Here is a 288,358-nt window from a genome sequence, read left to right as displayed (position 1 = left end):
TTCAATTATGACATACCTACAAGTGTTTTCTAATAATGTTTAGGTGTATCTTGGATGTATTATCATTTTCCAGAATATAATTATAGATTTAATCCTATTTTGAACATATGTCACTGTTCTCAATTTAACTTTTTTTTTACAATTCAGTTTTAATTCTTGAACCTTCACTGGGAAAATATGAAGTATTTCCTTTTCCTTGTCTTCATCTAGATTAAGATATTCATACAAATATTCTTTATTCACTAGTTTATATATGAGGAATTGCCCAGACAGTCACAGAAATCATAAATTTTTTTAATTGCCATTGAATCCATCCTTACAAAAATCTTGTCTGTCATGTAAGTCCGACTAAAAATGTTTGCTCCAAACACTTTTCTGGTTCTTAAGTAGAAATGATATTCACATGGACTATAAACACAATACCTATTTGTTCAATTTAACAAAAACAGATTGACATATACTTCTCAAAAACTGATTTCCCTAATCGACTTAATCCACCTTAAGTTATACACATTTATGGATGGATAGCCATGGTCATTTAGTCAATTTAGAGAAAAAGTTTTGGTTGGTTTATAAATATTTAAAGTATAAAATCAAAAGCCAACTTCAAAACCACAACAACAATCTTTAAGTGTTGGTCATTCTAAAAAACAGAAAAATATTTGACAATCTAAAATGCCTTTAAAAAAACAAAAATCCTGAATATCCTCATTTAATACTCATGATCCTACACCTACACAATCAGAATAATTTTGTTTTTTAACTTTTTAGCTAAGATTTTAGTATGTAATATCTTATTTTTTAAAATACCTATATTACCTGAGACATTTTGATAGTAAATGCTATGCTTTTTACAGTCCTATTTTATTTTTACTGACCCATAATTAAATTTATGTTATTAGCTTAAAGTAAAATTATGGACTAATATCAAATCCTTTGCGGTGTTATTTAGAACCTTAATTAATTGTAATCATAACTAATGTGATAATCAATACTTACTAATAATGAAAACTTATGTATTTTGGATCATTAGGATGAAATACTTTTAGGAGATTTAATTTTAACCCAATAGAATATATAATATTGTATACACAATACACTGTCTTAATCTGTTTTCTTATGTTTCATGTTGCATACTTACTGGAGACAACCCCACTGACTTGTGACATCTTTAGCCGATTGTGACTAATCAAAAGTAATATTTTGTTTTTATTTGCTTATACTAAAAAAATAAAATGGAAAGGGAACATGCATATTAACTCGTACATATGTATTTGTGTTATATCTAGTCATTATTAATTAACTTATTTACAATGAAAAGCCAGATTTATTTCAAGAGATAGGTTCAGTTTCTGTCTTTATAAGAGCTTATATTTTGTTTTCCATAATTTGTGGATATATTTTATTTTATTGCAATTGTATAGATGGTTAAAAAATATATATGTTAAATTTTTTATTTAGGTATGTTTGTTACATATTTCTTATCATGTTTTATACTTATGGAAACAAAAAAAAGCAGGTAATTTTTTTCTGAAACTCCAGAAATTAGGATTTTCATTTAAAATATGCTTTATACCTGCAACAATTCTATTTTTTACATAAAAGGTGTTATTAATACCATACCTACAGTTTGCAGTATTTCATTTAGAATATATTGTAACTTTTTTATGCATTTTAAAATCCTTTGTTAAATTTATTTTAATTCATCTTAAAATAAAACATTTAAAAGACAATTTAGCTTTGTTTTTTTTTATTTAAAATTTAGTCCCATATCTATCGGGCCAATTTATAATTTTTGGTAAGTATTTATAGCTAAATATCTTAAATAAGCAATGTCTTGAGAACCAAATTTAAATTAAATAATATTTTAGTTGATGTGTTAATTCTTGATTAAAGTGATGAGGGATGTCTGAGATGCAAAATTTTTATTTTTTCTCAACATTTAAAATTAACGATTTTAATTAAATGTGGGTATTTCTAAAATGAAAATATATTGTTTTTTTTTTAAATAAAATAAAATTCTATTTAAATATATCTCATCACTCGTCAGTTAACGCATCAACTTTGTAATGCAACTGCAAATTACTTGAAATTTAAATACCAGGCAATAGATCAAGCTTAAGTTTCCCGCCACACGCCACCCAAGATGGATGCCCCCGTCTTTGTCAACAACGTCAATAAAGCTGTCAACAGAATTTCTGTCTGTTCATTAGGCAACACACATTTCTCTATATTTGTGTTCTGTGCTTTCGGGCGTCAGTAAGTTCCAACAACTTGTGTCGACGGGTCGCCGCGTGTGATATTATAAGGATACAACGAACAAAAACGTAAGTATTTTTAGTATTTATAATTGTATTTTTAATTTATAACTGCAGATATTTTGGTTACAATACAACATAGTTTATATTTTGTGATTTCAATAGTTTATTAGATTAAATTTAGCCGACATAATTTAAATAAATTTACATAATATTTCGTCATGGATGGGTACCGGGATAAGGCCTATAAAAATAAGCTATAGGCCTTATTATCCTCATGACAAATTAATGTTTTTATTAACATATTATTAAACTTCTAAACTACTCTCGTTTTATTTTCAGTGATTTTTAACATCATGCCTCCTAAAAGGGCACCTTGGTGCGAGGAGGATTTAATATCAGCAGTTTGATCTGTTCAACGCGGTACTCTGAGTACATATGGGGCTGCCGCAAGGTTTAATATTCCCAGAAGAACCTTTAGAAATCATGTTTAGAATGGAATCCTAATAAAAAGACAGATAATAAGATTTAGTGAAATAGGTCTACCTGTGACTCCACGGATCCTTCGTCGATTGGTATTCAGATTCTGCGAAGATAATAAAATTGTTCATCAATTTAATACAACTTCAAAACATGCTGGTAAAGACTGGCTAAAGGCTTTTATGAAGCGAAATCCTGTAGTTTCTAAAAGAAAAGCAGTTTATGAATCCAGCTAGGGCTCAAAAACTTAATAAATTTATAGTTGATGATCATTTTTCAAAAATAGAGAAAATGTATGATGATCTTGATATAATTAATCACCCTGAAAGACTTTATAATATGGATGAAAAAGGATTCCGCTTGACTATTCACCACCAGCCAACCGTTTTAGCTAAGAAAGGGATAAAACGTGTTCACTTTCAATCGTCAGAACATGCAGAGAGTGTGACAATTGCAGGATGTGTCAATACCCTTGGAATACCAATACCTCCTATGATTATTTTTAAAGGAAAGAGGCTAAAGCCAGAATTACATGATAATTTGCCACCAGGAACTCTAGTGGAAAAATCAAGTAAAGGCTACATGACTAACGAACTTTTTAAAGAATTCCTCAAGCACTTAGCCCGATACAAAAGTCCAGGAAGGTGCCTCTTAGTTTTTGATGGTGCAGCTTGTCATCTTGATTTGTCAATTGTTGATGTTGGAGACTCACTTGATATAGATATCTAATGTTTGCCATCGAATACAACACATGAGCTTCAACCCCTCGACAAATCTGTATATCGTTCATTTGAGCATCATTGGGATAATGAGGTATTATTATTCTTGGATCAGAATCCTAACAAAAAGCTGACCAAATCACGTTTTAACATCATACTTTCAAATGTTTGGTCTAAATGCATGACACATAGTAACATTATAAACGGTTTTAAGGCTACTGGTCTGTTTCCATTAAATCCCGAGGCAATTCCACAAACAGCATTTGCTCCTTCAATTCTCTCAGACGTACCGGCACCGGATGATACCAACAAAGAAAATAGGCGTCCACCTGAATCTCCTCAACCTGGTCCGTCTGGAATGGCATCCAACAAGTCTGGCAAATTTTCCTATTCCAATGTTTACTCTTCTGACTCGGATTCGACTGATGACCATATCCCTCTTGCTGAATTAAAGAGACGAACAACAAAAGTCACTTCTTTTAATAAGCTTTTGCCCACACCAGTAAAAACTAATGAAAAAAACCTAAAAAAAATCGAAAAAAAGCTCTAAACTACAAAGGAACTCCAGTCACTAGAGATCTTTTTACCGAGGAGAACAAAAGTCGTGCCAAATTGAATAAAGATATTGAAAGCTCCAGGGAAAAGTTAAGTACCGAATGGTATTGCCATGGATGTGAGGAAGGCAGGCAGGCCGATATGGAGCAGTGCAGCAAATGTCTTAAATGGTACCATGAGAAATGTGTTGGCTTAACAGTCAATGACATGGATGATTTTGAGTGTCCCGATGGCTGCTAAGCTTCGCCCAATTAACGAGTTGTGCCATTTTTATGTATAGGCTTTATTAAACCTCCATCGGATAATAAGGCCGATTTGCGTTATTTTTCTTAATATTTATTTTGTGTTTTCTAGTTTTTTTAGAGATTATTTTTTTAAGTTTGTTAAAATTTATATAGCCTTATAAGCACTTTGGTGTATTAAACTAAATATTAACATTAGAGTCTTTCGCTTTATTCAATTTTTTTCTTAGCTAGGCCTTATTCCCCTCAAGTACCTTATACCTAAATTTTTTTTTCTATTATGTTGTTGGCTGCGTGCGATGCAGACTACAAATTTATTTTCATCGACGTGGGTGCATACGGAAAATCTGATTCAACGGTTTTTAAAAACTCCGTATTGTACAAGAAATTGGGCAACAATCAAATTAAAATGCCTCAATCGTCCGTTGCAAGGACAGACAGTCCCAAGTCCGTACATTATCGTAGGAGATAAAGCATTTGGTTTATCAACGTTGGGACACTTTGCCTGGGAACAAAAGAGTGTTCAATTATCGCCTATCAAGAGCTAGGAGATTTATCGAATGCTCATTCAGAATACTATCCAACAAATGGCGGATATTGTATAGACCCCTGAATGTTGAAGAGGACCTTGCCATGGACATTTTCAAATTTTGCTGTCTCCTACACAATTTTGTTCGCGATCGGGACGGTAACCGGTTTGATGATAGTTTGACCGTGCAAGGATTTGACGAAATGGCGGCAAATGCTATGCAAGTTGGAAGAAACGTGAACAGCATAAGACACTGATTTGCAGACTATTTTATGAGTGAAGAAGAGAAAGTGCCCTGGCACTGCAAAAGCATTGCAAAAAATTTAAAACAAAAAATAGAAAAATGAAATTTACAGAAATGCTACAATAAAATCTTGATTAGCTTACCTATTTCCTTTCTTTACGTTGGCGTTTTGTTGTCGAAATCCACAATAAACCTTATAAGACGAATCCCAAAGAGACGGTTGGTTTTTATGCTCGTCCATTTTTTCACGTTTGCGAATCTACTAAACAATACCGTCGGCGATGCCTCTAGAGCAACTGACAACTAACTAAATAAAATACAGAAAGAGAGTAAGCCATGCTGCGCGGCTTAGCAGCCTAGTGTGAAGGCGCCCTTAGACGTCGTGCGGTATGACACTTGTCATTCCGTAATGACGGAGAATCGGCTGCTTTCTCGGTGTTTACAAATCGTTACATTACGTTTGTCATAATATTTCTTGTTGACATATTTCTTGCTTCAACTTCAGTCATCTCACAAACATCAAAAATTCTCAATATTCTAAATCACCAGTGAAAATAATGGAAACGGAATCACACGAAGAATACTCACTGGCATGGAAAGGCCATATTAACTACCTAAGAGACTCTTTAATTCGTTTACTTCACACAAATGAATTGTGCGACGTAACATTATACACAGAAGGAGGTAAAATTGGGGCTCACAAAGTTCTACTAGCAGCCTGCAGCGAATACTTCAGCGACTTATTTAAAGAAATAAAAACAGAACGTCCCATTATAGTTTTAAAAGGAGTAGAATATGAAATTTTACTAGAGATTTTAAAGTTTATATACCATGGCGAGGTCAGTATTGAGCTGCCCAAGTTAAGTGCCTTTCTTGATGCTGCCCAGTTTCTACGTGTGTCCGGACTGACTAAGGATAAAGTTGTTAAATCAAAAATTGTTAAGGAAATTAATATTAATGAATCAGATCAAGCCTGCAATACAGAACATTCTAGTGAAACACAAGTTTCTGCTAGTCCAAGTTATATTGTGAGCATAGAAGAAAATGAAAATATAGCAGACAGACCTCCTGAAGAACCAATGTCCTTTAGTTCAATCCACCAAAGTATACTTGCCAAAGCCTGTACTGTAGAACTTCCTCACTTGAGCAAATTGTATAAAATTCACAGAACCTCTAAACCAGAACAAAGTCATTTTCCCAGTATTGACCATCAAAAATATTCTAAGGAATCTCCTCCAAGAACAAATGAATGGACTTCAGATTATGACAATATTAGACAAGGAAGCACAGAAAAATCCTCTAGTGAAATGAGCTCAACAAGCAACAGAAAAAAAAGATTCAAATCTGAAAGAAAAACTAGCCTTAGTGATATTAGTGAAATTGATCAAGAGGAGTGTGGTAATTTCTCCTGATAATTTGGAATTAGGTACTTCTTCAAAATTAAACTTTTAGAGTTAATTCGTATGAAAAATGACCAATCAATGCAAAAAGCCATGCTGAAAAGTAAGTTGCAGTCCCTCATATCTATCTCCAGCACAGTTTTAAAATCTGTCTGCAGCTAACAGATTTTTTAAATACAAATTTAAAAAAATAGGATAATTATATTGCTCATAATGGTTTAAGTTATATTGAAAAATCCATGGATAAGAATGTGTAAGCAATCTATAAAACCTATAGTAAAGTTTTTAGGTATATTACAGTATGTAATAGTTATTATTTCAGCATCAAGGGCCTAGCAAAGCAGGGAAACAGTACCAACTGCAACATATGCAATGATATCTATTTTCAAATGAATAATCTCAAAACATTTTTCTCAAGTTGTAAAATTTATGGTATTACTGTATCTTGAAGAAGACATAATTATAAAGGTAGTTTATAAAGTACAATAATAAAAGCCCCAATTACTAAAGTAATTCTTATAGAGTCTTTTTTTGTGAACATTTTTTTGGAACTAAAACACTTAAAACAGTGAATATCACGGGTACCAGAGCCAAGGTATTAGAGAATTAAGATTAATTTAAAAAATAAATGGTAAATTAAAATAAATTTCTAAGTTATAACAACTTTGAAACTTATTATTTCACTTTATTTTTTGGTTTCATAATCATATAAACAGTTTTATTCATATTTACTGTTAATTTATTACAGCCCAGCCATTTATAAAAGAGTCAAGTTGTCATCTGCTCATTTTTCATGTTCTTTTCAGTTAGTTGCAGATTCCTCTCAAACACGCTCCAGTAAATCTGATATTGCTCCCAAAATGCTGCCATTTAATTTGAAACCTGTATTGATATGGGTCAACTTTATAGATTGATGTTTTTTGTGTATGGGTGATCTGACCTATCTTCACCTGACTTATTTTTCATTTGTATAATTTTTCTTTTTACTTGTTTTTGCATGTTGGTCACATCATTTTTAAGTTTTTTAAAACTTCTCTGTTTTTACTATTGCAATAAAATGTGCATTTATCCAGTAGTTGTTCGTACAATACTTTTTTGCTGTTGATATTATTTCTGCTAAATGAGTTAATGTGTTCTTGTTGTAATCTTATCTCAACTGTATCTTTTCATTTTTGTAGTTCTAATTTTGTTTTTTTTATGGTTTCTTTAGTACATTTTCTCTTATGTGAAAAATCTTAAGCAGATATGTAAAGTTTTATAATCTAATATGAACCGATCATCATGCCTTGTATTGCAGCAAAGTTGTGTTGTTGGTTAACACAATTAATATGGTTGCTGTTGTATCAGTTTGCCTTGTAGCTTTTTCTATTAAGAGTTTGTTCTTAATATTAAATGCATTCATTTCAATTATATGTATGCTTATACTCTAATAACTTCAGAGTTACTGAGTAAGTCCAGATCAGACCAGACAGGTCCCATAGCACAAGACATCATAGGTCAATATAGGTAGGTATAGGTCATATAGGTCTCATAGCACAAGACGAGGCATTTTTGCATTTCCATAATTCTATAGATCACAACGTGTGAACAATAACTTGTTCACGATTTATTTCAGGCATGCCAGTTTTTTGTAATATACAGGGTGTTTCAAAATTCACTACATATATTTTAAGGGCGTATTTCTGACGTCAAAATAATACTTTTTTTTTCCTATAAACATGGGTCCTAAAATGTACCCCCTTCAAGCTACAGCCATCGCAAAAAGTGTAAAAAAAATCGATTTTTTAAAACTGTGTCTACAGTTTTGTGAGTTTTGCATCAAATTCAACGAAATTTGGAATACTCCCGTTATTTTAGGCGGTCTATTTACTCTTTCTTAGAAAATGCGTAAAACTAATTTTAAGGGGTAAACTGAGGGGGTGCACACTTTTGACGGCCAAAATTTTATGTGTACATACATTTTTTTAAAAATTAACTCATATTTTACCAGGGCATGAAAAAACAACAATTTTTCGAATAGCAATATTTATTATGTATTAAAATAGGTTAGAAAAGAAGATTATGACACAAAAAATAGTTTTCAAAAAAGGGATATAAATATATGAATAAAAAAAACGTAATTTTACTTTTTATGGTAACGCTCAAAACAATCGGTATGGAGGCACGATGCATTTTTTACATGAAAATACCATTTGACTACTACATATTTTGCATCTACGTCTGGAGTGGAGCAATTTAGTGATGATAGTATGACCGATATTATCATATCTTTGCTCAAGAACTGCTTTAGGGGTAGTAATAGATGTACGAATAGAAGATTCAGTTTTTATCAGGCGAAGAGCAATGTACGATTTAAAGTCTAGTTGACTAATATTTTTGTCACTGACAATGATATAAACCTTCCAACAATTGACTAAAGTGCTATCTATAGTGTTAACGAACAAAGGCCACCATCATTTTTTTTCCAGATATCCCTATTCTATAATTGGCTATCCCGTTATCGTGGAAATCTACTCTCCCCATGAATTTGTTGTACATCTTGATAACATTAGGTTGCTGAATAGGATTGTCTTTTTTTGCTTTACGGTCATACCTTTTAGCTCTGTATAATGGTTCGTCATTGTAATGGTTACTTTTTACTGTGACCACTGAATTATCGTTCCATCTAACTAATGAGACCCCATTGACAGTGTCATGTGACGAAATGTAGTAGCCGCGTTTTTGTTTAGAAACACTTTTGGTCCCTTCTAAAGGACAGCGGAGGGTTCTGTTTTCCCTTATAGTTCCGCTCGCAAAATAACCTTTATCGGTAAGATATGAAAATAATTGAAACGAAGAAAAATAATTATCAAAAAATACCTGATGCTGCATTGGGTCATTCACTATAGACAATAAATCAACACTTGCCCACCCATACCTAATACGGATTTTTGTTTATTTGGATTTGCTCCTGCGTATGGAATGAACTGATATAAATAACCGTCTGACGAACAAATACACCATAATTTAAAACCAAATCTAACGGGTTTACCCCTAATAAACATTTTGCAGGAGTGCCTGCCAAAGTAAGGAACCATTTATTCGTCAACGGACAGACAGTGTGAAAATATACCAAACTGCAACATTTTCTGATTTATGAGATCAAAAAATGGCCTAAGCTTGCAAAACTTGTCATTTTTATCTAATTGTGCGTTATCTGACAAATGGAGGTTTTTTTTATATTGTAAAATTTATTTCGACTCATACATTTTTTCACAATGTCTATCCCCTTGTCTTCATCAGTTGACCAATATATATAGTTGGGTTTGTGGTAGTTTATGATAACCTGTAAATATTAGCAGTCCTATAAACTTTAGTTATTCATATTTATCCAACTCAAAATCATGTCGATTATTGTCTTTTGCATATTTTTCCGAAAATGTTACAATAAGATTTAATACTTGGTCATCAAAGAACAAAAAGAAAATGTCTAAAGGTGACTTTCCGTGGAGTAACTCTACCAATTTCTCAAGCACAGGGCCTTCATTCGAAATAGGCTGGGACATCATAGGAATTGAACCCTTTTTCCATTTTAGTTTCCCTACTTTGAAATTGGCTGGTGTTAGACCTTTCGATTTTCCGTTTCTTTTCTGCCAAACTCTCATCATCAGACAAATCCCAGTCAAATTCATTGTCCTGTCTTATCTGTAAAGGTCCGTTCAGAGTGGAAGCGTCGAGCGTCGCGTCGCGTCTGTTAAAAAACAATCCAATGTATTTGCATATACACGTTCAGAGTAGGAGCGTTTGCGGCTCGGCGCGTCTAGCGTCGTAAAGAGCGTTTGTCGAGCGTCAGCGTCCGATTCAATCAGGATTGTTTTTTTTTCGCGTTTTATGGTGTGGTGGTTAGTTGGTCAAGATGACTTCAGGGAGTGACATGAACCGAAATACAGGCACGACCGCCATTGTGGAATACGAAATTGGGATCGTATAAGGACAAACATTTAAGGGATCGTCTGTATGCTGAAGTGGCTGAAATTTTGGGTATTTCAAGTAAGTATGTTGTTAATTAAATTATCTTATAGCTAGCTAGATAAACGTTATTATTTTACACGACGGTTTCATTTTAATCTAAGCAGCCAAATTTCTCGAAGAGAGTGTATTTAAGCTATACAGGGTGTCCCGAAAGTAATGGGACATAGAACAACAGTAGATTCCTTACGTCAAAATAATGTGATCTAGGTCAACTTGCCTTATCCTAACTTTAATCAGTGGCGGCTCGTGACAGTTCAGGGAGGTAGGGCCAAACCTTGATCTAATTTGGAAATGGATTTGCTTTTAAAAAACTAATTTTATTCATTGTTTTTAATATTTAATAAAAATAAAAAACACCAACAAAGCCGAAAACGCCAGCCAAATAAAATGAAAGATCTCTATGGAACCGCGAACGCCCGATGAATAATCAAAACACACAATATCACGCACGTTTTGCTAGAAAAGATTCTATTGGTTTGGAGCCTGGCCCAAAATTATTTAATTTGCCGTAGCTTTACCACATTGTTTCAAGGACATTTGCTGTGATTATTCGATGTAACATGCATCGATACGGGGCCTGGCGCGACAACTACGTCTTCGATTCCGCATTAGCGAAATTTGTGGAATCTTGCACTGGCTGCGTTCCAGTATTTTAATTTTATAATTGGTATTAAATATTAATATACAGATATTTTTTTGGACTGAAGTAAAATTTAAAAAATAAATTATTTTTTTTATTTTCAACGATTATTGGGTAGAGCCATGGCACTGTGGCTCTACCCCAAAAGCCGCCACTGACTTTAATAGTAACTGACATACAGGGTGTCAAAGTATTATTCAATTTATCGCTTTTTTCTCATAGGTCCGGAGCCAAATGACATATTTACATGAAATTTAGAACATACAATTTTTTTAAAAAGAAAAATAAAATTATGCATACAGTTTTTGTATTTTTGATAGATGGCGCTAGTTGTGTTAGTTGTTAAAATTAAAAAAAAAATAAAATAATTTTTTACTAATCTAAAGAGGGTTGTTACTAAAATAGTCCTTAAATGAATCTCGAATTCCTGTAGGAAGTTTAGAGGCTCAGTTGTTTCTTACATTTAAATTATTTACATTGCCTTGCCTTGCATTAGCAGCATTTTCTACGACATAAACATAATCCAAGTCAGCATTCCCATCAAAGTCACGAATTAAGTTGTGTAATATGCACGCGCATTTGATTACAATTATAGCGGTTTCTCGTTTTAGTAAAACGTTTGTATCAAAAAATGCGGAACTTCTGATATAAGATTCCATATGCATTTTCGAGCTCGTGATAAGCGATCGTTAAAGACTTGCTTATCATTTTCTAACACTGCATTTCTTGGGCGCGGATAAGGCCTCATCAAATATTTCTTTAAAGGATTACCTCATCCCCTATCAGAACATTTGGTAGCACACTATTGGAATTCGGCAGAGCTTGATCTGGAGGTACATTGAATCGATTGGTGTCCAACAAACTGTAAAGTGCCGAGGATTGAAATACTCCCCCATCACTTTCTGATCCACGTGAACCCACTTCAATAGTAATAAATTTTTTGTTGGCATCTGCAACCCCTTGCAATCCGATTGAATAGTATTTTAAATACTTAAAATAGGTTGTGCCACTATTAGGTGGACATCTAATACGACAATGCTTCCCGTCAATCGATCCGAAACAATTTGGGAAGTTCCACAGGGTATTATATCCGTCAATGATTTTCTCCAATTGCTGTTAAGTGCAAATTGGCATGTGAGTTTCTACAAGTTCTTCCCAAATAATTGAACATGTTTCTTTTATTATTATCGAGACTGTTGAATATCCAATCCTAAATTCATGTGCCAAATGTTTATAAGTAGTTCCAGTTGCAAGAAACCTGAAAAAAGAAAAGATTTGTTACTTAGAACCGATTTAAATAAAATAAAAAAAAGATTTCTTTAAAGTCTTTTAAAAAGCATTTCTTTTTCAGAGGAAGCAGTTGCAACTCGGTGGAAAAACAAAAAGGACAAATATCAGCGAGAACTCAAAAAGGTTCCAGTTTTGCGCTCGGGAGCTCCTGCTGACAATTACAAATCTATTTGGCCATATTTTGATATAATGTGGTTTATATATGGTATATAAGTATGATATAATGGTTTTACGAAACTTGTTAATACCTGCTCTCAAGTCTGGAAATCTGCCAAGGTTGAATGATTCTCAAGATGATGACAGTAGTACATATGATCTAGAAGCTGAAAAGGATGACGAAACGGATGTACAAATCAGACATGGACACGACATTTCTAAACCGTCAGACATCTGTGTCAGCATCAGATGACGAACGACTATCATCTACATCTACTTCATCGTCAATGGTGCAACACGAAAGAGGAAAAAGTAGAAAAGCATAAGTGACGTTAGAGACGAGAAATTCATAGAAATTGAAAATAAAAAATTGAACCTATTATCTCAACATCTAAAAAATTATGCAGAAGAGGCTATTTTTTAAAAGCCTAATACCGTATATGATAACATTTAATTCAATTCAAAAATTAGAAACAAAATCCAAAACGTTATCTTGGATGAAATGGAATCAGCAGAAAGAAAGAAATCAAAGATATCTTAAGCAACAACGGTTCAAATGTTACCTCCGCAAAGTCCTAGTAATCATCACTTGTTAACAACACAAAACTCTACCCTTCATAACTTGCTACCTCCGGAAAATCCCAGCCATCTTGCTTCATCTTACTTTGGTTCGTCATCACAAAACCCTATCCCTCTTCACCCTACTGTGTCCTCGAATTCTGCTACATTGACTATGCCCTTTTCCGAGTCCAATACCCAACAGAGTTCAACAGCCTTTCTAGGACAACAAACTTTCCAGTACTAAAGTTGTACTCATAATATTATATTCGAGGAAACAACCATATATTATACCTATGTATTTATGTATCATTTAGTTTTGTTTCTTGCAATAAAAAAACAATTTTTCAATAAAAAAAAATCAATAATTATCTTTTCTTACCTTATTACTGTAATAACAACTCGTTCAACAGGTGAAATAAATCTCCTTTTTACAAAATTGGTTACAGTTTTTTCCAGACGATGGCTAACCTTTTCCAACAAATAGTCAAAAGTTTTGACGGACATTCTTAGGTAGTTAAAAAACCGATCAGGATACAATCCTAGCTTACTATACAAATGGTAAAATTTACCAAATACATGTCTTCTCCTGTTTATGGGGTGAATTCCAACTTTTTTTCTCTTATATCTATATAATGGTGTCTCTAACAAGAACATTAACGCACATAAACGAACTGTCTTTTTTGGAGCCATTTTGTAGACTGAATTTTAAACCGCTTATTCTGACGCTTTCGCTGACGGTACTATGAATGTACTGACGCGAGGAAACGCTGCGCGACGCAAAACGCGGCAGAACGCTGGACGCGACGCGACGCTTCCACTCTGAACGGACCTTAATTCAAATGTGCCCGCTATGTCCACATCATTTTGGGTGTTTTTTTCGTTTACAGCAATTACATCGTCATCTATATTTTCTTCGTCAGTCAAGCTATCTGGTTCTGGAGAAATATAAACAGCATCAATTTCAACTAAAATAATTTCCGTCTACATAACAGGCCTAACAAAAATACTTAGTAGATCTTACCAACATCTCCGGAATGTTCTGCTTCCAATTCATCTACTACTTCATATAAAGCACTCTCCAGCTCATTTTGCGTAAGAAATTTAGGCATGTTTTTCGAAAATACACATACACTTAGCACCGATTAAAATTCAATATTACTAAAAACTTTCTTACACACAAACACAAACACACAAGCCTAAACCGCAATATCTCTAGCTGATACCGTTGGCAACTCGAGCGCTATTTCGACCAAAATACAGATAACGTATTTTCCCAGTGATGCGTTTTCGCAACATTTACAATTTGGAGTCAAGTATTTTGGAATTTGTAAAATTTTTTTGTTGTGAGTAAAAAAAGGTAAATACACACATGTGTTAGCAATACGATTCAGCTAAACAAATCTCGCCTGTATTATGCTTACCAATAATCAACAATAATATTCGAAAGTATGTTTAGACATTAAAATTTTGCTTGAATTGGAATAAAAATTTAAAAATCAAAACACTGGTTTATTTATTGAGTGTTTTAGAAATCTTTTTAATTCAAACTTAGTAAATACTATAGTAACGTTAGATATTTCATTTTTTATTTTGTTTATATTATAAAAAAAAAATAATATGACTGTTGCGTTTTTGCATCATTGGTAAAAATGGGTTAAGAGCCATCTGAAAAACTCTCAAATCCGAGACGAAAAATTGAGGCTCTATTTTGGGAAACTTTTTATTTATCGGTCGATTGAGTTACATTTACCGTTTTCTACCTCTCAAGGAATGCGAAAGTGGAGAATATCACTCTTAAAAAAAAAACAGTCTTAAAACTACTTATTAAATGTATATTTCATATAAATATAAATGTTGTAAATCAGCATTTAGTTTAATCACCTTACTATCGCGCTCAGAAAACTCTTCACTTTTAACTATCAGAACGACATTTCTTTGGCTTGCGTTATCCCAAGTGGCGCCTGTTCATGTCAAAAATGAAAGTTTATCTATAACAATCACCCACATCCGGAACCGTAACAAAACAATAAAAAAAAGGAATTGGAAAAGAACGAATCGAACCTAATACATACAATGAAGAACGTTATTGTTCATCGTCCTCGTCTGGCAGATCTTCGTCGGTTGTGTATTCCGATTCGGGATCGTGTTTGTCGCCAGCCAATGGATTTGCACCGTGTTCGTCATCGGAATCGTCGAATTCCCATTGCGGATGTTTCGTGATGGCCGCCGGGGCCTCTTTCACGTCCAACTTGAAGTCTTTTTGCTGATCGAATCCGATGTAAGAGTCGGATCGGAGGCACACCGTGAACGAATATACGCCCGGCCAAATTGGCGCCGTAAACTGTAAAAAATAAGGCAAATATTTACCCTGTATTTTTTTTTTAATATTATTGCAGTTGCGACAACAAATTTGGAGTTATTAGATTTGTTACTTTGTTAGTGCCGGCACGAGACAGGGACGCATTCAGAAAAAGATGTTTACCTTGTCAAAGGCTTTGGAGAAGTCAGTGTAAATTTCATTCACCTGACGCCTCTCTAAAGTATTCAACAAAGAATTTTTGAAAATATTATAAGAATTATCACTGCATATCTACAAGTCTTTAAATTTATAATTTTTTTTTTTAGTTTGGTTACTTAGAACATTGAAAAGCTAGAATTAGAAGTGCCGTGGAACGGTGGAACTATGGGCAGTTTGTTTCTTGCAACATCTCTGATGCAATGATGCCAAATGTTTATGTAGAAATGGCAAAAAAAACACTTTATAATATCATAAAAATTTGTCACTTATTTTTACAGGCAAAAAACAATACTACTGTTCCCATTTAATAAAATATGAGGCATTTTTTAAAATAAATATGATAAGATTCTATAAAAAACTCAATATTGAAAAGTAAATAAATGTAGATAACGTATAGTAAAGAAAAAGCAACAACATCGCAACGCCGCTCGATCGTAATGTTGATACTACCGTCACAAGGAATCTAATAGAAGTGACGTCGTCAAAAAATACTTAAGTGATAAATATTTATTAATAATACATTGTGCTTTAAATATAAACCATATTATCGTTTATGATCTCTTTATGCGTTTTATGGTTTTTGTATGGGTTTTGTAATGTTCGTCATTAGAGTAAATGTACCCATCCTTAGAACAATGAAAGGCTAGAATAGAATTAGCAAACAACAACTTTGTTTGAGTTCGACATGTGCACAGAGGCAAGCAATATGTTTCTCTGTTGTAAAGTTTACAACAAAAACAAAGTTTTTTGTTCGATTCTCTGTTGTAAAGTTTACACACATTTTCAAAAGAGGAAATATTCAGCTATACAGGGTGTTTCAAATTCGACCCTCATAATGAAGATCTAAGAGAATATGGTTAAATTAGAGCAAAGTTGAGAATTTTTAAGTTTAGCAATATGCCGTTTAAAAAAATTAAAAACTCCGAATGGTTCCAAAGATATTCGAAAAAAATACGAAATTTTAAAATATCGATTTAATTTTTTTCTGAGTTTATTTCTTATCCGATTTTAAAATAATTTGCACTTTTGCATTGCCACTTTTTTCGTCCTACTTAACGGTGTTTTTATATTTTTAATACGACGTTTATTTTGTCAACCATCATCAACTCTGTTTTTTCTTATAAGCGCTATATTATATTTTGACATTTTTAAAATCTCTGAAAAATTAGCTTTTTAACGATGTATCACAATTAATATTTAGCTTTTGTAAAAACCAGAATTTTTGGAAAAAACTAAATTTACGGCAGTAGGTCGTGATAAACTGACAAGACAATATTTAAACTGTCAAAAATATCGTATGTTTTGTTATTATTGTAGTACAAAGTGACAGGTATTTTACTAATAATTTAAGCAACTATTGTTTTTACGAATAATGAAAAGCGATATATGATTAAAATTTTTTATAAATACAATAGAAATGCCATTAGAACGTCAGAAATGTATTTGTTGATGTATCCGGAGCGATAGCAACTGCACCATACTTTATTTAAAATCCCCCATACATAATAGTAGTAGTAGATTGGAAATAATGGAAAAACCAAAGGTCAAAAAAAACAAGGTCTCCTGATTTAAATGATTTGTATACATTTTTATGGCGAATACTAAAGAATCGAGTATATGCAAGGAGGAAATTTCAAAATATTGTGGAGATGCGATTAACTATTATTAGGGAGTTTAACAGATTAAGTAGATGAGAAATAAATTGCGCGGTGCTCAATATTCGTAAGAGAGTGCAATTATGTTTTGTTACACAGGGACAACAATTTGAAAACTTAATATAATTTTATTTTAAGATAAATGTTTTTTGTCGTTAAATTTATTGTTTTTTTTTATTTATTTATACCAACGAGTATTAGGCTCAATATGAAATAAAATTGTTAATAAAGCTTCCTTAGTTTTTTTAAAGTAAATATTTACACGTGTTTCGAAAATAATAAGGGTGTAACTCTGAAGTAATATGTGCACTGGCACGATATTGCGTTGCTAGTATTTCCGTCTATTTTGTATTCATAACGTTTAACATTTATTGAGAATTTAAATATTGTCTTGTCAGCCTACTGCGGCAAATTCAGTTATTTCTAAAAATGCGGGTTTATAAAAAAAAAAGAAATATTGTGATACATTATTAAAAAGAGAATTTTGCAAACATTTTAAAAAAGCAGAAACCAAATATGGCGTTTATAAAAAAAAACAAAGTTGATGATGGTTGGCAAAAGACGAAACATCGTATTAAAAATCTAAAAACACCGTCATATAGCACGAAAGAATAAGAAATAAACTCATAAAAAAATAAAATCGATTTTTCAAAATTTCCTATTTTTTCGAATATCTTCGAAACCACTAGGAATGTTTGATTTTGAACGGCATATTACTAAGCTCAAAATCAACTTTCCCCTTATTTAACTATCTTCGTATCTGTTATAGATTCCGGGTCGAATTTGAAACACCCTGTATATCAACACATATAATATTAATTTAACTTATTGATGTAGATTTTGGTTTCAAAATAATGGTTTTAAAAGTAGAAGTAAAAATATGTTATTCTAAGCTCAAAAATAACATCATATCAAGGGACAACCGTCGTCATAAACGTAGAATAATAAAAACTTATTAAGGAATCTATAATAATTATAAAATATTCATTTTCCATAAAAATGCTTTTTATTAGATTAGTACTTTTACTCTAATGAAGTACGTTAAAAAACGCATAAAGAGTTCATAAACGGTAGCATTGTTTATAATTTAAAGCATAATCCATTAATAATAAATATTAATCATGTAAATATTTTTTGACGTCACTGGTAAAGATTACTTGTGTCGGTAGAAACAACAATGCGATCGAGCGGCGTTGCGATGTTGTTGCCTTTTTCCCTAATATACTTTATATGCATTCATTTCACTTTAAATGTTGACTTCTTTATGGCGTATCTTATCATATTTTATTAAAAAGGAATAGTATTGTTTTGCGTCTGTCAAAATAAGTGACAAATTTTTATGATATTATAAAGTGTGTTTTTTTGCCATTGCTTCACAAGCATTTGGCATCATTGCATCAGAGATGTTGCAAGCAAACAAACTGCCCATGGTTCCACGGCAATGTTAATTCTAGCCTTTCAATGTTCTACGTACCTATCTAATAAAAAGCATTTTTATGGAAATTAAATATTTTATAATTATTATAGATTTTAATGATTAGAGAAAGACATTATTAGACAATTGTTTGACCATTTGTTTATTCTCTATAGTCTACTAATACATAAGTATTTTCAAAAAAAAATCGAATTTAAAGATTCTGTATTTCACACACACTTCACATTTAAGTTTTGATTTAGGTTTATTTATATGATCCCTCTATTCTACCTTTATCATCACGGTTCTCCCTTGATATAATGTTATGACAGTATCGGTATTAACTTGTGAAAAAATCGACTTAAATCGCCTTTTTTCCATAGTGCGGCACAAGTCTTTACCATCGTAACAGTTTACAACAACACTTAAATTAGATCTTTTTCCTTTTTCAGCCAAAAACGAAAGAACCTCACAAATACCGAGTGTATACACGCAGCCATTTCGAGATGACATTTCGCGTATCACTGAGCTTTTGCTTGCGGTGTTGCCATATTATATTTTGTAAAAGCGGTTTTAGGAATAAAAATGTTATTCATTTTTTTTGGTTTGAACATTTGCTTTTAGAATAGGTTATATCTATTTGTACTTTTTATTTTTAATCCAAAATCCAACAGAAATAAGTTTAATTAACATTATTATACAGTGAGGACGCGCAAGTTGGAACAAATTCATTTAAAATTTAGGGGTGTGTTTGAAAAAAAACGCTCGGACACGTTAATTTTTATTTTTTGTCGCGATTTTTTTGATAATGAATTCATGTATGGTGGATATCATGGTGGATCAAAAATGAGCTACGACTTATCAACTTAATTTTTTTAAATAGCAACACCCTTTTTTTATTTTTTTATTTTGTATAAAATTTAACTATATTTAGTATACCATGTCCTATACCTAACCTCAATATTTATTAAGAAATTTGCGATTACATTTTTTACAACTAACCATGAATTTTTGGAACAATTTATAAAAAAAACAGAACAAAAAAATTAAAATAAATCTTCAAATTTTTGACCATTAACTTCCTAACAGTAACCAAGTGGATATTCAAATTCTTGTAATACTTTATTTATTGTTTGAGGCCGGGTTTCATGTGTTTCCGCTCTAATTCTATTTTTTAATTCTTCTAAACTTTCAGGTTTATCAAAATAAACTTTAGATTTTAGATAACAGCATAGATAAACATCCAATGGGGTTAAATCTTTGAATGGCCACTTTGCTTTGGTACTATCTGATTTTGAAGCAACTCTGAATATTTTTCAAAGGTAAGTGTGCCCTCAATAAAATAGGGACCCACAATTCCAATGCCAATACGTTTAACTTCTTGGGAAATTGTGTGTGACTTTCCATACTCCAGTGTGGATTTCATTTACAAAAAAAAAACTTGCCTAGTCGGAAAAAACAATCTTACTTAAAAGTTGTGGGTTTGCATTACATTTATTAATCATTATTTCCCAAAACTCTATTCTGCGGATGTGATCATTTTCAATAAACTCCTGAATGAAATGAATTTTATATGGATGCCATTTATTCCTATGCAAATATTTTAGAACACATGATTTACTAACTGATCTGCAGCAACTTGTCGAGTTGATTTTCTTGTAAATCGAGCAAAATATCTAATTGTCGGTTTTCTGGAAGCGTGGGACGGTCCAGGCCATATTTGTCTCTAACATGGCCAAAATCTCTAAACTTTTTTTCAATTTTGCTTACTACCAAACGTGTAATAGGCCTCGCCATATCCTACTATCATCAAAATTTCAATTCTTTGTTATTCAGTTAAACGCGCCATACTTTTAAACTTTGCGACTGCACTTTACACTTACTGACATTTACGTAAATTAATACATACTGTTTCCATGCGAGTAAATGGTATATCTATGAAAAAACATGTTTGAATATGTTCAAATGACCCAAACAGTTGCAAATTTATTAATAATGGTAACATGGTATTCAAAATATACTTAAAATTCTATATAGAATTCAAAAATGGAATAAAAAATAGGTGTTTCCATTAAAAAAATTGATGTTGATGGTCGCTGCTTATTTTTGGTTCAACCTGTATACATGAATACATCATCAAAAAAATCGCGACAGAAAATAGAAATCGACGTGTTCGAGCGTTTTTTTTTCGAACACGCCCCTGAATTTTAAATGAATTTGTTCCAAAATACATTCTGGACTTATTAGTATAGTGTATCTTATTTCTACCATCATCACAGGTATGAAACTTAATAAAACATTTTATTATAACATAACATATTATTATCATAACACATTAACCTGAGTATTTCCTTTTTAACAATAATTCGCCAGCCTCTAAAGCCTGTTATAACATGATACTATAAGACGATATGTATCAGTGCCCACAGAAAGACAAACAGATCACCCGATTGCACTCTATTCTCTCTTAACTTATTATGCTGGTTTTATACAACTTCCACTAATACATAACTTATCCCTCTTAATTTAATACGCATAAGCATACCTCACAATTTATAACTTTAGTATGGTTAAATTCATCAGAAAAAAAAATGTTTTTTAAAAATCGATTTTCTTCACATGTTTGCATCATGATATCACAAAACTCTAAGCCGCGGTCAAAATGATATAATTCCTATACTAAAGTGATTTTATAAGGATGAAATTTATTGCGTTTAGGGACATTTCGAAGCGATATAAAACATGCGTCTGACTGAGTGGCAACTCGGCGTAATGATAAATTTGGATCTTTAACAAAATCTTGTAGTATTTCTAGACTTTTTTGATAATTGCTTACGGTTTTTGGCCTCCCTGTTCGTTGAAGGTCTTTGCAACTTCTAGTTTGTTCAAATCTCTGAGTATTTAATGTACGACATTGTTTTTGCAACTTTTTTTTTAGAATAAGCAAATAAAAAGACAACTTTATATTCTTCTTCTATATCAAGGGCAATTTATCGAATACTTTTAAAAATTTTAAGAAAATCGGTTACACGTTATTTATAACAGTTAGACACAACTTTTTAATTGAAGTTCCACACCCTGTCTTAGATAACTAAGCATTTTCGCACCCATGTTTATAAAAATTTTCTTCATAATATTCGAACAATACTTTTTGTCAAAATTTTACCTTGCATTGCTCGAATGCTCTATATATCCGCCATCAAGGCATATTTTAATATTTATTCAACTTGATGAACGAACATTCCCGGCGGCAATCCATCCTATATGAGGTCGGAAATGCCGCCTTATTGAAATGGTTAATAGTAATGTCTACTAGTTTGTAAGCTTACCTTGAGATGAACTGTCTCCTTATCGACCAACCCCGTGACGTAGTAAGGAGCAGTCAATAAAGTTCTCGACTTCCTGTCGCAGATATACGTCCACCAATACTCCTGTTTGTCGTGTGGAAAGTACGGACAATGTACCGGATGTGACGATTTTGATTTGCCTTCCAGAGATTTTTCTCGCTCGTGTATTTTACGAAACTTTTCCCACTCCTAAGAAAGTAATTTTCGTTAATAAGTTTTTTCAAATATCATTTACCATTCTTTATAAGACAAATATACTGGTAGTAAAAGTAAACAAAGAAAGATTGATCGGTTATCGCTTCTTGCATTCTCCGCCTATTACAGGGCTGAATTGTAAAAATATCCTGAATCTTCTTATATTAGGTTTATCAATCTTAAACTTTATCTTAAAGATAGTATTAAAATAAATAGAATATTTGGAGTTTTTGATGTTCAACAACTAAGAAATAAAAAAATATATATTTAAGCAGAGAACAAAATAATACGGGATGTCAACGTTTTTATAGTAGGAATAATACGTTGTATTAGAAAAACTGATTTGAAGAAAAAAGTTCATAAAAATATATACATGATTGGCCATAATAGTTGCTTTGAAAAACTTTTACGTAACGTAACTTTTGAAAATGTATTATATTTTGTGTGCCTTTTAATTAGCATTTTATTTTCTTTTATAAAGTTGTTGTACACGAAAAACTAGTGTTCATTAATTTAAATGTTGACAAAAATTCAGCACCAGTAGCAGTTCGGAATAAAAATTTAAAAAACGCTGGACAAAAAACTTAGTACTAAATGATTTTTATTCAAAAGCGACATAAAACATAACTTATTGAAACCATAATATTATAAAATACTTATATGAAATACTTATGAAATAGTTCATCAGCATTTTTGACTGTTCCAGATGCCCGAATTTTGCGATCCAGATGTTCCCATAAATTTTCACTTTAAAACTGTGATCTTTTCTTGGTCCAACCATTCTTTTACCAATTTTGACGAATGTTTTGGATCGTTATCATGCTGGAATACAAAATTTACTGGCATAGACTCAAATGTGTAAGGCTCCATTATATTTCGCAAAATATCCCGATACATAAATCGATCCATTTTCCCCACAATTTTATGTATTGGCCCAGTACCATACCAAGAAAAGCATCCATATACTATCACATTACCACCTCCATGTTTAACCGTAGGTCGGATAAACTTTTTCTTGAATCTTTCACCTTTCGGTCGTCTTACATGAAGTATTCCATCACTGGAAAACAGATTGAACTTAGATTCGTCACTGAATAGCACTTTTTTCCAATCTTGTACAGTCCAGTTAAGATGATCCATTGCAAATTGTAGGCGTAACTTGACATTTTTCTTCCGCAGCAAAGGTTTTTTAGCGGGTCTGTAGCTGTTAAGTCCACCAGAACACAATCGCCTTCTTACCGTTCTTGCAGAGATATTGGAAGGCTCACCTTCATTTAATTTTTGTAAAATTTTGGAGGTTGACAAAAATGGGTCATTCTGGGAAATATTTAAAATTCGCCTATCTACACGGGCAGTCGTGGCTTTAGGTCTTCCAGTGCTTTTACCTGGTACCACATTTCCAAATATACGATATTTCTTAATTATCCGTGACACGGTGTTCTTAGGAACGTTTAGTCTTTGAGCAATATTACGCTGCCTAACACCCTGATTGTAATAATCTAAAATTCTTTGGCGAATGTCGCTGAAATAGGCCTTGCCTTTTCCCATGGTAACACAAAATAAAATAAATAAAAAGAACCCACTTGCACACTGGTGTGTCAAAGACTGCCTGTAAAATACATCTTTTATAAAAAGTTCCAAGCATTTTGTCCAGCACAAAAATTTAAAGTATTTCTTATTGTCTGAAACAAGATAAGGTTAAAATTCTGGTATGCTTTTTTGTTTACTTATAAATATGACCTGTTTATTCATAATCTAGAACACACATTTTAACGGAAATACATTTCAACTCCGTCGTATTTGGATTATCAAAATTAATATTGCAAGTAGAAACTACATAGGTATTAACTAAACCTAAAGATATTGAAACCTATAGCACTACCTTGAAAATTGAAAAACTAATGGTGCCAATAAAGTAAATCTTGACACTAGTTTCCCTAATTGTAAAAATGAACAAAACCCAAGATCATATACAATTCAAGTACAACAGATACTCTGCATCAACTTATTAAACAAATAACAGACAAACTGGAAAAGAACGAAAAATGCGTTACAAAATTCCTAGACTTCGCAAAAGCTTTGCTACTGTGTCCTCTAGTCGACTGTTGGGCGTATTATCTTCAAATGGAGTAAGAATGTTTAAAGTAGAAGTGTTAGAAGTATTTAAAAATCAACCAATAAAAATAGGAATACCCCAAGTAACCGGGACCTCTACTGTTACACTATATTGCATTTTCATTAAATTAAGCGAACCGCCTTACATTTCCCTATAGAAAACAATAGACAACAGAATATTATTAAGGAAGTTTCCTTCACTAAGTATTTGGGTGTTATAATCAATTAATATATAAAACGTAATCACCATATTTTAAATCTGACCAAAAATATTCGAAAACTCTTACACAAATTATACATTCTAAAACAAACTTATAGCGAGAAAAACAAACTATATTCAACCAGTTTATTGTACTCATGTGATATTTTTTATATCTGATCAATTTATTTCATGGAAGTTTGTTGGTTTGTTTACAAAACTCTGAATTAATGCTACGCTGTAAAAATGTAAAATAATGCTGTAGCACATACCTATACTCGCAATAATATAATCCCTACAATGTTCATTAATACGTGTAGAAAGTCCTCTATTGGTTTGTCCAATGTAAATTGCATCGCAATTCTCACTCGAAATTTTTTGTAACACATCATCAGCTACCCTGGTGCTCTTAGGACTTCTTAACACAGATGTCACTCAAGTTTGAGTTTAGTATTTTCTTTATAATACTATGCAATTTAATTATTGACGACTCTTTTCATCATTGTCAACAATAGAAAATAAATGAAAAATCAATAAGAAGTTTTTAACATACATTCAAACCCTGGTGGGCGTAACTTGTACCAATTTTAAACTTTTGTAAGTGTGCCTTATAATAATTTTAAGTTCTTTCTGTGTTTATTTGTTCATTGTTTCTTTGTCCAAGCTCATTTCCTTTCAGTATCCCCTGTTGATGGACCTCACTGTGTCCGAAACATGTCGGGAATTATAAACCAGAATTAGGTTTAATAAACAAGTGGAGGGTGACTGAAGGATTTTCATTTTACCTGAATTAAGCAGATGTTATAATTCCTGTTTATTAGTCTATATGATCTTAAAATGGATTATTAAGCACATGTGTACATTTCTTTTTCATTATTTTATCAACATGACACTGCGACATATATTTTGTCTCTTTTATTGTATTGATTGGAATGTTTTCCTGTTTATCAAGTGCTTACTGAATAAATAAATTATTATCCAAACAGGAATACAATAGCAACATATCTGCAGCTTCATTTATAAAAGATTAAATAGACGAAATATTCTAATAGGGCAAGTTGACCAACTACTTGTGTGTAATGTTGTATTATTTCTTTAAAATCCAGTAAATTTTAAAACAAAATTCATTTTATTCATATGACGAGTATTTTGAATACACATTTTAATTTTTCGTTGTCAGGATTTTTTTCCTTTTTTGTAACTAACCTCAAACCTATTTTTACCTATTATCTTTTGTCATGTTTGTATTTTTATTATTATTAAAGTCCTGCTATAAAAAGCATGGAGATCCTGTATAATGAATAACACTGCTGCGTCACATAAAACCTGAAAAAAAGTACAGTATAACTTCAGCAATCGGAACACTTCTATTATTCGGGCAGTTTCTAAATTTTGCCTCAACAATCCGGGTGCTTAAAAATATTAACCTGTAAAACAATGGAATTTTCTTGTCTGAACAAGTAGCGAATAACTAGACAACGGAAAGTCCGCGACGCGCGAGTCGCGACTTCTCATTGTTTTCTACAGTTCGGCAAGAATAGACGTGCACTATGGCTCCAATAAAACGATCGCAAAGACCCTTACCCTACCAGAGAAATCTAAAATTTTATATGGCCTGGACGCGTGAAAAAGTACAGGTCAAATTGCTGCAAATTTTGTGATGCCAAAATCTATAGTTTTTGAGATAAAAAAAAAATAAGGATAAAATAAGTTTTATATCCAAATCATTTTTATATCTAGAACAGGTAATAAATATCAACATTATGTTACTTTCAATAGGCTTTTAACGTTTTATGATTTACATTTTTAGGAAAAAGAAAAACTATTAGAAAAGCGGAGCAACCTGAAGTTGAAGTTGCATTGTATAACTGGTTTCTGCAAAAACGCGTCGCCCTTGTACCTATTTCTTCCGAAATTTTACGAAGTAAGGCTAAAGTTTTATGAGGAAATAACAGCAAAAACAACTTTTTGGCAAGTTCTGGATGACTAGATAAATTCGAGTTAAGACATGGAATTCGTTTCTTGAACGTCTGTAGGGAGAAACTTTCTAGCGAAGTGGCCGCTGTAATACCTTTTCAAGAAATGGAAAATCGAGGGAATGAGGTCGGTTGTTGCAGAAATGGAATTAAGCAGTGAACAAGCTTACAATGCGGATGAGTCCGCACTTTTTTGGAGGATTTTACCTGATACTGCTTGGTTTTATCCAGATGAAAAATCAGCAGAACGAAACAAATTACCATTGTTAGTGTTGGGAAAAGCAATGAATTCAAGAGCATTTAAAAATAAAAAGTTACCAGTTGTATACAAGGCATCTAGCAAAGGATGGATGTCAAGATCTCTCTTTATGGAAAGGTTTAAAACATCTTTTATATCAGAGGTAAAAGCTTTTTTTAGCCAGAACTAACAAGCCTCATAAAGCCTTGCTGTTAGTAGATAATGCGACTTCACATCCCGCCCTTAAACACAAATATAATAAGAAATAAACACAAATCCTAATTTTCGAGTCCTTTTTTTGCCACCAAATTGTTCTGCTATTCTTCAACCGATGGATCAGAATTTAATTCAGAATATAAAAGTGTCATATAGAAAACGCACTCTTAATCATATTATGATGCATGAGGGTGAAGAGAAACTGGCACTCTTAAAGCAGTTTAGTTTAAAATATGCTGTAGATAATCTTGAGTCATCATGGAGAACCAAAAGTTTAAAAAATATTCAGAGAGGTTGGTCTTCACTGTGGTCTGAGGTGACAGGGGAAGAAGAATCCGATGACGAGAACTTACCGCTCTCGGAACTTAAGAAAAAACATGCTCTAATAAGTCTGGAGGATTTGGAAAAAATAACGAATTCTTTAAGAGTCATTGATCCAGAAAATAATTTAAACAGCGAAGACATTACTAAATGGGCTGTGGGGGAACAAGAGATTGCAATAGATTTGACTGAAGAAGAGCTGGTACAAGATGTCATAGGAAACAATATCGAAAATCAAAACGAATCTTCTGAATCAGATGAGGATGTTATTACACAGAAAGTTAAACGTAGAGATGAGGTCAAAGCGCCTTCAATAGCGATCAGATGGAGCGAGAACAATCTGTCTATTGAAGATGTATTGCTGCTGAAAAGGCTTAAAGAAAAAGCAACTGATATAGCAACATCCAAGAAAATTTAAACTAAAATTGATAGTTTTTTCTAAAAAGTAATTCTACTGTTTCATTATAAATTTATACATAAATATGTATGTATCTACCTGATATATAATAAAAAACACATGTATTATATAAATATTATATAAAGTTTATATATTATATAGTTTAAAAATGTTTGTGTACTTACTATTAATTTTTTATATCTTATAAGAGTGTTATAAATTTTTTCTGTATAAGCATTTGCATTACTTATCATATAAAAGAGAATATAATATATTTTTTTAACTTAAATATTTTAATGGGTAACTAAACAACTTTAAATGTTTTAGTTTTTTGTAACTAATATTTTAAACTCACTCCAGTAATCCGCACGCCTCGCTAATCTGGGCATGTAACGGAACGATATCTGTCCGGACTACTAAAGTTATACAGTACCCAAGTAACAATTTGCAGTCACCTAAGTTGAGATTACTTTTATTTTCACTAGTTGCAACGTTGTTTTTAGTGCAAAATTTAGTAGGTTTTGCAACGACGTTTATTTTCGACGAATCTTCGATGTACTGCACCTGTATCGCAACTGTTGTAAAACTCTGCTATTTTTACAACGTATTGTTTACTATAGATGGTAGCAGTAGTAATTTACACTTAAAACAACGACGTACAGACGTGTACAATTTTTCGAATCAAAAACCCAGTAAGAACAACGTTACCTCATCGTTAGCAAATGGGTATTACATTGCCTGATCATCTGTGTTAAGCATTTTTCGCTGTAGAGGGAGCTTTTTGACATGTTAAGAGTTTTAGGAAGAAGATGAAAAACAAAGGTAGAGAGAATAAGAGGAAGAAAAAATATTCAATTCAACATAACAGAGCTTAATCTATATTTTGATTTTTATAATTAATTTTTTGCTTGGAATTATCGTTTTGCTTCAAAAAATTAAGAGATATTAAGACTTTAAATATTCTGCAACTTACTACATACGCAAAAAAACTTGCAATGGAAACAAAAATGCCTACAACTAGCTTACCTGAAGTTGATATGGATTATGTAGAATCAATGGAAGTGGCGGAAGATAGCAGTGAAAAGGTTTGTATTAAATTTTATATATATAAAGTTTAAGATACAGGGTTTACTTTTTGTAAATGGTTTCCTTCATGGTTCCTATATCCTTGTTTACACAAGAGACTAACCAGTTTGAAAATGGTAAATTTTATAAAGTTTTATTTTTTAGGATTTATATAGCAGCAGCAGCAGCAATGAGAGCTCGGTTGTTAATATTGTGAAAATTACATTCTAAGTTTCTATTTTTCGAAGAGCTTATGAATTTTTTTGTAAAAGATTTTGTTTATTTTGTCTATTTATAAGTTTGCAAAAAAAACGTACTGCATACACGCAACAAACAGCAAACAATAATTGAAATATTAAAATTTTAGGTTAGGTCCATCCGTTCTTCCTCTTGCTTCAGGCCAACCAGGGACAACGATAGCAGGTTTCCAATAAAAAAAATTACCAATTTTTTTCTTTTTTCGAAATCCGCTATAAATTAAGGGCGCGCGTATTATTTAGGGCTAAAATAACATCTTTTTACAGTAAACTATGTTCCGTTTATAAATAAGCGCTTGTAAAACTTTCAAAACGGATATTTTATCTGTATAATTAAACTACATACAAAACAAATATTAATAAGGACTGTTCAAAAGATAGATTAAAAAGGTTGTATTTTTGGAGTAGCTACCTACTGGAGTTATCTATTACTTTATTGTTGAAAAAGTAATTAATTTTTCTAATGTTATGGCGTCCATCCGTCCAAAAATCAGTAACTCTTAAAAAGTTACAAAAGCGTTTAGAAAGTTAACGGGTAGTCACTGCGTAACATTGAGACAACCAAAAAAATCTCTTTCAAATTGATGTAAAACGGGGTTGTCCCTACGGTTAAAACAACGCTACAAATTGCAACGCAACGTTGCATTGTTACGTTGTCACGTCGAAAAATTGCTAATTGGGTACTCATATTGATCAATCACTATAAAACACTAATAAAAATTGAGAAAAGAGAGAATATGTCTATGGCAGATTTGACGCCGCTCGCCGCCTAATTGTTTACTTCTACTATTGCGCTTCATGAAATAAACTATAGGTCTTAGTGGTAATATATCGTGTACTTTAAAGCATAGCTCCTCTGATTTATCTGATTCTTGATTGTAATATTCCACGATAAATTGATTAATCACAAATTACACTGCAAATATAAAAAATCGTGCTTTCTTACTTGATCATCGTCCTCAGGATTTGACTTTTTATCAGTACTCTCGTCCTCCGAAGACTTCTCGTTATCATTGGTATCTACATCGCTCTCCTCTCCACCCGATTCATTTTGAGAATCGTCTTCCTCCTCTCTCTTCTTCCTCTTGGTTTTTCTCTCCAAGGACACACTCGGACTGTCCTCGACCTTTGTCGCTTTCCCCACGTTAGCAACTGGTTTAGTGGTCGATTTTGCGGGTTTCTTCGTCTTATTTTTCTTAGCTTTTTGCTTTAACCAGGCCGGTCTCTTTACGGGAACGTTAGCGGTCTCATCGCCTTCACCTTCTTTTACCTCTTCCACGCCATTCTCAACGATCTCTTGCACTTCTTGAATGGTGTCGTCACCAAATAAGGTGGACATGTCTTTTCTGTCCAAATTGACCGTAACGGTCACTATAGCTCCTGTGGTAACTTCGGTCGGATTCTCATCGTCCATAACCTCAACTTGGATTTGGAAATCTACGTAAGGCATTTTCCCAAGAACTTTCATTACATTTTCGTACTCTTGGTCACTTAGATTGCGTAAGAGGGCTCGTCGATCTTCGCCCTTAAGCTGCGCGTATTGTTGAAGGGTTTTAATTTGGCGCTTTTTAGACATGAAATATTTCAGATTGTCATCGTTTATGTATGGTAGTTGGAGGAGGGGTGATTTGAATTCCCACAGGGCCTGAACGATCATCGGGCACAGTTTCATGCAGTTTTCGATGGTTTCAATGGTTGGCAGGCTTTTTACTGAAATAAAAAAATTACATGTAGATTAACTTATTAAAATAAAAATGTCTAAGATGAGAAGGGGTTTATTTTTCTCACCATTTAAAGCCACTCTGTCTAATTTAAAAACCAATCTAAAAATAGTACTGTCCTATTGGAGTAGATTTGTCTACTAAGTGATCTTAGTGATGAAGCTTTATTTAATAATCTGCTTTATTGCCGTCAGAAATTTTACAAATTTTGTAGACAAAGCTAATAAAATATATTAAGGAAGAAGTCCATTCTGAAGTGGAGTCAATATAATATTGAAAAGTTAAGGGGAAGTCTTTTCTCCACAAATAAAATGCTAATCCTCTGATTTCAGCAGTGATGCATTTCGGCAAGTGTTCTTGCCATCATCAGACTCTAAACTATATTTCAAACAGTCAAAAACATATACGAACATTTTTTTTTTCAAAAAGTTCATATGAGTTTTTTATTGAGAGTGGGTTAGAGAAATTGGTGAGTTGAGGGAGGATAGACGTTAACCAGGAGGAAATTTTTGAGGTGGGAGAATCGATATAGGAAACTACGGGTCTCACAGGGTAGTTTTGTTTATGTATTTTAGGTAGACAATAAAGAAATAGAGTTACCGGATTCATTGGGAGGAGTTTATAGGGTGAAATAGAAAAATGATCGAAGGTAGCTGTACAGCTTTTAAATAATTGTTTGAGGTGAAGAATAAATCTAGAAGTGATATTGTAAGGCAGAATCTCAAAACATCATCATCACTGTTAAGAAAGTCACTGACTTTTTTGTAATATCCAGTTCTGGGCATAAGTACGATGCAGTTACCCTTATCGGCTTTTGTTAGAATAAGGTCATTTTCGTTGATTTTAACTTTAAGATCATTGAGTTTGTTTATGAGTTGACCTGGGGAGTTTTTACGATTTTCATTTATTCTTTTTGAATTTAGAAATTTGTTAACCTTCAAAGAGATGTCAGCTCTAATTAGATCTGGATTAGGTAAGTTGGTGGACTTCAACACTCTTTCACAGTCTACCAGAGTTTGCTCAGACACCGTCAGTCTATCAAAATGGTCAAAGTTAAATTTAAGTCCTAAATTTAATATTTCTTCGTCGTTTTTGAAAAGCTGTATGTTACTTAAATTTGTAAAACGGGAATGAAATTGATGTAGAGAAGTTTTTGAAGTTCTATCAGATGTAACAGAGTAGCCACTGTCGTCTAAAGGTTTTTGTTTTGATTTTAATTTTAAGTAATAGAGTTTCTTATTTAATACAGTACGATGTTTCTCGCTCTCTCGGTTTACAAACTCTTCAATATAGTTCATGAGGGTAAGGAGCTCAACATTATGAAGCTTACCGGTCAGTAAAAAATAAATAAATTTTAGTTTCTGGTAAGTGTCATTCAAGTTGCTGTAATTATTCCTTATCTCGTGTTGTACCCATTTTCTTCTAGCTAGTTTAAGAGCCTTTTTGGAGCTATTTGATCTTGAGTGATATGTAGTTTGGAATCAAATCGTTTTTCAGACATTCGTTATTGAACCATATCTTCTGGCGTATTCTTGTGCGGGCCAAACTAAGTTTTCTGTAATTTCGGACTTGGTATGCCAGACAAGCTGATCTTATATTAAGGAAGAAGTCCATTCTGAAGTGGAGTCAATATAATATTGAAAAGTTAAGGGGAAGTCTTTTCTCCACAAATAAAATGCTAATCCTCTGATTTCAGGAGTGATGCATTTCGGCAAGTGTTCTTGCCATCATCAGGCTCTAAAATATACTTCAAACAGTCAAAAACATATACGGACATTTTTTTTTCCTTGAACCGATGGCATGTACAGAAGCATATCATATTTTGGAAACATATCCCATCAGGTTGCCAAGAGTTTGTCGAGGGACTCCGATGAGCGGTTGCGTGTTTGTTTCAGAACTTCGAATAATCTATCTAAATCTCTAGTCAACACCAAAGATAAAATTCCCGTCACACACAGATCTGGTGTTTACAGACTAAAATATTTTCATCCTGACTGCAATGTGTGCTACATCGGACAAAGCGGAAGGAGAATCGAGATGAGAGTCAAAGAACATAATAAGCTCATTGAAAAGAATAGAAACCGATTTATAACCAATACCTCTTCTCCTTTCGCCAATCATATTATTGAGACCGGACATGGGTTCGAGCCTGAGGCGGATACCGAGGTGCTTCATGTTTGTCAGAAGGGGTTAAGGTTGGATCTTTTGGAAATCCTGGAAATAAATAAAGCCATCAAATCACCGGTTTACACTTGTATTAATGAGCAAACTCAATTTGAGAGCAACACTTTCTTTAATTCCTTGGGCCCTAACAGTAACACTGACATTTGATTTGATCTGACTCATTAACACACTTTTATTTGTTCACACCCTATAACACTACAGTCCGATGGTTCTCTCTCACTCGCTCCCAGTACTCGGTACAAATCTGCTAATATCATATTGTTCAATTTTATTATAATTTTAACTGTTCACTAGATGTCGTGCAATGTACTATTCAAGTATTGTTTATTATTGTTTAGAATTTGTGTATGTGTTAAGTAACCCAATAAGTATTTTACAATTTTCATAATTTTATCTGTATTTTTTATGTCACCTGTCAAGGAAAAAAATGTTCGTATATGTTTTTGACTGTTTGAAATATATTTTAGAGTCTGATGATGGCAAGAACACTTGCCGAAATGCATCACTCCTGAAATCAGAGGATTAGCATTTTATTTGTGGAGAAAAGACTTCCCCTTAACTTTTCAATCTAATAAAATATATCTGAGCTGCTACCATAATTTTGTTTGTATTGGATTGTAGTTATTTTGTATATCTTATTATTACTTCCTGTTCTCAAGTATTATATAATTTTATATGGATTATATATATTTGTAATGGGATTGGGTTGGGTTGGTTGACCCTATGAATAAATTAAAAAATGTTTTTTTTTTCATTTATGATGTAGAATCATTAGCATATTAGACTTTTATTGGTTGATAAGTTTAGGCCGCTATATTTTTTTTATAAAAATGGAATGATAGTTAAATAATTTTGATAAGAATCTACTACCGTTGTTAAAATATCCATGTTTAAACGATTTATTTCTAGATAAAAAAAATAAATCGTGAATATTATTTCTTTTTTTTTCTATGCTGAAGTCATTAAATTCCATTTTCATTTTTTAGCTTTATTAAAATAAGCTTAAGCAAAAAAACGACACCTGTGAAAACTGCAATTAAAAATAAAAATTCCAATAGTATTATTAGTGTGTTGGGTAAAACTATTCTCGATTAAAAACTAAATTTTGTGTATGTTAGTCGTCTCTTTAATTATCGATTCTGGTGTCAAAATGTGTTACAGTGTAACGAATGCAACTGGGCCATCTTTGACATAATTGCATTGTGTAATCATCAGAAATAAGGATCACAATTCTGTACGTCTAAAAAACGGAATTAGTATCAAATCAGCTATACATTTTAATTCTATTGTGCCATTCTGTACAGGACTTGGACAGTGTAAGTACTGTCTTGATATTTTCAATGTAGAAGTGAAAAACACAGTGCGAATAGGAACATTTAACAAAAACTGTTACATGGCTCTTAAAGTAATTTTTCAAAGGCAAGAGCGAGAACAGCTTGTTATTCGTTACAGAACCAAACTAAAAAAGGTAGAAATACTTACATAGGGTAGACCTGACCAGGATGCAGGCAAACTGAATTTAGGCAAAGATCATGGAATCGATAAAGAGACTTACGGATTCGATATTTTAAAGGAGTTCCTATAATTATACAAAAAAATTAAATTCCATTCCAAAAGTTTTTTGGTATATTACCAGAACACTCGAGGCTTAAGAATTAAGTTGGATGTGCTACAAAATACTAGTCATATTGACAGGCCTGTGTTTTTACAGAAACTTGGTTGCATGGAGGAATTTATGATGAAGAATTTGACCTCACTGACTTTAATATAAGACAATTCAAGCAGCACCAGTGTCTTTAAGAGAGTGATCTTAATTGCCATACATAATCTATACTATTGTTTGGGTCAGTTAATTTGAATGTTATCATTGGAGCTGTATATATCCGACCCATTTGCTGTCATATCTGTAAATGTAAGAATCTTACATTGCTTTTTCTGAAACATTATTCACTCGTCCTTCAAATGCCGGATTCTACTCTACATATTGGCTATATATATGGGTGATTTCATCTTGCCTTATGGTATGTAGGAAAAAGGCAGCCAGTACCAACAAATCTCAAGAAGTGTTAAAAGCACAGGTTATGTCAAAAATAATTATGTAATCTTCATAACTTATTTCAACTTAACTTATACTTAAACTCACACAAAAGCCTTGTCGATCACAGACGTCAAACAAGCAGACTATTTTTGAATACCTCCAGTTGTTTCAATGGTCTCAAGTTTAATTGATTCTACAGGAATTCTAAGCCAATTTTCACGAAATTGCAATGTTTTTAAACCAATTTAACAGGGATTTTTTACTTTTACATAAGCCTCTCGAAACCATGGTAAATATTTTTTATGAAATTTTCTTGATTGCAATGAATCTATTTGTACCTCAATTTTTTTATTTGAAAAAATACTCAGCCCTAAAATTCCCAGAATAGTTTCTAATTGAACTTAAAAATTGTATCATCGAAAAGGAAAATGCACAAAAAATATAAAGACGATCATTTACCCACTATAGGGAGTTTTCTAGATTGCGGCAGCTATGCAAGGGTCTGACACAGCAATGTTATACCCATTATGTTCAGTGCACTGAAGCAGCTATTCGCTGTAACATAAAAATTTTTGTCATTTGTTAACCAGAATAGTTATTCTCCGATTAGCTTCTCCGAATACACTAAAATATTTAGACAGGACAAGGAGAGGAGATTGCTAACATGTTTACTGATAATTTTTCTACACTATACTCACACCATAATGTTATCGTCTCCACTCATAAATTATCCGCATCCGATACCCACCACAAAACATAGAAATTAAACACTTTGAGCTGTATAATCAAATCCCCTGTTGATTGTGATAAATTACAGTATGATATAAATAACTTGGTAGTTTGGTATGAATGAAATGCTATGGAACTTAATCCAGCTAAATATAAAATTATGACTTTTTTATATTTAAGAAATACTATTGATTTTAACTACCCGATCCAACGCTACACCCTTAAAGGTACTTTTCTTTTTAAGATTTGTGTTATTTTCGATACAAGCCTATAATTTTCTCATCAGTTGGATAATGTTATCAATAACGCTTGCCAGATGCTTGGTTTTGTTAAAAGGTTTATTCAAGACTTCACACATACTGCGCCTTTAAAAAACTCTTCTGTGCTCTGGTCCGTCCCTATCTGGAGTATGACACCTGCGTATGGTCTTCTTTCCGTAGGGTACATACATATTGATGCTTTTCAACTGGTTGAACACAAAGTTTTGAAACAAATATCTTTTAATCTATCTTCAAAATTCTCTATTTAAATTAAACATCTTGGATAATTACAATGATGCAGATATACTTAATATGTTAAATATGGCCTCAATCATGAGAGGAGGGATCTTACCACTTTTTACAATATTCTACATGGGGAATCTGGCCCTTTAGAGCTACAAAAAGCTTCAAAAAACTAATATTGCCCTACTATCATACTAATTATGGTTTTAATAACTTCCTTACTAAACCAATTAGAGCAAACCAATATTATGATAGTGACCTGTTTGAATCTTATAATTCTGGGTCAAGTTTTAGTAAACATTTAATTAGTATTCCCTTATAATTTTCTGTCATTCTGAATGTGATTTAGGTTACTTAAATTATACAGTGGAACTCTGTAACTTGGAATAAATTCGATAATAAATAAATACCTTTATTCAATTGTTTTTAAGATACAGGGCGTTAAAGAAAATGTATTTCATAAACTTAAAGAGGGTTCTTTTAAATCTTTTTCTTTAATAAGTGTTCAAAATGTAAACCATTTACTATTTGGCAATGCCCTAAAGGTACTACAAATTAATTTTTAACGTTTCATATGCATTCTAGAGAAATGTTTCGATACTCTTGCCTTATTCAAGTTTTCAACTCCTCAATATTTGCCAGCATGGTCACATAAACTTTGGATTTCAAATATCCCCATAGGAAGAAATCCAGCGGAATCAAATCGGGCGATCTTGGTGGCCATTCAAAAGGTCCTCTCCTGCCAATCCATCTTCCTGGAAAAATAGTATCCAGATAGTTTCAAGCAGTTCTCGTAAAATGGGAAGGCCAGATGTTTCTATTCGGCATATCAGCTTCTATTGGATCAGGGAATAGAACAGTTAGATTTGGAATTAGCTCTCCTTATGAAAATTGTAAGTACCTTGCTCCATTTAAATTTTCTTTGAAGAAAATTGGGCCTGTAACTTGCTGATCTAGAATTTCTGCAAAAACATTTACTTTTTCTGAGTGTGGCCTTGCCTCATCCAACATGGATTTTCTTGTGCCCAATAACGGCAATTTTGACGATTTACTTCTCTGTGCAGCATAAATGTCGACTCACCGGAAAAGAGAATGTTTTCTGTGATAAGATTATTATTCTGCATTGATTCCATAAATTGTTCACAAAATTTAATTCTTCTATCTGCATCCTCCTCATTGAGTTCCTGGAGAATTTTCAGTTTAGAGGAATGAAATTTTGCTGCTTCAAGAACCCTTACTACTGAAGACTGGCTCACTTCCAATTCGCGCGGTACCTGCTTAGTGGGAATATTACGACTTTCTTCATTGGCTAATAAAACATTGATTTTGGGGTCTTCATTAAGCGCAGATCGACGAGAACTAGTTATTGTTCTTACGTGACCATTTTCCCGAAACTGTTTTTCAATCTTACTTATAGTACTTTGAGATATGGGAGGTAAATCAGGATACTTCTGTCTGAATAAATGCAAAACTTCATTTTGGGTTCTTGTTCTATCTCCATACCGCGTCATCATTAAGATTTCAATCTTGTGCTTTTCACTTAAATAGCCCATTTCGTAAAAAAATTAAAAGAAACTTAAATCTGGTTATCCAGCAGTAAAGGCACGTCTTGTAGCAATGTCAAAATTTATAAAATGTCAAAATTATAAAAATGGCACATTTTTATAGGACATTACATTACGAAAAAAAAACTGTTTCCTGAAACGCATATTTTTTAAATTTAAAACATTTTTAAAATATAAAATCAAAACTTTAAAACAGATGAATAAAGGTGATAAACCAAAATTAATTAAAAAATATAATAACATATAGGGTGTCTTATTTAAAATAAGAAAGTTGGTGTTAGCCCCGCCTACATGGAACACCCTGTATACAAAAAAAATATTGTAAAAAATGCGCAATTTACATTCTCAATCGACGTGTCCAAGCGTTTTTCCGTACACGCCCCCATTTATTTATTATCGAATTTATTCCAAGTTACAGACTCGGACTGTATATTACTTATGTAAATGTAAAAGTTTAACGCAAATGATAAAATTAAACTAAATTTCCATTTATAAATAATGCTTAAATCTAAAGGCCAATCCCACATGTTTATACAAAAAGTTCAATCCTTAATTCAAGTGGGGATTAAAGAGGATCAATAAATAACCTCACAAAAATTACGAACGTCCTCCTTATTAAAACTTCATCAGATTTGAGTTGTCAAGGATCACAAAAATCATTAATAAAATGTCCGACGACGAGTTAGAAAGCGAAAAAGAAGGCGAGGGCGGCGAAGGGGGTGAGGAGCGTTATCCTTACGGCGAATACGAAGGGGGCAGGGATGATCAACTTGACCGGCACGGATGGGGCAGCGCCCTGTTGCCCAATGGTGACATTTACGAAGGAGAATATTACCATGGCAGAAGACATGGAAAGGGACTATATTGCTTTAAAAATGGGGCCAGATATGATGGAACATGGAGGAAAGGGCTGAAACATGGTCAAGGGACTTTTTTGTATCCGGATGGGACTAAGTATATAGGCCAATGGAAGAAAGACTTCAAACACGGACAGGGAACTTATTATTATGTGAATGGCGATTATTATACTGGATTTTGGTTTAAAGGGTTAAGGCATGGACTAGGTAAGAGTTTTATAGTCATTTATGTAGCAAAGTAAAAATAGTATGAAGGGTAAATTTGAAGCGTTAAATCTTTAAAAGAGACGTTCGAAACCGTTAACTAATATAAAATGAAAAAAAATTATGGAAAATATTTTACATGTAAATAAGCACGAAAAACGGAGCACTTAGCCTTTTATATAAATTTTTTTTTATTTTTCAAAATTCTGTGATGCTTGTTAAAATTAACACAAAAATAAAATAACATGTTTCAAGTAACAATCATCCGAACAAAAAAAAACTGGTTTTAATAAATTGTATTAATATAAAAACTCTATAATTTTATCACGTAAAACTGCATAGTGGCCATGGGTTTTTTTTCTTTTTAAAAATTTGATAGATATTTGTCATTGTTTTGTTCAAAAAGCTCTTTGACGGTTCTGCTAGGTTTATTTAATTAAAAATGGCTGTTGTAGTCCTGAAACTGTTATGGTTGCGTTAATTCAAGACGGAAGAAGTGAGCATTAAGTTGCCCAATGTTTAAATAACATTAAATTATTAAACAACACTATGCACCATATTAAAATACACATTACCATGAACTAAATGTTATACTAGACGACCTAAAATTGCCCCCAATATAGGACTAACGCTCATGATGATCGCTTTATCACCTTACAAATTTCCGAGATCATCATGCTACAGCTCTACGATTCAGAATTCGACTTCATAACGTCCGGAATACCAATGTAAGCAGACAGATCTTTAGACGATTAATCGACGATTAATCTTGCTAGTCATAGACCCGCGACAGGTCCAAAGCTTCGTACACGTCATCGTGTTACGCGACTTTAGTTTGCCAGGAATCATGAGCACTGGCGTGAAAATGAATGAGGACACCTTTTGTTTATTGATCCGAGATTAGCCGCCGGATGGTCGTGAAAGGGTATGGCGAAGCCTACAAGAACATTATACAGAATGTACATTTAGTCCTAAAGAGGGCTACCAAGAGGGTTATGGCGTGGGCTGGAATTTCTCTAGAGCCACGTACAGGGTTGTACGTCATTCCAATAGGCCCTTTAGGTACGTGGTTAGATACATTAATGAAATTGTGTAAGAGTTTGTTATTCCTTATGTTAATTTTATTCTGATGCATGATAATGCCAGAACCCACAACGCGAGAAGTACTGAAGAATATTTAAACGATGTACATATACCTGTTTTCAAATTCAAAACAAATGTATTAATCATTTAAGTTACAATATTATACAATATATAATACTACATTTAGTTGGACAATCAGCTCAGTCAGAATTCACAGACTCGCTAAACAACAGAGTTTCCAGATATGCGATGGTACAAATACTTTAACCCAATCTGAAAACAGTGGTCGAATTCTCATCTATAGTTAAAAGAAATGAATTAATTATTGCCGCTAAATTGAAGAGGAATCATAGATTAAAGGCTACGGACTAGGATTTGAGCAAAACTTAATATTTGTCAATGAGCACCTTGCACCCTACTATAAGCAAAAGCTAGGGAATTTTGTAAATTATCAAACTTGAAATGAAAATGTTTATAAAGAGAGACGAGAATAGTACAGCCATTAATGTTATTAACGAGTACACTCTGACATCTGCTCTAGCATACCATAATTACAACTTGTAATATCATAGTTTTATTTTTGCACCTAGACAACTCAATGTCTGTATGTGCAACAAATACATGCTCTAATATTTTAAAAATATTTTTTTTTTAAATTGAAACATAACGTACATGGTTACCTAGATAGAAATTAAGCAATTAAAAACAGAACTTATAGGAAATTAGATGAAGATTAAACCATATCTTCTTTGTACTTTCGTATTTTTTTATGGGAACCTTCAATTAATTTAATAGCCTCGTCTAAGCCATTTTCTGTTTACTACCAAAACAACAGACATTTATACAATACAACAGAGATTTATACGACTGTGTTTCTATAACCGAGTCTTGGTTAAATTCCGATGTTTGGAATCCGAGCTGTTTCTGGCAACTGATCACGTTTTTAGACTTAGATAGAAATGCAAAAGTGATACGATTTATAATAAAATCAGGACTAAAACTTAAAAAGGCAAACTTCAGTATTAAAGAAACTCAGCATAGTACCCAGCCAATGAATAATAAGTTTTGGCAGTCAGGAAATGCTTAAGTTTAACGTTAAAAAGCTTAATAGATATAGCTTCCTTTAGATCTCCCGGAAAATGATTAAAGATTTGAATTCCCTCACATAAGATTGATTTATAAATTAGAATATGGGAGGGAATTGAAAGATTTAAATTATTGCTTTGGGGCGTAATATATCTAGGATTTGCAAACTGAGAACGATTTATGAAAATTCAGCAGGCCACTTCCTGGATGCAGGGCGAGATAACAGTATAAATGCCCAATTTGACAAAGAGTGTGGTATCATCTATAACTTTCCCTGAACATCAGGATTGGTAACATCATTTAAGTACAGGAGAAAAAGTATGACGGAACTCCCAGAGAGATAGGACGGAAATCAGAGCACTCAGTCTTCACATATACTCGCTGTTGTCGATCTTGTAGATAGGAAGGTAGGAAAAAAAAGAAAAGGAAAAATAAATATAGGAAATCCTCCGAAAGCTATAGTGATGAAGCTTCCCCAGCAGAATACTGTGGCAGACACAGTGAAATACTTTTGACATATCAGAAAAAAGCACCACCTTTACTGGGAATACAGATCAATAAATTAAATATGGCATCATTTGTCTATTCTCCCAAGGCAAATTGAAATTTGATTAGGATATTGTTGGATTTTAAAAAGGTCCTAACACATTTAGCGCTCCAGCCTTCTGGATCGAGATAACCTTTGCTGATTTGAGACAGGATGGTAATATGCCTCTGGTCCATGAAAGGTTAATTGCATCAACTAGCATTTCAAGCGCTTATCAGGTAGGTTTAGGAAAATTCTAGTTGAAAGATTATCTTTTCCAGCAGAATTTTTGTTTTTTAAGGTAAAAGGAACATCCGCGAGTTTTTTTGGGTCTGTAGGTAAAAAGAAAAACGAATTTAGAATATGAACATTTTGCAAAAAGTTAAGGGGATCCGTTGATGGGCTAAAATTTGTTTGGAGTTGAGGAGCAATGTTGGAAAAAAAGTCGTTAAAATCATTGGGAGAGACTTCATGACATTGAGATGACTACTTACAACAGATATCATTAATGATTTTCCAATTGTCTTTATTTTTGTTTGATGACCTAGCCTGCTTAAAGATTTTGATCATACGTCGATATAGAATGCGGTAAGCATGGAAGTAACTATGGAAAGCGCGACAATTTGTGAATTTTCTTATAGTATGAAGAGACCTCAGATTGTTTCATGATGTTTTCAATCCCTTTGTCAACCAAGCGTCTTGTTACAATGTTAACATCTGGGAAGGAAGTATCAAAAAGGAACACCATCCTTTTATGAAAGGAGCTTACAGGATCAGGCACATTACTGAAGACAGATTCCCAAGGCTCACAAGCCTAGAGAAAGCAAAACTTTAAATTAAAGTTAGACTTTAAAACTTTAAATTAAAATTATTTTTAGCACAAATAATTAGTTAAAATTATTTGTGCTAAAAATACATTTTTACCATTTCCTGGTGCAGATACACTACATTCGTGTTGGATATTCAGTATTCTGCACAATATAAACTCATGATCTGATAAAGCAGAATTGGCAACTCTACACTCCACGCAGTTATCAGGAAAATTGACATGCTTAGGCGTAGTCGTGTTCCTGCTTTTTTTAACCTTAAATGAACTATATCAAGCTCTTTCAGAGGAATGGGACTTTATTCCCCAATTTTAGGCATGCCAAGACGAATGCAAGCACATTCAGGCACGTGGCAGTTATACTGGATAATAAAAATTTTCGTCGCCAGTTTTTGCTACCAATACATTTAATTTATCTCAATAATTTAAAGACTAACAAATTACCAATTTATATGTTCTTGTAGTGTTGTAACAAACATTTTCTTTTCAAATCAATGGCTTATTGTTGTTAGAAATTACTTAAAACATGTTATTTTATTTGTGAATAAGTTACATCACAAAATGTTTTAAAAAGAAATTATACAGTAAAAGTCGCGAATAGCGACGTCGCTTATAAAAACAAGTCGCTTATTACGACGAAATCTGGGAACCTTGGTTGGATTTATATGACGCCGGTTATAGCAACCAAATCGCTTTTAGCGTCCTTATGTAAAAGATTTTTCATGTGGAAGGCCGGATATAACGACCGAACGTGTGTGATTCACACAGCAATCATTTGTAACCAATAACTACAAGTTATTCTTGGGGAAATTACCGGAACCGGGGGCCGGGAAAATACCTGTTTGTCGATCTCATAAATGCTTTATGTACTTTTTCTTTAGTGCCGGGATTTTGTGCATAAGTATAAACGTAGCGTATTACGTAGTGTTAAAATGAATTAAAAAAAAGAAAAGTTTTGTCCATTGAGGAAAAAAGCTTAATAATTTGCAGACTTGAGGAAGGTGAATCCAATATTGCTATATTGCAAGCGAGTTAGGCTTATCGCATTCAAGTGTTTCTACAATTTGGAAGAACCGGGATGCAATAAAAAATGCATTTTATGAGAATTTGCTACCAAAGAAGAAACTTAGGTTATCCAGTCATGCAGATATAGATAAAGCATTATTCAACTGGTTTAAAGTTGAAAGAAGTAGAGGATCGCCAATTAGTGCTCCTATACTACAGGCAAAAGCGGAACATTTCGGCAGGGTACTGAATAAAGGACTGGAAAGTTGGAGAAAACATTTTCGAAAAATGCATAATATTGTTTATGGAAGAATAAGTAGTGAATCTGCTAGTGTATCTTCTGGAGTGACAGAAAACTGGCTTAAAACTGTATGACCTGAAATAGGAAAAGGGTATAAAGGTGACCAGATTTTTAACGCAGATGAGACAGGTCTGTTCTACAAAATGCTTCCAGACATGACACTGAAATTTAATGGCGAAAAGTGCAAGGTAGGGAAAATGTCCAAAGAGAGAATTACTCTTTTTGTTGCTGCCAATATGTCTGGGTCAGAAAAACGTAAGTTGATTGTTATTGGAAAATCAAAAAACCCCCGTTGTTTTAAAAATGTTAAGACATTACCTGTTACTTACATGTCTAACAAAAAAGCCTGTATCTTGCGAGATTGGGACTCTGAGCTAATGAAGAAAAAAAAAAGAAAATCTTACTCCTAGTAGATAATTGCCCAGCGCACCCAAAAGTATTAAATTTAAACAATATTAATCTTCAATTCTTGCCACCCAATACCACATCAGTGCTCCAGCCAGTTGACCAAGGTATTATAAGATCTTTAAAAGTCCATTATAGAAAGTTCCAGTTAATGAATATTATTGATAATAATCAGTTATCTAAGGAGTCTTCCATTAATAATTTGGACGCAATATTCATGATCTCCAAGACCTGGAATAAGGTATCACAATGAGCAATCATTAATTATTTTAAACATGCCGGATTCCTAGAACAGACACTGGAAACTGCCGACTCTGAAGACGACCTTCCTTTAGCCGAGTTGGCAAGAAGAATAAATAATGACTTTGATACAGAAGATGATGTGCCTCTAGCTGTAATTAAAGAAAACTTTAAATTAACTGATGAATTATGGACTGATTTCATAGAATCTGATAGTCACTTAGACACAAACAGTACTTTACAAGCAAATTGCATCGGAGGTGCTTACAATTGAGGATACCCAAGATCAAGGTGAAGACGGCAGGTCTGAGGACGGAGAAGAATTTAATCCACCATCTATTGAAGACGCTTTACCAGAAAGTAAAGACCCACAGTTTTGTACTATACAATAATGCGAGTGACGAAAAACTTTTAGACACGACCAGTTTTATTGAGAAAAAAATTGAATCAATTTACTTTAACTCGCGTTGCAAAAAACAAACAAAGGTAACAAATTTTTTACTAAATTAACTACATAATTTTTTTTATATGTACATACATACAAATGTATTTTATGTACTATGTAGGTTTACCTTACGTTACCTGTATCAGTGTAAATTTAGTTTTTTTTTTATATTGGATTTTCATTTTGGTTGGATTTTGGTTTTTTGCTTTGTATGCATCTATGTATTTTCAGGGTTTTGTAAAATTAAAAAATATTTATAACATACATAGTTATGTATGTACATAGTTTTATTTGAAAAAAAAAAGACGTAGTGTATGTAGGTCCTTTAATAACGACGGCCGTTTATAACGACCCATGTTCGGTAGTCCCTTCGCCGTCGTTATATCCGACTTTCACTGTATATAAAATGTTAAGCGCCCCGATTTCGTGCCGGTGAGTTGAATAGAATTTAAATAAATTAATCAACAATAGGCAACCAATTTTTTTAATAGTCCTAAAACTAAAATTGGAAAAAACCTATTCTATACACATAAAATAGGTATTGTTCATAAATTCATAGTGACTCGCCCACACATTAAAAGATTTTCGTTATAGGATAATAAAAGCCTTGTAAATTTTTTAAATTAAATTTAAATTTTAACCCTCTTTTATGTCATATTATAATGTTTTCAGGCACTTACACCTACAAAGCGATTGACATAACCCATTACGGGACATGGAAAAATGGCCGCATGGAAGGCCCTGGGATTATAAACTATCCTTACTACCGATACCATGGGTCATTTGAAAAAAACCTTCCAAAAGGCAAAGGTTGCTTCACCTTTGATGGAAAATATATGCAACATGGTTATTATTTGAATATTAGGGACCCTGCCTTTGACTATGTTGGGGCAGAGGACTTAAAAATTGAAGGTAAGTTTTTACCCTTTGGGGTTTAGAAAAAAATTAAAGCAGAACTTCTAGGTCAAGAAGAAGCCCAACATCCAGAAGAGCTTGGAGCCCCATTAGGCATAGTACCTATATGGAGAGCAAGGCAAATAACAGAATATAAAACTGACCTACTGCCTCCAGAACCTGTACCATTAATGGTAAAAGACTCAGAAGATTCTATCTTGGATATTATTGAGTATTTACAACAACAATATGAAGAGGAAAAAGGGAATGTGGAGGAGGAACATCGGCCCACACCTTCACCTGTGCCACTGGATATGCTCCTGGATATTCCCGATATTGATTTGGATGTTTTGTGATTTACTGTTGTTGGTTTAATAGAGATTTTAGCGATAACTTAAACCTCGTTGTTTTACCCTAAAATCTTAATATTAATTAAAATCTTATATATCATGATTTTTAAAAGATTTTGATTGGAAAAATCTTATTATTTTATTGCCTCAAGGGTTTTAAGAGCTATATCCATAATTTTACTCTTTTGTTCTAAATGCTTTAAAAATTTTTTATGAATTTTGAAATTCTCCCTACAAATACCTGGACAAAATAAAAAAAAATAATTTGTTTTTATTTTGCCTTAAACGCCTGAATGAAATGAGAAATTTAATGATTTTTCAAATATTTGCCACTTATGCCTGGACAAAATAAAAAAATCAATTTATTTTTATTTTGCTTTAAATACCGGGAAGAAATAAGAAATTTGATGATTTTTGAATTTTTTGCTACAAATGCCCATACAAAATCAATTTTTCTAGTATTTTGCTTTAAATCCCTGAAAAAAAAATTAATACTTTGCTTCAAATGCATTTAAAAATTAAAAATTTGATTATTTTTGAAATTTGACTGACAAAATACCAGGAAAAATAATAAAAAAAAACATATTTTTCTTCAATGCCTGAAAAAAGTACAAAAAAACAATTTACCTATTATTTTGATTTAAATGCCTGGAAGAAATGAGAAATTTGAAATGTTTGACCCAAATTCCTGGATAAAATTTAAAAAAAAAATATTTTTTAGTATTTTGCTTCAAATGTCTGTAAAAAATTAAAAATTTGATTATTGTTGAAATTTGGTCCAAATACAGGGAAAAAATTTGATGAATTTTGAAAATGTTGGTAAAATATCTTGTAAATTTTTTGTGTGTATTTTGCTTCAAATGCCTGGATAGAGAAACCATTTCCTATGCTTGAAAAACTGAAATAAAATAAAAACTACCCCTATAACAGAGCAAAAACCACTTTAAGCAGCTTGAAAAAACTGAAAAGCACCATTTTTAGTCACTTGCATATTGAAATTTTTATAGAAAGATTTTTTCACTGAAAATACTGTTTTAAAAAAACAAGGGTTCTACTAAAGGCCCATAAGAGTATCTTTTAAATTAACTTTCGCACCTATAACTTAATAGAATTTTCTTTATAAACCTTCAGAAAAAAATCATTTTTCATTTCACTTACCTCTTCTGGCATACGCCAATAAAATCAGCTGATTAACACAATTGACTTGCTCCTGAATCAGGTAAGGGCACTTCCCAATAATGTACTTTCTATCTTTCTCCAAAGTCATGGGGTTCAATGGAATCCTACTCAAATGGGCATGAATTATAGCCCTAGCTTTAATACTATACAAATAACACAAAGGACGCTCCTTGTTTTTTTCATTTAAATTAGGCAACTTCCTAATTAGTTGTGGTACTTCTTCATTGTCTGATTGTCTCTCCTCCACTTCTGAGTTGTGTTTCTTCTCAAATTCATAACTGGCTGCTAGGATCATTATTACTCTTTTTAAGGCCATATGGGGGGTTTTGTGGAAGAAGTAGTAATACATTTGAGTGGTGTCTAGTAATACTTGATCTCCGGTGAATTTTATACTTCTGTACCACCAAGTACCAACCTAAATATTAGAATTTTTAGTGAAGAATGAATTTTCAATTTTTTAAAACATACCACAATAGGTAAGGCAACCATAAAAACTAAGGCATAGAGTCCCAGCACCCAAATACTGTTTTCCTTCTCAACAATCCAGGATGGCAGAGCAATGCCAAAGCTCATAGCTCCTGGACCATCAGGGTTACCATATTTTTCCCAATTTTTTCTTGCTTCTTCATCAGTTAAGGCCTATAAGATATAATTTTTTCTTTAATATAATTCATGCCTATAAGCTAGATAATATGCTTTAAAAATACTGATAAGTAAAATCAAGAATAATGGATTAAATTATAATAAAAAGTCTTTTGCTTTAAAACTGAAAGAATTATAGTATCCATCCTTCTATGAATTGATAAAAAAAATACCTGTCCAAAATAATTGTTTAGTATAGACTAAAAAAATTCAATTATGTATCAGAAAATATGAAGATATTGAGATAGCTTAAATGAAAACATTTGCATGTATAAATTCAGATTTACAGTATTTTGTACAAAAATATACTAAGTAAATAAATTATGTATTTGTTTCAAAAACTTATTTACAATGGAGAAGTTGGACATAGAAGACAATAATTATTAAACAATGCCATATCATAGTCATACTTATTTCCAAAAACTTTATCTTTAATTGTAATTACAGGAAATCAATTTAATTTTTAAATCTAACCAAAAATAAACTATAGAAATTCCACTATAAATATTCCACATAAAATAAAATATGTATTGTATATACTAAACTTCACACACAGGGAATTCAGTTTAAAATGATGTACATGGGGATATTGGAAACCAATAAAGATACAAGGTCGACCAAATGAGGAAAAATTGTGCAGTCAAGTGCCTATAAATTATCTATCATCTACCAAGAATATGGAATAGCAACGGATATACAGAAAAAAAAGAAGAAAAAAGTGCGTCTTATAAAACCCTTTATATCTTCTTTATTATCAAAAATACAATAACGAAATTTTCAGCGTGGGGGTAAGAAATAAGTGAGAATTTGAAAATAAAATAAAAAATAATCTAGGCCCACCATGTTGAATGAGGCCTAAGTCAACTTTTATTTTTCTTATGGGCCCCACACTGAATTTTTGGATTTTCAAATTCCCCTTTAGAAATGCTCTTCAATCATGTATATCATGTTGTTTCATTAAGATATATTATAATAATTATAACTAACAAAATTAGGATTTCATGGTAGAAGGCTTTAATATTTCTCTTCAATTTCTCCATAGTGATGTAAGCTGTCTGTTTTAATTTAATTAAAACCTGGGTGACTGTCAAAGTAGAACTTATTGTCAGTGTCAAGTGTGTGTTATTAGTTATGAGTTTCAAAATGAATAATTTTCAATCTATATTGGAGTGTTTTATTCTCTGTTGTCGAAATGAAGAGGACCATAAGGAAATGTGTTCAAATAAATATCCATAACCTGGTAGAGGTATGTTTGGATGTCTGAAAGACAACCTTGTAACTTACCAAGAAATTTTTTGTCTTTCTACTAGGGAATACAATTCTATAGTTTTTTCCACAAAAATTTTTTATGTTGTCTCGGGATTCTAGAGGAAATATTAAAATTTATTTTATCAAAAAGATCAGGACAAAAAAGTAGGCCACTAAGAAGTTTAAATACAAATGTCAACTTTGCTAAGAGAGTACATAGATATTAAAATGAAAAAATGCAAATACAAGTTAGCTTAGGGATTTCTTGGTTCCAATATGTGTTTTATATTCCCTGTCTTTTGTAATATAAAAAAATAATTATGTGAAACAGGTCATGTATACAGTGCTTTCATTTCAAAACGATCCACCCTTAATAACTTTCTTAAAAAAAAAAAAAAAAAAAAAAAAAATACGTCAAATTAGATATACAGGGGGACGTTTAATTATGCATTTACTGAAGTTCTGTCAATCACCTCCTCACCTCCAGCTAACCTCACTTTAATATGTCAAATGGAAACCCCCATCGTGTGATACATCATAGTAGCGTAAAATTCTCTATTCAACGGTACCAAAAAAAATGAAATCGGTAAATGTGTAAGCAAATAGTTAGCGAAAATGTCTAGAAATAATGAATATTTTATTTACGCCAAACTTTGGTATTTTAAATGAATACTTTTAGTGTGGTACCTACATTATTTTAAAATTCTTACATTTTTTATAATAGATCATCAAAAAAAAATACAAGCAATTTAGAAGTTAAAACGGAGTTAGGATGGAGCTCCCGCGCACTACACTTTGGTAGTTGGAGAGTGGCTTGATGAAAATTTTCGAGAAAAGTTGATTGGCAGACGTGGTGCAATCGAATGGCCTGCGCGGTCTCCGGACCTAAATCCCACTAGACTTTTTTCTTTGGGGCTACTTAAAAAGCAAAGTTTATAAAACCCCACCTGAGAGTATTGAGAATTTAAAAAATAGAATATTTCAAGAATGCAAAGAAATTAGTGAGCAGACCCTTGCCAATGTTCGTAAGGAGTTTAAAAATAGGCTTTTTTATTGTCTTGCTAATAACGGCGCGCATTTTGAACATTTAATAAAATAAATTTGTTAAACTAATTAAATGTGTTTTTCTACCCTACTGATTTACACTTTAATTGCTTCTTGGTCAATCCATTTTATTTTTTTTTTACAACCATTGATAGCATAATGAATGCCCTTTAAAATAATGTATCACACCATGGGGTAGCCATTTGACATACCAAAGTTTGGCGTAAATAAAATATTCATTATTTGTAGACATTTTCGCTAACTATTTGCTTACACATTTACCGATTTCATTTTTTTTGGTACCGTTAAATAGAGAATTTTACGCTGCTTACTATGATGTATCAGACGATGGGGGTTCCCATTTGACATATTAAAGAGACGTTAGCTGGAGGTGAGGAGATGATTGACAGAACTTCAGTAAATGCATAATTAAACGTACCCCTGTATATCTAATTTAACGTGTTTTTTTTTTTTTTTTTTTTTTTTTTTTTAAGAAAGTTATTAAGGGTGGATCGTTTTGAAATGAAAGCACTGTATATACGTTTAATTATAAATCTCTTGATTTTGGCATGTGCAAATGTGATTGGTTTAATTAAGTTATACTGCCAGATAGGCTCTTCTATGTGCCTATAATATACATTGCACCTGCAAGAAATTTAAATATTCTATTTTAACTAAAAAACAGTCATATAACCTAGTCTCCTAATCTCTGTCACCTTAAGTATTTTCTTCACTGTGATATTACATTTTGAATCAAAAACTACCTTTAGTTTTTTAAATGAAATACCTTGTATTTCATTAAATATGCTAAGATATAATTAAAGGTGTTTTAATTTAACATATTAAATTCCTCTTATACATAAAATTATACTTTTGTTTCTAAAACACATAGTTTGTAAGAAAAAACTGAAATAAAAATATATTTTCACCAACATCAAGTCATTTTAAAATTTTATAATGATGGACCAAAGATACTTTTATTAAAAAGCTATTTGAAATTAATTATGCTCCATAGGCAATGTGACAACAATTATGCTCCAAAGCAATGTGAAAGAATTAGAAACACCGTAAGATTTATTGCAATGTGTAATTGATGTCAACTGCTTTAAATTCTACACAAAAATGTGTGAAAATAAAATATACTGTGAAAAAACTTATATCTGTGTGGATTTTTCTTTGCTAAAATGTGTAGAAAACAATGGAGATTATTTTGATTTATTATGGCTTTGATTTATTTCATAATTAATTAACCTAATTAAACAATTATTTTGTAATCATAAAAACTTTCCTTCATTCATTGCTTGTAAATCCAGATATTTTTCTTGGCAAAATTGTTCCCTCACTTAATTTAATTCCCTATAGCAAAAGGAGAGAAGAACATATTTTGATATCCAGATATTCTACAAAATTTCAAAGAGTTTAATAGACTAGGTTGTCTAGAATTTTACTTTTTGATAGAATCAACGTGTTTAATTTACCATTTTTCTGTAATGTTTTTTATTTAAATTTCATTTGCTGTTAAGACTGCAATTTAATCTGTAGATATGGGATACTATAATTTAACTTTATAATTATTAATATGAATTATTTTTAGATATCTATGTTATCTATGTAATGAGTCTTTCCTGTAAGTTTCTATTGAATAATTTATTTCTTATTCTGTGATTGGCTGGTGCATTAATAAACATTTATTTATTTACCTACTTTAAGAATAAATGAAATAATTTCTGAAATATGATTAGTTATACAGTGTAGCTCTTAATTGTCCCTCCCCCTCTTATTTTTTGAATGTGTTTATATAAAAATTTGATATTTACCACACCTCATTAGGAACCTAAATACTACTTTTTGGTAACTTCAATAAGTAAAACAATAAAACTTAAATTTGTGGCATGATGTCATTTTGAAAAATAAAATTAAATAGAAAGAGGGGGTCAAGAGAAACATTGAAAGTTTCCACTAAATGCTTTATGGTCCTAGAATATTAAGTCATTACTTCCACCCATAGCAAAACGGAAGTCTTTCAAAATCTTATTTTTTGCATTTTCATTTTCTTTACTACCCCTGGTCAGGTGTAATTTGATTGTAGGTGCGTTGTTGTTTATAGAATTATAAAAACTTTTGTGATATTCAGATGATAAATATGCAATTCAATGAATATGTCTGTATTTTATGCAAGGCAACACCTAAACTGTTAATAATCACAACCATTCTTATAAATTTTGTTACTATTTTAAAATCAGAAAATAAGTTGAAAAAAAAATCAGTGAACATATATTTTAAAGATATTTTAAGAGCTTGCTGAAGAACTTCCTATACAGTAATATAATACACTGTGCAGTGATGTAAAAAGAGAATATCTTTCGCTAGAAAATTCTCGCTGAGAGTTTTCTAAACAACAAGCTAAAATTTTTGTTCTATTGCTTTGCATTTACAGAAACCAAAAGAAATACAAAATTGATAAATTATTACAATTTCTTTCTTTTCTCCAATTCACTAAGTACATATATTTCTCTCATCTTAAAAACTGTTATGCCTTAAGCTCAAAGACCTATTTTGTCCCTCATGAAATTTTAGATAAAATCCTCAAATTCTAATGAGTGACTGTAGAATTTCAAAATATCCAGAGAATCCCAGTAGCCACTAAGGTATTTACAGTCTTAGTATTAATTGTTTTTATGCAATATTTGAAGTAAGACATGGAAATTAATGTAGTTATAACATGCAAATATTTACAAAATTAACGTGTAATGTATTGGAAGTAAAGTAAAATTTGCTACAAGACCTAAAAATTGTTAGCTCACAATTGAAAATTGTCCAATCTGTGATTGAGCAAGAAAAACAAAACACTTCTTCACAGAACATTAAGCTAGGATGATCTGAGATTAGATCACCACATCCATTATTCGCTGTTAAGAAGAAAATTCAATTTTTGTAAATTGTTTAATCAAATCAATTTTCTGTTTCTGTATCTGCTATATATGAAAAACAGTGTTGTTTCTTCTCATAATATTGTGTATAATTTTATGATTCTTAATACCCTGTTTCATATTTAACTTTATTCCTAAGTGCATTTAAAGAGTTGCTTCTCAAAAAATTCTCCATATCAAAAATATTCTCAAGAATTTTTCCTTTCTAATGCCCTGTTTCAATTTATTGCCAAATAATGACAAATTTTGCTCATTTTGATAAACTTATTTAGGCAGCAAGTAAAATATCTTTATATTACCTTGTAACACTCAAAAGATCAAAAACAGATCTTGGAACTAAAACTTACCTGATAAGCCTTTGACAATTTCATAAACTCCTTTTCATTACCAGTGTCCTTATCAGGATGTAATATCAAACTGAGTCTCCTGTATGCTTTCTTAATTTCTCCCTGGCTTGAACCCGGAGATATCTCCAAAATTTCATATGGATCAAAGTTTGCCATCTCATAATCAAACTGTGAAACTTTATATGCTAATAATATTAATATCAACCAGCCCCCAATTATCACTAGTTTGATAATCAGGTGTTTGGTGCCTTGCCAGGGCTCTGCATTCTTCTGGTGCTCCCTTTTCATCAAACAGGGTGTGCAGTGACATAGTTTCTTTTCCTGTTCTGGATCTGGAAGGAAATATGAAATACGTGATGGAGGATATCTAGGGTATCGACTAGTCAAACAAACTAACAGTAAATTATGTGGCTTTCCACATCAGAGGTCCTACAAATTAATATTCAACTCCTATGTTTACATACCTCGTTTCTTCTTTTTGGGCCAATAAAATATGGTTACCGGTATTAAGATAAGGGCCAGAAAAGACAGTAGGAAATAAAAAAACGTGCCGCCGCTCTCATCGTATTGGAATTTTTGGCCCATTTTCACTGTTTTTCATTAAAATTTCTGATTTTTTGGGAGAAAGCATTCAACCGACGTGTCGTGTTCTTTTTTTTACAAATGCCACTGGCAATGTCAATGTCAGTTACGTTACGTCAATACGTGGCCATGAAAAGCGGTGTTGCCACTTCTTTCCTACAGTCTTTAACTATCGGGATAAGGTCGAGACCAAATGGGGGGATAAAAGCCTTAAGGGGGATTGCTAAACACCGAATTAATAGTTTGAAGAATATATTATTTCATTATTATTGAATTATTTTTTCGATACTATTTTACATCTTCTTATTTTCGTGGCGACATACAATAACAATTTTTTAAGCAGTGTCTTTATTTTACAGTTTTCTACAATGATATTTGAAAAATAAAAAAGATGGCGCTGATAGTAATATTTATATAATTTACATCACAGAGTACCTAAACCTCGTTTAGGTTTTTTTTAACCCCTATAAACTGTTTATCTATGCTCGTCAGTACTTACAGCACCGGCTAAAAGTAGAGAAACTTTTAATTTATTTTCTAATTTAATAATCTATTCAAAATTTTTGTGACACCATGTATTAAAAATGTTTATCTTAGCCTAAGCCATAAATTCATACCAAAACAGTTTGAATATTTATCACAGGAATGTAAATAGTAAACAATGTTTTTTTTTACTTGAGGACATAAATAGAGAAACTTTTTGTATTAAATATTTTAAATTAAATACAGTTATGGTCATATAAATAGCACACTTTTCTAAATTGCGATAAAAAATATTAAATACCATTTTCTATTTTTTTTATAATATATTTAGCTTAGATGTTCTACAAAAAGTTGTATTTAATTAAAATTAAAAGAGTATTTTAAATATATAAGAAACATAACAAAAAAACTAAAGAAATGCTGGCCATTTAAATAGCACACTTAAAAAATATTTACTTTCACCAAAACCAATTTAATATTTTGTTGGGTATCCTTTATTTTTTATAACTTCACTTAATCGCTTGGGTATTGACTCCACCAATTTTGCACACACGCTTGCCGGAATACTGTTCCAAGCCTCTTGGAAGTTTTGCCATAGTTCATCCAGATTTGAGGGATTTAATACCTTAATTTTGGTTTTAACGTGATCCCACAAATTTTCCAGAGGGTTCAGGTCTGGGCTTTGTGGCGGCCATTCCAAAACATCTACCACATTTTTAGTAAACCATCGTTTTATTGATTTTGCAGAATGTTTTGAAACATTATCGTGCATGAACTTACATGTAATTGGCATAAAATGCTCCATGTATGGTTCCATAACATTCTGCAAAATCTCCCTATACTCGTATTGGTCCATTATTCCCTCTATACGATGAATAGGTCCAACACCATGCCATGACATTGCTCCCCATATCATAATTGATCCTCCTCCATGCTTAACAGTTTTAATTGTGTACCTAGGGTTTAAGGCACGATTGGGAGGACGTCTAACATAGCATTTTCCATCATTTCCAAATCTATTAATCTTGGTTTCATCGCTCCATAATATGGTTTTCCAAAAATTAATGTCCTTATTTATATGTTGTTTAGCAAATGCCAATCTTTTTTTAATATTTCTTTTTGAAACAAGTGGTTTTTTCCTAGCTACACAACCTTTGAGATCTTTTTCACATAATCTTCTTCTTATTGTTCTTGCAGAAATATTGATGCCATATTGGTCTGCTATTTCACGTTTTATTTGGGCGGAACTTAAAAATGGATTACCCTTGCTTATTCTAATAATAATTTTATCCATGTTATACGTGGTTTTTCGAGGCCTTGTTAATCTTTTCTTGTTCATTGTGCTTTGAGTGGTCTCATAGAGAGCCAGAGCATTATAAACCATTTTCCTAGAGCAATTTAAATCTTTTGCTATAGCAGAAATAGAAAAGCCTTGATTTTTCTTTTCTATAATAAGAGCTCTCCTCTCTGGTCCATAATGTTTCTTTCTACCCACTAAAAACAAAACTACTCTTGACAATATTCAAAAATTTTAAAGTTAAAATAATACTTACTAATTAACACTCGATATATTTAATAAGAATGAAAGGTGTGCTATTTATGTGTCCAGCCTTAAAACGTTAATATTGGAATGAAATTCTGTATGTGCATATATTTTTAAAATAAACATAAAGTCTTGCATATTAGGAGGAGATTAACTGCTTAAATATTTTCTTATCAGTCAGGAATTTGTTTTTTGTAAGTAATATATGAAAAGGCTAAGTGTGCTATTTATGTGATCACAACTGTAGGTCTCGTTTAAAGCAGTTCGTTTTCCATTGTGAAGAAGCCTATTTAGTATTAAAATGCCTCGATGTATAAATTTATCTGAACAAATAAAAAAACTTATAATTGAGAAGCACAATGCGGGAGTGAAACAAGTAACAATCGCTAGAGAACTTGATCTTCATAAAAGTGTCATTTGTAAACAAATCAAATTGTGGCAAACTAGAGGCACTACTGCCAGCATCTCTAAGGCAGGTAGACCCAAAAAAACAACATCTGCAACTGACAAGCTAATTAGACGATGTTCTATAAAAAATTCAATTTTTCTCCGCCGAAGATATAAAAAAGGCACATCCCAGCATTTCCCTTTCAGTTCGATCTATTCGAAGACGTTTATGTGACGCCAACTTAAAAGCCAAGAGACCGGTAAAAAACCTTTCATTTCAACGAAAAATAGACAAATTCGTTTAAGATTCGTAAAAGAACACTTTTTTTTTATGGTAAACACAAGCACAAGAGAAAAGTCCTATGTCACTCTTGGAGTGGTGCTTGCGCGAAGATATTTGTGGGCATTTATCTTGAATAGCTGTAGGTTGTATGCGTCGGGAAATATGTGAGGTGGAAGCCCGTTCCACAAAGAAGATGTTCTCCAGATGAATGAGTCCTTGGGGTAGGTGGACTCGATGTTGATAAGCCGCAACTGCTAGACGCGTCCTTCTTGCCGGAACAGCCCTGGGTGGAATCAGGCCTGCCAGCTCAGAGGAGCACTTACCGTGATAATAACGGTAGAATAAACAGAGATCAGCCACCTTTCTCCTGTGCTCCAGACTATCCAGACTCTTTGTCAGTTCTGGTTTGTCGATAAGACGAATAGCTCTCTTCTGTATAGAATCCAGCAGGTTTAAACTATGCTTGGGTGCAGAGCTCCAGACATGCGAGCAATACTCGAGGGAAGGGCGTATTTGAGCCTGATAAAGAGTCAGCAGCTGTTCTGGTGTATACAGTTTTTTCGTTTTGAAAAGCACTCCGATTTTTTTGGACGCCGCCCCCGGCAACGTGGTCATGCCAGGACACACTGTTGGTGACCTCGACACCTAGAAGATGTAAAGATGATTTCATTGGCAATGTTTTCCCTGCCATTACCAGCTCCGGGCCACCAAGGTTAGTCTTCATCGTAAAAACTGCAGCCTGCGTTTTTTTAGCGTTAAAATTGGCCAAATTGTTATCGCCCCACTCCAAGATTGCTCTAATATCGTTGTTGGTTGAAGCTACTTGTTGCTGCCTAAGATTCTGAGAACTTGCGGCTGTCGTTGATTTGGCGGACTTAAATGTGGAAATAAGTGTGCTATCGTCCGCAAAGCTGTAGATTGGATTGACAGTGGTTCCTAGCAAATCGTTGATATATACCAAGAAAAGGGCGGGGATAGAATGCATCCTTGAGGGACTCCAGCGTTAATGTTAAATTTGTCGGAGAGGTATCCATCGACGGCTACTTGGATTGTTCGTTATTCAAGAAAACTTTTGATCCAATTCAATAATGAGTTTTGTATGCCGATTGAGGAGAGCTTGGTTAGTAGTCCCTCATGCCACACTCTGTCAAATGCCTTGGAAATGTCAAGAGCGACTGAGCGGGACTCGCCGTGCTTCTCCATGGCCTCCGTCCACAAGTGTGTGACGTAGGTCAGAAGATCGCCGGTAGATCTAAGCTTTCAGAAGCCGTATTGATGATCGCTGATTAGTCCTGATGATTCCAGATATCTTAACAGTTGTTGGTTGACTGCTTTCTCCATAATCTTCGATATTACTGGAACCAGTGCAATCGGGCGGTAATTGGAGGGCATCGTCTTCTTACCCTTTTTGGGTACAGCTTGCACTCGAGCAGTTTTCCAGCTTGTTGGAAATTGGCCCTGCCTATACGATGCCGTGAACAGTCTACATAAGGGAGGAGTCAATTCGTCTGCACAACGTTTTAGTATTAGGGCTGGAATTCTATCAGGTCCAGAAGCTTTGCTGGTGTCTACGTTGTCTTACATTGGACCTATAATTCCCGCTTTATGTTTGATGTTTCCAAATGCAAATAATCCCAATATTCCAGAAGCTTCAATTTGGTTCCAGCAAGATGGCGCGCCGCCACACTTCAGCAGAGCCGTGCGCCAATATTTAAGTGAGGTATTTCCGGGTCGATGGATTGGGCGAAGGGGTCAATTGGAGTGGCCTGCTAGGTCCCCCGACTTGACTCCTTTGGACTTCTTTTTGTGGGGTTATTTAAAGCATAGAGTGTATGTAAATAAACCCAACAATTTAGAAGAATTGAGAAATAGTATAAGAAATGAGATTCAACGAATACCTCAAGAAATGATACGCAACATTCTGAGAGAATTCGAATCAAGACTCGCTTACTGTCGAGAAGTTAATGGGGCTCAATTTGAACATTTAATTCGGTCTAGATTAGAATAGTTTCTTTTTGTTCAATGTTTATGCAATACTTTTGATTAAATACATTAATATTTTGAATGCTTTTTTAATAATTCAACCGTAAATTTCTCAGTATCTCTTGACACTTACTAGCTAGTGTCAACAGATGGTTTTAAAAAAGCTTCGATTAAAAGTGCAAACCGCATTGTCTATGTCTAACCGTTTGGATTTTATAACATGTCAAAAGTGGAAATATGCCGATCCTCAACTGTCAATAACTCAAAAACAAATGAAGATAGGTATAGGACATTGTACATGAAATATGTCTAGAATTTTCTGTTCTTTAAGAATACAGAATAAAAAATATGTATTTCCATTTCAAAAATTGAAGTTGATGGTCGTAACTTATTTTCGGACCACCCTGTATACATAAAATTATAATAAGAAAACTCGCAGTTAAAAATAAAAATCGACGTGTCCGAGCGTTTTTTTTTTTATTATACCCCTGAATTTTAAATGAATTTATTCCGGACTTTTGGCTCTCGCTGTATAAGCTACGCCAAGTTTAAAATTCATAATTTTTATTTGCCAATATCAAAAATTATAAAACAAATGATGTAAGCGAAACTATCATATAGGAATACATCTCGACTAGGTATAAGAATTGTTGCTCAAAAATACTATCTGCAAGAGGTTGTTCTTGTGATGCATCCTTGCCTTGACAAAAAAACGAAATTAAAAACCAAAAAAGCAATGCAAAAGAAAATAAACCTAACGTAAAAACATTTCTTTATAAAAAAAATCATTTTGACATATAAAATCTTGAATTAAAAAAAAATCAATTTAAAAATACCTAGATAGAATTTAGAGGGCAAAGGCAGGCGACAACTGAATCAGGTAACCTCCGTAGAGGAAACACACTCAATATACAGGGTGTCCCAGAAAATGTGGGAAATCTCTCGGGTTCAGGTAGAAAATAAAAAAATAATATGGAACTCCTTAGAACATTAAAAGGCTAGAATTAGCATTGCCGTGGAACTATGAGCAGTTTATTTACTTGCAAGATCTTTGATGCAATGATGCCAAATGCTTATGTAGAAATCGCAAAAAAACTCCCTTTATAATATCATAAAAATTTGTCACTTATTTTGACAGGGGTAAAACAATATTATTCCTCTTCAATAAAATATGAACCATTTTTTTTCATAAAATATTATAATTAACATTTAAAGTTAAATGAATGTAGATAACGTATATCAGAGAAAAAGGCAACAACATTGCAACGTTGCTCAATCGCATTGTTGATTCCACCGACACAAGTAATCTTTACCAGTGATGTCGTCAAAAATATTCACATGAATATTTACAATTAATAGATTATCGTTTAAATTATAAACAATATTACCGTTTATAAGCTCTTTATGTGTTTTTTTAACGTTAGAGTAAAGGTACTTATCTAATAAAAAGCATTTTTATATAAATTAAATATTTTATAATTATTATAGATTTCCTAGTAAGTTTTTATTATTCTACGTTTATGACGACGGTTGTTTATGACGTTGATCTGATGTTATGACAATATCGGTATTTACTTGTGAAAAGATTAGCATTTATAAATATGTATTATTGGGTAGTTCAACGGCGTTACTACCCGAAAAAAAAAATTGTAAGGCCCTAGAACAATAAAAAACAAAACATTCTAGGAGAGATCGCAAGAAACTGAGAAAGAAAGATGAGGGTCCAGTGACTTTCATCGATATTTCCTCTTATTATTAAGAACTTATGCGGTTTTTCAATAAAAGCTCAATTTTACAAAATAAATCTTTATTGTTTGGTGACAAAATGGAGACTACGAAATAAAATAGAAATTCTCAATTGTGTGGCAGGCTGCAAATGTACTCCTGTGCCGATTTTCCACAAAATCTTGCAAGCTTAGTTAGATCTTTGAACTTGCACCTGATAAAGGGAGTAGACCTGAAACAAGACAAACTGGATAAGGTAAAATCTCATCGGAAAATGCATACAAATTTATACCTTCGTATGAAATTCCAGGTAATTCAAACTCCCCCCTATTGTTTGGCACCAATGGTTTTCCGACGATATCAGCTGACTGCCACTCCCCGTTGAATGTTGTCCGGAAATACACAAGCCTTGGATTTTCCTTTGAAAATTTTATTTCCCTAATAATTCTAGTTGGAAAGGGACATTTTTTTTTGTAAAATGTATTTAGAAGCACTTCCCATTGCCGGAAAAAAGTGTTGTTGAACATTTTCAGTTTTAAAGAGCGATGGTTTATTCCGACTTGACTCGAAAGCCTCTATCCAGTCTTCGCGGAATCCAGTAGAGCAGAAATCTGCTCTATGCTTTTGATTCACTGCGGCGAAGTCCTTGTCGCACTCCATATATGAATGGCCTCGAATCGGAAATGTCATTTGAATAAAGTCCAAACGTTTCTGGAAATGTATAACATAATGCAAGTATCTAAACATAGTCCAGTTTTTATTTTGTCCTGGGCATGAGTCACAGAAAATGTTTAGTTTCCTCGTTTGCTGATTGTACAGCATATGATGCAATAACGAACAAATATCCGAGCTTCCCTTTTTGCCTATTATTTCTGGATACGTATAGAAAATAGCTTGATTATCCGATAAAATGTGAATAATAAATGTGTAAATTGTCAATTGACGGCAATAATACACGTCATTTGTGAAAATGTTTGGAACTGGCAAGTTCTTGGCATAATCGATGCATATTAATTCTATTTTCATTGTCTTAGTGTCTTGTCTTTCTACTCTCATTCTTCGCAGCTGTTTTCCTTTTGTAAAAGGTATCTGCTTTCCTCAAATGAATATCTTTATCCAGTTGCAGTTTCTTCAGTTCTCTGAGAATTTCAGCAGTACTTTTTTCCGTCTTTGAGAGTTTTGATTGAAGATTTTGTATTTTGACGTTTATCTCGTCACAGAAAGAACAGGTATCTGAACGAGGGTACCCAAAACTAATATTGAAGTTCTTGTTAAAAATTTCTCGATAGCTGTCGTAAGATAATTTCATATCATGATGTTTTTGTTTAAACAGTTTATGCATTTTTGCAACATTTAGGTCCTCCGATAGATACCTTTTCTTGGACTTAGTTAAGCTGTAATGGCTGCTACGGGATTTGAAAGACGAGATGTGCTGCTTTACACACGCAATTGTTTTCTTGGACAGAGCATGCTTTCTATTTCTGTGCTTACCTCTGTTGTCAACTGGAGAAACACCTGTCATTTTTAATGACCTTTGAATTGTTTGGACACGCCGCCCACTTATTCCGTGAATTGACAGGAACGCTTTGAAGCATATCTGAACGTCAGAAGTAACGCCGTCTTGCCCCAAGACGCTAACTCTATATTTGTATGATGACTGATTAAACTTAGTGACTTCATTTTGCGGTTTACGGGGTCGTCGTTGCTGAATGGGCACTACGGAAATTAGTCCGGCAAGATACGAGTTCTGCTCATTGTATGATGATAAAGAATTATTGAATTCACGCAAAATTGTACGACGCCTTTCTTCGTTTACAACAGAAAAATATTTCAAATTCTTACACTTACAATCACTGCCAGTCTCATTAGATTTCAAGCGAAGTTTCTTTGTAACATCACAAATGCGTCCATCTTTCCTTCGTTTTTTCGTCAGAGCGCTAGGCAAACTATTCTCCATAACCTCAAAAGTGCACGTGTTTACAATATTTATTAGTTATCACTCACAACAACACACTCGCACTGATTTAAAAGTGATATTTTTATAATATTATGAAGCAATATTTTTAAAGGCGCCATTCAATCCATATGGGACTCTCAGCAAGACCATCAATATGCTTAGGCCATTGCAGCTTTGGGTCCAAAATGACTCCCAGAAAACTCACCTTTGATGCATTCTCTACATTTGGTAGATCTTTAGATAAGAAGCAGTAGTGTCATCAGCAAAGAGAGTGAATTTTGTTTGTTTTGAAGTTTTGAGTTTCCCCTTCAGGAAGGTCAATTATATATATTAAGAAAAGGATGGGCCCCAGAACTGATCCTTGTGGCACTCCAATGCTCATAATCCCCTTTACTGACTGCGCCCCTTGACTGAGATATTATAGGCAAGAGTGATATTGGCCTGTAATTTTCTGGCAATAAAGGGTCACCCTTTTTAAAAATTGGTACCACAATTGCCACTTTGAGAACTTCAGGAAAAGTATTCTGTTTAAAACAAAGATTTATTAGCTTAGTCAAGGGAATGATTAGGCAGTTTTTAATAGTCTTTAATATTTTAGTGTTTAACTTCTATATATCACAGCTTGGTTTGTTTTTTAGGTTATTAATTACATCCCTTACTTCATTAAAAGTTACCTCAGAAAATGAAAATGGAGGTAATGCTCTCTTTGTAAGATAATCAAGTGGATTATTATTTGAAATTATGATATCTCGCACGATGCTCTGTGCTATGCTCGAGAAAAAATTATTAAGGTCATTTGGTGTAATTGATATATTTTTATGATTTAATGACTTTGCACTTTTACCTCGGTGCCTGTTTATTATTTGCCACATAGTTTTTGGTGGATTTTTAAAGGAGCGGATAAGGTTATTATATGATCTTATTTTAGCTTTTTTTATAGCTTTTTTATAGAGTTTGTTGTAATTACTAAGTTCTTGTTTAATTTCTACCTGTTTATATTGACGATTGAGTTTTTCCAAAAACTGCAAGTGGTCTCTCATTCCCTTAAGGTCTTCATTAAACCTGTTAATAGCATAAGAGTGGTCAGAACGAACAATGTAAGGTTTTTCTGGAAATGCTGATTGATAAGCATTTTCAAGCAATGATATTAAATGTTGAAAGCTCCAATTGACATCAGTTTCTTCGCCAATAAAATCTCATGAAAATTTATCTGCAATGTTATAAAATGTATTAAGCCCCTGTTGTGTTATTGTCTAAATACCTTCCGAGACCGATCAAAACCACCAACAGTCATTGGGATCATACACTCTATTATTTGTGATCTATGATCAGATAAAATTATGCTAATAACACTCACACAATATACATCCATGTCAGCGCTCACAAATATATTTAAAGCCTGTTAGCAAGTCACAGAGACTAATGGCTTCAGGTTGACTTGTATTAAAGCGAACATTAAAGTCACCTGCAACGATTATTGGCTTACCTGTATCCAGACTACCTAAAAGCCCCTCAAAGACTCCAAGAAGATGTCATAACTTCCAGATGGGCTCCGATACAATGCTAAAATATTAATATTAAAATTCCTTAAAAAAATACAACAATAAAAACATTTTTCAACAATAGGACTACTAAGGCAATTTAAAATAGAAAACTCAAACACAGTTTTAACAAAAATACATGTACCACCAGCAATAAAATGAGATCTAGTTGAATATGCTGCCAGTTTATATTCCTGAATATTTATCAAATCTATCTCATCTTTGGTTAACCAATGCTCTGTTAAACATAGAACATCGATGTCTTTATCAGCTATGAATGCCTCCAATTTATCCACTTTCTTCCTTAGGGACCTAACATTAACATGTAAAACCCTGGTTGGTTGTTGGGGATTTTTGAACACCCTTCCTGGGCTCTGTAGGTTCAGAAAATGGTTTACAGATTCACCATCGGCCAGGTTTCAGCACGCAGGTATTGATGTCGGTCCTCCAATGGCACAGCCAACCTAAATTACTTAAATTTATTACTTTAGAAAATGGAGATTTTCACCAAAAAAAAATTAAAAATACTTAAATTTTTGTATTTTTTTCTTGCTTCAATACATTAAAGTTTAAAAAATGCACATATACTATACGACGGCTCTGTCCATAGAAAACGTGATAGACGGATCAAGCATATAAAAAAAGGCTTCATAAACTTTTAAGCTTTTTAGTTTAGCGCTTTTTACCGCGTCGCTCGGCTCTCTCTCCATGTCATATGTAAATAAATCGTTTCTTAGTAGTTTTCTGGATAATTTCGGTAGGCCAAATTAGATTATAAACAAACCGAAGCATCTGTACATTATATTTGATCACTTTACGCCAAGGCTAAAACGTATACCGTAAGTAGGAAGCATTAGTTCGATATTAAAATAGGTATTAAAATAATTAATCGGATTTTATGCGAGGTCGCTAAATTGGACGGTTATTGTTAAATTCAGAAGGACATGTAGGTATTTATTAAGCGGTTTTAGTAACAAGACAAGGCTATTGAGCTATGTTATTATCTAAAGGGTACTTTTTTTTATTTAAACAAAAAACTTAATGAAAATTATGTTGTACCTCGTTAATCGTTTTTATTTTATACAATGCAAGTCTGTTTTTGTTGCTCGCGGAAACTTTTTAAAGAATAATGACCTAAACGCGAATATTCTGGAATTCACAACTCTGTAGAAACACAGACATATTAGAGGAATATGCCATTACTTCTAGACGTTGCAAGTCATTAAAATAAACATTCATGGAATGTCCTACCAAAATAATGATTTAAATGATTCCTTGATCTAATGATCCTTTTTCTATGAGATATTTAATATAGGCTATTAGATAGGCAAGAAAAACAGGAGTAAAAGGTACTGAACGTTCAATGTTTTTTGACTTATATGTCTAATAAATCTCTAAAAATGATAAAACTACAAGGCTCTATTAAATTTAGGAGCGCTTTTTAATTGTTTCACTTTTACTCAAAAACTATAATGTAACTCATATGCTTTTTTGTGTATACTACCAAATAACATGTGTGACCAAACTAAACTGTGTATAGGTATACCAAACTACCATATATTATACCATGTGTATATACAAAAAAAAATTCTTATTAGGTTAGGTTAAGTCTTTATCAAGGTGAGATAGGCCGCTACAATAACTCATCAGAGTCTAGTGTTGCTTACACCTACATAAATTTCCTCCATTAAGTACATCCTAACGATAAGATATAATCGAAAAACAAAAAGAAACGCAAAAATGCTCTTTGTCCATAACTTTTTTCTATTATATAATCAAGTTTAGTTATAGGCATTGCTACATTAAGAGGTAACATTATTATGTGATTTTACATAAAAAAACTTGATTAATTGCTACATTCAAAAACAGGAGAAACAGAAAGACTTTTTTCTGTTAAAATAAATGTTTGCCTGTACGATAAAAATTAAGATAGGACATCAATAATAAAATCTGTTACTAAATGCAATTGGGTCTTTGAGTAAAACTGGAAAGTGGATAAATTGAATATAACCTCACTAAGGCTCCCCTGGCGCTGAATTTCATAGCACTTTAGGGTTTTATAATTTTTCGAGGTTCAAAAAAATATACAACTTGGGGAGTTGAAGATTATACATTGTCCAAAATAATGGCAAATCCGTTTCCTCTCAGATAAGTGGCCGCCCCAGTGTCAGCGACGCACTGTATCTAGGAACGTAGTCATCGCAGAGGCTAGCAGAGTTGCGGTAAAAAGATTATTACTAAAACGGGCAAGAGAAAAACCTGGAAAATATTTGTAAGTTTCTAAAATGACCGCTAGGGAGCATAACTGCAATCTTGACTCGAAAAAGGTTTGTGGGGAAGGAAAAAGTTCTTGTGAACTTCGATATATTAACCTATGATGTAACTAAATTATTAAACACAACCTAGCAATCTGAATTAATGTGACTGATAAATGTTAATTTCTCACAAGAAATAACAGTCATAAATCTGTGTTAGGCTAGCCGCATATTGAACGTAGTGCAGCAGAGCAGAGCACAGCCTAGGGCAGCAGAGGATTTTGTAACACACGCAATTATATTGGACGTAGCAGAGGCGAGGCCTGCGCGACATAGTAACAGAGTACTCTGTCCGGCCTCTGTCGGTTGTGGAGTGTGCACAGTTTCCTCTGCAGAGTGGCAACTGTTGTTGTAAAAAAATGGAACTCCTAATTGAACTCGTGCGAGAAAATAAAGTATTATATGATACAAGTCACAAAGACTATATGCGTACCAAAGATAAAGATGAAATCTGGAACGAAATTAGCAAGAAATTAAACTATGCAAATGGTAAGTAGGTACTGATTATATTTCTGAAGTATATAAATTTGGCGGTCCCAATCTAAAAAACATGTTTTGAATATACAGTGCATTCACGAATGTGAAAGTGAAGAGCTTAGCCGAAACTCTACAGAATTACCTGATCAAGAAGCTGGTGGTAAAACTATTTTTCAGAAAAAAAAAGTTACCAAGAAATCAAAACTTGATGATTTGGTGCTACAAACTTTGGAAAACCGTGAAATTCTTTTCAAAGAAAGAGCCGCAGAACGTAACAAACTTCAAGAGGAATATTCTGAGGAACTAAAAAGACAAAATGATGGCTTATATAAATTTTTTATGTCTATGTATCAAGATACAAAAACATTGCCAACGGCAGCTCAGCTATGCATAAAAAGAAAATTGTTTGAGGCTGTACTATATGAAGAAGAATTATCTCAACCTATAAGCAACGATACTTCCAATAGACTAATAGGCCAGCATTCAGGATCCGATAGTCGGGCAACCAGTAGCTGCTCAGGATACTCTATACCCCACCAACCCTTTGTATCACCGCTGCTAGAACCGCAACCCCTAAATTTATTGTCGCTGGCTCCGCAATCGCCATCTAAACAGCAAACTGCGCCAACTATTTTCGCACTTTTGATTTTTCTTAGTAGTACTTGCCAATTAAAATACTTACCTTAAACAAACTGCCAGTTTCATTTCAGTGTCAATAGGTTGTCGTGCATTGCAGCCAATCCCTTGAATATTTTCTTTAATTACGTCATGAATTTCTTGAAACTGAAGCCTGGTTACACGAAAATATTGTTTAATTTGAACGTCACTTAAATCACTTAAGAGATTAAATTCTCTATACGTTCTTCTTTTTTTAAATGAGTACATTCACCTAAACACTTTTTTCGCCGTTTTAAATAGAAACACAACAGAATATTCTCGATTTCCGAATCCGATTCTGAATCTAAAGAAAGTTCGTCTTGTAGACATATTTAATTCTAATAACTAATAGGTACCTTCAATTTAATTATGCTCTTTATATGACAATATAAGGAAATATATACATATCAAAAAAAGACAAATAGCTACGACATGCAAAGGTCCTACCGTTGATTGAATAATAGGTGTAATAATGATTGAATAATACTATTAGTCAATCAACGGTCCTACGTTCAATATGCGCTCGTCGCAGAGGCAGAGCAGAGGAATAGTTTTCCTCTGCTATGTCTCGGCTGTGCTGTGCTCTGCTGCCCTACGTTCAATATGCGGCTAGCCTTAGTGCTAACACTGGTCACATATTGAAGATGTTGATTGTAAATAAAATAGGTAGTAAAGCCTACATCACTTATATAATAAGTTTAGGTGTAACCTTAGGTTATACCATATAAATACTCAGCTATGCTGAGGCCCGTTGGTCAGATGATACGGGTTGGCTTGGGGGGTTTACGGTTGGCCTCCTATATGCCCAGGTTGTGTTGGTAGGGTGTGTGTCGTTTGTGTGTAAAAAGGTGGACCCACTAACCTACCAACATACCCCTGTTTGTAAGGAGAGCGAGATAAATAAACTTGCTCCAAATAAAAGATATCACATTTGATTGGTACCTTTTCCTGGTGGTTTGGAACCTACTTGGTATTCTTAATTGCTCTCTTTGTACCTCTAGGTAACTCAAAGTTAGTCTCAGTGAGTTCAGTACATATCAATAAGCAGCATACAAACAAATGGCTGATTGAGTAGAGCACGAATAGAGCAGAATAAATACTGATGATTAAATAATGCTTCATTAGAGCAGCCGATGAGCTGAAACAAAATGCCAATATCCTCATGCTTCAGACCCAACAAATGTCGGAAACGGCTCGGAGCACGGTTGTCGGACAGGTATTTGCTGTTTTATGTTTTACAGAATAACAATATGTAATAATATCGATATGTCCTATTTTAAAGCTATATTATTTTTTTCTTAACTTATTTCTGCTGTTTATCCTGTTTAAGTTTATAGTACGAATTATTAAATGGTTCTATAGAAGCAATGCGGCAGTACAATGTAGGGATTTGTTTCCGATTACATTTGAAAATAGGCCGATCGCTTATAAAAAAACAATCCAAGTATCAACTATAAATGCCGAGCTTAACATCATTTTCGAGTGGAGTAAGTGTCTGAGCTTAACGCAGCTCTCAGCTATTCACAAGAAATGCTGCCTTTGCCGCAAGCCTTATTATGTCCAGGTCCATCTTCGTCAGTTCACTTGTTAGTTGTGAAGGTTGGAAGCAATATGTCTTGGCATGATCATAAACCGGAAATAGTTAAAGTAATTTCTCAAAAAATTGGGCCTCTCTTTAAAATGAAAAGGCTATATACACCTTGACAGCTTTTAACGCTCTACAAGTGTATGTACTATTGAGTATTGCTCTCACATATGAAGCTTTGCACCTAAACATACATTGAAGCTGCTTGATTCCATCCAGAAAAGGCCCATATGTCTTATAGGAGATCAAGAGATAACTAGAGGCTTGGACAGTTTGGTACAAAGAAGGAAGATGGCGGATTTGACTATCTTATCGATACCATCACCGTATATGCTCTTCTTAACTGGCCCATATCATTCTACCTAGAGCTTTACACGTAAGATTTACTCAACAGGCAGATACCACTCATGAATATCGGGTGCATCTGCAGACGCCTAGAATGTCGCCATATTCGAACTTTTTATGTAGAAGTGCAAGTCTCTGGAATCAACTCGCAAAGCACGTCTTTCCCGAACATTACAAATTGCAGAACTTTAAGAAAAAAATTAATTTCGTAGTACTCTGTCGCTACTTGTGATAGTCGAGTACCATAGGTATTACTTTTTGTGCCAGTGTATTCCGTAAAAAAATCGTATACTGAGCATCTATGATTAATGTCAAAAAAACTCATTCCATCAACCAAGTTAAATATGTTAAATGTGTTTCAATAAACTATGTGAGAATTTTTTGATAGTGTTTTGTTTTTTAACTGCTCTATACGAATTTTTAAAATAAGTAAACATGTATTTTTTGCTTTTATCGTTTAATCATTTTTTTCAAATAAGACCATAATTCTTAGCCATTTAGCATCAGCACAACTTTACAACTTTGCAAAAAATATACTCGTAATTAAATTAGGTATGAGTTGTCTACAACATAAATCTCAATCACATTGCCATTGTTCCATTATTATTTTGACAATAAAATGAATGAAAACGAAGCATTTTCCATGGCGGTGATACTTTATGTTTTCCAAATTTGGTAAAATCTTTCTTTCGAACCACGTTTGAAACATATCTGATAATTGAAATGTGGTTGCTTTAGTTAGTCGAAATTCCTCTTTAAATTTTTAAAATTTTCCAAATAATCAGTAATTATAGTTACATTTACGAAATTCTCAAAACCCTTTAAAGCTTTGACTAAGTAGTCCATTCTTATAGTGGAGATATAAGTTGAGGTAAATGAATATTTGGGAAATAAAATGAAATTATATTTCAAGTACTTGAGATACAATCATTTCTCATGTCGCAATCACATTAGTCACAAATAAGGAAAACATTAACAAATGCATGATGGCACTAATAGATTACACTAATATGATTGACAATCCATAAAAAATTAAAATCTCATAATAAAATTCTAGTAATTGGTGATGGCGGACTATAGGTTAAAAATAGATATTTAAACAATTAACAATATTGAAGAGTAAAGCGTGGGTGGTTCCCACCGTTATCAATTTTAATTGGTGAAATCTTACAATAGAAACTCATCAATGCTGTAGAAAGCATTTTTCAGCAGAACCCTTTTTTATGGTATTGCTATAACCTGATAGGGCCAAGGTCTACATGTTTCTCGACAAACGACTCCTCTACAATTTTAAGAAGTCATTTCTAACCTAGTCAATTATCACCTAGCCTAGTGGTGTAGTTGTATATTACGACTACACTAGTAGTAACTATTTGTAATATACCGAGCTATATACCTGTAGGCAAGGAGAAGGCATATTCAAAAATATGCTTCGACCCCAAGCTCATGAAATCTCTTGGAAGAGATATTCTCATGGTACCCCAACTCTGCAACAAGTCAAAGAACCCCGGCCTCCGGAGACTCTGGAGAGTGAAAACATGAGACGACTGGCTGGAATACCTCCATGCAAGAATAGCTACGTAAAAGAAAAATATGTTTCGGAAGCCCTGGCTGACATGTAATCAATATATTTATCAAACCGCAGCATGTGATCCAGGTATACCATTAAGAATTTTGTCACATCCTGATTACCCTTTGGAATAGCTTTTAGTCCAAGACTCATATGGACTGTTTTATGGACAACCTATTAGTTATGAAACATTCCGCCAGCCGACCAGCAGCACGCTGACGCCATCAATTCTTTAAAGTGTTGACCCTGTTTTACTACGGTAATGCCATCAGGAAACCGCCGCAGGTCAGATGCAAACAAGCATATTTAACGTCATTAATGTATGTTAAAAACAAGAGAGGTTCGAGTACCTCTCCTTGAAGAACTCCATGATGTACACCAACAATATCTGATGTTTTATTATGATGTACTATCTACTGTTTGCGGCCCGTGAGATAGCTGAGTATCAAATTTAAGCTAACTCCATTTACACCAGAGAATCCTAGGTTTTGTTAACTTAGTTTGTCCGTCTACCAGCATTCCATAGAAAACCCAATCGAATGCCTTCGAGAAATCACACTGTAGCAGTGTAATGCTCTTTCTCAAAGGCACCAACCAGATAGTCCAACAAATCTTCTAAGAAGAGAGTTGTTGATCTTTTGGCTCGGAAGCCATATTGACAAGTGGTGAAGAGACAATTTTCCTCAAAATACCTGCACAGTTGGTTTTTCAATATGTGCTCATAGACCTTCGTAATAGTGGGAATTAATGAGATGGTTTTGTAATTGCCCGGATCAGACCTTGAACCGTTCTTAAAAATAAGCAGATTTGATAAAAAAGTGTCCTGTTGAGATACTTTTGATGCTTGATAATTGCTTTTTGATACTTGAGATTTTAATAATGGTTACATTAATACCGTATATGTGTCTGATTGGCTTATCTTTTAGAGAATCTACAGCATCCCTCACCTGTATTTAGCTTACTTGTTGAAAGCTAAATTTAATACCATCTGGAATATTTTAGGAATGGGATTTACTTTTGCATTAGAAAAAAATCAGCATAAATCCTCACCTTTTATGAATATATGGAATAATTTTTTGTTTATTTCAAGTTCCATTAAAAACGAGTATATCTTCTCCAAGTTCTTTTTTATTTGAAGGTTTGTCCGAAGTGTTTAATTTAAGACCTTAAAATTAATTGATTACATGCGAGCACCTAATTTAACCAAATTCATGAGAAACGGAAATTAAATCTATTATCTTAATCTACTATCCTATTTTACTCGTTAATATTTAAAATTTAAAAGTAATTTTAAATACAACGATTATTTAATTTTTTTTTTGGAAATTTGAGTCATACTTCGTTCAAAAACTGTAAGCGGTATAGGATCAATAAACGTGTGACAAAGTTGCGTAATTTGGTGCTTAATAAAAGAATTCCAAACATACTATAATTACCTTCGAAAAATAAATCTGAAAATCTTGAAACTTTATACAGGGGAAATATGATATTAAATTACGCTACTGAGCTATTATTCAACCTACAGTGAATATCTTACGGGTCTCAGATCCCATTGGTAACGTTGATATTTGGACAATCCCGTTCAATCATTATTTTCATGTTTCAATTCAACTTCTGAGTTCTTTTTCGATTCAACATTGGGGGCTCAAAAACGATAAATCCTACGGAAAATAACTTAGTAAGATGTGTACATAGCTAAGAGTATCTTCCGTGGATACGTCAGTTTCTTCTACCACGTCATTATACTCAATGTTCTTATATTTCATTTAAAATATAGGATAAGTTCACTTTTGCCACAGGTTTCCTAATTGGTTAATTTGCTTTGCCCAAAAAAATCCTTCAAAATTGAGGATCCTGATTAACTCTGAAATCTGCGGACCGTCAAAAGTAATTTAAAATTTCCAATTGAATTGACTCATTTCCTCTTATGGTTTTCAGTTACAAATTTTAATCCCTTGTACAATAGGTTAGACTTATCATGAAAGACGAGTTGCTGGTAAGGAAAAATTATAGTTTATTTTCTCGCTACTGTTAAAACTATCAGCGTTATACCTTTTAACAGCAGTTAAAAATAAAGATATTGTTATTAAAATGGGAACTTGAAAAAAAAATGAAAGATTCACATATGTGACTCATAATCCTGGTTTCTGATTCCACTTCTTTGTTTCTTAAATTTAACCTACTTACGCTGTTTTCTTAAAAATCTAAAATTACTTCGATAAACAATTAAAACCTGGTCACTACTACACAAAAATGGTGATGCAAAGCAATTAGTATTAACGGTACCAGGTCCTATTTCCATATCGAGTAATAACTACCACCTTTTATTTTCATGTTTTGTAATCATCTAATTAACCCAATTATGATAAATTTAAATCCATTTGAATACGCAACAAAGGACTTAGCTAATGATAAAGAATACCAAGAAGAAGAGTTTTCTTGGTATTTTGGATACCTACATATTTTTGGCCATAATTAGGGCTTTATAAAATGTTCCGCTATTTCCCGTTAAACATCCACTGTAGGAAGCAAAAATCCTCGACACTTAAAAAACGACCGTGAATTCATGATCGAAATCAGTTTCATTGAACCACCCAAACACCATCGCTCTCTCATTGTCTGTATGTAAAATTATATTATTATTTTGCCATTAGGTATAATTTATGGGTATACCAGAAGAGTCAGAAATAATTTCTTTGTTTTAAAAAAATAAACAAGTTCTTACAAGAATATGCGGGAATTGGGCATAAGAAAAATGAGTCACCATCAAACCATCTACCGAATTTGCCACCTACGTAGAATACCAAAAAAATAAAAAATAATTCGGGACAAGGTGAAATGCTGCGACGAATATAACGGCATTTCGTTATTCACGTAGTTTGGTAACATTTGTTAATTTGGCGAAATGAAACCGAAACTGGCCATCACCAATGTAAACATTGAGGATTGATGATGTTGAATGTATGTTAATTGTTTTTACTCTTCTTAAGATGAATGGAATTTTGTAGTTTTTGGAAAAAATAAATTTTAAGTTTAGTTATAATGGTGTTAAAATGTGATGGTAAAAATGAAAGTTGAGCAAGGTTGAGCAATTTTTAGCGAAACAATTAGTGAATGTAAGATTTAGCTTTTTAAATTAAATTTTATCAATGATTCTTAGTATTTAATTTTTAGTTCCTTAAGTCGGATCACATGTTTCCAGATTATATAAGTAAATAAATAATTGTTTTATTTCAGATCAACATATTATGAATATTACACATCTAAAATGAAATGGCTTCCAAAGAAAAAAAAACCTACAAAAGACAAAAAAACTACAAACTAGACATCGAAATACGCATTAGGTCACCTACAAAGTTGGACAAAATTTTCTTAAACAACATGGTTCATTTGTTACTAATAACTTTTTAATCTTGGCTTTACATGTTTGATATTGCTTTTTATTTGGTCTGGTAGAGCATTAAATAATTTTACACACATACAGGGTGTCCAGAAAAAGGAGGCCAATCCGCCGGCCACATATAGGGTAGACCAAAATAATGCGACTTTCGTTATGCCATTTTTTAATTGGACACTCGGTATTCAATATACAGAGCGTCAAAATGAGAAATATAAAATCGTTTTTTTTTAATAAGTTGAGTGTTTCATAAGATATTTAAATTAAAATTTGGTGTGAGGGGGTTTTTTGAAACGAGAAATTGAAATCCGTTCACGGATTTGCGATACCTCGCAGAGGGCGCCACCTGCGGTATATTGCATGTGTTAAAAATGCCAAAACTTTTTTGTATCCCTGTATAATAAAGTTCTAGTAAAAAATTATAATTATCCAATCTTTTCTTGTAAAAAAAGTATTCTTAGTAAATGTCGGCCTGAGAATCTGTTTATTAGATATCTTAATTTTAAAATCTAGATACATTTTAACAAGTTAACAAAATAAACGTAAATTATTTTTTCTAAATTAATGCTAAATTATAATAAAAATCATAAAATATTCACCCTAAATTATTTGTTCAACGTGACCTCCGTTTGTTTGTATACACATACGAGCCCTCTTTATTAATGAAAATCTAAGGCTTTGAAAAATATTTGGTTTCAACCTGAAATACTCTCCAGCTGCAATGATTCTTTTCCTTAAATGATCGTCGTTTAAAATTGGAACCATATACACAAAGTCTTTCATACATTCCCAGACTGGAAAATCCAAAGGTGTAAGGTTGGGCGAACGAGGTGGCCACGGAACAGAAGCATCTCGACCCCTACCAATCCAGCGATTAGAAAATACTTGATGTAAATAGTTCCTAACATTTATAGCAAAATAAGCCAAAGCACCATTGAGTTGAAACCAAGATTTGGTCTTAAATTTAGAAGCATATCATCAAGCAAATCGGGCAGAATTTCTTGTAGAAACAACAGAAATTAATCACCAGTCAAATTACCTGGTAAAATGACAGGTCCTAAAAGAAAGTTATCCACAACACCTACCCACTTGATGATGTGTCTCAACTATGGCTCTAAGATTCTCTTCAGCCAATATGTGTGCGCTATGGATATTTGTCATGCCGTTTCTCGTGAACGTGGCCTCGTCAGTAAACAGAATCGCCCTTATAAAATCCACATTACTATTATTCATTTCACATAACCATCTACAAAAAGCAAGTCTTGCCTCGGGATCGTCGGTTAAAAGACTTTGTATTTTTTGAAGATGAATTGGGTAAAGTTGTTGACTCCATAAAATATGATGTGTCTCGATTTTCCCAATATTTCCCACTCGTTCAGCCAAAACCCTAGTACTAATGTTTGGTGATTCTTCGACAATTCTTAAAATTTCTTCCTCTTGCCCTGATTGCAACGCACAAGATCCGCCGCAATTACCCTTCCGTCTTTCGCTGAAACTTCCAGTCTCCCTTAGGCAGTTAATCAAATTTAAAAAATATTTTCTTTTGGGATGAAATCGGCTTGGGAATGTCTGGATATAGCGTCTAGCGGCTAAACTAGCATTGGAGTCACATTTTCCTAGTTAAGAATTGACAGGTATTTACCGTTTACAATAATATTTAAAACTTGCCAAACATCAAAAACATATCCGCCATTTCGGAAAAGGGTACATTTCTTGGTCGGTGAGCCATTATGGTTTTATAAGTTGTAAGAAAACACACCAAATACAAATATGTAATTAAAAAACGTAGATTTATTTTAGGAGTAATTGAGAAGCTTGTAAAAAGCGTCAGAAGCGTTTAAATTTGTTACTTTGACAGTACGTAAAAAGTTACTGGATCCGGCAGGTCAGCCAATTTGTTTAGAAAGAAGTATCTAGATTTTAAAATTAAGATATCTAATAAACGGATTCTCAGGCCGACATTTACTAAGAATACTTTTTTTACAAGAAAAGATTGGATAATTAGAATTTTTTACTAGAACTTTATTATACAGGGGTACAAAAAAGTTTTGGTATTTTTTAAACATGCAATATACCGCAGGTGGCGTCCTCTGCAAGGTATAGCAAATCCGTGAACGGATTTCAATTTCTCGTTTTAAAAAATCCCCTCATACCAAATTTTAATTTAATATCTTATGAAACACTTGACTTATTTATAAAAAAAAATTCTATATTTATCATTTTGACGCCCTGTATATTGAATATCGAGCGCCCATTTAAAAAATGATATAACGAAAGTCGCATTATTTTAGTCCACCCTATATGTGGCCGGCGGACTGGCCTCCTTTTTCCGGACACCCTGTATATAAAAAAGTGATTTTGTGAAAGTCCATTGTTCTATTATTGTACATAGATATAAAACGCATAGACAGTCATAATGCCTACAGCTCTGTTTGTCATGTATTTTCTTTTATAATTCAAAATTAACATACTTAAGGGAAGTATCATTCATGAGTTTATTTAATATCCATATGCCATAGCACACCGCGTTTAATTTTTTACATAACTGAGATATTTGCCAGGGCTAGTCCAAATTTTCATTTATGATGATATCTAAAAAATTAACATGTTGCGATATATCAAATTTGTTATTATCAAAGTCTATTTGTGCTAATTGTTTTTTCAATATTTAAAATCAATTTATTTGTATACAAACAATGCAAAGTTCTATCAAAAAATTCCTTAAAGTGAGCTTTTCTAGAGTTTTAGAGCTAATAATTAAGTTTGTCATTAGTTTATTCTCTTATACGTTAATATGGATTAATATGGAGAATCTAACTCCAGATATAGGTTATTTACAAAAATTATGAACAGGATTGGCCAAATATGCTTACTTGCCCTACTCCCATTTCATTTAGTAAGACCTGCGAATATGCAGTCTTTAATTGTCTGGACCATTTGGATTCTATTATTTATATAAAATTTAAACCACTTTAATGCATTTCGCCTTATCCCATATTTTTCTGCTTGAAAAATAAGTAGTGTTCTGTCCAGTCAGTCAAAGGCTTTTGATAAATCTAATAGCATCCAAGAGTAAGTTCGCCTTTTTCCAAATTCTCAAGCACATTTTTAATGAAAGCAAAAGTTGCAGTATTTGTTGATTCGTTTTTTAAAAACCCATTTTGATAATGACTAAAAAGGTTATTATTTAAAAAAAAAGTTTCCAGCAGAGAGCACATCGCATGTTTGAAGATCTTAGAAAAGCGAGGCAAAAGACATATAAGTCTGTATTGTCCAATATTTTTGAATCCCTCTTCTTAAAGCAAGGTTTAATCAACGCCACTTTTAAACTATCAGGGATTATTCCAAATTTAAACGAATTATTTATGATCTAAGCCAAACTATTTTTAAGTTCTGTTGTGAAGCTCTTTATGATAGTAGTTGGAATCTCATCAATTCTACTACTATGGTTATTTTTTGTTTTCTGTGTTATATCATAATCTCATCTGGTCTAACGGGATTCAGAAATGTTGTACTTATATGAAAGGGCATTTTTACGAAGCTATTTAGCAGAGTTGGAATCATAGAGAGGAAATGATTGTTATAATTATTTGCAATTTATTCAGGTGATCCCTCCAATCTTATTTCATGATGTATTCCCAATCCATTCATTTATTTACATATTGTCCATATGCATTTGTTCTTATTGCCCGTTCTTTTTTAATAAAATGAACAAAATATCTAGTCTATTCTTACAAGCTAATAGTTTGTCTTCGGGTTTTCCCATTTTATTACTGTTAAAGGAGAACTTTCATTAAATAATTCTTTGTAGACTCGCCCTATTGTTTATTAACATCATCCCTCTCTGTCTGATATACTATCTAGTTAAAAAATAATTTTTTGACACATATGGTCCGATATAAAACTGCCTTTATATACTCCATATAAATTTATTTTTTGCATTTAAGTTTTTCATAATATAAATTGACAAAAGAATATGTTAATCGGGACAGTTCACGACACGAAGCAAAACAAGTAATGATGGTACCTGCCGACACGTGTTTCTGCTTTCTGGCCTCTTCAGGGCCAAAAAACACTTTCACTATTTCCTTTGGTTTTCTGGTTGCCCTGCCCTTTGAGGTGACCCCATAGGTAAAAATCCAATGGCGTTATATCGGGAGACCGAGGAGGCCAGGCAATGTATCCTCCTCTACCTATCCAACGGTTTGGAAAAACGTTATTCAGGGTGTTCGTTTGTTCGTTACATCATTGCTGAAATGAGATGAGGCTTCATCATGCTTAAAATACATGTTTCGGCGGATCGCAGGTGGCAAATGCTCTACTAAGTCTAGAAGATTGTTCTGAAGGAACTCCAAAGAAAGTTCTTCATTCAATCGTTGCGGTAATACGAATGGCCCAATGAAAAAATTGCCAATGATTCCTGCCCAGATATTAATTAGCGTCTTTAAGGGGTTTTCGTATCTTCGTAGGAAGGGCCTATAGGAATTTTTTTTTATAGTAACGTTCCATATTATTTTTTTTTATTTTCTACCTGAATTCGAGAGATTTTCCACATTTTTCGGGACTCCCTATATATCGAACTTGAGGAACGGATCATCGTTCTTGTATTTTCTTTGATCATATGTAGTAATTTAAAGGAATTCATGAGAGATAACAAGGTTCTGCTTTTTTCGCCTTCAATAATTATTTCAACAATCAAGTATCATACGAGGGTGGTCCCAAAAATACCCGACCCAAGAAAGAAAACACGAAAATTTTGGAAAAAAATTTATTTATTTTTCAACATAATCTCCTTTCAGCTCTATACACTTTTCCCAGCGATGTTTTATAAGTTCGATACCCTTTTTATAATAAGAACTGTCTTGCGCCTCGAAATAGCCATTAACTGCAGACATCACTTCTTCATCGTTGGAAAATCTTTGACCACTGAGCCAGTTTTTTAAGTTTGGAAACAGAAAATAATCTGAGGGGGCTAAATCTGGCGAATAGGGTGCATGAGGTAGCAATTCAAACTTTAATTCGTTAATTTTGGCCATTGCAATAACGGATTTGTGAGCTGGTGCATTGTCTTGATGAAACAACACTTTCTTCTTAACCAAATGCGGTCTTAACCAAGTTCGCATAATACTCGCCGTTGATAGTTTTACCTTTTTCAAGATAGTCAATGAAAATTATCCCTCGCGCATCCCAAAAAACCGACGCCATGACCTTGCCTGCAGATGAAACGGTTTTCGCCTTCTTTGAAGCCGGTTCTCCCTTTTGAGTCCATTGTTTTGATTGTTTTTTTGATTTGTTTTGTCTCAGGTGTGAAGTGATGGACCCATGTTTCATCCATGGTTATGAAACGACGCAAAAATTCTGCTTTGTTGCTATTAAATTTTGCTAAACACTCAATGGGCTTGGAAAATGAAAAAAAATATATATATATTTTCCCAAAAATAAATACAACATAAGTTTATAAGAACAAGGACGTTTATTTCAAGTTGTTAGGGTAAGTATTTGCAAAGTTATAAGGCTGCTAGTCTGGGGTTTTTTATACCTCCCGAGATTCCGTCCCAATTACGCGCTACGTCATAGACGCCGACGCGACGCGACGGTGTATTACAGAGCGCTCGCTAGCCAGCCAACCACAGCCTAGTGCCCAGGCGTTATTTTGACAAAGCAGCGTGCGCGGTCGACATGGCGTCGGTCGTCGCGTCCACTTGGGCGCCTGTGACGTAACATCCCGGCCGCGCTGGTACAAGGAAAAAATTAAACATGGTGTATTTATTCGAACTTTGAAAATTAATTGTGAAGTAACTATAAATGCTAGAGAACTGAAATAAATTGCGAAATTTAAGTTGGAGCCTGCTCTTTTTTACTAAAAAATAATCGAATTGTCGTTTCCAAGCTCATTGAAACATCTTCACGACACTGTTTTTGCTCGAGTGTGAGCAAACGCGGCATCCATCTTGCACACAGCTTTCTCATGTCAACATTTTCAGTTAATATGCGATGTACCGCACTTTTTGAAATGCCTACTATGTCCGCTAGCTCGCGCACTTTCAGTCGACGCTCATCTAGTACCACTTTGAGAATTTTCTTTAAAATTTCTGGAGTCGTCAGCTCATTTGGTCGACCACTGTGATGCTCGTCTTGGCAGCTCGTACGGCCTCGTTTAAACTCTGCTACCCAATATTTTACTGTTGTTACCGAAGGAGCAGACTCACCCAGAGTAGAATCCAGTTCAGCTTTTATATTGGTTGGGCTAAGGCCTTTCAAATAAAAGTATTGTATCACATAACGATGACCAATTTTCTCCATTTTCACAAATTCACTGAAAACATTCACTATTGATGGCTGCCAAACAAATACTAAACAACGTGGCGTCTTCAAACTTGAAACATATGCTTTATAGATTGTATACTTTCTAATACACTGATATTTTTCAAGCTACTACCGACATCTCTAGGTCAGGCCGGGTACTTCTGAGACCACCCTCGTACAATAAAAATATATTTCTTTTTATTCATAATTTTAATTAGCGCACTCATAAACACCACATATTAGGAGTTTATTTAATTTTGTATTTGCTTTACCATTTATGTTTCTCTTGAAGTAGATTCCAGCTCCTCTATGCTTCCCAAGCCTTCCTCTTCTCAAGCGGAAACCAAATAAAAATTCCCTAGTGTGCTAATAAGTCTTCAGATTTCCAATGTTTAGTAACATAGAATGTTGCAATTTGTACATAGTTAGATTCCTCCTGAAAAGTCTTAAAAATGCTTAAAACTGCGACTAAAAGCCGAATACTATTCTGTAAATTTATACATATTAAGTATTTGCATAGGAAATATGGAAATTTTTTAGCATGATACACTTAGCAAGAACCCAGCGCTAAATCACCTAGAACCCAACTACTAGTAAGAGACCTTTTGATATAGGGTTTCCGAATAGGTCCATCTCCGGTAGTATAACATCGTTTTAAAAATATGCCATTAGTACCACAAAATATAACCTAGGCTCTAGCTTCGATATCTAGATGATAAGTAGATGATACTTTTATGATCTGGCATGACGAAAAAATTAAATATATATTAATTTGAGATCACCCCAACATTATGTTATCAAATCAAATTAATGACAATCAATTTCACGATAAAAACGGAGAAAGTCTTTTCTAGATGTTCTGGTAAGTAAAGTGGACATAGCGTTAGAACTTCAGTATACAGATTGAGCATATTTGAAAATATCTGCATTTTGAATGCAACCAGTTTACTACTCCAAAAGTAGGTATTAGGAAATTTATATAGGATGGAAGACAAGTTAGGTTGCTAAACAGCCTTATGAGTCAACCCAGTCACACAGTCACGATTCGTTACTTCTGAAGTAATGAGAAAATAATATGAGGTGCTCGGAAGTTCATCACTGAGAGTAACTGTCTTCTGATAATAAGAGTTACATAATATATAATGACTAACAAACAGAATTAACAGAATTAAAATGGTATCCTGTACACTGTGTTACGATTACAACTTTACGCCACTAGTAACCAAATCAAACTAAGCATCGTGATCATCGAACTAATGAGGGTGAAGTTATATACCACAATATTCGACTATGATGATACAAAATCGTTCGACCTTCAAAATGATATTTGAATATTTATTTCATCGGATATTGGATGTGAATATAGCGAATGTTCCAAAAAGGAGGTGCCAAACTTAATAAGAGGCTTGTTTGAGACATTATAGTGAATAATATTAAATAAAACAACACGTTTTCAGCGTACAAAATATATTAAAATCAGCACTTTCGGCCGTAGGCCATCATCAGGGCTATGACTCTACATTTCACTTTCCTGATTTAAATAATTTGTTATAAATTTTAATTTTTAATGCAGAATAATAAAAAAAAAGATAGGAATTTATAAATATTTTTTGTCTCTCAATACTTGTTTATCAATATTGCATACCTAATTTAGTTAAAATACCAGTTTAGTTGCTTCACATTCGATTTATTTACAACAAAGTTTTGAATTTGAGTCTGAAAATGGTTGATTTTATATTTGAAGAATACGCTGACATGCATATTATTTATGGCCAGGCAAGATGCAATACCAGGTTAGCTGAGCGGCTGTACCATGAGAAGGTACCATCAGGAGGTACAGGACATGCACGAACAGCTGCCTTTAAGGAAATAACAGAAAAATTTTAAACAGAATTGCTAAATAATCTAGCATCAGCACGCGTGCAATTGAGCATCAAATGAATAGTGCCTATCAAACAGTGTAGCGGGTGTTTCACAATTGCACCCTTACCACCATGAAAAACTCCAAATACTGGGTCCATTGGACTATCAGGTGCGAGTAGATTTTTGTGTATGGTTTTTGCAGCGTATCACAATTCAACCGGATTTTGATTCGATCATTCTATTCACCAATGAGACCCGTTTCACCAAGAATGGTTACTTTAATAGTCCCAACAGCTCCATATGAGATGCTAAAAATTGTCACGCAGCATGGGCGAGAGCTCACCAAGAGCAATTTTCAATTAACATGTGGGCCGGTGTTGTTGCCGACTTCTTAATTGGTCCGTACTTACTCCCACCTCGGCTAACTGGTAACATCTATTTACATTTACTACCAGACATACTTCTTCAGTTAATACCCACGTTCCCCTAGGTCTACGAGCTAGAATATGGTTCCAACATGACGGTGCACCGGCACATTTTTCTCGAATTGCATAGGATCACCCAAATCAACAATTTCCTGAGCGATGGATCTGAAGAGGAGGAGCTATTGGTGTATAAAACTGGCGATGCGCCTGATCTTCTCCGATGTTACTTTTATATAAATGGGACTATGAGAATTCAGATTTGTCTTGGGTTTATCTTTATTTCCAGTTATAGCAAATAATTACCTGGAAAAGAATATTGGTCTACAGGAAGCCTCATTATACTGGATAGTATATGAAACCAATCTATTCTATTCTGCATTTATCAAACACTCTATTAGCGAGCTTTAACGATATGCAATAATGATACTAATCTCAACGCCGAGCTGGAAAATATTAGCAGCGATTTACAACAGAGCGGTTTTTCCGCGAAGAAGCTTATCGAAAACACTATTTGAAGAGCGAGGTTCGGGATAAATATCAATAGTGCAGTTATGCCCAACATATAGCGATCATTATTAACTGGTCGTTGTAATAGATATGATGAAGCACATTCATGACATAATTTTGCAATCATTGTCCACATCTATAGAATACAGTTTGCTTTTAGTTTTCACTTAATAACGATTGGAGAGTGTTGGAGATAGTTATCAGCCGAATTCTTGTTTGAATTCGGCTGATTGAATAATTTTTTTAATAATAAAATAAATGCAGTTCAAGTTAGAGATTCAAGGTTACTTTTTACTTTTTATTCGATTAATTTTTAATGATATATACATAGTTATTGCAGGTGCTAATTATATAAATAATTTATATAGCAAAACCTAGAAAAAGGTTCAAAAAAATATTATTTTTTACATCTAATATAAATTAAATATTGTAATCTATTTACCATTTTTTTAAATTCGAAACCAATTAGAGTTTGATTGATTCTCAAGACAACTTAACAATATTTTTTAGCATTCAGCATTTTTCAGTTTTTTTTTGGGAATTAGTATGTTTTTTTTGATTAGTGAAACATGGAAGTGTATAGTTATTAAAAAAAGGGTGGAGCTTAATCGAGAACGATAGATGAATCTCATAAAATCAAGATGAATTAAGCAAGATAATTGAAAGAATCCTAGGATAATTAAAGAACATAAAATGTACTATAAAATATGATTAATAAAAACAATAAATATATTAAAAAACACCAAAAATTATCATTTTGCTTAAAAATTAAAAATAATATGTTTTTAAAAAATATTTTACGGTTTGTCAAAATGCTAAGTAAAATCAAATAACCTTAATACTCATACCAAATACTAAATCCATAGGTAATGTAAATCGTTCAAATTATTCAAAACATGAATACTGAAAAATATCAGTAAACCAATTAAGAAAATCGTTAACCTAATAATATATACATATATATTAATATTAATATTATAATAATTAATACAATATTAATATTAATATTAATGACTGAAAAATTAAATATTTAGTTGTAAACATTTCTGATCTCATAAAAAAGATGAGAACAGTTTTTTCTGTTAATTTGATCTGTTAAACAAGATTAAAACAAAAAACTAATATGATGATTCATCAATCGCTAATAGAACCGTTACTAAAATATGTTTTATAGCTACGTTTATTAACGTTTAATATTTTATAGTTACTAACGTTTATTGTCTATAATTATTACAATTATTAAAATTCTTCATCGTTACTTTTTTCCAAAATTCGCTCTCGATTTTCAGTTCACCATTCAGGTTTCTTTTCATAGAGATCCCATATTACCATCCTTTGCTCCTTTTCTGATCGGTGTGGACAATTCTTAGTTAAAGAGGCCAGTTTGATAAAATATACAGATTTAAGCAAACAGTTTTAAGATCTAATGTCAAGATAAACATAAAAATATTTATTTACTGCCTTGCTATAATTATTTCTTTGCAAAAAGGTGGAGATAAAGATTAGGCTTCTAACTATCACCTAATAATACTCCTCCCCACGTTAACGAAGATCGATCATCAGTTGTGATTTTTAAGTAGCAAATGCACAAATGAGGGATATTATGTTTTCCCTTTTTAACAATTTGCACCGCACGAAAAAACAACAAAAGCTATTTTCTTTGATTTCTCAAAGGCTTTATGTGAATCATAATATTTTAACTAACAAAATTAACAAAATAAAAAATAAAATATTTAGAAGCATGCTTCTCGAATAGTTTAAGTCATAACTAAATGGTGAGGTAAGTATTATTCTCTTGTGAGGTAAGTTCTATTTTGCTCGTGCTGTTTATGAATGGCATTGCTTATCTGTACATTAGCAACAATACTTGTTATTTCGCGGATGATACTAGTTTTACATGAAGCAACCCGCATATTTTGGGCCCTTATGGAACTCCAAAGGACAGGCGCCTGGATTTAGATGCATTATTCCATTGACCATCATGTTCTGACTTCTACCTTGCAGATAACAGGCAATTAGCTTACAGTCGCAAACCTTAAATCTTCTAAATATTTATCTAAAAATCTGATTATAGTATAACAGAAAATTCACATTTGTCGCGTATTCGACAGGTTGATAATGTTTCTCAAAAGCTTCTGGAATGTTGAGTCTTTTCAATTATTCTTTTAACAGTTATGGTCTTATTTTTCCGTTTTTAGTAGATTACTTAGACTTAAGTAGGTACGATTCCATAGCTTGGAAAGTGGAACCCTTATTAGCAATGTTATCTGATAATACTAGAGGCGCTTCTTGGAAAGTTGGCTTTCAGGGAAGATGGTGTCTATCTATCCAGTTTGCTCTTGTCAAGTTTACAAGGCCTTCAGTAAAATTTTTTTGGAGACTCATAAGACACAAAATTGATTAAATTTTTTTTCCTTCGCTAGCACGCTATCAAAACAAGCAAGATCTAATACATTATTCTACCTAATCGGACACTTCAAACTAGACTATAAATTTTTGTACTTTGTACTTTGCTATGGTTTTTTATCTCATTGGCTCATTCTCATTTTTTCTCATTGGCTTTAATATAAAAAGATACAAAGATCGTCGACAACCATAAAATGTCAAAGGAAAATGGTTATGAAATATATGTTATAGGTTAGGTTATATTATAAAAGTAAGTAGTAATGATTGTTTTCAACCAAATTCAACCCAAGTAACTTTGACTGATTGATTTGCAAATCAGATCTAAAGGACCCAATATTGAATATTAGCACAAAATAACTCTTATTTTATGAGATCTGCAGAAATGATCTCTTTTCAGTTCTGGAAGAATACCAAGAGTTGGTATTTGACTACAAGACTGGTATTTGAATGCGACCAGATAAATAGGAGTTTAGCCATGACAGAGATATTTCTTTAAACCCATAACGGAAAAATTTGGTGGTTTACAAATGCAGAAATTCACTTTTATTTAATTATTTACTTTTTTATGAAACTTATCTATTGAACCTGGTTTTTTTATTAACCTTATATTTTGCTTATTCATTTAGTGGTAACTATGTTCTTACATATGAATATTTCTAGTCTGTTTATTTCTACCAATCTCTTTATTTTTATTACCTCATGTACAAGTGAATCTCATCACAGCACCATTATCAATCTCTTAGAATGAATAAATTAAAATTCGTATTGTATTCACATTACTAAATTATTCCTAACCAAGGTTCGAGAAGATCATTGAATTTAAATCCTTAAATACTAATGGTGGGTAGTGCCAATGCTTACTACTCATTGCATATACTATCCGTGTCCTACTAAACCAGATTTTTTTTAAGGAAGATAAACTTGAAAATATTAATTATTTTGTCACTGATTTGTATTAATTTTTGTCGTTTATAAGTCGCACATTTGATTGATTGTTTTTCGGTGATGGGCACTGGGTGTTTGGGTGGTCTTTGAGGGTCAACAGAAATGTACAGTCAGAAAATTAATATTTATACGTTATGAGTATTTCTTAATTTGTCTAAAGATTCTTAAAATAAAGTTTGAAATTCATGTTTGTTAACTATGTATATGTATAAAAAATATCAACGATATCCGAGAAGGCAGTAGAACAAAGATTAGGAAATTCATAAAAAGAACAGACATATCCAAGAAATTACAGAGCCTCACTTGTTCTAAGTGTTTACTCTAAATCCTGGTGGATCAATTTTAAATTGGTGTGTGTCAATAATTTTAGCTATATAGGGCTGTGGCTGCAATGAAAAATCATTATTCTTTTTTTTTAATATTTTTGTCAAATTATTGATATATTCTTTAATCAAGGTATACTTTATTCTTTACTTTTATTGCTCTATTTTTTGTGATTTTTCCTTGTTTTATATGTTTGTTTGCTTTTTCTAGTAGAAAATGAATTTTTTAGATAAAATTCTATTAGGAAAAGGTTTAACAACTGCACTGCGACCTCAAAGATCTTTTTTACCTCTAACTAATACTAAGTTAATGATAAAGTAAAAGTATAGATTTATCGGGATACTCCGTAAGACGGAAAACAGAAGAAGTTAAGGTGGTACCTGCCGACACGTGTTTCTGCTTTTTAGCTTCTTCAGGGCAGGACAACCAGAAAACCAAAGGATAGAAAGAGAAAAGGATCACGAACAAAAGCGAATAACAAATTTGCGTAATCAGCTCTAGTACCTCCGGTTTTGGAGGAAAAAATATAGCATCCGCACCAAAGAAGCATAAGCATAGGTTGCTTATGCTTGTGATACAACCTTAAAAAAAGGTCTTCTTTCTTTTTTAGGTTTTTCTTTTTTTTTGGTTTCTGGATGCCCTGCTCTGAAAGCCAAAAATCAGAAATACGTATCACCTCTATTTCTTCTGCCCACTGTCTTACGGAGACTCCGTAAGATACGTACTGCCGATAAACCCATTCTTTTGGCATTTAACTTTTCGTACAAACTTTTTTCCTTTAAAACTCTATTGACTCGAATTAATGATACTTTCAAATAATTCTTTAGATTCGCTTGTTTTTCACCCACCTCTGTGGGCACTCAAGGCTCTAACTTGGGCCCCCTTCTCTTTAATGTTTTCGCTAATGACATGATCACCACCCTCAGTTGCTCTCGGTTAGCATATGCTGATGCCCTAAAGCTTTTCCATAGGGTTGACTCTAGCTGATTGTGGTCAACTATAAGAGAACAACAATACTGTACACCATTGGTGCACTTTGAACAGGCTTAACCTTAATGTTTCCAAGTGTAATGTGGCCAGCTACTTTCGAATCAAAAGTCCAGTTGTCCTTAATTACTTAGTCAATGGAGAGTCTCTGGCAAGGTCTCCCTGTTTTAAGGATCTTGGAGTCACCTTTGACCAAAAATTTTCTTTTATCCCCCACATCGAAGATACTGTATCTAGAGCTACTCGCATTCGGTGAAATTCTTGTTTAATTTACTTAACCATAAAACTGACTGCCCATCTCTTGTGCAAAGGATTTGGTTTCATATACCACGCCCAGGATCTAGACAGTGTCCAGCTTTTAACTTGGATACAGCCAGGTCCAACATTCTGTACCAGAGTCCTATTCACTTTATGTGTTAAAACTTTAACACTATTGCTTTGTGATATTGCTATATATATACTTATTTTGAGTCACCTGCGTATGGTCGGTGGGGAAGGTTAGGTTGTTTAGTTCTTGGTTTGAATACATTTATTTACTAATTTTTTTATGTTTTTCTAATTTTGATCTTGGTTAATTCCCAACTCTTATCCTAAATTAGTATCGATTTTTTAATATTTTCTCAAACTCACAATTTTTTTTATATATAGCAATTCTTTTATAGTTTAGCTGCATGGATCTAATACAGTTCATGTATTTGTACATTTATATATTTAATTGATTTTCCGGTAACTGGGTATTTGTAATCTGTTGGAAATAAAGCTTATTATTATTATTATAATACCTTTTACAGTCGTAGGGTCTTGATAAATGCTAATAGCTGTGCTAACGGTTTCAGGGCTGATTTATCCCTCTCGAGAACTTTATAGCTGCCGCGATGTATGCCCTGATTATCAGCGTATATAATATACATTACCCTGATTATTCTTATTTTAATTTTCGATGGTGTTTCCAGGTCAGGATTCATGACAGGTACTCTGTCAATAGAGGTGGCGATTATAAATCAAAAAAAATAAAAACAAATGCTTGGTTGTAATACTTTTTTTGAAATTACTAAAATGTAACAGCTCACACTACTGTCGGTCTTCCTCTATGCGGCAGTACTTAAGCTCGGATCTAAATATTAATAAATTAATTAGATTGCATAATGACCAGGCTGCCCCTGAGCTTAAAGTCAAGCGTACGTATTTTTGGAAAATATTTAGCACTAAATTCAATTTAGGTTTTGGGCATCCTGTTACCGACGCATGTTCTACGTGCATACAATTAAGTTTAAAAATTAAGAGTGAAACAGATGTAAATAAAAAGTTGAAGCTTATGGATGAGAAACAAGTTCATAAATACAGAGCTAAAGCATTTTTTGATCTGGTATGACAGAAGAGGGATGACCTTATTACCTTTTGCTTTGACTGTGAAAAAAATGCACCCCTTCCAAAAATACCTGATCAGAGTTGTTACTATAGCCGTCAGTTATACCTTTATAATTTTACAATCACACAGGGAAGTTCAATAGACACATTGTCTAAAAATAATACGTTCTGTTATGTATGAACCGAAGATGTTCACAAAAAAGTCTCAAATGAAATTGCCTCAGCCCTGTACCACAAATTACAAAATACTGATTTTCATAATAAAAAAGTTATTCGTTTAGTTGCCGATGGTTGCGGGGGCCAAAACAAAAACATTACTGTCATTGCTGCTTGCTCTTTTTGGTTGCAACAAAAAGCTCCTCAAAACATTGAAACAATAGAGCTTGTGTTTCCAATTACAGGGCACTCTTTTATTCCGCTAGACCAAGTCTTTGGCAATATCGAGAAGAAAATCAAAACTTTCGTAAATATTGTAAACCCAGATCAGTATAAAGACATTATATCAGAACATGGGACTATCATAGAGCTTGGTAGTGACTGCGTCGTTGCAGATTTTAAGGCAGCAGCTGAAACTGTTTTAAAATCCACAAGTTCTTTACACTTTAAGATAACAGAGTGCAAAAGATTCTTCATACGAAAAAGCAAAAGAAAAAATGATATATTACTAAGAGGAGAACCTGTGTATAGGCATAACATGAGTTTATTTAAATCAATAACAAAAAAGAATAGACTTTTGGAAAATTTTCAACCAGCCGTAATACGAAAATATGGAGTGAAAGTCAAAGAGGAAAAGGCTAATGATGTCAAAAAGTTGTTACTAAAGCACTTTGGAGAATAGTGGGAGCTGAATGTTGAATTAGTTTATTTCAAGAAATTTTTTAAACGGAATAATCTGGGTCCAGAAGACGAAGAATCCGATCTCATTGGCCTTCCGACTTCCCCGAATTTGTTGTTTGAATTTCTTAATTCCTAATTATTCCTTCCTAATTGTGTTATTCTAGATGTGTTAAAAATTTTATTTCAGTAATGAAACCGTTATCAAGTGTAAACTGACTGTCACTTGATAACGGTTGGAGATACTTACCAACCGAAACGTCGTGTTATATTAAATAAATAAGACAATGCAAGTTGTTTTCAAAATAAACTCCTTACGCTGTCAACTGTTGAAAATGACCAGATATTTCTAATAAAAAAGCAAATGACCGCACAAAATAGAAATTTTCGTTTTAAACTGCAATGTAAATAAAGCAACACAAAGACAATGTGTGCCTATAAGCGGCCATTTTGAATTTATTTTGATAGAATGCTGATTTGCCCAATAAGTCCATTTCCAAATTAACCAAAAAACCAGCTAAAAGGGGAGACATATTGGAATGATAAATCTCAATTATATGATAAGAAAGGCCAAAATCCTCTCAAGAAGCTATAAAACAATTTGTTTTGGGTCTTGGTACCCTACCCAAAGCACAAAAAGTACCGTAAGCACCGTCGCCAAAAGTAATACAATAAGCAGGAAGAAGAGACCGAAAACGAAATATTATAAAGGCCGAGAGTCGAAAACCTACCGGAATGTGTCGTTATATTGTCATTGTGCCGTGTGTGTGGAGCAGGAATTAATTACAAAATGTACTTCGTAACAGTTTATTCTCCGGAAAGCAGGAGGAGCATCGCACTTTTCGAACAAAAGCTTTTCGGTCAGAAACCTGGTGAACCCACTCGGTCAGCCTCTCATGCGATGCGACCGACGTCGCGCCATCGTCGCTTTGACCACTCTTTTATTTGCTCTTGTTTTCTTTTTTTAACGTGTTCCGACACATCGAAAATTATATTTTATTATGCAGGTGAGCTTTATTGGCCATAGGCGTAGAAGATAAGCGATAAACACCTATTCTGGAAGATAACCGTCAATCAATCGAAAATTGCAAGTAATGGCTTCTTAAAAATCGGTTTCTCTACTCTATTTGGTTGGTCATCAGGCCTTAGGCGACCATAATGGGCTTCTTCAGGTCCAATAGTAGAAATGGTTAGCTGATGACATTTTGTTTTTCCTAGATGCTGATTCAAGCATTAGGATTCTGATAATGCTAAGTATTGTGACAGGTGGCACTTCACGCAAAAATTAAAAATTTTACCTGAAACCAAATTAATACTTCAAGTAGAGACTATTAAACAAATTATGAAGGAAGGCATAGTTTGCCATTCGAGAGTAACGAAGATCTTTTAATCATAAAATAGAAACAATCATAATAAGTCAAATGAAATTCGCTTGGAGGGATGAAGGTTAAATCTTGCACCCACGGACCAAAAAATGGCACAAACACTTGTTGGTCAATATTATTTTTCACAATATTATTTATAGTTGATGAACTTCTGCTTATCTAGCAAATTTATTTGCCTCGTTATTACTATATACAGTGTGTCCCATAAATAATGGTAAATAATCGTAAATAATTTGACAGCAGATTCCTTGTTAATAAAAATGATGTAACCTAAGTTAAATTTTCCTAGTCCAAAATTCAAAGGCAACCAAGGTACAGGGTGATAAACTTAAAAAAGTGTTTTTTTAAACTTTTGGCCATATACCTATTTAACATTAATTCTTTGTTTTTAACAAAATTTGGTTCTTTTTTGGTTTGGTTTATTTTTTGTAAAATTTGGTTTATGGTTTATTTTTTATATGGAAAATCATAAAATTAACCTTTTTTAATAAAATAAAAATTATGTCATAGAAGGCGCCACCAGCAACATTTTTTTTTTAATTCCATAAAACTTTTTTAGGCTTGGCATAACTTAATTTTTTATTTAAAATATGCATTGCGCAAATAATTTTGCTTAAAAAAGTTATATCATAAAAATCTCGCTATGATTAACCCTTTACGAGATATTTACATTTAAAGTTTTCAATACACTCAAAAACATGATGTTCATGAACTATTTAAATTGCTTATGCTTTATTACACAAATGAAAATTATGAATATTCCCAGTAAATGATCGACATTACCTCCATTTATCTCAATATATTTTAAAATTCTTTTAGTAAAAAATCGCCGAATCTTAAAAAATAATTGCTCATTTCGAAATTACTCAGCAGCAGTTAATATTTTTACCTTTGAACATTGAAAGACTTTAACAAAAAAAATTGAAATACAAATTGAAAGCCTTTCAATGTTCTAAGATTTTGACCATTAATCGCTTTCTTGTGTACGAAAATCTTTATTATATTTTCGAAACAATTAAAACGGTTAAACGGTTAAAGTCTGGAGCTCGTGCGGGCTAAGGTTTTCGACTTCCACGTCGTATACAATAAGTAATAATAATAATAATAATAATAATAATAATAATAATAATAATAATAATAATAATAATAATAATAATAATAATAATAATAACCTACCTGCACTCGTGAGCACCCAAGAACATGTCGCTCAACCTGCTAACCGTGTTTTGGCAACAAATCAGCCACTAACAGAGCAGGAAAACCCCGGCAGCGTATGCAGTGGACTGACCAACTAAACACAGATCTCATGCGCTGCTACTACAAAGTCACTGAAGGAGAAACGATTTCTGTAGGAATAAGACCGTTACTACAACGTGCTTTTGCCGAAATACACCCAGATCTCGCACACTTATCTGAGCAAAGACTAATTGAGCCTCGAGAAGATCATAATATTCAAGCAGTAATACCAGCAGGAGCCGCGCAACCAGATCCAGATACTCCACCATCACCGGATCGAATAGTACAAAACCAAGACTCCGGTGATAATACTCGGATACTACGGTTGGAGAAGGTAAGGAGTTATTTCATTGGGGCTTTGATAGAATTTTCAGGTATGGACCCTACAAAGCGACCAGTTATTGCAGACCAAAAATGCAGTAGGCAACTTGCTATCGTGGTAAACTTATTAGATACGGCAATCCTTCCACAATATCTGGAAGAACATACTGAACATAACACCTTTAATGAGCTGCATACTGCTTTGTATGCAGCAGCTGTAACCGCTATCAGAATTAATAAATCGGACGTCCGAAACCACTCGGATACAAACTACACAACAGAACATGTCCGACCTTGGGAAAGGCGATTAAACAACAAAATAACCAAACTTAGAAAAGATATTGGCCAACTCACCGCCTACATTCAAGGACAACGAAACAGTAAGTTAACCAAGCAAGTCGAGAGTGTTATGCGGCAAAACAAAACCCATGCCACATATAACCCTCCCAATCATAATAAAGCAGAAGTTTTAGACACTCTCAAACAAAAACAAAGCGTTGCTGTACAACGACTTCGAAGATATAAAGAATCTAACCTTAGGAAAACATCCAATAGGCTGTTTCAGAACAACGAGAAACAGTTTTATCGGAGGCTTAGAAATGTCAGCAATAACGACAGCGGTAAACCACCATCTAAACGACAAGTCAGGGTTTTTAGGAGTCAATCTGGTCCGTACCTACAACTCATAATGTCGAAGCACCCTGGATACAAAAAGAGATTGACGGAATGGAAGAACTAAGACCAATGGACGAGCCGATAATATCTCCTGAGCTGTTGAGGCAGATAGTGGAGAATTCCTTCAACTGGAAAGCAGCTGGTAACGACCGAATTCATAACTTTTGGTACAAACGGTTTAAATGCACTCATACACATTTAGCTCGTCATTTCAACAGATTTTTGCAGGAACCAACCACAATACCAACTTACATTGCGCAAGGACTAACATATTTGCTGCCAAAAGATAACGATACCAAAAATCCTGCAAAATATAGGCCTATCACCTGCTTGCCTACAATCTATAAACTGCTTACAGCATGCATTGCAAAAATAATTTATAAGTACTGCGAAGACCACGGAATTATCGCTCTAGAACAAAAGGGCTGCATTAAGAGGTCTCAAGGATGTAAAGAACAGTTACTTATAGACACTGTAATTATGGAAAAAGCAATACAGAAGCAGAGAAACTTATACACCGCCTTTATAGACTACCGTAAGGCTTTCGATACCGTTCCACACACTTGGCTGCTTAAGGTCCTTGAGATTTATAAAGTCGCTCCATCGCTTATCAATTTATTAAAATATATGATGGGTTTCTGGACCACACAGTTGAATCTTAACTGCAGAAATGAAACTTTAGCGATTGAGCCTATTAAAATACAACAAGGCCTTTTCCAGGGAGGTTCCCTGAGTCCCCTCTGGTTTTGTCTGGCTCTGAATCCCCTCTCCCATATGCTTAATCAAAGTCAACATGGATTTACCGTTAAAGATAACAGGGAAAACCTATATAATATTACACATCTAATGTACATGGATGATATCAAAGTCTATACTGAGACATCAACGCATGTCAACTCATTGCTGCGAACAATTGAAATATTTTCCCATGACATTAAAATGAGCTTTGGTATCGATGAATGCAAAACTCAAACAGTTATCAAAGGTAAACACAACACCAACAACTTTGAATTACAAGATGATAGTCTCATTCGGGCTATGGAAGAAGGGGAAACCTATAAGTACTTAGGCGTACATCAGTCAGCCCATACAGAGCGCAAGAAAATGAAGCAGAACCTCCAAAAGGAATATATCAATCGTCTTAAGCAAATTTTAAAAACTAAACTGAATGGTAAGAACATGATTAAAGCGGTTAATACCTACGCTATCCCTGTCTTAACGTATTCTTTTGGAGTCATTAGGTGGATAATATAGAGGAGTTTGAGAGGAAGACCAGAACAACCCTCACGACGTTTCGAGCATACCACCCTCAGTCAGCCATCGAAAGACTTACTCTTCCCAGATCCAAGGGTGGCAGAGGACTTACTGATATTTCTTTTCTCTTCAAAAAACAAGTAGCAGATCTTCAGAAATACTTCCTCACTATGAGGGAAACCACTTCTCTTCATAGAGCAGTGGTGCTAGCGGATAACGGATACACACCCTTGAATCTCCGTGCAGGTATAGCAGAACACATTACTGTAACAAGATCAGAGCACACAGCCATTAAAGTTAACACATGGAAGCAGAAGGCAATACACGGAAAGCATCCTCACGAACTTAAAGCCGAACATGTCGATTATGAAACATCGAACTACTGGTTAACTCGTGGAGATCTATTTCCTGAAACTGAAGGCTTTATGATGGCTATACAAGACCAAGTGATTGCTATAAGAAATTACCTTAAGTCCATTACTAAAGATGAGAAAGTAATCGACGATCTATGTAGAAAATGCCTGCGCGTACCGGAGACAATTCAACATATAACATCAGGATGCACATCTCTATCAGCTGCCGAATATCTGCACCGACATAACTGTGTGGTAAAAATTATTCATCAAGAACTGGCAAAACTTTATCATCTAATTGGCGAAACTTGCCCCTATTACCAGTACAAACCAGAAACTGTACTTGAAAATGACGACTTTCGCCTCTACTGGGACAGAACTGTTTTCACCGATAGGACGCTGACTTCAAACAGACCAGATATAATCTTAATAAACAAAGCCCAAAAGAAAACCTTTCTAATTGACATAGCAGTGCCAAATACCAATAATGTCCTAGAAACGACACACACTAAACTTGCTAAATACGCAGATCTGGCTCACGAGATAAAACAACAATGGCGGCAAGATAATGTATATATACTCCCTCTAGTTATTTCATCCACTGGAATTGTACCTTTAACACTGTCCACAAACCTTAACGCATTGGGTCTTTCCTCCTGGACGATTGTCACTATACAGAAATCTGTTATACTGAATACATGCAACATTGTTCGAAAGTTCCTAAATCTACCGTAGCAAAATTGTCAAAATTCATCTTGCCTTCAGGCCGATTAAATTGACAACACCGCTATCAGCGAGCTAAAACAGAAGGGTAATAATAATAATTAAATTATAACATTACAAAGGTTGACTATTTAAAAATATTTTGACTTTATTAAGAAGAACGTCAATGCTTTCCGGCAGTAAATTCCCTTCCCTACACATTCTGGCTAATGGGGTATTAAATGCGTAGTTTGTTCTGAAATGTGACTCGTTAAAAAGAAAGTGAATGCGAAGCACTCTTTGAGGTCCAGAGAGTCCAACAACTCCTAAAAGGTCTGGCGTGTCAGTCAAGGAATTTACAATTTTATAGAACAGAACGTGATCTAAATAAATATGCCTAGTTGTTAATGTTAATAACTTCATGTGCTCATTTATAAAATTCAATAGAGAATCAAGCTTTAAAGCAACAAAACGTAAAAAATATGTTTGTACCCTTTCAATTTTGCTTTTATAGATCTCATAGCTTGGAGACCAGACCAAAGACCCATAATTCAACACTGATCGTACAATGGAACAGTATACAGATTAAAAGCATTCTACACTATTAAAATCGGCAAGTATGCGTTTAACAAAACCAAGACGCTTTATAGCACGGCCCGATATGTGATCAATGTGCAGGTCAAAACGATGTTTTTGGTCAAAAATAACACCAAGGTCTTTTATATGGTCCAAGAGGTTAAGTATTGTATCATTTAATGTGTAATCATCCATAAGATTGTTTTTTTTCCTTAAAAAGCTAAAACATTAAGCAAGATTAATACAATTCAGATCAACTAACCAGCAAAACCATCCGGATCCCTCTGCAAACCCACTGCAGTTTCAATAACTTTAAAAATCTTTAAGTCATCAGCAAATAAGAGTAACTGGCTTGCAAATACACAACTCTTTATATCATTTATAAAACAATTAAAAAGGAAAGGTGACAAATGAGCGCTTTGGGGCAACATATGTTAGAAGACTCAAACTCCCAAATCTTCACCTTTAATAATAACTAACAAAACTAACAATAAGAACGCAATAAAAGGTAGTATATAGTAGTGTGACAATAGCATTTGCAACAAATATTTTAACCTGAAATAGGAAAATAAAATTGTATCTTGAGGACATTAAAAATTTTAATCTTGGTTGTCTTTGACTTTGGGACTAGGAAAATTTGACTTAACCTCAATTTTTTTTAAAGAATTTGCTGTTAAATTATCTACAATTTTCTATAGAACACCCTGTATATTACAATCATCATTTTGATAATATCTATAACGGACTACGTATAAGACGGGGGAAAAAGCCTATTATTTCTGACCAGTTTTTAAAAGTTTAAAATCCAAGAGAAATGTTATAATTTAATTTTGAAATTGTATTTTTATTATGTAATTTTGCTCATAAAATTCGATCATCTTATAACGAAGATGAGTGTTATTGATGAGTAAGATCGTGCCTAAAAGTAGCAAAAAAATTTAATTTTTTCACTTTTTTTGTTGCGTGTCTACTACATTTGATTTGTCTGTTGCTGTTTGAATCATCTTAATTTTTTTTTTTTAATTTTCTCTATCCATGAGCCCTGATGATCTCGTTTAAATATTTTATTACTTGGGTTTCAGATAGATGAAAGATCATGTTTTAAAATAGATCAGAACCCACGCGATGCTACCGACGCGACGTCGCACCGTCAGGTTGACCACTCTTCCATTTGTTCTTGTCTTTTTTTATCGTTCTTCCACACATTAAAAATCACATTTTATTATACAGCTGAGCTTTATTAGCCATAAACGTAGATAAGTAATGAACAACTATTCAATCGAAACCGAAAATTGAAGGTAGTAGCTTCTTACACCATTTTCTTCATTTATCATTGCCGGTTTAATACCGATTATCTGCTCTTAGATGATTATAATGGTTTTCTCAGAGTGAACAGTGGAAATTATTGCTAGATGAAATTTTTGAAACCCTATGGTGTGGGTTTTAAGTACTAAGATTCTAATAATTCTATCTAATTAAAAAAAGTCATAATAATTGAAATTAGGCCAGCGGGTCAAAATAATACACCAGTCAATATTTGTCATCTTTAAATTATTCCTTTTGGTAATCACAACCAACTTGACTCTCTTAAGCAAAAACACAATGCGATTTAAATCAGTAGGAAAGACGAAAGTTAAGTTTTCAGTAAGGATGCAAAGATAATGGGCTTGACAGTTTACTCGTAATTTTAGATTAGAGTAAACTCGCGTTAATTAGATTAGATTAAAGGAACCAAGTTAGTATATATATATATAGACCAAAAACATATGCTACCGTAACCTGTAAAAATGTATTATAGCACCTCCTAACTGTATTAGAGCTCTTTCTAGGATCTGGGCCGTCTTTTTTTATTAGACTCCAAAGACGTGACATTAGATCCTGCTGTATGTGCTTAGTTGCGTCTGGTGGTCTCACAAGTTCTCAAACTCTGCTTGGCGCTGACACTACATGTTCAGAGGTTTTCTGCAGAGATTATTGTCTTTTATTTTTAAGTTAGCCTTAAAGAGTCCTCTCGCAATGCTCCATAATGACTTGTCATTTGTGTGTTAAGCCTTTCCTAAATAACTTGTCTGCCTCTTCATTTCCGTGGTTGCCTTCATGAAGTTAGTTTATTGGATACTGCGATACTCTACAGGGCACTCAAACACTCAGTCTTTTACTAACCTGGATCTGACCTTATGGAGCTGATTGCTATATTTTTAAATTAATTTTTTTTTTTGATATGCATGACACAGTGTTTAATGGAGACCAATTCTACTTGGAATACACACTTACTATGAATATGATTATTAATAGTTGACTAGTCATTAAGCCGTCTGTGTAGCATACCAGGTCTGCTTTTACGAGTATTAGAGAACCACTCTCCCAGTGCTGATGATCGGTGATTCTTACAGAAAAATATCTGTTGCAGTAGTATTGAAGATTTATCTTTTCTGTTGCTATGTAATAGATTGTTTTATTTGCCCGTGAGGCATTGGACTTGTTTGAGTCGTATTGGACTGCATTTATTTGTACTTCTATGGAATTGTAGATTAGCGATAGAACCAGGCGGGAGGAATCAGCTGTTGTTCTCATGGCTCCGATGATACAAAAGCACGCTAGCCTTTGCACCTCACGGTAGTTGTCTGATTGCTGTCTCCTGCATTTGCCTAGAGCAGTTTTTGTCTTAAGTATGTTAACGTCTGTAAAATTCTGTGGTCAAAAATGAATCCTAGTTATCTAAATTCTTTCGAGACTGGTATTTGTGTTTCGGCTAATTTTTGTTCTTTTGCCATTTCAGGGCTCTTTTCATAGTGAAAATAAATATTGTGGTTTTAAGCGGGTTTACCGACAAGCCTTTATCTTTGCACCACTTGCCAATTTCATGTTATATAGTTGGGATATTATTAAGCTCTCCTTATATGTCTAGGAATGTTGTCATTGGCAGGGCCGTTTCTGCTACCTGATATGCATATTGGCGCTCACTAAGTGGGTATTGTGGTAAGACTTTGGCTTTTATATATCTATCAGTGATTTTATCCACTGTTTTTATTGGGAATGATGTTAAGTTGATATGTCTGTTTGACTTCGCCATTTGGTCTTTAGTTCTAGATATTTTTGGCAGAGGCTTTTTCTTGGCCTTTTTCAGAGACTTGATTAAGCTATTTTATTTATCAGTTACGGTCGCGCCTGGGTAGTACATATTTACGTAAGTTTTTCTAGGCTCTATGCTGTAGATCTTGTGAAAGTCCCATTGTTTTTCTTTAGATGGTAGATCCTTTACAAGGATTTTATATTCTCTAGCACATACAGAAAGATTCTTGGGTCTAAAATGGTTCATGTCTAACAATAACGATAAAAATATTTTTTTTTAACTACTACTGTCTGATCCAAATTTAATTTTTCTCTATCTGATGCATCTTGAAATTGAATTTTTATTATGTAATTTAGTTTACATAATGTGTTTCAATGATCAAAATCAAAGTCTTCTATCATTTGGGTCTCAGAGGGATGGTGGATCATATTTTAAAATAGATCAGAAAACTTGTGAACCCACTTTAATGCGATACGACCTATGTCGCGTCATCGTCGCTATGACCTATGACATATTATTTTATTTAATTTTTTTTAAATAAATATGATCCAATAAATTGAAATAATATTTTTTATGCAGGTGAATAACCATAGGCGTAGATAAGTGATGAAGTGATGAAGATGTGATCGTCTATCGATGAGAAATCGGAAATTGGAAGTAACGGCTAATTTTTGAACTGTTTGTCTCTATTTAGCGGTGCTGGCTTTAACGTGAGTTATCAGGGCCTAAGCGACCATAATAGGCTTCTTCAGGCCCAGCAGTAAAAATTGTTGGTTGTTAAAAATGTTTTTTCCTAGTTTTTTAAGTTACTAGGATTCTGTTTATACCATATAATTTGTCAGAAATACGAGTAAACTATTTGCCGGTTAAAGACTTTAAGCTCAAAAAGCCAAATACCTGAGAAATAACAAATAATAAGACAATACGACAAGCTCTATCGCCAATTTGACATGCTAAATTAGTTTAGCACAAATAAATTATCTGCCGGATGAAGAATTATAGCTCAACAAACATCAAATATCTGATAATCATAACACACTATAAGAGCAAATAATAACACAATAAGGCAAGCTTTATCATCATTTTGACAAGCTAAAATCAGTTTTTTTCATAACGACCAATCAAAAATTAAGTCCTTTTGATGAGGAAAATTAGTCAAAAATCGAAATCATCTAGAAAAACAAAAGCTGATCAGCATCTATCGGTTAAAATGACTAGCAGAAGACGTTGGTTATTTATAACGGATATAACCTTCAGCAGAACTTTAGATTTACGTATCTCATCTTTCAATTCTTGACCATCATTTTTTTGAACTTGTATTTTTTTACGACTTAACTCACTATGCATAAGAATCATATTTTAATTACGAATTATGATAAAATACCATATTATTCAACAAGATGTAAAGAGAATGCAAAACAAATATAGTGATTTTACTCTCCAGTAGAATTGGTTACAAAAGTGAAAAAAGCTGAATATTCAATCTATGGGGTGAAAGTTGAAAGACACCTATCTGGGACTATCTGTAGACTTTACTCTATTTAATATTGGCCACTAGGCTTGAACATAAAAGAAAGATTGGCTTTATTAACTATTCTTCGCGGTAGAGCCGCATTTCCTTTCTTTATTTTGATTTCATCCTGAAATATTCGTTTTCTTGCGTGATTTGACTCTCACTCTACAAGAGTTATCACTGAGCTATCTGCGATGGGTTATCGTGTCTGACATAGTAAATATATAATTTTTTACCTGTTTCTTTGACTGTATTATTTATATATTCCTATTGTTGCCTGAATGATCTTAAAATTGAATTTTTATTATACAATTTAGTTCTTTACATTCCCGAACTCACTAAAGTCTTCCATGTTACCTAGATTAGTGATAAACGATTATTAAAAAAGGATTGTTGACTATTCTTCGTAAATAATAATAATTATTATTTTATACCAAACGGCAATCGCCTTCCCTCCTGGGGGAAAAATGTTCTTTGGAATAAATTTTCATTGGATTCGAGATGTGGATAATAGCGTGGAATTCTGCATTAGCTTATAGATGCTTTTTTTGAGGTTGAGCAGTTTTATGTTTTCCATCTGGCTCTTTGGTATTACTCCTGTTGTTGACACAATAATTGGAATTGTCCGCACTTCTCTCATTCTCCATTGTCTTCGTATCTAGTGTTCTAGATCCTTGTACTTAACAATCTTTTCATTATGTTTCACTCTTAGGTTGTTATTATTAGGAATAGCTACGTCAATTAGGGTTGTCTTCCTAGAAATTTTATCGATTAGTATTAGGTCGTATTGTTATTTACTCGTTGGTATGTAAGTACAGTGCGATTCCAATACAATTTTTGTGTTGCTCATTTGCAAGAACTGTTTCTGCGAGTTCTGATATTTATATCTGTCACTTTACTGTTCACTGTACCATTAGGTCACCTTCAAAAAATTGTATTATTATTATTATTAATATTTAAAGTTAACATTAAGTCTCTCAACAGAAATCCGTGTATAGCCTATCCCGGAATGCCGGATGCATGCATCAAAAGCAATAGACTAGTTGTCGTCGGTGTAATACATTGTCCTGTAGAAATTTTTTATTTTATATATGGCAGGTACTAAGTAGAACTGAAGGTATTATAGTGTAGGCCTAGTGCTTTAAGGTGATCGGTATCTCAATCCAGTTAATGATACAATCATCGGTATTACATAAGCCTTATCCAGTTGCCACATTTGTTTCATCTCGATGACCAGGTCCGCGTATTTGGTCTTCTTTTCTTAGTGTTTGTCCAGCTCACTCCAGCATGTTGTTGTTATGACGACATCTATCAAATATGATATTTTAGTTTTCTTATTTACTACATCAGGTTGATTATTCGTCTGTCGGTGATAATTGCCCGATCGTAGTAAAGTTTAAAGGAATTACTTTCAAGCACTGCTTTAGGCTGGTATTTAGAGTAGGGTACATACCCGTATTTATTAGCCAACTTTTGGTGTATGATATTGCACACCTGGTTGTGCGGCGGGCATGGCAGGTAGTCATCATTACCCAAGTAAGTAAAGCCAGCTGTTATATGCCGGATGGTCTCAGATCTTTGCATCGTTGCATTTTCCACACTAATAATAATAATAATTTTTTTTCTCACTTCATCAAGTGAGATTTGGTATTTGTTTTCTGATATGCGGGCTGTACCAAGTCGTCTCAGAGTCTATTGCTCGAATCGAGGAATGATCGTACTATCTTGCATGTTTTAAGAATAACATACTTTTGTATGTTTGTATAGATGCACTATGTCTGGGCTATTGCATGGTAGTTTTATCTGTGCGAATTTCTACGTCCCAGTATAGTTTGTATTCATTTGTATCTATAATCGTGGTTGAAGAATATTTGTAGTATGGTGTTTCTTGTTCGATGAGCTTATATTTGCATGGCGAGTGCTATATGTGAATCATTTTTCCTGCTATATTGTGTCTTTCGGTGTATTCTATGATTGCTAATATCTTGCATCCATCGATAATATGATCTATAATTTCCTTATATTGGTCATTTGGAACTTTTCTGCATATATCGGTAGTACGTCTATTTGGCGTGGCTATGGTCCTGTATTGCGAGGAGAAAACCTTCAACCTTTGAAAAAAGTTTTCCACTTTCGAACCATTTATACGAGAGTTTTTTTGATACGTGTTCGTGCTGTATGTTGTATCTATGTTTTCTATGTTATTTATGTGTTGGAACCGAAGATATTATGCAAGTTTCATTTTCTGTCATATTGTCTAATATTTTTCTATTCTCATTTTCTTTCCAATTGCTCTTTTCGATATCCAATGTTTTACATATACTTATACCGAATTCCATTTTTATGTTTGTGTAACTGTTTCTATGATGTTGAGCAACCCTTTAAGTCGCCTTGTTGTTGGCGCGTACAGTTTTATATTGTCCATATGCTGAAGGTGGTTAATTTTTGTTATGCCGTTTTTTGATGTTGGTTAAAGTCATACTGGGAGTTATTGAGTGTGCTTGAGAATGGATTTAGATACATGCAGAACCAAAAAGCACTTAGCACATTACCCTGAAAGATGCATCGCCGGACTTATAGTTCATCTGTCTGTATGCTTTTAGCTTTTATCGATATGGTAATTTTCGTTCTCCAAGTTTTCATTATCTCCGTAAATTCTTTAATTTTTGTATCTATTTTGTAAATGTCTATAATCTTTGTTAACCAGCAATGTGGTACGGATTTAAAAGCCTTTTTATAATTTTTGTAGCAAGTGTGTAGAGTTTTCTTTTCCTGTTCCGTTTGTTTTAAGATGAACGTATCTATTTTAAATTGTTCTTTACATCCTTGGCTTAATTTTCTGCAGCCTTTTTGTTCTCCCGTAAGCATGCCATGTTTTGATAAGTGTTTGTCTATCTTTTTACGTATAATAGCTGTTATTATTTTGTATAGTGTAGGAAGGCATGTTATTGGTTTATAGTTCGCTGAATTCTTTGTCTGAGTTTGGATCAAGAATGATTGCGATTATTTTTCTAGCGAGTGCTTCCTGTGTTTTTATTATTATTATTATTACAATATATGTGATAAGTATTTATTATAGTTTAAAATCATACTACCATTCCCAGACTTAAAATTTACATCTCAGAAAGATTTCTTAAGTATTACAAGAATACCAAATAAGAACGATTATTTTTGGGTTCGAGAAACCTTTTGGAGAATTCTTTTAAACGTTTCATTGAATCTGAGTAATAAATATAAGTTGAATCCTACGCCCATGCCAATCTAAAACACAAAGATCCAATCAGATATTTCATCTGTTACCGACGCATAACAGAAAACCAGAAAGAAAATAAGTGCACACAAGCAGGTCGTCCTTGGTTACCTCTTTGTCCACCAGGTCTCGCTCGCTTCTTTCTATATACTCGGAACCCATAATTTTACAGGACACCGCGTATTGTGGGCGACGCAACTAAATTAAATAGTAGTTGCATTCTTTCGCACTTAAACGGCTTAACAGTAAAAGGCGACTGAACTTATTTGCATTTTATGCATTTTATTTTTCGAAATGTCAAATGGGGTTTCGGTTTGGTTTTATTGGGGTGAATCATGGAGACATTTCTTCTTTCTTCACATTGAGATTCTTTGTTATAGCGAAAACTAGCTTGTTACTTTGTTATACCGATTGACCCAGGTACCTAGCGGACCCATGTATAGCTCGAACCTTTTGAAGTTTCGAAAAAGATTCTATTTCAATTGTATAGAAATTTTATAATACCTGTCACCGCCGACTTTAAACCCTTACGAGAATTTGCAGTTAGCACGTATAAGCGGTATAAATCTACATCCTCTCTTTATCTTTTGAAAGTATGGCACCATTTTGGAAAAAAAACATGGATACCTAATACTGAATTCGAATCTATGTTTCAGAATGAACCGTCATTTTTACGTAAAAATATAATTCATCTGTCATGTAACTGAAGAGAATAAGATATTTTGACGTGCTTACCGTATAAAATGAGGAGTGCGTACGTATTAAAATAAATGATTAAATGAACATGTCAAGCCAAAATGATTTCATTATTGCTAATAAATTTTATTTTAGTAACCCCTCGTTCAAAGAACAAATATAAAGAGTAGATTAACCCATTAATTTCATTTTCCATTTCTCAACGGTTTGTTCGGTTAGTAATTTACCGAGGCAATTACCTGGCTGTCATTTGGGACGGCACGCCACAGTCAGTAGGCTCTACTACGACAAATTTTAATTTATTTCTGAAATATTGCATCGAGAAGTTCCATTTAATTAACTTGTGTGTCGTGCCATTTGTTAAAATTAACCAACAATTTACGTTGACAGATTTTCGTTTGTCGTGCAGAAAAAGGGATTCATTATAATTAATTTTTAAAAATGGAAGATTCTTTTTCCACTTTTTTCACTTGTTTTGAATGGTTAAGGATAGAGCAAAATCTCAATAAAGAGCGTCCCTCCTAAAATTCGGATTAATGTGTATTAATTCAAGGTGGGGCAACGCCAACGTATTTTCCAAGCAAACTATTTTCTGGACTTATACAATTGTAAGATTCATTTAATCTCAGACACGATGTTGTCTATTGTCTCAATAATTAAAAACAGCGTAAGTAACATCTTAATCTTTCTTAATAATTAAGATATCTGGTGTTATGGGTGTGAATAAAAACGGGGGTAGCTCTGGCGTCTACCAGTGGCTTTCACCCTTAGCCCACTTATGCGGGACTATTTTATCCACAAATGAAGCTCTTACCAAACCCACAGTTGGTTGACTTTGCTCAATGTTCTCCATATTCGGTAATTCGTTTCACAAAATGACTTATTTTTTGTGTTATAATTGCTGTGCATTCATAAAGAATATGATGAGCACCTGATTTTGCTGTAGAATCTTTGACAACACCAAGTTTATTTATTATTATTAGAATCGTTGAGTCTGTAATTAACTGTTATTGTTGCCGAGCACCACCTTCTTCCCGAAAAATTAAGGGAACACAATTATTTAATTGTGCCGTTAAAAAATTCTGATGCACTGTATTATTTAACTAAAGGATCACACCTTCCAACTCACTAAAATTGGAACAAGAAAAAATTTACAATTTGACACATTCAAAATATAAGTAATCTTTACTGTTTCTATGTACACTTGTTCTAACTCTAAGCACGCTCGCTTTTTATTTTTGAATACTCCTTAAAACTAATATCAAATGTGCTCATGGTTTAACTAAAGACTTTACATCTATATGGGGAGGTTTTTAATAGGATATCACAAATAACGGACACTTACAAACTTCCAATAGGTCACCAAGAGAGGAGAGAATGAGAAATCCCTTTTGGGTATTAGGGATATAGGAGGGTAGGATATAGGTAGGAAATAGAGATAACAAAGGAAATACGTAATCAACTTATCATTTTACTACTTCTTGCCGATCGCGACGTTCCAGAGCAACAAAAGCCTAACAATTTTTCGCTCTTGTTTCTCTTCCTGGGTTTTTTAAGCGCTTATCAGGTTCCATTACCGGTTACTCTCCGTTTTTATGAACCTCCCTTTTTATGAACCTTAGTAAGCTCTAGGAACCGCTGAAGCACGTAAAATTGAAAACATGATAATAAATTGTCTTTAATGGAAAGAAAAAGTGTTATTAATAAAGCGACTAAAATGTTGCCGTATATTTCGGTTTGGAACCCCTGATAAAGATAAACTAATTTCTGTCCGTGATGACCTTCACGCACGGATGTATGTGGTAACCATTTGGCATTCTTATTTTACACAATCCTATTTAAACTGAACATTTGACAGCTATGGGAGAGTATTGCTTAGGGTGCCTCTGTGTTATCATTGTCAAGTTCAGCCATTCATACTCACTATCATTGCTGGTCACTTTATCACGCATCCATTATATGAAGGGGATTTAGCACTCTTATTGGTTTGTAGCTGTCAACTTTTTTATAACCCGTGTGGATCGAAGACAAGTATAAAAACACGACTTCACTTTTTCATTTAGTTGTTTTCAATTATCTTTTCACCTCTTCTGACATAAGAATAGAGTTATGAACCTTTGTTATTGTCCTCTGTTATAGACTCGTTCTGTCAACAATATGTTCAGAATGAACTGAGTTATTGGCCTAAAGCACTTGAGCTAGCGGTAATCTCTCCTTTTCTGCTTTGAAAATTAAACTGGTATCTAAAAGCTTGACCTAATCAATGTTTATATAAGAGGTGGAAGACTGATTTCCTTAGACAACGCATAAGTTCCTTGCAACATTACGGGTATTATCCGTCTTATATGGATCAAACGCATCCACTGCCCATGAAATGTAGCTGAATTTCTTGTCATCTTTCTTCTGATGAGTTTCCAACCCGGCTCTGGCTCCTTGTCTTACACAGACCTCTGCCTCTAGAAGAACAAGTTGCACTAAGTATCTCTCCGTTCTTAGAAATCCATATTTGACAATTTTATAGTCAGTTCACGTTTCGAATCCCAGGCGCTCGATTCATTTCGAAATGAATTTTCCTTTATGTAAGCAACACATTAAAATTTTATACAGATTTATAGATTTTACATGTTTTTTCCAAAAACTGTCTTAATATTTCAGTTTTATTAAAATAGTTATTTAACGTGACATCCAACAATTGCGGGGTTGCTAACATACAATAATTAGGGTTTTAGTGCAGGGCCTACAAACTCGCATGTTCTTCAAAGATTTCCAACACTAATGCAACATTTCCAGTGTTGAAGCTGTTTGACATTTTCTGCTTGACCATTTGTCATCTATAGGAGAAAATTTAAAGCTGCTTCAGTGTTACCATTGGGGGGGCTTTTGTTACCACTCATCAACATAGCCTTGGATATATGGATGTGGATAAAGACGGAGGTAGATCTGGCGTCTACCAGTCACTTTCGCCCTTAAACCACTTATGCAGGCCTATTTTATCCACAAATCGAGCTCCTACCAATCCCGCGGTCGTACATCTCTGATAAAGATAAAATCTTACTGGGTTTACTTTTTACCTTACTGGACTTGTGTTATAAGTGTTGTGCATTTACGTTATTATTAGGATCGTTTAATCTGTGGCGATCTGTTGGAATTTTAATATTTTTGGGATCTCTTACCTAGCTTCTTCCTAAATATTAAGGAAACACAATTTTTTAATTGTACCGATAAAAAATTCTGATGTACTGTAATATTCTATTTAGAATAGAGTTTTGGACCCCTGTTATTTTGGTCTATTATAAATTCGTTCGGTTAACAATGCGTTCTAGTCTTAAAGAAAAGAAGGAACCGACTTTATGGCCTAAAACATTGAAGCTAGCTGTAGTCGCACTACTCAATTTATGTTTATTGAAAACCTGGAAGACCAGATTTTTTTAGGTAACGTATACCTTCCTTGCAACATCACGGGTTTTATGTATTCGGTACTACTTCTTATATGGATTAAATACACTCACTGACCATGCTATTTAGGTTAATCTCTTGTTCTTCTGGCTCCAATCCGGTTCTTGTTCTTTATTTCAGTTATCGCCGCTTTATCTGTCACTGACGCCTCTGTCTTCAGAAGAAAAAGTTTCATTAAGTGTCTCTTCTTTCTATATTATTTGTGAAACAGTTAAATTCATTAGATATATTCCAATAGTCCCCACTAGATATATTCCAGTCCTCGTAACACTTCTCAAACTCGATCTTTGGGATAGCCTTCAGCTCTTTCAGCGATGGGCTTTAAATGTCTTCTATGCTTGTAAAACGACGGCCCTAAGGTTTTTATAATTTTTGGAAATAGAAAAAAGTCATACGCAGCCATGTCTGGCGATTCTTGCAGTATTGTTTTTTGCCACGACCAAGCAATGAAGTGCGAGCAGATGCATTATCGCGGTGCAAAAGCTATGAAACAAATTCAGGATGCCATTAAAATCGAAGATCACAGTGAGCATAAGCTGCAGGTTCGACCGCACTTGTCGAGCCTTTTCGGTGTGAGCGATCCAGAATGTCTTCACTGGGACGAGCTGGGACGAGCTGGGACGAGCTGGGACTTAGCTTCGACGCCATATCTATAAACCCAGTTAAGTTCATTAAGTGACTCCTGATCAACTTCCATTCGCCGCTGTTTTTTGTTCAAATTTCAACAAATTTTGCTGCACGCGTTTCCTACCCAAAATATTCCTTTTTCGAAAAAATTCCATGGCATGAGCCAATCGGTAATCCAACATCATCAGCGACTTCTCTGATATGATTCGGCGATCGGCCATGATCATTTCTTTCACTTATTTCACGTTTTCATCGGTTGTTAATGTGCTGGAGCATCCTTCCTATCTTGGAAACGCTCATACCACTCGTAAACTCTTGTTTTACTCATTGCAGACTCACCATAGGCCTTTGTTAATATTTTACACACTTTCCTACCCTTTATTTAATTTTTATGCAAAACTTGATTTAAATTCTTCGTCCATTTTTCTTTAACAAACGAAAATCGCCGAGCTCAATAAACCTTTCCAACCTTAGCAGCTGCCACTGGCAAAGTAAACAATGAATAAATTTTATCATACTTAAGGGACATTTATACCAACATTAAAAATAAAAATTGGGAATTGAAATCTTTAAACCTGCGAAATTTAAAAAATCCCGTTATTGTCTGAACACATTCGCTTATGCTAGCGAAACGTGGACCATGACCGTACAAGACACGTTACTACTCAATCCTTTTAAAAGGAATATCCTAAGGAATATATTTGGAGCACTCTGGAATCAAGAAACGTTGCGGTATAGGATGCGCACGAACAACGAGGTATGATATATGTAATAATATGATCAATAAAATAACAGAAGTATACTACAACAAATCAAGTCAAACCGATTAAGATGGTTGTCTAGAAGATGAAGAGTAATGATTTGAGGCTAATTAGGATGAAAAGAAAACCCTAAGAACAAAAGACGACTTGGGCACCTCAAAACTTCGAAGGCAGAATCGTATCAGCAAGAACCTTTAAAGCGTGGCGGTACTCAACTAGGAGGGAGCTACTCAAGATTGGAGAGAATAGAGGAGAATTGTTAAGGTGGCCAAGATCCACCCCTGGCTGTAGAGCCACGGATAGATGGATTAAAATCTGGCATACAAATATGGGAAGATGTTGATGATCCCCCGGTGTTGTCATTCTTTATTTTAGCAACCTGTTCTATGCCAATGCTCACTATTACTGCTGATAGGTGTTCATTTTTCAACTCATGCTTCACTCAGTATTCAACTCATTTTTATTTGAGTTACTAGCCGTATACTATCGGACATTCAGCACTTTTATGGGTTTGTAGCAGTGAACTCGTTTATAACACATGTGGATTGAGGGTAAAAACACTACTTTACCATTTTCTTACGGTTCAGCATAGTTTATGTTTGCTTCTAGCCAATTTCTGCCTTCCTAGTCAATTTATTCTCCGAGGACCTTTGTGCTCGGTTAGCCATTTACTTGTTCCCAATTATCTTTTAATTTTTTCTGACTAAAGGGTAGAGCTTTGGACCTTTGTTATTTGTCTGTTATAGACTCGTCTTGCCAACAATACAATCTATCGTGTTAAAGTCCTTCATTCTAGACTGAGTTTCGTTCATTGGCTTAAAACACTTGAGCCAGCGGTAGTTTATGTTTTCCGCTTTGGAAATTAATTTGCGGTATCTAAAAGCTTCTGGGACCCACTCCATGTTTATTTAAGACGTGGACGACACATCTCTTTAGATAACTTCTTTGAAATGCATTAAACGGATCTACTAGTCATGCTCTTTATAGGTGATTCTCTTGTCACCATTGTTCTGATGAGTTTCTCATCCGGCTCTGGTTCTTTATCTCAGAGATGCATCTGTTCTCCAAGAAAAAGTTCCATTAAGTATCTCTTCTTTCTCAGAATTTGACCATTTCACCAATAAAAATGCTTCACTTTCTTTATAAACTTTGACTATGTTCGTTGGTGTTAAACATGTCTTTCCAATCCGTACAACGATAAGTTCCTAGTATACCTGTGCTGACGTGCTTAGAATGATTAAGGAAAAAACCTCATCAGCTGAGAACGAGCCCATCGAACGCACATACACACAGACAAAAGTTTATTTCCCCCATCATTGGCATCACCGACTCCTGGTGAACGATCTGGTATCACCACCACCTAGACCTACTCTACTCCATAGCCAGTCAGTTCGCGTTTCGAATCCCAGGCGCTCGCTTCATTTCAAAATTAATTTCCCGTTCAAATCGAGTTTCGGTCGAGTCGATCACGCACGCACACCACTGGTTGCGATTGTTGCACACCAAGAAGCAAAAGAGGAAGAGGGTCGTGTTCTTCTGCCGAGACTGAAGAGCGAAGAGTGTGTTTTTTTGTTATGGTTCAGTGTCGGGACAGTTGATTATTTTATTTGTTTTTTTTTTTGGTTGAAAAATGTTGGTTTTTGAGGTAAGTGATTTTTTCTTTTTTGAAAAAAGGGTCAATTTTTTTTGAAAAGTGTGAGCTGAAGAACCTTTTTAAAATAAAAGTGGTGAATATTTTTTATGAAAAAGTTGATGGCCTGGAATTACAAATTTTTGTTGATGGTGCCTAGCAATTTATACAAAATGCCCTAAACCTATTTTTAATATCTTAAAAAAACTTAGAAAAAAAATTAAACAGACATTTAAAGTTGGGCATGAAAAGTATAGAAGGTGTCTATTTTTTAATGCATTTTTACCCGTAAAATTAAGAAAAAATCGAAAATGATTTGGAAAAAAATTTGATATTAGCAAAAATTAATCAAATAATTAAAATATCAAAAATTGACTTTTTTTCTTTTTTTTAAATACTGGGAAGAAATGGTTTAAGATATGGAAGAATGGGATGCAGATTTATATCTTTTCTTTTATCTGCTGATATTCAATTTATTACAGTCAAAAAGTTAAGGTTAAGATATTTTCGTCTTTTAATTGTAGACCTAAAAACCCTTATATAAGATTTATAATTCTCCTTCATTAGGTTAAAAATATTTGTTTAGTTACAAATGAGTATTATTCATTCAGATATCATTTATTTTTATATGCCTTGAAGTATATTAAAATATACTAAAAATATTGATAATTTGGAATTTTACTTATTGTTAATTTCGTCATTTTAAATAAACTACTCTATCTGTTCATACTGTTAGATTCTACATAAAATTATAAGATATTTGATGCGTTACTATATGTCACATTTTGCTTCGAAAGTTTTCAATATAAATGTGGTAAAATATCCTTTATTTTTGATTTTCAGAAGATATATGACCAAAACATAACTGTATAACATAAAGGAAATTAGTTTTCACTTTTTTATCTTACTTCTAAAGATCTGGTTAAGATGTACAATAATCCTAAATTAATACAGGTAATTCAAAAAAATAGTCCATATTTCTCAAAGAGACCTCTTAATAATAAAAATTCAGATTGGAGGGATACAAAGTCAATGGTCTCAGATTATGTTTATTTTTTAAAAACTATTACACGTGTTTCGCCCTAAGGCATCATCAGATCGGTAAAGTTATTCGCTTAACATCACAAACATTTAAGTTAAAATAAAACTAAATATATAAAAAAATAATATTACCACCAATATTTTTCTAATTTTCTAATACTGGGTAACTTTAATTTTATTTAAGATCAAAGAGATAGAATACTAAATTAGGTTAATGTTAAAATTTAAGAAAATGCTTCTATGCGTTTTTTAAAATCACGTTTGAACTACATTTTTTCTACTTATTTTTTTATTTTCAGTCTTGTTTAAACTGAGATAGGTAATATGAATAAAAAATAATGTGCTTCATATTTGTAATAATTAGTATTTTTTATTTAATTATTTTGCATAAAAATATAAAGAACAATAAATTGTGAATGCTCAAGTGTTCAAGAATTTAATCCCTCCATTTCAACAAAAGGAATTACAATACATTATCTCTTTTGGGGATAGAAATAGCCGTGAAAAATAACTAAGAAAATTACAATTTGCTTTACTACAACTTTAGTATGTAGTTTATTTTTATTTTCTTTCCTCTAACTTCTTAATGAAACAATATTGTGGCACAAAATTAAAATCCAATAACTAATTTTTCTATCTAGACATTATGATTCTGCATCTAACTAAATAAAGGCTCTTCTTCTTTTCAGTCTCTAACCTGATCCATATACCTTGCTGATCTCCATTTTTCCCGGTCTTTCTCAATCTTGGACGTTGTGATAGTGAAACGCGAATTGTTGCGACAAAGTGGTCGGTGTATCTTATGGCAGATCTGCTCCTTTTATCACAAGTTTCTGATGACTGTTTCTTCAAAACACATGTCCAAAAAAGCCTATTATTTGCCCTGTTACTCAGTATTTTCTTAATATTCATTTGTTCTAATATTGACACATTTGTCCTGCGACCTGTCTAAGGAATTTTCCAGCAAAACACCTCGAATGCATGTATGCTTTTGTCAGTTAAGTCCTTAAGAGTCCAACACTCCCTCTACGCCAGGGCAGTTAACAAAAATAGGAGAAGTTTTTGCAATCAAGCTGAATTTTTTACAGATGCTAGTACTCATCAATAGTACTTTGTAAAAAAAAGTTACACCTTCTCGGAGGCTTGCTTTTTCCGCCATGTTAAATTAAATATGGCGGCTGGTGCTATTTTTAAAAAAATCGTAACTTTCTTATTTATTACCAAATTTTCGTCAAGTAAAAAACATTATCTTTATTTTTAACTAGAGAATAAGACAAAAATATAAAACTACTTTGATCGGTCATATTTCTGCCAAAATAAGGAAATAAAAAAATCGAAAAGCTTTTCTTCAACTTTTAGCCACCCGTACTCTTTACCAAAAAAAGTTAAAATATGTGGAGTCTTTTATGCGTTTTTGTTTTAATTTTAAAACAGTCGCCAAATTTATGATAGGTACTTTAGGAGATAGAGTTAAAAACTTATGCAGGATGTAACTTTACTTCTTGTTTGATTTATGTACCAAAATATTTTGTAACAAATACACTAAAAACAAAAATATTTTTACAACAAAAACAGTTTGGTTTTAACTTATAAAAGAAATTTAACATTAAAAAAAAATAAAAAAAAATATTGTTATTCTTAATAATAAGTAACATTATATATTGGTAGATATTCTTTTTTGTGTCAAAAAATTACAAACGAAGCTTTTAATAGCTTTCAACTAACAATAATATATAATTATTTATCGTTAAAAGTTATAACGACTTATTTGGTTACATTTTACTTAAACTTCATCATCTATTTCCACTTCATCCAAATCAATTCTGGGTGCATTCATACAAGTTAAATTGCATTTTTTTACATAAAATGCTGCATTTTCGATTATACGAAGCACAAATACAGTTTGCTGTGCATAGATCTTTGCATTTGCAAAAAAAAGTAGTCATTAGGTGTTCGGGCCCCGGGGGTTTTGTGTATGTTACTGGGAAAAGCTCATTGCCATTGGAAAACCACCCCCACTCAAGTGGGTCCAACTCGTTTCCTCTCCAGCTTTGTAACTGTAAATACACTCTAAATACATATTGCTTACAGGAGTCTTCTGTGGGAAGAAGATTTGCCAAATCAAAATTAGATCCTAAACCTTGTGTAGAGGTGATTTGTTTATAGCAATGAAGTCTTGACTAATTGAGATTTTCACAGTTTTGGACGGGAACAAATTTTAATATAAGTTTTTGTCCAACTTCACTTAGAACAGCGTTATTCATATAAGAGGCATTAAAACTTTTGATAAAATCATACATTTCAGGATTATTTTTTAATACGTCAAATATTCTTTTTTTGCCCATTTTATATGGATACGAGGTAGTATCACATCCTGTAAATGCATGAATGAATAAAAGATTTTCACGGATCTGTTCTGAGAGCAAAGTTTGAATTTTAAAAATATTTAGAAATTTATCAAGAGCTTTACTCGTGCTGGGTGCCCAAACATATAGCTGGTGGTTAGACTTATTTGCTAAGGAAATTAAAATTACAATTAGATCTGGATCATTACCAAAGACTACTACGTCTTGCGATTGACATTCTGTTATTGCGGTTAAGGCAACAACTTTGTCACAATCAGATTTTGTATGTGTGACTTTTATACCCTTTTCTTTCAACTTCTCGGCTAGGCAAGAAATAAACCTTTCTTTGTTCGAAGAATTTGATAGGAAGTCTGCTTGCGAGAAGACCAGCGATGTGTTTTCCTGAAACTCAACCCTAGGCGTAATTTTTGATTGACGTCTACGATGTTTCTCGTCCTTGGTGGACTTTTCACTATAACCATCAAAAACTACCCAAGAGTTGAAACCAAAATTTTCAATAACATAATGGCAATAGATTTTAAATATATCGCCAAATGTTACTAATTTGGGCCAGACAATTTTATGTAGTAAGCAACCACCATCAATGACTGAAAGAGGATTTTTTAGTGTGTCGGGTTTCTCAAATTCAAAATTATTTTTACAAAGATGGGAAATCAGAACAGACTTATTCCCTTTGCGGAGTTTTCCTTGGCTAAAGAAATACGGAGGATAGGTACTTAGTTCATGTTCGAAAAACGTCTTAGCAATACTCTATTAAAGAACTGTTGGGGATTTACGTCAACTGGATTTTTTTACTTTGCATTTTGCTATAGTTTTTTGCCACCTCAATTTTTGGAGAAAAATTTTGAGCCTGTAAAATAAGATGATAAAAGAAAAGTGTAAATTTTTTTTTAACTTTTTTTGACAGAAATGTAACCTGTCAAAATAGTTTTATATTTTTATTTCATTCTTTAGTGAGAAGCAAATATAATGTTTTTACTTGACAAAAATCGGTTAATAAATAATAAAGTTACGATATTTAAAAAAATAGTATACCATCCGCCATCTTTAATTCAACATGGCGGAAAAAGCAAGCCTCCTAGAAGGTGTAACTTTTTTTTACAAAGTACTATTGATGGGTACTACCATCTGTGAAAAATTCAGCTTAATTGCAAAAACTTCTCTTAAAGGCCATTTTTTGAGCTGCCCTGGCATACTCGCATAGAGGAAAATTGAGAAGAATAGGCATCGGCCCAGTCTCAGTCTAGTCGCTACGGTGGTTTTGTGACTTTTCTAGATTTTAGTCAGTTTATTGCTTATTGCAGATCTTAGGTACACAAGCTGACTTACAACGGCAATATTATTTATTTTCATTAGTTGGTTTTGGTTGTTGGCTCTACCTATTACGATGATCCTTGCCTTTGTTCTGTTTATTTTGAGACCTGCCTCTATGCTGATGTTTTCTATTCTATTTAATAGTTGACACAGTTCTTCTTCAGACTTAGCGAAAATATTTTTCATTAGTGATACCGCCTTCCATCCATCAGTGGCCTTTCGCCTAATCCATTCACCAGATATGTTGAATAGAATTGGAGTCATTATGCATGCAGTCTTGCCTCATTCCCTTACTAACACAGAAATTTCCAGTTAGTTTCCCGTTTTCTCTTCGTTACATAGATTTCTGATAAGTAGAACCAGATGGAATTGCATTCACATTTTGGAGAGAACTTGCCACAACTTCCTCCAATTCAGCAGATCCGTTTGATCTTTGCTATAACCGATAAAGCACATATATATTTTATGATGTTAGATTACCCGGATATGCATATTATTAAAAACCTCACCCCAAAAAGCCCTATTTTTTACTAACAAAATCAAACTTCACCAAAAATAAAACACACTGATACACTCATTATTCACCAAAAATGTTCACTTCTTGTCCGAATCTTGGTCTTGACACCTTTTTAGAGAAAATGGCTCTCTTTGTGGTGGAAAAAAAGTATTTCCCGAAAAATTGAAAAAAAAAACAGATTTCACTTTTTTCATGTAAGTCTCTAAACTTATCAGCCTGTTAAAAAAATGGTACTTCTTAAATGAAGGTATCATAAAAAAAACATTATTACCTTAAAAAGCACAATTTTTCGCTAAAAAAACAAAACTCCCGAACATTTTCCATATTTCCTTGAAAAATTTAAAGCTTAAAAGCTTGTTAGATTAAATCTCTAAAGCGTCCTTTTTAAATTAAAAAAAAAAATTGTCCTCAACAAGCAAAATCTATATCAATTGAATGACCTAATTTTTTAGCAAAGAGCCCATTGTATAACATGTGCTTTGATGCCAATTTAAGCATCAAATATCGAAATACATACATAATATTTATACTGATCCCCTATTAAGATTTTTATATTTTTATTTCTTGATATTTCAATATTTATTTGGGTCAATTTTTAATATTGTTTAAAGAAATTCTGATATAAAAAAAGAATAAGAACTGAATACAGAAAATATCATAAGGACATATTAAAGTCACCTATTACGTCCATAATCATAATCGAAAATCCGATATGACGTAAATGTTAACAAACTAAAAAAAAAGAAAATATTCTTATCTGGTCATATTACATATATCTTTACCTAAACTAACATAAACATGACCAAAACAACAATTATCGTTTGTGAGTCTAACATTAACAATAATTTCCCATTAACTTAACGACCCTCTGTAGATAATACATAGATTCATTTATTATGACGTTTCCTGCCTATAAGCCCGAAACATAATGACCCTTAAAATAAGTCGTTTATTTTGAGATTTTATTATCTTAATAAATATTTATTTATTTAAATACATTTGAAGGCCGATTACCTTGAACCATATATACCAGATGAGTTGATGATAACAGTTCCAATTTGGAGGCTAAATAACTATTTTTATCACTGTTAATTAATTTTAGCGAGAAAATCTCTGCTCTCGAATTTCATACATTCAAAATCCGCTTATAAGGCCGAAAACAGGTAAACCTGAACCCTCTTTTATGGGTTTTTATTTCATATAGTTCAGCGCCCATCTGTCGTCCGCCGACCAATAATATGGCGAATTTCCGTAAGTTTTCAGCTGGTGTTTGGTTACCTCTGATTTTGGTTTCACCTGCCCGGATTACAGGTGTTTACTTTTTCATCTTTTATAAGTCTTCTTGCCCGCATATTAAATTGTTGCTAAGCTCCGAAAATATAATGGCGAAATAATCCCATATTATCCATTATAGTTATTAAATAACGAATTCACCGTTAGGCGACTAAAAATAGTATAGGAAAGGTTATATTCATGACGACGTGCTTTTGTACCTTTTTCTAGCCTAGACCATGAGACTGTGAATCGGTGTCGGACTGGAAAGTTGAAGGTTGCGACCAGGTTCATCAGTACAAACCATCATTACCGTTAACCCAGCTGTAAAATTATTATTGTTTTCGTCACTTTTTTATTTAAAATCATCTTTGGTTCAATAATTTTCTTTTTTCTCCGAAAAGGTGTATTAGTAAAAGGTAAAATTTAAATAATAAATACTGGCAAAATATTTTCCATATTTATTAAAAGTTGCGTATTGAGTGAGTCCCACACAATTTAAATAAATCTTTTAAAAGAAATGTTTGAACGTATTTAGCAAAAACTTGTTGATTGTAACCAAAATTAAGATGGCAGACATTGCAACTTTTCAAGGAATGTTTTGATGTTAATTGAATTTTGTTAGAAATTGCAAATTTTTATTTAAAAGATCAATCTGTAAGAACACTGGTTAAACATAAGTCATCATATCTACAGATACTATTTGCAAAATGATATTATGTTTATATTAACGCATTTTCTTGTATATTGCTCTCAATTATCTTCTAAGGAACGTATAGGTACTTAAAAAAAAATCAAGTTGTCCTTCTGAAAAACTAGTGTAATTTGCTAATAATAATGCGATATCTATGAAGTGGTTATATGAAGTGCGATATCTATGAGCTGCTTAAAAAATACCTGGTTAAAACAATGATGAAATAAAACTCTGATTTACCTTACGACTGATCTGGCACTTTCGAGGTAAATTTCTATACATATCATTATATCAGATTCTTTGGATACGTGGAAATCATTGCAGGCTCTGTTGGAAGAAGTGCACCATCTAAACTAAAATCCTATGCATATAAAGTTTAAGATTTCAGTCTTTCATGAAGCACCTCCTGGAAAATGCATTTAAAGGCCTTTAAACGAAGACTTTGTAATTCGGATATCTCAAAACCTTAAACTATATACCAGGGTAATACGGTTTTTGTAACAGATATTTTTCATCTGATCAAAAATTTAAGCATTTTTAAAATGATGGATGATGCTTTACCTTCAGGTTAGTTTTGTTTCAGTTTTTACCAAAAAGGTTAAGAGTGATCCGAGGATCTACCACAAGGCGACTATTAGATCTAGAGGATGGATAGTTTAGAAATCGAGTTACATCTATATTTCAAAAATTATACATGTCACATCAGCCATCGGTACGTAACATGTAAAGTAATGTTTGCAGATAAAGGAACCTTTGAAGATGTGGATTGACATTATGTGAGAATTCAGATCTACAGATAATACTCATGTTATTGGGATTGGAGCAGAAGTTTCTCGAGATTTACTTAGGTATTGATCCCTTTGACACAACAAAACTAGTTTTCACTTCTCAAAAACATGAAAAAAGTGAATAAATAAGAATGTTCTGCTGATGTATCATTGTAAATCTAGAGTTAACATTAATTTTTCTTGGTTTGATTAAAGAATCCTTAATTTGCAAACACAGGCAGTACAAGTTGGCAAAGGTCTTGGATCCAACCATTCCAACTTACTTTTGACATGGTGCAAAGTCTACGTCAGCTATAGTATATTATAGTTTTTTTTATTATGTAAATTTGGAAATATATTTTATACTTATATCAAATGGAACTCATAATCAAAATATATAAAGATTATTAAAAGTCATAAAACGCCACTGGGTCTTCATAAGTGATGTCATTAAGGGATACTGTTTTACGCATGCGGTGTCCGGTTTAACAGTCAGTAGCAACGTTGCCAGGTAGAAGACCATAATCTCTAAAAAATAAGTTGTTTTGTCACTAATTGTATGTATACTTTGTTCAAAATGTTTAACAAAATTATTCATTTTACTAGCTATATTTATTGAAATTGACCATGTTACATTTTCAGTGCTATTGTCAAATAATTAGCAAATAAACTTGGACTCATTCTAAAGTTATTCCAAATTAATATGTCCTAATACATTCGGCATAAAAAATATTATTTTTACTATATTATATTGATGGCGTTCTTAGGCGGTAAAAAGCATTTTATAGCATTTTTCACTATAAGTGGGTTCTAAAGGGAAAATCAACCCAAAAGGTATGTAAAAATTCTTATGTTTGTTTAATTTCACCATATTTCATTTGTAACTCACACTCTGCATCATTTTGAAATATCACTTTTTGATGTATACATGATCCGTACAGACGATAATTCGCATTTCATACCGATCGTTGAAGAATCGTGGGTTTCAATTTAGTGAGCAAAATTTCCCTTTTCTATCCCTATGACTGATCTGGTATTCCCGAGATAAATTTTCCATACATACATCAGATTTTTTGGATACCTTTTCATGAGAGTTTAAGAAGTGCAAGGGTTTGTAAAAAAACCATAAAATTTGAGTTTTCATGAAGAATTTCATAGAAAATGTAGCTGAAGGCCGTTGGATGGTCACAAAACTTTTTTTTAATTGAACAAATCAATCAAAAAAATTCTTTATTGGAAAAAGTCCTTTAAAGGCTTTTATTTTCAAAGCTGAAATAATGAATTCGTTTAATTAAAAAAAAAACAATAAGAAGTTAAAAACAAGCCCAATAAAATAGGATTTAGATATACTAATATATGGAGTGTAATGGGATGATTCCAAGCTCGATTCCAAGCTACTAAACACTGATCAAAATTGTATGGTATAAATAAAATTTATAAAGTTATCTAGAAATATAAATTGGGGTAAAATAATTAAAAAAAATAAAATAAAATTAATACATTTTATCACCAATAGAAAACAATAAAATAAAGACGGTTAAAATTAGGTAGATCTAAAAAAAATAAAACTAGGTAGAGTAAAATTTTTAGAAAAAAACCAATTTAAAAAACAAAAGAAAACATAACACAATAATTAATACATAAGGCAAACACGTCACAGTTATAAACTCACAATAATCACATTAAAATCTTTTACTATTATTTTCTCAAATCATTTTTTTATTCTAATTAAAATCCAAGGACTTTTTTTTTATATTATTAATATACAGATTTAGGCTCTTCGCTGGTGGTGATACATTTTTTGAACAAAATTTTAAACAATAATTTTTTTTAAACAATAATTTACAATGTTGCTGGTATCGCAACAAGTTTCATAGATAGACGGTTTGTTCTTTTTCTTCAGGTATGTTTTCGACATATTAATTCTCAATTTGTTCATTATGAAATAAAATGTCAAATAAAAAATGCTTTTTTTTGGTAATATATAATGAATGTTCATAGTAAATGATGACAGTAAAAGGATTACTAATAGTTTAAAAAAAAATATACAATATGATATTAAGTGTGGCAAGTATGGCAGTGGTCTTTGATTCTTAACTTAACGACTCTAATGATACTAAGTTTATTTTTAACCTATATACATAAATAGCTATAAAACCAAACAGTGTTTATTTACGATTGCTAGAAGTGCCTCCCAGAAACATCTTGTCGCCCGTATTTAACTATAATTTACTTTTAAGAGTTCAGTGCCACTCACTAAGAGACTTTTTAAATACAGCAAGCTGCTTATAGAAAAAAAGAAATATCAATTTTTTTATAAGCAGGAAGCTTTGTTCTGCATATTTCCGCCTTTGCTACGCCCGAGTATTGAATCACCACCAGTACCTCTTGTTTTTATTGACCTTTACGATTAACATTGTCTTAATCATTAGCTAAAAATGTTTACGAATTTTCTATAATACCTGAATAAGTCATTAATTAACAAAAACCTATGAAAAACATTATTTCTCTTTAAGGAAGTATGACGCGCGTATTTATGTATCATCCGTTATGTCCGGGGAATATCGCGATGATCTATCAATTAATTAGTTTTTAATAGGTGCTATTAGAATTATACGTCCCGCACCATATTGAATGCTTTACCAAAGAATTGTCTTCATTTAATATACATTATGGCGATGATAGTATAGTTCGTTTACGCTCTCTAATATAAAAATATATAAATCTTTTGGTGCCCAACATGTCTGGACAAGGTGTGGGAGCCGATATGGCAAAAATTTAACGCCAACCACACAGGTGGTCTGCCACTATTTTAAAATACGAGACATACGTCCATTGTGGCTTGAATTTAGTTTGTATAAATATAGCAAAAGCACAGTCATAAATTATGCAGGAGATGCGCGTTTTTTTCGCTTTTGATTAGTGCAACACTTGATTTATTTTCGTACAAAAAAATATACATCTTAGAGACACGTTTTATCGTTTAAATGACCAGATGGTTGTTGCATTTGACGTTTTTCAGTTGTTTTGAGGGAGCAATGGCCTGATTATTGCTCTAGAACATCTGCCAAATGAGCTGCATTGTATAATTTTGTTGTTTTTGTACTAATAATTGGCGTGTAGTAAGGTCACGGGCGTACCAGATCGGTTTAGCGTTAGGTCATGCTATGGACATTTTGTTATAGCAAAATTAAATTCTTAAGAAAAAAATTGAGCTATTCTAAATCTGAAAAAAGAAATCGTCGAAAAAGAAAGGCTAGTACCTAGTAAAGTATTTTAAAGATTGTCAGTTTTGGTTGTGAAGGGGAGAAAAATTACCTACCCATTTAACAATGGAACGAGTTAAAAGTTCTTAACAAGGCATTTGATTGTGTCTCCAAAAAAAGCATACATTATCAGCTTTCCAAGTAACGATATCATACCTGGCAAACAGAATATAGATAGTTTGGAGTGGGAGGGGCGCTATCAACAGATTTGCTCTGACTTGGAAATCCCCTATGATAATGATAATAAAGGTGTGGAGGTATCAGCAAGCAAAGCCGAGTACTGGTTTGCAGTCAATGGATTGATTAAATTAAAATATTGAGAAAAACAGAGTTATGTTCTCTTTATGGAAGGCAGGAAGCCTAAATTTGTTGTATTTAGGAGTTTTAAATATTTTGATTTTGAAGCGTTTAACTCTGACTTGATAAACACTGGCTGGGGACAGATTTTTGATCTTGCTTGTATAAATGAAATAGCACAGTTTATGACAGACAAAATATTGGCGTTATGTTATGTCACGCACCTATTCAGAAGGTATGTGTGACAAAACCAAAGGCACCATGGGTTACGAATGTATTAAAAATTATGAAAAGGGAGCGAAATAAAACATTATCTAAATATAAGCGAACAAAAAAACTAGAGGATTGGCAAGCTTATAAAGAAATCAGGTATTACTATTTTACAACTGCTGTTCGAAAAGAGAAAAAAGCCTATTTACAATTTGTAGCGCGAAATAATAGTAGTAAAGATACATAGAAAGCTCTAGATGATCTTAATATTTATGGGAAACAAAAACACAATATAATAATACCAAATCATTTAAGGAATCCCGAAGATATAAACAATTTTTTTTATAGAATCAATTGATGCTTTAGCGATAGATATCACTGACGTTTGTATAAATAAATATAAACAGGTACATCTGACAAGCAGTTTTCAGTTTACACCGTGTTTAGAAATTGATGTATTAAATGCAATATCTACTATTAAATCACACAACCCACGGGCATTTTGTGGGTCTGATAGTATAACGATCCAAATGATTAAACTTTGCTGCCCGGTTATAATACCTTTTCTTACACATCTTTTTAATGAATGCCTTCTGTGTGGCCAATTCCCTGATCTGTGGAAATCATCTGTGGTTCTTCCTTTGCCCAAAAATAATAAACTAATAACGTTTTCTGACTTACGACCTATAAGTTTGTTATGTGTGTGCTCTAAGATCCTGGAAAAACTAATTTACGCCCAAGTGACTACTTATCTAAAGCACTACTCTCTCCTTAGTCCTAATCAATCAGGCTTTCGTAAAGGCCCTAGTATATACAACATAATACGACAGCACTGGTTCTGCTTGATTACAGCAAGGCTTTTGACACGATAGATCACAAGCTTCTGTGCGCTAAGTTGAGTTCTTTGGGATTTTCTCTTTCGTCCATTCGTTTTTTTGAGAGCTACCTATTAGGTAGAACTCAGTCAGTGCGTTTTAAGGATGGGCAATCATCTTTGAGGCCTTCGACTAAAGGCGTGCCACAGGGATCAATTTTGGGACCCTTGCTCTTTGTTATTTATACGTGTGACATGGATTCTATTGTCAATAATTGTATAATTCAACGATACGCGGATGACACCCAAATATATACCAGTTTTTCTAAAGCAAATGCGGACGAAGCTGTTCTTCGATTGAATGAGTGTTTAGAATCAGTAGCTGAATATTCTAAAAATATTAAAAAATAATGTCGAAGTTGGTCGTAATATACATTGGTTCTGATCATGAGTGGGCATCGAATAATTTGGCTATTCATGTATCCCAAACTCCAATCCCGATCATGAGAGAATGTAAGAATCTCGGTATCATAATTGATTCTAAGTTACGATTTCGCAGCCAATTGGCAAGGGTCCTTCAAAGGTCGTCTATGTCATTACTCATATACTCGAACTGCCGCGCCGTTGAGAAAGGTTTTGTACGAAACATTGGTTCTCTCTCATACTGCTTATTATAATTTTGTGTATAGCCCAGCCCTAGATGTAATATAAAAAAAAGATTACAACGCTTGCAGAATTCATGTATACGTTTTATTTACAATTTAAGGGCCCGTGATCACGAGTATCTTAGAGATCGTTTTACTTTTAGATTCTCCACTCATGATCGTATCATACGTCAAAATACCCTTTTAAATATACCAAAGCATCGCACAGCTATGTTTCGACGTAGCTTTTCATTTCTTGCTTAGTATCTTGAAAAGTATATAACAATTTGTTGCATAATAAGCTAGTAAAATTGTGTCAAGTTTTAAGAAAAACATAAAAGGGTTTCTGCTGAGTAAATATAGTTCTATACCAGGGTTGTGAACTTTTAAATATATTTGGATTGAATTTTGTGAATTTCTCTTTATCATAATTATTGTTACTAATTAGGACTGTTTATACCATGTAATTTATAATGTTATGTATTGCTGATTTCTGTAGGCTCGGTTAAGCAAACAGCTTTGGCTGTCTTTCGCCGAGTTTAATAAAAAGTCGTTTATTATTATTATTATGGAATAACATGATTAGTGAAAATGTCTCGGGTGTCAAATTTTTAGGAGGTCATCTTGGCTCAAAGCTTGACTCATCGGCTGAAAAGTACTTTATATCTTTTGCATAGTAAGCCAAATTGTGTATTTTTAAGTTCACTGAAGTGCTGCGATTGGTAATCGAGTCGTCTGTAGATTAGATTACAGAGAAGAATGTAAGAGTACATTTGTGAAATTACGTGTACCGTTAAAAAAAAATTATAAAAAGAGAAGCTTTATTCCAGAAACAAGTAAATATTGACTTGTGACGATATGGAATACCAGAGGTATGTGAAAATATAAAAAACACAAGCTTTCCTAACCTGAATAAAATTACCATAGATTCAAAAATAATTAATTTTTACATTGACAAAATAAAACAAAAAATTTTTATAAACTCTATAATAAACTACCAAAAAAATGACTTCTATGGGAATGTCACAGCGAGCAGTCAATCAGTAATACATAAGCAAGTTCCAAGATTGCTGAAATGACTACAATTTTTGAACATTTCATTTTACTGCAGACCTGGCTTAACTGCTCTTATGAATTCCAAACCTGGATGCGTATTCTGGGTTCTCTACGGTTTTAGATTGGACATAGTTGGACTGCTTGGACTTGGGAACTGGATGATTGTGATATTTGATCGAGCTACGATGGTATAGGATCAACTTATTGTTCTCAAGAAAAGCCTGAAGTTATCTTGTGGGTTTCACAATGATCTAGGTCTCTTTTTCCATTTTTATAGACTGTTAGAATATTAAATTCGTGTCGTTAACTTAACAGTTTGATCAAACGAATACAATTGAATATATTTGAACCTAGCATTTCTCAGTCTCAGATTCTGGTTCGGTATTTCAGATTTAATTTTAAGAAAAATATATAGACAGAATTCTGTATTTGCCGGTGCATATTTAGGAGGTTTCTAAAGGTTTTGAGCCAAGATTTAAAGACTTGTAAGGTACGAGTTTTTCCTTGGCTGCGTCATCTCCATTTTTTCTATTTCTAGATATTAAAACTGAAAATGAAGGGGTTTAGACTTTTGGAATAAGACCTAAATTTTAGCCTTTAGAGTTTTCTATTTCAATTCTTGTGATTTTGCCTGTGAAAGAGCCTTTCAGTAAATCTTTCTTGATTCACATCGTTGTATATTATTTTTGGCAAAAGAGAAATAATTTAAAAAACTGAAACACTAGCTTTGACAAAATGAACAGGGTTTTGCCGTTTATAACATTTCTACTAACCAAAGTATTTTCCAAAGATGATCCTAGTTATTAAACGAAAAACTTTAATTATAGAATTTATTTCTCTCTTAAAAACCGCTTGCTGTCAAATCTAGATTACTTTTTCTTGGGATTTATAATCGCAATTATAATAATAAACCCAATATTACATGACATATACGTTCTCGTAAATTCTTATCTATATCCAGCATAATCCGTTCCATTACAAACGACGCACTTAAATATAGCCGTGATGCACTTTTATTTTTCAAATATTAATTATTTCCCATTAACTAGGCCTACACAGGACCAGCATTTCTTGTGCCATACGTTCTCTCTTAATATTATAGTCGCTATTAATATCAATAAAACATAAACAAGATTTTTCCTGCCAGCGGAAGTTTCGAAATCGAAACGGTCGCGGACACCTACCTATCCCGACCTAACACCTGGCGATTATTTAGAAATTTTTCGATTCTGTAATAACAATTTAACTCTTTGCCAATCGCTTGGTTACGAATTTTAGCGAAATACGTAAATTATTGAACTGTGTGGGTACGGGCCTAGAAAGGAAAGGAATTGATAAAGCCCAAGTGATTCAATAGGTTTTAAGGCATGGTTGCCAGTAAAGATGTTTGTACTTAAATTTCTCTGGCATGAAGTCTATCCTTGATCTTAAAAAAAATGTTGCTTAATATCCAGGGACCATGACACTAAAGGAATTCCGTTCGGCTCTTGTATCCAATAATACATTTATAGTACAGTTGTAAGTTTTATTGTCGTTGTGAGAACTAAATTTAAACGGGGACTGAACGTCAAAAGAACGCGTGAGGTCGTTAAAACCGACCGAAGTACATGATGAAGTAAATGTATTTATTAACTGAATGTTTAAATTTAACAAACGTTTAGCTAATTGGTTTTAATATAAGATATTAGTAGTTTTTTAATGAATCAAAAGGTGCATTATCGGTATTGCTCAATATATTTAAAATATTCATAATTTTTTTGCAAATTTTTATTACTAGGACTCCTAAAAATAAAATCTTTTAAAAATCTTACTTTTTTAAAGACATATTTAATTTATTTTTACATACAAAGAAGAAAAAATTTCCAAATAGTAATCATTTAGTGCTCCTATAAAATAAAAGGTATGTACATCTTGGGGAATCTCATATTAGATATTGCCTTTGATTTTTCGCTGTAAATTTTTATTTTTTAAGACTTAATGTAACTGTTATGCTAAAATATCGGAATTAAATTAAAACTTGCAGCTTTAAAAAAATCTGTTTTATCTTTTTATTTTAAATTATAAGGAACTAATTTTAAAGTATCATGATATAGATAGATAATGATAAACTGAGGCGCCAATTTGGTCTCGATCAAAGATTAAATATCTTAACAAATTAGTATTATCTCAAGATAAATTAACTCCAACTAGTAAATTGATTATATTTAATAAGTAAGATTTTCGCAAAAGTGATCTAGCCTAAAATTATTTTTAATTTTGTCCGATTATTCAATTATTAGTTTGCCAAAATATATTAAAATTTGATCAGATTATTGAGAAGATTATTAAACATAAAGTGGATCAGCGCATATTCAAGAATAATCGTTTAAAATATAATTAATATTAATATAGATATAAATTAGATACATATCTTGCTACAATAAAATTTTCAAGACTAATAGTCAAATATAAATTTAATGCCAATATAATAATTCCTATCATCTACATGAATAATCACGATATTGTTAATGTTTGCGGGCCACCGTAAATGCTGTAATAATACTGTTTCTCTTTACCAGTGCTTTCTAGTGTAAAAAATGTTTTCCAAAATTAATAAGTGCAGGTCAATAAAATATAAGTGTGACCTTCCCATCATGACTTTTGAATAAAGTCCTCGAGAATAATGAATATCTACATTTATCAAATGTAAATAAAATTATCGCGATTAAAAAATTCCCAATACTTAAAACAACCAAACAAATCTAAGGATTCTTAGGGCACCTTGGATACCATAGACGTTATCTAAACAATTTTGCCAAATTAACGAAAATATTAAATAAATGTCTCAAAAAAATAGAACAGGATGACGAATTTAAAACAAATTTACAATAAGTTTTGAAATTTGCAAAAAGTTCGTTATTAATGAACAGATCTTACAATATCCCAATTTCTCTAAACCTTTTAATCTAGCGATAGATGCGAGTAATGTAGTTCTTGGTGACGTGGTCATGAATCCCGCTCTCAATGACGCTGAACAAAATTATTCCACCATAGAAAAACAATTTGTTTTCCTAATTTGGGCAACCAAGTTTTTTTAGATCCTATGTTTTCGGTTGAAATCTCAATATCATAACTGATCATAAGCCCTCTCAATAGCTATTTTCATTAAAGGATCTCTCATCTAAATTTTTACGTTGGAGAATTAAACTTGACTATAACATCCTATATAAAAAAGTAAACTATATAAGAAAAGTAAACTAAATACTAACGTTGATGCACTTTCGATCGAAATTTATAAGAAAGAGACTTCAGATTTCTCATTAAAAAATTATATGGAAGATTTTAATAAATCTTTAGAACGACCCAATGAAACTATCCTAGATAAAATTTCTCTTATTGTCGAACCTGATGTAATTGAGATGACGTAACAGTTCATACAAATGTTGAACAAGATCCTGTAGTAGGGATATCAATCATAGAGTCAGAGTAAATCCATAACGCTGTTCGTTTTAGATAACTTTAAGTTAATATGTGTTTTACGAATTTTATAGTTTAATAAATAGGTTGTGTTCTTAAGAAAGGATTTTAGTGTTATCGATTTTGAATTTTCGCAATTTATTTATATGATACTCATGCAAACACATTAGTTCAATTTTTTGCTATAGAGATGACGATGTTTTACATGATTTATTATGCTATCGATCATGGGTTATTCCCAATTTAATTCTCCTTATCTGTGTCGAAAAGCTGATGAAGGGTTCAACTGTTCAAGAAAATCCTGGAAACGGCTAGTTAGATGTTTTAGACATCTTTTTAAAAAAGACCTGTTGTACTTTGGCTCTTCCTAATAAATAAGTCCAAAAAGCTTTGAATATTGACTCGAAAACATTAAGAACAAATAGAAATAAGTATTCTGTCATCCAAGTATTCTGGGATAACCTTATCTCCCTTTGAAGAAGCTATACTGTTACTAGTATTAATATTTCCAGTCTCAACATATTATGATATTAGAGATATTCAGTAAGTTATCTTTTCTTAACACTAACAAAGGCCCAGGACCAGATGGAAGACCTACACTTTTTCTAAAAGACTGCAGTTTTAAGTTATTTAGACCGTTGCATCATATCTCTAGTCTCTCTCCTCAAACATGGGCTCCAGCTTTTTGGAAGGTCAGCATTATTGAACATACCTTTAAGTCAAATGATTGATGCTATAATTACTACTTTTAGTCCCATTTGCATACTTAGTGCAATTCCCAAGGTTTTTAAAGATTTGGTCTGCGACTATGTGCTTCCACTGTTGAATACATTATTGTTGCAATAATAATTTAGATTTAGACCGTGTAGATCTACAGCATAAAACTTCCTTACTCACACGAACTTTACGTTGAATACCTTGGAGAACGGTTTTCAGGTGTATAAAATATACACAACATGTTGCTTTATAAGCTTAAGCTGTTTTTGCGGTTTTCTGCATTGGGTAGTTTGGGTCCCCTTTGGTGTTCTTCAGGACTCGCATCTTGGGCCAATCTTTTCAATGTCTTCATGAATGATATTAGTGACTGTTTTACTTGCTACGATTACCTGCTTTTTGCAGATGATCTGAAGCTAAACTGGGCTGTTGATCAAATCATTCCAGGACTGTGAAAATTACATTATAATCTGGATAACCTCTTTGACTGGTATTCGACAAATAATCTATTACTAAGACCCTATAAATGTGCTTAAAAGCTCTTTGGGCTTTTTTCCGCACTAGACGTTGTATAGAATTTAATTACAAGAATAACCAATATAGTCTCAAAAGAGTATCTGTTAGCAGAGATGTTGGTGTTGCACTGGATAAAAAGTTGCAGTTTATTGTTCATTTCGATAATGTTGTTGAAAAATCCTATTAGATGCTTGGATTTATTAGAAGAAGCACCAAGGAATTTATGGTTCCAAAGTCCTTAAAAATCCTCTAATATCCCCTTGTGCGTCCTCACCTAGAGTACGGATCTTCTACCTGGTACCCTTACTGTGGAATTCATGTTAACAGCCTCAAATTGATTGAGCACAAGTTCTTGAAACTTAGAATTTCTTTTTCTTTCGTTAATTCTTAAACCTAAAATAGGCATTGGTTTTTTTCATCAATCTTTTAATGTGATTTGTTTTGATTTAATTTGATATAAAGTGCTTACAAATTTAAGAACTTTTGGGTATTGGTTAGTTAGAGCAAAAGAGGTTTGTAGTTTTCTAACGGAGTTGAAGCAGAGAGGTTGGTCTTCCACGTTTAAAAAAGTCTTTGGTCCTTCGTGGATTTATCTAAAAACGATATTTGTTCAGTTCGTCTGTAGCTAATCCAGTTCTTTCTGAGAGCGGTGGAGATGATAGTGGTGTCGTCAGCGGATTGTAGAATTGTATTGTGAGGGTGGGTGGGTAGGTCGCTCATATAGATATTGAACAGGAACGGCGGGGAGAGGGAAGAACCTTGAGGGACGCCAGGATGTACCTTTGTGTGAATTAGTAGCCATCTGCTGAGACGTGGAATCTTTTGTTGGCGAGGAAAAACAAGACAAACTAGATTAGGTGGCGAGGAAAGCAGTAAGAAATGAGTTTGAAAATCAGTCCTTCGTGCCACATCTTTTCGAAGGCTTTGCTGAGGTCTAAAAAGGCTGAACTAGTTGTTAGAGGTAGGTTAGTTCTTTGCAGGATGTAGTAGATGGGTCGGGTGGATTGGTAGGCGGTATGGTGGTTTTTCCTGAAATCAAATCGGCGATTAAGAGTTGTTGGAGGAGGGTGTGCTCAACGATCTTATGAAAGGTAACTGAATAGAAGAGTCCTCGACCTTTTAAGCAATCAGGTTGACATTTGCGCTTTTCTAAGGCATGAGAAAATGGACGAGATAGAGGGTGACGTGGGTGCTGTCCCTGATTCTTATCGATGATAGCCCCAAAGGCCTTCCCCGATTGTTATTTATGTTCTCAGACTTCAATTATAAAAAGAGTACTAATTTCTTTGAGATTCTGTGCAAAACAACATTATGACTTTACGAATATATATTACTGGATAAATGTAAATTAAGGTTGTTACGTAGAGGTTTGAATTATTTATAAGAAAAAACAGCAGAAATGCCATTCAATCTTGATGGACTCTCTCTGGATTCTCTTCCAGTTCCTTGCCTATAGTCAAAGTCTAAAGTCTGCATAAAATTAAGAATCTAATTTTCTTTAGAAATCTTTCATCAAATTGATAAGTATCGAGAAACCTTTAACATTGCAAGGTAGAGCAATTCCACTGTTGGGAGAAGTTAATTTTGTTGGACAACAGGACTTTGAATAAAGACGAAGCCAACATTTAGACAAAATGGACAAGCTTTCGTAATCGATTAATGGGTAAATCTAGGGTTTAAAAATAATGGTATACCGGATCTACACTAGATTAGTGTTGAAAGATACTGGTGATTGCAAGGTAAAAGTAATATCAGTGCTCATCTAGGTTCAACAGCTTGTCTGGATCTACAGTTTGATAGCGCGATCTATGAGAATAGAAATTACAATTAATATCGAATCACACAACTGTCAAATATACATTCTTTTGCAGGCATCATTTAAAGTTACATTTTCAGACAGAGAAGACTGGATAATATAAAGAATACAGAGAGATGCAAGAGAATTTAATGTAATTGAAAAAGCTGATGAATATGCTACGATGCCTTCTTTCACATTGGATGGGAACCTGGTGTAGAAATGCACGCAGAGGAATTAATTACAAGGAGGCAAAATTTAATCAACTGTAAAAAAGACACTTGCAGAGACAGAAAGCTGAATAGAGACAATATATTTATGAAATTTATTAATATAAATGAGAAAAGAGCTAAGATCTAGTTATTTATTAGGAACATGCTTAAAAGATTAACAATACAGGATCTTTAAAGGATGAGCTATTCAGGATTCCATAATCCCAAATACATCTCATTCTGGAAAGCCGTCAATTGCATCCGAATCCTAAGATAAGGCTTTAAGAAAAGGCTGCTTGCTGTAAATGTACAGAAGATCTGATGCCTGTATTTGTTCGTTTTTGGATCAACTTCTTTCATTCTGGAATAGAAAAAAATAACCATCATTGCATACGTTTACGTCCTAAAACACTTATAGACGAACTTATCTTTATATCACTTTTGGCATAATAAAGAATAGAGACCAATGTCCGAAACAATTTAAATTTAAACTAAGTTCTCACAAATAATAATTTTAATAAAGCGTCAAGATTGTATTTGCCTCTGGCGGTTAACTAAAGGTTAACTAACCCACATATCCAATTTTTTTTGTTATCAAAGCGTTTAACGTTATTTCCTAGAAGGCCAGAGCCGAAGCAAGACCAAGAAAAAAATTAAAATGGCAATTAAAATAAAAAATCTGTACCTGTCTGGTTAAGTGTTGTTTTTGGTGATTGATGCGCGACATGACGCGCGATGTGGGTTTTTGTTCGGACGCGGTGTGTGGCTTTTCGGAAAAATCGAAAATTTACATAGCGACAAAGGTGAGAAAGGCTTCATTTTTAAGACAAAGAAAAATAACATATTTTCGACTGAAGTTTGTTGCATGGAACCAAAAGAAATTAAACAAAAATCAGGTTACTCCAAAAGAATAAAAATACAGGATGATCTTTGCATATACAGTCTTTTTTAATAATTTATGGATAGGTTCCAGTTCTTTGTATAGTAACATAGTGCAAAAGGTCTGGTCCTGGTTGGCCTTTTGCACTGCGACCATTATTGATCTATTGTGCTTCTCCTTTCCCGATCTATTTCTTAGGTCTAAAAGACCTAAGCCTGTTCGGAAGCGATCCCGAATACGCTTCCGAACAGGCTTAGGTCTTTTAGTGTGAGAGGATCTTCACCAGCAGTTGTAGAATGTATGTAGAATCCTATGAAGAGTTCCATCAACTCCTCTTCCTCACCACAGAATCTGCAGATATCCGTGTCGGATAAAACCATTTGTATAGATGAACGTTCCAGGTGTAGTGGCCTGTGAGCGTTCAGCCTTCAGCCAGTTCAAAAGCCTACCAGCGTTCGTAGGCTTCATGCTGGGAATGGAAGCTCAGCAACTTTTTGTAGTGAACAAACCTATTGGTGCAATTCCAATATCGCATCATCCTGGACGATATCTATTTCGCAATTTCTCCTTTAACGAAACTTTTGTTGAACCCAAAAGATGGGGTAGGTTCAAGTAAGTCCAAGCTCTCCTCAGCCACTTTTTTTTTGAGTAGATATCTGTCATCTCATTCCCGGCGAACCCCTCATGTACCCAGACCAGAGTGCTGTGATTCCGAGTTTCCATGTCATTGAGCCTGCTGTGGCATTCTGGTGGTAATCTGCACCTGTATATACAGTTGCTTAGGGCTCTAAGAAACGATTGGATATCCGAGAGAATATCTTAACCCGTATTCTCTTCTCCTTTTCCAGATAGTATTTCCACAGTCTCCGAATATCGCGTATAGTTCCTCTTGGAAAATTGTTGTATCCTTGCATTGAAGATTTTACGATATACAGTACTTTCTTAATAATTTATGCATAGGTTTCAAGTCTTTGTATACTTCTTAAGCTATCTGAGTTCTTTTATATTAATGAAATATCATATAATCTTTTAAAACATTTAATTTGTTAAAACAACGTTTCGATGTTTGTTTTTTATCATCAGGCAAAAATAATTGAATTAAACAGAAAATTGAGACATCAAAATTCTAAAAAACACCTCTTGTTTTGAAAGAGGTTAATAACCTATATTCAATCAATATTTCATTCATAGTTTTTGTCTCCTTTCCTTTATCGTTACAATGTTTTACTGTCAAACTTCCATTAGGAATTTACTCGAAATACGTGAATTCTTCTACTGAATAAAACTGATGTTTTCTGTCCGTCCATTCAAAAAAATGTGTAATACACATTTAAATAAATTTGTATATTCTATATACGAATCTACTATACTATCTATCGTTTTTAAGCCAATATTTTTTTTTTATTTAAATTAATTGAGACAGCCGTTGCACTTAAAGCAATTGCATCTGGCATAGATTAAAACGTTCGTCACCGAAAAGTAAACTAAACGAAGTTTCCCAAAGTCAACAGTGCATCTGGTGCGTGTGAGATAATTGGGTGTTAAATTACCAAATGTGTTGCTCACATTTCGAATAGGTCTAGTAAATAGTGTGGTAAACATTTACTTTCTCTATGACGGAGGTCTTGACACCTTTCAGTGAACATTTTTTTGTTACAAAAATAATCTTTGCTGAGAAACACTTGAGGATTAATAAATGTCATGAGCAAGCTATAATTATTGTTATGACCTAAAGTTATGCTGCAAGTTCTTCTGAAAATTACTATCTACATATTATATAAGTGTATTTGCCATATTAGTATTGGTTTATATTTCTAATGTGTCATGGTTAAAAAAGTAAGTTATTAACAGTAAAAAAGAGATGAGCGGAATAGTTGTATTGGGATTTGTTTAAAGTAAAGTAAATAATGGCTTTACAAAACACCCTTTTGAAAAAATGCAAATATTTTATAGGTTAACAGTAAATGAATCAAATTGAAAGAAGTCGTCCCTTTTCTTAGAGACCTATAATAGATTCTAAAATCATAAAATAATTATAGATTCTAAAATCTAAGGGCTCCTGATCAAAGTATCGGTCTCAAAACATTTTATTAATTCAAAAAGTCATTTCACAGGTTACACGTGTTCCGCTCCTAAGAGCATCATCAGATTTAAAAAACAAAGAAACGAATTACGTATTACAATACGTATTACAATAAAAAACCTTAATGTTATTAAAAAATGGCACCTTAAAAATCTTATTGCTACAAACGCTACAACAGGTTTATTTAGTGTGTGTGTTTAATGTGACCTGAAACCATGTTGTAGTATTTGTAGTTCTAAGATTTTTAAGGTTTTATGTTAACATTAAGGTTTTTTATTATAATTCCTTTCTTCTCTTCATGTTTTTAATGTCCAATGATGCTCTTAGGAGCGAAACACGTGTAGCCGACTTTTTTAATTATTTTTTTTATTTGAGACCTTGTTTTTTAGTAAATAAATCAGTAATCAATATACTCAGGGTGTTAAACCTTAAACTTCATATAAAATATAGGGGATAAGCAGTTTTGTTTGTTGTCCTTCATGGATGTTGTCGAATAAAACTAATTTATTTATCATGTGAAATGGTCTGACAAAAAGTCGGAAGTAATTATTCGAACGATCCTCTTTTATCAGCATTTTGTCTTACATGGTCTCCACTGTAAGTGCTGATAATATATAAAATTTCAAATCCAGTGGCGTCGCATAGAGCGATTTGGTATATGTCACTTTTTATACACTTTACAGGATTGTTTTGGAAGGTACATCGACGCATGTGCGTCATCTGAAGCAGAAAGGAATTCAATGATGTGTGGAACTTAAAAACACCAGTTTTCTTGGGTTGATGCTCTGGTATTTATAGTTTTCTAGAGTTAAAATATCTATAACGAAGTATATTTAGGTCTAAAATGTACACTACCGCTTAAAAGTATTTGCCCATCATGCATTCTTTTTAATACTTTAAATTAGATACAAAAATCTTATCTTTATACCTATATTTAGATTGTATCACTTTTGTAAATTGCATATATGCTTAAACAGCATACCTATCAACTATGGATCGTTGAAAAACACTGAGTATTTAAAAATAGTCTTAATGTAGTGAAAATATGCACTTCTTCTAAAAAACTAATCTGTTTACAGCTCGTTTTCGATGAAATTTGAAACATTTAAAGGTGTTTAGTCTTCAAGAATTGATTTTGTGTAACATTGGTAGACAATTTCGCTTGCTTATTGACAATTCTCACCGTTTCTTTGCTGGTTTTTGAACATTCTTTAAAATGGCTAAAATAAAAGAGTTATCAGTAGAAGTAGAAGTAGTCGAGTTTTTGTTCGCCGTTATGCCAATGAAAGGGTCGCTGAGAACTGTACGGTGGCCTCAGTTAAACACGGTGGTGGTTCGATGATGATGGGGGGTTGTTTCGGAGGATCTGCAGTGGGCGATCTAATTCGAATAGAGGGAATTCTTCGAAAAGAGGGTTACAAAACAATTTTTAATGACAATGTACTTCCTTCTGGTACTCGAATAATTGGGGAAAACTTCATCTTTCAACATGGCAATGACCCCAGCCACACGTCGAAATTGTGCAAGCAATATTTAGGTCAATTACAAAGGCAACATCTTCTGAAAGTTATGGTATGGCCCCCAGAATCACCGGACCTCAATCCTATCGAATTACTGTGGGATGAACTGGATAGACGAGTGCGAAAATCATACCCCACATCAAAAGAAGATTTGTGGAGGATCATCCAAGAAGAGTGGCACAAGATACCTCAGGAAACTTTGGACAAATGAATTAGAAGACTACCGAAACTCTTTGAGGCTGTTATTAAAAATCGAAGCGGACATGTAGATGAATCCAAAATTTGATTTTCTTAAATTTAATTAATTGAAAAATGTATTGTTTATATTCATTTTGTTATTAATAAACCGTTTCATAAGAATAACTGATGGGTTTGTTATTTTTAGTTATAACTTTAAAACAGTCATATGTCGGCAAATACTTTTAAGCGGTAGTGTAAGTGTGAAGCAGGACAGGCTTCATGTCTTCTTCATTATCAAAAAAATTATATCAATTTCTTATGAATTTACTAACAATTTCCCAGTTTTTCTTCATATCTTAAATTTTTTAACAATATTGAGCGGTGTTATTTTTCTCAAAATTTTTTCATTTTTCTATCCAACTTGTATTTATAGTGGATCTAAAATTGAAGATGGATGTATTACGAACTGGGAAGCTGTTGATTTTGAACATACGGCATACACGTTTTTACCAGTATTACCCACACAATAGATATGACTTGAAACCGTAGCTGTTTCGAATGAATAAGTAGTGTCAGAATATAATATACCATTTCATGTTTATCTGATTCAGGTATATATTTTTATGTTCATAAGTTAAAGTTTTTTCTTTAATTCTTTCATCTGCCGTTCTTCTTCGTATATACGAATATTTCAACCTGTCTAGCGTATCCTCATCAAATGAAACGACAAGCGTGTGATGTTTCTATCCCAGAGGCTCATTGTCAAGCCTGAGAATGACGCTTGTCATGATTCTGCATTGTACAATTCGCACTATCTTTCATAATCCTTTCCACATTGGATTTCTCGACAATATCCTTAATTCTCCTATAGGTGCTTCGTTTTTTTTTCAGGCAATAAAGTGTCTGGCTGTAACTATTATAAAAATAAGTTGAAGCAAATGGTAACCAGGATGTGTGTTGAAGATGTCTTGATTTCGGTTACAAAATTTGAGTCACTTTGAAATATCTTTATGAATTCCTATATTATATTCGCGTATACAAAAATTTGGGTAGGCTAGTACTATGGATGAGCAGATAGTAGGATCTATGGAATTAGTCAAACATTAATCCTGATCTTTATCATCTTCGGAAATATTTCTGTTTGAGAGACGTTTAACAGATGAAGGCTTTGTTTTTATGTAGCCAATTCTTAGAAGAGCTTTTGCCAACTACGTTTACACATAATAAAAATGAATTAGATGTAGTGCTTTATAATCTTTTCCTTGCTTGGCTTAGATGTAGGGGCGTTAAATTACTTGATTCTAAATCCGAGGCATTTGGTCTAACTAAGATGGTGTTCTTCTAATTTAGGACACCTGTGGCTCTCTGTAAAATCCACCCTCCGTAATTTCAGATTGAATGACCGTTTTAACTAAATCGATTTAAAAAAAAAACCAAATCTATTAAAATTCCTTTATTAAATCTGGCCAGGCTTCATTCGTATTACACAATATCATCTCCGTTACTTCCTTTGTTCAAAATATTTAGTTAGCCTTCGAAATCAGCACCCAGGTATATTTTAAAATGACAATAAAACGCCAAGGTCTAACCAACGAAACTAAAAAGAAACAAACAGTGTTTGCCGGTTTTATTGTAACGACCCGCACCGGTTTGTATTTATTTTTAAAGACAAAGAAGCGAAGTATGCCTTTATTGAATTAATGAGACTATTGTGACTATTTTGGGTCCACCTAATTATGCTTTTGTGTCCCAAATTAAAACATTACTACTATTAATAGACACAAATGAAAAGTTTCTGAGAATCAGATATTTCTTAAAATTTATTTATATTTTAGAAAAAAAAACTATTTTTACCTAGTCGCTGTAAAAGTTCAATAAACAGTCATTGGTTTACACGTGTGTTTCTGGAAAGTCATTTAATTTTTATTCACACTTTTTTGAATTCTATAAAAAGATTTATCTGAAATATTAATAAAATTGTTTTTTTTTCAGGTGAGTTTTTAAATAACGTATGGAAATATGCAAAGACCTCCTACAGCTGAGTAAGTACAAGTGTATTTTAGATGACGATTTAAGTCAGACTAACAGCCAAAAAAGGAATCATTAAAATAATAATAACTAAAAAAGCATTATTGTCTGTCGTTTCCAAATTTAAAACGCCGACAAAGACAAGTTGAAAGAAACCAAATCACCTCCTAACTGTAAAAATAAAATGTATTATTTCTAAAATGGAATATTTCCCATTACGTGAGGTAATTTTTATTTTAAATACAAAACAGGTTCGAGTTCTTTGGCCGAGTTATTCTTTCATAATGCATATACATATAAAAGCTCTTATATGATGATTATATCTTATATAATAGATGATCGTTATCTTACATTCACGAAGTGTTCTATCACATCTATAAACCAGGAACTGTTTTTATCCCCCAAGAAAATCTAAATTTATCCCTAAATGCCTCAATCAAACATCCAAAGCTAACAACTATATTTCACTAGTAAAAACAAGGTAATATATCAGCGATGTTTTACAGCTCTGCACCTTAAAATTAATTTCTGATGTCGGAAGAATTTAAGCCCCGATTTAAACTAGGATTTATTTTTAGGTTCTTCGTTTCTCAATGAAGAAAAATAATAATTCTTTCTTTAAGGCTCTTGTGACTTTTAACGTCACACGAAAAGTTAGGAAAAAGTGACAGAAGTAGTTTTAAAATTTCTGTCGCTAATTGGAGCTTATGAGAAGACCTTGTTTAATACATGATGATACTGCAAGTGTTTCTTTAAGCATGTCATTCGTATGTTTGATTTTGCACGCGACTTATAAATCGTTAAACTTAAATTATCCTGACACTGTTGTCGTAAATAATTAAAAATAAAAAACGTATTAACAGACAAATCGCGTGCCATATAAAATAATGCAAAGAAAGCATCATTTGACGTTTCACTGGATTTGTGTTAAAATATCTAAACCAGTTGCAAGTCGTTTATAAGAGAATTTGAATTAGAAATACTGTATGCTCATCTCGATTGTAATAATTTTTCAATTAATATATTATAATAATAGTTGTTTTATTTTAAATTTAAAAATAATTGAGTAATAGAGTCACAGTGAGTTTGTTGTTTTGCATGTCGACTTATAATAGAAACAAATGGCTTACTTTTGCAAAACGCTTACAAACAGCTTAAAATAATTAGCTTAATCCCTTATAAACTTAAGACGATTGCTCGCATTGAAAAATAAATGTAAATTTCGAATGTGAAGTTACAACTTCACTTTAGATCGATACACAGGTTACAAGATTTATACCTTACACTCATTTCTATTGCTTAACTGTGCGGTTTTTCCCAATGACCGTTTCCCTAAAATCTTTAAGTATTTTTTTTTGTATTTCATAGAGGAACATTAACATCAATCATTAGTCTCAATAAAACATTAGTCTTGTCTGTAAAACTTAAAATACATTAATTTTATTTTGCATAATTTATTACGCAAATATATTTAAATTATTTGCATAAGGTAGGAATGCGTAAACGGAGCTGACACTCGCAAGATTCCCTTATTTTCCTTTACTTTTGAATTGTTAATAATAAGCAGTTAAATTTTATTTTCAAATTCAAAAATACTTTATTAATAGAAAAAATTTACAAATTTGTATCGATAAAGCATGGAGTATAGCAACTTACACAATGAAAAGTAAATTACAACAAGTACCTAGCTAAAATGTCTAAATATATTAGGGCAATTAAATCCTAAATTTGATAAATAAACAAAGAAAACAAAAGAGATATTATAAAGTCAATTGCAATGTAACAAACGACAACAACGGAAAGGCTTAGGAGTACCTCGTAGCGTGTCCCGATAAAACTCTTCCAAGTTGTAGTATGCTTTACTGAGAAGTAATTTTCTGCTTGACAGGTATATTTGTACATTTACAAGGTAGTTTTAGGAATAGGTAAAGGTAAATTGAGGTTTTGACGAGTATCATAAAGAGGAGTAGGTAGAAGCCTGAAGACTGCAGCGATTTAAAAAAAAAAGAGTAGATGTCTCCAGAATAAAGATAGATGAACGGGTGAGAATTACAAAATCTGGCCGACAAGAACCTCTCGGATTTATGTTGACAATTAATCGTCGTTAAACGACAATTAATTCAGGTTAAAATATCGTCTTCAAAATTCAGCTCTCGATCAATCAGCACGCCAAGAAACTTAGTCACTGAAGTATCAAGAAAGATATCATATTTTTTCAAGATCAGCTCTGCAACATCACACTTAAACCCAATGTAGTATTCAGTGATTCACACAATCAAAAGCCTTGAACACATCACAGAGCACAGCCGCACATATTTCACCCTGGTTCAACTCAAAATAAACTTTAATTGCTTATCAGTAATTAAGTTAAACACCTCTTTACAAGTTTCTCTACAACTTTAGATAAAGTTGGTATTAGAGAGATTGGGCAGCCGTTAGAAGGGTACTCCGAGATCCCATCCTTGAATGCTGGGATTACGAAAGATGACTTCAGGCAAATAAGAAACACTTCCCTTGACCAAGACTCATTGCTACAAGCCGAGAGAGCATTCAGAGCGCTCTCAGGCAACTGCAGAAGAATTTCAGTAGAGATTTTGTCGTCTCCAAAGGATTTTTTTGTTTCTTATTTCAGGAATATCATCTATAATCTCCTGCGGGTGTTTTTCAAAAAAGCCAAATCAGAGGATCTGCAACCACTTTATAAACCATCATGAATATTCTGGCTATTTTAGTATTTCAGTCAGTAATTACCATGGGAGTTCTTGAACAACACAAAATCAAATCCTGATATGTAACAAAAAATCAGACTAACAATGCATTGTGCTTATGGTGCCGAGCATCATATTTCACTTATAGTGATTTGTAAGAGAAAAAACGGCCTATTATGCTAAATATTCGGCCACGAATAGAAGTATAATAGAATGTGTAATCAGCTGATTTCTTCGTAATTTCAGGACGTATTTTGACTTAAATACCTGAAATAATAATAGATCACATTTTTTTCTTTTTCCTTTGGTTTTCTGGTTCCAAGCCAAAATGCAGAAACACGTGTCGGCCAGTACCACCTTTGTTTTAGATGAGTGGTCACCTTGAAGAGCAAATATTATTTTTCGAGATCACTATAGGTAAAATAAAGAATATTCTTGTAATTCTTGCATGGATTAGTTTAAGCTATGAGCATTATTTTAAGAGAATATCCTGCTGATGATTATACTTATTGGCTTTTAGGAATATTCGTTGTCCAGTTATTGGCCTTTTTCATCCGCATACCGTCTTACAAAGTATCCCGAGAAACTTAGACTTCTACCATTTAACTCTCCTTAATAATTTTCTTTCTTTAAAAATTATTAATTAGAAACGATATTTAAATAAATTTCATCTCTGACGAGTCAAAACCTAGAATTCTATAATCTTTAAATTTAAATTATAAATAAATTTTATTTTGTTCGCTTATTTTTTTTTGAATATAATATTCTTTGAATAATTATAATTGTTTTTCTTGTTGCTTTTTCCAAATGAAGCCCCAAGAAACAGATAAACTTTAATTTTGATGTACATTTTACGCATGTCTCGGTTTTAGTCACGCCACTGGAAGCGACCGTTGCAAATCGCTTCATGTAAAAGAAGCCTTCTAGACGGTGAAGAGTAGCTTTTGTGTAATAATATACTACATAATACAAAAACAAAACTTTATTTCTCTTATGTTCATTAATATATTCTTGCCTATGAATATTTTTAAATCTAATGAAGTATTAAGGCGGCTTAATAACAAGTCCGTGATATCTGAACACAAAGCAGTAATAGTCTTGTGCTATAACCGTTGAAACAAGGTTGCCAATGGGTTGCAAAATTGTCTTATGATGTCACGAGAACGGACTGTAGACCTTTTAAGTTAAACTCAGTTCGCTTTTGAGTCAAACTGCAACCAATAAGAACAATATCCGATCAAACTATTGTGCTCTGAAGAATTTGTCATACGTTCGTCTCAGAAGTAGACTTTTTATTTATTTAGTTACTTACCAACGGGTATTAAAGCTAATGTACATTTAAATTAAAATAAAAATTAAGTAAAATAATTTATATAAATTAACCTAACTTACACTAGAAGGAACAAAACAAAACAGTGATATCAAGTATTATCAGAATCAATAACTCAATATTAAAAAGGTAGTATAGCAATATAATTTATTAAGAGAGAAATCCAGGTTACACAGAAGTCTATAGCACACTAGTTCACAATAGTCTAGAAGATATTCATTTCGATCAGTTCAACTGAGCTGAGTACTGCTTGCAAGTTACTTACCCGAGTGAAAAAGGAATTATTTCGATAATTAGTTCTATGGAGGCAATATAAAAAGGACTTGTTTAAAAGGTTTGTCTGGATGGTACATGTAATCCATTCCTGCTAAGAAGTTCAGGACAAGAATTCTGAGAATATAAAATATCATAAGACTCTCATGTCATGATTGCTTCGAGTTTCTAAAGTAGTAAGTTTTAGATCACAATCAAATTGATGGTAAATTATAAATAGATTTGATAAAGTGTCTTTTTTTTCTTTTCGGATATCAGTACAACGGTTACTGCTAATATTAAAATGTCTTCACCGTTTAAATATTTTACTTGTATATTATACAACTGCTTACCATTTATTATTATTTTTATATAAACGTGACATTCAAAAGCTCTGTCGATTGGCAAAGCACGCGACTTAAGTTCTCATCAATCTTTATTCATTAAACCTTCACGAGATAATACATCGCCTTTCGAATTTCATCCACAATGTAATATATGTAATATATATGTATTTCATCTAAAATTGTAATATTTCTACACACGTTACAAATAATAAACAAAACACTTTAAAATATTGAAAACGATAAATTTGATGCATTTTTCTAACTCATAAGATTTGTAAAAGCGGTCTGCAGTTTTCGTTTTCGAAGTCGGCATTTAGTAGATGATCAAAACTTAGGGCAATTCTCTTTGTTTCGTTTTATCCAAGACCGATACGCGAGTGCAACTAATTCTCTCTGGTGTCAACTACTAAAATGTCAATCAAGCGAATGTTTACATTTATTAATGAGAATTTGTTAATTTTAAACATATTTTTTATATGTATCTATCAAAGTTTTAAAAATATTTGGCCCTGTTTATAGATGGTCATAATTGTAAAACTAACTATTGGTGTTAAACTGGTAAATTTTATCTTTTATGGCCATGTTTATGATAAAGACGAATCTGCGAATGTGTCTAAGCAATAAAAGTGAGGTTAAATTTTCATTAATGCCGTGCTTATTCTTATCTATTGACATAAATGTAATATCTTGTACCAGGCATTATTTTTACCTTTTTGCTATGTTATTACCAATTTCATTTTCATAAAGCCCTTTATGCAAGTGAGATAACGAGTCGAATGAACCCCGACGTTCTTAATACTTATATATAGATGTAGGATCAGCCGTGACGGTCTGATGGTACCGTTAGGTTCATGAATAATAATAATTATGAATGATAAATGGCCATAGCTTAGACCTTTAGAGATAATATTATTTTATTAGACAGTTGTATTGTAGGACTAGAACCCCGAAATTTTTCTATATGAACGGAGTCCATGTGACCAGCATTCAGTGCTTTATTGGGGCATTTGGTTCAGTGAAGCTTATCGCGATGATTTTTTCCCGTCATGCTTGTGTAAGCTTTTTAATGTTCTGTGAAAATACAAAAGCGCTTATGGCTTGTTGGCTGTGTAAACCGCTTTTTATATGCAGGGTGTTTTATAATGACGAACTTACGTGATTTATCCCTATAATACAGGAAGTTTTCGAATATACCCGTCGGCTTTTATAGGTAGTTACCAATTGTTTTATCATTTTCATTCATTATGAAGCAGGACATCCTATAGATTCTTACTTACATTTATACTATCCAGGGTGTAACATTATGTAAATCCTACCACTATGGTCTTCTAGGAAACCGTAAGAGATACGCTGTGAGTTAAATTTGAAAAAAAAGTTTTGTGGTTATTAATGTTGCGCTTCAGATTTATCGAATTTTAGTTATTTACCCATATACAGAAATATATCGGAAATAAATATAAAAAATATATAATATAACAGTTGCGTCACAGCACAAACATATGCTTTTTTCTTTTCTGCAAAATGAGATTTGGTTGGTAATTTTTTGGTTTTTTTTTTCATGGTAAGAGAGATTTTTTGTCCCATATTGAACATGAGGAATTCAAAAATGATTTTTAATTTAAAATATCTCCGTGGCGTACAATTTTATTTTAAATTGAGGCCATTACCCGTATAATGAATCGCTCAATAGCTTCCTCTTAAAACCAACCAAATTTCATTTGCATATCTCAACCGAATTCAGAACAATAAATAAATAGGTCAGTATCGGAAAACTAAGAATTTGCGGACAGACGTTTATATAGGAAACTAGATTGTCATTATTTTTTCATGCAGAATCTTGTTGCATTTATTAACTCACAGCCTTGAACATGATAGGGCAAAATTTTAAAACACGTTATTCTCATCTACTTACACTATCTTCCACAAATTATTTATTATCTATTCACCTCTTAAAAGGCATATTGCAGTAATATAACTAAACTAATAAAAAGGCGTTTAAAAATATTATTTTATTTATAGATATACAGCTGATAGGTGATACATAATGTTGGGACATATTACTCGAAATTATAAGTGTATGACTCATTTTGCATATTTATTACTACACTTACAAAATAATCAAGCAGATTCCTAATAAACGTGTTACAGAAATTTTGCTTAAGGGTACATATAGTAATTTCCAAAAAATTTAATAATATAAATTCTGAGAATAGTTTTAGAATTAGCTAATATCATGCTACTCAAGTTCCAAGAATATAAATGATCATTTTCATTTGAACTAAGTAAAATCTTAATATTAAAAAAAATTCCTTGGTTGGCAATCTCTATCCTGACCTTACTGTTAGATTAAATACCTCATTTGATCCATTATGTTTGCACTTTTATTATTTTTCTTAAGTATTTATTTCTTAAGTTTCTAGCCCCAGGCAAGGAGTTTTTAATGTTTTGTTGTTTCTGCTGTTGAATGCGCCGAATAATTTTGGGAAATATAATAAAAATATTTAAAAAAAGCGTTGTTTGTCATAAATTTAATTTTCTTTGGGCGGTGGTACTATTTAATCAGCACATTCTCGTCATATTTGGCGTTAACATATTTTAGTTACTCTTTAGGGATGCGGTGACACCATCAAATTTTATGATTCCCTTCTATCCTTCTCCGTCCTGGGCTGGTGGTTCCACTTCCTGTAACTCTAGATTAATCAGTTCCTAGGTCTTTTTCCTTCAACTCTGCTCTCGATTATCGATAGTTTTCCCATCATACCTCTTCTTCTGGCAATGTGTCAAGAATAATGCAACTATATGTGTTGTATTTGTTTAAGCAGTCTATTTTTTACTTTAAGTTGTTGTAGTATTGATAAATTTTTGTGATGTTTAACAAAAGATATTCTTAACTCTATTTTATTTGCTTTCTTCAGGGTTCACGCTTCGGATGCATATATGGCTATGGGAAAAATTAATACTCTTACCATCCTTGATTTTGTGTGTATTGTTATATTTGAATTTTTCTAAATTGCTACCAGTTTTATCATAGCTGTTTTTGCAGTAATAAGTCTTTGTTCTTCTTTAAATTTCTTCTTGATTTGAAGCGATGATGAATGTGTCATAGGCATATCTCAGGTTACTGATTATTAGGTTGCCAACTGATTTTTCACTGCTCCATCCGTGCACTTATTATTTCGGTAACGACGTCTATCAGCTGAATAAGTGCTGGGATGTCCCATTTTCGCTAGTATTGACAATAGATGCTGCTATTTTACTTTATCGAAGGCCTTTATGTAATCCACAACGCACAGAAACCTAGAAGTATTCAATTCACCAGTTTTTTCGATTAGCCGTATGACATTAAGGATATGTTCTATTTTGCTATGACATTTTAGTTACTATTATACAAATTAATTACTACGATAAAAAATTTATGTTTATAAATTAACGTATTATATAAATACATAATTTTTAAAATTTGCATATTCATGTCTCATTTTAATAGCAGTGACGGATTCTGTAAATGTGAGATTTTTTTTTCTATTGTTGTACAACGTATTTAAATGGACGTGCATACAATATTTACAATACACATTATGCTATTTGATAGTACCTTCATTTTCATTAAATAATTTGCTCATAATATGGATATAGTATATTTTATAGTTATTTTCGATTTAAGACATTACAGTTCTATACGAACACGTTTTAGTAAGGATATTTCAGTCATATTGGCATCAGCACATTTCATTTATGTCACAAATGGAATCTTATATGAAAATTATAGATTTAATGTAAAACTGCGTAAAAGGAATTCTGTTCTAATTTCAAAGAATGCTTGCGAATATATTTCTAGCTCGACTATACCTTAAATTTATAGAGATGTCAATTTAGAGACATTAGACATTTAGAGTCTATGAATTTCAAAAAACTGACAACTAACTGAATATGATAAAATTGTGAAGGAAAATTTGGTGTAAATCCTCATATTTTTAGAATTTGATATGAAATGTAAAAAGTTTATATGAATAGCGTTACTGTTAAAAGCGTTTACTCCTACTTATGATGAAACACCCTGTATATATTGTGTACTATAAATAAAATTTAAATGACGTTTTTGCGCACGCTTATAGATCTCATCGTTAATTTAATACTGAGCTTTTCAATAATCCTCCGTTACAGGCCATTTTAAAGGTCATACGATCCTCTTTCGAGCTGCACAAATTGAAATGTTGTAGGCGTGTATAAAACTGACTAATACCCTTACATAACCAATTTATTTCTCACCTAACCGGGCATAAATATAAAAACAATCAAGGTCCGACGACAAAAGCTCAAGCTCGGCTCTTTCGCAACCCAGGAACACTGTATGTATTGAGAAAAAAGCGAAAAAAAAACTATTGACAAAACAAACTATCAATAAGATAGAAAGGTAAATCGCGTGGGATAATTTGAACATTTATATGTCCCGGAATACGCAATGCATTTATGTATTTGCATATCGATTCGCTGTAAAAGGGGGTTATGAAGGGTATTCTTGTCGTTTTACGCATCGTCGTGGGGATGGCCGGGAACGCGTACCAACTGAATGAATGTCGTGACATACTTTCAACTGATTATTCTTATAGTAAAGGTTTTTGTACTAATAAAACCTTTTGTTTGTTTTGTTTGAATTCTATTATAGTACCGAAAAAATTAAATAAGATGACCTTAATAAATGTTAAGAAATCAATTTTGGTTGCCATTAAATGTTCATTAATAATTGCCAAATATTACGATCTTACTTTCTCAATTTTTTTGCTGCTTAATTTTATTTTAATTGTTTCATTCACTTTCCCCTATATATAGAAGGGGTTATATTTTAAAAATATGAGTGTTTTAATTGAAAATCTAAAACGCTGCAGCCTATTATTTGCTGCTGACTGACTGACTATACATATTAAATATAACAAAAGTAATAAAACATGGTTTTAATAGAATATTTAATTTTATGTTTGTCAATATTATTAGCTGTCTTTATGAAAAGGATCCTTATTGATTTCGTATTTAAACCCCTTTTTGAGACCTTAAGCATATGGGGCTTTCTCTTATTTACAAAGTGATCCACCGGTAAAACCATATAAGATTATTATCGTCATCAATTTCTGAACTGAATCCTTTAAAGCTGTGCCCAAACGTATTCATTATTCAGATGTTGAAACAAAATTCTTGAGTCTTTAAGAAGGCTCAAAAAAATCAATTATTATCTGACTAATAGAATCAATTCCTTTTAACTATTACTGAAAGCCATCAACTGATGTTTATTTCTTTGGTTTAATTTTAGAAGCCATTTTTTATTTAACTGAAATATTTTAGGAATTCCATTATTATTATAAATTACAGTTCTTCACTTGTTGCTGCTTTCGTTTTTCAACCAGTATCCGCCCATTTCTTTAATAAAATGGCCAGTGTTTCGAGTTTCGTCATTCTTTGTTTCTATCCTTTCAGTCGATCACTAGATCCCGCTAGAATCTGAAGATTTTCCTCTACGGTTTCTTGTCGGCCTCCAATTTGATATTTTTAAGTTCTTCTTTTCCTTATCGTTTTTACGTATCCAGATCAATCTTCTATGTAACTTAGTTGTTTTATTCTAATGTAATTTTTATCTTAGAGGAGACTAATGTGATTCAATATTGTCATTCTTTTTCTCATGTATTCCATTTCGGTAGCTGTAATTATGCTCTTAATTCGATAAGACAGGTTCAAATAAAATGTTCACATCTATCCCATAACATTCATTCCTTTCATAGATATTCTAATAATAATAATAATAATAATAACAATAAACATATCTTTATTTAAAAGATAATTAAATATAAATGAAAAACTAAATCTAAAATAGAAGTATAGGGTCTCCAATGGCGTGTGCCTGAATAGCTACTCTACTGAACCATTAAAGCCACCCTTCGTTACTAAAATATAATTTGTACACAAAATCATAAACCAGACACAGTGTCCAATAAAAAATATATATATATAATATGTGAAATGAAAAATAAAAGCGTGTATTTGGAATAATAATAGTTATACTAAAACTACAAAAAACCCTGTCTTTGCACTAATAGTCTTTTATATAAATATTTAAATTTTGTCCCTTAAAGTTTCTAAATTCAGTTGGCCATAAATTAAACATAAATTAAAATACTTTAATAGCATTAAATGTAAAAGACCATTGAAATTGAGCTGAGTGGTGGTGAGAGATTGTCAATGTTTGCAAACCTGATATTAACAAAGTGAACCCGGTGAAACAAGGCGCTCCCTAAGTAACGTAGGTGATTCTTCATTATGCAATATCTTACTAACAAATAGATTAAAATAAATTTGTCGCCTAGACTTCATATTAAACCATTTTAGTTCTAGAAAATAACTAGAAATATGGTTGTACTTTCTAAGGCTATATATAAAACGTATATAAGAATTTTGCACACCTGTCCTCACGATCAATAAATAACCCATATGCAATATATATACCTAAATGTTTTTTTAGGTTAAGATTTAGTATATGTCGATTGCTGTAAAGAACTTTAAGAGAGAAATACGATTTTTTAAATAACGCTCTTAAATGATCCGCACAAAATGACTCCGTTTTTCCGAAGATTTTTCGTACTCTGCACAACTTTAAGCCATGTGCTATCCAATATAATTTTAAAGTATTCTCCTACGGTGCTTATCTTATTACCAAATAACATTAATTTTTTTTTTAATTCTTTTTAATTCTGCTGTACGTATTCAATGTTTTTTTTGGCTTTAATATAATCTTGATCTAGTTTTTTTTCATGTTTAATTTTGATTTGGTGCTCTAAGAGTTCAGAATGATTATATCTGGTTGGCTATACCTTCAGTCTTTTGATTTTCTTTAATTAATTTTTGAGAAACATCTAATTTTTCTTCATCGAACTAGTTGTTAAGTTGTACATATGTATGCATCTATTTTTGGTAGGACATACCTTTAGACACTAATGCCCAAATAGTTTGCTCATTTGCATCGACTTCCTTTTTCACATGTACTATCAATTTCACCCCAGAATATTTTCATGACACATTCTGCATAATTTTCCTAATCCGTACTTAATTACTTCATCAGCTTTTACTCGTGGTCTTGCTGATCTATGTTTTGTTTACGGTTTTTATGTAATGTTATCTTGTTCCGTGCCTGCTCTGCGTCTATTGTTATCAATTAAAAGAAAATTTATGACTACATCTTAAATTGTCTTATCACATTTACACATAATGAACCAGCCTTAAAAGGAATATACACTCTTATCAAAATCCTAGCTCACTTTGATATATTTTAAAGTCAATGCCTTGCAAACGTTAGGTAGTATATGGATTGCTATTAAGATAATGAAATCTATGTTATCCCAAAATTTTGAGGACCTATGACTTTTTGCAGAATTTTTAAATGCTCTTTGATCAATTTGGTTTGGATCAATTATGCGCTGTTCCTTGAATGGTAACTAAAACGATTTCAAAGGAGTATATATATACAGGGTGGCCATTTGAAAACGAAACAGAGCCTATTTTGGGTCCCTCAGAACATTTGCGAAAAAATCCTCGGACCCGTCAATTTTTGATTCAAGGGGGAACCATTTTTTTGCTAGTTTCGCCCCCCTGAGGGCAAAGCCCTAGCGGGGGTGACAAGGGCCCCCCAAAATTTTAAATGGAACGGAGGGTCGAGTGATACCTTATTTTGAAGGTATTTTTATGTGGATTATAACCCTAAAGTTTATAATCCACATAAAATTTAATGTAAAAATTTAAATGTTCAAAATGTTGGCCTTCGACTTCCATACAATAATACAGGTTTTGTTCAAACCTTTCCCGTACATTTTGCAAAATTTCTGGGGTGATTTGACGACATTTATCAATTATTCTTTGTCGCAAATGGTCTAGCGATGTTGGCTGACTAGCATAAATTTTAGTTTTTAAATGGCCCTATAAAAAAAATCTAACGGGTTTAAGTCCGGGGAACGAGGAGGCAATTCAATAGCTCCTATTCTTCCAATCCATTGTCCTGGAAACGTTTGGTCCAAATATTGACGAACCCTTGCAGCATAGTGGGGTGGCGCCCCATCTTGCTGAAATACTAGACGATTTTCCAAGTACTCGTTGTTATTTTCTAGTATCTCCACTAATGCTGGATGAATTGTATTTTCTAATAACTCCAGGTACATCTCTCCTGTTAAATTGCCAGGTACAAGGTGTCAAATTTTAAATTTGAGTAGGTATAGTTTAAAAACTACTTTAGATATGTAATTAAAAAATTTGGTACATTTGGACAGGTAGCAAAGATACATCTTTTTATGAATAAATATTTTTTTTTACTTAAACCAGTAGCATGCGTACGGACACATCTTCGCAAAATTTTAATAAAAAATATGATGCTCCACTGGTTTTTCTAGCATCAAAAATTATTTCTACAATCCTGGTTAAGTTTACAACAAAAAATCGTCCTAAATTTTTTTTGTTTGCCTTGCCGTTTGCCACAAAAAAAAAAAACTTTATACTGAATCCAAAAAAAAAATTAGACGAAAAGAAAAATAAAAAAAAATATTAAAATTAGTGACTTTCAACAGCAATAACAAAATGAAAGAAAATTAAACGTAAAATTACCAAGATTGCTTTAGTCACACACCCACTTCAATGCAATTTTGACATCTTCTAACTAACGCATGTATTGCAGCTGACACTTCATGAGGTTTTTGCTGCATCTCATAGCAAGCTTGCTAAATCCTTAAAATTAAATTTTCCCTTTTAAACACAGAATCTGTGTAAACTTTATTTTTAATAGTACCCCATACTATTAAATGTATTCTTTATTTTTAAAATTTTTTTAATAATAGCTCTATTGTACCTTGGTTATATTGAGTCCTCAAATCAGACTCTTGCTGTTCAGTACCAAAAGCCTGGGCCAAATCAAGGTTCAATTTCACAGTTTCACTTTCATCACTACTATCCTCAAGACCATCCTCATAAAACCCATTAATATTGCCATAGACTAAGATTATAACTTTTTTGGTTAATTCTACTAATCCTTGTGGGATCAGAAATAACTTGTTTTAAAATAAAAAGCTCAAGTAATGATGCCATCTAATCACTTTTAACAGATTTTAAAAAAGCTTATATTCAAATAGCCGTTAATAATAGTGGAAATATTCTCGCAACTCTTATTTCTACTTGTACATTCAGTTCTGTTGCACTAACAACAAAAATTACATAAATCAATTGAAGACCATAATTCGCCTTGCGGTCAGATTTTAAACTAAAAGTAAAATTTTATTTTCTTATTTTAAACTTCGAAGATTCTTCCAAAAAAATAGTTAAATTTTGAAATATTTTAAGCCTCGCAAAAGTATTTATTTTATGACAAAAATTGGACAAATTTTAGATGTCCAATAATAGTCTAGTGGATTGGGATCCGATGACCTGGGTGGTCACAATACTGGTCCAGTGGATGTATCCTACGGATGTTTCCGTACGCACGCCACTGGTGGAAGTAAAATAATAAATTTTGCGTAAAAACATGTATGTTTATTATCTAACCAAACGTGCCAAATTTCATTTAAATATTTAAAGTAGTTTTGAAAATATAATCAAATTCAAAAATTTTAATTAAAACTTTAACAGTCGGTATCTTCGTAACCAAGCATTTTAAGAATATCGTTTACAATACAAACTGATATTATTTGGAGTTTTTCGATCTGCCATTTAACTTTCCGCTTTCGAAACTGGACCACCCTGCATATAAACACGACTTTAAAAGAAAATATTTGTTACTTATTTTTCAGAAAATTAAAAACTTTCTTAAATGTATTTTTAGGTACCTGAAACAAATTTAAATAAACTTCTTTCACTTCCTCAAAAGAAATCAGAAATACCTTCATCTGTCTAAAATAAATAAAAAATAATTACTTCAACTACCTACGATAAAATAACCGTGTTAATTAAAATGTGCAAGACTTCAGTTGGTCGGAAAACAAAATTTTAGTGCTTGACAGGAAAACTAAAGATATTGTATGAACTTGGTAAAAAGCTTCAGGTTAAGCATAGTTAAAGGACCAAGAAGGATACCAAAGGATCAGGCTTATAAAAATCAAAAGTTTTTAACTTTGTTATAAGTTTAATCATTATTTATTGAATGTTGGAGCTTGAAATGGGAGTAGAGATTCTTAGTGGAAAATCTGGACTGTCCCACTAAATTGGAACTAGTGATCAACAGCGGCATATTTAAATTAAAAATGTATTTTTTTCACCCGAGTTAAACACATCCAGCGCTCTGGTCATTTTATTTATTAAGATCGAAACAAATCTGTATTCTCATGCGTACTAAGAACAAAAGTTCCAGTTTCGATGAAAACTAAATTGCCTTTTTACGACTAGACCGCAATTTTACCTCTCGTGTGTAAAAAAGAGAAAATTATGAACTAAAAAGCGCCGTGTTTACATTCTGTATCTCTGCTAATCAGTGAGTGAAAGTGTTCGTTTTCGCTCTCAAAGTCAAGGTCTGCGGTGTCCGATGCTCGGTTTCTTTTTTACCAAATTTGGTATTGTTTTTTTTTTTCGATTTAATTACATGACACTCTAAATTTTCGATACTTCGCCTTTCCTGACGCGAAAAATGTTATTTCGGTCCTCCCGTGACCCAATTTCTGAAGTTTTATTACTTCATATCACGGTGTAGTGATGGCAGAAACACACCGGTTTGCTAGTCTAGGACATTGTTAACCTATATATCTCGTTCCTCGTTAAGTTTTATACGTGTGCTAAATAAACCGTGATGAAAGTTTTCCGGACTTTGATTGGCTCCAGGTAATTTTTTTCGCTAAACAACTAGGCCAAGCCAAGAAGATATTTCAAAAGGAATCCATAAATCCCTAAAGCTACTTTCACCTATAAAATAAAAGTTTAATAATAATTTATGACTTGGGCGTATACCTGTATCAAGAGATACATACAACATTTTCGGTGGCATATGTTTGATTTTATCCCGGTATTGAAATAGCAACATATGGTATTTTCTTGTAATGAAAATTTCCCTTTTATTTCATTTTAAGTTTCAAATGCCTATAAAGAAATAATTTTTTGGCTAAGTACATTTCAAACAATAACTTATAATTAAATAAGCATATTAAACTTTTATTATACAGTGCGTTCTACAAGGAATGCATAAATTCAATACTAATTAAACCACGGCGCGTCCATAAGAACGTTTAGACACATCGATTTTGGTTCTTCGTTTCAATTTTTTATATAAATATTTTCATACAGTGTGTTTGAAAATTCTTCAAGCTACCTTCAACTATTTTTTCCTTAGTATCATGCCTAGACATATTTTGTATTACTACCAAGTGCGATATGTGAGCAGAAAAAGTAGCCATAAGAAAGTGTCATTTACCCTATAGAGCTCTTGATAGAACGCGGATGTTCGTACCACCCTATATCATATCAACAGATCGTAACTGCGTTTCACGATATGATCAAGATGTTGCTTTTGCATATTGACTACTATAGTATTTTATAGTATATTGCAGACAGTATTGAAACAAATATTTACTCCTGTGTCAACAAAAATGGTACTGAATACATTTTCCAGTTTAGGCCTTTAAGAATTTAATCTATTTATTTAAGCTATATTTAAGGCTATTCTTGCAAGAATAGCTTAAAATGATGAATGTGAGAAAGTATCTTCAAAGGAATATCTAACAAATAAACACAATGTATCTTGGAAACACATTTTTTTCGTCTAAAAATAAAAGAGTTAAACCATTTTAATGCGTTTGCAGGACACTATTAAAACAAATCCATTAGATAAAATCATTTTATAAAGGGATTTTTATTTACTTTTTTAAAACCGTTTCATTATTAATTAATTGACCGATTAAATTTGTTAATTCAATTAAGTAAACCAAACATTGTTTTATAAAATACTTGAGTTATAAAACTATTTTTTGTATTTGATTTTCGCCTATATGAGTTATTGGAACGTTTTTAAAATTGTCTTGTTTCCAGAACAGTCAAAAAAATTCCCAGACAAATTGCTTTTAAACATTTTACTGATTTTGACTTTACGATGGTTTGTTACAATTGCAGAATTTTTATAAATTTTTATAATTTCAGTTCAGTTTACTAATTAGGCTTATATCAATAAGATTAATAAATATACAGCAAAATAACTAATCATAAAAATGATTTATAATTGTTTTTAGCTTAATATCCTGATTAGAAAAAAGTTTTATACGACTTAGCCTTCATAGACGTTTAATTAACGTTTTAAAAGCATTTGCAGGCAACATCCTTGTTTAATAAAATATAATTTTAAGCAAGAACGTTTAATCAACGTAATACCTCATCAGAGTTACTAGTTCTTATTAAACGAGCCCCTCAGTTAATTAACACTAATATACTTTACATATTAAAACATAAGCCCAACCCTTCGCCAGCATCCCCATCGCGGCTTGAAACTAGGGAAAAATTCCCCACCCTAAAATCCATCCCTGAACACGTTTATTGATCCAGGATCCAGCATCCAGCACGACGGTTTGAACTTTAGTTCGCGATCGCGTCTCGACATAGGAATTTGTGTCCGGTAGTCGGGTAGTTGGGGTGGGTTAATGTTTCGGACCATCATAATGTGACTAAATAGGTGTCTCAGTATGTGCGCCTACCACACCTACCCCAGCAGTAGGTCGAAGAACAATTCGGGGGCGTGGAGTAGCGAGGATACCAGTCATCAGCATCATGTTGTTGTGGTAGGTCAAAGGGTAAACTGAAGAAGGGTTGTGTTTTTATCGTTAATAATGCTTGTTGATACATTCGTGAAACTGGAAGTTTTATATTTGTATCCTTGTCTAAATAGAGATGTTATATTTTTAGAAAATCACCAGTTGTGTCTGTAGATTAGGCCCCGCCATTTTCGAATTCTGATTTAAAAAAAAAGTTTTTTTGGTGTAATGTTAGGTTAGAAACAATAGTAAGTTAACCATTATATTTTTCTTTAATATTCTTTTTTCTATTTTTGTTGTGTGATAAACATTTAAGAAAGATTTGATGACTATTGATTGGTGTTTTTACCTACTCAATTTTTGATATACATTACTATCTTTCAGAAATATGGATGAATTGTTTATGTAATATTGTGTGTTTGCTTATGCTCTATAGTACATAAGTTTATGATTATCAAAAATTGTACAGCACAGAGTATTCGGTATGTAATAATCAATGTTCATAATATCTATTAAGAAAATTTATTCTGAGAGAAAACACTTTATTTAAACGTTGGTTTGGAAACTTTTTCTAAGAGAGACACAGGACGCTTACATTTTGCTTCTGAAGATGTTTTTTGGTAAAAGTTTTCAAAAGTATCTAAATTTACAAAGATGTATAAAAAATGGCGAAACCTGAATAAATGCACTTAATTAAACGACGAAAAGTTGAAGAAAATTGTGCTTTAAATTTTTGTGTTGTTGTGTTTATAAATTAATATTTGCTTGAAAATATTTCCCATACGTTGGAAAATCTAGTCCAATACAATGCAATCTCCATCCAAGCTAACCATTAACCAAACCCACTGTGACTGAAACTCTATATAATAGATTCTAAACATTTAGAATCATTATAAGAAATTAAAAACTTGAATAAATTTCGAACAATCCATTTTGCCTCTAATGCTAACTGCTCTCATGTAACTGTTTTTTGAATACTGCCAGGTAAACAAATATTTTTAATATTGGTAAAAACAATTTATGGTACTAAATGTACAAAATTAGATAGATAAACATTTTTTTAATGTGATGGAGAAAATAGGATACTACAAAAATTGTGCTTAAAAATAGACCAGTATAACTGAATAAAATGAACAAACTAATATACTAAAAATAATTTAATGAAACATCAGACTCTCAGATCTTTTTTGATTCCAATATCAAAATTTTTAACATTTTTAAAAACAACTTATGACATAAACTGGACACGGCTGGTACAACAATTTTTAACAATAAAAATAGTTGATATGTCTAGAAAAATATAATAATAACCTTTATTAGCATAATAGCTACAAACAGAAGCCAAAAACAAAAGTTTCCAATAATTTTAAAAAAATAAATAACAATAATTACAATTTATAAGAACCGTAATTTAAAACAAAAAAATAATTGTGACACATCGATGTAAGAATATTTTTTTATAATCTTGTTTTTTAACGTTTTGAAAAGTTAAATAGCTCTTTTTGTCTTTTGTCTTGGCAACATGATTTGAATGAACTGAAAGATTTTTGACCTTTTTTTAAAAAATAAACTATGATACCAACTAGGCACTCTCTCTATCTCCAGTCGCTGCATCATTGCTCATGATCCTGATTACCTCCCATATGTTTGACTAGATGTTTCCATTTTGTTCGGTCCTCTGCGTCTTGTGTTTTATCGTTGATTGAATAATAGGTATTCTCAATCAACGGTTTTATTGTACTTGATTAATCCACTCCCGCGGCGGTCTACCTCTTGCTCTTTTACCCAGAAAATTTCCAGATATATGAAGTCTCTTTAAATTATCTTCTTCTCGGCGAGTTATATGACCAAAAAACTAAAGAATCCGTTCCAGGTAGATTGATGATAATCTGGTTTTTATTTTCAATTCATTTAAAATAGAAACGTTAGTGCGATAAGCTCTCCAAGGTATTTGCAGCATTCGCCTTTAACACCACATTTCAAAGGTGTCAATTTTCTGACGTTGAGAAGCACGAAGTTTCAGCAGCGTATAAAAAAATAGAGAAGACGAGAGCTCTAACAAGTCTATATATTTTGGGAAATCCAACGGTCTTTTCATATTTTGTTTAGCATTATTTTTTATGATTATGAGCCTTTGTACTTCTGCTTCGCAGTTTCCATTGCTGGTTATTGTAAGTCTAAGTTGTTAAAACTGTTAACTAATTCATATTGGTTTAGAAGTGGAGTCAATTGTAAAGTGTTAAATCTATCGACTATCAATTTTTCAATCTTTTCTTCAATTAATTTTTAAGCCAACTTTGTTGCCTTCATGTTCCACTCATCTGAGAAAATCTACCATTTCTTCTTCTTTCGCTGTTTTAAGAGTAGTATCGTCAGCAAATCTTAAGTTGGGTTTTTTTATGTTAAAAAAATTGGATGATAACACACAGCTTTGCCTGACTCCTCGTTCTGCTCTAAATTGTCTTGAGAACCTTTGGTTTAAACTAGCAATTGCTGTATTTGATTAATAGAGGTTCTTTATAAGAGATACTAAATGGACAGAAGACTGACAGACAGACATATTGATCAGTACGAGGGTGGTCCCAGAAGTACGATCGACCCAAGAAAGAAAACACGAACATTTTGGAAAAAAAATTATTTTTTTCAACATAATCTCCTCTCAGCTCTATACACGTTTCCCAGCGATGTTTTATAAGTTCGATACTCTTTTTATAATAAGAACTGTCTTGCGCCTCGAAATAGCCATTAACTGCAGACATCACTTTTTCATCGTTGGAAAATCTTTGACCACTGAACCAGTTTTTTAAGTTTGGAAACAGAAAATAATCTGAGGGGGCTAAATCTGGCGAATAGGGTGCATGAGGTAGCAATTCAAATTTTAATTCGTTAATTTTGGGCATTGCAATAACGGATTTGTGAGCTGGTGCATCGTCTTGATGAAACAACACTTTCTTCTTAACCAAATGCAGCCGTTTTTGCCTGATTTCTTCGCTCAAACGTTGCAATAAGTTCGCATAATATTCGCCGTTGATAGTTTTACGTTTTTCAAGATAGCCAATGAAAATTATCCCTCGCTCATCCCAAAAAACTGACGCCATGACCTTGCCTGCAGATGAAACGGTTTTCGCCTTCGTTGGAGTCGGTTCTCCCTTTTGAGTCCATTGTTTTGATTGTTCTTTTGTCTCAGGTGTGAAGTGATGGACCCATGTTTCATCCATGGTTATGAAACGACGCAAAAATTCTGCTTTGTTGCTATTAAATTTCGCTAAACACTCAATTGAAACATCTTCACGACACTGTTTTTGCTCGAGTGTGAGCAAACGCGGCACCCATCTTGCACACAGCTTTCTCATGTCAAAATTTTCAGTTAATATGCGATGTACCGCACTTTTTGAAATGCCTACTATGTCCGCTAGCTCGCGCACTTTTAGAAGATCATCCAGTATCGCTTTGTGAATTATCTTTAAAATTTCTGGAGTCGTCAGTTCATTTGGTCGATCACTGCGATGCTCGTCTTGGCAGCTCGTACGGCCTCGTTTAAACTCTGCTACCCAATATTTTACTGTTGTTAATGAAGGAGCAGACTCACCCAGAGTAGAATCCAGTTCAACTTTTATATTGGTTGGGCTAAGGCCTTTCAAATAAAAGTATTGTATCACATAACGATGACCAATTTTCTCCATTTTCACAAATTCACTGAAAACGTTCACTATTGATGGCTGCCAAACAAATACTAAACAACGTGTCATCTTCAAACTTGAAACATATGCTTTATAGATTGTATAGTTTCTAATACACTCATATTTTTCAAACTACTACCGACATTTCTAGGTCAGGTCGGGTACTTCTGGAACCATCCTCGTATGGTCCAAAGTTTAACCCAGTTAACACAATCAAACGCCTTTTGATAATCGACGAAAAATAGTATCATAGGTACTTGATATTCTCTAGATTTTTCAATAAACTGAGCAGAATAACATTTTTGAATAACATTTGTATATAAAAACAAGGATTGTTTGTTCCTTCTGGTTTTTTTTTAAACATGCTGCGGTGGAAGTATTAGTTATTTGATAACAGTTGTAAAGAGCTTCTTTGATTTCCAGATCACATCCATTATATCAGATATTAAAGTTAACTGAATTTTATTTCATTCTTAAAATAAGATTGTCATATTGTCGTTATAAAACACATAGTCTTTTAGAACTTTATATGGATTTATTTCGCTTTCATATTTAACAAAAAAACCCAGTTTATTGAATAATACTCCGAAAAAATATTAGTACTGATAAGATCCAATGAATCACATCATTTATCTTAATTGGAGGATTCAAATGTTGTTGAATATTATTACTTCCAAAAAAAGCTTAAAATGCGAAGTGTTTACTTTATTAAATCCTCATAACAGAGTATTCTGAATATATTATTGTTTAAAATGAAAGTTTTCGTATACAGGGTAACAATTTAAAAACTTGAAATGGCCAAATATTAGGAACGAAAATCTGAATAAAAAAACGCTGAAAACAGTTTCTATAAAACGAAGGGAGAACAAATACAAGCATATTATCTCACCCTTATCTACAACCCCTTGGGCAGCGTGAAATACCCCCCTAAAATCTTAAATAGAAAGGAGGGTCAAGTGATACATTATTTTAAAGCTCTTGAAAAATGCTTTCCAACGATACCATTTCAGGAATTTCTTCTCTAGAAAACAATAAATAAAAACAATATTTTGAAATGTTTATTATTTTTTTATTCAATGTTGAAAATGATTTCCGATATTTTGAAGACAATAATAAAGCCTACTTTCAAATTCTTCCCGTACTTTAACAAATGTTTCTCTGAATATAGCACGGCATTACTGAACGATTCTATGCTGGAGTTGCTCTATTAACTCAGATTGCGTTTTAAAAACCACAGATTTTAGGTATCCCCACAAAGAGAAGTCAAGAGGTGTTCAAGTCTGGGGATCTAGGTGGCCATTCAATAAGACCTCTTCTTCCCATCCGTTGGCTAGAATAATGATCATCCAACCATTATATAACGGGAACCACATAATGAGGAGGTGCTCCGTGCTGTTGGAATTGTATAGCAAGTGTCCCTGCACTATTAGTAGTTCGATAGACCTTTGTTGCATTTTAAGTTCTTGCAGTTTAAAGGAATAAAACCTATTAAATTTAAGTACCTTTCTTATTGATTTACGAGATAATCCAGTTCCTTGACGAGTTGATAAAGTTGAATTTATTGCAAACTGACCCAGAATTTCAATTTGCGCTGTTCTCTAATCTCGGTTCATTTCTCTTTTTATTCGTAACAGAACCAGTTTTTTCAAATTTGGCTACTAGTTGGCGAACATACTCCGGGCTTACATTTTGACCTGGATGCCTTTTAATAAAACGTTGAGGTGTACCTAAAACAACATTTATCCTGGGAGTCATAAATGAAAATCATGTCTACACGTTCAGGTATTCTGTACACCATTGTAAGATAAGAAGTACTCCTTTCGTTTAAACTAAACCGAAAGTCAACTATTCTTAAAATAATATTACTAGTACAAAGTTACTTTTAAAGTTAATTATGTGATAATAAAATGAGAATATTTATAAACAACGCATTTTTCGACAAAAACACCATAGCAAATAAACCAATACAAAATACGGACAGGCTTGACATGTTTAGAAATCTTAAGAGACATGCCAGTATATCGGTAGCCATCATTTAATAATTAAATAATAATAAAAATGTGTTTCATTCTTAATAAACAGAGAAGAATTTTCTAAAATGTAGCTTTCTATAGTATTATTGGAAAACATTTTTCAAGAGCTTCAACATAATGTATTACTCGACCCTCCTTTCTATTTAAGATTTTAGGGTTGTATCTCACCCTGTCCTGTTGAAATTGTCACCCTCTTCAAGACTGTTTTGACAATTATCAAGGCCGTGTCATTTGATGACATTTTTAAGTTTATTTGACACTTCACAATATCGATCCGTATTAGTTATGATACCTAGCTCAAAGAAATAGAGCAATAAGACAAGAGACTCGTCCCATAAAACTGTGGCCATAGCCTTCACTTTCTAGCAGAGTACTGAATTTTCACCTTTTTCAGAGCATTTTTTCCTATAGTGTTTTATAAGCTATGCTTTGAGACCATATGTAGACACCGTCAATCTCATAACTATTTTGCAGTCAATTTACAACAATCAATTTAGTTTTGTTTAATTTTTATTGCAATTCATATTTAGTTCCAGATACCTTAATTCATATTTAAGTATGACTGTTAGATGGCACCACGGTATAAAAGTTAAACGAGACACATTTCATTGAATGGCTTACCTTTTTATATCCAGCCATCTTAATTCACGTTTTAAAGCATAACTTAGATGGTGCCACAGGTACTCATTACAGAATAAACTATGAAGCTATTCCTTTGTCAAAAACTTTATACGAATGTATATATTTTGTAGTAATCCAATAAAGTATTTTTAGTCACCTCCTACACCACTCGTACTCGATAAGCTAATTTGCCTCAAATATATAACTATATATGGTGCAAGTCCGCTAGGTGGCGCCAAAGAGAAATGCTTAAATAGAGAAACTTAATTTTTGAATATACCTGCTATTTTAAATAGCAAGTTACATGCTAATAATCTGCCTATTCAGCTACCAAAAAACCTTTATAAACCTTAGCAGATCAACAGTATAAATATGTTTTGCAATTCGATTTTTGCTTATATTAACTACTATTAAGTTATTGTTAAAGATAAGTTAGTTTTTAAATCGTAACCTCCGCTCTTAATTAAATAAATTTAAACAAAGTAATTTTCGTGTTGTCTACATTGAACTTGCAGAACAAGTAGAAGTATTAAATTAAACTGAGAATAATATATTTAATTATTTCATAAAAATAAGCTTAGTAATAACACATGGATATCCGGCAAGACATTTCCTTGTGCGTCCCACTCGCCTTTCAATTTCAGTAGGTTCAAGTACTAATTCGTTGTAAATAGAACATTTTAATCATTCACATTTGGCAATGGCCCAATAACCAATAATTAACTTTTCACCTAGGAAAGTTGCTACTATCAATTTAAATAACTTGCAAAAGTTGTCAATGTTAAATGAGCGGGGTCAATTTTATTTCTCGGTTCTCTTGCTCTCTTTCTCCATTGTTTAAATAATACAGCACCGGCAAGTTAGAAAGAGCAGGCGTAGTGTAGTTATTCGGATGACATTTTAAAGACACCATTATACAAATTTTACTCATTATGTTTTCCTCAGGCTTTGCTTTTCTTAGAGGTCCTATGCTGGAATTATAATGGAAAGTGGTTATATTATTATACAGTTGAAGTGTGTTTTCGTTTATACAATACCTATTAGGAAGATACATTATTGTAGTTAGAAAGCGAGTTTAATGTAAAATACGCGATGCATAATGGAAATGTGAATTTAGTGGTTATTGTGCTTATTTATTTTATTATAAGAGTAAATCAGTTGTTATATGTATATAATAGTTGTTAATTAATGTCACATATGTTGGAGTTAATATTTATCAGAATTAAAAAAAATGTTTTTATAAATCAGTACATAGTCTGTAAATCGTTTATCTTTAATCTATTGGCGGTTAGAGCATTAATCTTGATTTCCCTCTTTTGCCTACTTTTTTTCGACATATAAAAAATATTTCTATAATCAATAAACAGTGCTTTCATTTCAAAACGCACTACCCTTTAAATATGGACAATCCCCATGGAGGAAGGCTTTTTAAAATGTATCACACTATTTAGGATAGTCATTTGACCTTCCAAAGTTTGAGGTTGATAAAAGATTCATTATTACCACATATATTTGTTTACTTACTATTCTCGTTCATTTTTATTGATACTGTTGAATAGACGTTTTTTTATTCTGTTTAAACTTTATTAAACTTTCCCCTGTATATAATTTTAATAAACTTCGACATCCTGTATGTTTCAAAATTAATTTCCTTTAATATTTTCCTTTAGGGTCAGCAACTTCTAGTTGGTCAAGAATTTTTGGATTTTTCCTTCGATGGGTTAAAGCCTCTACTCTGAACTAAAACAATAATTCTGAAAAAAATACATTTGAGTCCCTAAGGACGCAATCTAACAACAATTCGTTCAAGTATTCAATCAAGTATGTTCATAGATTTGCACTCTGATACACTATTAAGTATATTTGAAGGTGTCTGTGTTAATTTGTTTACTCCTCATATTTATGCTTTTAAAGAGTAGCTTCTGAACTCTATCGAATACTATATTGTGCATAATATTTGATACGATAAATAGGGTTGTCTTGGACTCAATAACCGCCGAAACTATGTCTTGGAGACATAAAACACGAACGCGTTGTGCATTATCGAAAAATTCCAATCTCTTAAGATGTAGTCGAAATTAATCATATCCAGTTAACATCTGAGCAAATTTTGAGAGAGTTTTGTGCTATAATTCTCTTAGACAAGCAAAGTTGATCTTCAGGAATCATTTACCGTTTGTAGCACACCAATTTATGATTCCTATCCAGCCTTTCAACGATTAGCTCCTCCAATGATGGAGTATTAATCAAAACTCCTGTATCTTAAAGAGTTGGGGGTCAAAATTGAAAAGTACGCAGCACATATGCTTCTAGACACTATATCTCTGGTTCTTTCAAATTTGAACTTAGTTCTATCATGATATAACTAATCCTGAAAGATATTGAAGCAATACATAAATAAAGGCAATATTGCCAAATTGATATAATCTGGCTAAAGCCTTTTTATTTAAGCAAACACTTTAACAGCCTTATTACAAAGTACATTAAAATATTTATAAAAAGTAAACCGTTTATCCAAAGTAATCCCAAGATTTTTAAAATTTGAAACACTTTCTGCTCTCCCTGCTAAGAGTTGGATTTTTAGTAAATATAGCTGAAAATCATTAAATATGACAATGATGTTTCTAAAGAAAATTCTATTTTCTACTAATTCATCAGCATATAGCTAAAATAAATGAATCATTCAAATCATTAATTTGTTTGAATATGGTTAAAGGATTTGAACCTAATAGTTCTGAGCCCTCCTCTCTGATACCTGCATTTCTCTCTTGATCCCTGCAAATATCGCTTTGTAATTAATTTCAATAAATCAATAAGTTTCTTAACAGTGTTTTTCGGTATTCCTGGTCTTAATAAAACTCAATTGCCTATTATGCTGATCAATTTGCTATATACTATGAAAGGAAAAGAGACCCCTTCATCAAAAGCTGACATAATTCCGTGTTTAATAAAACGTTCTTGAGTTTTACCCAAAATAACTAAAAGAGTGATTGATTTCGAGATACCACATACGTTATCTGATACATAATCAATGTGTACATAATCCTGTCATAGCTTCAGTTAGTCGCGTTTAAAACATTTTTTCTGTTTTAAAATGTCGCTTTGTAATATTTATTTTATGAGGTTTTAATTTTATTTATCAAAAACTTACTCTACGGATTTTTAGTTGATATGTTAAAATTATTACAAAATTCCTACCAGAAATGGTTACCGTCTGCAAAGCTTTATTTCAATAACCTTTTTATTTGTTTTTTTTTAACCTATAAAACAATTATTTAAACATTATTAAAAGAAGAATCTTTTTTTACAGATAAGATTGCAGTAGAACATAACAGTGTGATTTTTGACATGAATGTTATAAAAAATATTAATTCATCATTACGTAAAAGTAATTTTGGTAATTAATAATAAACACGTTTCTTTAATAAATAACTCCTTGACAACGTGTCATATTATATCAACTTTGGATATTAAGGTCAACAAGGGCATTATTTTTCTTTTAATTTTAAATGGGCAAGTTCCAAATGTTAATTTAATTTGCCCGCAGAAAAGAAGGTTAGAAAAAGAAATGTACTTCTTTGTCTACTATATATTGCAATGAAGTAAGGATGATTCTGCCATGTCGGCAACGTCGATAATATTGTAGCGTTTTTACTGTTTGTTAGGTGTTAATTAAAACAATTGATACATGAAAATAGTCGTACTTGGAAATAAAAGAGATTTATTTACACACTTACGACTACTAGAAGTATTTATTTACTATTACTTATTTCTCATTTAAATCTCGCGCCAATATGTCGAACTAAACTTCGACTGCATTGTCAACTGACTCCCAACGGCGATGCGGCTCCATATATACTCGGCTCACCATCATTTCGGAAAATTCACTGACCTTCAACGCGTCTCCCGAGACGTCGTGCGGTGTCCCACTTGTGTCATTTCAGAATGACGGAGGATCAGCTGGTATTCTCGACGTTTCCAATCATTTACAATATAATCATTGTCAACAATTTCCAGTGAGCCCTAGTTTTTTTTACTTCGGTAGATGATATCCTTTAACTTATAGGTTACATAATAAAAGGAGAATAAGGGTGACAAAACTTGCAAAAAGACTGGAAGTTTTAACATTTCATGGAAAAAAATTCAGGTATATAAAATTTAAAAATAATATATACATATAATATATTGTTAGTATTTCCAAAATCAAACCTATAAGGAATACATGGAATATAATAGATAAAGGCATTTTTGTACGCTTTAAAAGCAATTACCATTAAAATTTAAAAAAAATAATACACCCTTTGAGTATAAAGAATAATCACCTTCTGACTCTTTAGTATGCAGGGGTTGTTAAATTTTAACGAGAACGACTGCTTTTGAATGCACAAAAGTTTCCGCTGTGCCGCTATATAGTGTGAAATTTGCGGGCCTATGAAAATAGAACAAAAATGTAAAACCTTGAAACAAAACGTGGTTTTCGATCCAACTTTCGCAACTCCAGCCAAATTACGTCTAAAAATGTACTGCAGTATTTTTACTAAAAATAGGTTGGTATTTTATCCTTGCTTTACTTAGTTTTGTAAATTCAATCAAGTGGTTCAACTGTTGTAAATTATGAAAATATAGTCATTTAGAATTAAGTTTCCATTTTACAAATAATTTGAAACGATACTGGCTTTGTCAACGACAAAGTCAAATGGAGATACTAAACAAACATTAAACGTCGTGTTAGATTTATTTATGAAGTTTATATATGTTCACGCTTCTAAAAAGTAGACATGATAACTTCATGCTGACATACTGACAGACGTTCTCGACATAAAAAAGATAACAAGGGTCACAAAGAAAACAATAAAAACGTATGTCGGAATAATACTGATTGCCAAAACCAATGAGGACCGGCGTCACTGACCACTTTCGGGGGTGAGGTGATGTAATGAGAAAAACCATTTGGCATTTGGTATAAAAATTCAAGGTAACTATAATAGACCCATATAGATCACTATAGATCTATAGCTAACGTCAAAAGCTTGAAGTGGTCTTTTGGGTTAATTATTTTTTTTATAGAAGATCGTGCGGAGAGCGTTGCTACAGTTCATGGCGTTTTCTATCAAAACATGATAATATTTATTGGATAGAGTTTTCCTCGAAGCATCTAAAAGATATAGACTAACTATTCTCAAAATCTAATAAATACGGAAATCTACCGTCTGTAACTTAATACCCTTGGATTTTTTCGTTTGGGGTATCTTAAGATCCGAATCTTACTTGAATAATCCTATATACCTTGGCAAAGCTTTTTCAGCTTTAGAAGCCATCACCACTGCGCACCCAACTTAGTGCTAAAGCAAATACTCCTTTAAATTGATAAAAATATGAACATTATTCTCGGTTAAAGTGCAGTAGCAAAAACAAGTTTAGAGGACATTCCTAATCATCAACAATTAGCATATCCTCATTTTGATTTATGGTTGTCGATACACCAAAATAAAACAGTCCGTGTGATCTTTGAAATAATAGCTATTCCAGAGGGTAATCACGATGGGACAAACTTTTGGCGGTGTACCTGTGCTGCGGGTTAATGAACATATTGACTACTTGTCAGCCTGGGTTACGAAACTGGTTAAGGTTCTTCCTTTTTTTGCTTGGCTCCAGGCCTTTTATGCTCTCTAGCAGTCAGTTATCATGGCATTCTTGCATGAGGGCATTCCAACTAGTCAGCTCTCCAGAGACGGGCTCCTCGGATTGTTGCAGCATTGAGGTACCGTGAGGATGCTAAGAGTAGTTTTGCTGAGCTTGAGGTGCTCACGAGGTGTATTTTTGAGTGCATTCTCTTTGTCTACAGGAATATTGCTCGGTATACTATAAACCATCATTACCATAACTACACCATTAGGTAGGGTGGCATTAAAATTGACTTCTTGAGATTGCAGAGAAGTCCTTGGTTCGTAAACTATTACTGTCCACTCTTTTACAAAAAGTTGCCCGAACATGTAAAGACCTAGGCACTATAACGTTATAGCAATGCTATAAAAAAGGTTGTGCTGAAAAATGCATTCTACAACATTGAGGAGTTTTTGTTGGATGGGAACCACTTATTTTTTACTCTTCAGTATTGTTAATTGTTTAAATCACTGTAATTACTTGGATTTTATTAAGAGATTGTAATTTTGTATGGATCGTCAAACTTATGAGTGTAATCTGTTTATGCATTTAAGATCATATAATGATTTAAAATAATATAATAACATGGTGTAATTTTTCTTATTTATAAATAATATGTTGGTTATAAAGTTTAATTTGCTATTTATGATTGTGACATGGACAATGATCATAAATCAAATACTCGAAATATACTTTTATTTCATTTCAAAAGTCCAATATCAACTGTCCAACAGTCACAATTATGTTACCGCCCGATATTTAAATTGTTTTTTTAGATTCTTTGACAGGTTGAACCAGGTTCTTTGACAGGTGACCAAAGTCAATCATGTCTGACGGCGATTATAACAAACCTGATTAGCTAATTAACCCAAGTCATTCCATAAATTCAAAGTTACATTTGCTTGGCCACAATGGTGATGAGTTTGAATAAAACATTTGTAATGGATTCATTAACACAGCACAGCCATTATAGGTTACTGACTGAAACCAACAGTCACGGATTATTTAATTTTCATAAATAATCATTTCTGCAACTGTGGTTTCCAAAAATTTTATTCTGATTCATTGTATTAATTCATTTGGATGAAATTAATCACCACACTCCAGTGTCCTTGACTTTAAACGGTGGCAAAAGTTGACTAACCCACACACAAGGCCGCATCAGATAGAAATGACATTTTTTAAATAAGTTAATAACTGGTTTTTTGGCGAGCGAAAATTGGATCATCAATCTTCGTAATTTAAACTATTAAAAGGTGTTTAAATTGTATTAATTTTTTTTATTTGTTTTGACGACCGGATTAGAAAAGTGATGTAACATAGCGTAAAGACCTCCGAATAATTTATTTTGGCTCCCACAAGGTGGTCGTTTGGGAACTGAATTGATCGATGGTGGAAAAATTGTATTTGGCAAAAATATATTTAGGTGTATAGGGAAATAATCAAATACACGTTTCACGAAGTAATGTTACTTTCTACCGAAGTTCCGCAACCAAGGTTCTTGGAAGCTCTTCTTATAGAAATCCAGTTGCTATAGCGTTTACTGTTCGTTTATGTGTTAATTAAAACATTTGATACACAAAAAATAGTCAACTGATTTATTACACAAACACATTGATTTAAAATTACTAGAAGGAAGATTTAAAAGTCCCGCCAATATTCAGACTTGAACTGGCCTCCTAGCGGCGAGGATTCCTTATGTATTAGGTGTTACAACGTTAAAGTTCCACGTGTTCCCCGAGATGTCGTGCGTTGTGCCCACTTCTCGCTTCACCGAAATGGTTCCCGAATGTCGGAGAACAGCTGGTATATTCACGGCCGTCAAGATCGTTACAATATATATAATTTTATAAATGCCTTACAATACTGTAGTTATAATGCATATGCCAACGATACCCAAATTTTACAATAACGTCGCACAAGTCTCAATTCAGATATATTATAATGAGTTGTTGCTTCCGCCAATATTCTATTTTCTCGCTTATTTCTGAAAAGTGCTGCTTAAAGGCTTCGCCAGCGCACCTTTAATGATAAAAGAAACCGCAAAAGTACATTATTGTTGACGACAACTATATATTGTATTGTAACAAAAGATGGGAGCTTTTCTCGCTTTGTGGTCTATTTTGAGAGATTGTATGGATTTGAAGGCAATGATTCACATAAAAGGGCTTTTCAATTAATTTCAATCAACAAGAATTTAGCAAAAGCAATTCTAAATTATCTGAATGTAAAAATAATTTACCCTACTGATGCCCATAACTTGAATATTCGAACAAAGCATATTCTTGCAATTCAAACATAATAAAGAAATTTTTACAAAAGGCTTTTCTTTGGATTTGAATCACCCAATTTTACAGAATATTAGCCAGTTTAAAAAAAAATCAACTTCTTCAATAAAGGATAAATGTATTGTATTGGTGGTTATAATAATTAAACTTTTTACATACTTTGGAATTATTAAAGTTAACATTTTCCGTTCATTTTAATTGAGGTCTTTTATACTGGCTCTGTTTATTATTAAGAAAATGGGGTTTTGGTGTTTCGATTTAATTTTCATAAACAGGTTTTATTACATGAATATTGTTTAGGTTAGGTTTGTGGTGAGTGCGGTACCTTGTTGTCCCTTTTTAGACAGAATGTTGATTTATCGACTATTTGATTCATTCTAAATGAAATGCAATAATACTGGATAAAAGTCCTTAAGGACAAAAACTTATCAGAAAGTCTTTGATACTTCTTGTGCCTAATATTATAAATATTATTTCGTATATTTATTAGATTCTGTATCATTTCATTTCTGTCTGAAGATTTTCACTTCATCACTCAAATTTCCCTCTAAAATGTCCAGTTCTAATATGCTTTTTTTAACGAAACTAGTATCTGAATCATTATAATAACCTTGCAAGTACTAGTTAATTTATGTTTGGTCTCCTAATGATCTGATAATTGAAAAATAAAAACTAATATCGTGCGCCGGAAAGATCAATGGCATTGCCGCCGAAATTTTAGCAAAAAAAAAGTACAATTGCCTACCCAAGGTCGGGTTTACGTAAGGTCAAGTTAAATAATCATTATTTTAATAATTACAATAGCGTTAATTATAATCTATAAATAAATTACGCGGTGCTTGGGTGTTGGTTATATTTTATAAAAATCTCGAAAGGTTACGTTCTCGCTGCATTGTATCGATAAATTTTAATTTATGATTCATTGATATTACTTTGATCATTCATTGTCAGGATTTTAAAAAAAACTATGAAGTAAAATAATGTTCGTTAAAAGAAAGATTGCTTTTGTAAAATACGTCTGCCTATGTTGTAATCGTTTGCAGTACAATCTGTATATTCTATAATAGTTTTCTACTCGAATTAACAAGAAGGAAAACAGAATACCAACTAAACATTGAATTTATCGAACAAAATTTTTTGGCATATTTTGTAACCATTTTCTCATGCATAAATAATTTTATCATTTGAGTTTTCGAGATATCACCGGTGCCTAAATGGAACACCTTGTCTTAAATTATATTATTATCTTGTAAAGCTAACATATCCAGTTAATCCTAAAACGTTATCGTACATAAGTTATATGAGAATATTCCATCCAGGTGAACAGATTTTGCACTTGATTTTCTTGTTGTTTTAAGTGGAACGCGGCGACGTCATTGATATTTATGATATTTTTTAATTTGAAAAGAAGTTGGCTATCCAGTTGCTAATTTTGCTAGAATATTGTAGTGTTCTGAGAATGATGTGTAACACATCTAAATGACAAAAAAAGTGGAATCAATTTCAAAATTCATAATCGTCAATGTCATCAAAGCGTCGTCTTACTGACCTGAAAATTCACTTTTAGTTACCAAATATGTCCTTTATTTAAGTTAAGGCCTATTACACATTATAAATCACAACAATAAAGGCATAAGTGTAAAATACACATGAAAACCATATTATATTTTTCCTTCTTCGACATATTCGACATACTTAATACCACTTTCGACCTAATTCTTTGTATGTAAACCCCAACAAGACATTTAAAATGGTTTCAAATGTCTGGATTAAGATGGAAACTTATTCCTAATATCTGGAACATACCAGAAATGACTTCAGATATCCAAGGACACAAGAAGTGTCCCCCAACTTGGAAGATTAAAATTAAATGTCAGGCAGAAACTTAAATTTAAATGTCGAGAAAATTAATTTGTTTGTACCCAAGTATACGTCTCCTAAAATGCCTTCCCCAATTCAACCTAAAACACACATACGATCCAGGAGTAGTTTTAGAAACCTTCAAAGTATTTTCGATCATCTATGAATTAGAATCAGTAGAACCGGGGAACCGTACCGTAGTGGAAACCTACCGAGACTAATTGCATGAAAGACATGAAAAATTAACCTTAGGTAAACCCCAAATAATTATGTGTACTAAAATAGAATTCAAGCTGATCGCTTTAAGGTACTTCGCCGGGTCCTTTATGTAAATTTTAAACTACTATATCCAGAAAATGTTGCTTATTCTTGTTAGTAGTCATTTTACAAATATTGAGACTCAGGGGTAGATTTTTTCTTAAAAACTATCAATAAAACTTTTGATCATACAAACGACGACCTATCAAACAAACCATGACTGAGTACAAGTTACAGTTTTAAACAAAACGCTCTGCAACTAATAGATGTCTATCAGAGGATCAGATAAAATCAGTGGTGCATGCACAGAAATTGTTTCTTAATCTGTTAACATATTGCAATCAAGAGAAGTACATGTTGGTGAAAGTACTGCAGCCGCGCACAGATTGGTCTATTTTAATTTTCTGGCCTCTAGTTCTTTGACATTAAACTTCTAGAATACCACGCAAAAAGGGTGACACTCCTTTTCCATAAAAAAAAACTCTAATATAATAAGAGCATTACATTTTTTTAGATAGTCAAAATTTATTAATTAAAATAAAAATATTATTAAAACAGTAACAGTTAACGATATTTAAAATACCTAACCTAAACTTAAATTAGGTGCTAAAAATATATATGTCTAGTTTTCTTGAGAAAAAGGTCATATAAAAGGTATTAAGGAAATGGAATTGGTTGATATAAAGCAGCAAAAATCGCCACATCGATGCTTGGCACGTCTTAAAGTCCCTACAGAAAGCTTATGTATAAATTGAGAAAGCATGCTTTGAATTGCAAAATTTATATTCAACTTTTAAATAAGGCAAGGCAAGAGAGAATGACTTTGCATGCCTCAGTATCTGAAAACACTTTGGAGAATTAGAAATAATTTTTTTTTTGAAAATCTAGATGTTTTTTTGGTATATATGTGTTGGGTGCGTAAATTAATGTATAAACTTCCAATAACAAGTCACATGTTAAAAACAGAACCATTGTGTTTCTACCACTTCCCTATCTACTAATTAGGGTTCTACCAAAATTGACAGAAAAGAAAGCCAAATAGAGAAATGGCAGGATTCAGGCGTCAGATAGGTGTGAACTAGAAATGAAAACTTAGGATCGACTCATGCCTCAAAGAGTTTGGCATTATAGATCAGCCCAGTGAAAAACAGTTTCTCTCTTATTTTCTTGGATTGATGTCTGTTTCAGGACCAGTGATCGATCCTTCAGCGTGTGCGAGCGAGATTTCAAGTGTGATTTTGACAGGTATGGAGGCTTATATTGCGAATACCTTAAATCTCTTTAGACAGCAAACCTGCAAATCGTATCCAATTTATTTTCTTGAGAAATGCGTGCAAGCAGACCATCGATACCTGCAAAGCAAAATGTTATAAGAGAGTGAAGAACAAACTTCTCAGTTGTCCAAATGGATCAAGATCATTTTGGTCTGTAGCAAAAGCAGTTGATCAAGGTTTCTATATGTCAAAAATTCCAAAATGACTAAGAGAAAAATGGTTCCATTGCAAAAGCCGCAATGGAAAAAGCAGACTTGCTGGCTCAGATGTTCGCATCAAACTCTTTCTTGTGGGACTACAAGGCATAACACCGACTTTGCCAAGAAAGGCGTCTTCGATGCCAGAGATAGTCTTTCGTCACAGAGATGTTGAAAAAGCTCTTAAAGGTTTGAACACTAACAAGGCCACCGACACTGATGGAATACCGCCAATAGTATTTAAAAAAGTGCAGTTGAGCTGACATCACCGTTGTGCAAACTATTTTCTCTTTTATACAGAAAAGGTCTCTTCTATGGAGACTGGAAACCGATACCCAAAAAAGGAAAAAAGACGGTGCTCATCAATTATATTATCCTTCGATTGGTCTAGTTCCAGCAATCGCAAAGGTAATGCAGAAACTTGACAACCAGCAATTTTGAAATGCCTAGAGTCCACCAACATCATTAGCGACCGTCAGTATGGCTTTCGAAAATACAGGTCTATTGCGATCTGTGTGGCTTATGTGAAGCTTCCTCGAGAACCGATCCATCCAGGTTAACATTGATAGACACACCTCGCAGAGGTTTCAATTTAACGCTGGTGTCCGTCAGGGATGCATCTTGTGCTAGATTCTCTTCCTGTTATATATCAACGACCTTCTCGACAGGAATTCTAATCCAATTTACAACCTTATTATGTCCGGTCTTACTCTGCCGCTGTTTTCGTTTGTTAGGTGTGAAGATTGGAAGCCATATGTCTTGGCATGATCATGGAGCGGGAATAGCTAAAGTGGCCTTTTGTGTTTTTTTTGTTTTCCTCAAACACTCTGAAGCTTCTTGATTCCCTTCAGAAAAGGACCAGACGTTTTATAGGAGAACCAGAGAGAGAACAAAAAATTATTTTTATTAAATAGTATTTAAGAGCTAATTAATCTTCTAGTGTAGAGGAAGGGATTGGACGATTTAATTTTGAGTACCCGGGCCAACAAGTGCAATCCAGGCAATCGATTTGAAATGTTTTAACTTTTAATGTAGGTTTTAGGTGTTTTGTGACCAGTCTTGGAAACTCGACGGAAAAATATTTGATAAGTCAAGTTATTATAACGACTTGTTTAATTAAATGTTCCCTGAATAACCTCAGTAAGGCGTAATGCTAAAAATACTCAACATTTAGATTATGGTTATCTTTTAATATAAATTAGGAATTAATACATAAGAAAAACTAAAACGTCAAACAAATTACTATATCTCAAATAACGTATAAACGCGGCTAGCCTTAAGTAGATGATCGAGGAATCAATCAATCAACCGTTCTCTCTTTAACTGAAATCTCTGCTTATGAATGTTTTGTTCTATGTTAATGCATGAGTATTTTAGCACCCAATATATAATATGTCCCGAGGGTTTATATATCAAGCTTTAATTCAAATGTATACGATACGGGGGTAAAGAGCCAGCAACACTGGCCAGTTGTTTTCAGAGCCAAAACATTTACATAACCAACACGAGACAATAAATTAGGATACAGCTTAAAAAAATATAGGGAAATTGCTATGCAGCATTTTGACCTAATTTTCCTAGCGTATTTTCCCACTTTTCCCGGTAACAAATTCCAATTTCCAGTTACCGCAATTGGTCGCATGAGTTTTCGACATTTCAATAGGCGAGTTTCATGTCAATGAATACGATCCCGGATCCCATCATGCGATATTCTTGTAAAATAATTGATTTATGCCGTCGTTTTATGTCACTAGGGAAATTAATGCTTATTTGCATTTTGCTTGTGCATGGTCGCCGATTTTCCCTTTTATATTTATATATTACAACATTCGATTTTGCATTTTGGAGTTTATCGTTTTTTTTTTCCTTCTTGGTCGCGTGCTTTGAGGCATAAAACCCTTTTCGTACGCGGAGGATTATAAAATATTTCATTCAGTATGATTATGCCTAAATTGATTCTTTTCGAGGAATAACTACCGCATAATAAAATGATATTACGAAAATGTACTAGGTAGATGTAAACAACATTTTTCAACAGCGCAGTTACCATTAATTAACTTATCCCGGAAACGACGAAGCGGAAATTTGTTTTTCTTCCTTGAAAAATCTGTTTTATTCCCTCTCATCATAACACATTTGTCTACTGTAAAAACACCCTTGTTACGGTATTATTAACTTTTTGTTTATTTTGTAAACGTTTTCCCATTACCTGAACATATAGCAGACGCCAATATGTACTTTCATTTTTAATTTTGGATTATAGGTCTAGTAATAAAATTATATCTCTCTGACCTCATAGAGTAATTTAAGCTCCACTTTTACGACTTCAGTTACATCTTTTAAGTGGCTAAATTTCGATTTATTTTTACTCTATACGCTCTGATGAGCAGTTTTATGTACATTTTATAGAAAAAAAAATTAATTAGAGCTAATACATGTATATATGGATTAAAGTTAGATGCTAGTCAGATGAGATAAAACCGCCATAAAATGGCAGAAATATTCTGCTGAAACAAACTGAAACAAAAATATGTAAGAATTAATTTGCATTTTAATGATTTTAATTGGATATGTATCCGATTTTGAGAAAGGAAGTGCCAATTAAATTAATTTCAATAAGCATTCTATTTAATTAAGATACTATTAACGGTGCAGAATGAAAAACGTATAAAAATATTGCTTAATAGGGCATTTCTTAAAACTGTTTAAAATTATTGTAATAGACATTTTTTAAAAATGTATGTAGAAAGTATATTAACACAGTTTCTAGAGTTCCGACAAATTAAGGGTGAAAAAATGTAATTTGAAACTCAGAGGGATATATTTCCGACAGGTGTATACATGATAGTGATAAGGTGAGGTAACCATCTGCTAGTTTAGTTAGAATTACAACACTAATATTTAGAAAAATGTCTGGATTTACCCTAAAAGTAAAAAAAAAGGATTGGCTATCAATTATTGCGATAATTTGATCACCAAGATCACACTTTCTTATCAACATTGTTTAAAAAAAAACACAATTTCTAGATACTGAACGAACTTTATTCCTAGCCAGAAATTTTATTACCTGCAAAATCTTCAGAAATTATTTAAAACAAATAAATATTTGAATAATTGGTAACAAAGGGTTTAAAATTGTTCTCGGATAACTAACTCGGATATAATTTATATAAATAATAATTATTAGCAAAAAAAATTACATGGTAATACAGAGCGCAGTCTAGCCTAGGGCTACTCTACTGAATACTGAAAACCAATGTACAATCTTACTACAAAATCTACTTAAGTATTTAAATCTACAATAACGTTTAAAATACAAATTACAAATAAATCTAAATGTCAAGTAAAAACAAAAAGTATACATAAAAAATAAAAAAATACTTACTAAATTAAATGAAAAAAAAAGAACTTTACTTTTTTAAAAACGAATCGTGTAAATAGCAAAAAAAAATTCATGCTTTTGTTTGCTCATTAGGGTCTTCTTATATTGGTTTTTAAATTGTTGTTTACTTAAAATTTTTAGATTTAATGTTAGAGAGTTGAACAATTTTATGGTGTTATACGTAAAACTTCTCTTAAACATAGTAGTTCAATGCCGAGGCATTGTTATCATATTATTATTTCGAATATTTACCGAATGAATGCTATTTCGAAAAACAAATTTATTTTTAATGTTAGCCGGCAAGGTTGGATTAGTAACTATTTTCATAAAGAAAGTTCCTAGATGACGCAATCTACGATTCTGCATCGTTAACCAATTCAAGTTATTAAATGTATGAGATATTTTCTGAGATTGTAAATAAGGCGAGAACAATTATTTCGTATTTTTTGAATGCGATATTTATCAGAAGCATCTAAACATGGACCGTAAATAAAATGGCAGTAGTTTAAGTTAGACAACACAAGTGACTCGCTAAGAAGTTTACGCAATGGGAAACTTAAAAAATTACCACTGCTGTATAATTTTTTTAACGATGAGTATGATTCTTGTGCCAACACCTTAACATGTTCTTTAAACCGTAGATCAGAATCTAAAATAACACCTAAATTTTTTAGTAATTATAGTAATTTTTCAGTCATTATAGTAATTGATTTTTAAAGTACAATCCGTAGGGTTTTTTTTAAATTCACCCATAAAAATCGTTTATTTCATTTACATTTGCTTACTGATTAGGTATATGATGATTTTTGTTTAAAGTTAAATGAAATGATCTTAAGGTTTGACATATTTTTCTGGAATTTTTCTGAATTCTAATTGAAATAATTTTTCATTTCCTTCAAAGAGCTAAAGTAATTTCTTATTTCTTTAGTTAAATTAGTATATGACCAATGAAGACCCGTCTTCTTTCACTACCTGGAAAATGAGTGAACCTGGCAAATTTTAAAACCGTTTAGTAGGTCGAAAAATAACCAACAAATTATTTCTAAGTTAATATTGATGATTATCGTGATTATTTTCAAATTACAATTTATGTCGGACCCTTTTTATTTCCCATCAGGTCTCTTCAAATTTATCAAATAATAATGAAGATATTAGTATGCAATAACTTAATGTATTATTAACCAATAGCTAGATCGGTTAAGCTCGATCGTTAGGTTCCTGTATAATATTGTCTGTGTATTTGATAGAGTTAACGGATATTTAGATTTAACATTATGTGAGAACTACATAGACCAGTGGGGAAACTTACTGGACATATACTGTCATATGATTGACGGTAGTTGGTCAGCTATAAAAACTGGTCTAGATAACTATATTGACAGCCTTACTAAAAATTCTCCTAGGACCTTTTATTTTAGATTTTATCTTCTCTGGACGGTTATGTCAGCACACAAAGAAAATGATGGATGAGAATGGAAAATAGAGCAGCAATTTTCAGTGATGAGGCCCATTTTTACATAGATGACTTCGGTAATAGGCAAAACTATCGCATTTGGGGCTTAGAAAATCGATGAATGAAATCAGAAAGCAATTTTGAAAGTTGTGGATGCATTGCTTTCTGATTTCATTTACATCACTAACCGAACCAGTACTTAAAAATTTTTAAATTTTTTTTTTCAGTAGATGAATTTAGAACATTATTTCGACCGAACATTGAACGCACTTTACGAATACTGGCAGTTAAACTTTCACCATTTTGATTATAATTTTTGACAATAAGGACGAGTTGTTCTACTGTGTAATACTCCGTGCTTACTAACTCCCATTTGTCAACTTTTGATCTGGCAAGCGATAATCATGTGACATTATGACTGTTGAACATGGCGCGCAATTCAAATCTTGCGCTCTTATTGAAACGCCCTTTAGGAGTAGAAGTAGTAAAAAAATTATATGGCCGAGAATCGGCATGTCCCTTTTTACCAACCTCAATCTATTCACTCTAATGTTGGCACTTGTCGACATTTATCCTGGATTGCGAGAAATCTTTTCAATCGAGTGTCGCCATAACGGATTTCAAAGTCGCGTAAAATAAAACCAAGTAGCTTAAAAATAAAACCAAGTTCTTGATAACCTGTTTGTCCGCTTATTACCCTTAATATGATCCAACTTCGATACATCACCTTGTGAGTCGTTCTAAAGTATTTCCACCCTCTTGAAACAACGATGCACAGACTTTTTATAAATCTTGTCTTAATATCCAACAAATACATCTCAGGTTCGGCCAATCATGCTATTCGTGAGTCGCCCGTGGACGTATTAAATTGGTTTGTCATTTGAAAATTTATTTTTCTAACGTAAACTTGCTATCTAGATGTGGCAAGTTAATGATGCTATAGATGTGCTCTATTTGCCATTCTCATCCATCATTTTCTTTGTGTGCTGACATAACCATCTAGAGAAGATAAAATCTAAAATAAAAGGTCCTAGGAGAATTTTTAGTAAGGCTGTCAATATAGTTATCTAGACCAGTTTTTTTATAGCTGACCAACTTACCTCCAGATCTATATTATATTTGACCGTCAATCATATGACAGTATATGTCCAGTAAGTCTCCCCACTGGTCTATGTAGTTCTCCATAGTGTTAAATCTAAATATCCGTTAACTATATCAAATACACATACAATATTATACAGGAACTTAACGATCAAGCTTAACCGATCTAGCTATTGGTTAATAATACATTAAGTTATTACATACTAATATCTTCATTATTATGTGATAAATTTGAAGAGACCTGATGGGAAATAAAAAGGGTCCGACATAAATTGTAATTTGAAAATAATCACGATAATCATCAATATTAACTTAGAAATAACTTGTTGGTTACTTTTCGACCTACTAAACGGTTTTAAAACTTGCCAGGTCTACTTATTTTCCAGGTGGTGAAAGAAGACGGGTATTAATTGGCCATATACTAATTTAACTAAAGAAATAGGAAATTACTTTAGCTCTTTGAAGGAAATGGAAAATTATTTCAATTAGTTGATTTTTAATGACTTGATAAATGATTTCAGAAAAATTCCAGAAAAACATGTCAAACCTTAAGATCATTTAATTTAACTTTAAACAAAAATAATCATATACCTAATCAGTAAGGAAATGTAAATGAAATAAACGATTTTTTTGGTGAATTTAAAAAAAAAACCCTACGGATTGTACTTTAAAGTAAATTTAAAAATCAATTACTATAATGACTTGCCTCCATATAATAATTCACATTTTAACTTTACTTTAATTTAACTAGTGTGGCCGACGTTAATAAAATAATTTGTTCTTTAAGATCCAATGCTGCAGGTTTTGATAATATTAATATCAAATTGATCATGTATTGCAGTCCATTTATAGATAAATATATGACGCATATTATCAATTGTTGTATTGCAAGCTATTTTCCGGATAAATGGAAAATTTCTGTTGTGGACCAATGGCTAAAGTAAAAAATCCCGACACGTTAAATGATATTTGAATTATTAGTAAATTGCCTGTTTTTGAGGTATTGTATAACCAAATTTATCTCTTTATAACCGATAATAAGATCATTCCTGAAAGTGAACGCGGATTTAGAAAACAATTTATTGCTTCTGTTGCTTCGGTAGATATAGTTGATGATATTATTTCCGCAACTGATCCAAAACTTAATAAACTGCACTGGTTCTACTAGACTATTCAAAAGCTTTTGACACTGTTAATCACCAACTCCTAATAGCATTATGGATTTTCTAGACAATCACTAAATTTAATTTGCTCATACTTCTCTAATAGATATCAAAAAATTTGTTGCAACGATATTTTTTCTGAACAAATTCAACTTTTATCTGGTGTCCCACAAGGCTCTATCCTGTGAACATTGTTTTTTATTTTATACACTGCCGACAGATTAAAATCTTTAAATCATTATAAAGTTATAGCGTATGCGGATGAGAAACAGTTGTATTATCATTTTAATAAAACATAAGTGTAAACTGACAGTTTACACTTGATAACGGTTGGAGATACTTACCAACCGAACATTAAATAAATAACACAATGCAAGTTCGACAAGATGTTTTAACCAATTAGCTAGATAGGCTCCATCGATTTAACTCCATTTTTGACATTATGTCGGAACCACATAGACCGGTGGAGAAACTTACGGGACATCCTCCAATAGTTTAATGCAACTGTCATATGATTTAAGATCACATATAAATCCGCGAGTAGTAGCAATAACGCAAAAAATTGAGATAACTATATTGACAAACTCGGGGGCTATGTCGGCACACAAGAAAAATAATGGAGGAAAATGGCGAATAGATCACATCTATAGCATTTACAATAAGGAAAACCATACCATTATCTAGATAATGAGTTAAGATTGAAAAAATATTTTTTTAAATGGATATCGCTGCAAAGAAGTGCCACAAGCCCCACAAAGGGCTCACCGGCTTGAGAGCCCGAGCTGATGTCTATTGGTTGGATATAAAGACAAGAAAGCATGTGCAACGTTGCTTCAAAAATGCAGAAACATCTTAGAGCGACTGACAAGGTGATGTGATTAAGTTAGATCCCATGATGTAATGGCACTAAGGGTAATGAGTGGACAAACACGTTATCAAGAAAGAGTCGACAGGTTATCAAGAACTTGGTTTTAATTCTGAGAGAACACTATAATCTGAATCGATATCTATATCATGTTGGCGTAAGATACAGCAAACTGCAGAACATGGAAGGAGACTATATGTTACTTTGAAATCCGTTATAGCGACACTCGGTTAGGATCGAAGATCTCTCGCACTCCAGGAGAGATGTTGGCAAGTTTTAACGTTAGAGTGGGTTAATTAAGGCTGGAGAAAAGAGACATAGCGAGCATCGGCCATCATTTCTTAGTACTACTACCAGTGCTACTTGTTTTCATATTTCTTGCTAGTTGTTGCAGTAGCTTATGATAAAACTTTAAGTACCAAAGAACAATGTTCTTTATGACATGCAAAGGCCTTCCACTTTTTCTCAAAAAAAATTTATGCTACCTTAACCATTTTAAGAATGTATTTGTAAATATTACCAAAATTAATGTAAAAAAAATACGACCACTTAATCTTACAGGAAGTTAATGCCATTCAACTCTTAACTTATTTACGATCTTATTGTCCTCCGATGACCGTTCATTTTCAAATCAGATGCGACTTCCCGAAGACCTTCTTTATCACTTACCGAGATTAATAGGCCAGATTTTTCATTTTGATGGATATAAATGTCTGTTCTGCAGTGATAAGTGGCTTGCGTCGCATTATTTTTATATGCGTGTCTTGTTATGAATTGGCTCTTTTATTATCTGTTCTTGAAAATTTGGTTCATAAGTTTTATATGATCTAACACACTTTACATTAGTTTATAATAATCAAAATGTAAAATCTAACATGTTATTTCACATCAATAAAATTATCGTCTTGTAGCTACTTTCGCTTTATCTTAAACACGAATGTGATAAGTACTTTGAAATAAAATTGTTTACCTTTTCCTTGAATAAATCATTTATTATTATTGATTTTATCTGCTATTTGCGAAGAAAGGTTATGCCAATAAAGTAATATTTGTACAATTATTTGAAAGTATAAAAGTTCGAAATTTATTATATGTTTTCTCTAGAATTGAATATTTTAAACAAAGAGTTAATAGTAATGCACCATTTCATTAATGCAGTTTTCAATAAAATAATCCTTCAAACCTACATTTGTCTCTTAAATTATTATTTTTTAGTTCCTATAGATAGTACATAAATCCAACAAAATAAATATCAAAATAAGGCTTTTCCGACCAAAATCCACGCGATATCGAAATAAAATGTGTTAGACTCCACTTTAGGACGTTTGAAAATAAAACTATGGCCCTTGGCACGAACATCAAAGCGATTTTTATCCCTCCATAAGTGGATTTTTTAAAGTAAATATATGGCACTTATCTTATTTTTTGAAGATCATTAAACTTTATTTATGCTCTTCCTAGAAACGTCGCCTTCATGTAACATTTAAAGTTCAATATTAGCTCTAGGGAGTTTATCAAAGGGCCTTTTATAGTTCACTAGGCCTATATTTATTACAAGATCGTAAATTTTGTTTGTTAGTATTTAGGAATTAAATGTTATATTTTGTTTCAGAACCCGACTTCGCACCACCAAAAGGAGGCATTGACCTCTAACTCAGGCCATTTAGTAAAAGTTACTACTAAAAACGGACCTATTATATCTAGAACCTCTTTGAACACATATAGCCAGGTAAGATTAAGATATTTTAAATGATTTTTATTCTCCCTTGAAATTATTTATTTCACCATAAATAGATATGAAAACTAAGGGTTTCTTTTACAAACAGTGCTCTTTATGCTTACACGCAAGGTAAAAATTTGAATATTTTTAGATGACAAATATACCTTAGTTAGCATTATTATTACTTATATCAGAGAACATGAGTTTCCTTTAGGCAAGAAATATGTTAAGGTCTAATTTCGTCAATACATACTAAGCAGGTCAATAACATTAGGCAACCAAGCACCAAGTTCATAATGGATTAGTTTACAATGCACACTTACAGGACATGCTGACTCAGTTTACAACATTGAGTCAGCACTGCTGTTCTTGCTTGAACAACTAAGAAGTAATGATGAAGAATGTAAAGAACAACAATAGATGCCCAAGGACATCAATATAACACAAACCAACACATAGGATACCTACACTACAATTCCAATCATCCAACAAAGATGGGAATCATTAAAATTCTTTATAGGAGGGAAATAGAAATTCACCTTAATAGGGAAATAGAAAACATTATCAAAGACTTACAGCAGAACCGGTACCTAAGTAAACTAATAAAGTCAACCATTAAGAAACAGCATTAATGACAAGGAAAGAGCCGTAGTAACTGGAAGATCTTACAGCATTTTTAACGATTCCATATATTAAGAGAACAATGCACTTCGAAGACAAAAATAGTGGGTTTAGTCGAAGACCAAACATGACTACTGGACACCAAGAACAGCGTATACCAAGTCCCCTGCGACTATGGAGAGTCATATATAGGCGAGACAAAGTGACCACTGGAAGTCAGGACAAAAGAAACATCGAAAGTAAACCTGAACAGGAAAGGTTTCCAAATCAGTGAATAGCAGAACACCCTTGGTGCAACGGCCACCACAATGAACAGAAGCAAAGATCTTGTGCAAGGAGCAACATTGGAAGAAAAACAGATTCCTAAAAGCCACTTAAATCAACCAAAAAGGAAACTTCAGCCTGCCCAGTGTTGGTATTCCCATCATCTGAAGACCCCTACTATCGGGACACTGCAAGATTTCATGTAGATCTCTGTAGAAAGTTGTTGTTGTTAGTTTACACTTACAGCTACAAGATCATAAAAAACAAAACGTTGTGCTAAATTTAAAATAAAGACAATGGAAGCTGGAAAATTAGACTTTATCAATCTACTATCAGTCTACTACTTTCAGAAACAAGAAAGACATTATTTCCTTTGAGAGGAGCCTGAATTGTATTCTCTTCGGCCTGCCGAAACCAACCTGTTGGGTTGTCTTGTTACTGGCTGAGCTACACAGTTTAAGTGTTCTGATTTATTTTTTTCATTTAATATATTTTTTCTACTTAATTTACATCTTCTTCAAATTCTAAAGAGTTTCTTATTAAAATTTTACTTAAGAAAATAGTATTTTCATAGTGTAACATGTATGTGAATTACGTTTGAAGATAGAATTTGTAAATTTTGGGGTTTTCCATTCGACACTCTTTTGGAAAATTAGGCGGTAATTTAGTTGAGAGCCATAAATGAAAGGCAGATTTTTAAAGCTATCTAGTAACATTCTTTTTGGCTGCTTTACATACTTACATACTCAAATGTAAATTAAGTCTACTATATTAGACTTAATTTACAAAAGGTAGCACTCCTAGACACTGTCTATTTGTACAACATGTAGACAACCTAACGTTTGTATGTAGTAGAAACAATTTAAGCAGTTTGTAATTTTTATTATAAATATGTTTGATTTCGCTTAATAAAAATTAACATCGCAATAAAATAAAAAAAATAATTATAAAAGCTTTAAATTAAGATTATACAACTTACTATTGCTCTTTACTTATAACTAGTTTTACACCATCCTAGTTTTTTTCTATTTTCACACTTCGTCATTAGTCACAAAACTCAAAACTGCTTCAAATTTATTTAAATTTTCAAAAATTAAAAACTTTTCATTGAAAAAATTATTTTCCTTTGAATACTGGCGTTTTTCCTTAGATTGCATGTAGGAACATTAACTTAATAACTAAGTGTAATTTCAACATTACTATGATATTGAACAACTTTTAAAGGTTAATTTTTGTTTAATTTTTTCCTTCTGTATATTCACAATTTTTATTTTTCTTCCTTCTTCTTACTTATATTTTCTAAGCGTTTTTTACTTGAGCATTTTCCTCCTTAATGGTTTTTGCTTCACTGGTAATTTTTTGGTTTTGACTAAGAATTAAAAATTATTAAAATATTAGAAGCAAACGCAAATGCATGGCAAAGTTACTCTCTAGTATTTACCAAAAGGCAATAAGCTCCCTCAAAGTCCATTCAAAGCTTTAGTTCTCTAACTGAGGGCTCCAGACAAGACATTAATGCTCTAGAAAATATAGTTCTGTCAAACAAACTTACTATTGTCTGGCAATCCTATCTGCGCCTACAGGACATCGGTAAAGAGGATGTAGTGGTACATGGCTGATTTCATTCATAAAATGCCCAGCAGCGTGTGCCATTTTAGATAATCAAGATTGTTGAATACTAAACAGTAGTATCGTAACTGCAGATCCGATTGCCAAACAATTTGGTCGTAGCATATGACAGACCATGCTAGGTCAACGAGATCTAACTTGCAACCTACAAAGCATCTGGATAAAAGAAAAATGAGTAGACAGTCCTATTGAGCCCTAACTGGAATGTTGAAAGAATAATAAATAAATGGTCTGTTTACAGAATAGAAAAAGCTTCTGGAGGCTCTATTAACCTGGAAGAAACCTCTAAACATGTATACTGTGAAGCACTAGATATGGCCCGTCTAGAAATTATTCCGAAAAAAGTATAACTTTTTATTATTTGAATTATAAAATAACAACAAACAATTAATTTCATTTAATACTTACTTACAACCTTCATTTAATTCTAAATAGTTAACTAAACGTAGATGGTGGTCCAGGCCTGTACAATCACAGGAATCAAATCTTCCTTATTTCGTGGAGGTGCTCGTTCTACTTCAATATTCATTAATCCACATATCTTTCAATGGGTCTGAGATCTGCTAAAGCTGCTGGCCATAATATTGTTGTTAGATGGTGTTCTTGCATCCAAGCTTGAGTATTGGCACTCTGGAAACAAGTCTCGTCAGATATAAAAATATTGCTGAAATTATTTCCTTGAAAACGTTAAGAAAACTCCATTCTTCGTTGCTTTTGTAGAGGTGTTATTGCAAGGTCCTTTTTTGGTTTCCTGAATATGTAGCCTTGTTTTGAGACACATTTATTCTTCGTTCGGTTTCTTAATCAGCTGGCCAGTTTTCGAAACACTAGGCTCGGATTTTGTCGTCATAAATTCACTAAAGCGTTTAAATTGCATTCCCGAAACTGGTCTATGTCTTATATCTGTACCAGTTTTTATCCTCTTAATTGTCTCATTCGTCTGCACTTTTTTCGAGTTCAGTCAATTGCACTAGTTTTCTAACGTTTCAAACACCCTTTATTAACAAATATTTCACCCTTTTTCTTTTCTTTATTTGAGACATTATTCCACAAAACTCCCGCGTGTTTACAATCAACAATATTTAATAGATTCTGTTGTCATGCAATTTTATCCATAGCACACTATTGGCACAATCTACTTGATGCATTACTTTATCTTACAATGTTACAAAAAGAAAATATAATTAGAAGAAATAAAAAATCCGGATACTCTGTAGACCGACTATAGTTTTAGGTTTCAGAGGTAAAGTGATGTACCAGTTAGTAAAGTCTTTTAAAAGGACAAGGTTAATTAAAGTACTCTAAATATCCTTGGCTTTATAATAAAGTTTAATAGGTTACGGTAGCTAAGTGCATATAATACTTCCAACTCACTTAATTTAATCTAAAACCGAATAACGCTCCTACACATGTTATATGAATTTCAACAAATTTAAAGTTACGACAAAGACTACAGAGAAAATAGATTTCCTTGTGAAAATTCTCTTTTATTCGTATCTCACCTCATTATTTGACACTTACTTATTATAAACAATATTTGATTTGATTAGTGACCGTAAACCCACCTAATTGCTCATAACTAAACTCTTACTTTACACCATTTAAAAACCCGCTATAATATTGCAAAACTCAAACAATATGCAAGATAATTGCCATTTTACGGCCCGCACTTACAAAGTGAACCATAAAGTTACTGTGTCAAGATCGCTTTTACTGTACTAACCCACATTACCATATTATCTCAATGTTTTTTTTCGACTGTGGATTACTTAAACTTGAGTCAAATCGGAAGTTTATATTCATTATGCAAGCCATAAGCCATATTTATTTATTATTTTGCTATGTTGGAGGTCAAGTTCGCGGATGTGTGAGAAAATATTAGACGATGAAATTTTCTGAGAGCTGGACCAGTTTTCGGATTTCGAATAAGCAGAATTAATCGATTTCATTATTTTTAATTGGAGCTTATAATAATTAACATTTTTCAACCATCACCCTTATACCGGTTTTGATGGTACTTATGCGAATCCGCTTAAAACCCGCTTGACTTGGAACCATAAAATTTTTAACATGAAGGAGAACTCACAAAAAGACTTACGCAGTTGTTGCAACTCAGCTAATTGCTAAATACAGATGATATTTGGACGCAAGGTCTGATGAGACCTGTTACATCTTGCATCTTGAATTAGACCTGTAACGGCTAATTAAAAGGACAATGTCAATATCGCAATTCTTTCGTCAACTCACTCTTACAATTTTAGGCCGTTTTCAGACGATGCTACTTCTCGATGTAATTTTGTCGTACCAACTAGCTTACACCAATGAAAGTTATCAAATTTAAGATACTTTTATATTCTATTAGATAGGTTGTACAGCAATGGCAAAAGGGAATGGCTCCGCTATTAGCTTTGCTCGCGGTGACAGTCCTGGACAAGTTCAGAATTACTTCGCATGCGCATTTTTAAAAAGAGCGTTTGCGGTGACCAGCGATGTTTTGTTACTTGTTTAGGATCAATCTGTCTCTCAATGTCAATCTCAATGTCAATCTGTCAATCAACCTTGGACTCTCTTTAGAATATTGAGGTCTGGACTTGCGCAGTAGATTTTTAATAACATATTTGAGGTATGTCGAATATTTACTCTTTTTTTGTTTACTTTCTGATAACTGGTACATATTTTATTTTATTTCTAAATTTAAAAACAATAATAGTTGCTGTTATAAATAATAATTGCCTGTCCTACTGTTTTTATTAGTTTTATGGATAGTTTGTTGCGTAAATACCTCCAAAAAAATTAAAAATAACTGTATGAAAATTTATTATAGTATTTCCTAGCCATTTCTCTGCTTTAAATCTTTACTGTTTAAAGAAAAACAAAACTTCTTCCTAAACAAATCCATCGAAAAACATAACCTATACTAATCAAACAAATTTAGATGTTGACAGTCCGACGATCATACATGGTTGAAATCAATTTTGATCCGGGATGTGTTCCGAACTGTCACCGCGAACAAAGCTATTATAAAACCGATGGCTCATAATTAGGAGCCTTCTAGAACAACACTTGGTGCATTTTGCGTAACAAAAAGTTCTATCGAGTTAAGTCCATTTGTCAATTTGTTCAATATATTCTAGTTGTTTGTTTACTGGTTGATTGGCTTGGTAACACAATAAGTTTTGGTGTATTGTGATCTTCCTAGACCCAATCAAATTACTTTAACCTGCGTTAGTATTACAATAGCCCGTATTTATAAAACTGAAGCATTTTCTTCGAAGTAAAAGGTACACGCAAAAGGTAGAAGTAAAAGGTTTTGCTCTAATTCGTATTCATAATCTCTACCTCTTCCTTGCAAGCAAATGCTTCGGGAAAATAAAGTAAAAGGTACAGAGATTAGCAATTTCGACAAGACATGACTTGCAGCGTGCAGTCAACGCGTATGTGGTCTGTAACTGATGGGGTTGATCTTATTTGTTTCATAATCAAAAGCAGTTCGCACGTCAAATTGATGTAAAAAAGATCCATCTAACTTATTTGTGCAGCTGTTTTAAAGTGAATAAAATATTTAAAATGTCTGACACCGATAGTGAACAGGAAGTTACCGAAGATGCCCCTAACGAGATGATGTTTATCGCTGAAAAAATCCAAGCATTTCCGGAGATTCTCGAGAAATCTCAAGTTCCAGCGATGAAAAAAAAGAAAACTGCTGCATTAACTGATATCGTTAAGGAATACGTTACTTTATTTGGCAAGGAGATGGATATTAAAGCTTTTATGAAAAAAGTGAACAATACGAAAACGCGATTGAAAAATAAAACTGACAAAAATAAAACAGGGAACAAGCCCATTCGTCTTTTGTCCTGGGAGACAGTTATGTTAAATGCTAGGATGCGGACATAAATCCTGTACTAAGTCGGGTACCAGGTAAGAAATAGATTCAGGTCTTTATTATTACCTTGTAGGTACTTATCATGCATGTATATTTTTATTAGGGGCTCTTGCAATTGGCGTGGCAAGTCAACCTTCTTTACCTACTTCAAAGGATGACATTATGGTGGAAAACGATGCTCATCAGATGATTATGCCTCAAGTAGTAGCTAACAAAAAGCGATCCTACACATCGGTTGAAGAGGTTGCTGCAAAAAAAATTCCTCCGAAGCCTACCTTTGCTTCGGGCAAACAAGAGTCTGACGAGACGAGGCAGTTAACGACAACCCAGCTTCAACGATTAGTTTTAGTTGAACAACTGAAAGTTGCTCTTCTCCAACAACAATATTTCTCTGCCAAGCTAAAAAATTTAAACGAGGCATCAAACGAAAACGCCCCGCAAGACAACAAAGACATACTTGTTGGAGATAATATTTACCAAAACTTGTAAAAATAGACGTATATATAATATGTATCATTTATAATAAAAAAAATAATTAAACGTTTTTTTCCAGTTCAAACGTGTAAGTTTATTTTTAGTTTAAGTGAATACATCTTTGTACGTTTGAAGTAAACGACATATACATAGCATTACATGAAAGTTTTAATCCTAATTATACAGCTATATTGTTATTGGTAATAAGACGAGCTAATTCAACTCGTCGCCTTTGTCCTTGTGCGCGAATAGCAACTACATTTTCATTCTCTATAAATGGCAAGTCCTGTTCTTCTTCTTCGTCATTTTCTTGAAAATCTTCATCTCTTAATTGCTTAGCTATATTGTGCAACACAGCACACGCAATTATAACTTTTGGAATACTGGTCAGTTTAAATCTGCATCCATACTTCAGGATAGGAAATCGCCGCTTTACTTGCCCAAATGTATGCTCAATCACAACTCGCTCTGATGTAAGCAGCCTGTTAAAGACTCTCTGATATTCCTCGTGGGGGTCGATGTAAGGAGTCATAAGACATGACATTATACCATACCCACTGTCTCCTAGAAGAATAGTGTTTTTTGCCTTTTTTATGATTTCACATACTGCCAAATTTTTTCATATACGAGCATCATGGACTGATCCAGGCCAACTTGCATCTATACTAGTTATAACAGAATTCTGGTCGCATGTAACCTGTACATTAATACTGGCAAAACCTTTTCGATTTACATATTCGTCTCCAAATCGGGCTGGTTTTCCATCAAGACGAATATGAGTGCAGTCGATAACTCCAATAGCTGTAGGAAAACGGAACCTGGTCAACCATTTCTCTTTGGCCTGCATAATTTGATTTTCTGTATTTGGGAACCTGATAAATTTGCCGGCTTGTTGTACAATTCGCTCTAGCTTGTCATGAAATATTCTGGACACTGTGGGTTGCGAACATCCCAATTCTTCAGCTATTCCGCTCTGAAATCCAAGGTTCGCATAATACCGCAGAAATATTTTTATTTTCTGCACAGGTGACTGGGCTGCACTACGAGATTCGAAATCCATGCCAAGAAAGTAATTTGCCAACCACACCACATTTTCCTCCACAAATCTAAACAACGTCTTGAAATCTGACTCACGAGGTGTACGTCTTGGTTTGTAGTATTTTTTTGTACGTAAATGCACCACATTAGCCATAACTTACACAATACTGCGACTAATCAACCAAAGATCACTTAAACAAGCCCTTACAAATAGATTTTATTAAATGAAATGCACAAATTTTAAGATGCAGGCTCTAAGATGCGGAGACAACTAATGATAAAATGAGAAAAGTTGCTGTAACCTAGATTCCTTTTTTTAGAAGCAAATCCTTTAGTTTTTAAGCAAATGCTTCTTTTTTTAAATAAGAAAAAGTTAACACCTTTTACTTTGCAGAAGCGAGAGCTTTTCCTTCACTTTTTTCTTATGCATATACTTTGAAGGAATTGCTTTATTTTTTGAAAGCAAAAAGTAAAACTTTTTTTTATAAATATGGACTATTATCTCGTGTATGTTTTCGCATATATTTTTTCTGGCAATAATGTATCATGAAAAGTTACTTACAACAACTAGTTTACGGTACACATCCTTATATTTGTCAATTTACTGTTGTAATTTCTCTAGGCGATATTATTTTTGTTTGCTGTGAGGTTAGTTTTTGTTGGTCGCGGAAACTCGTTGGATTAAAAATTTCTAATGGGAAATATCCTCATAAAGAGGCTTTAAGCTATGAACTATTTCAGTTTCTATTTCAATTCGCTCTATCTTGCCTTTTTTTAGGTTTCGTAAGTAAACAAAATAGTACTAATTTTCATGTGCTGCGAGATATGTCAGACATTTTTTTGTTATTATGAGAATTAGTGTATTGGTTGTCGATCTCAGCTAATCGCTAAGTGCAATAGATTATTTGGATACAACTAATTAGTATTTTGTAAATAAACAGAATATAACAGATAGAAAGTATAATATTAGAGACCTGCACACAAATTTTTTATAGCATACTATTAGCCTGCAATTCTACTTTTTTATTAATTTAGCCTGCAATCGGATGATGCAATTTCTAGTACCACTTCTATCGCGCCACGGCGATACTTTGGTGTTAATACGATAAAAATCTAATAACCTGAATTAAACATACATTGGCTGTCCAAGCAAAAAATTGCACTTATTTTCTCGAATTATGGTTTCCCTACTCGTAATAGAAAAAGAAGACGTAATAAGTAGTGGAAAGTCTTTATTTTGCAAACTTTTAATTGGCAATGTCGTATTTAAGGATCGTTAAAAACATATTATTTTGGAAAAAACTAATCCGTGCTTTTATGCTTTAGAAAATTCACTCGGTTTCAAGCCATTAAAAAATCGCAATGCCGGAGCAACATGTTGGCGCAATATGTAGAGTTACGTAGATCAAATAGTATTTATCACTAATACACTATTCGATTTTAGAGGGTTTATTTTAATATACAACTTATACATAACAACAACTTAATATACAACTTATACATAACATACTTATACATGTCTATTAAAGGTATCGAAAAAGATGGTAGAGAGCACAACTAAGATTCTATTTTAACACAAAGGACATCTATGAATGACAATAATGACAGAAGATTAAAAATACGTTTACATATTATTACTAGCTACAGAACTATGACAGATCTAAGAAATGTATACATCAACACGATATTATCACGAAAAAATAATGCATCTATAAAAATTGGCTTTAGAACAAACCATTTCAGATTCTGTTTCAGTTCGAGCTGCTGAGATCATGATTATTTTGTTTGTTGTAAAATCAGTTTTTTAAGACGTAAATTAAATTCATTTTTTTAAGTTTTTTAATTTTGCCACTAGTTTTTGTTTTGTTGGGTGGTTTGAATACCTACGTACCCGACACAAAATCGCTGCGACTTGTTGACGCGGTAATGTTGCATCTTCAAAAAGCAATTTTGCGATACGAACTATTTGTTGTTAAAAAAGTTTTCACGTGATATTTTGGTATTTTGTTTTTCCAATACCTTAGCAAATAAGTAGTACTCGTTTTGAGATTTTTCTTAATTTAAATAGTGAGGAATGTTAGACGCAACAATACCGCAGCATCCAAGAAGTTATTGTGGTATATAAAGCGGCTTTCAGACCTATTTTATAGCAAGTACAAAATACGTTGAATATTTATAAAATATCACATTTAAACCGCCATAAAACTGGAAATATGTTTTATGGTCCATAAAAAGGTCGTTGTAAACGCTTAATAGTCTTAGCAAGAACCTTGCGCTTTTATGCCTTTGAAAAATTCAGCTTAGTTATATTTTTTTTAAATTATAAATGAACATTGCATCTCATTTTCATTAATCGCCAACATTTTAAAAGTAGTATAGTCTTAGTATCATTAGCGACGCTTTTCCATATATTTTCCAGCCCTTGCTTAGCCAAGACCCGCTTATATCATCAGATCATCACTATGGATCATCGCACTCGAGCACCTCCTCCTCATCCCGTCACCAACATTTAACCTCCAGTTATCGCAATGGGATATCCAGAAGTGCATTTTTCAGTTCCGACGTAAGTATATATTAAATCGCTTTTTTATTTTTGCTGCGATGCAATTTTCCGTTACTAAATGTGACCTTTTCGTGACTGAACGATTACTGCATTAGATTTCTCTTTAAAAACTTATTTTTGGACAAATGTTATTTTGATTATAGTTTTAACTTTGTACTGAATTACCGATAGTAGACTTGGTAGTATTTTTATTATTTTTATAAGAACTATAAGAAAAATTAGTTATTACCCTTAGGTGACTTAATAGGTTGGTAAGACTTAGGACCTGTTATTAATATTTAAATATTTTTTCAGCTTCCACATCTAGAAACCTCCAAAACCACCACGAGATTGAACCTCAACGGATCCGCACTTTCTACTCCAGTCACGCCCATGGTGGACTCTCTGCCTACTATTAACAATAACACCCATAAAAACCATCATGAGGTTACCAACAATAATAAGGAGGAAGTTTCATTTCCTCTTACACCCACCGGTAAGTTTAATTTTTAAAATCAGTTTAGAAATGTAGATAGTAGTACTGTTTCAGCCTTGTCCCATTATATAAGCTATATTTACGTTATACATTATGTAATCACCACATGGCTTAACAATGTCTTCACCAAATACCAGTTCCAGAGGCTATTAACTCATCAAACTAATTCGGACTACTGCTTTGGTTAAAAGGGTGGTAATTTTAATATCTTATTTTAAAACTCTAGTTCATATCTATCGATATAGTCACATCTATTTTTAAAAGATATTTCCAACGATAACCCATGAAATCCATCAGACCAGTAAAGGTCTGGTTGACTCATTCAAATGACGGTTGGTTCGTACCAACTTACAGGGCGGAGGTGATTCTGTAATCTTCCAAATGAACAGAGCAGAAGAAATCAATAGTTAAGCAGAAACATTTAGGATAGAGAAGATGATTGCCAAAATAAATGCATGATAGGTACCACTGAAAATAATCAAAGTAGATAGCTTAATGCAAATCAGCTCAATCAAAAAAACATTTTCCAAGTAAATTTCAATGAGACACATCTCCATTCTCACCAGAACAGGAGTAGTTTAATGTTTAAGTGAATTTGAACTTTTAATAAGCATACTCAATGCTAATAGTTTTTTCTCTTGAACTTTTTTTATTTATTAGTAAGACTCTTGTTCAAGCAAGTTGTAAAGTTTAGAGATAAAGAGTAAGGAGAAACTAATATACTTCCATGATAGTTCTTCAAAAACCTATTTTTTCTCTGCTATTACATTTAGTTCAAATGACTCTTAAATTTTTCTTCCCCTTTACACAGGGATTCGGAACCTTCACTAGTTTTTTCCTTGTTCCAAATATTTGTGCCATTATTTACAATTAAAACACCCTCATTTTCAAATTAGTGATTAGTTCTATTATTGATCATTTTCCACCATTTAAATCTATTGCAATTAGATTTATTTAAATATTAATTAGCGATTTACTAATTATCTTTAATATCAAATTTGCTCTTCTTTTTATTCGTCTTTAAATTTTGTGTATTCTATGTTGTAATTAAGGTCAGATAAATATTTTTCCAGCCCGAGATCTTCATAACTTGGCAGTCTGAAAATATTTTTGTTCTCGGGATTGAAACCGATCGACCGACCCTATTTTCTTTTTGAAATAACGACATTTTAACGGTTTTCGTGTAAAACGCAAATTGAACTCCATTAATTTGTTTTCCATTTTACGAAAAAATTCGCTAGCTCACTAATAAATAGTTTGACACAAATTTACCTTAGTTAAGATACTAACTTGATTTGAAATCTATATACTTTGGTTAAGATATTGTTAGTGTCACAGGTGGAACAAGAACGATGAAATGAATGGGTTTGATAAAATATAATCAGCAATTAAGTTTAACAGTAAAGTAAGAACTTAATATAATACATAAACTTCGAGAGAGATCGTGGATAACGTTCAAAGTGGATAAATCCTTAAGTATCCATTTGTAGCCTCTTCTTCATCTTGGTCTTGTAATTTTCTTTGCAATCTATTTTACATTATCTTGTCATTTGTTTAGCTTTGGCCTGGCAATCAGTACATTTAAGACTAGAGTTTGGCTCCACTGCCTAAATCATGTATTGTTTTTTTCATTTTCTTCTCAAATTTTAAGTTATATATGAATTTTTTTGGACACAATATGTCGCTGTCCCTTTTGTATCCAACCTCAAGTTCGTTTAGAAATTTATTATATTGGCACGCTTAGAGATTATATTGGTACAAACAACCTGTATCATATTTAAGAACTGAAGATCCATATTGACTTTAGATTTTGGATAGCTTTAGTAATAAACTTACTGAACAAGTATTTAAACAGAGTTTTAGTAAGTCTAAAGTCATGACTTCAGCTGATTACTGTTGAAAGCTACAACAGTATTCATATTTTCCATATTTGTAGACGTATAAGCTCTCACTTGGCTGTGCGTGGGGTAACGCTTTAGAAGCCATAAGGAAGAATATTTAAATACATGTTGTTGCTTGATTTAAAGTATTTTTCCAATATTTAATTTTTTTAACTGCAGCAATCAGCAAAATAAATTTGATTTTCAGGTTAAATTTCAAATAGTTATCATTATTTTACGGTTGGAACTCCTGTCATTCATCTTCACAATGTAGGTGTGGATTGTTCTCACTTTGTTCTGTAAATTATGTAACTATAAGTAATCTCGACCTAAATCCTATCTGTGGTGTATACGCTCGTCGAAATTCCAAATTTTTTCCCTTCAACTACGTTACATTGATTGTCGGTCTCTTGTTTGTAAGGTTCTCTAATGAGCTCCATTTAGATCCGTCCGTTATTTTAATTAATGATCCTTCGTTTTGCATGTAAACGACTAAAAACGAAAATTAATTAATCGGCTCGGATTTAATTAGTAAAAACTGCATGCGCATTAATTAACTGTTGCTTTACGGTGCGAACGTGAGTGCTAAAATGTCAGCGAAAGACGATCATCACCATCAGTTTTTCCACGCCTATAAATTATGCAATTTTTTGAGGCTAACGCCCCTGGACATGATTTATGCTAAACAAACGGTCATATTGATTTTAAAGCATTAAAATGGTCACGTTTGGGTCAATTTTACAAAGCCGAATTAACCTCCCGTGTACTAACGACCGTCTAGATTTAGGTTGTAGATAAGTTAGGCGATTAAAATGCAAGTACGACATGTAAAACGACTATTTAATGGTCTTATCCTAACTGGCCCCTTTTAAATAAACTTGTTTATGGTTGTATTTTATGTTGATTAATTATTTTCAGAGGCTCTTCGTCTCTACGGGAATCGACTAACAGAATATGAAAAGACTGAAATAGAAAAATACTCGAAAATCTGGTACTTGGGACTAAATGCATGTAAAATACATGGGGAAAACATGGGATCTCAGAATGGCGGATATGACGACGAGAGCGGCAGCTATAATAAGGTAAAAATGTTTTTTTTTAACTTCATATTATGTTTTTGCTTTTTTGAGATACAAGATATTCATCAAAAACAGTCCAGAAAGGTTTACGACTTTGAGTATAAAAATTTAACGAAATTCTTCCACCTGTACATCTTTTGAAAAATTAATTTTTTTTAAAGGCACTTTAAATTAAACTTTACTAAACTAAATTAAATACTTTTTTTTTTAATTTTCATATTTAAAGCAGTATTCGATGGGCAACACTGTATAATAAATTATTAAAAAAAATCTTTTATTGATTATAAATAAGAAGCTATTTATGCTTCTAATGTTTAATCTTTTTACTCTGTAATGCCTAATCTAATATGATCCAGAACAGTACTTACTAAAACTTTGGTGCTTTAAGAAAGTAGCTTTCTATATATTTTTTTACGTAACTCTATCTAAGAGATTAAGATTTTTTCTCTTAATTTATTTTTATGGGAACATTTGAAGTCATTAGGATACAAGACTCCTGTTTAAAGTGTGGAAGACTTACGAGTCAGAATTGTCGAGTTATGTCTGACATTTTCAGGAGAGTTCGTCAGTCATTATTTAAGAGACTAGACGCCTGTATTGAAGTTAAAGGCGTCCACTTTGAACATTTATTGAAAAAAAAACTATTCTATATTTTCTGTTGTTTTTTTTTCTAAATAGAGGATATTACTATTTTTATCCACTTTCATATTCAGCCTCAGGAACTTATAAGACATGCAATATCGATCATAGGGTTTACCAATTATTCAATAAATACATTTCATTATTCTGAACGCACTTAGAACGTTACTTGCTTTTGTTTAGTGGGAGTGCTCGTGCTCGAAAACAAAGCCGTTAGGGATTATGTGCATATGAACATTTCGTCTTTAAATTGACCAAGGATTCGATGGTTAAAGTTTGTTTGCATATTTTATTCACACCCTAAGTAATTGTCATATAGATAATTTTTCTACATTTTTATTCACCGAAAATCATGTTTCCTGACGTATAAATAAACATCAGGATTACCTTACTGGTGACTTTCTATTAAAATATTTGTTTTTTTTTTTATAAAATCAATTCGTACTTTAATTAATAAGCGTAACGATATACGAATTATACGATAACGAAATTACGAATAAAAAGTATATTTCAGCAATTTCCAAAAAAGTTGACTGCATTAAGGAAAAATTCTTGGTGATGGTAATTCATATGACAAAACATCGGGAAGTAAAATATTGATGAATAGTAAATTAACTTGACAACTTGTTTTTTTTTAATAGGCGAAAAAACACAAAAGTCTAGGTCTCGAAAGTCATATTATAAAATTAATTTTTAAAATGGTTACATGTTTCGCTCAAAGAGTTGAGCATCGTCAGACCTAAAAACATAAAGTAAACCTAATAAAGACCAAGACTTTGTGTTTTTTCACCTATTTAAAATCATACTGGGGGTCTCTAAACGAATTTTTTCAATTTAACTGGATATAAATTATAACTGTTGTTAAAATACCAAATGTCACAATTTTTAGCAGAAGAAATTTTAAAATTTTTTAAAGCTATGTTTCTAAAATCAATAATTAATTATTGGCATATTAATCAATTAAAATAAATTTTGGCGCTTTCTACAATTCACCTTGTAATTGAGAAACTGATAGAGATTTTTTCACACACACTGTAATAGGACCATTTTTTAATGTCATTATTAATGATAACACTTTACTAATCAGCCTTTGATTTTTTCTTATATAAATTGTATCATTTCTGTATTTCATCCAATCTGTTACTTGGGATAATTCTCCTGCTGCTTTTAATAGTAAGACCATTGGTTTTTTCTTTTTAATAATAGATATTTATGGTATTAGTTAAAAGCTAATTTAAATCTTAGCACAATAAATCTAAATTTCATTTGCCACTTTCCTAATGACCCTTAAGCAATTCAAATTGCATTATTTCTTATATTATAAGCTCGAATCGAGCCTTGAACGGCCACTTAAAGCCACAATGCAACAGATTGCGCTCGCTCAATTGCCTTTACTTGAACCCGTATTAAATTCATTTTTATTTATATAGCACTTTGCTAAATGCCCAATAAAAAAATCACCGTTTACCAAAATGAATGTTGTCTTCCTAATTAACCAATTAACTTCGCGTGATGACGTAAAAAAAATCGCCTTTTTTTATATAATGTTCTGTAAAGTACGTAATTCATATGTCAGCCCCATATGGCATCGGTCGGTCGAATAAATAACATCTTGTCAATTAAGCCGGCTTGAAATTAACACTTTAAAAATATCGATCGTGTTTTTCCATATTTGTCCGAACAGGGAAGCGGATTTGGATGATTTGAGTTTTTTTTTTCGGCAGTTTGGGAACAATGACCAGGAAATTTTTGAAGTTGAATAAGAACCTTTTTATTATGAATAAAAAAATACCATTTTGATAATTATATCGTAAATACTATAATGCTTCGCGTTTATTTAATATTAGACCTTTTTTGGATACAAGGAAATCTTTTTATTTCGATTATTATCTGTTTTATTAAAAGTAATATGAAATAAAAATAAAGACAACTTTATGTCATATTGGAAGTTGTTCCAATGCACAAAAGTGGGCAAAAGACTAAGAATTATAAAGCCTTAAGCAAGTTGCGCCATATTATTCCAAAACAATATTTATTTTAAAAAAGTTTCAGTTAAATCTTATTGCATGTACACAACATTAATACAAACGATTCATTTGTGTCATTTTGTCAACTTGATACGTACATTTTCGATGAATTTACATTTGTCAAATAGATCATTGTTTTCAAATTTGATGGGATTTTCTTATAAAAAAATTTACCTCTCTTTATCTTGCCTCACTTTTATTTGTCGTTAACATAAATAACATAAAAAATGTCCTGACTACTTATTTTCTTTTGCTTAGTTCTGCAGATGAATAATTAATATGATTATAAGTAAATAGTCTCTCATATCAAGGATCTTGGCGTTGATTCCAAGATGTATATTTAAATTCTGCAAATGAATATGGGTAAATTTGTCGACCATTGTAACAGGATGTTGGGATAAATATACCAATCGCTAAATTGACTTTCAAAAATTTAAAGCGATTATATTACTGATATGCAAGTAAATTACATTTTGATCCGTTCACATGGATGGTTCATAGGCAAGGTATAAAAATAATATTTAGAGACTTGAAAGAACTTAAAAATTTACATTTACAATATACTTCCTGAAATTTAAGAAACACCTAAGGTTACATTTCTAGATTTATATTTGGTTATTTATTTGATTATTCTTTTTAAGCCTAAGTTATTTGAAACAAAAAGAAACTATTTATAACGGTGACATAAATATATATTTTATTACAAATACCTTTGGTGCATCAAGGACCTGAAAAGAACAATGAAATTTCATATTTCCCTATCCTAAAAAGTTTCATAGTGTTTTCAAAGTCAAAATTCATATCTTTAGTTTTCTTGAAACTTGCACAAAACTAATATGCATTTAATTTTCGTATAAATAAAACTTAATTTATGGAGCTCTTATGAGTATAATGAGGTACACAATGGTGAACATATAACTAAGAAATTTATGTGTAAAAAAGAGATATCTTAATTATGAGTTTTTAGTTCATCTTTTTCAAAGAGTTAAATATAATATTATGTTGTTCAATGGACCTAAAGGCAATAAAGACCGAAATAAAAAATTTAAGGTCATTTAATGGTTGATGGTGTTTTTTAGAAACAAAACGCCGAATTTTACATTTCACAAAGCCATTTTATAAAGGAGCAAAAATAGTTCCTATAAAGTGTAAAATGACACTGAGAGAAATTATTTGACACTATTTGATATATTTTAAACTTAAAACAAAAAAAAAGAAACTGTGAAGCTTTGGATTTTTTTAAATTTTAAAATGACATCAAATTATACGACGTTGACATAATTTAACACAACCTGTATTACGTACAATTTTTCAGATTCCAATATTGAGGTTCGAATTTGGGCCACCTGCACAACTGTTTTTAAGAAACTAAAATATTAAAATGCATGATCTAATTATTAAATCGTTAAAACAATTTGAACGGATTGAATTTATTATTCCAAATTTCAAATGTACCGCCACGAAATCCACTACTAGTGCTTAAGATGTGTATTACTGAAACCATGAGAAGAACTTCGGCACTAGTATTGGAAAAAGCTTCATTCGATTCACCAAGAATCCACATCTTCATAGAAGCAGAACTAAAGGCAGTAAAGTCTTTCTACAAAGTCTTATAAAAAACAGAAAAAGGCTGGAATGGAAAGGACAAATCAATGTATGATATGCCATCAGATAAAATGACTCCTCAATAGTACAACCAGGTTGCATAATAGCATAGAAACTGTAGTTCTATTAAACAAAGTAACTCTGTAGGTGCCATGCAAGGTCATGAAATCTATTAGAGACCAGAAGAAATGGACGGACGAGCTAGAGAAGATTTAAGCTGCAGATGAATAGGCTCATCAGGGCCATTGTATAGTATTGCAGGACTACTTTCAATAGTTAAAAACTGGGTTCAAAGTCAGTTGCACAGGTCAAATCAAATTCCATCTCACAGGTAGTAGCTCCAGATAGAGACAAGCTAAATGATTTGTATAAACTTACAAGCTTAAATTTACCGCACACTTTTTGGTGATTCCACAACGAGAAACTTGAATAATAAATAGTACGTCTTCTTAGGAGACAGTATAAGCTAAGCGAGCACCTAACAACGATAATAATCTCAGAAAACTGTCTCTGTAGTATATGCCAGGAGGAGGAAACCTCATAGGCTTAAGTTTGAGGGGCTACTGGACCAAAGCCAGAACCAAGTAGATATTTCAACGAATAAGTTTAGAAAAACAGGCAAATCTAGAGACAACTAATAGCGGTGTTGTCATATGCTTATTTAAAATAATTTTGAATAGTGCCAAGATATAAAAAATAATAATGACACACCTTATTAAAGGATTCTTATTAAAAAAAGGCAAATTGAATATAAATGCCCCAAACGTGTCACTCAAGTAATTTTTATAACAAAACAGCACCTCCAATTCTATTTTTTGTAGGAGTACTCTAATAGAGTAAATATTCTAAAAAGTGAAAAAGACATTCAAAACTCAGTAGTTCATATTCTTATTATTTTAGAATTCAAATAAATTCTTCATCTTCATTATCTTTACAGTAAATAGAAGTTTCATATGAATTAAAAATTTCCCATCTTCACTTAATATTTTTTTCTTTTTTTTCTCTAACGGAACTTAACGAAGGATTTGAGTCAATTTTAGTTAGATCTCAAGAGGAAATATCCATATTAGTTTATTCATATCATAATCTATATCGATCAGAACACTGGGGATCTTGCTAAATTATCTTTTTCTAAAAACTTAAAAAATTGAAATAAATCTTTTTTAAATCTGTAACGGCTTAATTGATTAATGAGATTGGAATTTCGTAAATTAAGAATTAGTTAAAAAAAAGACTAAATAATGCCTCCTTTCGTTGAGGACTATTTACAATTTTAAACAGCTTAAAACCTTAAGTGATTTTTTCTACCTTAGGCATTCTATAGGGATAACACTAATTTGAATTAATAATTGGTCTCATCTATTGGCTTGGGTACAAAAAAAGCAGCAATTTTAAATAATTTTTGAAATCCACAAGAAACTTATTTTATCACAGCTTAAGATTTAAAATATTAAAGTCTAGAACCTAAATGAAATTGAGTTTAAGTTTTAACATAGTAAAGATGTGAACTATGTCCAAGAAATTAAACATTTTGAACTGCCGGGCATACCATTAAAAGTATTTTTAATAATTTTCCAACTTAAAAAGAAGAAGTAGCAGCAGAATGACAATTTGTATGAAAGCAGTGACAATCGCTTATTTACACCAATCAATAAGTACCAAATATAGATAATTTGGAACGAGTTATGGGCATTTTATATTGAAGACTTGAGAAATGCGCTATATCTCAAAGTATCTAAAAAATTATCTCGAGATGTACTCAGATCCCTGGCAAGTGGGCTAATCTATGTTAATTTTGTAAAACGTGAAATCTATAACATAATGCAAATTCATGTTAAATTTTTAACATTAAAATCATTAACATCATTCACAAATCCTAAGCCTAACCCAAACATAACAGTACACTATTTCGGATCATTAGTTCCATCCAATAACGTAAAATTTAATTGAACGGCGTATTTGCGTCAAATAGCAGCAGTACGTATCAAAATGGTGTTATTTGCCAAGTCTTCCTGCTTCCGTATATAGTGAATAGAAATACACTAACAGTACTTTAATTGGCACTTAAATTGGTTCAGTACTTGTATATATGCTTCTATTTACTGGCGGTATTACAAAATTGCCTTTTGTGTGACGCCCTTTTATCCTTTATTAGATGTATGTTAAAGAGGAAGAGAATTAAATAAGTCTTATTGGGATTCACCTCTTTTATTGCAAAATTATATCGTTTCTTGATTTAATACTAACAGGTAAAGAGGATTTAATAATAAATTAATAAGCAAACTAAAAGGAAACCTTTGCTGTTAATTAAATAAATTTGAATAAAGATATCAGTCTTGTGATTTAGGCCGAATTTACCGTCGTTCCCATTCTGTCCTACAATAAGGAAGAGGTTTTATGGAGGTTTCGTGGGCAAAGTTGTATGCTAAATGGTAATAATGTTAGCTTAGTGAATGAAGCAAAGTATTTTTATGCCTATTGGCCTAGGAATGCCTGTCTTTAATTTGTAATTAATTTGTTTTTATAAAGTACGTTTATTTTATGACCAATATTTTAAATAGGGGCTCTGGAAGAAATACGTGGTCTGTCTGCCTTAATCGGGCAAACGCATTTTATTAACTGAAATTAACCTAAATTTACTAAATTAATCCATTTAATCATAATTTACAAAGCAACAAGAAGAAGTATTTTAAGAGTTACTCAGAGCATTTGTTGTTGTCTGCAGAACTACTTAAATATGATTACTACAATTCTTAATACTTAATCTTTGGATGTACTTTTTGGACCTATTATTGGATTGACGGAAAGTATTTGGACCCTAGAGGTTTAGCTTTTTTGAACTAATTTGAAAACTGAAAGGGATTTATGGTTATTTTACATTTTTGAGAAAATATCGTGCCAGCACAGCATATTGAATTCGTTTAGACACTCTATGACTTTAAGGTTTCGAGTCTAAAATCAGAAACTGCTTCGAAGCCTCTATTTGATTTATTATCAACTTTTGAAGTGTTCAAACACTTCTTGACTCGCCTAATGGTGTTATGTTAATTAAGTTGCTATAATATAATTGTACAGGCGAAAGACATCGTTTTATTGCGACCGTACATTATGGCCTGAGATGATTATCATGCCCATTTTGGACGTTTCTACCACATTTCATTTTAATCACGGTATGAAATACTTTAACTCTTTGAGGTACAGAAAAAATGGTAGAAATTTACCCAAGTGGTACAAAAAAAATTCTTATTTATAACAAAAAAACATAAAAACTAATTCAAGGTGCTCTAAAATAAAACATAACATTGAGAAATATCAAATTTTTTACTTTTTTCTTTAAAAAACCCATGGTACATATTTTGACCCACCATACCACTGCCTAAAGTTATTTTGTATGGTAGGACTGAAAACAAGGCTTGTTCTTTCCCAAACATAGGGGTACTTGACACACGCTGCAGGTCCAGTTTGTGCGTATTTCAAATTTTTTGGAACTACAGACTGAATATCTTCGTCTACTGGTTTGTACTGGCTGATGTGTACTTTGAGTAAGTCTAAATCGTTTCTGGTTGGAAAGGTTTTCTTTTTTTGATGGGAGTTGGTAATGGTTTTTCGGTATCCTGTAATGATGTTACCAATTTGTCAGCAACTAGATGTTCTATAATATTCAAACGAAATTCTTTCATGTTCATTTTAGGCCCTTCAGATAACTTGTAAAGCACGTAAGCATTAACAACAGCAGCATTAATAAAGAAAAACATGATTCTATGCCACCATTTTTTGCTTTTTCGGTCAAGGCCGCAAACTGCCCTCATTTGGTCAAATTTATCTACTCTCTGAGTTCATATGTTTATTGTAATCAGTCAGCGCTATTGGGGAAGGTATGTTTTCTACACTGCCGTCTTTTGCTTTCCTTTTGACCTCAGTTTTGTCATCTAGGTTGCGATAATTTGAAAGAAGGTGAACTGTTCTTTTATCGCGCCATTTAAATGCTGAAAGTCCTGTAGAACTCACGTACCAGTCACAGTCACCTCTGCGCATTGCTTTATCTTCCAGAAATTGGAGCATAATTTTTTCTGGTATGTCTAACAGTACCACAGACATATAACTTTTCTTGATACAGTTGATTCATTAGGGCTACATTTGTAAAAAAGTTATCAAAGAAAATTGTATGATACCTGGTGTTTTAAATTTTGTGTCATCTGAAGCACTACTTTGGTACCCAAACATTTTTCTGCAACAGGACCGATTTTGCCACAATATATTTCAAAATCCTAGCAATATCCAGTGCTGTCAGCTATCATCCACACTTTATAGCCTCTCTTTACTGGCTTTGCAGGCATGTATTGTTTGATCCACCGATAAAAATTCGTGAGGATGCAGACAGGCTTGAAAATTGGATTTCAACATTTCTAAACATGGTCTTACCTTATATAATTTATCAAAATTATCGGAATTTCGGTTGGGTATGAAGTTGTTGTCATTGAGATGTATATTACTTAGGAGCCAACCAAAGCGATGAACAGGTATTAGTCTACTACTATAGGGATCATGTAAAATTGAATCTGTACTCCAGTAATCCCGATATGACGGCAGCTTTTTGATACCCATTAGTAAGTTTATACCATAAATATACACATTTTTACACTATCGGTGAGCTTATAACTTTTGCCAGAATTGTGAAAAAAAGTTTGCTCCGTGTAGAGGTTTGTTTAAAACACCATATGTTCGACAATTTTGTCTGAAATCAGAAGTTTAAAAATATTATATGGTGTCACCCTATCTAGTTCCTTTATGACTTGGGCTAGTCCTGAATATTCCGTAAATTTTTTATTATTCTAACTCCACTGTATTTTAAATAATGTTTTTAATTCGCTCAGTGGAATAAGGTTCGGGGTCCCATTCCTCCGGTTCTTCATCAGATGATGACATTACCATATTATCCGGTTCTGATAAATTATTTGTGATTTCTGGTTCGTCTACATCATTTCCATTACAACTATCATTATCCGAGTCGATATCTGATGGAATTCACTGTCAGAATTTTCAATATTCTCAATTTCATTATAAAGATCCTTCCTTTTCAGTCAAACCAATAAGCTTAAAAGGTAATGGTTCTGGAAATCGGTCACTTGCCATATCTGCTCCTACCTAAAAAAAAACCTTACTTGTATGGTGGGACAAAATTTAACCCATAGTTAAGAATATAGAAGTAAGTAACTCAATAATTTCAAGTTATTTAGTATAAAACAGCTATATAAAAAGTATATCAAAAATTTTTAACAAAAAAAAACAATAAAATTTAAAAAAATATATAATCTTACCCTTTTTAGAACGAAACGTGCAACAACAAAACATAAAAAAAACGAATAACCACTTGAATCACTAGGCACAATCTAGCGACATCTGCACTTTATACGCTTAATCTCTAAGGCTTATATGATCATATAGTCAGACGGTTTAATAAATAAACCGACGTACATTACTGGGAAAAAAACAATTGTAGGTGGGTTAAATTTTACTCCAACATACATGTAGAGTTGTATAATAGGTGGGTTAAATTTTGTCCCTAAGTACTTCAAAGAGTTAGAATGTAATTCAGTTACAGGCGAACGATATTTATTCATTACGATCGAGTAGAACTTGAAAAATCATGTCAAAATATGGATTAAATGTCAATTTTTTGAGTTTCTATCGCATTTTATTTTACAATCACGGCCCTATTTGCTTTGAAATGTTATTTGGTTGTTGTGCTCCTTTCAGCCAAAAAACATAATTTTATTACGATCGTACGTGATATATGGGCCTGACATACTCCTTATCATACCAAAAAACAGGTTAAATGTTAATTGTTTGGGTTCTGCCGTACTGTATTTATCAATCACGGCTTAGCTAGCAGAATCAAATATCAGTCTAAAAATTTGATTTCTTTTACGAAAATATATTTTGCAAGAAGCATAATTTCGGTACGAGAGAGGTTGCAGTCTTATTGCAAGTGTTGATTCAGAACTGTTAAGATTAGAGAAAAGATGTTGTGAAGTGTTTCATTGATTACGAAAAAGTATTTGATAGAGTGCAACATCATAAACTCGTTCAAACGCTAAGACAACTTCACATAGATCAAAAAGACATACGTTACATTAAAAACTTGCACTAGAACCAATCAGCTGGTTCGATTTGACAACGAAGTAACAAAGGCACAGAAAATCCTCAGAGGTGTAAGACAGGGATGTGTCCTCTCCCCACTTCTGTTACTGTGAAAAAATCTTACAAGAAGCAGATAATATGAATGACCTCCAAAGGCTCCTGATGGGCACCCTTGGAATGCATTGCCGATTTATGGGAATTGACATGAATATAAAACAGACAAAATTCCTAGTAATCACCCGCAAATTAGATGAGTTCCATAATGGGAAACCCTCATACTATAGTGAAAACATATATCGAGTAAAAAAGTTTAATTGGGAACTTGGTTATGTAGATTGTAGAGTAATCTTAGTAAATCAAATGCCAGATAGAAAAAGCGAGAAGCTCATTCATGAGATTCAAACATGTCTTTACGAACTCTTCACTTTGACCTCAATCTCAGGATAAGATTCACAAAATGTTACGTATGGTCCGTACTGTTGTATGGTATGGAAGGTGGGACATTGAAGGTTAACACAATGAATAGACTGGAAGCATTTTAAATATGGATCTATCGAAGAACCTTGAAAGTCTCTTGGACAATAGGAAAAACCAACGAGGAAATTTTCAGGGAAGAGAGGACGAGAACACGAGTTGGTGGGAATGATAAAATGCAGGAAACCAGCGTACCTGGGATATGAGTTAAACAAGGAAAGGTACCATTTGCTCCAGCTAATAATAGAAGGAAAAATAAACGGAAAAAAGAGTTTAGGCAGCAAGGGGATGTCGTGGCTCCGAAATACCACACATTGGACAGCAATAGGAAACACAACAGGAGAATGAATTTACACCACCAGAGAAACAAATAGGATAAAAATGGTCAAAAGTGACCGCACACATCCATTATTAGATAGCGGAAGAAAATATATCAGAGAGATTAACTAGCGTTTTGACAATTTCTTTTATTTTTTGAGATTTCCTATTAAAAATTAGGTAGGCCATCTACTAAATACAAAAATAAAATTAACGTTCTGAATAAAATCAGTAATAATTTTAAAATATTCTTGGCCAGAATGAAAAATCCATTCACGTTCATATATTTAAATATATACAGTGTTCGTCCGTTCTTTCATAAATATTGTGTAAATACTACAATTATACGACTTATTGCATATAAGCTTCTGCGGATGTCCGCATGACGACCTTATGATAAGGGTTATTTCCTTAAGGCGATTTCAACTAAAAAAATACTCTCTGAAAAAAAACATAATATTAAAAAATGAATGGACGATATTTACTTATAATGTTTAAAATAAAAGTATAATTATTAAAAAAATATAATTTCATGATTATTAAAAGTAATTTTTATTACTTAATTAATAATAAATTCTTAAAATATTACTATATAATTATGAAATTAACCATTATTGATAAAAATATTATTAGCGAAAACAGTAGTTTTCTTTTAAATTTTCTTTAAAGTTTCTTTTTTTCTTTTTGAGGTTGAAATATTTATTGCCCAATTGTTAAATTAAAAATTATAATATAAATAAAAAAATTAAATTCACATACCTAAAAATTTTTAAAATAGTTTAAAATTGCTTAATTAATTAAGAACACTTTAAGATATATGTTAGCTTTTACGATTTGTTGTAGATAATTTCAACACAAATAACACACAAATTGTTCTAAAAACCTCGATTTATTCATTAAAAATATGCGAAATACAGCCTTTTATGTCGCGACCGAATTCAGACTACCTTTTCTTTTTAAAAATTGCCGCGTTAACAAAATCTTCAGCGTCCGCACTTTTACTGTTTATATTGGGAACGATGAGATAAGGTGGTTTTAAATAACATAAGCTAACACGGCCTTCCTGACATTGGGCGTCCTCGACCTTCTAACTTCCTGACCTATTTTGTTTATGTGTAAACAGTTTAAATTTAAAACAAAACAACAAACAAAAAAAAATATATAGCCCAAAAGAATTTTTGGGGATCTTGTTACAAAGATCTTATAAGCCCAAAATACAATGGGGACTATAGTCAAAAATTATGAAATAGCCTAAACATTTATTTTTAGGGAACTGTTGAGAAACTTAGCCTAAAACTCAGTTTAGGGAACAACCTATGCACATTTTTAGAGCAGATAAAGCCCAACATGTAATGGGGAACTTAAGCCTAAAGATTCTTTTAGGGAACCTAAATGTCTAAAAATCACTTTACCAACAGCCTAAAAATCAGTTTAGGGAACAGCCTAAACTCTTTTTTTTTTAGGGAACAAAATGCCCAAAATCTATTGGGGAACATAGCCTAAAAATTGGTTTGGGGAACAGCCCAAAAACCTTTTTAGGGACCTTAAAGCCCACAATTTTAAATGAGGAACTTCTTTATTACAATAGCCACAGCCTATGTGCACTCATCTGGCCACGCGCGCAATTGCTCGTGCGCTGCTACCGTGGTTCTGCCTTGCTTTCCTGCTCGTCTCAAGACATATCTCTCATTTTGCAGGCAATTAATGACTTCGAACGGGCCCTGATATTTGGGTTTTAATTTGCCACCATATGCCAACTGACTATTTTCTATAGCAACTTTATCTCCTCGAGAGTATGGCACTGCTTTAACACGCTTCTTATTAAAACTTTCTGCTGACTTCTCAGTAATTTTCTTCAATCGATCATTTACATTACTGTTAACGGTTTTAATATCGAGAGCTTTTTGCTGTGAAGATGACACATCAGTTAACAGTTGGTTTGTAGCATTCAGACGCCGATTTTCACCATACATTAGCACCCATGGTGCATAGCCCGTCGATTTATTTATTGTTACATTAAAATCATCCTCAATATCAGGCAAGATTTTACTCCATTTCTTCTCATCTTTTTCATTTAAAACGGCACGCATGGCGTTAAATAGCGTGCGCATTACACGCTCTACTTGCCCATTTCCACGTGGAACTCCTGTTGCAATTAAATGTAACTCCACTGCCCATTCTTCTAAAAAGTCTTTAAATTTGCCAGACAGAAAAGCAGTACCTCGATCTGCTATTATACGTTTTGGTGCTCCTAACTCATAAAACACTTCACTTAGGGCTTTGATGCTACATTCTGTTGTTTTCTGCTTTATCGGACAAAAACGGACAAATTTCGTGAACGCATCTATTATCACTAATATCTGGGTGCACCGATTTGATTTTACTAATGGCCCAGCATGGTCGATATGCCATGTATCCATTTTGGTCGACGGCTTGGATTTTTGCTGAGACATGCCACTTTTTTTACCACTCGAGGATTTTCCCAAAACACAAGATCTACAGTTGGCCAGGTATTTCCGCACTGTTCTGCCCATACGCGGCCATGCCAAATCTTCCCGTAACTTTAACAACATTTTGTCAGCACCTATATGAGATGATTCATCATGGTATAAGCGCATTATATCCAGTCGCGCCGCGATTGGAACGAAACACCGATTAATTCCATCACTCGTACTGCATAAAAATACCAAACCGTCCTTCACTGAGTAGCCCGACAAACTTTGCGTTTTGTCTACTATAGCCTGACAAAATGCGTCTTCTTTTTGATAATCCCCGATTGTTTTATTTGCCTTATTTGGAACCGTACTGCGCGCCACTGAAACTCTATTTATCGAAACCGCATTTCGGCTAAGATAGTCCACATGAGCCATTCTACAGCCTTGCCGATATTCGATTTCAAAATTAAAGTCTTGTAACTTGATCCACCACCTGGCCACACGAGGGTGTAATTCTTTTTTTAAAGCCGTAGCGCGCACAGAATTACAGTCAGTATAAATTGTAAACTTTATACCATACAAATACGCACGAAAATACTGGGTTGCTTCTACAATAGCCAGAGTCTCTAAGTCATAGGAGTGGTAACGCGATTCACAATCAGTAGTGCGTCTACTGTAATAGGCTACCGGATGCAAAATATTATCCAAGTCTTTTTGCATTAATACAGCACCTAACCCTATGGAACTCGCGTCCGTGTGTAATTCCGTATAGAAGTCAGAATTAAAAATATTTAAAATTGGGTATTCTGTTAGTCGTTTTATTAAGTCTAAACGCACATTTTCGCACTCACTTGTCCACTTAAAAGGTTGTCCTTTACGCAACAGTGCGGAAATTGGTGCAGTTAAACTGGCAAATCCTTTTACAAAACGTCTGAAATATCCAGCCAACCCTAAGAACTGCCTAACACCCTTTACATCGACAGGAACAATAGTCTGTGCAAGCGCATCAACTTTTCGGTTACTTGGCTTTACAGTACCGCCTTCAATGATAACGCCTAGATATTCGACAGACGTTTTAAAGAAACTGCATTTTTCCAAGTTCAGCACAAATCCCGATTTTGATAAGGTGTCAACAACCAGTCGTAAGTTATTAAAACCTTCCTCAATAGTGCGCGCTGGGCATAAAACATCGTCAATGTAAACAAATGCGATATCATCTTTTAATAGTCCTAGAGCCTTATCAATTGCTTTCTGATAAGTAGGCGGCGAAGTAACAAAACCAAAAGGCATGCGGTTATACTCATACAATCCATCCGGGGTCACAAAAGCAGTAATGTGTTTGGATTTTTCTTCAACTTCAATTTGGTAAAAACCCGACTTCATGTCAAGAGTGCAAAAATATTTGGCCTTACTAAGTGCATCTATTTGGTCTTGTATGCGAGGCAATGGGTAATTATTCCGCACTACTTGTTTATTTACCTCTCTGTAATCCACACATAGCCTCGTATCTCCATTCCTTTTTTTTAACCAGTACAATCGGGCTAGCGTAAGCAGATTCACTAACACGAATTATTCCAGTATCAAGTTGTTCCTGTATGATTTGCTTGACTTGCAACCTCTCTCCGTACGATAGATGCCGCGGCTTATAAGCAACCGGCTGTGGGTCACGTAATGTTATTATTAATTTTCCAGTGGTTACGGCGCGCGGCGTTTGATTTATGGCTTGTTGAAGTAATGTTTTTATAGCATTAGATAATGGCTCGTCCAATCCTGACAAATCTAATCTACTTTCATCAAATGTGCGTACAGTACAATTCCTGGACATGCTAAGAGGATCATACACAATATCTACACTATTTTCATTTACCTCCACTTTAACACCTGGCCGTTTAAGAACATCCAAACCAATTAAAGCGTCAACGTCACCCCCAGGGATAGATCCATCTGGGACAACAAGAAAGTCCATTTCTAACGTCATCGTTGGTGTAAACATTATGGCAGTGCTGCGACCGATAGCCTTCATAATAGACTTTCCGATACCAGCCAAACATTGATTACTTGGTTGAATTTTTAAATTTAGTTTCTTTGCCACTTTTTCATGCAAAATTGATACGTCTGCCCCAGTGTCTACCAAATAGGAAATCGAAGTTATAGTGCTGTCATTTGTAAGTGTAGCTAAAGGTGGAGACTGCACAAATCGAGTATTTTGTGACAGCATTACTCGTTTTGGAAACCCATTTTTCTTGTAACAAGTGTCTTCTGAGTGTCCTTTCTTTTGGCAATATGTACATGTGTTTAACATTACAGTTTTTGTCTGATCTCTTGATGGATAGTTTATATTTGCTCCAGAAGGGCCAGGAAGAGGCTTTTCCATGTTGGACACTGTACCTTGTTTACAGTCTATCTGTTTATGTCCAAATCGATGACATTGTCGACACTTTCCGTGAAAAGCGGGGTGATCTTCACGAGAATTGTTTGGCCGTTTTCGTGACTCTCTCACTCGATTTACCTCGCTTAGTTTTGCAGCATCGCAGACAGCTAACAACTTTAACAGATCCGCATCGCACTCGGGACTCTGCAAGCAAATTCGATTTTTCACCTCAGCACTTTGAATATCATGCTCTACTAAACTCAGCACTATCCTCCAAGGAAAATCAGCATAAAACCGTCTAATAGCTGACAACTTAGCATTTCCATACTCAACTAGCGAGTCAAAATTGTTGCTCATAATTGCTAGACAGGCACGTAATTGAGTAGCTGGCGTGCCTTGTTCTGGAAATGCTACCTCAAAATCTCGCCTAAAAGATGCCCAATCTCTAACAATTGGCTTCCAATGACGATAAAATCGAGCTGCACGACCTCGAAGAGCGTGACCAGCTTTCAAAACAGTTACCGTATCAGAAATTCGCAACTCGGCTTGAATTCTGCTTACGTCATCCATCCACTCGACCATTGTGAACGGCGTGTCATCAGGATCAAAAATAGTTAAGCAAATTTGCGATGATGCCACTGCTGCCATAACTTCGGGACCGGGACCAACCACAGCAACAGATTGCACATGCGCTTGTTCCACAGACGACTGTAGCGCCGCTTCAGCTTGTGTAGCTTGGGCGTTGGCCATGGTGGATAATATTTGCATGATTTGACTTTGAAAATTACTGTTACTTTCTTGCTGCATTTTAAACATTAACATCATCTGATTGTTCATTGATGCACTATCACTACCACCGATAATGTCTGAGCTACTCGTACCCGCACGGTCACTCTCACAACTTTCGCGTTGTTCCTCGTCAGCCATTTTTAAACACGCACAAAAAAAAAATCACTTTTTAGGTCCTTTTCTCCTGTGATCGGCTTCACTAGGAGCTATCCCACTTCTGATGTTAGCTTTTACGATTTGTTGTAGATAATTTCAACACAAATAACACACAAATTGTTCTAAAAACCTCGATTTATTCATTAAAAATATGCGAAATACAGCCTTTTATGTCGCGACCGAATTCAGACTACCTTTTCTTTTTAAAAATTGCCGCGTTAACAAAATCTTCAGCGTCCGCACTTTTACTGTTTATATTGGGAACGATGAGATAAGGTGGTTTTAAATAACATAAGCTAACATATATTTATTATTATTAACTGTAATAAGATTTTTTTTTGAAAATTATCTTCAATAACTGAACATAAGTTATGTTTATTCCAGGTTCTCCACGATCATATCTGCTACAGATACGAAATCCTAGAGGTTATCGGCAAAGGTAGTTTTGGACAAGTGATCAGAGCGCTGGACCACATGACCAACAAACACGTGGCCATCAAAATAATCAGGAACAAGAAGAGATTCCACCATCAGGCTTTAGTGGAGGTCCGGATTCTGGATCATTTGAGAAAAAAGGACAAGGAGAGCAACCATAACGTTATCCATATGCTAGAGTATTTCTACTTTAGGAACCATTTGTGTATTAGTTTCGAATTATTAAGGTAATTCTGCATTTATAATTATAGTAAGCTCGCTTATTGAGTCACTCCATGCTGCGTTCTCGATACCACGTAATAAAAACAATAATTTCCTGTCTGATAAAAAGCCGCTGATTCGACATGTAACTGAACCTCATAAAAACACAAACAATAAATAAATAATATTATCATCGAGGATTCTTTGTAAGCCAGATAATCGCTTGTGGAAACATTATTATACGAGTGTCATTGTTTAACACAAACAAAGAACTCGATGTTACTACACGCGAAGACTATAAATGACGATGGGCATCCTGTAGAAACATTTACGGTTTTTTTTTAATAATATATTGTTGAATAACACGGGCATAGACCTGAATGCCTTTACGCTGATATGAATCTCGAAAATCCAACTGTCATATATCCATAGATAAAAAAAAGCGGATTATTTCGTGACCTAAATTTCTCATCTGACCCAAAATCAACGTTTGCACAATATTCATATTTTGAAAAGTTTAAACAGAAGTCGCTTTAGATAAACTAACAATAATGGTGAACTTTTTAAGTAGGTTAAGTGGATTAGATTTTATTAATATGCGTTTCTATTAGAGTTCTTTGTTTGTAATTTGAGATCTAAAGATGCAAAAATATGTTATATAAATAACACCCTATATGTTGGGTTGTAGTACACACTTAATTCAGTTCGAGATTCAATTTGTTGTTACATATAGTAAAAAAAATTACTTCATTAATGCTTATTAGTTTAAGGAAGGATTTTGATATACTAAATGCAACAGTGTTGGTCGTATAGTCAGTTGTGTATTGATGTTGTTAAGATGCCTCAGCATTATTTAAAATAATTAAGTAATCGATATCAAGCCATTGAAATGAATAATACCCTATCATTGTATTTATTAAGGAATTCCACGAAACTCTGTAGTTAAGCATTTATTATTTGTGCGATACAATGGATATAAGGCTTGTAATAAATGCATCGCGTCTACATTTATATGCCTCAGTTGTATGCAAGTTTTATAATATTTCTGAGAGAGATTAAATACTGACCTAAAGTTTACTTCTCTCTAAGCATCCAACAACGATTTTAGGCATAGGACTAAATTTTGCATGCTTTCCTTTTCTTACCTTGTTACTTAATCATGAACAAGATTTGTCGCAATATTCCTGGACCTCCAATCCACCCATAGAGAAAGGCCATGTCGTATTAAAGATCTAGTCGCGTGCCCTAAATCTCTCTCGGCCAAATTTAATTTTTTCGATAGACGAAGAGTCCCAAGGACTATCTCTTTCTGCATCTTTGTCGGAAGTTATTTTGTTATTTTGACAAGCCCATATTGATTAAAGCTTCTGGTGCATCGAATACTTGAATCTAGAACACTCACAATTATGACTACTATATCGAAAGTAGTCTTATATTATCGACTATAATTATCGTTCCAAGTTGCCAACAGAACATTCGACGGAGATCTATATTAGAGTCTGAAAAGAGTAGTTCCAGAAATCCGACACTGGTTGATTTCTACTACGCCTTGTAAGATTGTTGGCAAGCCCTTCTTCTCTGGACCAAAGCTGACTTTCAGTGATTGATTTTCACAACGCCATTATATTTCGTAAATTTCAATTTTATCAAAACTTAGTACAAAAGCGTATTACCTAATTGCATATTTATAGAAGACGTATGTATAATAAAACTGGGGACAAACATTCAAAAATTACTCGTATAATATAGAGGAACTTATATATTATAATTAGTAATTTAAAAATATGGTTTCTACTTTTAATGTCTTTTATATTTTTCAGTCTAAATCTGTACGAGCTTATAAAGAAGAACAACTACCAAGGCTTCAGTCTAAATCTAATTAGGAGATTCGCCAACTCCTTATTAAAATGCTTAAGACTCCTACAGAAAGAAAACATCATTCATTGCGATCTCAAACCGGTAAGTCTAAATAATTATTATTGGCCTTATTTTTGTATTAAATGTTGGTTGAATATCGGGTGCTTTAAATCGTAATTATTTATTCATTAATAGGAAATTCTATTAAAAAATCACATTTAAAATCCCTAACTTTCACTTTTATTTATTGAAGTGCATGAGATGGTGTGTGTAATTGGTTAAATATTCAAGCTTAAAAGTGCTTTGCTATCAGTAAAAAGAATATCACATACTTTCGATATTCCTTTCTCCATGTATGAAAAAATTGTACGATAATATGTTAAAAGGCTATGTTATTTTTTATCTTTAGATGTTTGTTTGGCCTTTTTAACCTTCATACCTTGACCATAAGCCTACATCTCTTTATCTATTTGAAAGTACAACTTGTTTATATACTGATCATAAGGAAATGTATACATTCCACTTATAATGATAGTTTTCAATTAATTTTTTTTTAACATGGAACGTTAAATGTGGAAAATTCCCTCTAACCCATTGATCTTATTGTCTATAAAATTTCAATAGCTTCTTGATCTTGTTATCATTCTTCCATGGGTTCCCAAGTGTATCCCAAATGTATTTAATGAGATTTAAATATGGACTTAATTGATAGCAAATCGATAACTTAAGTATTATAGCTAGTGAGATAATTTTCCACTGTATAAGCTCACATTTTTAGCGTATGGATTAATATGTGGCTCTGCAATTATTATCCAGAAGAGTTACTACGATCTCAAAGAGTCTAATTATTTTTCATTACTGTAACAAGATCAGAGCACACACCCATTAAAGTTAACACATGGAAGCAGAAGGCAATACACGGAAAGCATTCTCACGAACTTAATGCCGAACATGTCGATTATGAAACGTCGAACTACTGGTTGACTCGTGGAGATCTATTTCCTGAAACTGAAGGCTTCGTGATGGCTATACAAGACCAAGTAATTGCTACAAGAAATTACCTTAAGTACATTACTAAAGATGAGAAAGTAATCGACGATCAATGTAGAAAATGCCTGCGCGTACCGGAGACAATTCAACATATAACATCAGGATGCACATCTCTATCAGCTGCCGAATATCTGCAGCGACATAACTGTGTGGCAAAAATTATTCATCAAGGATTGGCAAAACTTTATCATCTAATTGGCGAAACTTGCGCCTATTACCAGTACAAACCAGAAACCGTACTTGGAAATGACGACTTTCGCCTCTACTGGGACAGAACTGTTTTCACCGATAGGACGCTGACTTCAAACAGACCAGATATAATCTTAATAAACAGAGCCTAAAAGAAAACCTTTCTAATTGACATAGCAGTGCCAAATACCAATAATGCCCTAAAAACCACACACACTAAACTTGCTAAATACGCAGATCTAGCTCACGAGATAAAACAACAATGATAATGTATATATATTCCCTCTAGTTATTTCATCCACTGGAATTGTCCCTTTAACACTGTCCAAAAACCTTAACGCATTGGATCTTTCCTCCTGGACGATTGTCACTATACAGAAATCTGTTATATTGAATACATGCAACATTGTTCGAAATTTCCTAAATCTATAGCAAAATTAATTTTACCTTCAGGCCGATGAAATTGACAACACCGCGATCAGCGAGCTAAAATAGTATAATAATATATACACCTGGTAACTAAATGATGATCTTTCATATAGTGTTGTTTTATGCAGAGGTGATGAAACAACTGTCTGTGCCTTAAGTCTAAATTATGAGCATCAAATCTGAATTTAATTTTTTGATACAAATACCTTGGTCGCGCATTAGAAATTATTTTGTTATGTAAAACTAGACTCTCTTTCATGAAAAGCCATCCGATTTCTTTCATCCATGCAGTTACACCACTATCATATTTTCCTATACCTCTAATTAAACAAATACAGTGCATACGTTGAATACGCATCTCATCCTGTTTTACGAGACAGGAACTATACACTACGTCACAAAATGCAAATTGCCAAAGAACTAGGCTCTTAGATAATAGAATTTTTAGTTTGACATCTAATAATTGACGCTGATTGTATATGAGTTTAAGATTATTGAATGCCTTTTTTATGCAGTTACTTACATGCGATGTGAATCTCAGATCAACATTCATCTGCAACCCCAAGTTCCTAGCACTATTGGAATGTTCAACCTTTTCTGTACCCACCAGAATTTTAAGCTGATTCAAATACGGTTGCCTACAAGAAGTACGCCCAAATAAGAGAATCTGACATTTCTTTGGATTAAGCTCTAAGCAATGTTTTTCAGAAGCACTAATTAAAAGTTTGACATCCTCGTTAATCTTATTGTTAGCTTCTAAGATTTCCTCGGGTAAAAACGAATAATACATTTGGGAATCATCAGCATAAAAATGAATACATGAGTATTTAAGGCAAGTAACTAGTTGGGAAGTGTATAGGGTGAAAAGAAGAGGTCCGAGCATTGACCCTTGTGGAACCCCATTAAGAATATGCATTTTATTAGATAACATTTCTGCTCAACCATAACCTTGCAGATTCAATGAACTGATTGCCATAATAATTTTTAATGAGTGAGATAGTATCTCTACGTCTTTGTAGCATATCAACCTTATTAAAGTCTAGGTACCAAAAACTATATTATTTTTTGGATCTTAAAAATGATTAGTCTACAGGGGATGGATAGATATTTTTCAATTTCTACTTAATGCAGTAGAGAGCTTTTCTGATATATTATACAAGACACATCATATTTAAAGTGGGTGGTGGGAAGTGCGATTTTTTGCAGCTCAAAAGCAAGTATACTGTTTATTGACAAAACCACAAAAATAAAAACTTACTTAAGTTAACATCATTCTATTTATTTTTATATTTTTTTATTTATTTTTTAAGGGTTTGACAGAAAATGAATGATATTCAACAAGATAGGAAGGAAATTTTTTATAGATATTGTTATCAAGATTTTTTGAAAAGGAATATTTGCTAAAATTAGGTGCATTTAACTACATCATCTTTTTGAACTTTTATAGAGGAAAACCTTTTTGATTCTTTCCAATCGTTCCAATCCCTCTTCGAATTACGTCGAATTTCCTTTTTATTGATATTTCCCATAACCACTTCTTGCTGTTAGCATAAGAAGCATTTAATTGAATATCGTGATTGCTTTGCTGTTGACTTTGGAAACCATCATTTCAGAAAAATAGACATCTTCCTTTTAGAAATCATAAGATATGACAAAAATAAAGGCAAAACACCGGCCTCCAATTCGGATTTTAATCCACTTTTATGAAGTCGCGCCAAGATGAGAAACTGAATTTTTCAATTTCCGGGCCTCATAAGGCTCCAAATTGAATTTTTATTAAAACCGGCAATATGGCATCCCAGTCAGCTATTACGAAACTGACTTATAAAGACGACTACGAGAAATCACCCAATATTAACTTTTAAGTTGATAGTTCAGGTTTAATCTTTAAGTTTCCCAGCGAATGTAATTAAATCAATGCATTCAACTTAATGTGGTTTGTATTCTCCAGGATTTTTTCAATTATTTTCCAAATGGATCTAGGCGGGTGAAGGGGATTTCATTTATTTACTTTTTGTATGTGTTCGGATTTTTTGATCAGAGTGTAATAAAGATAAAATGCTATTAGTGCTTTCTAAGTAGATAAAATATATGGTGTTTACTGAGTATTAATATAGAATATCAAGAAAATAAAGGAGTGCCAAAGTGAATATTAATAAAAAAGTAAGATAGAAAATAATTTTTTTAAAGTCATAAGATATCTAATCAGTACCCAAGTTATTTCCTCAATTATTCACCAGTCTTAACTAAGTAAAGATTGACGAGAGATTTTTTCAAATAATGTTGATGAGCCTTACACTGATCATTACTTAACCTCATCTGTATTTAACGATTTTCAGCGATTTTTTACGATATCAACGATTTTCCTTATTTTGAGTTTGAGGTTGCGATTTTTCCGTCATCTTTCACCCAGTCAAAATGTGGTTGTCTTTTCCTATCCTCTGAAACTTCTATTAAACCTTAGTTGGTGAACAATCTGAACCAATAACTCCGAACCGATTCAGGCCAGATACATCCTGGAAGAAGGCAATGAGAGATGGTTGAAAATTATTGAAAAAGAACCCCAAACGCAATATACATGTACTAGAAACGAGGGTGCAGAAAGTGGTTTGAATAGCCCTAACAGCTTAGACCATAACCGTCTTCCCGAGGGAACTCAAGAGATATGAAACAGACAAAAAAAGAATTTTAGGTTGCAATAATATACGGGATATAACGGGTGACAATTTTGCAATCATTTTACTTATAGTTGCCAAGAAAATTAGCTAATTAACACCACATCTGGCTATACCTACACCAGAAAAAAGCTTCACTAGCTGTAAATTGTAAACTGAAGAAGAGATTTGGTAGTTGCCATCGACATTCAAATGGTAACAGTGATGGTTACTTTACAAGAGTAATAATAGTATAATAAAGCTCTCTGTCACGAGGGATTGATTGAATTGACGATATTCGATTGAATTAATGAATTGTGAAGTTTCAGGAGCAACAATGAAACGTGTAATTTTCCATAAAAATGGAGAAAACTTTTAACCAGAAAGCCACCGACATCATTTTACAACATTAACATTGTTTTCCCACTGTTGGAACTTTCAGAAAGTTAGAAACTCAATAGAATTTCTTTTTGAGAAACTGAACATGCATCAAGTTATGTAAAAGTGCCTTTCTCGTTTGGCGGAAGTTGGTCGTGATGTTATATTGAAAACATTTTCAGGAAATCTATTTCATTTGTATCAACAAAAGTCAAAGGGTAGATTATTAAGTTCAATCTGATACAATTTTGCCGCTGCTAACTGCACTGCAGGTCTGTTCGACTTTTTGTGCAATTTAGAAAATGAGACGTTTAAGTAAACAATTAGTAAATAACTAGAACTAGCTATTAAGCAATGAATAACCGAAAGATAATATTAGTAAAACAGTATAGACCGAAGACTTCTGAGTCATATATAGAAAATATATACAAAAATCATATCCAACGGCCTGACTAGGAAACTAGAGTTCTTTCTTTCCAATGAAGAAGCTTTTGTTGAAGTTTTCGTATAGAATATGGGACAAACAACCACTTGCTAGCTACGGTTCTTATCGAAACTAGGATCGAATACAACAAATCACTCGTATCAACATTTCGAAAAGACATTTGATTGTACAACTCTTAGAAAAACATAGACTTTGAGAAACACTGGATGATGCAATGAAAAATGGAAAGAGTAATGCTAGGAATCAAACTTTCTGACAAAATCCTCAATCGAACCATACGAAACAAAACAGGTACCGTTAAGTCTATTCTGCATCTAAAATAGAACTGGACAAGCCACGTGGCCAGAATGAGAGATGGTAGATGGACGAATAATAGTGTAAATATCAAGATGACCAAGATCCGAAGCTTTTAGAAGTAGAGCCAGACCATCCACACGCTGGACACATAACATAAAAAGAATTGCAAGAAACTAGATCCAATCTGCACAAGATCGAAATACGTGGCAAAATTTGAGAGAGGCTTTTGTTCAATAGTTAAATAGATAAGATGATGATCATTATAGTGAAACTTAATTAGAAGCGGTATAACTGGTAAAGTGTAAATTATTTTAACCATTTTTAATACTCATTTAAAAAAATATATGGGCTAAATCTGTCAAAGTTAGAACTATTAAAACGTAAACTAGCCATTAACCAAGAAATAACTGAAGTTAAGACTTGAAACCCTTTGCCAAAGACTGTAACTAATAATAAATAATTAAGAACAGGGTGTCACCAAGGAATAATCAAAATATATAACTATGGTTCAAACATGAGCCGCTTGAAAAAACTTATAAGGAACCCACTTTTACCTTTTAAACTTTTATTAAACAGTTGATTAACTCTTTAACTTTTTTTTAAGAGTTAATCAACTGTTAAAAAAGGAATAGCCAGAACATAACTCAGATTAGACAAACCGCTTGAAAAGAATCCTATAACTGGTGAAAAGTAAACTAGTTTAACATTTTTGAAGACTCAATTAAGCGGATCTACCTGTTATATCTATCAAAGTCAAGATAGTCAAAGGGTGAACCCCCATTATCAACCACCAAAAATTAAAACCTAAGATCTCTTGAAACTGGCTTTGTTCCGAAAAATCAATTTAAAATATTTATTATTAGTTTTATTATTTACTGGTAGTTAACTGATAACGACTTAATAACTAAGTCATTTTTAAATTCATTTGGTTTTATTTTAATATTACTTCAGCATTCCGATTTAGCCATAAAATCAAGGCTAAGAATATAAATCCAGTAGCAAAGTGTCGTCATTTACATCTTTTTTTTTGATATTTAAATGTTAATGTAAAATCTAATTGCATAAGGCCTACACTTATTTATTAGCTTCCTCCATATACTAGTGGGAAAAGACGTGATTCACCTTATCTTAAATTATTTTATATTTATTATATATTAAACAATAAACCCTTGTTCACCTTAAATTTCGTCATGTACTCTCTTGCAGCTGCTAAGCAAAGTTCAATAAATTGTAAACTTTAAAAAAGCCAATAAAAACTTGACACCTGATATGAATTAACTAATTATTATAAATTCAAAAGAGCAAAGAAAAAAAAACAATGTTACTGACAAATATAGTCAAACCACGTAGAACTGGTTATACCATTAAATCGCCGCCTTATATACATGACGGTTAATAAATGTATTTACACTGAATTAACATTCGGATTGAGTTGTATACCTGGGAACAATTAAAAATAAGAGAAATTATCCTTTTATAGAATACAAGAATTGTTGTCAGAGCTTTTCGTTTTATATTATATTTATATTACATTTAGCCTTAGATATTTTAGTTTTTTCTGCCCTTCGGTTTTTAAATATAGGGTGCGGCATAATTGTCTCCCTGATTTTAAGGCTTAATAAAAGAAATGTTATTTGAAATACAAAGATTTTATTTTTTTATTTTAAAAGTACAACTAAAACATTTTTGTCCTATGTGGTTTTGAAGAGAATATCTGGCAAGTGCCGTCCACCATTATCGAAGCACTGGTGCAAGCGACTTTTGAAGTTTCGCATAACTCTTGCAAGCATTTCTTGGGGTATTCTGCGAATTTCCAGGCGGATTGCATCCTTTAGTTGTCTAATAGTCGTTGGACGATGTTTGAAGACTTCAGCTTTTAGGTAACTCCACAGAAAGAAGTCGCAGGGCGTTAGGTCAACAGGGCGAGCGTGCAGGCCAAGAAATATCGCCTCTCAGAGAGAACAAACGTCCGGGGAACATTTCTCTCAATACTTGCATTGAAGCTCGAGATGTGTGAACTGTTGCCCCATTTTGCTGAAACCAGGCATCTTCCGAATTGACAGTAACAGCGTGATTTTCTTCTTCAAAGAAGTAAGGGCCGATTATCCCTATTTCAGACACGGCGCACCAAACTGTCACTTTCTCACTATGTAGAGACTTCTCGTGTATCTCTCTCGGATTATCAGCGGCCCAATACCGAAAGTTCTGCTTGTTTACCCAGCCAGACAAGTAAAAATGTGCCTCGTCACTAAGAAAAACTGCGCCCTGAGGTAAATTTTGAAGCATAATTTCACATGCAACACGTCGATTGTTCCAATCACGTTTTGATAATTCCTGTGCCAGAACCATCTTGTATGGATGAAAACGAAGATCCTTGTGAAGAATTCTTTGCACAGTGCGGTCAGATAAACGAAGGCCAGCTGCGTGTCTCCGTGCGGAACGTCTAGGTGACCGTAAAAATGAGCGTCTCACAGTCTCGATGTTTTCGGGTGTCCGAGCTGTCCGTGGCCGTGCACCTCCTTTTTTGATAACAGATCGAGTTTCTCTGAAGTTCTTGCCCCACAACACAATTGATTTTCGGTCCAGGACTCCTTCATTTCGCGGAATTTGGAACCTTATCCGGAACGCTCGTTGCGCAGCAATAACTGACCGATTTTCGCGGAGGTACACTTCCACGGCGAATGCGCACTGTGCGTTGGCCAACATAATGCTTCAGACTTAAACATGTTTAAACAAAACAGTTTCCCATACGGCTCTTAGTGGCGGTACCCCCACTATTCTGCGACGCCGCACGCCATTACGAAGGAAGGTTAAAAATAGGGAGACAGTTATGCCGCACCCTGTATAACCAATTCAATTTCTAATTTTCTTACATTTTACGCGTGTAAGTTTGGTCACCTCAATAATCCTACGATAACCAAAATTTTAGGGCAAATTTTATTTATGCACTATACATAATTATGTGTAGCCTGAAAGGCAATTATGCATGCACTTTTAAAACATCTTATTAAAATTACGGAATTTTTTCATAAATATTAAGAAAAGTGCAACCTTTGGTGATTTCTAATCCTACCAGAGTATGTCAACATCAAATAATTTCTTGCTATAGATGGCTAATATTTCTTTAAATACCTTTTGTCCAGACCATATCTTTTGTGGATCCGTAGAATTTTTGTTAAAAAATTTAATTTTAATTTTTGTCCAAAAAATAGGATGTCTTATTTGGTTAATTTTAGTTCAATCGCTTATTTTAATATTGTGTGGGAAAAAAGTCGATCGCCGTGAACTTTTAAAGAATTTTCAAAAAATCTATACTATTTCCTAGAAGAAAAAAAATATAGGGTGACCTTTTAAAGTATCGCAAAGTACCTAAAATTATCAATACGTATTGTATATACTTTCTAGAATTATATATTATTATTTTTTCCTGGATTTTTTATGGAAAATTTAATGACACTTAAAGCTTACAATTCATTAAAACAAAATTGTATTGTTCAAATCTTTTCATTTTATTATTATAGTTTTTCCAATATTATACTATTTAAGAATTTTTCAAAGTGAAGTCAATCTATACTGATAAAATTATAATTTCTTTTTCCACATTTGGCTTTTACTTTTTTAAGTAAGTCTCATATAAAAAAATGTGTGAATCCAAAATGTTATTTTCTACCTTAGTTTTACGTTTTGGTCTTGTTTGAATATTTACGAATTTGTTAGAAAATGAATTTGGACCAATTAAAAAAAATTACTTTTGGAAATTGGGAAAATTTATGTGCACTGGAATTATATTTTTTTCTTAAAACATAAAAGGCTTTAATGTCTTTCAATGTCTTAAGATTTTTTTATTTTTCCTGCGATCCCTTAAGACGTTTGTAATTTAATTTAAATTATAATTTAAAAAAAATAATAATAATATATTGACCTAATTTAAAAAAAAATCAAAAATACTGAAATAACCTTTTTCTTGTTAATTTTTGATAATATACAAGTTGGGGAATTGATCATTAAACATACAGAGGTGCTTAAATGCGATAACTCTAATAAAAGGAGAAAAATTTAAACACTATACAAAAATTAAATTAAAGGTCCCTAAAATATACTTCTTTGGCTAAACAATAAGTTAATATCTGGAGATCTCGGAGGCCATATAATATCCCCAGTCCCACTAATAAGGCGGTTAGAAAAAGTATTTGTTAAATTTTTTTTACCATAGCCACATTATGAGCAGGGTAGTTGAAAATAGACCGATTCCAGGTCTGAATCAGGGAGGATTTGATTGGCAGAAAGATCTTGGTTTTGCAGTAACTCAAGGTTTTTAAGCGTTTAAAGTACAATGGTTGCTCAAAATATCAGCCCAAACATTCCAATTTTGAGGATACTGAGTACGGAATTTAAAACTCATTAAACTATTAAACATTTGTACCTATGTTTTTTCAAATACTAGTAACAGTTTTATGATGCATACCCAGTTCCTCTCCAGCACTTCTAATTAATTGTGTTGACAATACGTAATCTTTTATTCCCCAACCTGTATATTACCTTTCATTTTATACTTAAAGAAAAAATATCGAATATGAAAATTAAAAATAAAGATAAATTGGAATACATCTGCAGACAATTGCCTATTTTGAATATGAGGTTTTGTAAGATTTTTCTACTCATAGTTTTTTTTAACTTTTATATAAACCATATTGTGGATAAAAATAAAAATATATGCCCAAGTTTTTAAAAAAATCATATTTCATACTCCTCTTTCGTACTAGACTTTTCATTAAAAAAAATCATTTCTTAAATAATTTTATGTGTATGTACTATCATTAAGGGTCTCAATTTATCGTCCAAAAAAATGTTGGATGTGTGATAAGATACCCACTATGTTTCTGCACGATTACTTATGAATAATATGTTCAATTATTATAAACATAAAATGGAAACTTTTAGAATATGCTCATCACATGCATAGAATTCTAATTTTAAGAATATTTTTTAGTATAATAGATTTTTAATATTTTAATTAGTATTTTAATTAATAAATAAATAAACAAAAATATTAAATATATTAAAAAATAGGGTTTTTTAAATACTAAAAAGGGTCCCAGGTCAGGAATATTGATTTTCCCAATAATTGGTGATATTGATTAAATAAAAAATACAGGGTTTCTTTCCTTGCAAAGATTATCTTATCTCATTTGTAGATATTAAGTGATATTTTGTTCAGGTCATCTCAATCAAGAATCCAATTGAGAGCACTCACTCTCTACTCCCTTCCTTTTCATGAAATAATTGGAGAACCAGGGAGACCACAATGCTCAAGTTTTAGTATATCCTAAAGAACTCTATGGTTGACATAAAACTAAATTAGTAGACCTACACCTTATTAAATCAAACTGTTCCGCACTAACAACAGTTGATTGCAGACAAGACGATATTTGCATATGCCACTTCTGTTAAGAACGCTTAAAGAATTGATCTGCAAATATCTCTGCAGTATCCATGGTATTCATGCTATTATAATTATTATTGGTCATTCTAAAAACAAAACTAAAACCTTAGAACATTGAAAGGCTAGAATTAGTGAATAACAACTTTGTTTGCGTTCAACATGTGCACAGGGGCAAAAGGAGTGTTTTGTTTACAAACTTATTCATCGATTCTCTGTTGTCAAGTTTACACGCATTTTCGAAAGAGAAAATTTTCAACTATATATCAATACATATAATAATGTTAATTCAACCTATTCAAACCAAAAAAAAATATTAATATTCTTATTCCTAAAACCGCTTCTAAAAAATTTGAAATGGCAACACCGCAGGCAAAAGCTGATGTCATCTTGCGAAATTTCATCTTGACAAACGGCTTTGTGGTTACATTCGGCATTTGTGCATTTCTGCGTGAGGTTCTGTGTTTTTTCTTTCCTTTTAAAGAGTTTATAAACGGTTTATAATTTAGGCCTTAAATTATCTATTAATAATAAATATTTATCATGAAATTTTTTTTTTGACGACGTCACTGGTAAAGATTACTTGTGTCGGTGGAATAAACAATCGATCAAGCGGCGTTGCGATGTTGTTGTCTTTTTCTCTAATATAACGTAATCTACATTCATTTAACTTTGAATGTTGACTTCTTTATAGAGTATCTTATCATATTTTATGAAAAATAAATGCTTCATATTTTATTAAAGAGGAATAGTATTGTTTTGCGCCTGTCAAAATAAGTGACAATTTTTTATTATATTATAAAGTGTGTTTTTGCCATTTCTACATAAGCATTTGGCATCAATGCATCAGAGATGTTTCAAGCAAACAAACTGCCCATAGTTACACGGCAATGCTGATTCTAGCCTTTCAATGTCCCAAGACTAAAACGATGTTCTTTTATTTTAACACTAAAAGTACTTTGATTTGGTTGGGATTTTATTTTCTATTTTACTAATAAACTGTCGATACCAGGCTGCTCTCGAACTTTCACATTTTGATTTCTTAAATACACAAAAGGTGATAATACTCTTGTTGACCACTAATTTTAAACTCTTTACGAATATGCTTTTTTCTAATGATCAAGTTACGAACTTTAGGAGTGAACCAAGGCGGAAACAAGAAGGTTCTATATTACGAACTACAGTAGTGCCAATTGTCCTTTTCAGAAACAATGCCCCAATCTGTGCTATGCCAGATTTATAGTTTGACGTAAGCTATTATTAAAAATTGTATCCCCTGCAGGCCTAAAATAAATAGACCTACTCTTCCTAAAAGCCTTTGCAGTTTATTTACAGATTTTATTATATGACATTGAAGATAAGATTTACATAGAAATAATATTATTTTCTATCATTTCAGTCGTACAAAAATCCGGATGTCTCATTATTAAATTAATGATCACTACCACTTAAAATTACACTTTCTAGATTTTCAATTAAACAGAAACATATTTATTATAATGGACGCCCTGGAAATAAAGCAATTAAAAAGTGAAACTGAACATTTTCACCTAGTAAGGCTCTTAAGATGTGCACCGGTACGGTACTAATAATAAAGTAATAAATACATTTGTTACAACACGCGATATAATCTGATATTATTTACAATCGGTTTCGTTTCAATTATACCTATTGGCGTAACCGGGTTTAATGAGCGCACTTACGCCAACCTATTATCCAATTTTTTATGTAATAATAAAGTGTTAAAAATTATTTTTTTACAGCATGATTTGTTAAAATAAGACCCACTTTTTACATTTCTCTTATTCAAATTTAATGACCAATGAAGGACAAAAATATTCAAAGCGTCGTCCCTAACTAAAGCTTCAGGGACTTTAGGGACTAATTGGTTTGCCAGACGTTATTAAAGCTCCGAATGAAATTGTCACTGGTGAATTAAAAATTAAAAAAAAAACAAACACAGAGTGAATGTGTTTCGTAACGTTATGGGTGTGAAACCTGATAAACTCGAGTCGATTTGTTATTGTTTTATGAATTATTAAACATTATGGTTGTCGGCCAGATTTGTACAAGACCGCTTTTTTTCCGGCGCTATGACTAGCAGTTTTAAGCCCACGCGAGACCAAAATTATTGAGCTCAATTCCCGACACTTCGATGAGAACTTTATTTTGTTTGATTTGATGATGTTACCTTTTAAACAGTATTTTAAGTAAAGAATTGGTCTATCATATTTTTATATGGTAATAATTGTTTGCTTTCAAAAGACGACGTGTTATTTATATAACACTCTAGACAAATCATAGGGGACGGTAGAGGAAGGTTGGGTAAAACGGGATACTTCTGTTTTGTGATCAAATGTGCTATTATCTATTACTACCACTCTGCTAGCACGATACCGTCTTGACGACTCGAATTTCCGAATAAGGAATTCAATGTGAGGGTTTTGACTTTTTGTTTTGTCTCCGGCTTAAAGAAGTGATTAGAGAGAATTTAAATAATAATAGTATATCTTAATTATTGGCATTTACTTGTATGTATGTATACAAGTAAAAACCATTAATTAAGAGTTTATTTAACATATTTGTGTAAGTAATTTTTTCACTCCATTTTTCCCAAATTCATTACTAGCGAAAAATTCCATAAAATAAGCAAATTTAGTTTTAAAAGTTTTTGGGACATTTTGAGGTCGTTTGGAATTCTGAGTTGTTTGTTATATTTGTACAGATTTTTTATTCAAAATATTTGAAGTTTATTTAACCTTCTTCCAGGTAATTAAGAAGATTTACCTATCTTCATTCAACATTTTATGTAAAATGTTGTCATTTTGTCTCATTTGTCATTTTATTCCTGGATTTTGAAATAATTTTTTATTTTATTACAGTTTCAGTGTTTTAAATAATAATAGTTCCTATATTCTTCACATATTTGAAGTCATCTTTTTAATTGATTTCAAGAATTTTGCATAATTTTTTAACTCTTATATATTACACATATTCTATCATGACTTTCAGGCTTTTGGAGTTATTCTCTAACATCTTTCACGCATTGAAGATACTTTTTCACATCTTTAAGGTTTCTGGCTCAGTTTTTGTCTTTCGTCCATTAAAACTATTTTTTGTATAACTCTTAGATACGAAATACAGGGTGTCCTATTTGCTATGTGTGACTATTGCTATTTCCGAAAGTATAGGAGATACGAGGGCCGTTAAATCAGAAAAAAGTTGCCAATTTTGATGCTTATTCTAAATCCTTTTACAGCGTTGCAAAATGTTTTTTAGTTCGTGAGTTACAGGGTGATTTAGGAAAAATGCCAAATTTTATTTTAATTATTATTTCCAAAACTATTGATTTTAGAAACTTACTTTTAATTACAAACTTTAATCATTTTTTTATGACATTTGGTATGTTGGCAGCGGCTATCAACCTTTTTTTAAATACGAACCTGCATTTTTGTATGCATTTATTAAACTTATTTTGGAAGCATTTTTTATTCCGTTTAAATTGATGTATCTCATTCATACGTTTCCAAACATTTAGACGTATTAATAACCATCATCAGGAACTTTTCCTTAGTGCGGATGTGACTTTTTTAATTGCTTAAAACTTAAATACTTTTAGATGCTTATTCTTTTCCTCATGATTTAAAATTTAACTAATTAAAAGCTTAAGTTTATTAAACTAGTAGTTATTTGTGTTAAACCCGATGAACCTTAATCTAATTGTTAAAAAATGTAGTTTTAAATTATGATACTTATCGATATTACCCATTCAATTTAGTTGGCTGTAACAATAGTTGAAGTCTGCGTTGTCATGATTACCAAACAAAAATAATATTTTTGACAGAAGTCATCAAGCGTTTTTGTTCATGTTAATATTTGTTGGATTGGTAATAACGGTCCTATAAATTGGCCCCCAAGATCGCCTGATATAACACCCATGGATTTGTCCATATGTGGTTCTATTAAGAACCAGGCTTATCAAACTACAACTTTAAAAATAAGAGAATTGTGCAATAAAATCTCAATTCATTCAACAACATTCAAAGAAAAATTGTAACCAATGCGCGCAAATGCTTACAAAATAATGTTGGTCATTTCGTACATTTAGATTAATTTTTTAATCTCCAGGCATTAAAAATAAATTTTTAATGCCTTTCAGTTATTTGAAGAATTTTTTTGTATGTTTTTTAGTCATTTAAAATAATTTTTGTTTTTATTCTAGGATTTAAAAATAAAAATACTTTTTTATTTTATTTGAGCCATTTCGTGTATTTTTTATGATTTTCAATTATTTGAAATTATTTTTAATTTTGTTAAATGATATTCCATGTATTTGACAATTTTTTTAAAGTATTTTAGCCATTGGAAAAAAATTTCGTGTTTCTCAGACTTACCATTGTTTTTTATATCTTCGAGGGCCCCGAAATAAAAGCGTTTAATTTTTTTAAATTAACTAAAGTATGGTTTATTCTAGGTGTGAATCTCACATTTAGCTGAAATTGACTTTTAATTGGTGAATCTTTCACCCAATATAAAATAATCATAAAACATATTTGACCATCTAAACAACCAAAAAGAAACATACATTTGCCTTTTCGTTGCTATATTCACACTAATATATTACTTGCCACGTCATCTGGTGGATTATGTCGGCAGGATAGTGCAAGTATAGCTACCTAGTTAAGCTAATTGTGTGAAAATGACTCTGACTGAAGAATTGAATTTTGTGAGAAAAAATTAAAAAAAGTTGAGGATTACTCCTGGGTTGCTTAAAAATATTTTCAAAGGCCTTTCAATGTTCTAAGAGTAGCTACGTAATAGATACAAATATTAATCTTAATCCCAATCAACGTAGGCAACGACTGCATTATATGTAATCGAAACGTTGTGCTAATGTTTGTAACAACACTACCAAACAACTCTATTTACCCATACAATGTCTTTCCGTACGTGATTAATTTAAAGAAATCCAGTATTCAACCTAGAATATTTTTTAAAGAAAATGTGCCTATATTTAAGCTAAAATTAATCATCTCATTCTCATTCCGTAGGAAAACGTCCTACTCAAACAACGAGGCAGCAGCTCCATTAAAGTGATAGACTTCGGAAGTTCTTGCTACTCCAACCAGAGAGTCTACACCTACATCCAGTCTAGGTTCTACAGATCTCCAGAAGTTATTTTGGGTTTGACCTACGGTACCTCCATTGACATGTGGAGCTTAGGTTAGCACAAATTTCTGGATTATTTAAGCCATGATAGTAATATTATTTATTTTCAGGTTGTATTTTGGCGGAATTATATACAGGTTACCCACTGTTTCCTGGAGAGAATGAAGTGGAGCAGTTGGCTTGTCTCATGGAAGTACTAGGAACTCCTCCAGATGATATCATTAGCATCGCAACCAGAAGAAGGTTATTTTTTGGTGAGTTTACTAAAATCTTTATATAGACTAGTTTTTAAAGATATTTACATTATTTTAGATTCTCGAGGAAACCCACGTTGCATAACCAACTCGAACGGCCGCAAGAGAAAACCGGGAAGCAAGAACCTCGCCATGGTACTACGTTGTAGCGACGTACTCTTCATAGATTTCGTTTCAAGGTGCTTAGAGTAAGTATTTGTGGTTCACATTACAGTACTATTAGAATTAAATTATGCACTAGCAGGGGCTTGACAGACTGATTCAGTAGCGGGTTTACCATTAAATCTCTGAGACGAAGAAATATATTTAATTCCTAACATTTGAATTGAACCTTTGTATAAATCCTTATTAGCTGAGCGTAGTCTCTCCTTGAAACTAAAAATTAAAAATGTAGGGAAATTTAATGTGGTTAGTCGAGGCAATCGGGCTCATGTTTGGCAATGGCCTAAAAACGTTAAATGCATACAGATTCAAGCAAAATTAGTGTAAAGGCATAGGGATGTCAAAATATTTTATCGTAAAAATTACGTCAAATTTCGGGAACAAAATTAATAATGACCTGCAATGGGCTTAAAAGCCTAAGAATACAAAAAGTGCAAAGCCCAAGTAAAAAAGAAATTGTTCTAAATACCATGAAATAATTAAATAGTCTTCAAATGTCAAAACATATAAGAGATGACTGATTAGTGGAAGAAATAAAATATTATCGCCTCAAAGAAATAGCACGTGACTAAGAGATTGGTTGCCAAAGAATTGAGCCAACTGCTTTTATGAACATAGTTCTGCATATGTTTATAGGACATTTTCGACTAGAATTGACCTAAATTAGAACACGCAATGAAATTTTGCCCCTAACTTCGCAGGACACCCATAAATTTTTAATGCGAATATCTTTCAACGCAAAAATGTTAGAAATACTAAATTTGGAAGGAGGAAGAAGAACTAGCATATTTAGGTCATGGGGTAAGTGAGCAACCTCTTGGGCTCTATGCATCCCAAACCCTAAATTTTACATGGCACCACCCCTTTTGTCACACCTCAAATTAAACATCTTTTTGAGTAGTATTCATTTGGGCATTTTTTTAAAATTTGATACAAAAATTTCCTAAAAAAAGAACAATTTATATTAAATAAGCTAAGTTAAATAAAGGAAACATTTTGATTGTTAAATGCTTTCCTAAGATGCTCGAACTGCGTTCCTTTTTAGGTACAAAGAATATTTTTTGCTCCAAATACTTGAAGTATAATGGGTCAGGTTTTAGTTATCTTCAATTAAATTATTTCAGTTTGTCGAAGTGTATTTCAAAGATATTATACATAAACGGTTAATTTAACATAATTTCAAACGAAGTTTAACATTTAATTTTTGGTATTCATCTGCTATCGGACATGGTATACAGTTTAGCTGAAAGAATTTAAATTGTTTTTATTTATGGGTCTGAAAATCGTTGCAATTGTTGAAATACTGAAAAAAGTCACACTTACATGAGGCATAAATGCGTATGTGAGCACTAATTTTATTAACTTAAATTTCAAGAAGCAAGATTGGTGGCAAGCAAAAAAATGGTGTGGAGTACTTGGTGAAGCAGTACAAGTAGAAGTGTTAGGACATTTTGTTACGAATCCTTCAATGTCTTTACGGCAAAATCTTTTTCATTCGTACGAAATGCAATTATTTTAGGAATTGTGTGAAAATGACTCTGACTGAAGAATTAAATTTTGTGAGAAAATAACAAAAAAATTAAAGATTACTCCTGAGTTGCTTAAAAATATTTGTTTAAGCGACAAATGTTGTTTTTTTAGCTGGTTAGCAAAACCAGTAACATAAACATAGGTCTGAGCAAATTCCGTTGATGCTCTTCGGCAACCAATTATAACAGAATGTGCATTTATTCGAGAAGAGTGTTTTAAAATGTACAAATGAGTTTCAAAATAGATTGTATTTTAGTTTAGCCTAAGCATCTTATTTAATAAAATTGCATTTTATAAAAATTAATTAATAATTTTTTTTTCTAATTTTATTTAATTTTTTTGATCCTATATTATGCAGATGAATACTACTTAAAAAAGACCTTTAATTTGAGGTATTACAAATGGGGTGGTGCGCATTAATTAAAATATTATTTAAATTTAGGGGTTGAGGAGCAGGAATGAAGCCCAAGGGGTTGCTCACTTTATGACTGAAATATGGCAGTTCTTCCCCCTATTTATAAAATATTTGTACCAAAGTTCGTTCTTTTAAATGTTTTAATTTAAAAGATATTCCCATTAAAACTTTTCCAATCGACATCCTTTATAAAAATTTACAAATTGAATGATTCAAACTTAGCAACATATTAACAAAACTTTTAAAATGGTTTTTATATATATATATATATATATATATATATATATATATATATATATATACAGTAGTTTATCTTTCATTTTCGACCGTAGATCTAATGATGCCTCCTAGTGGGCGAAACACGTGTCATCTTTAATGAACTAAATATAGATTGAGACCATTTGCTTTGAGTTAAATTGCCTATTTAATCTTACACCGGTATTTTGGAGCATAATAGACTTGTTTTCTAAATATATTTATATGTAGTATTTATTCTTAAATTTTAAATTTTCCATTTTTTTTACTTGCAAAAATTTAACTTACTTGGAAATACTATTTTAACATAAAATTCAAACATAATATCCTATTTAAATTTTTCTCAAAAAATTCCACTCTTTTTATCTAAAGGATCAAAGTGCTTATTCACATTGACCGCCTGTAGAACCTGATGACCCTTAAAGCCTTCTCCTGTTCTCGTATAATATTTTCTCTCTCTTGCATCTATTTGCTTATCTTCATAAAGTATTTTTGTAAAAACGACTCTATAATGTTTACCAACAGATAATAATCTTTCTTACTTTATAATGACCGTTTTAGACTATTGGTAGAAACTTTTCAACTTTCAAACTTTTTTAAAAATAACCATAATCTTACACTAGCCTTTAAAACTGTACCCTCTTTGAAAAAACACTTGGTAAATACAAAAGATAAAACGAAGCAGACTTTGAAATCTGGGGTGTACTCGTTGAATTGTAGTCCGAAACGTCGCTCCATCTCGGTCTTGGTCTGCCATTTTACTTCTCTTGAAGAATTGGTAATATATCTTGGTCTTCGCATCTTGTATTAACTCCATCCTTCGCTAACCTCAAATATAAGACTTCTTATATATGCCACACTTTCCCGTTCCTCTACTTTGGCACAAGGTTTGCATTGTGGCTGGCAAGGTCTCCTGGATAAAGCGTCTGCGTGGTTATACAATTTACCCGACCGATGTTTAATGTTGAAGTTGTACTGCTGCAACTTCTCTAACCATCTTTCGACTTGTCCTTCTGGATGTTTCACCTGCAACAACCATTTTAGAGCTGCATGGTCTCTCCTAATCAGAAACTCTTGTGCATATTCTTATCTTATATCTTGGACTTGTGATAGCACAGCTCCAATACCAATATTGCTCGCATCTGTATCCAAAATAAACTTTCCTTGTTGCTGTGGGTATCCTAATATGGGACTGGAACATAAAGCGGCCTTTAGCCTTCGAAAAGCGAGATTGCACTCCGTGTTCCATTAAAAACTGGATTTATGTTCTATCAACCTATGTCAAGGGGCAGCAAAATTGGCAAATTTTTCGACAAACCTTCGGTAGAAAGTGCAGAGTCCAAGAGAACTCCTCACTCATGTTTATCAGGAGAACCTGGCCAGTCCTTTATGCTTTCCATTTTTTCCCGGTTCAGTTTGTATTCCTTCTGATGATACCACATGCCCAAGACAATTCACTTTCGGCTGAAAGAGCGAGCACTTCTTTGGGTTCAATTTAAGCTGCGCATTCTGGATTTTGTTAAAAGCTACTATTCGGTTTTCAAGAGGTTCATCAAAAGTTTTTCCCATTACGAGACAACATCGTCAAGGTAAACAAGGCATGCCTTCCATTTAAGTCCTCTAAGAATAAATTCCTTTTTTCCAGTTTTACCATTAGGCTCTTCAATGATCTCGGTGTGCTCGCGGAGATCATTGCAAGGATGTTGGCAATGCTTACGGGAATGTTACCTTCTGATGTTACCAGTGACTTTGTCTCAAGATATTTACAGGCATTTTCTTGTCCTTGGATCAATCCAATGCGGCTCCCATAATTTTTCTCCAATTTTCTAAAAATTATCTTTTCACTATTATCACCCACTCGAACAGAATTTGCTGCCACAACCCTTACAGCAGCTGCGCCTTCACTTGCAATGGAGAAAATAAATTCTTCTCAACCGAATCTAAGATTATTTAGCCTGTTGTCGAATGAGAATCCGTGCTATCTAATAAGATCCATTCCCAAAATAGAGACCGGATATGGACTTTCATCTCCCCAGTAACATTCGCCGAGTCTCCAATCACCGTGCATCAACCTCCGAGATAAAGGGCTCAATCTTTGGTCCACGTACTATGCTTGATCTTATTAGAGACACTGCTGCTCCTGTATCAACCGTAATGGTAACCGATCTTTCATTAACTTTCGCTTCAATGGTCAGGTTTTTGGTCGATTTTCCCAGGCTTCTAATGGAGATAATTCCGGGGCCTTTATCTTCACAAGCCAACACGTGCGTCTTATTTCTGACGGTATTTAGTTTTTCTAATTTGTCGAACCAGATTCAGCGATCTCTGGATGGCGAACGAGATCGCATCAGGACTTGACAGTCGCGTTTTATGTATTCAGTGCGTCCAAATCGATAGCACTAAATAAGTTGGCGGCGAGGAGGCTGCTGGATTCCTTTGCTGCCTCATTACCTTGATGATCTCTGTAATTAGATTTTGTAGACCTAGATCATTATTGGCATCACTTTTAATAGAAACAGCTCTGATCTTTCGCCTGGAAATTTTATATGCAGCTTCAATTTCAAGGACTTCATCTCTAATTCTCTTTATCTCTAAAGATTTCTTTATCTCTAATGCCATCTATGAAATATTGGTCAGCAAGTTCATCCTGGAATAACCCAGAGGCTCCTTAGTAGGCCAGATGCATAAGGCATCTTATATCTGCCTCAAATTCTTGTAAAGATTCCCCGGCTTTTTAATGTCTAGATTTTACTCGAGATTTGAATAGCTGCATTCGATGTTAGCCGCCAAGTCTTCTTTCTAGGGCTACGACCAATGCCTTATAGTCTCGTTGGTGAAAAACAGGTACTGCCTGGAGCAACTCCAAGGTCGATTACCACCAAAGCAGTTGCTTTATATTCATTATTCCAGCCATTGGTTGCTTCAAATTGTCGCTTGTACATTGCTCAAGAACTCTGACCGTCAAACGTTTGAGGCTTTATATTCTGTGGTACAGAATTTGTACATTTTCAGGCTAGGCCAAATCAGTTTTAGCTTGGACTCCCATTCGCCCTTAAAAGCAGCTTGTATTAATTTCTGGCATCTTTTCTCTTTTTCATGCTTTTCGTGTTCGTTCTTTCCTCATCCTGTCGCCACGTCTCTTCTTTCTGTTTTTCCTGACGTCGCCACTCTGCCTCCTTTTGTTTATCCTGTTGTCATCGCTCTTTCATTTTTTCCATAAATTCGGACTTGAATTTATTCATTTGGTCCATCTCGGGCACTTTGATTTCTCGTATTTGCTACGAAAATTTAAAAATTCGTTTTTCTGATCCCCTTCAGCTTCTGCACTCCTAATATATACCAATTGTTACGTATTTCCCGTGGCTTTAATAAATAAGCACACTTAACACTAAACTTTTATTCATTACTACAATCACTTACTATTTCTAATTACTTATTGATGATTTAGAGTACTCAAATCACAACTATCTAAACCAAACTTACCGTCGAATCATCCTATAAATGGGGACCTGATTCGATGGTATATTCATATATTTTCCTTGAAGTTATAATCTTATATTTCTATAAGATTCTTCTGCTAATTTTTAGAATTTTAAAAGAGGGTTCATTAAGAACGAATTTAAATCGATTGGAATAATCCCGCCAAGAAAGCGCCATAGTAAGGCAACTTTGTAACAATATACATGAGCCTTAAAGCCTTCATATTCCACAAATTGTTAACGACTTCGTAAATAAGATTTTATGAAAGCAACTTATATTTTTAGAAAGAACATAAATTCGCTAAACGGTACCTAACTAATCTTCTTTCATTGTTCACGCTAGATGGAACCCAAAACGTCGCATGAGCCCAGCAGAAGCTCTTTACCACTCGTGGATCCTTTCCGGCTCTTCGCGTCAGAATAAATCGGGAAGCGAGCTACGTCACAGCCATTCGGAAGTAAATGTGGCTAACGAGAGCCACTCATCGTCCAGCAGCATTTCCGGAAGCAGCCACTCCCGTACTCATTACAAATCATGCGTGCAACGGGTACAAAAGAGCGACACCGTCCGCGCGAAAATCATCGATACCCGGACCCACGACGGTTCCACTCATCATAGTAAATTGGACTCGAATTTAAACGATTCCGGTACTTTTTTGCCTCCCATACTATAGTTTAGAAGTAGTATGGTCTAGTATAAACTATTAATAGTTGGTAGACCTGTATTGGTTTGTTGGTAGGAATGTGTGACCAAATTACTGCCAAATAGTGTAAGATATAGGATCACAGGAAATTTGGTATGAGGCTCTTTGCAGTCGAGTTTGAATAGGCTTAGTTTGCATAATAAGGACTTGATTGGATTTGGTTATATATAGGGGGTTTGATGGGGTTCATTTTGTTTAAAAAAAGGTCCTGTTTTTAAGAGCTTCCTTAATAATTAAAAGTCGCTATAAACTTTATTTATCTCTTTTTCTGTTCGTCTGTAATCACTATCAATTCGAAATATCTTGTACTTCCAAAAAAAAACTAGGAAGTTAATGAAATATACGTCTTGAACTCTTTTTAATTAAGATGGTATTTTTCGCCTAATTATTATCAGATCAAAAACTGAGATTACTAGGTAAACCTACAGAGTGGAATTAACGTTTTAGCTGGAATAAATTAGGTCTTAAAAAGCCGTTTTATTTGTCAAAAAAATTATGATAAATACGGTTATTTTTGTTTTAGTTCGATTCTATACTTTCGTTAAATGTATCCCTTTTGAGGGTTAAAACTGTTCACAGCTTTAGCATAAACGCCTAACATATCTATATAATAAAATTTCATTTTGACCGTATGCTAGCAATGAAATTTCACTATAAATTAGGATATTTTTTTCCACGAGTTCTCAATTTCAAGCGACCTAGTTGAAATTTTTGAGTATTGCAGCCTGAAGGACAGTGATATAATATACTAAAGAATAATAATTGTATAGAGGGACTGTCACTATAAATGAACTAGAGTAAGTTTTTTTTTAATTAACGAATAATAATCGTACCTATCTAACCAGCTAGCAATGACACGTAAAAATTTCGTTATAATTGGGTCATGATGGGTTATATGACAAGATGTTAAAACATAAAAATAACTTTATGTGACGAAAAACTACAAGTTTGGTGAAAAGTTTCGGAAGTTATATTAAGATTAAGAATTGGTTACATGTGTTTCGCCCCTAAAGCCATTATCACGAGTATCCATAGGGTTCACATCTTAAAGTTGCTTTTTTTTTGAAAATGTAAATTTTAGATGCTATTCATCAGGTCTGATGATGCCTTAGGGGCGAAACACATGTAACCAATCCTGATCTTAATATAACTTTGAGCGTTTGAGTAAACTTGTAGTTTTTTGTCATAAGTAAGTCTCTTTAAGAAAAAATGTGAATGTAATATGATGGAAAACTTGAAAAATTTAAACAGAATATGTAACTGGCAGTAAACTACTCTCAAAAATATTTTAAAATAGTTATTGCTACTGATATAATGCCAAGCTTAAGTAAAAGAATAATTTGTTAATTAGTATACACCACAGTAAAAATGTAAACTCTCATAGGGTACAACTTGTCAGACATTTCATCAGGTTCCTCGCCATTAAAGAGGGATTTATTAAAAAGGCCTAAAGTTTCATAAAGTAGCCAAAAATTATGCATTTTCATAGGGATAACCATTTTGAGTGAACCAGGGCTATATTTCACTATTTTCGCTTTCTATTCACTATTATCGCGCTGTCATGGACTTGCACTAATTGTGTTACCTATTACTATTGCAAACTTAAATTAGGTTCTGAAATAATTGTTATTTCGAGTTGCCATATATATTTGCAATTATTATATTTTAATTGATTATAAAAACAATCCCGGGAAATGTTATGAATTAGTGCTCGTCGGGCCACATATATGTACTAAAGTCTTTGGACAAGTTTTAAATATTAATTTTTATTTTTGATATAATATGTTTAATAATGTATTTATAAGTAATTAATTAAATCAAATTATGATAATAGATACCAATGACAAAAAATGTCATAAAAATAATTATCTTACTTTGAGGTCATCATCTTGTGATTTTTGAACCACTGACGTGCGAATTATTGAACGAATCAGTAATTTGCTGTTACCACCATTTAATGACGTCAATGCGATGAGCCCTTGCTAGCTGGGTATTATTAAGCTTATTTAATTATTATGTACTAAAGCGTTATCTCTTAGTTTAAAAATATTTCTATATATATTCCAGTTGAAAAAATCTACCCTGTATAAATAAAAATTCAGTAAATGAACAAAATTAATAAGTAAATGTGGAGCAAAACAATGGACTTTTTGCATGGTTAAAAAACAAAAATTTGAACTTCCGGTACATCAAATTCCCTTATCAATAGGTGTAGCTAAGTGTAACTAAAACAATGACAATATAGTACGATATCTCTTCCTCTAATACCCTACAGTGGTCTAAAATAGTTGAAAAAAAGGCCAAAAAAGCACGATCTCTTGAAGACCAACTAGTTTTATTATTCCTAGATCGTATTTATGTTGCCGTAAGTTTTTATTTTGATAATTTCGTGATTTTCTTTAGGAATAGGTTTTTTACCCTGTATATATGTATGTGATCTGGATTGATCTGTTTCACTAATTTTTTTTATGACATTTAACCCATTGTATCGTGACTGACCCCATTATAGCTTATAGTTGATTACTATTAACCCTTTTATTTATCTTATTTAAGGGGTATAGAAGGGCTTCGCTTCTATATCGGATTTCTGTACATATATTTCAATAATTATATTCTGTATGCAATATTTTTAGTTTCGTTTTTTTTTGTAAAATAAATTACTTGTGATAGACTCTCGTAGTTTTAAAATCATTTTAACAACTTATATTATAGTTATATTACGTTTACTATGCTATTATAACCGCCTATATGAACGTATAAGTGTTACATTGCCCCATAGTTTACATTTCTCGAAATTTCTAAATTCAAGTTGCTAAAGAATTATGTTGGTTTAAAAAAATCACAGTATATAGATATTGTTGACACATCCAGATGTGATAAGATTTATAAATTTAAAGAAATTATTATTGTATTAAACCCCCCCAATGAAGCCTAAATAAAAAAAATGTTTTAGAAATGTTTGTTTTATTTCTGTTCTTTGCGTATAACTTAAGGTCTTAGTATTAAAGATATCTGATGTCTTAAAACCATAATAGATGTTAAAATCTTAGAAATAAAATAGATGTGTTAAAGATGTTTTTTTCGTATATCTAGGGTACCGTTAAATGGGGAAACATTAACCCTTTGCGGACAACTTTGGCCCACATTAAGAAAAAAGATTATTTTAAAAATAGCGCCAAAAAAGTAAATAATAACTCTATTGTGTACACTCCAGTCGATAGAGGGCGTTTTTGTACTTTCATTAACAGCCGCGCGACGGCGACCGCGTGTTTTTCAGCATAGAGGAACGAATATTAAATTACTCTATGTTTTTCAGTAGAAAGGTGATCTTGAAGCCGACACGTCGATTTTTATTCAATAACTTACGCATTAAAACTCTGATCGGCACCAATTGTTAGGAAAGTTCTAGTATCTCGGTAAATATATTGGCGTTATAGTTGACTATAAAATAGAGCGTAACATATTTTTTAGTTATATTATTAAATCTCCTTTTGATGTTGTCATGGATAATATGATTTAGGGTAACTTTGACCCATATTTAGGGGTACCTCAACAACTAGCAACAAATATTTTACATTCATATTTTTTTTCAGAAAGGTTAGTAATGCCTCGACACCCAAAAAAAACGCCTTGGGTCACGATCCTATGCAAATTATACGTCTGAAAGACTGGAAGAATGCTCACAAGAAATAAGATCAGGTCGAATGTCTGAACGAATTGCTGCCGCAACTTATGGGATTCCTAGATCTACAATCAAAAATAAATTAAAGGGCAAACACTCCAACACTATTGGCCGATCTCGAGGCTTTTCAGATGCGGAAGAAGCTGCTTTTGAACATCTTATCAAGTTAGCAGATTTCGGTTTTCCTGTAGTTGCAATGGACTTTCGGATGGCTTTTAAAGCTTACTTAGATAAAAAAAGAATCCCGTATTTCATTGTTCAAAGATAATCTGCTTGGATATGACTGGACAAAATATTACTTGCTGCGTCATAAAAACTTAGCTCAACGAATTAGTTCCAATATAAAGAGAGTTCGAGCAGAAGTTTGTGAAGCGGCATTGAATAACTATATGGAAAACTTGGCAGTTGCTTTAGAAAATATTCCCCACTCTCGAATATGGAATTACGATGAGACCAATCTTAGTGACGACCCATGAAACAAAAAAGTTATTTGTAAAAGAGAGGCTAAGTATGTTGAAAAAATATGCAATTTTAGCAAAAATGCCACTTCTGTTATGTTTTGTGACAATGCAGAAGGAAAATGCCTTGCTCCTTATGTTGTATACAAGGCCGAGCATCTCTGGACTACTTGGACAGAAAATGCCCCCCCAAGAAGTCGCTACAACCGCTCCAAGAGTGGGTGGTTTGACGGACCTACATTTGAAGATTGGTTTGAATATCTTTTTCTTCTGGAAGTGAGAAACGAATGTGGACCTGTTTTTTTATTAGGTGACAACCTGTCGTCGCATATAAGCGAAAGGGTTATTCAACTATGTGAGCAGAATAATATAAGATTCATATGTTTGCCGCCAAACACAACTCACCCAACCATTGAATGTGGCATTTTTTGCCCCACTAAAAAGAGCTTGGCGAAATATTTTAACCAAGTGGAAAGAGTCGAAATCTGGTTCCAGATTTTCAAGTATTCCCAAGGATTTGTTTTCACCCTTACTTAAAGAACTAATTCAAAATCTAGAAATAGATAAAAGCCAGAATCTAATTTCTGGTTTTAAAAAATGTGGGATTTATCCTTTAAATAAGCAAATGTTACTTGATCGCCTACCAAAAAACTTGACTGAAGTGAATAAATGATGGGTTCAGCTTTTTTGGAACAGATAGAGGCAAAACGTGTAGAATATTTGGGAACTGAAAATAGGACCAAGCAGAGAAGAAAAAAATTGCAGGTTCCTGCTGAGAAAAGCATAAGTTCGAGTGACCTAATAAGCCCAGATACCAAGCCTAAATCTTGAAAACAAAAATCCGCTAAGCCAAGACGAAATTTGTCTTCAAGCTCTTCTCAGAGCTCTTTAAATGAAAATGATTTAGAATCTGATAATCTAAGCGATTCATTTTCTGATTTGATTGAAGACGAGAATAATGAGGTTTTTCAAAATCCTGATATTAAATGACCAAGTTGTGCTCATTTAAACATAGGCGATTTTGTGTTCGTAACGTTTAATGCCAACCAATATCCTGGAAAAATTATCAAGATTTCAGAAGAAGGACCTAGAGTAGATTGTATGGAAAAAGGAATTAAATTTTGGAGGTGGCCAGAAAAAAAGGACGAATTTTTGTACAGTTGGGAAGATCTAAGAGAAATCAGTACAAAGTTTCAGAAATTTACAATTTTGTTGACAAATAAGTGTAATTTTTAGTATAGATGTAGGATACTTCTGCAAAGCATTAGGATGAAGTGTTTTTCATATTTTGTCCCTTATAATAACAAATGTGTTGATTATTTGCAATAAATTTCATTAAAATAAATTTTGCTTTTTCTGTTTATTATCTTTTTGAAAAACCGCCAGTATTTTTTATTAAGCTTTTATTTATCTAAAATCAATTTAACCCCCTACGTTTCAGTGTAGCATTAACCCAAGACCCTAATTAACATGCACGGGACAAAGTTTCCCCATTTCAAAGTAACTTTGGCCCACTTAAAAAAAAATTTTTTTGATAAACAATTTATTATACATGCAGACTGAAGTACAAAATCTATGGGAACATCCATTATGATGCATAAATAAAAATTACATACCATAGAGTTTAACAAGTATTTTATTATAAGCCAAATAATAGAAAAAAAATGGGCCAATGTTTCCCCATTTTACGGTATCTATATAAAAATCTATCTTTATATAAATAAAAATATATGTATGTATAGCATAATAATAACACACTTAATATTATACTTAATTTAATATTAAGTGTGTTTAAATATTATACTTAATTTAGATTGATGCCATAAAATTTTTTTATAAAAAAAATCTGACAACTAAAAAGTAAAGGAAAAATGTTAAATTCCGTTCTTCATGGTTTGAAATTGGTGAAGAATAATTTAAAAATGGTAAAATCATTTTTGCAGAAAGAACCTTTATACAGAATGGTGGTGATAACACTAGCTGACCTATACAGGGTGCCCCCGATTAAGTCGGCATTATTGGTCTCTTTCTCAGTGGCACTTCAATCATTATAATGGCATTTCATAGCCACCTGTTCAGTGCTACAAATTTTTCAATGTTAATGGTAAATTGCTTTAATTTTGGAAACGCCACCACTAATTAAGTATAAGAATACATGGTGGCCCAAATTCGACCCTCATCATTGGGATTTCGGAAACCGTGAGAGATACAAGGTTGGTTAAATTATGGCAAAGTTGCTAATTTTAATTCGATACTTAACAAAATGCCGTTTTAAAATTTAAAAAATGTCGAATAGTTCCGAAGATATCCGGACAAAAACCTAAATCTGGAAAAACCTTTTTTATTTTTTTACGACGTTATTTAAAATCGTATAATAAAATAAATAACACTTGGTAAGTGCACTTTTTCACCTCTACAAATGATGTTTTCAGAATTAAAATACGACGTTTTGTTTTTGAGATACCATCCTCAACTATTTTTTCAAATACAAACCTGGATTTCTATTACCTTATTTTGTTGAACTACATTTTTATAACACCTATGACGTATCAAATTTTTTTATTTTCAACCGATTTAATAGCAAAAACTGAGATTTTCGATAATTAAAAACAAAATTCTTAATACTGACCTGCTTTTATTTTTTTCTTTTAATTATAAGTATCGGCTTATTATTAATAAAAACTAATCCATGATTTAGCAAAGAAGAGGTGACTAATCGGGGCTTCTGGCAGGCCAGCGAACTGCTCCTTGGTTTCCAATCCACTTATTGGGAAAAGTTTGATTAAGAAAATGAGACGCAGCAATACCATTATGTGGTGGTGCCCCATCCTGTTCTCACCAAAATTGCTAAACAATATTCAACAGCTCGTCATCTAGGGCATAAAATATATCGCTTCGTAGCTAATTTAGGTATCATTCGGAATTTAAATTTCCATTATAGAAAACTGGCCCTAAAATTTTGTTTCCATATAGCCCAATCCAAACATTAAACAATTCCCATCCCTGTCTTCGAATTTGCTGATTTTGATACGGATTTTCGACTGCGTATACCGAAAAAAACTGAATTTGATCTACCCTTGTTGGGAAACATCAAATTCGCGTATCAAATTTTAGTGCGGTGCTGTTTACACCGAAAAAATAGTCCTCATGACGTCATTTGACCCAAGTATTAAATATTTGTTACCCTCTTTGTAAACGTAGCTAATAACTTATGATAATGTGACCTTGACAAAAAATAGAAATTACAAATTACACCTGAACAGGTGTAGTGAAGAAAATAAAAATAATTAAAAATGCGAAAAATAAGATTTTAAAAAGCTGCCATTTTGCTATGGGTAGAAGTAATGACTCAATATTTTAGGACCATAAACCAATTAGTGGGAGCTTACAAATGATTAAGCGCATGACCCCTTCCCCCCTTCTATTTAATTTTATTTTGGAGTTTTGTAAAATGAACTAGGGACCAAAATTTAGTATTTAGGTTGCTAATAGGATGTGTGCCAAATTTCAAATTTTTATATAAGAGGGGAGGGGGACAATTAATATACGCAAAGTGTGTATAAATAATTATATTATATAAATTAAACGTCCCCCTGTATATCTAAATTCACGTTTTTTTTTAAATTCTTTCAGAAGTTATTAAGGGTGGTTCGTTTTGAAATGAAAGCGTTGTACAATAAACTATATATTGTCAATACATTTCAAAGTTGAAATATATACCAGGTGACACAGGAAAAAGGGAACACTTAATAATTATTTTACTCTTTAAGATAAACAAATGAAATTTGGTATATCAATAGAATTGGTAAAAGAGAATCTGACATATTTAGTTTTTTTCATCACTTTCAGTTCAACTGGTTTAAAAGTTTAAATTTTTAATCGACTAATCACGGAAAAATAGTTTTCATTGCATTTTATTTATTTATTTATTTAGGGAATCCATTTACAAAAGTATTACATAGCATACCCATACAAACATATATATTCAGATACAAAACTATCTATAAATCAATGAAAGGTGTAGATGAGTTAATTAATTAAAGCCCCTATGAAATAATATTCTTTAACTGCCCCTTAAAAGATGTTATCCTAGAGTCAAAAAAGTTTATCTGTCCTGACAGACCATTAGCACTTCGAGCCATTCCTGTAATTGGCTCATTAATGCCATAATTGGTATGGTGGAATGGGACTGAAAATATTTCTGATTGTCTATTCAATCTGGAAGGCACCCTAAGTTTAAAAAGAGACAATAACTCGGGACAATCTATAGTAGCATTTAATACCTTATGCATAAAACATAAGTCGAGTAATGTTCTTCGTGACTCTAATGTGGGTAAGTTCAGGTTATCCCTGACCCACTGATAGTAATACTCCTGTCTCCTGTAACCACATCTAAAAGCCGCCACCCTTTAAATTTATTTTGAGTTTTTTCAATCTGCTCAATGTAGCAGTTATATGACGGGGACCACACAATTGAGCCATACTCCAAGATGGGCCTAACAAGAGATCAATAAATTAATCTTTTCATCAATAATATTATTAATAATTCATCAATAAAGTAATCTAAAAGTAAACAAAGACAAATCAGTTGTAGACCGTTGGATAAAACCCAGCATTTTCATTGCCCTACCAGTCACCTGATTGATGTGACATTTAAAAGACCACCTGGAGTCAATAAATATTCCTAAGTCAGAAACCTCTGTTTTGACACCAATTGCTACATTATTTATTTTATAAAGAAAAGCAATAGGATTTCTTTGCTTAGAAAAAGTAATCTTATGGCACTTATTGATATTAAGGGACATTCTATTCATGTGGCACCAATCAAAGAACAAATTGAGGTCTTTTTGCAGGAGCACAGCATCAGAAAGGGATGTGATAAGCCTAAATAGCTTCACATCATCAGCAAACATTAGCACACGACAATTTTCAAGTTTCCAAACTAAATTAATCAAAAAGAGGCAAAACAAAACAGGGCCCGAGTGAGAGCCCTGTGGCACCCCAGATGGCACCAAAATTTCAGAGGAACATGTACCTCCAAGATTAACAATCTGGGTTCTACCTCTGATGAATCCCGAGTTCCACTGAAGAAGAGGCCCCACAATACCTAAAGCCCTAAGCTTCTGCAAGAGTACCCCCATGGTGAACCCGATCCAAAGCTTTGGAAAAATCTGTACATATTGAGTCAACCTGAAGTCCCTTCTCCAAGCAGCGGTAGAGGTAGTTGACATACAGCACCAAATTAGCATCAGTAGATCTGCCTTTTATAAATCCAAATTGCTCAGGATTAAATAAAGATTTAAAACTCCAGGCAATCCTATGACTGACCAGGCAGTCAAGCAGCTTTGGCAACTCAGATTGGTTACACACAGCCCGATAACTGGAAATTTCATTTGTACTACCAGATTTAAAAATGGGTTTTAAAAAACTTCTCTTCCAGAGAGTGGGATAAGAACCAGTACCAGAGATTTGTTAAAAATGAACAGTATTGGTTTCGTAGGAACACAAACACATTTCTTTAGGAAGAATGCCGGAATCCTTGTGATAAATGATAAATTTTCTGACTTAAATAGTTTATACGCCTATTTAAAATGTCCACGTCATATCCATAGTCCATGTAATTGAATGTGTCACTTCCTGTTTAACCGGAAGTGATGGAAAACAATAGAATATGTCAAAAGATGCCTTTATAGCTATTCTATTGATTTACCAAATTTCATTTATCTTGAAAAGTAAAGAAGTTATTAAGTGTTGCATTTTTTCTGTCGCCCGGTATACTTTGATTAAGGTATTTTTAGCTGAATTCACTTCTAAAGTATCAGAATATTTCCCAAACTTACCCTCTATTTGAATGTACTAAGCTACACAAAGGGCATAATTTTACCGTTGATTGGATAATATAATCCATATTTTCAATCAACGATTTTAGTCTTTAAATTGAGTGGATCTACTAGTCCATCAAACCAATTTTGAGTAAATTGATTTAAGTGAATAATTTAGAATTATTAAGTTTTCTGGAATTTACCGAACCCAAAATAACAGAAACAAATAAATATATATAGATAATGATAAAGTCCCTATTGTCTTTTCTTTTATGTTTTAAACACAAATGACAAATTTTATAGTTAGTTTACAAAACCTTGACAAGATATGCTTACCTCATATAAGTTTTATTTGACCTGCATCAAACAACGCAGAAAAACTAAATACTGAAGTCACAAAAAATCATTTATAAATAAATGTTGACCACTGGGGAAAAAAATTCTGAACTCAATAAAGGACCCTTTCAATAATTAATTATCCAATTTTCCACAATTTTTATTATAAAAAAAAAAACAACATAAATACAGTACAAACATATATTTGTACTTATTTACATTAGATTACTTTGCTTTCTTAGACTTAATCTTCCTCATGTAGAACTCCAACTCTTTACCTTCTAAGATATAACCATCAGCTCTGCCGCATTGTCCAGGCCTTGAAGCCAAACAGGCTGAAAAAGAAAATTCCATGATATCTTCGAAAATTAAATTATTCATATAAATTTAGAGATCTTTATTGGATGGGGGTCAGAGTAACTATGACAAGCAAGTCACAGAACACAGTGAACTCCTAAAACAGGTGAATCACTTGAATGTGTTCTCGCTAAGGTTTATCATCATTGAAAACATCAAATAGAAGTTAAAAATCAAAATAAATGTGTAATTTACCTAATAATCTACCAGTCTGGAACTGTTCTTCAATGGCAGGTTCAACCTTTGCCAATTTTTGCCTGTTTTCATATTTCTTTTGGACCTTCTTACTCCTCTTTTTGTTTAAAAGGGCTTCTTCTTCTGCAGTCTACAAACAGAATAAACTAGTTACCAATACATAGGAGCCAAAAAACATTCCTTGAGTTAAAAATGGGAATATCAGAATATATTAGTCATAATCATCCAGAAGTCATATGACACGCATGAAAAACATCATTTAAAGTATTACATAATTCAATAAGAAACATGTTTGTGGATCTTCAGTTCACTGAAGTGTGTATACCAACTTATTTAAAAAAGATATCTTTTTCTGATTTAATATCAATAGAATAAACTATTAACAATGTATTCAAAAACAATATACATTTTAAATTGACTTTACTAATATAAGTTACAACAAACAATTGATTTCAATTGTTAGTTGTTAAAAAAAAAACATAAATAATAAGCCTAGTTGCAACTGATACTAATTAAAAGAATATAGCATAATTTAGCCGAATCTGTATAAACAGTTAGTTGGTACATGGCAAAATGAAATAAAACAATAATTTTTTGCCCTATGAAAAGTATTGAAGGTAAACTATAAGTTTTTTCCAATCAATTTATAACTTTTAAACCTTGTAATGAATATAAAATTAACCATAGGAAAATTTAACAAGAAAATTATTTTTGAAGGGAAAAAGAATCCCAGGAGAAATTTGGTCGACTTGTTTATAATAAATGATTTCATAATACCAAATATGTTAAAAAGTAAAATAGGTTTCCTAAAATACATGTGTTCTATTTCTCATTAAGATCTACAATATTTTGCATGGAAAAATAAAAAATTACTTACCAACTTAGCTCCCTTCTTACGTCCTAAAGGTAAAATGTAATGGTTTTCGTACCATTGCCTGAATGGGGTAGCATCAACCACAACAATAGCATTCTTTACCAAAGTTTTGGTACGAACCAATTCATTGTTGCTAGCATTGTAAACTACATCAATAATACGGGTTTTCCTCGCGGTTCCTTCGCTACCCCATGCAAAGTTACCGGTGTCCAAACGTAGGGCTCTGTATTTCAAGTTTCCACCCCTGGTACGTACATAATGTACTCTGCGAGCTCCGAGTTTTGTGTTGGCCGCGGGACGACCTAATTCGAACTTCCTCTTCTTACGGAGGGGCTTCCTCTTGCCACCAGTGGCCCTCCTTTTATGCCAATGATCCCTACTGATACCTAAAAGTAAATATGGATATTTTAGTACTTACTCGGATATTTCACATTAAGTTTTAGGATTTTTAAGTTTATTCAGATCGCTGTGGGATTATTTGAGTCGTCAGCACAACACATCGGACATTATAATTGGATAGTATCATCATGGAAAACAACAAAACATTGAGTAGAGGTTATTTTTTTTTCAAACACTATTTTGACTGAATTTCTCATTTTATTGACAAAATACGTACGGGATTTACTAGAAGCATGTTTAACGATGAGTTTTCACAGAATTTTATACAAGAATACTCACAAATTTTCAAGATGTTGACCGATTTTAAGTAAAAATAAAATTTGGGACTACCTACCCATTGCGGAATCGTATCGGAAAAGAGCAACTTTGACAACTGACGGAGTCAAGCCAGTCTAGATTTTGACAGACAATAGTGACATCTGTGACATAGTGACATCTGTGACAGATCAACACGTGGGAACAGTGTTACCAACAACAAATATCCAGTGGCGTCTCCTTTTGAGACAAAATATTTAAAATTAAAATTCATTTCTTTTATTAGGATAAAGGATAAATACTAACGTCTCGGTTTCAAAAAGTATTAGTTTTTGCGACCGAGACTTTGCATTTTTTCGTTTTGTTGTAAATTGTATCAAGATCTCTTTGAGCATAATGAACTAATTCTTTCAACTTTAGTCCTTACTTAAGTTTACTTAAATTGAAAGCAGAGTTATTGCAAATATAGGTACAAACCTACATTTATAACATCGACCAGGCTAAATCTTAGATCTAACTTTATGTACCCACAATGTAAATGATACCATAATTAACTAGCATATCTGGCAATGACAGCCATGTTGCTCCGATCATCGATAAGTAAGATTTCATATAAAACACATTTCGAAACTGGTACTCAACCTATGACCGAACATACTGTTTTCTGTCTGACAAAAGAGTTTTAAAGCCAGGTCCCTAAACCCATATTTAGAAAGCTTACCAAGTAGTAGTCCATGATTGACACAGTCAAAAGCTTTAGAGAAGTCACAGAACACCGCTGCTGCAAACTGACCATAATTCAAGCTCAAGCATAATCTCTCCAGAAATGAAAACATTGCATCACTCGTGCTAGTGCGCTCTCGAAAACCGAATTGACATTCTCTTAATATGTTATTTTTAGTTTAGCAGGGCAAAAGTAAAATTGGTCTGTAATTTATGGGGTCATTTGGTTTGCCACCTTTAAAGAGAGGTGTCACAAGGGAAACCTTAAGATTACTTGGAAATGTTGCAGAATCAAAAGAAAAATTTATAGCATGAACCATTGAGCCCAAAGCTTTATCAGGTAAACTCTGTAAAACTCTGATGGACACTCCATCAATCCCAGATGTTTTTTTTTCGTTCAACAGTTTTTTGATTTCATATAGATCAGTATGTGTCAATTAAACGATTGTTGTATAGAGATATTATAAGTATACGATAGGGGATCTATTTGAGGATTTATTTGATTTTTTGAGTGTTAATGCTACTGAGCAGTAGAACTGATTAAGATTATCTGCATTGATTGGAAATTCACTTGACTTTGAGAAATTACCCCTTAGTTCATTAATAATACTTCAGTTTTCCTTTGCTTTATTGCGTGCGTTATGGACTCTATTTTCCTAATAAAGTTGCTTAGCATTTCGTATTGTTTTTCTATAAATCCTTCTATATGTTTTAAAATAAGTGTGAAACCATGGATTAGTGGTATATTTTCTTAAATAGACCACGATGACAAAGAGGAAAGATGATAAATCGTTGTGCCTAAATGTAGGATTTCGGCGCTGCTAGAGAAAATCCATGCCGATGTGACAAGAGGACATCTTGGAGTATCAAAGACCCTGGGAATAGTAAAGTAAATGGGTTAAGGCATACCCTCTACCAATCGAGGAAGCCTCTACTATCGTCGACGCCTTAATAAAAGAATGGATGTTCCGATTTAGTGTATATTTGGAGCTACCTTTAGACCATCAAGGACAAAATTTTAAATAAGGACTACTGCATTACACCCGCAGTCAGATGATATGATGGAACAAATGAATAGAACCAATAATCGGTATTTGGCCAAAGTAGTTTCAAAGAGCCACCAAAAAATTGGGATAACTTTTTCATTTGTTTCTGCTGACTTAGCGGCCCTCCATAAAAGCACAGAAGTCTCCGACTCGAATAGTGCTGAGAAGAGAACTCCGACTCCCATGAGTTTCTGAAGTTTGATTTTAGTTTTTGTATGTCAATGAGCTACGTAAAAAATGGCCATTCATAGTCAAGTGCGCATTTCCTTTCGCAATGGGATGAAGGACACATATGATTTCATTGCCAAAAACCAGAGGTACAACAACGGTAACTTGGTTTGGCTTTATCACCATAAGAGACGAAGGCCTAGTAAGTTCAAAGTTGGACAAAGTTCTGGAAGCTGATCTTCTTTACAGAATACAAAAGCTGCCTGTGGTTGCCAAAAGTGTTTATACTAAGTCTTTATATATTTACTAATACTAGCAATGGCAGATATTTCATTCAATTTACAATTGACACTATTTTGCTAAAATATCTATATATAATGCTGTGAGCTGTATAGAAAGGCTGAATGGTTCACATCAAATAGACTTAGTCGTTTAGTAATAAACACGGAATTTCAACTTGTTTTTGAGAATGGTTCCACAATATAAGTAATGTATCAAAAATAAACTAGAAAAATCTATGACTGCGTTTCATGGCTATTTCTATCCAATTATATCCTATCTTTCATCGCCAACTACGACCACTCTGATTACAGAGCCTTAATATTTAGATTGCAAAGTAGATGAAGTCGTGTAAATGCAGATCTTGGCTACCAAAACTGTTGCCATAATTGTTTTTTTAAACTTAATGCCATCAAACTATCAATTTTTTATTAATCTATATACTTCAATGTCTTACTATTATTATATATTAAAAATAACCTCAATTACTTATATTTAAAATAATTTTATAAATATTCAGCCTACAATACACGGAATAAATTACATCATTAACCCACTCATTGTTCTTAGTTTTTTTAGTTCTGCACATATGAAAAGTACCTTAATAACAATTTAAATGAACTTTTTAAAATTTTATTTACTGTTTTATTATTGTTGGTAATAAAGTTCTATGTAATTGAGTAGTTTCATCTAGTAGGTCATAATATATTTTGTGTTATTGATAAAAAATATTTTAAACTGAATATAATTTTTCAATGAATGATCAGTACGACGTATTTCGTTACGTATTTCGTTACGTAGAAAATATACTTATAGCTACGTAACGTATTCAATTCTACGGGTACGTGCTTTAAGTCTGAATCCACATTGGTACGTAATCACGGATACGTGAGACTGTCAAGCCTATCCATAATTTTTATCCAATCCACTAGAGACAAGCGTATCCGTAAAATGACGTTAAATTTTTACTCGAGTTTATGGTGTTTAGATTTTTGACCTCCCATAATTGCTTCAACCTTTTCTTATACCTTGATTGTAAAGGGGTTCTCGGATCCCATAGAGGCCATTAAAGGTAATAAAATATTATAAAAGCTAAAGTTGACCCATTGTCCTGATTGGCGCAAAGCTCGAAGGTAAAACCCTGGTTCTCCTCCATATATACTAGGGAACCTTGGTGTTCCAACTAATTTTGCCACTGACTACTAATTAAAAAGCCGCAATAGTCACATTTAAAATATGTGGAACCCGGGGTCGAACCCAAACTTAGCAAGTTTAGGTTCGACCCCGGGTGATAGCAATCACGTGGTCCTAACAGATCCGTAATTACGTATCAATGTGGATTCAGTCTAACACTTCACCACGTGACCTTTTTAAAATCATGTTTGTTTTCTCCTGTTGGCCTCACTGATTAAAAGTCTCGTGATATGTCAAGTCAAAGTCAAATAATCTTCATTGTGAAGCTGTCAAAGGTTTATATTTATATAATTTATTTTTATTATTGTTAGGATATAAATAAACAAATTAATGAAGTTAATTAAATTATGTTCTTGTAAAATATGTAGGCTAATTTGACCTAATGGGCCAAGCCTAGACACACTGGACATTAGTTAACATAATGAAGAATCCACCAAACAATTCAGCAAAATTAAAAAGTCCTTCCTCCTACTAATAGAATGAATCATTGTAACATAAATTTGTGGATTTGCAATAAAAGCATCAAACTGACAAACGCCTTTCCTAAATCAGTGAAAAAAATTGCAAATATCAACAACCATCTGTATCTTCTAACCAATGATAATGATCTTTACCAAGGGTTTGTTCAAACAAATGAAAACAATGAGCATTTTGTACAACTCTACCAAGTAGAGCAAATTAAACCATTAGATATAGATAGCAGCAATGACTGTTTGTATATAGTGAATTCAGAAGGCACTGGATTGGCATGTAATGAAGATTTAAAAGTAATCAAAGAATTAACCCTTTGTGAGCCTTACCAATGTTCACTAGGTCATAATTGCCAGACTTACAAAATTAAAATAAAAAGAATTGTTGCTAATGATTTTGGGATTCTATACATATCAGAAAATAACCAGCTCTGGGCAAGTGGGTTTATGCCCCATATAGGCATTAACTCTGAGGTGCCACAAAAGATCATTTTCTTTTCAGGAAGAGAAGTTCATGATATTTGCATTGGGGTAGACTTTGCTGTTGCACTTGTAAGTAAAAGAAAAGTTAATCACAGTGAGTCTGAAGACATTTTTAATGATGCAACTCCAACATGTCAAGTGTGCTCCCAAAAAGAATTGTCAGAACATGAGTTATGCAATAACCATAATGAACTCTGCCCTTTGGGGGTTGAACTGAAACACAGCTCAAGCAGTGAAATAGATCAAGAACCCAGTAGTAATATAAAAATAGAAAAAAATATCATATTTAGAAATACAGAGGCTGCCAAAGAATTTTTAACAAGACAAATCTCTCGAATGTCCTCTGCCGGAGAAGAATATCTTATAGAATGTACTGAAAAGCCTACAAGAATCATCAAAGAAAATATGTCTAATGTGGCCAGTTTTGTTTATGAAGGAGTTAAAACTGTAGGTGATAAGGTAGCCACTCTATCAAGACATGTGAGCTCAAGCTCAGAATATGCCAGTCTCATAGATAACAATAATGCTCAAAAACATTCTAGAGAAGATTTATTGTTGCTTTCTGGTAGTCAAAGCACCTCCGAACAAGATTTATCTGAGGCAGAAATTTTAGAAAATGTTGATGGAATAATTAGTAGGGGGATGCAACTGTTAAATAGGGAAGTTTGGATGTGGGGAAATGTTAGATTAGGGTGTTTAGGTAAGACAACACCTTTTTTTCCTAATATATCTTTAAATAAGCAGTTTCAGTCAGTCTCTTTTTGGTCTACCTTATTAGTATAGAAATTTAGTAAATACAAACATTTATAATTAATAATAAGCATTTATAATGATCTGATGGGAAGAGCTCGGGTAAGTAATGTCTCTAGGTCTCTAATGACTTTTGGATTGGAAGAACTGATATTAAAGAATGATTGATTTAAAGTTTACTGTTCATACAGGTGACCTCTTAAAAGTTGTATTATAGACCAATGATCCCTTAACTTTCCTTTTAACTCCCACTGATGTTCAAGAATTAAAAATATGGTTTTTAATCAGAAATAATCAGGTCAGGATAACATTAGCTAATATTTTTTGAACACTTCTCACAAGTATTGAAAGATCTCAAGGAGGCATTTAACTCTTCCTTTCCACTGAATATTTTTTCTGAATGTCTTACAGTTATTACCCCTAGCAAGCCACCCCTATAATTTTTGACCCATTATCTTCTTTCCACATTGACCAAAGTAGAAAAATTAGTTACCCCTTTTTTAGAAAAATATAATATTATGAGATCTGAACAATTTGCTGTTCAGCAGAATACTAGAACCATGGTTGCAATGTTTATCTTTCTCATTGAGCTATATAATAAATTGAATATTGGTGACAAGTAATATTGATGATTTATCATCATTAGCTAATGAATGGGTAGATCATAATACTGTTGATTAAAGCACTAAGGGTCCTATTTATTTGGCTTTATTCAGAGAGCATTTTTTACATTAGATTACTCAGGAATTGTTTATAGGTGTTGGTAATCCTCAGGGTTCAGTCCTTGAGCTTTATTATTCCTTTTATATATAAATTAATGTAATCAACTCTAATAAAAATTAGAAGTATTTACAATAGATATTTGCTGATAATGGTCTTATCTTATGGTATGACAGTGATATTCAAAACATAAAAGCTTGGTGTGTTGCCAATTTAGATTTTTCCAAATTAGATTTAATGTGTCTGAAACAAATGTGCTTGGTTTCTAATAATATTTGTCTAGATTCTGCTATCTTGCAAACAAACAATATAATCATTAAGGCCTCACTATCGATGGAACTTAAAACTTAAATTTAAAGGGACCATTTCATGCTTTGAAAGTTAAAGCAAATGATTTGGATTGCCATAATAAAAAAATTTGTTTATGCCTAAAGTGAATCTTACTATGAGATCTGATTCCAGGGCTGATGTTCCCAGTATCTTTTTAGAAGTGAGGGATAAAGAATATTTGAGAATGTCTTTTAAGTATCAAATTTTAAGTTTTTAAAACAAATTTGTGTCTTATACCAAGTGATTTATTGCACTGAAAGTTATTGCCAATTGCCCATTATTGGAAAAGCGCTATGAACAAAAGTGCTAAAAAGAATATCTAGTAAAATCGATGGCCTTTCATTGTTTATTCCCTCAGAATTAAATAGTCAAAGTCAAAATATACTTTATTTGCTAAGTTTACAAACTTGTGCTAAAAGCTTCCTAATCCTAGAATTTATAATACTAGTATTTATTTGGTTATACAGGATACAGGACAAAAACAGAATACAGAATCGATTTTGATTGTACATAGAAGCATATTTTATATAATCAAAGAAAAAACCAAAAAAGAAGAAAAGAAAAGGCGAGAACCAACATAAAACAAGAATAATAAAAAAAAATTAAAAAAATAATAAAATAAATCTGATCAACAGATATATAATTAATTTTAAATATTAAAATGAGTCGTTAAAATACTCTTCAATGCTGTAGTAAGCTTTTGGTAAGATTAATTTCTTTAGTTCTCTCCTAAACTTTTTAAGGTCTGTAACAGTCCTAATCGAAAAACCAACATGATTAAATATTTTACGACTAATAAATATAAGAGAGTTTCTCGTAAGTGAGGAGGTGGGGATTAGAAGAGATAAGTTGCCCACTTGACGAGTATTATGACTGGTGCAGGATGGTGGACTTACGGACTTATGTATGAGTGTTGCAGTTTCCAATATAAAGAGTGAGAAAACTGTTAAAATTCTTTCAGCTACAGAAAGAGGTTTACAAGAGACTCTGAGACCAATACCACACAGATACCTTAATGCTTTTTTCTGAATAGTAAAAATTATGTTAAGGAGTCCCTTGGAGCACAAACCCCAAAATGGCAACCCATAATGGATATGAGAGTCTATTAAGGCGAAATAAACTGAATGAGCAAACAACCCCCCCAACTCATGCCTGGCAACCCTGACTGCAAAACAACCAGAAGAAAGTTTAGCAGCGAGGCTCAAAACGTGGTTGTCAAAACTCTCATCAATGAAGAGGCCGAGAAATCGACAATTATCCCTACCATGTAGTGGGCTCAGCTCATCAAACAAAAAACCCTCTACATTACACTTAAAGCCCAGAACAAAAGTCTTATCAACATTGAATACAAGCTGATTGCAGATGCACCACTCTTTAATTTTGTGAAGGTCCTCTACTATCAGAGATCTGACTACTTTTTGATCTTTGTTATGCCACAGAATTGTAGTATCATCGGCAAACTGAACCGCTAGTCCATGCAGTGATAGAGAGCTTAAGTCATTAGCATATAATAAAAATAAAATAGGACCCAACACTGATCCTTGAGGTACACCACATTTAAGATGTGCTATCCCTGACGAAAATCCAGATGCAACCACCCTCTGGGTGCGGCCAGACAGGTACGACTTCAACCACCCCAACTCCCCTAAATCCGTAAAAATCAAGCTTTGACAGCAGCATTCCATGACCCACACAATAGAATGCCTTGGACAGATCACACAACACCGCTGCTGCAGCCTCCTTGGAGTTCATAGATAGATACACACTCTCCAAGAACCTGAAAATGGTATCCTGCATGCCCTTAGATGACTGAAATCCATACTGATTAGGGGACAGCACATTGTATTTGGTCAAAAAAGAGACAATTCTCTTTTTTGCAAGCCGCTCAAGAACCTTGGAGAGGGTAGACAAAATTGATATGGGACGGTAGTTTGAGGGTCGATCCAAGCTACCACCCTTATGAAGAGGGATAATCATAGCTTCCTTTAAACAGGATGGGAACTCGCCCTGAAGAAATGACTGATTGATTGCCCAAACCAAAGCACCTAAAGCGCTCGCAGGCATAAGTGATATCAGACCTGAAGAGATACCATCGGAACCCGAAGACCTATGATTCTTCAAGCACTGAATTATTTCAAGGACCTCGGTGGCATCTACAGGGTGGAAACAGAATGATTGGTTGATAGCATTCCGATTAAGATACTGCAATGGATCGCCGTCACTGGGAACTGCTTCCAGTAACTTCTCAGCAATATTAGAAAAATAGTCATTGAAATCATCGGGCCCCAAGTCCGATTCAACCAACCGCCGACGAGAAGACTGCCTACATTCGTTAATGATTAACCAACTTTCCTTCTGTCTGTTACCGGACGTATCTAAGCGCTCATTGTAATACAGTTCCTTTCTGACTTTTATCAGATGCCTATAAATTTTCCGATAATCCTGAAAATAACACCTGATGAATTGATTGTCAATAGATTTGCGAAGTCTTGCTAAGCATCGCAAATTTTGGGCAGATGTTTTTAGTCCCGTGGTGATCCATTGTTTTCGTCTCTTGGATTTAAGTCTAACCAAGGGAAAGCAGATATTTATCACGTAATGTATAATAAAAGGAAGAAAATGGTTGTGGAGCAGCCCGAATTGCATTCCAGTTAACAGACGAAATGGATTGAGAAAATAAATTCAAATTGTTCCCACTAAACACTCCCAATGCGGCGGCCAGATTTGTTTTTAAAGTCACCAGGGAATTGGGCATACACCCCCTAGTGATCCGATATACCCACTGAGTGCACTGAACAGGTAACACCGTCCAGATTACTGCAGAAATAATCAATAGTGGTCGACGAAGAGGACGAAATACAAGTGGGTGCATTAACATGCATGGTGAGTGCAAATGATTTGAAGATTCCATCAAGCGAAATTCTTTGCGGTAAGGAAACCTCTAAATAATTATGTTAATAATATAATATATTTCCAAATCGTTCTCGGTAAAATTGGAAGCAAGAGCTGAAGCAGTTAGTACCAAATCACGAGTCAAGCAACCAGGTTTTAGAAAATTTTAGTTTTGTTTATTGATCTCAGTACGCACATTCCTGGGGTCAGTGACTGTTGATACCACCTGCTAAGTTTTCAAGAGCCCAATCTCTAAAAGGTGGCTCTCTTTTTCTGCTTCTAAAACTGTTATAGAAGTCACCATCCCTTCATTAATAGAAGAATACTCATCAACATCCTGTTTGTAGCAAAGAAATTTGATGTTTATATGCAAGACTTTCGTTTTCTATAGCGTGAATGTTGGTAATTAGGTCCTTATTTAAATCCGTTAATTTGTCCATTTTGAGTGAAAGATCCATTTTTTCCCGTTCCAGAGACTTTACCAACAAATTCAGATCATGTTCCTTAGTCTTAAAATTGTCAATCTCGTAACTAAGTTCGTCATTTTTTTTATTGAGAATATCAAGTGTTGATGAAAACTTTCGTTCCGCTTCAAATACTTCATCCTCAAAATCCAGACTATTTCTACGAATTCTCTCTAAGTGTCTATCCTTTTCCCCAAGTTCCTCCATCATACTCTCAATTTTCTGTTCATAGGCCCTAGTTTGACCTTTTTCTTCATTAAAAGTTGTCTGACATCTTTCCGTACACAAAATTTTATAGCCTCCCAACCTTATAACCTCAGATTGTCGCTCGAGGCAACTAGGGTGAAAGATTGAGTTGCAGGCTACGCAGCAGTAATTTAAAAAATCCTTATTTTTACAGCACTTAAAGCTACGATTCATCTTATAAAACTAATATTTCTAAGAATTTAAATGTGCTGCTGAAACCTGAATTTCCCTAAATCCTAATTATAATGTGAAAATGTAAACATAAATACTGAAATGTCAACAGAAACAAAAATAATAATACATGCCTTAGATAGTCCATAAAAATTTAGTTCAGTCTTTATCTAGTGAATAATGTTGAAAATGCCTAGTGGATCCCAGGTGCGAGAATAACAATGGAAATACCATCAATTGTTAGCAGAACTGGGCAGAGCAGCCGTTTAAAAGTTGGAGTGGAATTTTCTTATTTGAGGCTCCCTGTAATGAGAAACACTCCTCTCGTTTTCGTAGTTATCTCCAAAACAAAATTTCCCATATGATGATATAACATTTACTATGAGCGGGCTACTTTAAACCATAAAAAAATAGAATTCTTATTGAATTTAGGTTGAAATATTAGTATAAAAGCATACGTTAAAATAAAAATACAAAAGACCTATACTCCACATCTAGTATAAATCTAAAAAACTATTTTTAATCACAAAACACCAACCACTTTTTATGACAGAAAACAGAAATATGTATTATATACCTATTAAATGAATTCTAGGATCAATCATATAATAAGATAGCACTTTGTGTCAACTGGTCATTAATCTTATTTTTGAATATCAGAAAGTTATTGAAAAAATATTTTAGATTACATTTAAAATTGATTTAAAGAATATCTCTTAAGTAGATGAAATCGCAAGTCGATTTGCTCATTATTTTAATTTAGAAACCATTTTAATGCCTTTTAAAATGTATTAATAATCTAAATGGATATTATTAAATGATTTTTTTTTATATTTAAATTCATTATAAAATAAAGCTGGATATCATTTCAGTTTTAAAATAATAAAATGATCTTTCAGCCATATGATTTTTTATTTTTTATAAATGTTTGTAAATATGTATGTTAGTCAAATGTATGAATTGTTTTATATAACATAACATTTTTTTATTTAAAAAATGCATTTCAACCTAGAAAATTTTTGATTTATTTTGCAGGAACCCCTGAAGCAAAGAATGATCTTCCAGTAATCATCTCGTCCCTTTCCAACCTAGGGGTGACAAAGGTATCTCTCCAAAATCACCATGCTAGTGCTATTACTTTAGATGGCCGTATGTATTTATGGGGACGAAACAACCACCATCAAATATCTATAGAAAACAATTCTGACCAAATAACTCCTAAATTATTTAACTCCAATATGAATGAGAGGGTTTTGGATGTGAATTGTGGCAGTTGCTTTACAGCAGTTTTAACTAGTAAGATAAATTTGACTTATTTTGGAAAGGAGTCCGAAGCAAACCACCAAAATATTTATAATAGATTTATGTCTGAAACAGAAGAAAATGGCAAATTGTTAAACAACTTAGTCAGTAGCAAAGAGTATTTATTGTTAAATTTAGGTCAAAAGTATGATGATAGCTTTAATAATTTTTTAGTTAAAGAACAGATTATGCTTGAGGAAATGTTATGTGTTAACCAGTATGTGATAAAAATCTTGAGCAAAAAGTCTTGTGAATCTGAATTCACGAACCTCTTGGAAGCTTTATGTAAGAGTTACATAGATTTAATTTATTGTATAGCTGCTAATGTGGAATCCTTATTAGCATATTGCAGCAATGCTATTATGATAAATGATATTATTATTATAAAAAATTTTAAAGAATTTTTAACTATTTTTAAAAATTACGTAAATGTTGTTGAAAACGTAGTTAGCATAAATGGATTCTTGCATATTTCAAAACTGGTCCCTACTAGCCCACACTTGTACAATTTAAAATCTGGAATTTTAAAAGAAAAAGATTGCACTGAGAAAGATATATCTTTAGTGCTCCTTTCCCCAGTTAAAAGGACCAATGTATATACAGACTTTTTTAAAAGACACTGTCTAGTCGAACTAAATCAAGCCAAATGGAAAGATTTTTTAGAATATATCGACTTAAAATCAAAAGAGGCTGATAAAACAAGCAATTTTTGGCTAAGCAATGGTAAAAGCCTAGAACATTTAATAGTACCGCAAAGAAGATTAGTTTGCGATAGCCAAAATGATACAATCGTGTTACAAGGTTCAAGCAGGTTCTCCTCGCACAGATTCATCTTATTTTCAGACATTTTTGCCCACATAAGTGGCTCCTCCTCCATTTTACATACATTAACAATGATCTGGATCGAATTGCCACAGCACGATACGCAGCATTTAATCACCATAAAAACCCCAGAGGACACATTAACTTTGGTAGCAACAGATGCCGTCACTAAGAATGCATGGTACCACGCCCTACAGAATTCGGTAAAAATCGCTTTGAACAAGAAAGATCTTCTTCAAGCACCCTTAGCGAGGAGCGGAAGCTATACGTTTTGTAAAAGTGGATTTTTTAAAGATGCAACATATTCTGGTAGATGGCTTAACACGAAAATGCATGGCAGTGGTAAATTAAGGTGGCCAGATGGCAGAGTCTATACCGGACAGTTCAGTAATCATTGTTTGTGTGGGTATGGGATTATGGAGATGCCTGGTGTAGGTAAGTTCTTTAAAAGATAATTTTTTTTAATGTAGTATAAAGATTGGTCACAGATTTAGGCTAACTATTCTCAAAGATAGATACAACACCGAACACCTGTTGCTGTTTTTTGAAATAATGACAAAAGTGATAATAGTAGCACAGTTTGTCCTGGGAATATTAATAAAGTTTCACCAATGTTTAAATACAACTTTGAGATTGTTACGGCTATCGCCGTTTTCTATTCGCATCCTAGTTTTTAACGGTTGTGATTTTTAGTCATGTGCTTGTAGAGCTCTATCCTCCATTGCCCAGTTTCCTTTTTCTCTCTTCTTGGTCCACCTCTTTCCCTGGAGTTCGTGGGGGAACCCACTGTAGCATTCGCTTTGGCCATCGTTGATAACTCATCCTCTTGACTTGGCCATATCATTTCAGTCTTTTGCATTTTATAGTTTTCAGGATGTCGATGTCTATGCCCGTATGTTCTCTGATTTCAGTATTCCTTATACTCTCTTTTCTCATTAGTTGGCCACATCTACATCAGCAGTTTATTTCCATTGCTTTTATTTTGGAGGTGTCTTTTTTATTTATTATCCAAAGCTCTAAACCATATGGAGCAATACTTTCTGTGATGCTTTTTTATATTCTAATTTTTGTCTTCCGAGTTATGTGGTTATTCCATAGTATACTATTTAATTGACGAATTGCTGAATTACCTTATCTAATTTTAATTGTTATTTCCTTTGTGTTCCGACCATCATTTGTCATGCTTACACCGAGATATTTATAACGGTCAATATTTTCGATTTTGTGTGTCTCTTAGATCTAAATACCTTCGTTCACCTAATACCGCTCCATACCACCACTACATACCCTGTTTTTGACTAATTGATAAACCATCATTTGTGTATTCTTCGTTTATTTTCCGTAACATGTAGTGCATATCATCCTGACCTTCTGCAAGTATGATTTGTTCATCCGCAAGCTGTACAGTTGATCTGCAATGGGAATACCCATTGCATGTTTCCAAAACACTTTCCAAATAAATCTTAAAGAGAGTAACAGCAGCCTTGGCGAACTCCTTTAGTCACCTTTTGGACAGAGGCGATCTGTCACTTTTAGTATTTCTTTATTGAACTAGTCATATCTTCGAATAACTCCGTAACGGCATTGATGTACATCTGTGGGATTCTCTGATCTTCTAACACTTGCCACAGCTTTGCTAATGGGACACATATCATACCCTTTTTGAAGTTCAATAAATACATAATATATTCCAAACGCTTTTCTATTGTTTGTTTTAGACAGAACACATTGCCTCTACAAGAACGACCAGTACGTTGGGAAGATGCTGAAAGCCACTCTGGTTTTCAGCATCTTCCCAACAATTTCCAATTCGTATTTTAATTATCTTTCATTACAACCTACAAATTGAGTTGGTTTTACTCGGTAATTCATGCCATTCTTTCTATCGGCTTTGTTCTTGTATAAATTGCTGATATATGAAGTTTTCTATTTTGGAGGTATCTCTGCGCCTCTCGGGAATAAATCAAAGGTATAAGCCTTTGAATTAATTAATTTTAAATTAAAATTCTGCTCGATCTTCTGTCAGCAGTTTTTCATAGTATTCTACCCATTTTTCAGAAAATCAGATATAAGCTACTGGGTTCTTTACCATCTTTTTTATTACCTTTAATTGTTTTTCAAGCTTCTTTACTTTTGGTTGTGGCAGGCTTTATTTTACATCTAATTTTTTATTTACTTCGTTTTTTAAACTGTTGTACTGTTGCCGATTATTAATGTTCTTTGTTGTTAGCCATTCATTGTACATATCTTTCTTCTTTCCCACAAGGGCTTCATTATTCCACAAGGGAGTTTTTATTCCACCATTCATTTCTATTATTAATATCTTCCACTTCTCCAATAGCCTCCATTGCTACTTCATTAATGACTAAGACCTTATATGTACTGATTGGTGAGGAGTAACAAACGTTGTTTCATTTCAACATCAGCCTCATTCGATATAGAAACTGGGTAGATTCATTTTCATAGCTTTGTAGATTTTTTTGATAAGATGTCGCAGTGTCATTGAACTTTCATCTTTATTTCGTCGTTCACTTCCTTTCAATGTAAATAGTGGTGACGTTTTAAGTAAATGGTGATCAGATCCACACTCTGCTACTCTATCGAGGAGCATCAAAACGTTATTAACCTTTATTTTGAAGTTTTTCCTGTATATACAGTAATCGATTATTGAATTTAACTTTCTCGTTGCTTGGGTTCACGTAAATTTATGGATATCCCTGTGTTGATCGAATCCATTCATTATCTTTAAATTCATACGGTCGCAAAAACTAATTAATCTTTCACTTCTTTTCTTTCAACGTTTTTATTTATTCTTTTTTCTCCAAATGAACTGACCACATTGCTATTTACTTCCCTTCCTTACTTATATAATATTGCAATACTCTCTACCAAGTCCGTCAAATCATCGCAAAATGTATCCTTTATCTCATCTTTTTCAACTTCAGAAGGCGCTTTGCGCCCACTACCACCAAGTCATGTCCTTTTAGCTTCATCTCAACTTTTATTTTTCCCTTGCTCTTTTGTTTCTGTAATGACTGTTACATCTAATTTAAATCTCTTGATCTCTTTCAGCACCTCATCCAGCTTAGTACACATTCCACATTACAAAACTCATTAACCTTTTACGTAAGCTGGGTCATTTTCCGTTAAATCCGTCTCGATTTTTCTTTTTAGGATAATTTGAAAATAGAGATAGATTTGAGGTAAATATAAAATATTTCTTTTTCTTATTTGTTATGGCTTCTGCTGTCATCAGTTCAGAATTTTATTAAGGATGGTTTAGGTTGGGCATTTTTTTTGCTAATATTTATTCGACCAGATGGTTAATCTATTAAAAAACAAAAAGTTATTTCTTCAAAAATAATCAGCTTTATAGCGGCAATTGTAAAATGTTCATATTTCTTAAACACAGAATCAAGCAATCAGTAGGGATAGAGCAACTTGTAACGTTCACTAAATTCTCCGTAAATATTTGGTGAATGTATATAACGTTCAGGCATAACATATTGTATTGTGCTTTGTTAGGATATTTATTATTTCCACTCTATATATCTTAATAAAAATGTTGTTTAACCTGATTTCTTTTACCCCTCTCTACCTAGGAACTTACGAGGGCGAATGGAAAGAAAACAAACAACACGGATACGGCACCTTCACCTACAGCAACAAAGACATCTATAAGGGTTATTTCAAAGACGGGTTGCCTCACGGACACGGATTATTGCGCAAAGGCAACTTTATGGCGAATTCGGCTTCTTTATACATCGGCGAATGGAGTTGCGGAAAAAAATCCGGTTATGGCATCATGGACGACATCGCTAGCGGTGAAAAATATCTCGGTTTTTGGTCCGACTGTAAAAAGGAAGGTAGAGGGATGATCGTTACATCGGAGGGCACATATTATGAAGGGAATTTTCATAACGATTTACTGCAAGGTGAAGGCATAATGGTGTTAGAAGATGGTACTCATTATGAGGGAGAATTTAAAGGTACTGGGATTGTCAGTGGGAGAGGAACCTTCACATTACGTTCCGGACATGTGATTGAAGGTTTCCTTCAAGGTTCTATGGAGGAAGGTATAAAAATTGCATCAGGCACGTTTAGAAAGGGTCAAGATTCCACTCCAGATCTCCCAAAATCATTTGGTCAACTGTGCACCCCTCCATCTCAAAAGTGGAAGGCACTGTTTATACACTGCCATCAAGTTTTAGGACTGAATGGCGATTCCACTTTAGAAACTCCAAGGATTTGGCAGAATGTAGCTGTTTACTTATCTGGGGCAACTACTTTAAAAAAGGGCAAGGGCGATGACAACAGTTTGCAGAATTCCTTGGATCATCTCGATGTTATTCCACCTTTTGGGAGGGATAAGATCACCATGGACTCTTATGGAGAAATCAAAACCTATTTGAATAGGGTAAATCTTATTCTTAAAATTAGGCTTAGTTTACCCAGATTTAATTTTTAGGCATTTGAAAGTTCTTACCACCCTCTCGGTTCTCTCTTAAATAACTTATCAGAAGCCTACATATCTTCCTACAGCGGTAGGGTTCATCCGATACTAGTGAATCATGCTATATCAGAAATAATTGATATTACTCAACGATTTTATGAAACTATTCGATATTTGTTTCCTGGTTTGCCAGCCTGTGACAGCGAGTGTGTTTTAAACGATGGCCAAGAAAAGTAAGAATTTTTGCAATTCTATAATATATTGCTTATAGACTGTGGAGCATTTACTTTCACTAAATATGACACAAATTATTTCAATTGTCGGTGAAAATTGCAAAAAAAATTATTCAAATAGCATAAGAATAAACCACAATAACAATATTCAATAACAAATCCATATCAATAGTCAATAACAAATTTACTTTTAAGTGTTCCACATAAAATTTGAAAGTCTGAAATTTTGTTTTAAATTTTAGATTTGAAATTGTAAATTACCAGTGTCTTTTATACCCAGTGATATTACCAAAGGTGTATAACTCATTATGTACCCTTTTGAGCTTGAAAAATGAAAGCCAAGAAAAACGGTATAAAAAGGTGTTGATCGAGTGGAACAAGTTGTCTGATAGGAGCTTAATGGCGGTCCTTTCTGTAGAAAAGTGAGTATGTTTTATCTTATAATCCATAATTAGTGTTGTAAAGTTTAGTATCATAAGAGTTAAGTTTATAGGACGATCCAGGTTTTTAAAAAAATGTATTTTTTAAAAAAGAACTGTGAATACTGATATGCGGATAATTTGGGACGGCCTTTCTAAAACTAATTTATTGATCTTTGAAATTTGTGTTTTATCAAGGATATGTAGATAATTGCAGGTTTAGGATCATCATATACGGGGGTTTTGTTAATATTGTGACAAAACTTAGGAACGTGTTCTTTGGAGCAAATTAAAAAAAAAGTTCCTAAAAACATAGGTCCTAATAGTCTTAGATTTTGAGCTACATGTTGATAAAGTCTTAATAAATTATATAAATATAATAATTTTTTTTCAATGAACTAATATGTGACTATACTGATATGTATGTATTTAATTTGAAATAATACACAACCTTAATTTACGAGAGTATATTTTCGACTGGCCTGAGATACAGTAAATTCCGTAAATGCCGTCGGTTCCGAGCCGGCAAAAAAAGGTAACAAATAATAATACAGCTATGCGGCGTAATGTAAATAAACAACGGATATGGAACACCGTCCCCCAATAACAAAAAAAAAAAAAAAAACATCAACCGGTCAAACATCAAACCTAACTGTCTTCTAAACTAAGACACTAAACTTGCAAACGATCTGGCATTTTAATTTTGCTACGTCTACGCAACACACGTGTACCCGAATCACTTTCTAAATCAGATTTATTACTATCTGATAAAATCACCACTTCATCTTCACTAGAGCTAAAACTATTATTATCAATCGAGGTAGATCTTGGAATTATGGTTGTAATTGTTTTATTATGTTCAGGCTGAAATGTTACATAATTTTTTTTTAACTGGCTGAGGTGCCTCTTCCATTTTATTCCATCATCTACCTCTATTACGTAAGTTCTTCGACCAAGAATATCTTGAACAACCCCTTGACACCACTTACTTTTGTCTGCATTTGGACGATAATCTTGAGCCCACACTTTTTCTCCAATACAAAATGATATGTCTCGAACCTTTTTAAAAATTTTATGCTGTTTATTTTTAATTACATTTTCGGTGGAAGGAAGCAATAAGTCAAATCTAGAGCGTAAAGAGCGACCAAAAATAATTTTGGATGGACATTCTTGAGTGGTTGTTTGAGGCGTATTGCGATATTGAAAAAGAAACGTATCTAAAATAAGTTGCAGATCAGTTTTAAGATCTTTGTAACCTTTAATAAGCGCTCTTTTTAAAATTTTAACACCGGACTCCGCCAATCCATTAGTCTCTGGATGAAAAGGAGCACCCGTCTTGTGGATAATACCCAAACTCTCTAGAAAAGAACTAAATTCAACAGACATAAAAGTTTGTGCATTATCTGTAACTATTTCTTTGGGCAATCCAAACTGAGAAAATAACTTTCTTAGAATTTGTATTGTTTTAGAAGAAAACATATTTTGCACAATAAAACATTCCAACCATTTGGATGTAGCGTCTTTAACTAAAAATGTTTTATTAAACAATGGGCCAAAAAAATCTACATGCAAACGAGTCCAGGCATTTTTAGGGCAATCCCACATTATCAAAGAAGGTTTAGGTGAATTATCCGTATACATTGAACAAATTTTACATCGCCAAGCAATATTTTCGATAACCTCGTCGATTTTTTGCCACCATACGTATGAGCGAGCTAAAGTCTTCATTTTGACAATGCCAATGTGGGTTAAGTGTAACTCTTCCAAAATACTCGTTTGAAACTCGTTTTTTCTTATAAAAAATGGCTGAAGGTCTACAGAAGGACAAGTTTTAGGCCAGTTATTTTTAACATAAAAAAAACTTTGCTAAGGATTGGATCTTTACCAGTTTGCTCTTTAATTTTCAAAAAATGTACTGGAAAATCGGAATTTTGAATATAATTTAAATATGACACTTTATCATTGTCACTTGATGAAAACACAATGGAACTACTATTATAATAATAGTGAATATTTTCAACACTAGTTCCTAGTCGAGATAAAAAATCCCAGTAATTCTTTTTTGTGTTGACGTATTTAATTTCAAAATTAAATGATAAAATATACGCAGCTTTGTAGGCGATTAGCTGCAAAAACCGGTAGCCCTTTTTTATGTCCAAAAATGGCTAAAAGGGGCTTGTGATCGGTATACAAGGTAAATTTTGTCCGATACAAAAATTGAAAAATTTTTTTTACTCCAAAAATGATGGCTAGAGCCTCTTTTTCAATTTGTGAAAAACCTAATTCGCTTTTACTTAATAATCTGGAAGCAAAAGCGATTGGCCTCTCAGAACCGTCTGGATAAAAATGACTAATAATCGCTCCAAGTCCTACATTGCTAGCATCCACCAAGAGTTTAATGGGTATTTTGGGTTCAAAATGAGCCAGAACCGATAGAGAAATTAACATTTCCTTGATTTTAGAAAAACTATTTTGACATTCTGTACACCATTCCCAAGGAACGTTTTTTTTAACAAATTATATAAGGGGAAGAGTATTGTTGATGCATTTGGTAAAAATTTAACATAATAATTTACCCCCCCCCCCCCTAAAAATGATTTCAGTTCTGTAATATTTGAAGGATTTTTAGTTTTAATGACGGCTTCTACTCTTTCTTGGGTTTTATGTAGCCCAAATTTATCGATTCGATGGCCCATGTACGTCAAAGAGTCTTGCATAAAGCTGCATTTGTTTTTTTTACTTTAAGGCCGCATTCACTTAATTTTGTAAATTGTTATTAGAATGTCATCAAGAAACGCTATAACGCCCGGTATCCTATAAACCTCTATGTGTAGAGATTGTCACCAACTCTGTAGCATTTTCATCCAGAAGAATTTGCTGGTATGCCTCCGACAAATCGATTTTTGAAAATTTTAAACCCCCTTCCAGCCGACTAAATAAATATTCTGTTCGCGGAAGCGGAAACTGTTGAAATTCCAGTTGTGGATTCAAGGTTACCTTAAAATCTCCACAAATTCTTAGACCACCATTTTTCTTCAATATGGGAACAATAGGGGTGGCTCATTTAGAAAATTCTGTCGGAATTAATACCTTATTTTTAATTAAACGATCCAATTCTTCATCAATTTTTGGCTTAAGCGCGATTGGAACAGGACGTGGTTTAAAAAATCGCGGAATAGCATTTTCCTTTAACTTAAGGGTTAGTTTAAACTTGTTGAAAGTGCCCAGAGTACCATCAAAAATTTGACCAAAATGTTTTAATAAATATTGAAGCTTGGCCTCCGAATTTACGTATAACAACCTATTACTATTGTTACTATCTATTTTACATAACACAATGTTTAACATTTTTAAGCCGTTACGACCTATTAATGGAGGTCCTCCATTTTTAATGACATATGTTTTTAAAATGTAATTGTTGTCGTCATAGATAATATTTAGGTTAAGATAACCTAAGGGGTTAAATGATACACCCACATAATCTTTAAGAGACAGATCATTACAAATCAAATCATATTTTGTAAAATAATATTTATACAAATTTTCAGAAATAGCCGCATGAGCAAATCCAGAATCAATTTCAAAATCAAATTGTAAACCGTCAATTAATAGCTTAATAATTATAGGCCTTTCGTTACCTTCAGAATTATAATGCAACTTATTATAATATGATGAAGAATCCTGCAAAGAATTACTCTTAATGTTAAAGCACATCTCACAGTTGGAAAAAACGTGATTTGCACGCCCACACACCGAACATTTTGGTAGAGCCAAATCAAATACATGCATATACTCTTAATGTTAAAGCACATCTCACAGTTGGAAAAAACGTGATTTGCACGCCCACACACCGAACATTTTGGTAGAGCCCCTTTTTCTTGGTGGTCTCTTTTAAAAGTATATTTAGATTTTGACTTACCCCGATTTTAACGAGAGGTACCTGGATTTTGATTATAATATATTTCCTCTAGTTCTGTTTTAATCGGGGCCTGAGACTCCTTGGATGCGCGCTTTTCATGATCAGCGACCGCAGACTCCTTTGCCAAAGCAATTTTTTCCATAAACTGAAACGTACAGTCCCTACAAGCGATCGGAAAAACGCACGTCATTAATACCAATCACAAAAATATCTCTCATTAGCGTACTGAGAGTTATTGTAGCCTCAAATCCGCAATTACTCACTAAATTTTTCACACGAGCTGCCCAATCACACACTTTTTCACCGGGCTCTCTTTGAGCAGAGTAAAATTTACTTCTCTCCGAAAAATAGGACCGCACTGGAGCAAAATGCGTTAATAACAATTTATCCAAATCCTGGAATTTCACTTTCTGTGGCGTTTTCGGTACACACAAATTTCGTAACAACACGTAACAATCTTCATTTACTGTATTTAGAAGAGTCGCACGCATTTTGTCGTCCTCCGTTATACCATTTGCCACGAAAAACTGTTTTAGCCGCTCGGAAAATATCGCGTAATCCGACTTTTCCGGATCAAACGTACTTAAATTTCCGAGAAAAGATGACATTTTCACCGACTACTTTTAACAATTTTGGTCCGTAAGATCGACTGCGCCAATGATGTGTATGTATTTAATTTGAAATAATACACAACCTTAATTTACGAGAGTATATTTTCGACTGGCCTGAGATACAATAAATTCCGTAAATGCCGTCGGTTCCGAGCCGGCAAAAAAAAGGTAACAAATAATAATACAACTATGCGGTGTAATGTAAATAAACAACGGATATGGAACACCTTTCGCAAGTACGTAGCTCCATTTAGCAAATTTTTTCAGGAGAGCTAAAAAACTGATTAATATAGGTATTAGTAACATTAGTTGAAAGGAAATTTGTTTAAATAAGTGTTAATTAAGTTAGATGAGGTGAAAGAATAGTATTTTTGGTGTTAAGGCCTAAATACTACAGTTTTTATAAATATAATGGAGATATGCAGTTTGTAAACTAATTTTTTGATAGAAAATTAGAGATACGCTTTTTTTTCTAGAAACAAATAGTCTTTATTTTCTTTCTCTACATAAAATAAAAATTTATACAGATTGGTTTTTTGTCTACAACAAATAACACTAAACTCATGCTCAAGTCACAAATTATTAGGTCACAAAAATTAAGGTACCAGTGACTGACCTAAAAATAATTAACCGTGAACATATAGAGCTCATTGCCAGGATTTCTTTAAAAAATTTAATATCCTAACTTTGCCGTCACTACTTATATATGAGTCCGTTTGTCTAATTCGCAAGCACGTTTCATCAAATTCAGATAGGCCATCCCATAATTATTATCCTCTCAGAAACGCGGAGTATGATTTATATCTGCCTACTCCACATTCAGAATTGGTAAAAAACTATATTGTACAAAGCAAAAAAAATGCACAATCATTTACCATTGAACATCAAGTCCATCACATCTTCCTACTTTCCGTAAGGCATTAAAATCATTCCTACTGGAGAAACCCTTTTACTCGGTAAACGATTTTTTTAATACTTAATTTTAACTTCACACACACAGACTGATTTATTGTTTTTATATGTACAGTTTTAAGTAGCTATATCTATATCTTACTTTTCTTTTATACTTTTTTAATGAACACTTTTCTATATTTTTATATATATACTTTTTTGCTTTCTTAGGTTTCCTTTTTTTTGTCTTTTTTGACATTGTATACATGCAATTGTATATTTTTAAAATTTTTAATTGTGTTTTATTTATTTATATATATATATTTGACGACATACAATTATCGACTTGTATAAGTTTATATATTTGTTTTACTAGTTTTATTTTATTTTTGTGTTTTGTTTGTTTTTATGTTTACTTTAGTTATCAGATTTGTCTACAAATTGTAAAATTTTTCGACAATAAAGCGATTGATTGAACTAAAAAATAAGATTAAATTCTTAACAAAACTTGAAACTAGAACCTTACAAAATGTACATGACGCTACTTATTATGAGGTAGTTGATCATAAAATCCATGGCAGTCATGAGGTAAACTTTTTTACAATGGTGGCAAGGTATCGAAGTCTACGCATTTGAGGTTTGCAGGCAATCTGACATGAAAAGTTCTCCATAATAATTCTGAATGTCTTAAAAAACATGTTTTTCCGAGTGTACTTAATTGCTTTTAAGTCAACTACTTGAGAATCTCTCCCTATTTCTCCAGGTCGTATGGTTGCAATAAAACTTATGTTCCGCTCTACGTTCTTAGAGAAATCATGTGATAAATACTCTACATTATAAGCCCTTTTTTAAACATGTTTTTTTGCAAATCATAGCGTAATCAGCAGATACGTTAATTCTCGACTTTCTAATCAATCATCTTCTTTATCGTTGAATGCTTACTGTTCGCCTCCATCAGACTGTGATCCTTCTGCAGGTAGTTTTGTATTATGGTTACGTCTTTTTCAATTGCCAAGTTAAAAAGAGCATTTGCCAACACACGATTTCTGTTTTGGGCTGCGCAGCTATCGCTATAAAAAAATATAGCCTGGTTTTTTATGATTCGAACAGGTTTTAATTTTTGTTTTTAGGAAATTCAATATTTTTGTTGCAAACTCATTGGCTGTTACCCTACCTTCTGATTCAGTCCACGCAATATATTGTAAATAGTAAAATTATGTACGATAAGTTTATTTTGAGTACCATACTGTTTCTAAATATAGCTTTGTGGTGTTTGCTCTGCAATAGTGGGACTCAGTGAGTGTCGGCAATCTGTTAACAAATTCAATAATTTTTTAAATTCGCAGTCCACTTTCAGGTTAATTCTGAACCCACTCATTTTTTATTGCAGTTTTTTTAGCTCACTTCTATATTAAGATTTCTCCAAGACAGAGTCTTGTTCTCCAAAAATTTTTGAATATTTCTTGCCTAGAGTTTTCAGTAATAGAAAAACATTTTAATTTACTGTTACCGTTTACTACTTAACTTACAGCTACACCGAGGTTTTAGTTTTTGGGCACATCTTTCAATGTTTGTAATTTCATCCATTATTTTCTTTTTTTTTCCTTTGTATTTTTACTGGCCCTGTTTTTCTATTCTTGTATTATTTCTTCCATTTACTTTCTGTGTTTCGCTTCTTTTAGAACTGGAACACTTCATTGGTACTTTTGGGGTGATTTCACTTTCTTCCAAATCTCCCTCTTTGTCTATACTATCAGAGTGTGCATCAGCAGTTGAATCTCCTTGGCTAACGATGTAATCGGGGTCTTCGACATATTCACACCTTCGCAGCCAATGATGTATTCATAGGAAATTTGATTATTGAGCATCTATTCTGCAGCATAATTCACGAGGTCACATCAGCGCAAATGTTTGTCTGACCATTGTCAATAAATTGGTTTTTAAGCAACACTTCAGTTTCTGTAGCATAATTTACGACGTCATCAGGGCACATGTTTGCCTGCTCACTATCAACTTTTATTATTGAATTATAGTAATATCATCATCGTTAGTACTCTGAGTGGCAGATAAATAATAATAAAAACGTTTATTAATCCTCAAGAAAATATCAGTACATCTGTCAGCGAAAATAGGGACATGGATTAAAAGGCAAATTTCGGCTCCTCAGGTGTATAACTCTGCATAATTAAAATTAAAGCGTTATTCTAATTAAAATAAAATATAAACTCTAAAGAAAGAATAAAAATGTAAACTCTATACAAAAATATAATGAAATCTCTTCAAAATAAACTTGACAAAAATTAATTCTTTAAATAAAAGGCATAAGCATAAAAGCCATTTCGTACTTTAATTTCTGCTGAAATCGGCATATTTAACTTTTTTCTCTCGCAGCTCTTTTAAATTTAAGGTAAAATGAAAGAGCATAATGTTCGGTCCTTGTCAAAAACAAAATGTAAATAAATAAAATTAAAAATAATAAAAAAAATAATAATAACAAATAGGTTGGTGACATGGAGTCAAACCCTGGAGCGTATATCCAATACCAATTGTAAACCTTTTATCCCCTGATGATGGACACCACTGTGTCCGAAACATGTAGGGAATTTTAAATAACTAAATTCTTAATAAGTAAGTGGAGGGAGACTGCAGGATTTTCATTTTACCTTAACCTACGACTCCACTGCAAGTATGAACTATTCCTTCACTCTTTTAAATTTGTTGGCCTACTATATTCCTGTTTGTAAATGGTCTTCTTAAGATAAACCCAAAAATAATTATTTAGGGACCAATCTGGAGATCTAGGAGGCTATTTAATATCGCCAGTTCCACTAATAAGACGGTTAGAAAAAGTATGTGTTTTTTTATCACATTCACATTATGGCAGCTGTCTTGTTGAAAAATAGACCGCTGCAAGATCTAAATCAAGGATGAAAAAACTACAATCAATAAACAATTGTTCTATAATATGGCCTATTTACGCCTTCTTCAGGGCGAGGCTGAAACGTTCGCATAAAAAAAATTTAGAAGGCTTGAAGTTGTATTTAGTCCCATATCCAACTAAACTTAACTTCAATGTCAGATTTACTTGTTTTAGTAGCAAAATAACTATTTACCGAATTTCTAATATGTATATCAAAATGCAAAATGGTGGTGAGTGCGGGTAAATTATTTAAATATAAGGCGTTTCTATTTCCATATACATTTCAAACATTTTGGATTTTTTTCTTGTAATAATATGTATAAAAAAATGGCTCGAACAAAATTGATGTACTTAACATATGAATTTTAGAAAATTTTTCAACTTGGACCAAGTGATTAATCTCTCAGACAAAAGTTGCGCGTTCGTCGAAGCAATAGAAACTCTACAGCAAATAATCTCGGTATTTTTACCGATCGAGAAACTAACTGTGATCAGAAATACGGTGGAACATATGACGCCCGTGGCTCAAAGTCTACTTGGAAAAACTTACTCGTGGAACATGGACGATCTGTTTCCGTTATTCTTGTTTGTGGTGGTACGCGCTAGGATTCCCCATTTGGGCGCCGAGCTGGAGTTTATGGAGCATTTTATGGATAGAAATCTAGATAATGGGGAATTGGGAATTATGTTTACCACCCTTAAGGTACGTGTGTCTTAAAATTATATTTGTTATCTTTAATTCGGCTTTCTTTTGCAGGCATGTTACCAACAAATCCTGCAAGACAAGTCATTTGTATAATTGTGATATGTTTAGTGCAATAGAATGAATATTTTAAATGTTATTTTTATTTTTTGTATTTTATTAAATTTCTTTTTTTAAGAATCAGAACCTGTACCTGAGCCAATGATTTAGCCAAAAACCAAATAAAGTACATTATTAGTTTTTATGGTCTAATTTTTAATAGTCTTATGGTGGGAACCTTTGGTGTGACATTGAAATCACTAAACAGTTTTACCACAAACCAAAACTCTGTGCTTTATTCTCGACACGTGTTTCGCTAACGATGTTAGCATCTTCGAGAAAAGATTAAAACTAAACTGAAATAACATGCACGAGGCTTTATATACTAAAGAAAAGAATTTACTAGAGAAACGATTCGCAACAAAATCTCAAGAAATCTTACCAAATCGAAAACCACATTAATATTATTAAACGACTGACAGAAAAGGATGTTGTTTCTATTTGAAGCTGAAAAAGGAAACAAGGTTGTTATTTTAGGCAAAGCAGAATATTTTAAAGGAGTCGATGATCTTTTTGAAAATGGCCCGTATAAAAGATTTTAAGAATCCTTTATCAAAAGTTATTTTGCACGTTAAGACAGCATTTAAATGATTGCAAAAACCTTGAAGTTACAACTTTCGAATCCAATACTTAAAATTATATTATTCACCAAAAATCCATAAATTTGGCAATAAAATGAGACCAATTGTCTTCACTACAGGACCTGTAACTTAGAACAGGAAAGTTTTTGGTAAAGCTACTTAAGACAATAAAATTACCGTATGTTTTACCGTATCATAAACAGTCAACAGTTTATTTAAAAAGTCAATAATTTAATTCTAAGTGAAGATGAAATTCTCGTTTCATTTCATGTATCTTCTTTGTTCCCAAGCATTCCTATACCAGAAACTCTGGAATATCTTCTAATTATTTTATATATTCAACTTTTATTCCGAAAAAAAATTCAACGAAGCTCTTAACGGGGTAGAAGAAGGTATCCTTTTGAACGGAGTCTAAATAATATTCGATACACCAACGATACCATGGTGATAGGATTGGAAGCACTGCAAGGATTAATGGACCATATCGCGAACTAAAGTCAACAGTATGATATACTTAATATCAATGTAAAGAAAACTAAACAAATGATCGTGAGCAAAAGAGATATAAATGGAGATCACCTATATGTCGACAGCAATTAAACAATATTGAAACCTTGGAACCATTATACATGAACAATGGGAAAGAAATAAAATGTCGTATAGGAAAAGCAAGGATGGTATTTAACAGAATGAGTGCCATCTTCAAAAGTCACAACATATCTCTTGAAACGAAAGTAAAGCATTTAAGATGCTGTGTCTCTTTTGTTTTATTGTATGGCATGTAGAATCCTGGACACTCAAAGAAGCCACCACTAGAAATCAAAGTTCTATAGGTGATTAATAAATGAGGCACATAGAATAATAATGGTCTAAATCTATTCTTTTCAAAATTCGCGCCATTTACGTAGAAGGTATCAATCTACATAGATCTATCAGTATAAAGCTGGTCTAATTCCTTGTTTCAGTTTTCAGTCAATAGATGGCGCCATCTTACTCTTATTCTGATTTAAATTCAATTTAGGTCACTGTAAAAATGGTATAATCATGCATTCAGAATAATACTGGTACATCTGAGGAGTTGGACCATTTTTACTCTCAATCATTCAATGTTTACAACATTTTTTGTGTTTACAGCAGAGTTTTATAATGGATGAATTCAGTGATTTTAGTAATTCTGGGTCTGAATATAAATCTGGTGATAGCGTGGATTCTTCTGGTAAGTCTATATTTATAATTTTAGCAGCATTAATTAGGTATTATGATTTTGTTATACCGACATAACCTAACAAAACTGCGAACTATTTTTTTAAATAAATACATTTTTAGATAGTTTAATTTTTATCTTAGATGCAGAAACTTCAAATGAAGAAGTACTTGACGATGTTGTAGACCATCCACAAATATGTAATTTTTTATACTAATAATAGTAAAAAATTACAGGTTTTTAAAAATTTTCAGGTCTTGCAAAAATTAGAAGCAGAAAACGATCGAGAAATGAAAAGGATTGGAAAATTAATAAAAACAAAAAACTAAGGAATACTGGCAAAGAGTACATTTCTAACAGTGGCGTAAAAATTAACGCCAAGCTTTTTGAAAATTTGGACTGTAAGTGCAGAAAGAAGTGTATTAATTTATTTTCATTTACTGAGAGGGAAAATGCGTTTGACTCATTTTGGGAGCTCGGCAATTATTTGGCGCAAAATACTTAGCTATATTTATGGCTTAGTAAAAGCTTCACCCGTAAATAGAAAACGCCCTAAAACTGGATCTCGCTTAGGAAAGCATACACATTTTCAATACGTATTGAAAAGTAATAATAAAACGCATATAGTTTGCAAGAAATATTTTCTTGATACATTTAAGATAAGTAACGGCCGTCTGCATAGATGCATTTCGAAACAAGATTCCTAATTGCAAAGAGCTAAGAGGTACTACAAGCTCTATAAAGTTGGATGATTCTGATATTGTCAGGCATATAAGAACTTTTCGGGCTTATCAAAGCCATTATTCTAGAACTAAAAATCCCAATCCCAATCCCAATAGAAAATACTTGGACAGTAATCTAACTGTAAAAAAGATGTATGATCTGTATGTAGAAGAATGTCGAACCCAGAATACAGAACCAAAAAAATTAAAGTATTATTATCAGGTATTTAATACAAAATTTAATTTGCATTTCAAAATTCCTCATCAAGACAGCTGCAAGTTGTGTGATGATCTAGAGTTAAAACTGAAAAGTGCCAACAATGATGACTTAAAAAACAATATTTCAGTTGAAAAGGAGTTGCATTTACGAAAAGCAGACTCAGCAAGGGAGAGTTTAAGGAGTGACTCAAAAAAAATTACAGACGCATACATTGTAACATTTGATTTACAAAAGGCTTTGCCTTTCCCTTAGCTGACAACATCTGTGGCGTACTATAAAAGAAATCTGTATCTATATAATCTAGGAATACATTCCTTCAACAGCAATGCTGGTTATATGTATGTATGGAACGAAACAGAGGGTGGGCGCGGATCGCAAGACATTGCAACTTGTTTAGTAAAGCATTTAAGGCACTATGCTACAAATCATAAACATATCATTGCTTATTCAGACTCATGTAGATCAAAATCGGAATATAAAGATGAGTTTATCTTTGTTGAAACTAGTACAAGACTCAGAATTTGATATCAACATCATAGATCTTAAATTTTTGGTGTCTGGGCACTCTTTTCTTCCAAATGATGGCCAATTCGGTACAATCGAAGGTGAAAGCAGACGTCACAGTGTAATCTACCATCCAGATGACTGGATTAATATTATTAAGAATTCCAAACAAAAAGAACCCAAGTTTGTGATGACTGAAATGCAACATCAACAGTTTTTGAGTACAACAGGTTTAGAGACTATGATTACCAATCGGAAAGTAACTACTAATGGATACAACTTTAACTGGCTTCGATTTCAGAGAGATCGACCCCTTCAATTTCAATTTAAGGAAACTCTAAGTCCTGAAAGTGAATTTTATATTGTCGATCTTTCAAAAAAGGAAAATTTTGGTAGGCCCATTTGCAGTTTGAACATAATACAAGAACCACTCTATCCAACAAGAAGGACTGTTACAGCTGCAAAGAAGAAAGATATGATGGACTTGCTGCCATATATACCATCAGTACATCATCAGTTTTATAAAAACTTGCCCACTCCATTACCCACCCGAGCATCTGGTCAAGAAAACCTCGAAGACAGATCTGACGATGAACTGATATAATTTGATTAGATAAATTTAAACAAAATCATTCAGATTTATAGTGGTCTAAGTCCATATTTTTTTGTTTACCTCATAGTTTTTTTGGTATTTTTTTGTTTAAAATCTAAATTTGTCATTAAGCCCACTTATGTTACACTGTATTATTAATGAATAAACATTTGAGTTATGTTGAAATATTTTGCTGATTTTTTTATTCTAATTTTAACAATTATGTCAGTTCTTCGAATTTAACGTATTCGGAGTTAGACCATTATTATTCTATGTGCCTCAAATGATGATTGGTTAAATTTAAACAAATTTTATTGTGATGTAGAAAGTAGTCTAAGGTCTTCTAAAACTGAAACTACGTATATCTTCAGAATTTTCACTTTTCTAGTAATTTTGCTTATATAATAATAACTGACGGGCTTTAAATTAGGGTTGACGTTATTTTGAGCATGAAGGATAAAAAATCGTTTTGCCAATCCAAAAAAAGTGGGGTAGATGACATTTCTGCTGAAACACTTTTACGATTTCCAGATACAGCTCTGGATAGTCTATAAGCTTGTGTCAACCAATGTTGGCTACAGGGCCTATTTCCCGCCTGTCTGAAATTGTCATTGGTAGTTCCGTTTTTTAAGGGTGGTTCTTCTACCTACCCTATCTAAGGTTATCGAAAAACTTGTCAAAAGGAGGGATTGGAACTACTTGCAATCGTTTAATATAATAACAAGTCTGTTTGGCTTTCAGGCATCGAAGCTAGGCGACTTTTTGAATAACGTTTCCTTTAATGTGAACCAAAGCTACATATCGGCAGCGGTTTTCTGTGAGTCTTTGATGGTATGGATCATGGATTACTGGTCTAAGCTTGAAAAGTATGGCTTTCGAGGAGTGGCTGGTTTAAGTCGTATCTTAGCAAAGGTTGTGCATTCAGGGAAAAAATCATCTCAAGAAGTCCCACAGGGATTGGTTCTGGGGGGGCAATCTTGTTTTTGGCTACATATTAAGGTGTACAGCCAAAAAAAAGATTTTTGGCATTACCTCAACTGCCTAGAATTACAAGTAAAAAAGAATCATGGATTTAAAATTTCAGGCAGTTGAACCCACACTCCGGAATAACCTCAAATTTCTGGAATTTCAGGAAATTGAGACAGTTCGACTGGAGCTACAAACAGAAGGTGGACATTTCCAACACTTATTGTCATTTTAATTGTTTTTCACCTTTTTGGTATTTAGTGTTCGCCTGTTCAATAATCTTTAAAAATATTTAATTATTTTTCTACACTGTTTCGGTTTTTCAAATCGATTAATTCAAACTAAAACTCCTGGACAAAATTATCGCACCACTGATTAATTTGTCAAGAAAATTTAAATAAAAATAAATATCAGTTAAAACAGTTATATCGGGTGGTGCGTCGCCGAGCGGAACATAGGAAAACCCATGTAAATTTTAAGGGGGTCAATTATTGGCTTCCCTGTACATTTTATAGAAAAAATGTAAGATAACTTTTTGAAGAGACCAATCTGGCAAACCCTTGTGCAAAGTTTTAATAAGCGAATCTTGAATTATTCAATTAAATGTAATTGCAAAATTAGCAAATTTTCGGTTCAGGTAAAACCAAACGGGCACCAGTAAAATGAATATTGTCACTGACGTGAGGAAAAATGTCAATAAATCAGTGACAGTCGATATTTGAAAACAAGTATGAATTATTCAATCGACGAAAAAATAGCCATAATTAAGTGGCATTATGCGGGAAACAGTTTTAGAGCAGTATCTGAAATGTTTTCAGTTTATTTCCCCACCAAGCCCATTCCGTCCATCTCAACTATTAAACGTATTGTCAACAAGTTTGAGTCCAAAGGTACCGTAATAAATAATTGTAAATGTTCAACTCAAGACATCGAAAATAGAGCCGAAGAAAGAGAAAACAGAGATCTTAATATTCTACTGAGTGTGGAGGAAAACAAGATGGTTAGTACGAGGGTTCTTGGGCAAGAGGTAAATAATTATCATACAACGGTATTGTACACTTTAAAAAAAACACAAATATTATTCGTATAAATTCGAAAAACATCAAGAGTTGCAGGAAGGAGATGCGAGCGAAGAATGGCATTTTGTTTTGAAATGATGGAAAGAGCAAATAATGATAGGAATTTTTTTAGAAATATTTGTTTTACCGATGAATGTACATTTACTCTCAACAATGAACCAAATGTTCAGAATTGCCGGTATTGGAGCCAGCCAGGTCTCCTGATCTTTCACCGAATGACTTCTTTTTGTGGGGTCATTTAAAAAGTGTCATTTATAAAAGTGTAAAATTTGAGAATTTAAACCAGTTACAAAACGCTGTTTCGTTAGAATAAAATTTCCTAATATCAACTTAGTAACGTTAGAAATGAATTTTATGATCGGTTAGGATATTGTTTAGCTGTTAATGGGGGGTTGTTTGAACATTTGGTTAACTGATGTTTTTATGTAATTCTCTTATTATTTTTAAAAAAGTTATTGTATTTTATTTTATTTTTTCACACTTAGTAAAATATTAAGAGTTCTGTTATCTCTTTTTTCGGATCTATTTTCGATCTTCTGAGTTAAACATTTACAATTATTTATTGCAATGTCTTTGGACTCGAATTTACTAACAATAGGTTTAATGGCTGATATGGACCAGATAGGCTTGATGGGAAAATAAATTGAAAATATTTCAGATACTGCTATTGGTTTAATTAAATTCTAAGTATGACAAAATTATTTTTTTAATAATTGATAATAATAATTGTTATTGGTTTGACTTCATCGTTATATTAAATAAAAGTTTACATAAAAAAATTATGTTAACGTGTCTTCAATCAATCAATCAATCAATCAATGCATTATTGTCAAGAAATTGTTACAATTTGTAGACAAAGCTGTAAAACAAAAAAGACACAAAAATGCAAACAAAACACAATTAAAAAAAAGAAAAACAAAACAAAATTAAAAAAAAAATATAAATAAATAAATAGAATAGATTATCTACAATATATACAGATTAATACAATTTAGAAATTGTAAGTAGTCAAAATTATTATTATAAAATATACAATTTAATGTATACAATGTCAAAAAAAAGATAAAAAATTAAAAAATCTCTCTACGTTAAAAAAAATGTAAAAAATGTTTAAAAAAGTAAAAAATTATAAAAAATCCTAAAATAGCTACAAAAAGCAGTATACCTAAACATGTACAGATAGTAAAAATACATAATCTGCTAGTGCGAAATTTCAAATCAATGATTACAAAAAAAAATCGTTAACTGTGTAAAAAGCTCTCTCCAGTAAGAATGCTTTTAATGCTTTACGAAATGCAAAAAAAGATGTGATGGATTTAATTTCCAATGGCAGATGATTGTGCATTTTTTTTGCATTATATAATATGGAACTTTTGACCAACTCTGAATGTGGGGTAGGCAGGTATAGATCATGTTCCGTGTATCTAAGTAGATAACTATGGGAAGACCTATCAGATGCTGAACCGTGTTTGCGTATTAGACAAAGGGACTCAAATATGAATAAAGATGGAAAAGTTAATATTTGAAATTTTTTGAAGAAATGCTGGCAATGACTTCTGTATTTAAGTCTCAGTGTATAACGTAAAGCTCTCTTTTGTAGTCTAAAAATACGGTCAAATTGAGTTGCACTACATGTACCCCAGAATGGAAGGGCGTATCGAAGTTGCGATTCAAAAAGGGCAAAATAAACTGTTCTAGAAGTAGACAGGCTAAGCTCCTTAGAAATTGATCTTAACGCAAAACAAGCGGAACTTAATTTTCTTGATAAAAAGTCAATATGTGTGTCCCATTTTAACGAGTTGTCAACAGTTAGCCCTAAAAACTTTACAGAATCAACTTCGTCAATTGTTGCATTACCAAGTACAAAAGATTGCAAGGTATTTTTATAGGACAACATTTTAGTTTTGGAAATGTTGAGACAAAGGAGATTAGAGTCGCACCATGATTTGATAGTAGTTAAGTCACTTGATACGGTTCTATGAAGTTTAGAAATATCCGGATCACTCCAGGTAAAACTAGTATCATCAGCAAATAGACAGACTTTACCGTTAATATTTAGATTAGCAATGTCATTGATGAAGATAAGAAACAAAATAGGGCCAAGTACGGAACCTTGAGGCACTCCACTTTGTATTGGCTTGCAAGAAGACATAGTCGAATCAATTCTCACAGCTTGACTTCTGTTACTGAGATACGACTTAAACCATTCAAAAGGCGCTCCTCTGAACCCGTAATGTTGCAACTTTTTTAATAAGATGTCATAATTAACACAATCAAAGGCTTTAGAAAAATCACAGAAAATTGTTGCTGTAGGGTGTTGGTTGTTTAAGCTAGAGTATACATTATTAAAAAGAGAAAACATAGCATCATTTGTGCATTTGTTATTTAAAAATCCAAACTGATGGGAAGTAAGTATTTTATATTTTAGCAAAAATGATTGAAGTCTTTTTTTAACCAATCTTTCAATAATTTTTGAAAGTGTGGGAAGAAGAGCAATAGGGCGATAGTTGGAAGACTGATCTTTGTCTCCTCCTTTATGTAGTGGAATTATTTTCGCCAACTTAAGGCAGTTAGGAAAAACACCTTTTTGAAAAGACTGATTAATTAGAGTAATAAGATGACATAATGTACATTCGGGCAGATTTGAAAACATTTTGAGAGTAATTCCATCAATTCCAGAAGAGCCTTTGTTTTTGATTTCCCTAATTGAACTGCAAAGCTCTGGTAACACTACGGGCGTAAAGAAGAAGCTGTGGAAATTCTCATTTGCAATGGGAAGATATGAAAGTGGATCATGGGAAGGAGTTATGGTACTCATTAAATTATTTGCCGTATGGTTGAATGTATGGTTGTGAGATTGCTAAAACGAAAAAAAAACATTTCTTGTATTCGGCTGTACGTCAGATTTGACAAAGCCTTATAACAAATTGTTTGCTGGTGGCTGGTGTCTGGTTTTACCTGAACCGAAAATTTGGTAATTTTGCAATTACATCTAATTGAATAATTCAAGATTCGCTCAATAAAATAATTTGAAACTTTACACGAGGGTTTGCCAGATTAGTCTCTTCAAACAGTTACCTTACATTTTTTCTGTAAAATGTACAGGGAAGCCAATAATTGACTCCCTTAAAATTTACATGGGATTTCCTATGTTTCGCTCGGCGACGCACCACCCGGTATATGTTTTGTGAAAAAAAGTTATTATTTATAAAAAGTTCTGCATGGTCCAAAACATATCAATCAAATATCACATTTTATTAGCCGTTTACGAGGCTTGTCGAAAAATGTGTATTTTGCTTAAGAGTAAAGTACCGTTATTTTTGAAAATACCGAAAATTGGTATAAAGAGAAGTTGGTTAGAAA

General features: G+C 32.8%; 6 protein-coding genes and 3 long non-coding RNA genes across 16 annotated transcripts; 4 read left to right on the top strand and 5 right to left on the bottom strand.

The window, feature by feature from the left end:
• Nucleotides 1-2,446: 2,446 nt before the first annotated feature.
• On the bottom strand, nt 2,447-4,145 carry LOC126743510 (uncharacterized). Its single transcript, XR_007662894.1, has 3 exons — nt 3,060-4,145; nt 2,805-2,942; nt 2,447-2,733 (listed from the first exon to the last, which is right to left on the bottom strand). It is a non-coding gene; the product is annotated as an uncharacterized LOC126743510 (long non-coding RNA).
• Nucleotides 4,146-5,487: 1,342 nt separating this feature from the next.
• LOC126743499 (protein bric-a-brac 1-like) lies at nt 5,488-6,940 on the top strand. 2 transcript variants are annotated; one of them, XR_007662890.1, is made up of 3 exons: nt 5,488-6,425; nt 6,480-6,680; nt 6,750-6,940. XR_007662890.1 is itself a non-coding variant. In XM_050450628.1 (2 exons), exons 1-2 carry the CDS (start codon nt 5,585-5,587, stop codon nt 6,587-6,589), a joined length of 951 nt encoding a protein of 316 aa, XP_050306585.1. In that variant the 5' UTR covers nt 5,488-5,584; the 3' UTR covers nt 6,590-6,940. The 2 variants fall into 2 exon arrangements, 1 of the variants encoding a protein (XP_050306585.1); XM_050450628.1 differs by having other exon boundaries at nt 6,480-6,940.
• A 1,431-nt stretch (nt 6,941-8,371) lies between these two features.
• Nucleotides 8,372-14,475, bottom strand: LOC126743507 (uncharacterized). The gene is made up of 3 exons (XR_007662891.1): nt 14,107-14,475; nt 13,465-14,050; nt 8,372-12,336 (listed from the first exon to the last, which is right to left on the bottom strand). It is a non-coding gene; the product is annotated as an uncharacterized LOC126743507 (long non-coding RNA).
• A 421-nt stretch (nt 14,476-14,896) lies between these two features.
• LOC126743494 (translocation protein SEC63 homolog) lies at nt 14,897-54,012 on the bottom strand. Its single transcript, XM_050450615.1, has 7 exons — nt 53,815-54,012; nt 53,351-53,682; nt 47,608-47,778; nt 47,119-47,554; nt 29,945-30,708; nt 22,002-22,208; nt 14,897-15,426 (listed from the first exon to the last, which is right to left on the bottom strand). The coding sequence occupies exons 1-7, from the start codon at nt 53,933-53,935 to the stop codon at nt 15,169-15,171; spliced, it is 2,289 nt and encodes a 762-aa protein (XP_050306572.1). The 5' UTR covers nt 53,936-54,012; the 3' UTR covers nt 14,897-15,168.
• Nucleotides 36,572-37,723, bottom strand: LOC126743508 (uncharacterized). 2 transcript variants are annotated; one of them, XR_007662893.1, is made up of 3 exons: nt 37,412-37,723; nt 37,075-37,357; nt 36,572-37,009 (listed from the first exon to the last, which is right to left on the bottom strand). It is a non-coding gene; the product is annotated as an uncharacterized LOC126743508 (long non-coding RNA). The 2 variants fall into 2 exon arrangements; XR_007662892.1 differs by having other exon boundaries at nt 37,075-37,723.
• LOC126743500 (radial spoke head 1 homolog) lies at nt 38,353-46,003 on the top strand. The gene is made up of 3 exons (XM_050450629.1): nt 38,353-38,802; nt 45,389-45,628; nt 45,680-46,003. The coding sequence occupies exons 1-3, from the start codon at nt 38,406-38,408 to the stop codon at nt 45,964-45,966; spliced, it is 924 nt and encodes a 307-aa protein (XP_050306586.1). The 5' UTR covers nt 38,353-38,405; the 3' UTR covers nt 45,967-46,003.
• Nucleotides 54,013-64,585: 10,573 nt separating the features above from the next.
• On the top strand, nt 64,586-243,067 carry LOC126743495 (dual specificity tyrosine-phosphorylation-regulated kinase 2). Of its 6 annotated transcripts, none has more exons than XM_050450622.1 (11): nt 64,586-64,673; nt 139,260-139,309; nt 184,127-184,243; nt 195,004-195,184; nt 197,983-198,146; nt 215,483-215,760; nt 217,555-217,693; nt 233,525-233,696; nt 233,753-233,896; nt 233,955-234,084; nt 240,081-243,067. In XM_050450622.1, the coding sequence occupies exons 4-11, from the start codon at nt 195,082-195,084 to the stop codon at nt 240,409-240,411; spliced, it is 1,461 nt and encodes a 486-aa protein (XP_050306579.1). In that variant the 5' UTR covers nt 64,586-64,673; nt 139,260-139,309; nt 184,127-184,243; nt 195,004-195,081; the 3' UTR covers nt 240,412-243,067. The 6 variants fall into 6 exon arrangements, with proteins under 6 accessions (XP_050306579.1, XP_050306574.1, XP_050306577.1 ...); XM_050450617.1 differs by lacking the exons at nt 64,586-64,673; nt 139,260-139,309 and adding exons at nt 111,397-111,668; nt 194,566-194,709; XM_050450616.1 differs by lacking the exons at nt 64,586-64,673; nt 139,260-139,309 and adding exons at nt 156,515-156,702; nt 194,566-194,709.
• Nucleotides 243,068-250,926: 7,859 nt separating this feature from the next.
• On the bottom strand, nt 250,927-253,024 carry LOC126743506 (40S ribosomal protein S8). The gene is made up of 4 exons (XM_050450641.1): nt 252,899-253,024; nt 252,169-252,551; nt 251,292-251,421; nt 250,927-251,074 (listed from the first exon to the last, which is right to left on the bottom strand). The coding sequence occupies exons 1-4, from the start codon at nt 252,900-252,902 to the stop codon at nt 250,965-250,967; spliced, it is 627 nt and encodes a 208-aa protein (XP_050306598.1). The 5' UTR covers nt 252,903-253,024; the 3' UTR covers nt 250,927-250,964.
• A 3,474-nt stretch (nt 253,025-256,498) lies between these two features.
• Nucleotides 256,499-279,270, top strand: LOC126743493 (alsin). The gene is made up of 7 exons (XM_050450614.1): nt 256,499-257,882; nt 263,791-265,314; nt 268,482-269,296; nt 269,348-269,565; nt 269,808-269,987; nt 278,695-279,028; nt 279,083-279,270. Exons 1-7 carry the CDS (start codon nt 256,709-256,711, stop codon nt 279,122-279,124), a joined length of 4,287 nt encoding a protein of 1,428 aa, XP_050306571.1. The 5' UTR covers nt 256,499-256,708; the 3' UTR covers nt 279,125-279,270.
• Nucleotides 279,271-288,358: the final 9,088 nt, after the last annotated feature.

The sequence above is a fragment of the Anthonomus grandis genome, chromosome 13 (genome assembly GCF_022605725.1).
Source record: "Anthonomus grandis grandis chromosome 13, icAntGran1.3, whole genome shotgun sequence".
In the NCBI taxonomy this organism is placed as follows: domain Eukaryota; kingdom Metazoa; phylum Arthropoda; class Insecta; order Coleoptera; family Curculionidae; genus Anthonomus; species Anthonomus grandis.
This window is presented reverse-complemented; position numbering and strand designations above follow the sequence as displayed.

Coding starts and splice junctions, on each gene's coding strand:
- LOC126743499 (XM_050450628.1), top strand. CDS start 5,585: ATGGAAACGGAATCACACGAAGAATACTCACTGGCATGGAAAGGCCAT. Junction 6,426..6,479: donor AATTGATCAAGAGGAGTGTG/GTAATTTCTCCT, acceptor TTAAACTTTTAG/AGTTAATTCGTATGAAAAAT.
- LOC126743500 (XM_050450629.1), top strand. CDS start 38,406: ATGTCCGACGACGAGTTAGAAAGCGAAAAAGAAGGCGAGGGCGGCGAA. Junction 38,803..45,388: donor AGGGTTAAGGCATGGACTAG/GTAAGAGTTTTA, acceptor TAATGTTTTCAG/GCACTTACACCTACAAAGCG. Junction 45,629..45,679: donor AGAGGACTTAAAAATTGAAG/GTAAGTTTTTAC, acceptor CAGAACTTCTAG/GTCAAGAAGAAGCCCAACAT.
- LOC126743494 (XM_050450615.1), bottom strand. CDS start 53,935: ATGGGCCAAAAATTCCAATACGATGAGAGCGGCGGCACGTTTTTTTAT. Junction 30,709..47,118: donor ATTGGCGTATGCCAGAAGAG/GTAAGTGAAATG, acceptor TTTTTATTTCAG/TAAAAAGCCTGCCAACCATT. Junction 22,209..29,944: donor ATCCTGAGGACGATGATCAA/GTAAGAAAGCAC, acceptor TTACTTTCTTAG/GAGTGGGAAAAGTTTCGTAA.
- LOC126743495 (XM_050450616.1), top strand. CDS start 156,607: ATGTGCGCCTACCACACCTACCCCAGCAGTAGGTCGAAGAACAATTCG. Junction 217,694..233,524: donor TTCATTGCGATCTCAAACCG/GTAAGTCTAAAT, acceptor CTCATTCCGTAG/GAAAACGTCCTACTCAAACA. Junction 233,897..233,954: donor CAGAAGAAGGTTATTTTTTG/GTGAGTTTACTA, acceptor ACATTATTTTAG/ATTCTCGAGGAAACCCACGT.
- LOC126743506 (XM_050450641.1), bottom strand. Junction 251,422..252,168: donor GTAAGAAGGGAGCTAAGTTG/GTAAGTAATTTT, acceptor TTCTGTTTGTAG/ACTGCAGAAGAAGAAGCCCT. Junction 251,075..251,291: donor CCAGACTGGTAGATTATTAG/GTAAATTACACA, acceptor TTTCTTTTTCAG/CCTGTTTGGCTTCAAGGCCT.
- LOC126743493 (XM_050450614.1), top strand. CDS start 256,709: ATGAATCATTGTAACATAAATTTGTGGATTTGCAATAAAAGCATCAAA. Junction 269,988..278,694: donor GCGGTCCTTTCTGTAGAAAA/GTGAGTATGTTT, acceptor TATGAATTTTAG/AAAATTTTTCAACTTGGACC. Junction 279,029..279,082: donor TTATGTTTACCACCCTTAAG/GTACGTGTGTCT, acceptor TTTCTTTTGCAG/GCATGTTACCAACAAATCCT.